Source organism: Callionymus lyra, chromosome 19 (genome assembly GCF_982586985.1).
Source record: "Callionymus lyra chromosome 19, fCalLyr1.hap1.1, whole genome shotgun sequence".
Taxonomy (NCBI): Eukaryota; Metazoa; Chordata; class Actinopteri; order Syngnathiformes; family Callionymidae; genus Callionymus; species Callionymus lyra.
This window is the reverse complement of record NC_141836.1, coordinates 3,164,296-3,422,100: the sequence shown is the minus strand read 5'-3', so window position 1 is coordinate 3,422,100 and position 257,805 is coordinate 3,164,296. Positions and strand designations below refer to the sequence as shown.

General features: G+C 40.7%; 7 protein-coding genes and 2 long non-coding RNA genes across 16 annotated transcripts in view; 1 reads left to right on the top strand and 8 right to left on the bottom strand.

Moving 5' to 3' along the window:
* The window catches only part of slc26a6.1 (solute carrier family 26 member 6, tandem duplicate 1), a 17,516-nt gene extending 9,186 nt beyond the window's left edge, over positions 1-8,330 (bottom strand). Inside the window, exons 1-7 of the mRNA XM_087781341.1 lie at positions 7,684-8,330; positions 7,341-7,480; positions 3,644-3,754; positions 1,973-2,121; positions 1,745-1,909; positions 179-331; positions 44-126 (exon numbers count right to left, since the gene is read on the bottom strand). Coding sequence (XP_087637467.1) covers positions 44-126; positions 179-331; positions 1,745-1,909; positions 1,973-2,121; positions 3,644-3,754; positions 7,341-7,480; positions 7,684-7,823 — 941 coding nt within the window. The 5' untranslated portion in view covers positions 7,824-8,330. The remainder of the gene's footprint in view (positions 1-43; positions 127-178; positions 332-1,744; positions 1,910-1,972; positions 2,122-3,643; positions 3,755-7,340; positions 7,481-7,683) is intronic.
* Positions 8,331-14,655: 6,325 nt separating this feature from the next.
* On the bottom strand, positions 14,656-21,051 carry wdr6 (WD repeat domain 6). The gene is made up of 7 exons (XM_087781339.1): positions 20,791-21,051; positions 20,567-20,683; positions 17,261-19,484; positions 16,531-16,659; positions 16,377-16,454; positions 15,383-15,499; positions 14,656-15,312 (listed from the first exon to the last, which is right to left on the bottom strand). Exons 1-7 carry the CDS (start codon positions 20,864-20,866, stop codon positions 14,721-14,723), a joined length of 3,333 nt encoding a protein of 1,110 aa, XP_087637465.1. The 5' UTR covers positions 20,867-21,051; the 3' UTR covers positions 14,656-14,720.
* Positions 21,052-22,150: 1,099 nt separating this feature from the next.
* Positions 22,151-114,569, bottom strand: celsr3 (cadherin, EGF LAG seven-pass G-type receptor 3). Of its 5 annotated transcripts, XM_087781337.1 has the most exons (36): positions 110,773-114,569; positions 88,511-88,854; positions 84,846-85,134; positions 73,698-73,920; positions 70,666-70,781; positions 69,491-69,579; positions 68,326-68,483; positions 66,847-67,010; positions 66,650-66,775; positions 66,419-66,588; positions 64,862-65,047; positions 63,782-63,892; positions 62,248-62,416; positions 51,355-51,496; positions 50,393-50,513; positions 49,093-49,276; positions 47,539-47,640; positions 47,375-47,469; positions 47,100-47,309; positions 41,067-41,262; positions 38,639-38,815; positions 38,398-38,572; positions 38,160-38,327; positions 36,625-36,751; positions 36,353-36,559; positions 33,756-33,930; positions 31,923-32,035; positions 31,749-31,828; positions 31,448-31,574; positions 31,250-31,369; positions 30,818-30,915; positions 30,287-30,378; positions 29,478-29,654; positions 27,333-27,527; positions 25,612-26,394; positions 22,151-23,560 (listed from the first exon to the last, which is right to left on the bottom strand). In XM_087781337.1, coding segments are annotated over exons 1-36 (9,729 nt in total). In that variant the 5' UTR covers positions 114,491-114,569; the 3' UTR covers positions 22,151-23,558. The 5 variants fall into 5 exon arrangements, with proteins under 5 accessions (XP_087637463.1, XP_087637460.1, XP_087637462.1 ...); XM_087781334.1 differs by having other exon boundaries at positions 38,398-38,815; XM_087781336.1 differs by having other exon boundaries at positions 27,333-27,491; positions 38,398-38,815.
* Positions 114,570-136,616: 22,047 nt separating this feature from the next.
* Positions 136,617-148,256, bottom strand: dalrd3 (DALR anticodon binding domain containing 3). The gene is made up of 12 exons (XM_087782229.1): positions 147,869-148,256; positions 142,525-142,832; positions 142,163-142,467; positions 142,048-142,106; positions 141,634-141,735; positions 141,481-141,545; positions 141,274-141,415; positions 141,091-141,217; positions 140,971-141,029; positions 138,006-138,122; positions 137,881-137,949; positions 136,617-137,821 (listed from the first exon to the last, which is right to left on the bottom strand). The coding sequence occupies exons 1-12, from the start codon at positions 148,085-148,087 to the stop codon at positions 137,702-137,704; spliced, it is 1,692 nt and encodes a 563-aa protein (XP_087638355.1). The 5' UTR covers positions 148,088-148,256; the 3' UTR covers positions 136,617-137,701.
* Positions 148,257-157,475: 9,219 nt separating this feature from the next.
* On the bottom strand, positions 157,476-168,878 carry impdh2 (IMP (inosine 5'-monophosphate) dehydrogenase 2). The gene is made up of 13 exons (XM_087781849.1): positions 168,603-168,878; positions 167,313-167,361; positions 167,110-167,211; positions 165,274-165,348; positions 164,896-165,190; positions 163,385-163,584; positions 161,605-161,695; positions 160,126-160,221; positions 159,716-159,859; positions 159,515-159,659; positions 159,300-159,443; positions 157,784-157,867; positions 157,476-157,717 (listed from the first exon to the last, which is right to left on the bottom strand). Exons 1-13 carry the CDS (start codon positions 168,698-168,700, stop codon positions 157,696-157,698), a joined length of 1,545 nt encoding a protein of 514 aa, XP_087637975.1. The 5' UTR covers positions 168,701-168,878; the 3' UTR covers positions 157,476-157,695.
* A 1,173-nt stretch (positions 168,879-170,051) lies between these two features.
* On the bottom strand, positions 170,052-176,798 carry arih2 (ariadne homolog 2 (Drosophila)). Of its 3 annotated transcripts, none has more exons than XM_087781825.1 (15): positions 176,666-176,798; positions 174,659-175,175; positions 174,508-174,575; positions 174,290-174,362; positions 173,821-173,962; positions 172,687-172,808; positions 172,458-172,567; positions 171,827-171,944; positions 171,710-171,760; positions 171,613-171,634; positions 171,389-171,540; positions 171,179-171,322; positions 171,038-171,118; positions 170,834-170,959; positions 170,052-170,766 (listed from the first exon to the last, which is right to left on the bottom strand). In XM_087781825.1, the coding sequence occupies exons 2-15, from the start codon at positions 174,923-174,925 to the stop codon at positions 170,695-170,697; spliced, it is 1,548 nt and encodes a 515-aa protein (XP_087637951.1). In that variant the 5' UTR covers positions 174,926-175,175; positions 176,666-176,798; the 3' UTR covers positions 170,052-170,694. The 3 variants fall into 3 exon arrangements, with proteins under 3 accessions (XP_087637951.1, XP_087637952.1, XP_087637950.1); XM_087781826.1 differs by having other exon boundaries at positions 171,053-171,118; XM_087781824.1 differs by having other exon boundaries at positions 170,834-171,118.
* A 7,079-nt stretch (positions 176,799-183,877) lies between these two features.
* On the top strand, positions 183,878-187,238 carry LOC148058975 (uncharacterized). 2 transcript variants are annotated; one of them, XR_015709417.1, is made up of 3 exons: positions 183,878-185,466; positions 186,839-186,993; positions 187,055-187,218. It is a non-coding gene; the product is annotated as an uncharacterized LOC148058975 (long non-coding RNA). The 2 variants fall into 2 exon arrangements; XR_015709418.1 differs by lacking the exon at positions 183,878-185,466 and having other exon boundaries at positions 186,666-186,993; positions 187,055-187,125; positions 187,184-187,238.
* Positions 187,239-192,404: 5,166 nt separating this feature from the next.
* On the bottom strand, positions 192,405-195,232 carry LOC148058974 (uncharacterized). Its single transcript, XR_015709424.1, has 4 exons — positions 194,986-195,232; positions 192,672-193,204; positions 192,537-192,610; positions 192,405-192,466 (listed from the first exon to the last, which is right to left on the bottom strand). It is a non-coding gene; the product is annotated as an uncharacterized LOC148058974 (long non-coding RNA).
* Positions 195,233-195,873: 641 nt separating this feature from the next.
* xpc (xeroderma pigmentosum, complementation group C) lies at positions 195,874-207,905 on the bottom strand. The gene is made up of 14 exons (XM_087782052.1): positions 207,052-207,905; positions 205,322-206,038; positions 205,155-205,245; positions 205,006-205,090; positions 204,784-204,941; positions 204,600-204,717; positions 203,877-203,960; positions 201,874-202,719; positions 200,711-200,871; positions 200,517-200,598; positions 199,940-200,071; positions 199,713-199,882; positions 198,852-198,945; positions 195,874-196,534 (listed from the first exon to the last, which is right to left on the bottom strand). The coding sequence occupies exons 1-14, from the start codon at positions 207,128-207,130 to the stop codon at positions 196,214-196,216; spliced, it is 3,138 nt and encodes a 1,045-aa protein (XP_087638178.1). The 5' UTR covers positions 207,131-207,905; the 3' UTR covers positions 195,874-196,213.
* Positions 207,906-257,805: the final 49,900 nt, after the last annotated feature.

Below are 257,805 nucleotides of genomic sequence, written 5' to 3'. Positions count from 1 at the left end.
AATCCAACTGTTGATCATCTGCTGACTCAGCAGCACCACTGACCCAGTAGGGATGTCTCCGACCACCTGGACCTTGTGCAGACCAGCCAGGTCCATCTGCACCGACACGATGGTCCCCAACACCACCTGCAGAAGACAGGTTTGGTCTCTGGTTCGAGTCAATGGAGCGCAGACGCACCAGGATGAGTTCACAGGGGATCGCCATCGGAAGTTTCTTCTTGAAGCGTTCGTTGATGAGCTTTCCTCCGATCAGGATCGCCATGGAAACCACAGACACCACCAACGCTCCGGGGACGGCGTTCCTGACGCCGCAGACCACGTCTTTCACCGTCTGCACGAGGAAAACACACGGATGAGGTCATGTAGGTCGTCTGTCCCAGCTCCCCAGGGTGAGAGGGTTTCAAACTCAATCACACACAGTCCAGGTTATGGATCCGACAAAATGTACCTTAACTGTAACAGGAAGTTTTATTTTGAAACTTTATTCATTTAAACTTTAGTCGTTGAAACTTTATTCTTTATTTACAATGTATAATATAAAGACTTCTTGCCCGTTAGTATTAATTTCTTAATGTTTTCTCTCTTATCAAGAAACTGTTTGTTTAATTTCGGTGTTTGATGTGAATCATTAAAAAAAATATTAATTTTTAATATTTTATGAATATTTTATGACATTTTTATTAGAGGAAAACCTTTAATGTAAAATGAATATTAAACAAATTAATAATTGTATTCATGTAACTTATTTGTTTTCATTTTATATTATTTATTTAATATTCTTTTATTTAATCCTATTTATTTGATCTTATTTATTTTTAATTATTTTATTACATCTTTTTTGTTTTATTTTATCTCGTTTAACTAATCTTATTTCATTTGATCTTATTTATTTTATCTTTTTTATTTTATCTTGTTTAATTCATCTTTTTTATATTTTAACTTATTTTATCTTTTTTATTTTACAAGATTTGATTTAATCACATCTATTTTATATTATTTTATTTAACCTCATTTATTTTAAATTATTTAATTTTATTTATTTTAAATTATTTTATAATATCTTATTTGTTTTATTTAATCTCATTTAATGTATCTTATTTTAACTTATTTATTTTACATAATTTTATTTAATCACATCTATTTTATATTATTTTATTTAACCTCATTTATTTTAAATTATTTAATTTTATTTATTTTAAATTATTTTATAATATCTTATTTGTTTTATTTAATCACATTTAATGTATCTTATTTTAACTTATTTATTTTACATAATTTTATTTAATCACATCTATTTTATATTATTTTATTTAACCTCATTTATTTTAAATTATTTAATTTTATTTATTTTAAATTATTTTATAATATCTTATTTGTTTTATTTAATCACATTTATTGTATCTTATTTTAACTTATTTATTTTACATAATTTTATTTTATCATATCCATTTTACATAATTTTATTTTATATTATTTATTTAATCTCATTTAGTTTCAATTATTTTATTCCAAATCTTATTTATTTAAAACAATTTTTTTTAACTTATCTTATTTATTTTATCTTATCATATTTGAATTTATGTTAACTAATTGATCTTACTTTTTAATTTATATTCATTTGTTTAGTCTACATTTCTAATAGCACTAGTGTTGGTCAACCATGTCATCAGAGAGGGGTCAGGGGTCACGAGTTCCTGCTCTCTGCTCAAGATAGTTCTGCTGAGTCGCAGGTATTTCTACTGACCCAGGCCGAGGCCACCAGGCCCGTGTGCCTCTGAGCAGGGATGCCGGTCATGAGCGGCAGCTGCAGCGCGATCACATGGATCCCCGACGCCGTGGTGTAACCTCGCACCACCGGGTCCGACAGCCAGCGACACACGCCGCCGCCGCGCAGCAGATACAGCACCAGCTGGGGAGGAAACCAGAGCTAGAAATAGATGGGAGAGCAGAGAGCAGGACGCTTGGTTCTCACCTGGATGAGGCCGGAGATGAACGTCAGCTGCACGGCTGTGTTGACTTTAGCAGCTTCTACGTCCTCTTTACTCATTTGCTTGCTCTCCGCCAGCAGCTCCACGTTCGTGGTCACGGAGCCGATCATGATGGCCAGGACGGCAAAAGTACCTGTTGTAGTACAATAGTTGTTGAAGAAAGTATCGACAGGGTCAATGATACAATCCCACTGTAGTAACAAGTATACAAGTGTAGTATTGTTGTGTTCTTGACTCTGGTGTTGTGATAGTGTAGTAACAAGTATATATGTGTAGTATTGTTGTGTTCTTGACTCTGGTGTTGTGATAGTGTAGTAACAAGTATATATGTGTAGTATTGTCCAGTACTTGACTCTGGTGTTGTGATAGTGTAGTAACAAGTATATATGTGTAGTATTGTCCAGTACTTTACTCTGGTGTTGTGATAGTGTAGTAACAAGGATATATGTGTAGTATTGTCCAGTACTTGACTCTGGTGTTGTGATAGTGTAGTAACAAGTATATATGTGTAGTATTGTCCAGTACTTGACTCTGGTGTTATGATAGTGTAGTAACAAGTATATATGTGTAGTAGTGTCCAGTACTTGACTCTGGTGTTATGATAGTGTAGCAACAAGTATATATGTGTAGTATTGTCCAGTACTTGACTCTGGTGTTATGATAGTGTAGCAACAAGTATATATGTGTAGTATTGTCCAGTACTTGACTCTGGTGTTGTGATAGTGTAGTAACAAGGATATATGTGTAGTATTGTCCAGTACTTGACTCTGGTGTTGTGATAGGGTAGTAACAAGGATATATGTGTAGTATTGTCCAGTACTTGACTCTGGTGTTATGACAGTGTAGCAACAAGTATATATGTGTAGTATTGTCCAGTACTTTACTCTGGTGTTGTGATAGTGTAGTAACAAGTATATATGTGTAGTATTGTCCAGTACTTTACTCCGGTGTTGTGATAGTGTAGTAACAAGTATATGTGTGTAGTATTGTCCAGTCCTTGACTCTGGTGTTGTGATAGTGTAGTAACAAGTATATATGTGTAGTATTGTCGAGTACTTGACTCTAGTGTTGTGATAGTGTAATAACAAGTATATATGTGTAGTATTGTCCAGTACTTGACTCTGGTGTTGTAGTATTTACAGACCACATGACTCTTGACAAAGTCGTAACTGCTTTCATTTGTATTCAAACCAATATATGTCCAAAAATCACTGTATCCTCTTGTCCTCAGTCTTCATTCTACCTTTAGCTGTGGAGGACGTAACGACTGCTGCCATCTAGTTATTATTGCTTAATTTCTTACACATTTTAATGAAATATAAACCATAAAATAACTATGATGAGAATTACTTTTTGTGGAATTCAAATGCTTCAATATAGAGTCAATTTAGATGTTTTTTTTCTTTAGAAGCAGCCATGCTTTGAGTCTCTCCAGGATCTGCTCATGAACATCAAGATGAGTCAACATCAAGTCTTCCTCGAGAGCTCCAGGGAACGTGTTGAAGATCCAGGATCATAAACTGGAACAGGAAGCTCTTTCAACACTGAACGTTCGTTTCTACTCTGAGGGATCATTGACGATGAAACCCTGGAATCACTGTGTGTCATGAATCTTCGAGTCTGACTCCTGCTGAGATGAATGTACGGGAAGTTACCGATGGAGAGGTGCCTGGAGGTGCCGAAGATGAAGTAGATGACGAGAGGGTAGAGGGACGTGTAGAGGCCGTAGACCGGCGGGATCCCAACCAGCATCGCGTTGGCCATACCTTTGTGATCAGAGGAAATGAAGTGGATTTATTCATCGATCGATACACCTTTATTCTCAAGTTCACAAAGAAGTAATAACCATTCATTTCAAAAACATGAACTGAGAGAAATAATGTTAAATAAATAAAGAGATTTTATCACAAAAACAAAATAAGTTCTTAAGTTCTTGTTTTCAATCATGGAAACTGAATTTATTATTATTATTATTATTGTGAATTAAAGTTGTCACGGCAGTTGTAAAAAAGTATTAACATACAGTACACAAGTTCAAAAAACGCACAACTTATAATGAACAAATAATAAACAATAAAAACAATAGATCAATAAGTGAATTCGTTATTTATCATTCTAAATAATAATGATAATAACATAAAATAGAATTAATAAAAATGATTAATAAAAATACAATATATATATGTGTGAACCCATGAGCCTCCTAACTCAATATAAAGTATAAACATGTGAACCCATGAGCCTCCTGACTCAATGTAAAGTATAGACATGTGAACCCATGAGCCTCCTGACTCAATGTAAAGTATAGACATGTGAACCCATGAGCCTCCTGACTCAATGTAAAGTATAAACATGTGAACCCATGAACCTCCTGACTCAATGTACAGTCTAAACATGTGAACCCATGAGCCTCCTGACTCAATATAAAGTATAAACATGTGAACCCATGAACCTCCTGACTCAATATAAAGTATAAACATGTGAACCCATGAGCCTCCTGACTCAATATAAAGTATAAACATGTGAACCCATGAGCCTCCTGAATCAATATAAAGTATAAACATGTGAACCCATGAGCCTCCTGACTCAATATAAAGTATAAACATGTGAACCCATGAGCCTCCTGACTCAATGTAAAGTCTAAACATGTGAACCCATGAGCCTCCTGACTCAATGTACAGTCTAAACATGTGAACCCATGAGCCTCCTGACTCAATGTAAAGTCTAAACATGTGAACCCATGAGCCTCCTGACTCAATGTAAAGTATAAACATGTGAACCCATGAACCTCCTGACTCAATGTACAGTCTAAACATGTGAACCCATGAGCCTCCTGACTCAATATAAAGTATAAACATGTGAACCCATGAACCTCCTGACTCAATATAAAGTATAAACATGTGAACCCATGAGCCTCCTGACTCAATATAAAGTATAAACATGTGAACCCATGAGCCTCCTGAATCAATATAAAGTATAAACATGTGAACCCATGAGCCTCCTGACTCAATATAAAGTCTAAACATGTGAACCCATGAGCCTCCTGACTCAATATAAAGTCTAAACATGTGAACCCATGAGCCTCCTCACTCAATATAAAGTATAAACATGTGAACCCATGAGCCTCCTAACTCAATATAAAGTCCAAACATTTGAACCCATGAGCCTCTTCGCTCAGTATAGTCTAAATATGTGAACCCATAAGCCTCCTAACTCAATGTAAAGTCTAAACATGTGGACCCATGAGCCTCTTCACTCAGTATAGTCTAAATATGTGAACCCATGAGCCTCCTGACTCAATGTAAAGTCTAAACATGTGAACCCATGAGCCTCCTAACTCAATATAAAGTCTAAACATGTGAACCCATGAGCCTCCTAACTCAATATAAAGTATAAATATGTGAACCCATGAGCCTCCTAACTCAATATAAAGTATAAATATGTGAACCCATGAACCTACTAACTCAATATAAAGTCTAAACATGTGAACCCATGAGCCTCCTAACTCAATATAAAGTCTAAACATGTGAACCCATGAGCCTCCTAACTCAATATAAAGTATAAACATGTGAACCCATGAGCCTCCTCACTCAATATAAAGTATAAATATGTGAACCCATGAGCCTCCTCACTCAATATAAAGTCTAAACATGTGATCCCATGAGCCTCCTAACTCAATATAAAGTATAAATATGTGAACCCATGAGCCTCCTGACTCAATATAAAGTCTAAACATGTGGACCCATGAACCTCCTGACTCAATATAAAGTATAAATATGTGAACCCATGAGCCTCCTAACTCAATATAAAGTATAAACATGTGAACCCATGAGCCTCCTCACTCAATATAAAGTATAAATATGTGAACCCATGAGCCTCCTGACTCAATATAAAGTATAAATATGTGAACCCATGAGCCTCCTAACTCAATATAAAGTATAAACATGTGAACCCATGAGCCTCCTCACTCAATATAAAGTCTAAACATGTGAACCCATGAGCCTCCTCACTCAATATAAAGTCTAAACATGTGAACCCATGAGCCTCTTCACTCAATATAAAGTCTAAACATTTGAACCCATGAGCCTCCTCACTCAATATAAAGTCTAAACATGTGAACCCATGAGCCTCCTGACTCAATGTACAGTCTAAACATGTGAACCCATGAGCCTCTTCACTCAGTATAGTCTAAACATGTGAACCCATGAACCTCCTGACTCAATGTACAGTCTAAACATGTGAACCCATGAACCTCCTGACTCAATGTACAGTCTAAACATGTGAACCCATGAACCTCCTGACTCAATGTACAGTCTAAACATGTGAACCCATGAACCTCCTGACTCAATGTACAGTCTAAACATGTGAACCCATGAACCTCCTGACTCAATGTACAGTCTAAACATGTGAACCCATGAACCTCCTGACTCAATGTACAGTCTAAACATGTGAACCCATGAGCCTCCTGACTCAATGTACAGTCTAAACATGTGAACCCATGAACCTCCTGACTCAATGTACAGTCTAAACATGTGAACCCATGAACCTCCTGACTCAAAGAACAGTCTAAACATGTGAACCCATGAACCTCCTGACTCAATGTACAGTCTAAACATGTGAACCCATGAACCTCCTCACTCAATGTAAAGTCTAAACATGTGAACCCATGAGCCTCCTGACTCAATGTACAGTCTAAACATGTGAACCCATGAACCTCCTGACTCAATGTACAGTCTAAACATGTGAACCCATGAACCTCCTCACTCAATGTAAAGTCTAAACATGTGAACCCATGAGCCTCCTGACTCAATGTACAGTCTAAACATGTGAACCCATGAACCTCCTGACTCAATGTACAGTCTAAACATGTGAACCCATGAGCCTCCTGACTCAATGTACAGTCTAAACATGTGAACCCATGAACCTCCTGACTCAATGTACAGTCTAAACATGTGAACCCATGAACCTCCTGACTCAATGTACAGTCTAAACATGTGAACCCATGAACCTCCTGACTCAATGTACAGTCTAAACATGTGAACCCATGAACCTCCTGACTCAATGTACAGTCTAAACATGTGAACCCATGAACCTCCTGACTCAATGTACAGTCTAAACATGTGAACCCATGAACCTCCTGACTCAATGTACAGTCTAAACATGTGAACCCATGAACCTCCTGACTCAATGTACAGTCTAAACATGTGAACCCATGAGCCTCCTGACTCAATGTAAAGTATAAACATGTGAACCCATGAACCTCCTCACTCAATGTAAAGTATAAACATGTGAACCCATGAGCCTCCTGACTCAATGTACAGTCTAAACATGTGAACCCATGAGCCTCCTCACCCTGTGGCAGGTGCATGATTCCGACACTGACACCTGACACCAGATCTCCGATGGCGTTCTGTCTGACGGAGTACTTCGGCAGCCATGACAGGATTGGAAAGATGCCAAGAAGGAACGTTTTGAACCTTCGGCAGGAGCACCTGAGGACGCAAACATGTCGACACGTATCAACTTCCTGCTGCCACGTCCCACTGAACTGAACATCGGAGTCTATAACTACTATAAAAAAAAATTATTGATCATTTGGGAATTGTTTTTCCCGCTCACAATAAAACAGACGATAGATTCATGAAACAAGAACAAAGTTCAAAATGCAAGATGACATCATCTGATCCAGACTCACCCACAGTGGGTCTTCACCCTCGCCAGCAAGGACGGGGACTTCCTGTTCACCCGCTGACCAATCACCTCCAGCTGAGCCTCGTCCAGCGCCACAGAGAGATAAGAGCGAGGCGGGAGGTCGTGGCTGTCAACGCCGTCCATCTGAAAAAGTCTACTTTGTGCCGGAGCAGCTCACGTGCCTCCACTGATGTGGAATTACATGTTTGGAAAACTAGTCATGGAGAAGAAGAGACGCTAATTCACCGTCGGCCACAAACATCAGGGTTAGCACATGTGAGAGCGAGTGCCAACACACACACACTCACACACACACACACACACACACACACATACACACACACACACGTGACTCCAGGAAGTTGTAGAACAGCCTTGAACTCTGCACGTCACACACGTTTACAGCCCCTTTCTTCTCCCCCTCATCCCCCTTTCATTCGCGGTGAATGCCTCTATTATCACAGCTCAGCTTTCAGATCCACACACCATGTGTGTGTGAGTGTGTGTAGGTGTGTGTGCGAGGGATCAACAGTGTGACGGACACAGAGAAAAAAAGAACAAATAAGGGAAATTTAACAGTCGGACTGGATTTTAAGCAGAAAAAAAAACAATGAATGAAAAAAAAAAAACTTAAACTCAGACAAAGAATGTTTAGTAAGTCACAGAAAAGTTCTTGAAAATGTAATAAACGATGATGTAGGTTAACTTTAATTTAACTATAGACTATTTAACTCAGATAGAGTTTAAATATATATTATATATATATATATATATGTTTAAACCTCATATATAAAACACAAGTTGCAACATTCATTGACACAATTCGATAAGTTTTATTACACAAACAGTCATTCATTGTTATCACCGTTTGTTTTATAACCGTACGTAACACTCTATGAACAATATCTACCTCCATTCATTATTATGTTCTTTATCTTTAGACTTACATTGTATCATCTTGTTCTTTCTCTTTATTTCTCTTTGTTCTTGTTCTTATTTTGATTATTTTTTATGAAAAATTGCTGTATTTGCTGTGGATAATTTGGTAAAAAACAATTTCCCGAAGGAGACCTGAGGATCAGTAAAGTTCTACCAAACCTATTATATATAAACACAAGTATTTTATAAATATATATATATATATATATATATATATATATATAAATATAAATACAGTTTTGAAGATTATATAGTTTTACTACTTAACTTTGATGTAATGTTTTTATATAAAGTGTAACTTATTTTATACCTTAACTTTAGAGGAAATGAATAATAAAAGTGTCGAGAAACATCTTTAAAAACACAAATATATCGTCCAAGTCGTCAAAATAATCAAGTTATTACAACAAACTAAGAGATGAGTTGGTGATAAACACATGTGGACACAAACGCGAGATCATGGAATGATTGAGTGATCCGGACACTGTGTAGTGGACCGAGCCAGTACTCGTGGGTCAGTAGTGGACCGAGCCAGTACTCGTGGGTCAGTAGTGGACCGAGCCAGTACTCGTGGGTCAGTAGTGGACCGAGCCAGTACTCGTGGGTCAGTAGTAAACTGAGCCAGTACTCGTGAGTCAGTAGTGGACTGAGCCAGTACTCGTGGGTCAGTAGTGGACTGAGCCAGTACTTGTGGGTCAGTAGTGGATTGAGCCAGTATTTGTGGGTCAGTAGTGGACCGAGCCAGTACTTGTGGGTCAGTAGTGGACTGAGCCAGTACTTGTGGGTCAGTAGTGGACCGAGCCAGTACTCGTGGGTCAGTAGTGGACCGAGCCAGTACTTGTGGGTCAGTAGTGGACTGAGCCAGTACTTGTGGGTCAGTAGTGGACTGAGCCAGTACTTGTGAGTCAGTAGTTGAGCCAGTACTCGTGGGTCAGTAGTGGACTGAGCCAGTACTTGTGGGTCAGTAGTGAACTGAGCCAGTACTAGTGGGTCAGTAGTGGACCGAGCCAGTACTCATGGGTCAGTAGTGGACTGAGCCAGTACTTGTGAGTCAGTAGTGGACTGAGCCAGTACTTGTGGGTCAGTAGTGGACTGAGCCAGTACTTGTGAGTCAGTAGTTGAGCCAGTACTCGTGGGTCAGTAGTGGACTGAGCCAGTACTTGTGGGTCAGTAGTGGACTGAGCCAGTACTTGTGAGTCAGTAGTTGAGCCAGTACTTGTGGGTCAGTAGTGGACTGAGCCAGTACTTGTGGGTCAGTAGTGGACTGAGCCAGTACTTGTGGGTCAGTAGTGGACTGAGCCAGTACTTGTGAGTCAGTAGTTGAGCCAGTACTTGTGGGTCAGTAGTGGACTGAGCCAGTACTTGTGAGTCAGTAGTTGAGCCAGTACTCGTGGGTCAGTAGTGGACTGAGCCAGTACTTGTGGGTCAGTAGTGGACTGAGCCAGTACTTGTGAGTCAGTAGTTGAGCCAGTACTTGTGGGTCAGTAGTGGACTGAGCCAGTACTTGTGGGTCAGTAGTGGACTGAGCCAGTACTTGTGAGTCAGTAGTTGAGCCAGTACTTGTGAGTCAGTAGTTGAGCCAGTACTCGTGGGTCAGTAGTGAACTGAGCCAGTACTCGTGGGTCAGTAGTGGACTGAGCCAGTATTCATGGGTCAGTAGTGGACTGAGCCAGTACTAGTGGGTCAGTAGTGGACTGAGCCAGTACTCGTGGGTCAGTAGTGGACCGAGCCAGTACTCGTGGGTCAGTAGTGGACTGAGCCAGTATTCGTGGGTCAGTAGTGGACCGAGCCAGTACTCGTGGGTCAGTAGTGGACTGAGCCAGTATTCGTGGGTCAGTAGTGGACTGAGCCAGTACTCGTGGGTCAGTAGTGGACTGAGCCAGTACTCGTGGGTCAGTAGTGGACTGAGCCAGTACTAGTGGGTCAGTAGTGGACTGAGCCAGTACTCGTGGGTCAGTAGTGGATCTGCCTCAGCAGCAGCATGAGGTGTCGCACATGTTCTGCACGCCCTCGCGCCGACTGATGCTGCGGGAGCTCGAAGAAGGAGAAGGTGAAGCTCCGGGTGAAGCTGAGGTTGGTGATCGGACGCAGAGGCGGGAGGCGAGTGGGACGAGGAGCCCAGTTCTCCGGGATCACAGCGTTCTTCCCTCCGTCACTCACACCTGAGGACACCAGAGTCTTTGAACACGGAGCTGCAAACCTTCACCATAAATATTTAAATATATACTATATGAGAATCTACATCAAGATGTGACACACAGTGAGAAAACTTTCCTTGTTTTTAGGATCAACATCATGAGTTAAAGAAGCACTACCTTACATTTTGTAACATTAACTTTCGTCGCCTTTCGTAGTAAAACTTTTGAAACCATTTTCTAACAATAACCTTGACCGATGTTGAAGATCCGCTCAAAGAGGTACCAGGAAAATAAAATGGAAATGGTAGTACAACTGTTCTGACACTGGGGGGAGCCAGAAACATTTTTCTCAATCTTACATGTTGCTGCTTGAACAAATAAAATAGATGTGTTTTAGTATGTTTTAACTAACCTGTACTTCAAAGTATGGGTGATGAAAATATTGTTGTTTTTAAACATACCATAATGATTTTCAACGGCACTGTATTTAAAATATACATATATAGGATGGTTTGAGAATATATATAATTTTGAATTTCAGATATTATTCACAGTTTTTCAACAAAGTTTGTATAAAATAAAATAATTCGATATTTGGTTAATTTTCTTCAATTTAACTTCCAGCCACTAGATGGCAGCGGTCGTTACATCCTCCGCATTTAAATCTGGTGAGATCCCGGCGATGACTGAGGACGAGAGGATACGGTGAGTCCAGCAGCTTTTAAAGCTGATGTTTGGACATATTTTGGTTTGAAAACAAATGAAAGCAGTTACGACTGAGGACGAGAGGATACGCTGAGTCCAGCAGCTTTTAAAGCTGATGTTTGGACATATTTTGGTTTGAAAACAAATGAAAGCAGTTACGACTGAGGACGAGAGGATACAGTGTGTTCATCAGCTTTAAAGCTGATGTTTGGACATATTTTGGTTTGAAAACAAATGAAAGCAGTTACGACTGAGGACGAGAGGATACAGTGTGTCCATCAGCTTTTAAAGCTGATGTTTGGACATATTTTGGTTTGAAAACAAATGAAAGCACTTAAGACTGAGGACGAGAGGATACAGTGAGTCCAGCAGCTTTTAAAGCTGATGTTTGGACATATTTTGGTTTGAAAACAAATGAAAGCAGTTACGACTGAGGACGAGAGGATACAGTGAGTCCAGCAGCTTCTAAAGCTGATGTTTGGACATATTTTGGTTTGAAAACAAATGAAAGCACTTAAGACTGAGGACGAGAGGATACAGTGAGTCCAGCGGCTTTTAAAGCTGATGTTTGGACATATTTTGGTTTGAAAACAAATGAAAGCAGTTACGACTGAGGACGAGAGGATACAGTGAGTCCAGCAGCTTCTAAAGCTGATGTTTGGACATATTTTGGTTTGAAAACAAATGAAAGCACTTAAGACTGAGGACGAGAGGATACAGTGAGTCCAGCGGCTTTTAAAGCTGATGTTTGGACACATTTTGGTTTGAAAACAAATGAAAGCACTTAAGACTGAGGACGAGAGGATACAGTGAGTCCAGCAGCTTTTAAAGCTGATGTTTGGACATATTTTGGTTTGAAAACAAATGAAAGCAGTTACGACTGAGGACGAGAGGATACAGTGAGTCCAGCAGCTTCTAAAGCTGATGTTTGGATATATTTTGGTTTGAAAACAAATGAAAGCAGTTACGACTGAGGACGAGAGGATACAGTGAGTCCAGCAGCTTCTAAAGCTGATGTTTGGACATATTTTGGTTTGAAAACAAATGAAAGCAGTTACGACTGAGGACGAGAGGATACAGTGAGTCCAGCAGCTTCTAAAGCTGATGTTTGGACATATTTTGGTTTGAAAACAAATGAAAGCACTTAAGACTGAGGACGAGAGGATACAGTGAGTCCAGCGGCTTTTAAAGCTGATGTTTGGACACATTTTGGTTTGAAAACAAATGAAAGCACTTAAGACTGAGGACGAGAGGATACAGTGAGTCCAGCAGCTTTTAAAGCTGATGTTTGGACATATTTTGGTTTGAAAACAAATGAAAGCAGTTACGACTGAGGACGAGAGGATACAGTGAGTCCAGCAGCTTCTAAAGCTGATGTTTGGATATATTTTGGTTTGAAAACAAATGAAAGTAGTTACGACTTCATCAAGAGTCATGTGGTCTGTAAATACTACAACACCAGAGTCAAGTATTTGATTGACAGAGCGTCAACCGTCAGCGATTATTAAATAAACACAGGCGTGAAGACAGTACCTTCAACATCCAGGGCGCGGGCCGCGGACGGACACTGAAGCGAGGAGTCGAAACTCAAAGTCTCCTGGTCGTCGTCCCGCCGGCGATGGAAGGGGGAGGAGGGCGTGGTCTGAGGGGCCGAGGGCAGGTGAGGCGACAGGAGGGGGGCCGGGGGAGCGATCAGGGCGAAGGAGGACTCGGAGATGCCCGGGACTCCCCAGGGGGCGATGCTCTCGTCCGGGACGACGGGCGGGGGTCCGGCGCGAGAGGACGACGATATGGACGTCTGCTGTCGACTCTGACGGCGTCGACCACGAGTCGACTTCCTGTGCAGAGCCGGAGACGAGTGAGGTTTGGCTGAAGAGAGAAAGCATCGGAATAATCACCAGAAGAAGTGACATCACAACATTGATATTTTTTATTATTTTTTTGAAGGATTTCATTTCATATTTTTTATATTTAAGGAGGAAGTATTTTTAAAAAAATTGAACTTTGAATTCTTCACACATAGAGTTGAATATTCTAAATCCAATAGTTCAAAAATAAATGTTCTTAATACCATATTTTTCGACTCGTGGTCTTTTAAATTCAACATGAAAGTGACGCCAGACAGTACCAACAGAGCACCGAGCCACTAGATCGATCAGTCATGTGACCGTCTGCTTGTCTCGTGATTGGCTGAAAGTTTAATAAAGAAGCTCGTGATCTGTTGATATTGTCTGGCGACACTCGAAGAACATTTTTATATTGAATTTAAAAGACCAAGGATTCAAAAATATAACATTAAGAAAATAGTATTTGTAAATTATTTGAATTACAATAAATAAAATCTACGTGTATTTTCTTTTATTCATTTAGAAGATGTTAATTTTTGTTTCAATTTAAACTTAAAAAAACAATTAAATGCTTAAAAAAAGTCAATAAAATAAATGTTAATGTTTAAAATTAAATACTGTGATGACACTGAAATACTTCGATCGTCTCACCTGATCTACTTCCTGAAGGCGCCAGGTGAGGGAGTCGGTTGCGTGACATCACATCAGACGCCTGTAGTTTTTATACAAAAACACAAATGTGAGAGAAAATGTGAGAAGAGAAGAAACTCTTAATCATCTGGACCTTTTGAACGTTCCTCGTCCTGGAGAAGATGATCCACCTGCGACACAGAACTTTCACTCGCTCGTCCCTCGGCTTGAAAGAAGCTGCTCTTATCTTCCTCTCATCCCCCTCTCCTCCGCTCCACTGACCTCACCCCTCTTCTCATCTTGTCCACCTCTTTCTCCTCCTTTCTCCGCCGTGATGTCTGCGACCCATTCATGCCGACGGGAAACTCGATCGCAGGCTGAAATATTAAAATGTTCATGGATACCTGGGAGGGCGGACCCCCGCGCAGGTACACAATCAAGTCTTGTAACACAATCAAGTCTTTGTAACACAACACGGTCTGTGTAAAATATGAAGATCCAGGAGAGATTTAATCCAAAGTCATCAGCCTGGGAGAAAATCTGGTTTATAAATAGCTCCGGCGTCTTTCTGGTTCGTCTCCCTGAAGAGGCCGCAGATGGCAGAGACACCACAGAGCTGCTCTCAATCATCTTGAACATGTTTCAAATGTTTGCCCGGAAGGACACACACTTAACTTTATTGGTTCTGTTGACCATCAAATACTGAAGCAGCCAATGGAAAATAATAAATTAACTTTATTAAAATGTGTTGATTTTAAAGAGAAAAAAAACAAGGTTTAAATCTAGGAATGTTTCTTCATCGTTACTCTCAGCAGCTGCAGTCCTTGTCCACAGACCAGCACCCATCCAGCCCGTCCTCCCAGTTCTCCCTCACTGGACTCGTGAACCAGCTCCGGACTTCTCGCCTCATCTTCCTGCCACACCGCCAGTCCTGCGGCGTCCGCCACATGAGAACACAGCGCCCCCTTGTGATCGATGCGAGTGCTGCAGACCTCCCAAAAGCAAACCCTCTGGTCGGAGGATGTGGTGACCACCAGGCCGGGCTCCAAGATCTTCAGGGCGGTCAGAGGGGACGCGTGAGCCAGAGAGACTCTGGTCTGACCCGTCAGCCGGAGCTGGACTCGACCATCGTCGTCGTCTCCAGGGTAAAGAACTTTTATTCTGGACGCCGTCAGCTGTCCGTCATCGCCGCCGCTGACCACGGTCAGAAGGCAACTCTCGTTCTCGTCCTCCTTCCAGAGAGAGATGGTGTTGACGCCGCTCTGGTGGGCGGAGACCTCCAAGGAAGGCGTCGCCGGGGCGTGGCTCTCAGGAGAGGCCAACATCCACGCTGCTATCTTTCCATCGGTGGCGCCGCTTAACATCAGCGTGCACCTGAGACACACATTTTTGATTTAATGATTAAACGAAAACATCCAAATATATCGCCTCATAGAAAACTGACCAGTTGCCTTTTCCCTCCTCCAGACAGCAGGTGGCGACGCTGAGCACACATCGCTGGTGGTGAAAGGACTCCCAATGCAGACTGATCTTCCTTTGATCTTCACAGACTGAAAACAATCTGGAGATAAAAACAAAGATATCACAAGTTAATGAAAACATGCACAACCTGGAAGCACCGACGAAGCGCATACCTCTGCCCAGGAGATCGTTTTATATGGAGGTTTATCAGTGACGTCAGAATATTGACTGTTGAATTTAACAAATGTTGAAACTATTTTAATTGAAATGCTGTTGTTTTATTCAGCGTTTCATTTTTTTAAATGATTGTATTCAATAACTTGTATTTGTATTTATTTTTTGTATTTTTAAATAATCTAATGTTTTATTTTATTTTATTTTTTTTAAACAGAGTTTGACATTTTATTTCCAATAATTCAAAAAGAAGAAATATAATATAATAAAAAATAATTCATTTTAATTTAAAGCCTTTAAAATTCATTATTAAAAATATATTTACTTTTGAAAATATTCAAATTTTAAATGTTTATTATTATAAGAAAACAATGAAATTATTAAAAGATTTTCGAAAATTAAAATGATTAATTCAACCATTCAATGTTTCGATGACACGGATGTACTTGAATATTTATTCAGTTTTATGAAAACATTTTCTGCTGCAAAAATTGGTTCGTCGGACAAGGGATCAATATCACGTTTTCTGTTCATTTATTTTGCTATTTCCCTTTGATCCGTGTTGTTTACATTTGCACTTTGTCATTCCTTGCACTTTGTTCTTTAATTTGCAATGTGTTCTTCTTTTTATGAAACTACCGTCTGCTGTAAACTGGAACCCAAATTTCCCGAAGGAGATAGTTGGAGGGATTAAAAAAGTCCATCTACCTAATTACTAACTAATCTAAATTTCTGAATGGAGCAGCAGCAGTTAGAGGCCATACAGGTAAACACAGATTCCTTCATGGGAAACAAACACACACCTGATGGCGCCGTCGCTGCAGGCCAGAGCCAGGAGAACACGACCGTCCTTCTCTTCCACCACCGCCACAGACATGTACCTGAAACATCAGAGACATCAGTTCATATCACGACGATACAAACGAACACTGGGAAGTGGGTTTTGTTCGCTCTTGCCTGGGTTCTGGATCCATTTTCACCATCTTGTGTCGATTCCGGAGTCTTTCCCAGGCTTCGTCCAGTCGGTGACGTCCGGCTTGTATCACCTGGCAGGTCGGACCCGGGTCTTCAGAACTGACCAGGAGCCTGAATGTAGAGGTTTATCAGTATTTGATTGAACATTTCAAATGTTGAAACTTTTTATTTATTTTTAAATTAAAAAAATAATTTGTGTATTAAAAGGTTGATGTATTTACAGTTTTTATATATATATATATATATTTTTTTAAATTAAATTAACAAGTCAGATATTTTTTAAATCAGTAAAACATTTTTTTCCACACATTATGGAAATACTGTAAATAAAAATATTATAAATCATTATAATTCGAAAATACATGTTTTTTGATTTCCATATAAAGATTTTGTTATAATAAAGCCATAGTTTTTTTTTATTTAATTTAAAGGCTATGAATAAAATGTAGATTTATTTTAGGATTCTTGGAATTAGAATTTAAAACTATGTGAAAGAAGATTATTTTATTTAGAAAGAATATCACATTTTTTAAATTAAATGATACAAAATCAAACTTTTAATATACAAATAATTGAATTTATTTATTTAATAGAAACAATAAAAACTTTTCAACATTCTTACGATCAAATTCAATCATATAAAAAAATATATTTAATAAAAACAACATTCCAAACATTGTAAATGATCAACAAACTTGAACAACCTTCGTACCTGTAGCAGTGGATCTGAGCTCGACCACTGGCTGAGACGAGCAGAACCGACAGCGACTTGTTCTCTTTCTCCGGTTGTTGAGTTGTCATGGCGACCATGGTCCGGACACTGGAGATGTGGTCCGTGATGACGGAGAGAACTTTGAAGCTGCCGGAGTCTGGGTTCACGGCCAGGACCGCCACGCTCGTGTCCTCCCCTCCGGTCGCCACCACTTCCCAGAATCCTCCTCCCTTGGCTCTCACTCTGCCCAGCCTGCAGACGCACCCCAGCCCCCGACCGTGGACCCCCTCTCGGAGACCCAGACCGCCCGGCGTCTCTTCAGCCCAGCTCGACATCTCCACCGGAGGCTGAGACGTCAGCACGGAGCCTTGCTTGATGAAGACCAGCGCTCCGTATCCGGGCCAGACCCCTGACTCCAGGGGCCAGAGGGTCCAGGAGCGATGACCCCCCCCACAGGGCACCGACAGCAGCCTCTCCTGCCTCACAGGGTCCCAGACCACCAGGTGCACCGCGTGGAACCCCACGATGACGAACCGTGCTTCTCTAGAACCATCATCTCCAGCTTGCTGCTCCGGGCTCAGAAACAAAACCCTCTCCAGCCACTCCATCCCCTTGCAGGCCCGCTGGACCCTCAACACCTCAAGTCCCCTCTCCCCGTCTTTGAGCTGCACCCTGAAGACCCTCACGCAGCCGTCACGCCCGGTGCTGTACAGAAGACCTTGATGCTCGCACACCGACGTCACGCCGGCTTTACCGTGGACGCCGAACAAGACCGACAAAGGTTTCAAAGTCACTTCTTCTCCTTCTTTTCTTCCTTCCTGGAACAAAAGTAAAGACCCTCTCCGGTCCCCACAGACCCAGAGCGACTGGAGGTGAAGGTGCACGGCGGCCGTCAGCCATCGTTTGGCACACGGCGGGAGCAGAAACGGAGGATGAGCAACGGTGTTCAGATGTAAAGAATCGTCATCATCGACCCTCACGACAAAACTCCAGCGATAGACGACACCTTCAGCACCGGACGCCAGAAGAAGCACCTCCGATCCTCCAGATCCTTCAGATCGCTGCCAGATGAGACTGTGGATCTTCCCTGACCCTGCTCTGAGAAGAACCCCAGACTGAGGTCGGGAGAGGGGGAAGATCCAGACGGACCCGGTGAGACTCCCGACAGCACACAGGTCCAGACGAGCGTCGACAGAGACCGTCTTCATCAGACAGTACGACTGGAAGTCGGCGTCTCCGCGCCACAGCGTCTCCCACTCCCCGCCTCTGTGGACGTACACGACGCCGCGGTCGGTGCAGACCACGACCTCGCACTCGCCCCAAGTCTTCGCTCGACCCGCGACACAAAGCGCCTTCGCCGTGCCGAGCCCGGAGAACTTGAGGTCGTGGAGCGTCTCGCTGGTCTCGTCCTTCTGCTCCTCGTCTTCTGCCACCTGCCAGAGTCGCACGCCTCCGTCGGCGCCGCCTGACGCGACCCACCGCTCGGATGTCGCTCCGGTGACCGCCAGAGCTCGGATCCCTCCGGCCCGATGACCCTTGAGAGTCCTGGAGACCGTCCCGGTCCGATTCCAGACTATACACGCTCCGTCCTCCCCAGCACTGAAGACCCTCCCGGGAGAGAGGTGGACGGAGAAAACTCTGGCCTGATGTCCAAACAGAACCCGAACACAAGTCGGGTTCAAGTCTCCAACTCTCCCACCGGGACCCCCTAGAGCACCGACCGCCCACACTCTGACGCTGCGGTCATCAGAGGCGGACGCAAGAAGTCCTTCCTCGGGCAGGTAGGAGATGCTGAAGATGACGCCCCGGTGGCCCAGGAGACGTCTTTCCACCGGAGCTTTGTGGTCCCCTTCTTCTGCCGTCCTCCAGAGGACCAGCTGGTTGAAGACGGTCCCGCCGATGACCACGGTGTCCGGCCAGGACCGGTGCACGACGAGGTGAGCCGAGTACAGCAGACAACCTTCCTCGCACGAGCGCCGAGACAACACGCTCCCCGTGGTGACGTCCAGGAGGAGAGCGCCGTTGTGGGCCACGGCCACGCACAGGAGCTGCTGGTCAGGGAGCCAGCGAGCGTCCAGAACCCAGTCGTTCAGCTCCATCAGTGGACTCGGCATCTCCAGGCGACGGTGGTCCTCTTGATCCGGCTGGAGTCGGACTAGTCGAACAGCTTTACCACCAAACACAGCCAGATCATAGGAGCCCTGATCACAACTAGAAGTTTCCTCTGAAAAACAAGATAAATCAAGTTAGAACCGGAAACATTAACAATCAAAGGACTTTCATTCATGCCTTGTTAGACTCAGACAAGAGTCTTTGGTTTAAGTAAAGTCTTGAAACTTTATTGACAACGAAGATTCACAAGCCTGTATGAACGATTGTCAAAAGATACGAAAAGTACAACAGTTTTATTCAATGTTTATTGTACTTATTTTAGGGTTTTATTCGTTATTTACAAAATAAATATAGTGAGGTCTCAGTACATTACACCATGAGGCTCCATAATCAGGAGTCTTGCAGAGTAATACTACAGAAATTATGGAATAATACTACAGTGACTTGTGTTGCGCTTTATCACATAAATCTGGTTCAAGGCGCATTGTTTACTTTTAGGAAAGGAGAGGATTTTAAATGCGCGTATATCCTAAAAATTACTGTATATAAAGTTCTGTAATTTATCTTTTATATTTGCTATAAATTATTAGATTATTTGAAGTCTTTATTTTTTTTGTCAACTGCTGGAAGGGTTTCGCTGTAATGGGATTAGGTCGGAGGTATTTGAATTGAGAGAGAACTCTAGATTGATGGTAACGTGCAAGTTAGATAGAAAGATGACATCAGAGATAAATAAAACCGGTTACATAACTTTGTTACAAGTATAGAAAGAAATGTAAACGTTGACACCACTTATAGCAACTAACCATTTGATTTTGTATTCATTTGTATTATTCATTACTATAATTGAACTCTAAATGTTGCTCTTGTTTTTAGGACTTTTGTACTCAGTGTTTTTAATTTTTGTAAGTAGTTATCAGTTACAATAAATGTTTATTTTAGACATAACAACATTATATTATTGGTCTGTTGAACTTAATTTTTTTAGATTTGTTTTTGTTAATTATTTTTGAGAGTTTCCATTATATTTAAAATTGTCTTTATTTTTTGCTTGATGGCTCCGCCAACAAGTCACGTTAACAATGTGGCCCGTGAGGAAATACAACTAACCTTCCATTGGTTGAGACATTAAAAAGCACAAATATTACTGATGATAAAAGGTGAGAATCATCTCTCAGGCACATGAACTCTTACTTCCGACAGAATTCCGTGGACGTATTCCATGAATCCTTTGGTGTTGAAGAACACTTGTGTTGGCAAATCTTTTAGGTCTTGGTCGGAGAGAGAAGACCGTCAGCTCAGGACCCTCACCTGGCAGGTATGAAAAAATGATGAAGTAATTAAGCATGACAATAATAATAATAAAAACATATAATATAATAAATAACCATAACAAATTGCGGCTGCAGCGGTTTCACCTGTTAACAAATATTCGTCCTGCAAAAACTCCAAGGCTGTGACAGGAGCGAGCAGAGCTTGTGTCTGGATCTCCATCTTCTTCAATGTTTGCTTCTTCTCCACATGTAGCGAACACGTTAGCTTGTTAGCAAACAGCTAACAAAAGTGAAGTAAACTGTAAGATGGTGGACGTGAAGGTATATTTGAACGCGCAGTAAGTCGCGGTTTAAGAATCAACCACAGGATCCACTTGTATTAAGAGAAACAATAATAACAGTCACTGCAACTCCACATGTCTCAGTTGTGACTTCCGGGATCCATTTAGACCAATCACGTCACTGTGCCGGATTCCACAGCATTGATTGGCTGTAAGAATAAACATGTGATCAAATGACGTCACAGTTTCATTCAATACCGTTTTTAAATCAAGTTAGATAAAGATATATTACCTCTATCACCCTCATTATTTTTTATTAATCATCCAAATTAATTTAAATATTAGAGCAAAAAAATTCTAATGTGTCTCGAGTGGTTTTCGGTTATTTGATGGTAAAAAAAAAAAAGTGTCACGCGTACTATTCTAAAATGTTAGTTTAAAACAAAACAAGTATCACGTTGTTTTAAAACCAACATTTAAATTTAACAACTTAACCTCAATTCCAAGTGGGAGTCGTGTTGTATAATATTCGCCGCTAAGTGGCGCTCTTTCTTAACTTTAGCTTTAATAGATCAGCCGGTAGCTCACAGTGACGTCAGGTTTTCTCTGGTCTCTGATTGGTTAATTTTATTAAACGTTGTCACCTGTAAATGTTGCAGGTATTTGTTCGAGTTGTATTTTTTTAACCGCTTTTTTGACGAGAGAAAGGATTACGGTCGTTCAGATGTTTCACAATATTCTTTTTTTTAAGTTGATTTTGATTAAAAAGCTCGTTTAACTTCAATGCTAGTTAGCTTAGCATTGCACAGGTGCGCTGATGGAAGTGAGCTGTGACGTCATTGACAATGAACATCTCTGGTGAGTTTGATTTTTTATGTGGATACTATTGAAACGTCTATATATATATATATATATATATATATATATATATATATAGCGTTTGCTTTGGTGGGTTTAGGTTAAACAATAGTTTAATGAACTATTAAATAAATTGTCAATGTTGTTTATTTTATTTCCTGTGTGTTGTGCGCTCAAGTTTAATTCCATTCATCACATATGCTAAGTATGTACAACAAAATATAATCCAAACCATCCAAACTTGCAAATACTTTGTTTTATTAGCTGTAAAAGCTTATTTAAAGTTCGTTTTATTCCCCCATTCATCTCCTCTCATCCATATTTATCAGCCTCTTCTCGCCTGGATCACGAACAACAAACCAAAGTTGCAGCATTAAGTCATTTTTTATTTTAAATTCCAACATTTCTCAAGTTTCCATGGCAACAGGGGAGTAGCGGTTGAAAATAGAACACAAATCCTCCATCTGACTTTCCATCTGTCTTGTCGTTCAACGTCACAAACAAGTCACTGGTTCACATCCGATGTTTTTGGCTGAAGTGCATTTAAACGAGTGGAACTTCATCCCTTCTTTCATCTGTGAATCTGTCGTGACCTTAAAAAAAGTATAAATAAATAAAAATGAAACACTCTTTCGTTTTTTTTTTATACAATGTATGATACAACAATGGCAACTTAAATAAATAATAAATTAATTATCAAAAAATAAATAATGTCTGTACACTTTAAATGTGGATATTACAAAGCTGCCAGATAAACACAACGTGACATGAGATAAACGTGTGTACACTTTAACATCTCTGCTCTTCTTTTGCCTTTTTTTTAAATCATTATTTTGTTGTTTTCCCCTCTTTCTTGACTCTGTATCGCCACCGGAAACTTTAGTTTCAACACCACGAACACAAGGAAACTCGGATATGCTTAACGTGACTCAGTTTGAAGCAACAAAAAACACATTATTCTGACATTTTAGGCGATTTTTTCCCGATGATCTGGAGCCGCGATGACGAGGCACGAGAGTCAACCAGGGGTTGGATCGATGCTTTAAAACACTGGTGAAGGTTCTGTGCGGCAACAATGTAGAATCTCATCCGGTGAAAGAGCTTCACGTCTGACGTCACAACAAAAACACTTTGGCTTGAGCGCAGAAGATGACCGACTGCTGCTGGTCGTCTGTGGTTTCTCTTGAGGTGGGTTAGTGCGAGGAAACCTGCAGGATGTTGGTGGACACCTGGAGCTACGGTGACTGGATCAGGCAGCAGCAGGCGTAGAGAAGATGAAGCGTCACATTCATCGACAGAGAAACATCACAGTCAAACCTCACAATCATCTCGTTGCATCAAATCTCCTTTCTTTTCTTTTTACAATCTTTTAATTTGATAGTTAATCCTGGAACCATAATCTCATTGGACAGCATCTCTGGACATGTTGTTTTCAAGCGAACTAAATGCCTCACGCACAACCACAGCGAGACACAATCGTTTGAAAAGAAAAAAAAACCCTCAAAGAAATAGAATCACAATTTCTTTCATCTCCGTTGAAAAAGTTACAAAACGTATCAAAAGTTATTTACAGACTTTTTGTTTCCTTTGAGGTGGAGGATGACGAGTTTGCAGCGTCTGAGTTTAGGTAGTTGAGATCGTGGAGCTGATATGAGATAGAAAAACTAAATCTAGACAGAAAGCTTCCTCCCCTCCTTCCTTCAAAGATTCTGCTGCTCACTTGAGACCTTGTTGACCTGAAGATCCGTCACGACTGTCCGTCATGTCTGTGGGCTCTGGGGAGAAGAACACAAACAAGATTTAGACGTTGTCTTCAACAGCGTAGACATGATCTGGTTATTAGTGCCGGTGGCGGTTTGGGAGTTGAGAAGCCGCCGTGGCCTTTCCGGGTAATCTACACCTAATTGAATTGATTATCAGCAGCCAATCCTGACAGATTTTCTATAATAATCTCCACAACACACAGCAGCTCTGATGAAAAGATGATGAAATGATCAAAGATGAAGCTTTCTTCCAGGTAATACCGAGTAGTTGTGTGTATTGTCAAGAATATGTTGATTCGTATCACGATACAGGAGCAATAATACGATATATAGTGACACTGTAGTAACAAGTATATATGTGTAGTATTGTCCAGTACTTGACTCTGGTGTTGTGATAGTGTAGTAACAAGTATATATGTGTTGTATTGTCCAGTACTTGACTCTGGTGTTGTGATAGTGTAGTAACAAGTATATATGTGTAGTATTGTCCAGTACTTGACTCTGGTGTTGTGATAGTGTAGTAACAAGTATATATGTGTAGTATTGTCCAGTACTTGACTCTGGTGTTGTGATAGTGTAGTAACAAGTATACATGTGTAGTATTGTCCAGTACTTGACTCTGGTGTTGTGATAGTGTAGTAACAAGTATATATGTGTAGTATTGTCGAGTACTTGACTCTAGTGTTGTGATAGTGTAGTAACAAGGATATATGTGTAGTATTGTCCAGTACTTGACTCTGGTGTTGTGATAGTGTAGTAACAAGTATATATGTGTAGTATTGTCCAGTACTTGACTCTGGTGTTGTGATAGTGTAGTAACAAGTATATATGTGTAGTATTGTCCAGTACTTGACTCTGGTGTTGTGATAGTGTAGTAACAAGTATATATGTGTAGTATTGTCCAGTACTTGACTCTGGTGTTGTGATAGTGTAGTAACAAGTATATATGTGTAGTATTGTCCAGTACTTGACTCTGGTGTTGTGATAGTGTAGTAACAAGTATATATGTGTAGTATTGTCCAGTACTTGACTCTGGTGTTGTGATAGTGTAGTAACAAGTATATATGTGTAGTATTGTCCAGTACTTGACTCTGGTGTTGTGATAGTGTAGTAACAAGTATATATGTGTAGTATTGTCCAGTACTTGACTCTGGTGTTGTGATAGTGTAGTTGCATGTATATATGTGTAGTATTGTGTAGTATTTACAGACTACATGACTCTTGAGGAAATCGTAACTGCTTTCTTTTGTTTTCATACAAAATATGTCCAAACATCAGCTTTAAAAGCTGATGGAGTCACTGTATCCTCTTGTCCTCAGTCACGCCGGGATCTCAATTTCATTGTTAAGTTGAGGAGGACGTAATGACTGCTACCATCTAGCGGCTAGATCTAGTTGGATTTCAGCACAATAATGAAAAAATACTTTGAATTGACTAAGATAACTACGATAGAAGAAAAAAAATATAGATACAATTTCTACATTTCTTAAAAATATCGATGCAGTGTTTTTTATCATTGTTACTGTATCCTGAAAAAATATATTGATATTTAAGTTTATGTTTGTCTGTCATTCAAAGGTGATTCAAATAACTTGACTTGATGTTTCATCTTTATTCTAAAACATTTATTTCTAGATCCAAATAAAAGTTGAGTTGTATTTTTTAAATGTAGTGAGAACATGAGTCACGAACAGGAAGGAAGGATTAAAACCAGCCATTGGTTCTGAGGTCAGTAACACGGCGCTTGAGGAAGAGTTTCTCTTGTGGTTCTCATGTTGAAACTGTTTCCAGTCTTGGCTTCGTTGCATTTGAAATGGATGAGGTTCAAAAGTGGGAGGGGCCTGTTCTCAGCACTTACTCAAGGCCGACCTCAGACATGCAGTGTGTGGTGCAGGACTCTGGGATGGAGGGGGAGGGTCCTCCATTAGACCCGGCAGACGGACGAGTGAGAACAGAGGACGTGAAAGACGCCAGGATGGACGACAGAATGTCCAGATGTTCACTGGACGGCTGTCGCGTCAGAGCGCCAGGGTTTGAACCTGTGAATGGCGAGGGGTACCTACATGGAGGCGACGACTCCAGGCGTCCTCTAGACGAGGGGTGCTGCTCTTGTTCCTCCGAGATGGGGGGAGGCGGCGCCACGGGGGGAGGCTGGTCGGGGTGCGAAGGCTGGCGAGGGGGCAGCGAGCGGAGCCACTCCCGACAAGGCTGAGGTCCGGCTCCGTTGCTCTCCAGCTGCTCCCTGGACCTGCTGCTCATGAGGGCGCCCTCTAGGTGCTCCCGGGACGAGGCCTGTCTCCGGGTCAGACTGTTCAGCTGCGATCGGGAGCCGCTCAGGTACCCGTCCACTCCTCCCGCCGCACCCCCACTCAAGTCCTCCCTGGAGGCGTGGATAGTCCCAGCGTTGTGGTTGTCCAGTCTGTCCCTGGACCCGGACAAGTTCTCCCTGGACGAAGACACCCGCTGGTGGTCCAGTAGACCAGCAAGTCCCGCTCCCTGGCCCAGCTCCCTCCTCCTGGGCAGGAGGTCCAGGTTGTCCCTCGAACCCCGAGAGTCCAGTCGGTCTCTTGACCCCCCAACTGTTTGCCGCCCCAAAGGATCCCTCGAAAGCTGCCGGCGGGCGAGCGAGTCCAAGTGTTCCCTGGAGGAGTAGCGGGAGCCCGGTTGGGATAAAGACCCGGTTCCCCCTCCGGTGCCGGCCGAGGCAGAGTACATGCGGCCGTACGAGGCGGCGGGAACTCCTCGATGTCCCAGAGTGGAGGTTCGGTACCAGTTGAGCTCGTTGGGCACGCGGCCCACTGTTGAGAAACCCTGGATGGGCGGCGTGCACCGGTTCTTCAGGATCCCTGGAAGGAAGACCAGAAAATCAAGACCCTTGAACACATCACAGGTTCACCTGGATCAACATGATGTACTTTTAGAAACTTAACAATGGTTTAAAAATCTCAGCAAAATAGTCAAATAGATCGACGGGAAATTCCTTTGGGGAAACCACACAGCAGCTCACAGAAGAACAAAGTCCAAACAAAGCGTAAAGTGCACACATATATCAATCAATTGGATTCAAAAAATGAAATTAATCTGGTAAAATAAAGAAACATATAAAGTAGAAATAAGTTCAACAACAGAAATGGAAAGAAAGTCATTTTAAATCATTAACAAGAGTTCTTTGATGAATCATCTTCCAGTAGCTTGAGTGACTCAACCAGCGTCATTAAGTCGTGAGCTCTTGACATCAGACAATATACTCATGGTTTAGTGTTATCTAACTTAATGAAGTGTTGGCTTGTATGAATGGTATGTCTCTCCACATAAAACACAAACCAACCAAGAGTAATTAAAAAAAACAACAACATTAACTCATTAGCTTATCTTCATGTTTGTTTTCTTCTAGATGATTTAAAACATAAATCGATATCTTTTTGTCAGTAATTCAAATTCATTTAAATTGTTCTATTTAACTTATTATTAAACCCATCTTTTAAAGCGTAAACTGATCTTTGAAAGTTGAATTTAATCCAAAAAAAATGGTTTATTTTGAAGTGGACGTTTAAAATCTTGACAGACTCTGGACATGTCAGAAGTTAAAGCAACACGATCAAAATACAGTTTCCAAGTACACTTTTATAACCTCTGATGTAATGTTCAGGTGGCTTCCTGATGAGCTCTGGATGAACAAACGTGGATGAGGAAAGTGGAGGTTTGCTCCACCAACACTGTTGCATCATGAAGCCAAATTGAAACTGGGAGAGTCTGGTGATGGAGTTCTGGTTCTGGTCCTCACCCTTGCGGTGTCTCTGCGTCTGCGTTAAGCTGCCCTCGTCCCCGCTGGTCAGCGCGGCATCTGGCTGGTTGTTGTTGGCCGCGTCCTTGCTGTAATCTGCACCCAGGGGGCGCTCTGAGCCCCACTTCTGGAGAGTGTGGGTCTCACACTCCTCCAATGCTGGCCAGTAAGACAGAAGGTCATTACCATCCAAATCTGCCACACACAAAAACAACCAACATGTTCTGGTTATTGGTGCCGGTGACGGTTTGGGAGTCGAGGAGCCGTCGCGGCGTTTCCGGGGAAACTACGCTTAATTTAGTTGAATATCAGCAGCCAATCCTGAGCCAGGTCTGATGAGAACGTTGTATTCTACGTGGTATTTTGACAGATTTTCTATAATAATCTCCACAATTACGAGGGATTTAAAACAATGTGGAAATCGTGTTAATCCTGTTAACGAAGGATAATCTCATCAACAGATTTTCTCCAAATATGATTGACAGTGTGACGAAGCTGCCAATAATTTGCTCTGAGTCTGTTTGTAACGTCCGGTGGATGGTTTTCAACTCTTATCAAGTGCTTTCTATGTGCTTTTACTTAAGTCGATGTCCTTAAAGTTAATGATCTCTACGTTCTTGCCAGGCTTTTTAAAAATGTTGTTATTTATACTGTATATTCCACTGCCGGAGCTGCATCGATCCCGCCTCACGATAAACATGACATTATCCTCCAGCAAAAGTGACCTTTAGCGGAAGAACGACGTCCTCTTCCTCGGCCTCTGCTGCCGTGATTGATGACCGTGTGTCATATAAATCCACTTTACTATCTACTCTGCTCACGGACCACACTTCACCTTCTGAGCCTCGGACGCCTCAGATGCTCAGATTGAATCATATCAACAGATTTATTGATTCGACTGACGAGAACTGTAACGCCTGCTCAGGTATGCTGGATTATATTCACTTCGGATCAATAATGTTTGCTTTATTAGCCATTTATAACAAAACTAATAATTACTCAATGATACCACTGATGGATAGAGTTAAAGAGAAGATTAGAACTTGAAGGCCATGTACCATTGATTGACATCTATATATTATTATTGATTTCATATATATTATACCATTTAAAATATCAATGGCAGTTGTTAGTTGCGTAACTAAATTTACACACAGTTGGATTAAAGGAGAAACCTATGATTTCCAAACCATAATAATTTTTTAAAATCTGTTCTTATGTTATTTTGCTGACAGACAAAAGCAGTCGATCACTTGCATTTTATTGAAATCCTTACATCATTTAATGTCGCCCAGCGGATGGTTGTCTCAAAATCAAAGTAGATAAATGTTCATATTAATATGCAAAACAAGATTAGGAACTGAGATGAAGGATGTGTCAATGATGCAAGGTCAACTGGACTTTTGTTAAAGGAGAACCATTGCAGAGATAATTTAAAGTTTAAGACCCCTGCCTTATATTGTTGTCTTAATACTCCCCCATTTTAAAAAAATCTGTATTTAATATTTATCTTAACCTAAAACCAACAAAAACTTGGACTTATGTGCAGCTTGGTGGTTTCTCTTTGTTTTCTAAATCTATTTTTTTTTTATAAAACGTTTTGACAGACATTCAACCAGAGCTCATTGTGAAGCCACCTCACCTACGGACTCTGAGGTTCTTAATGAATATGTTAAACCACATTTAGCGGTTTAAGGTGTATTTAAAAAAAAAAAGCGTCTCATAGAAAATGTGCAGACATTAAGAAAACTGCCGACTGTGTCGAGCAGCAGGATCATGCGTGAGCGGAAATGAAGGATTTGCATGTATTTAAGAGGCGTATTCTCAATAATCCATCACAGAAGTTGCTGAGTCGCTCCACAAACAACATTGTTTATATTCTATCACGCTCTGACAGGTGAGCTGTCAGAGTTCATTTGTTAACGTCCACTTGAATTCCGAGCTGCATCCGACTGTCGGCGTGTTTTGATCTCTCCGTGTAAAGGTTTGATCTGCCAGACAGAAACAGCCGCCGTGGGATCAGTGTCAGGAGAACCCAGAGCTGCAGCTCCACTGCTCCTTCACTCCCTGTCTGCTCGGGCGACTCACATGTTCCCTCAAGGCATCACTACTTTCATCAGTTTGAGTCTTTCAGAAGAAAGTTACCTTTGGTGCCGTTCTGAGTCGGCTCGGTGAGCAGACGCTCGCTGTGGTTGGAGCGCTTGAACCGTCGCTGGATACGACCTCGAAGGCGAACGTTGTCTTCGCTTTCCGACGATGGGATGGAGAGACTTCTCTCCTCCTCCATCGAGAGGTCGGAGTCCGAGTCGGAATCCTCGCCTGCTTGATGATAAAGGTCAACGTCAGCATGTTTGGGATGAACACGGTCAAAGAAGAGTTCTGTGCATGTTGTAGGTGTTTTAACATCGTTCAACCATCGCTTGTGTTCAAATCACGGCTCGGTTTCAGCTGGAAATCGAATGTCGACCATTCTGTCCTTCATCTAAACACCAGCTCTAATTCATTCTAGTCGTTGTTTTTTTCTGGTTCTGACCTTTGCTCTTGTCCTCGGGATAACGAATAACTTAAGATGGAGCATTAGAAACGGTTCAGAGAGAAATCAGAAAGTCAATGAGAATGTTCTGTATTTTCTCTCCTTGTACAAGTACAATTATTGTTACCATAACCTAAAGTCTCTTCTTTGAGCTTCAGCTCTAGGTTTAGTTTCCTGACCTAACATTGACGTAACTTTTGTGGTGGTAATTAAACAGTTTTTACCATTTTTGTTGTTTGTTTATCAGAAGACACATTTGTCTGTTTTACAAAAGCTCCAATTGTTGCAGTGCACAATGAAATCTTATTTTTAATGAGTCCTATTATCCCGTGTCGGTGTTGTCTTTGACAAGATCATTTTAAACACGATATGTTGATGCGTTAGTGTGCGTGCGTGTCCACATGCACGTGCGTATCTGTACCTCCGTCTCGGTGGAACATGGCGACGTCGAGGTCCGTCGCTCCGGTGTTGACGAGGTTCTGATCCAGAGTCTGACGAGCCAATAGATTCTCTCTGAAATAACAAGAGATCTGAGTGTATTGAACACGCATACGTTAACTCATGCGAGCTAATGGACAGTATCCACACACACACACACACACACACACACACACACACACACACACACACACACACACACACACACACACACACACACACACACACACACACACACACACACACACACACACACATAAGTACTGTAAGCAGCAGCCCTTCTTCAAGACATTAGTGTGCTCTATATATACAGAGAGAGGCTGTTTTTTCAAACCCTGCTGACCCATAAAGTACACAAGAGACATTTGAATCACTTAAAGGATGTTTGGCCGGAAGCAATAACGTCCCAATGACATGGTTACTGCTACATCCCCGGCTATCTGGGACACGAGGACGGCAGACGCGGTAAATTGGCTGCATCGTCGGATTTTAAAGTTGATGAGTCTGTGTTTACCTGGCGGAGCTGACGGAGGAGACGGTCGACGTGCCCAGAGTGATGCGGTGAAGTCCGCTCTGCTCCAGCAGGGATGCGTTATGATAAGGATTCTGCGCCTGGAAACAAAGCCACGATCTGAGATCAGAGATGAAACCACGAAGAAAAGTCGTTCCTCATAACGACACTATTAAAGACTCGAGACGAATGAACCGAGAGCAGGATCCAGGATCGCATTAATGACTCAGGAGTTAAGCTTAAGTGGTCTAAGAACCGGGTCGAGGTGCACTTTTATGTGGGTCAGAGCAAAACCCTGCAGGCCGATGGAGAGAGAGGACATGAAGGGGTGGATGGAGGAAGGACTACTTTTAGAATATCCGGTGAATGAAGCAGTTTCCGTCAGGACGTCTTGTTTATTTAACATCTAAAGAGCTTAACAACTCAAAAACTCACAGCGTTCTGTGGGGGTTTTGGGGGGTCTTCAGGTGGACCTTTCTTGCCCAGACACGAAACACTCCAGGCCTCCTGGACTTCAGAGCTGAACACGGTGAAGACCAGCATCACCGACAGACCCTGGAGAAAAGACAGAGAATGGTGTTTGTAGGTGTAACCGGCTGGTGTGGAACCCATCATCTCCGGGGTGGTCCTCACCTGCACGAGGCAGAGGACGTCGAAGATGTAGTAGAAGGCCAGGATGCTGTTGTTGACGGCCATCAGACCGCACAGCAGCACCGACGTCGCCACGAGCAGCAGCAGGAAGGCGTTACGGATGGTAGCTCTGGAGGGAGAACGAGGACAAGATTGTCACTCAAGTAGTCAAGAACCGCTTTCTGAAGCCACGTCTAACCGTCCGTAAACATCTCGTTAGTTCTTCTCGACTCATCCGTCACAGTTATGATCAGTTACACAAAATAGACAGAAGATCACAGGAGATCTCGGGCCTGACACTCACATGACCGGCAGCTTCTTGGTTTCCTTCTGCGAAGGGTTGCAGGACATCTTGGCGACGATCATGAAGATCCCTCCGTTCATCTGCAACAACAGATCGACGGTGACGTTAAGACGAGAAGATACGTCTCCATGAACGTCCTGAGTGTCTTCAGCGAGCGTCTAGAGGGACACCTACCAGGATGACGATAGCGATCGGACCAGCGAAGCTCCAGATGAGTTTGTCGTAGATGGAGATCCAGCAGAAGTCTGGGTTGCCGTAACCTTCTGGGTCCAGACCAACAGCCAGACCTGTGGGCGAAGAAACCATAAATGTACGTTTTAAAGCAGGTTATTAAAAGATGTCGTTTTCATCGAGTCCAAAGGTGATTCTACTTTGGTTAGAAGGTCGGTTGGATTATGTTGGTTCATAACCAAGAAGATGAATCTTCACCGAAAAACCATCTTAAATCTACAACTATTTCAGTTTCATTTGAGGAACTGGTTCCATGTGTCTTTGAAATCCTGCTATTATTGACTTAAAACATCTTACGTATGGTTTCAGCTAAACAGTGAACTCCCATGATGCCTTTCTACACACGGCTCTATTTGGTGACGGCTGATTGGTCGATACAATACTACACTTAAACTTTAAGTCCACGTTCCTAGGTCGAAAGTCATGGACGGCTGTGATCGTTTGGCTGGGCGGCAAAGCAGGTCACTGTTACTTTGAGATATGCAAAGTTGTTATTGCATGTTCAAATAAATCACATTACACAATAAGTCAAATTACACAATAAGTCAAATTACACAATCGTAAAATTAAACACTTTTTGCAGCTTTAAATTTGATGCCGTCTTAACGAAATATAACCGAGGGCCACGTTTGTTACTTTATTATCCGTTTGCTCTTTAAAATCCAGTCTTTTGTTGACCTTTGGAATCTGACAGTATGTATTTTTTTTCTACAGTCTACAGTCATAACATCTTATAAATATGATTTTCACCGTCAATATTTACCTCATAGTACGAGAAAAATGGGAAAATTGCAAAGAAAGTTTCAAAGCTGCTGTGTGTGGATGTGTTCAGTGTGTGTGTGTGTGTGTGTGTGTGTGTGTTCAGTGTGTGTGTGTGTGTCTGTGTGGATGTGTGTGTGTGTGTGGATGTGTTCAGTGTGTGTGTGTGTGTGTGGATGTGTTCAGTGTGTGTGTTTGTGTGTGGATGTGTTCAGTGTGTGTGTGTGTGTGTGGATGTGTTCAGTGTGTGTGTGTGTGTGTGTGTGTGGATGTGTTCAGTGTGTGTGTGTGTGTGTGTGTGTGTGTGGATGTGTTCAGTGTGTGTGTGTGTGTTCAGTGTGCATTTCCTTGCTTAACAGACATAAATTGAGCTGTGTGTGTGTGTGTGTGTTTGTGTGTGTGTGTGTGTGTGTGTGTGTGAGGATGAGTGAGTTTAAGCTGACTGACACAACTGCTTGAAGTATTTGTCAGCGGAGAAATGACTTGTGTTGCCTGCAACAGTGTGTGTGTGTGTGTGTGTGTGTGTGTGTGTGTGTGTGTGTGTGTGTGTGTGTGTGTGTGTGTGTGTGTGTGTGTGTGTGTGTGTGTGTGTGTGTGTGTGTGTGTGTGTGTGTGTGTGGGGATGTGTTCAGTGTGTGTGTGTGTGTGTGTGTGTGTGTGTGTGTGTGTGGGGATGTGTTCAGTGTGTGTGTGTGTGTGTGTGTGTGTGTGTGTGTGTGTGTGTGTGTGTGTGTGAGGATGAGTGAGTTTAAGCTGACTGACACAACTCCTTTGTCAGCGGAGAAATGACTTGTGTTGCCTGCAACAGTGTGTGTATGTGTGTGTGTGTGTGTCTGCCTCAGAGTGTTGTGTGTGTAATCTTGATATTAAATGTCACTGGGGAACCAGTCGGTGTCGACACGACGCCTTATCTCCGCCGCCAGACGTACAGTGAAACGAAGGCACGAATGTAGTTTAACCAGATGTATGTCACAGAAAAAAATTGTGCACAAAGTTGTGCGTCACTGTCGTCGTTACCGGTGATGATGGCGGGCACGCCCCAGCCGATGGCGTAGTAGAACCTCATGGCGCCGAAGTTGATGTTGCGCTGCTCGGTCTGCATGCGGTAGATGTGCAGGCCCTCCACGAACATCCAGGCGAAGGTGGACATGAAGAAGTAGTGCAGCAGGATGGCCACCACCGTGCAGAAGAACTGCAGGAGGAACACGTTCATGGAATCACACCTTCATGATCTCGCGGCGAGATGAAGTGTCACTCGTTAATTATCCAATTACAGCTGCTCGGGTCTCCAGGACCGACGTAAACAACCGGCGGGACTGAGAGAGAGAACGTTGAATTATGTTAACGGCGCGCCAGAGAGTCGTGCTCGTGTTATGTCTCCGGCAGGAGTGGAGGAGGAAGAAGGAAGGTGTTGCAGGAGGAAATAAAGAAGGTGGATTTGAAGGTTTCATGTCGTCATCCGTCCAAAGGAACACCTCGAGTCGGATACTGAGTTATAATTCAACGTACATTAGCATCATGTTTTTACAACAAATCCTGATGTTGTTTGTTAGCGTTTGACCTTTTTATATCAAATTAAATCAGTTTATTACCTTTGTTTTGTCTGTTCCTAGTTTAAGACAAATACACTTTATTAGAGAAGTTTATAGTTAAGAATCTGCTCAAGAATAACGATACAGGAATGACAGTATAATATATAGTGATCGTGTAGTAACAAATATATATGTGTAGTATTGTCCAGTACTTGACTCTGGTGTTGTGATAGTGTAGTAACAAATATATATGTGTAGTATTGTCCAGTACTTGACTCTGGTGTTGTGATAGTGTAGTAACAAATATATATGTGTAGTATTGTCCAGTACTTGACTCTGGTGTTGTGATAGTGTAGTAACAAATATATATGTGTAGTATTGTTCAGTACTTGACTCTGGTGTTGTGATAGTGTAGTAACAAGTATATATGTGTAGTATTGTTCAGTACTTGACTCTGGTGTTGTGATAGTGTAGTAACAAATATATATGTGTAGTATTGTTCAGTACTTGACTCTGGTGTTGTGATAGTGTAGTAACAAGTATATATGTGTAGTATTGTCCAGTACTTGACTCTGGTGTTGTGATAGTGTAGTAACAAGTATATATGTGTAGTATTGTCCAGTACTTGACTCTGGTGTTGTGATAGTGTAGTAACAAGGATATATGTGTAGTATTGTCCAGTACTTGACTCTGGTGTTGTGATAGTGTAGTAACAAGTATATATGTGTAGTATTGTCCAGTACTTGACTCTGGTGTTGTGATAGTGTAGTAACAAATATATATGTGTAGTATTGTTCAGTACTTGACTCTGGTGTTGTGATAGTGTAGTAACAAGTATATATGTGTAGTATTGTCCAGTACTTGACTCTGGTGTTGTGATAGTGTAGTAACAAGTATATATGTGTAGTATTGTCCAGTACTTGACTCTGGTGTTGTGATAGTGTAGTAACAAGTATATATGTGTAGTATTGTCCAGTACTTGACTCTGGTGTTGTGATAGTGTAGTAACAAGTATATATGTGTAGTATTGTCCAGTACTTGACTCTGGTGTTGTGATAGTGTAGTAACAAATATATATGTGTAGTATTGTCCAGTACTTGACTCTGGTGTTGTGATAGTGTAGTAACAAGTATACATGTGTAGTATTGTCCAGTACTTGACTCTGGTGTTGTGATAGTGTAGTAACAAGTATATATGTGTAGTATTGTCCAGTACTTGACACTGTATCCTCTTGTCCTCAGTCATCATTCTTCCATTAGCTGCGAAGGGCGTAAGTACTTGTGCCATCTAGAGGCGGGAAGTTTAAGTGCAACACAAAAATAAACAAACGTGAATATTTGAAAGTTAATCGTAAATAAATAAATCGAATAGTTTTCTTTAAATATAGTCACTGATACATAACTATGATAAAAATGAAACATGTTTTTTAACGCCAAACGAAAAAGAGTCGATACATTATTGTCAAAACTTATATTAAATCAATATTTTTTTCCAATAGTCCTAATTTTTACGTTTTAACTCTTGAACTCCTCAATAAGAGAACTTTTAGTTCATGTTTTTTTGTGGTTCCTCACCAACCTTCAGATAAAAACAGTTAAAATTAATCATATATTGTTCGTTTTTTATTCATTTTTACTGGTTTATCTTTTGAGTCGACTTGACCGAAACAAGTGTCTTAACGCGTCAAGCTGACGTTACTTCAGAGAAAATACCATCTTTTCTCAGAACAAAACACCTTTAAGACATTAATAATAGATAGAATTGTTTTTAAATACTTGTTAAAGACTCACACGACTGTAAAAACACGTGAGAAGCCACTTTAACATTTAAACACACGTTCTACTGTGAGAGTTCATCCAGATGAACGCGAGCAGAAACCAGACGAGCTGAAAACAAAACAACAATCTCTCCGAGGCATCAGCTGCGAGCATCTCGTCCGTCCGAGGAGGACCAGCCTCGCTGCAGGAGAACCACGGCGTCGAGGGAACGGCTTCATTAATTGGATTTCACGCTGAGTGAACACAAACTTCTCGTCCAGATGGAAGACGCTTCATTTAAATCCGACCCGCTGGACGTGTTTACCTGCTGCTCGGTCTGATTGACGCCGATCAGGTACACCAGCTCGGACAGGAACATGGCCGCCGCCGTGTTGCAGTGGATGCTCCTGGTGTTGGACTTCAGGCCCCGGAGGCACGAGAGGACCAGGACGGTGAGAAGAAGCGCCAGCATGGACAGAACCAGAGACGAGTACGTGACCAGAGCCAGAGTCTCCAGGTCTCCCTCCAGCTGCTGCTCACAACACAAGCAAGTGTTGGTGATTCAAGGGTATCCATGACGACGACGACTCCACCAACCTCTCTCTGGGAACTGTCCATCAGAACCCCGAAGGTCCCCAGTCTCTGACACTGGCAGCGGACGTGGGAGGTGTTCCTGTAGACCACCATGCAGTCCCTCACCGTCCAACACCCTCCCAGGTCAGACCTGCACAGAAGAACATCGAGTATTTGTGAGAAACTGAGAGTATTTTCTCACTTTCTTAACTGTTTCAAACACACTGATCACTGAACACTTGTTTGTGTGTGTGTGCATTAGTGTGTGTACATTAGTGTGTGTACATTAGTGTGTCTACATTAGTGTGTCTACATTAGTGTGTCTACATTAGTGTGTGTGCATTAGTGTGTGTACATTAGTGTGTCTACATTAGTGTGTGTACATTAGTGTGTGTACATTAGTGTGTCTACATTAGTGTGTCTACATTAGTGTGTCTACATTAGTGTGTGTACATTAGTGTGTCTACATTAGTGTGTCTACATTAGTGTGTCTACATTAGTGTGGGTACATTAGTGTGTGTACATTAGTGTGTCTACATTAGTGTGTCTACATTAGTGTGTGTACATTAGTGTGTCTACATTAGTGTGTCTACATTAGTGTGTCTACATTAGTGTGTGTACATTAGTGTGTCTACATTAGTGTGTCTACATTAGTGTGGGTACATTAGTGTGTCTACATTAGTGTGTCTACATTAGTGTGTCTACATTAGTGTGTGTACATTAGTGTGTCTACATTAGTGTGTCTACATTAGTGTGTGTACATTAGTGTGTCTACATTAGTGTGTCTACATTAGTGTGTCTACATTAGTGTGTGAACATTAGTGTGTGTACATTAGTGTGTCTACATTAGTGTGTCTACATTAGTGTGTGTGCATTAGTGTGTGTGCATGTGTGTAAGAGTGTGAAAAATAAAGACACATGTTTTTAACTCTGTGGTTAAATAAGCTGACATATTGATACGTAAAATAAAAAAGGCTTTTTTTTGCAGGTATATGAGAAAATATCGATACATTTAAATATTGCAATATTTTTATAAATAATACTGTACAGTAAATAGTCAAATTCAACACTGCTTTGATGATTAACAATTATCGTGCAATTATTCACGGTGGCATTTTAAAAGTTAAAAAAAAGTTTTTTATTCATTTATTTATCCCAAAAATTCCTGCAAAAGTGTGTATTTCTTCTCTTGTGTAATACTACAAATATACTTCAGCGCCCACTGAATACCCTTTGTTTGTCTGGAGATTAAATCTTGTTGACCAGAACCACACACACTCTGCTGTGATTGGTCAAACATGGAGGTTTGTCACCGTGTGTCATTATTCCCTGAAGTCTCCACCTCCAAGGGACTCTTCATATAAACAAAGTGGGGCATGATTACAGCTGGAGGAGTGAAGCCATTATTACGTCATAATGGACTCCCGTAACCTCTCGTTCGCCCAGATTTCAGAGCAACTTTATAAAGTAATGAGTTCAAAACATGGTCATGATGAGAAGTTACTGCATCTCGTCAATACACAAGTTAGTTCAGTGTACTTTCAAGTGTGTGTACTCACTGGCTGCTGTGGTTCCACTGCACACAGAGGGGTTTGCTCCGGTTGGCGGTCTCCAGGAGTTTGAACTCCAGCAGGATGGGCTGGTCCAAGTGTCCCCCCACGAACGTCTGGTTGTTGTAGACGGAGACGCTGACCACCGGGGAGTTCATGACGGGATGTCTGGGGAGTCTGTGGAGGATTCACGGACCATCAGCTTCATCCACACACTTCTTCTTAGAGTCCCTGCTAGAACTCCCACCTGACTCCCCGTCGGTCCGTGTGGTACTTGGGAGGAAGAGCGCCACCTAGGCTGCGGTAGATCAGCATGATGACGAGCGTGAAGGGCTGCTCCGGCATGGCCACGCTCCGCCTCGCCGCCGTGTATTCTCTCGTGTGATTGGCCGTGACGGGAGCGGGCGCCGCGCTCTGAGGAGCTGAGGACGGAAGGTCCAGTGGTTGGTGAACGCTTTCATCGGAGATGATGGTCTTAAGGTACGAACCTTCTTTCTCGGACCGGTCCTTCCAGTGGTGCTGTCTCTGCGGCAGCAGGGCGGCGGGCGGCAGGATCACGTGGGTGTTGGGGTCCCACGCCGTCTGGCCGCGGAACAGCGTGGTGTGATAACGCGGGAAACGCCGTCGCACGTGGGTGTGGTTTTCCACGCGGTCCAGATTCATCACTGGAACACAAATACACACAATCAGTCGTTGTGAGCAACAACATGGTTTCTCTAGGCGAGCTTCAGCTTCATATGTCGAAACAAAAACATCAAAAAACATCAATAAAGTTCTACCTACCTAAAAACCTACCTACCCTATCCTGATACAACAATATTAAACCAATAAAAAATATTATTATTTTGTCAAAACCAGTAGAAATAAATAACAAAAGAAGAAAATATTTGAAAAAACTAAGGAAAAAAAGCTTTTTTTTCCAAAATATTTCTTCAACTTCGCAAAAAATACGATTGAAATGAACAAATAAAGAATGTTTGGATATAGAATTAAACACAAAGGAAGAAACAAACAAACATTTACTTTATACATATACATCATACTTTTAAATGAATGCAAATAAATAAAATAGTTAGTTATTTATCAGACACAGGAGCCGCATGAATACAGTATGAAACACTTGTAAGTGACTTGAAACTCTGAGAAGTAATGAATAGAAATGTGAGCATTAATCTCCGAGGAAGAGTTTCTCCAGCAGGTGACTTGTTTATTGGGTTTGACTCTTGAATACCAGGATTACACTCAATCCTGCAGCTTTTGTTACAGCATTACTGGAGCGAAAGTTGAAACTGGGTCACATGAGAAACAAACTCTGCTGGGATTCTTGTCAATTTCTATCAGTTATGTGTCACCGACGACACAAGTGTGTGTGACTGTGTGTGTGTGTGTGTGTGTGTGTGTGTGTGTGTGTGTATGTGGGTGAACGTGCACAAGATTAGGCTTAAAAACCTCTTAATCACTTTAAAGTCTCTTTGATCATTTTGGATTCAATAAGTCCATATTCTGTTGTGTCAGTCATTTCTGTGTGTGTGTGTTTGTGTGTGTGTGTCTTTGTGTCTCTATGTTTGCATGTGTCTCTATGTGTGTCTCTGTGTTTGTGTGTGTATCACTGTGCTTGTGTTTGTCTCTGTTTGTTTATGTGTGTGTTTGTGTTTGTGTCTCTGTGTCCATTTGTGTGTGTCTCTGTGTTCATGTGTCTGTGTGTGTGCATGTGTGTGTGTGTGTGCTCCTATGTTTTTGTGTGTGTGTGTCTGTGTGTGTGTGTTTGTGTGTGCGCTTCTCTGTGTTTGTGTGTGTCTCTGTGTTCGTGTGTCTCTGTGTGTGCGTGTGTGTTTTTGTGCATGTGTATGTCTCTGTGTGCATGTGTGTGTCTCTGACTCTCTCTCTCTGTGCATGTGTGTGTGCGTGCTCCTATGTGTTTGTGTGTGTCTCAGAGTGTGTGTGTGTGTTCCTCTGTGTTTGTGTGTGTGTATGTCTCTGTGTGCATGTGTGTGTTCAGTGTCTCTCTCTGTGCATGTGTGTGTCTCTGTTTGTTTATGTGTGTGTGTGTTTGTGTTTGTGTCTCTGTGTCCATTTGTGTGTGTCTTTGTGTTTGTGTGTCTCTGTGTTCATGTGTCTCTGTGTGTGCATGTGTGTGTGTGTGTACTCCTATGTTTTTGTGTGTGTGTGTGTTTGTGTGTGTGCGCTTCTCTGTGTTTGTGTGTGTCTCTGTGTTCGTGTGTCTCTGTGTGTGCGTGTGTGTTTTTGTGCATGTGTATGTCTCTGTGTGCATGTGTGTGTGTGTGTGTCTCTGACTCTCTCTCTCTGTGCATGTGTGTGTGCGTGCTCCTATGTGTTTGTGTGTGTCTCAGAGTGTGTGTGTGTGCTCCTCTGTGTTTGTGTGTGTGTGTGTGTATGTCTCTGTGTGCATGTGTGTGTTCGGTGTCTCTCTCTGTGCATGTGTGTGTGCGTGCTCCTATGTGTTTGTGTGTGTCTCAGAGTGTGTGTGTGTGTTCCTCTGTGTTTGTGTGTGTGTGTGTGTATGTCTCTGTGTGCATGTGTGTGTTCGGTGTCTCTCTCTGTGCATGTGTGTGTGCGTGCTCCTATGTGTTTGTGTGTGTCTCAGAGTGTGTGTGTGTGTGTGTCTGTGAGAGTATCTGGCAGCAGTAAATCTAAATGAGATTTGGCCAGCATTACACGAACATGAGCATTACAGTGTTTACACGGGTGTGTGTGTGTGTGAGTGTGTGTGTGTGTGTGTGAGTGTGTGTGAGTGTGTGTGAAATCTAAGTGCTGATGCCAGCCTTCACACTCTGTCACCATCATTTGCATTTGCTGCTGTTGGTCTCTGGCTCCACAACGTCTCATTCTTGCCAATTTCACGGCAGCAGACGAAGCTTTTCAAATTGTGAAGATTAAGATTCAGCGAGAACCCACCGATGTTGGGGGCCACCAGGGCCACCGGGTTCAGGTAGGTCAGCTTCATGTTCCGCGCCAGGTTCTGGGTGTACTGCTCCAGCAGGTCCGCCAGTTCGGCCGGACCCCCCGGGAGGTGGTTCTGACTCTGAGCCAGGGCCCGCCACAGCCCGGTGGTCCCCGGACCCAGCAGTACGCTGCAGCCCCGCACGATGTTCTGCAAAGATCAGAGCTCGGTGAGGAGGGATGTCACTTCCTGTCGCCACAATGTCACACAAAATTGGGAACAATAGCGTCATTGTGAAAAAGATGAAGCAACAATGCTAGTTATGAGGAACAAAAGATCTCGAGAGGAAGATCTTCTTTCATCCGTCGGCTTTAAAACCGTTGTTTGGGAAACAAATCAAGCAAATCCACTCTTTCTCTGCTGCTCATTCAAACCATGCTGTAGAAAAATACAGTCATTCTTCGTCGCACAAACGCCACACAATTACTGAGGCCGTGTCTCGCGGACCACTGAGGAGGAACTCCTGCAGGGATGAAAGAAGGAACGCAGGATGGAGAAGAAAAAAAAAGTATCTGTTGTTCTGTGAATGTTTTGGATTCAAATTGGAAAATCTTTAATCACATTTTCTCAGGACACAAAAGTGATTAAACGGAGATAAAAAATACAGAATTCAACAAGTTTTCATGTCTCGTTGAAATGAGGAAGACTTGAGATGACATGACGGAGGTGAAGAGAAGAGAGGAGAAGAGAATAGAGGAGAAGAGAGGAGAAGAGAATAGAGGAAAAGAGAGGAGAAGAGAATAGAGGAGAAGAGAGGAGAGGGATGAGAGAAGAGAAGAGAGAGGAGAAGAGAGGAGAGAAGAGAGAGGAGAAGAGAATAGAGGAGAAGAGAGGAGAAGAGAGGAGAGGGATGAGAGAAGAGAAGAGAGAGGAGATGAGAGAAGAGAGAATAGAGGAGAAGAGAGGAGAGGGATGAGAGAAGAGAAGAGAGAGGAGATGAGAGAAGAGAGAAGAGAGGAGAAGAGAATAGAGGAAAAGAGAGGAGAAGAGAATAGAGGAGAAGAGAGGAGAGGGATGAGAGAAGAGAAGAGAGAGGAGATGAGAGAAGAGAGAATAGAGGAGAAGAGAGGAGAAGAGAATAGAGGAGAAGAGAGGAGAAGAGAGGAGAAGAGAATAGAGGAAAAGAGAGGAGAAGAGAATAGAGGAGAAGAGAGGAGAAGAGAGGGATGAAACGACAGACGAGGGAATGATGGTGAAGCTCAGAACACAAACATCCGACACACTTGTTCTTAAACTAGTTTATATCTCATTATAGATAGTGAGGTGAACCTCTTTAAACGTACCTCCCCCAAGGAGGTCATGTTTATCTTTTTGTCTGAGACCAGTTTAATTAAACGCTCAAATGGAATTCAGTGATATTTTAGGGAAAAAGTGTGTATTTCTTAATCACCATCTGGATCCATGGATGCCTTGAAGGCGTGTAACTCTAGGTGGTGCAGAGTTGGCTCCTGTGTTTATGGGCGACTTATGTGTGAGTGTGTTGTGTGTGTTGTGTGAGTGTGTGTTGTGTTGTGTTGTTACCGTCCATGAAGCCCATTGCTATTTAAAAAACAAATAAACTAAAATGTACATTTTTAATTACAATTAACAAGCAGAGATTTACAGCTTTTGTTTATTTTTCTGTTGTATTTCAACTTCTGGCCTCTAGATGGCAGCAATCCCGGTGATGACTGAGGACGAGGGGATACAGTTGACTTCAGCAGTTTCTAAAGTCACTTTGATATATTTCGATGCATAAGTTTCGTATCAAATTGTATCGTTAAGTGTATCGTTGAGCGTATTGTTTAGTGTATCGTTGAGTGTATTGTTGAGCGTATCATTGAGCGTATCGTTGAGCGTATCGTTGAGTGTATTGTTGAGCGTATCGTTAAGTGTATTGTTGAGCGTATTGTTAAGTGTATTGTTGAGCGTATTGTTGAGTGTATTGTTGAGTGTATCATTGAGTGTATTGTTGAGCGTATCGTTGAGTGTATTGTTGAGGGTATCGTTAAGTGTATTGTTGAGCGTATTGTTGAGTGTATTGTTGAGTGTATCATTGAGTGTATTGTTGAGTGTATCGTTAAGTGTATTGTTGAGCGTATCGTTAAGTTTATTGTTGAGCGTATTGTTGAGTGTATTGTTGAGTGTATTGTTGAGTGTATCATTGAGTGTATTGTTGAGTGTATCGTTGAGTGTATTGTTGAGAGTATCATTGAGTGTATTGTTGAGCGTATCGTTGAGTGTATTGTTGAGCGTATCGTTAAGTGTATTGTTGAGCGTATTGTTGAGTGTATTGTTGAGTGTATCATTGAGTGTATTGTTGAGTGTATCGTTAAGTGTATCGTTGAGTGTACCGTTTAGTGTATCGTTGAGTCTATCATTGAGTGTATCGTTAAGTGTATCGTTGAGTGTACCGTTTAGTGTATCGTTGAGCGTATCGTTGAGTGTATCATTGAGTGTATCGTTTCGTATTGAAAAACGAGTTATTAAGTTGTGTTTCATTGTGTTATAACTTTTGTGTTGTTTTGTGGTAAAATGAGTGTTTTCTCAAGACATTTACATCAGTATTTGCCCGAAGAAAGCTTCAGTTTAACATCATCTACGTCACTAAGATGGAGGACGTTGAGGGTGGAAAGTGTGCATCGATCCACACTCAAGTTTCTGCTCACTGCTCACTACATTCTCGCACACTGATCATCAGGACGCACTCAAAATATGAAGTGTAAGTGCACAAGTGATTTGTTACACACCCCTGGTGTTCTAATGGTTGTTTACTGAGGTCGTTAAGTGAAACGCCGGAGGAAACATTTTCATTTCACCGCAGGAGGCTTTTAAAGTGTAGCCATGGCAACTAGTGTTTATTGATCATGTGAGCAGCTCCACCGAGAGACGCTCGTGTCGCCATGTTGGAGCGACTCACAGTCCTTTGTGTTCAATTATTATTATTATTAAACCAGGATCTGATGCAGTCCCGCTCATCACCAGCAGGTGGAAACTTGTAGGAGGGAATTGAACAATGATTGAGGCAGTGATTAAACGACACAATCAATCCATCCTTTTCTGTCCTAATTATAGAGAAACGTTTATTTTCATCTAAAAAGATAAAATGGAAGCTTGTTGTGTAAATGTTTCATGGGTTCAGTCCACGTGTTCAACAGAACTGAGACACTGATGGCCACGCCCACCTCACTTATGGTGCCAACAGAACAGTGAACTCCCATGATGCCTTTTCTACACACTGCTTTGTGTAGGACGGCTGATTGGTCGATACAATACTGTATTTATGTTTCTTTGTTGCTGTGACAAAAGTGATGGTCATCTGTGATTGGTTGACTGGGCGGCAAAGCATCATGGGAGCAAGTTGTTACGCAGGGAAGACACGTGTACGTAGAGAATTAATTAATTTGATTTATTTTGTATATTTATTTATTTTGTATAGTTATTTAATTATGAAACATGTATTTATGTATTCTTATATTTATTTAACAATGAAATATGTATTTTGTATATTTATTTAATTATGAAATATGTATTTAATTATTTGTATAGTTATTGAAATATGAAATATTTATTTATTATATATATTTATTTAATTATGAAATATCTATTTATTTATTTGTTTATTTATTTAACTAGGAAATATGTATTTATTTATTTTGTATGGTTATTCAAATATGAAATATTTATTTATTATATATATTTATTTAATTATGAAATATATATTTATTTATTTGTTTATTTATTTAACTATGTAATATGTTAATTTTTTTGCATATATATTTAATTACACATTATTTAATTATGTTACGCGGGAAGACGCAAAGGTACCTCGTTAAAGTGAGCGTCATATGTGATTGGTTGGCTGGGCGGCAAAGCATGATGGGAACAGGTTGACACGCAGGAAGACACATGTACCTCGTTAAAGTGAGCGACATATGTGATTGGTTGGCTGGGCGGCAAAGCATGATGGGAACAGGTTGACACGCAGGAAGACACATGTACCTCGTTAAAGTGAGCGACATATGTGATTGGTTGGCTGGGCGGCAAAGCATGATGGGAACAGGTTGACACGCAGGAAGACGCATGTACCTCGTTAAAGTGAGCGTCATATGTGATTGGTTGGCTGGGCGGCAAAGCATGATGGGAACAGGTTGACACGCAGGAAGACACATGTACCTCGTTAAAGTGAGCGTCATATGTGATTGGTTGGCTGGGCGGCAAAGCATGATGGGAACAGGTTGACACGCAGGAAGACGCATGTACCTCGTTAAAGTGAGCGTCATATGTGATTGGTTGGCTGGGCGGCAAAGCATGATGGGAACAGGTTGACACGCAGGAAGACACATGTACCTCGTTAAAGTGAGCGTCATATGTGATTGGTTGGCTGGGCGGCAAAGCATGATGGGAGCAGGTTGACACGCAGGAAGACACATGTACCTCGTTAAAGTGAGCGTCATATGTGATTGGTTGGCTGGGCGGCAAAGCATGATGGGAACAGGTTGACACGCAGGAAGACACATGTACCTCGTTAAAGTGAGCGACATATGTGATTGGTTGGCTGGGCGGCAAAGCATGATGGGAACAGGTTGACACGCAGGAAGACGCATGTACCTCGTTAAAGTGAGCGTCATATGTGATTGGTTGGCTGGGCGGCAAAGCATGATGGGAACAGGTTGACACGCAGGAAGACACATGTACCTCGTTAAAGTGAGCGTCATATGTGATTGGTTGGCTGGGCGGCAAAGCATGATGGGAACAGGTTGACACGCAGGAAGACACATGTACCTCGTTAAAGTGAGCGTCATATGTGATTGGTTGGCTGGGCGGCAAAGCATGATGGGAACAGGTTGACACGCAGGAAGACACATGTACCTCGTTAAAGTGAGCGTCATATGTGATTGGTTGGCTGGGCGGCAAAGCATGATGGGAACAGGTTGACACGCAGGAAGACGCATGTACCTCGTTAAAGTGAGCGTCATATGTGATTGGTTGGCTGGGCGGCAAAGCATGATGGGAACAGGTTGACACGCAGGAAGACACATGTACCTCGTTAAAGTGAGCGTCATATGTGATTGGTTGGCTGATTGGTCGATACAATACTGTATTTATGTTTCTTTGTTGCTGTGACAAAAGTGATGGTCATCTGTGATTGGTTGACTGGGCGGCAAAGCATCATGGGAGCAAGTTGTTACGCAGGGAAGACACGTGTACGTAGAGAATTAATTAATTTGATTTATTTTGTATATTTATTTATTTTGTATAGTTATTTAATTATGAAACATGTATTTATGTATTCTTATATTTATTTAACAATGAAATATGTATATATGTATTTTGTATATTTATTTAATTATGAAATATGTATTTAATTATTTGTATAGTTATTGAAATATGAAATATTTATTTATTATATATATTTATTTAATTATGAAATATCTATTTATTTATTTGTTTATTTATTTAACTAGGAAATATGTATTTATTTATTTTGTATGGTTATTCAAATATGAAATATTTATTTATTATATATATTTATTTAATTATGAAATATATATTTATTTATTTGTTTATTTATTTAACTATGTAATATGTTAATTTTTTTGCATATATATTTAATTACACATTATTTAATTATGTTACGCGGGAAGACGCAAAGGTACCTCGTTAAAGTGAGCGTCATATGTGATTGGTTGGCTGGGCGGCAAAGCATGATGGGAACAGGTTGACACGCAGGAAGACGCATGTACCTCGTTAAAGTGAGCGTCATACGTGATTGGTTGGCTGGGCGGCAAAGCATGATGGGAGCAGGTTGACACGCAGGAAGACACATGTACCTCGTTAAAGTGAGCGTCATATGTGATTGGTTGGCTGGGCGGCAAAGCATGATGGGAACAGGTTGACACGCAGGAAGACGCATGTACCTCGTTTAAGTGAGCGTCATATGTGATTGGTTGGCTGGGCGGCAAAGCATGATGGGAACAGGTTGACACGCAGGAAGACGCATGTACCTCGTTAAAGTGAGCGTCCTGCGTGGCCGTGAGCCCGAAGCCGCTCTGCTGCGCCTCGAAGGTCAGGAGTCGAGACAGGAGGCGCTCGGCGATCTGCAGGTCGTTGCCGTAGAGACGGGCGGTGGACTCGGTCACGTCCCGCAGCTGGTGAGCCAGTTTCTTCTCCGCGATGGTGTTGAGCTCCGTCTCGTTGCGGTCCAGAGAGTCCAGCTGGACGAGAAGACGGTTGAGCTGAAGGTGTTGAAGGAAAAAAAGGTCTGTAGTTTGAAACTCACGGCAGAGTTGAGCTCCACGAACGGAGGAGACGTGCAGTTGTACAAGTCCGGCTCCATCCAGCCTCGCTCCACGTCGCAGTGTCTGATGGCGGCGCCTGCAGGAACAAAGAACTTCTTTAGTGACAGAGAAACATCTTAAGATGCATCTCTGGGACGACACCGACCCACGGAGCCTTTAGGACACGACACGGCTGCAGGAAGGTTGAACTTGGTCCGAGGCCACCAGATCCCCTGAGTGACGGTCTTAGGACATCCATCATAAATGACTGGCAGGAGAAGAAGAAGGATTACGTTCATATTAGCTTGTTAACAAACACACACACACACACACACACACACACACACACACACACACACACACACACACACACACACACACACACACACACTTACTGATCACAACAGAAGATTAAACCTATTTATTATTGAGTTCACATATTAAAAATGAACAAAAGAATATTCAATAGAAAAAACAATAGAAAAAATAGGAAAATAATAATTATTTGTATAATGTATTATATTTATTTATTTTATTTTATATTAATTTTTGTTTATTTAATTATTCACACTAACTACAACATATGCAACATATTTTTAATGTAAACAATTTATCCATCAATATAATAATTTATCCTTTACTTTTTATATTTTGTTTATAATTAATTGAATTATTTTTAAATTGTATTTAATTTTGAAACATGTATTTATTTAGTTTGTTTATTTCTTTAATTATAAAATATGTATTTATTTATTTTGTGTATTTATTTATTAAATATTTATTTATTTATTTTGTATATTTTTAAATTATTAAACATGTATTCATTTATTTTGTCTATTTATTTAATTATGAAACATGTATTTATTTATTGTATTTAATTATAAAATATGTATTAATTTATTTTGTGTATTTTTTTTAAAATCATGAAATATTTTTTATTTTTATTTCGTATATCTATTAAACTATGAAATATGTATTTATTTAATTTGTATATTTATTTAATATTTAATAGTTTTTATTTTGTATATTTATTTACTTAAATAAATCTAAAATATTAATAAATATTTCATAACTATAACTATGAAATATTTAGTATATTTATTTATGAAATATGTATTTATTTATTTTGTATATTTATTAAATAATGAAATATGTATTTATTTATGTTGTATATTTATTAAATAATGAAACATGTATTTATTGTATTTATTTATTTAATTATAAAATATGTATTAATTTATTTTGTGTATTTTTTTTAAAATCATGAAATATTTTTTATTTTTATTTCGTATATCTATTAAACTATGAAATATGTATTTATTTAATTTGTATATTTATTTAATATTTAATAGTTTTTATTTTGTATATTTATTTACTTAAATAAATCTAAAATATTAATAAATATTCCATAACTATAACTATGAAATATTTAGTATATTTATTTATGAAATATGTATTTATTTATTTTGTATATTTATTAAATAATGAAACATGTATTTATTTATTTTGTATGTTTATTCTTCCTTTGCCATGTCATTTTGAAACAGATGCTGTCAGTAATGACTGAGTTGAATCAAGTATTTCACCATCTCTCTCTATAGTGATAATAAATCAAACTACGTTAAATATATGAACAACAATAAACATTGCTACACATATAAGTACAGAAGTGATATCATGTGAAAGTATTCAAGAGTATCATAGTGTTCCACAAACACACCTTCACAGCCTGCGTTGGTGACCTCAGCGAAGGGGTTGTCACAAGTGTTGCACTGTCGCCCGATGACCCCGGGTCGGCACTGGCACTGACCCGACTCGGGGTCGCAGGAGCGCGAGAAGGAGCCGACGGGGTAACAGTCGCAGGGCGTGCAGCTGTCGGAGCCTCTGGGCTGGTAGTGGAACTCCTGAGAACACCAGACCACAAGAACATTCAAGGACGTTGTCTTGAGCTGCTCTGCGGTCGCCATGGCAACATTCAATACAAAAAGGGTGGTTTTGTTGAGACACACGTTCATCAGTGTTGACACAATAGAAGGATCTTCGGTGGCCTTGACTCGAGGGAGGAGAACCTTGAGTCGACAACAGGCGTCACTATTCAGATCTACTGTAAAGAAAGGATGTAAAGATGAGTGTGATCTACACACGTATGTGGAATTAAACATGTTCCCTGGATTCTTTGATGTGCAAAGATGATCTCAGTAAGATAAATAAAAATCTACTTTTCTGATAATTATACAAGGAGACCAAATATTATCATTTAAAATGTGAATTATTAATGGTACTGATCATATATTTTTATTGTTTTTATTCTCATTTTATTTATCCTTCACTTTTCACATATGTATTCTTTCATATTTATTTTTATTATGATACATGTATGTATTCTTTTTATATTTATTTAGGAAATATGTCATTTTTTTAATGTTGTATATTTATTGAATTAGGAAATATGTATTTACTATCCATATACAGAGTGAGATGTTGTGTTCAGCACCATGGACAGAGTGCGGTGTTGTGTTCAGCACCATGGACAGAGTGCGGTGTTGTGTTCAGCACCATGGACAGAGTGATGTGTTGTGTTGTGTTCAGCACCATGGACAGAGTGATGTGTTGTGTTCAGCACCATGGACAGAGTGATGTGTTGTGTTCAGCACCATGGACAGAGTGATGTGTTGGGTTCAGCACCATGGATAGAGTGCGGTGTTGTGTTCAGCACCATGGACAGAGTGATCTGTTGTGTTCAGCACCATGAACTGAGTGAGGTGTTGTGTTCAGCACCATGGACAGAGTGATGTGTTGTGTTCAGCACCATGGACAGAGTGAGGTGTTGTGTTCAGCACCATGGACATAGTGATGTGTTGGGTTCAGCACCATGGACAGTGCTTTTGTTCATTCCTTCTCTCTTTAAATGAAACTTTGACAGAATGATCCACTTTTGTTGATCAGTTACTTGTGTTTACAAGATACTTTGTACGAGGCTTCAGTCGTCGTTTGTTGAAGTGTCCACAGAGGAGACGAACCTTGCAGTAACATTCTCCGCTGGTCTTGTTGCAGTCGGGGTCGAAGCCTTTGTTGGTGTCGCAGTGACACGGACCGCACGTCGGGGACCCCCACCAGCCCCTCGGACACTGCTGGTCGATCCTGCCAGAAGCAAAGTGAAGATCGGATTAAATGAAGGTAAAAATGTTTTACTTCAGAAGTTTTAGTCATATTTTGATCGTCAATCAATGATGATTTTTATCACTAAATCAAACTAGACAAATGGAAATTCAAGTGGAAACTGGGGTCCAACAATCATATATTCATGTTCTATAATTCCTGCCACGGTTGGTTGATCAGAATCAATGTTTATTTAAAAAATGTCACCTAGATGACAGATGTCAATCAACATTCAACAATGATGCGTTTGGTGAAAGACAAACAAACATCATTAAGACAATTGTGACTAAGAGTTGAACCTTTTATATTTTCACTAACTATTATGATTCCATGATGTTATCACAGGCGAGAGAAACATCTACCAAAGTAGTTTGTATTTTTAATATAAGCTGAATTTAGGATAAAATAATTGACAATAATTATGATCACAGTCTGAAATGATCTCCTTCGACACCGACGTCATAAAAGTTCTGTCGGGATCAAATAAAAATGGCCGACACGGATCAAAGACGAGCGACTCGTCCCGAGATTGTCGTGGCGGGAGACGGAAAAGTTCACACCAGGGTCTTGCTGGTTCACTCCGATAACCTCGTGTGTGTGTGTGTGAGTGTGTGTGTGTGTGTGTGTGTGTGTCAGTGTGTTAAGTCTTCACTCATCCCACAGTGGATTACATGGACGAGCAGAGATACGGGACAACAAGGCAGAACTTAAGCTTTCAACACAAACACACACACATAAGCTGAACATCAAAGAGTGCTGCGGGACCTCGTGCCGGGTTAATTCATGTGTGTGTGTGTGTGTGTGTGTGTGTGGGTGTGTATACCTGTGTTGGCAGTACTGCCCGTAGTTGTTGTCGCCGCAGTCGCAGATGTATCCGTGAGACGAGCTGGGCTTCCTGTGGCACTTGGCCTCGTTCTCGCAGGGGTTGAGATGACAGGCGTCCGAGCAGCTCCTCCCGTAGAAACCTGCAGGAACACCGAGGTTTGAGCGAAGTTTGAGTTCCAGCTTCTTCTAATCGTCGGCTTGTTTCTCCGGACGACACAAAACGCTGACACGGTTCTCGTGCCGCTCGTCTGTCGATACACACCCGGAGATCAAACCCTGCTAATGAGTGGAGCCGAGCGCTTCCTGTCGTCTTCGGGGTGCGTTTAGCTCGTTTAGGGAGGGTCTCCTGTCGTGACCTACTTCCTAAACGCCTGAGCTGAGAGTTTCTCACTAATTGATACCTTTTTAAACGCTCGGAGATAAGAGTGTCGGAGTAAACGGTGCAGGAAATGATTTTAGATGCATTTTCATCATTAATCTCGTTTGATTCACTTTTCCTCAAAAGCTATACAATTTTTTTTACAAGATTCTTTCAAAGAAATCTAAAGCATTCATTTATTTGGCATTCGTGGTTTTATTATGGATTTAAAGTTAGATAAAGTCCACGTGGTTTGGAAGAGAAGGTTGTAAAGCTGATATTTTAAATAAAATTTAAAGAAAACAATTCAACAATAAGTCTAAATAGAAGCTAATTTAAGCATAAAACATATTTGTGGCTTTTCTCTCAGAATTTTAATCAGAAAATATTTTCAATTGTTGGTTGAACTTGAACAATATTGAGTAGGTTTTCTTGTGCTTTAAATTAAGGTGGTTGTGTTTGACTGTGTTTTAGTGTAAAAAATGTGATTTCTCTTTGCACTGTCATACATGAAGTCATGTATCTGTGTGTCCTTGTATCTGTGTGTCCTTGTATCTGTGTATCTGTGTGTCCTTGTATCTGTGTATCTGTGTATCTGTGTGTCCTTGTATCTGTGTATCTGTGTGTCCTTGTATCTGTGTATCTGTGTATCTGTGTGTCCTTGTATCTGTGTGTCCTTGTATCTGTGTATCTGTGTGTCCTTGTATCTGTGTATCTGTGTGTCCTTGTATCTGTGTGTCCTTGTATCTGTGTATCTGTGTGTCCTTGTATCTGTGTATCTGTGTGTCCTTGTATCCGTGTGTCCTTGTATCTGTGTATCTGTGTGTCCTTGTATCTGTGTGTCCTTGTATCTGTGTATCTGTGTATCTGTGTGTCCTTGTATCTGTGTGTCCTTGTATCTGTGTATCTGTGTGTCCTTGTATCTGTGTGTCCTTGTATCCATGTATCTGTGTGTCCTTGTATCTGTGTATCTGTGTGTCCTTGTATCTGTGTATCTGTGTGTCCTTGTATCCGTGTATCTGTGTGTCCTTGTATCCGTGTATCTGTGTGTCCTTGTATCCGTGTATCTGTGTGTCCTTGTATCCGTGTATCTGTGTGTCCTTGTATCTGTGTATCTGTGTATCTGTGTGTCCTTGTATCTGTGTGTCCTTGTATCTGTGTGTCCTTGTATCTGTGTATCTGTGTGTCCTTGTATCTGTGTGTCCTTGTATCTGTGTATCTGTGTGTCCTTGTATCTGTGTATCTGTGTGTCCTTGTATCTGTGTGTCCTTGTATCTGTGTGTCCTTGTATCTGTGTGTCCTTGTATCTGTGTATCTGTGTGTCCTTGTATCTGTGTGTCCTTGTATCTGTGTATCTGTGTGTCCTTGTATCTGTGTATCTGTGTGTCCTTGTATCCGTGTGTCCTTGTATCTGTGTATCTGTGTGTCCTTGTATCTGTGTGTCCTTGTATCTGTGTATCTGTGTATCTGTGTGTCCTTGTATCTGTGTGTCCTTGTATCTGTGTATCTGTGTGTCCTTGTATCTGTGTGTCCTTGTATCCATGTATCTGTGTGTCCTTGTATCTGTGTATCTGTGTGTCCTTGTATCTGTGTATCTGTGTGTCCTTGTATCCGTGTATCTGTGTGTCCTTGTATCCGTGTATCTGTGTGTCCTTGTATCCGTGTATCTGTGTGTCCTTGTATCCGTGTATCTGTGTGTCCTTGTATCTGTGTATCTGTGTGTCCTTGTATCCGTGTATCTGTGTGTCCTTGTATCTGCGTATCTGTGTGTCCTTGTATCTGTGTGTCCTTGTATCCGTGTATCTGTGTGTCCTTGTATCTGTGTGTCCTTGTATCTGTGTGTCCTTATATCTGTGTATCTGTATATCTGTGTGTCCTTGTATCTGTGTATCTGTGTGTCCTTGTATCTGTGTATCTGTATATCTGTGTGTCCTTGTATTTGTGTGTCTGTGTATCTGTGTATCTGTATATCTGTGTGTCCTTGTATTTGTGTGTCTGTGTATCTATGTGTCCTTGTATTTGTGTGTCTGTGTATCTGTGTGTCCTTGTATTTGTGTGTCTGTGTATCTGTGTGTCCTTGTATCTGTGTGTCCTTGTATCTGTGTGTCCTTGTATCTTTGTGTCCGTGTATCTGTGTGTCCTTGTATTTGTGTGTCTGTGTATCTGTGCGTCCTTGTATTTGTGTATCTGTGTGTCCTTGTATCTGTGTATATGTGTATCTGTGTGTCCTTGTATCTGTGTATCTGTATATCTGTGTGTCCTTGTATTTGTGTCACTGTGTGTCCTTGTATCTGTGTATATGTGTATCTGTGTGTCCTTGTATTTGTGTGTCTGTGTATCTGTGCGTCCTTGTATTTGTGTATCTGTGTGTCCTTGTATCTGTGTATATGTGTATCTGTGTATCTGTGTATCTGTGTCCTTGTATCTGTGTGTCTGTGCATCTGTGTGTCCTTGTATCTGTGTATCTGTGTGTCCTTGTATCTGTGTGTCCTTGTATCTGTGTATCTGTGTGTCCTTGTATCTGTGTGTCTGTGTGTCCTTGTATCTGTGTATCTGTGTGTCCTTGTATCTGTGTGTCCTTGTATCTGTGTTTCTGTGTATCTGTGTGTCTGTGTATCTATGTGTCTGTGTATCTATGTGTCTGTGTATCTATGTATCTGTGTATCTATGTGTCTGTGTATCTATATGTCTGTGTATCTATGTGTCTGTGTATCTATATGTCTGTGTATCTAAATGTCTGTGTATCTATATGTCTGTGTATCTAAATGTCTGTGTATCTGTGTGTCTGTGTATCTATATGTCTGTGTATCTAAATGTCTGTGTATCTGTGTGTCTGTGTATCTATATGTCTGTGTATCTAAATGTCTGTGTATCTATATGTCTGTGTATCTATATGTCTGTGTATCTAAATGTCTGTGTATCTGTGTGTCTGTGTATCTATATGTCTGTGTATCTAAATGTCTGTGTATCTAAATGTCTGTGTATCTATATGTCTGTGTATCTAAATGTCTGTGTATCTATATGTCTGTGTATCTATATGTCTGTGTATCTAAATGTCTGTGTATCTGTGTGTCTGTGTATCTATATGTCTGTGTATCTATATGTCTGTGTATCTAAATGTCTGTGTATCTGTGTGTCTGTGTATCTGTGTGTCTGTGTATCTATATGTCTGTGTATCTAAATGTCTGTGTATCTATATGTCTGTGTATCTAAATGTCTGTGTATCTGTGTGTCTGTGTATCTATGTGTCTGTGTATCTAAATGTCTGTGTATCTATGTGTCTGTGTATCTATATGTCTGTGTATCTATGCGTCTGTGTAACTATGTGTCTGTGTATCTATATGTCTGTGTATCTATGCGTCTGTGTAACTATGTGTCTGTGTATCTATATGTCTGTGTATCTATGCGTCTGTGTAACTATGTGTCTGTGTATCTATGTGTCTGTGTATCTATGTGTCTGTGTATCTATATGTCTGTGTATCTATGCGTCTGTGTAACTATGTGTCTGTGTATCTATATGTCTGTGTATCTATGTGTCTGTGTATCTATATGTCTGTGTATCTATGCGTCTGTGTAACTATGTGTCTGTGTATCTATATGTCTGTGTATCTATGCGTCTGTGTAACTATGTGTCTGTGTATCTATATGTCTGTGTATCTATGTGTCTGTGTATCTATATGTCTGTGTATCTATGCGTCTGTGTAACTATGTGTCTGTGTATCTATATGTCTGTGTATCTATGCGTCTGTGTAACTATGTGTCTGTGTATCTATATGTCTGTGTATCTATGTGTCTGTGTATCTATATGTCTGTGTATCTATGCGTCTGTGTAACTATGTGTCTGTGTATCTATATGTCTGTGTATCTATGCGTCTGTGTAACTATGTGTCTGTGTATCTATATGTCTGTGTATCTATATGTCTGTGTATCTATGCGTCTGTGTAACTATGTGTCTGTGTATCTATATGTCTGTGTATCTATATGTCTGTGTATCTATGCGTCTGTGTAACTATGTGTCTGTGTATCTATATGTCTGTGTATCTATGCGTCTGTGTAACTATGTGTCTGTGTATCTATATGTATGTGTATCTATGTGTCTGTGTATCTAAATGTCTGTGTATCTATGTGTCTGTGTATCTATGCGTCTGTGTAACTATGTGTCTGTGTATCTATATGTATGTGTATCTATGTGTCTGTGTATCTAAATGTCTGTGTATCTATGTGTCTGTGTATCTATATGTCTGTGTATCTATGCGTCTGTGTAACTATGTGTCTGTGTATCTATATGTCTGTGTATCTATGTGTCCGTGTATCTATATGTCTGTGTATCTATGTGTCTGTGTATCTAAATGTCTGTGTATCTATGTGTCTGTGTATCTATATGTCTGTGTATCTATGCGTCTGTGTATCTATATGTCTGTGTATCTATGTGTCTTTGTATCTATATGTCTGTGTATCTATATGTCTGTGTATCTATATGTCTGTGTATCTATGCGTCTGTGTAACTATGTGTCTGTGTATCTATATGTCTGTGTATCTATGCGTCTGTGTAACTATGTGTCTGTGTATCTATATGTATGTGTATCTATGTGTCTGTGTATCTAAATGTCTGTGTATCTATGTGTCTGTGTATCTATATGTCTGTGTATCTATGCGTCTGTGTAACTATGTGTCTGTGTATCTATATGTATGTGTATCTATGTGTCTGTGTATCTAAATGTCTGTGTATCTATGTGTCTGTGTATCTATATGTCTGTGTATCTATGCGTCTGTGTAACTATGTGTCTGTGTATCTATATGTCTGTGTATCTATGTGTCTGTGTATCTATATGTCTGTGTATCTATGTGTCTGTGTATCTAAATGTCTGTGTATCTATGTGTCTGTGTATCTATATGTCTGTGTATCTATGCGTCTGTGTATCTATATGTCTGTGTATCTATGTGTCTGTGTATCTATATGTCTGTGTATCTATGTGTCTGTGTATCTATATGTCTGTGTATCTATGTGTCTGTGTATCTATATGTCTGTGTATCTATATGTCTGTGTATCTATGCGTCTGTGTATCTATATGTCTGTGTATCTATGTGTCTGTGTATCTATGCGTCTGTGTAACTATGTGTCTGTGTATCTATATGTCTGTGTATCTATGTGTCTATGTATCTATATGTCTGTGTATCTATGCGTCTGTGTAACTATGTGTCTGTGTATCTATATGTCTGTGTATCTATGCGTCTGTGTAACTATGTGTCTGTGTATCTATATGTATGTGTATCTATGTGTCTGTGTATCTAAATGTCTGTGTATCTATATGTCTGTGTATCTATGCGTCTGTGTAACTATGTGTCTGTGTATCTATATGTATGTGTATCTATGTGTCTGTGTATCTAAATGTCTGTGTATCTATGTGTCTGTGTATCTATATGTCTGTGTATCTATGCGTCTGTGTAACTATGTGTCTGTGTATCTATATGTCTGTGTATCTATGTGTCTGTGTATCTATATGTCTGTGTATCTATGTGTCTGTGTATCTATATGTCTGTGTATCTATGCGTCTGTGTAACTATGTGTCTGTGTATCTATATGTATGTGTATCTATGTGTCTGTGTATCTAAATGTCTGTGTATTTATGTGTCTGTGTATCTATATGTCTGTGTATCTATGCGTCTGTGTAACTATGTGTCTGTGTATCTATATGTCTGTGTATCTATGTGTCTGTGTATCTATATGTCTGTGTATCTATGTGTCTGTGTATCTAAATGTCTGTGTATCTATGTGTCTGTGTATCTATATGTCTGTGTATCTATGCGTCTGTGTATCTATATGTCTGTGTATCTATGTGTCTGTGTATCTATGTGTCTGTGTATCTATATGTCTGTGTATCTATGCGTCTGTGTATCTATGTGTCTGTGTATCTATGTGTCTGTGTATCTATATGTCTGTGTATCTAAAGGATGTATAGCAAATATAATGATATCCTGGATGGTAAAGTATCTACACCATCATCATCTGAAGAGCGGCTGCTGCTTCAGTTTCAATCTAACGTGAACTGGTCTCTGTAGACTCCGTGTTATTGAAGTGTGTTTGCACTTTCTTAAGAGTCGCTTTCACTCCCGAGTGACAAACCTTTATGAGGTGAGAAAACCCAGGAATCACTTTTCTTATTAAGCCTGGGACGTCGGAGAGAAGAGATTTCTAAACATCCTTTCAGACCTCAGTCCTCGCTCCGAACACATCGTCTCACTCTTCCATCATCTAAACGTCTCTTCCTCCTGCTCTCGTCGTTTCACGTCACCATGGCAACAAGGCGGAGAAGCAAACACTGGCCTTCAGACGCTTTTAACGACAGAAGGAAAAATGACAAACATTGTGTTCCAGGAAACATGTTTTTTCTCTCTGGAAGCTCGTGATCAACTCCAGGAATCTCAGCATCACTTCACGACTCATGCGTTTATTCACGACTGAGTTAGACGTCGTTAAGACGCCAATAAATCATCCTCCATGTTTCACTTAAATTTCCTTCATTTTTGGTGTTTTAATTGATGGTAAAAGGTTGCCATAGAAACGACTGATTTTCATTCCTTGATCTTTTAAAATCTGAGTTAATGACACAACAACAACAAACACAGAGATTTAATCTTTTAAATAATATTGCAGCAAAGACAATTGTCGCTCCAACAAAACTATGAAGAAAACTGTTTAGTGTATGTTGCGTATTGTAAGTGTTAGTATATTGCATGTGTGTTGAGTGTGTGTGAGTTGTGTGTACTGTATGTGTGTGCATGTATGTTATGTGTGTTGAGTTTGTGTGTGTGCTGAGTCTAATTTGTGTTGTGGGTTTTTTGAGTTTGTGTGCATGTGTGTTAAGTGTTTGTTGTGTTTGACCGTGTGTGTGTGTGTTTAGTGTATGTTGCGTATTGTAAAAATACACTTGACGACAATGTGTTTGTTTATCGCAAGAGTTACGTTTTTAAAACCAGGAAGTGGCGATCATTACACGTTTTCCCTCCCAACAACCCTCTCAGTAACGGTGACCTGAACAGCTCCCATAATGCTTTGCCGCCCAGCCAACCAATCACTTGCTTTTGATAACTTTCGACATACTAACATAGCTGTAGAATTTAAATACAGTATTGTAGCGAGGAATCAGTGTAGAAAGGCATTATGGGAGTTCACTGTCTCCCACTAAGTTCTATTGTTGAAGTTTATCCGTTTAAAAAAACTGGCAAGTATTCAATAGTGTAAAAACCTCTGATACATTGTGAATGAAACTCGACTAAAAACTCAGTTAAATGTGATATTTTCATTAAAAGTCTAGTTAGAATTCAAATGATGAAATTTGAATAAAAAAAGCAGTCGTGATCCCAGTGGTTGAACACAGACGGCACCGTGAGTTAAGAAGGTCCCGGGCTTGTACAGACACGGAGCTAATCCACGATGAAATAGGACCTGGTCCAAGTGGATTAAACGTTGAGTGATGTCTCTCCAAGTTAAACCCACTGTGATCACAGCCTTATTACTTTGCTAATGCCAGTATTAATAAATGATTTCCTCCGGCGCTGCTGAGACTTTCTACGACTCCTCGTCGAGAGCGAAGAGTGTTCGGCAGAGAAGTCTCGTCTTTTCTCTGGAAACAATGGACCGAACCTGGTTCTGACATCGATCCATGTGTTTGTCGCCAACGGGTCGTTTGTCAAAGAGCAGAAGTTTCACCTGAACGAACACCTGAGGCTTCATGTGAGAACCGAAGAAAACACTGTGAGCGATAAATCTGTGGTTTCCTGACAACACACTTCATCAACTTCACTCGTTTCTCTTTCTTCATTTGATTCAAATACAACGTGTCGAGCAAAGATGTGTTTCATCTCTAAAGAACTACAAGAATGTTCCATGAAAGATACTTTTAGAAATACTGCATGTTAGACGTACACACTTTAATTAACATGAATCAATGTAACGATTGTTCATGAACATATGACCTTCATAATGAGATACAAGGTCAAAGAAACTATACCTTTGTGTGGACGAACAACATAAAACACACAACTAGACGTGGATTTAAAAGTATTGTTGTCTATCATGCAGAACTTGATTGTGGGTCTGTCATTTTGTGAGTATGTGTGTCTTTGTATCTGTGTATCTGTGTTTTTGTATCTGTGTGTCTTTGGATCTGTGTGTCTTTGTATTTGTTTGGCTGTGTATCTTTGTATATATGTGTCCTTGTATCTGTGTGTCTGTGTATCTGTGTATCTTTGTATATATGTGTCCTTGTATCCGTGTATCTGTGTATCTTTGTATATATGTGTCCTTGTATCTGTGTGTCTGTGTATCTTTGTATATATGTGTCCTTGTATCCGTGTATCTGTGTATCTTTGTATATATGTGTCCTTGTATCTGTGTGTCTGTGTATCTGTGTATCTTTGTATATATGTGTCCTTGTATCCGTGTATCTGTGTATCTTTGTATATATGTGTCCTTGTATCCGTGTATCTGTGTATCTGTGTATCTGTGTATCTTTGTATATATGTGTCCTTGTATCCGTGTATCTGTGTATCTTTGTATATATGTGTCCTTGTATTTGTGTGTCTGTGTATCTTTGTATATATGTGTCCTTGTATCTGTGTGTCTGTGTATCTTTGTATATATGTGTCCTTGTATCTGTGTGTCTGTGTATCTGTGTATCTTTGTATATATGTGTCCTTGTATCTGTGTGTCTGTGTATCTGTGTATCTTTGTATATATGTGTCCTTGTATCCGTGTATCTGTGTATCTTTGTATATATGTGTCCTTGTATTTGTGTGTCTGTGTATCTTTGTATATATGTGTCCTTGTATCTGTGTGTCTGTGTATCTTTGTATATATGTGTCCTTGTATCTGTGTGTCTGTGTATCTTTGTATATATATGTCCTTGTATCTGTGTGTCTGTGTATCTTTGTTTCCTTGTGTCTGTTTCCTTGTATCTATGTGTCCTTGTATCCGTGTATCTGTGTATCTTTGTATATATGTGTCCTTGTATCTGTGTGTCTGTGTATCTTTGTATACAGTATATGTGTCCTTGTATCTGTGTGTCTGTGTATCTTTGTATATATGTGTCCTTGTATCTGTGTGTCTGTGTATCTTTGTTTCCTTGTGTCTGTTTCCTTGTATCTATGTGTCCTTGTATCTGTGTGTCTGTGTATCTTTGTATATATGTGTCCTTGTATCTGTGTGTCTGTGTATCTTTGTATATATATGTCCTTGTATCTGTGTGTCTGTGTATCTTTGTTTCCTTGTGTCTGTTTCCTTGTATCTATGTGTCCTTGTATCCGTGTATCTGTGTATCTTTGTATATATGTGTCCTTGTATCTGTGTGTCTGTGTATCTTTGTATACAGTATATGTGTCCTTGTATCTGTGTATCTGTGTATCTTTGTATATATGTGTCCTTGTATCTGTGTGTCTGTGTATCTTTGTATACAGTATATGTGTCCTTGTATCTGTGTGTCTGTGTATCTTTGTATATATGTGTCCTTGTATCTGTGTGTCTGTGTATCTTTGTTTCCTTGTGTCTGTTTCCTTGTATCTATGTGTCCTTGTATCTGTCGATCTGTCTATGTGTGTGTGTGTGTGTGTGTGTGTGTGTGTGTGTGTGTGTTTCTTCTAGGAAGTTGCAGCAGATGAGAAGTGATGAGAAGCTCATTAGTTTAATTTCACTTCATACGAAGCTCAAATGATGAAAGAGAATAATTCAGATCCAACTCTCGTCATTGTCTTGTGGAACTTTCATGGATGTTCTCTGACACACAAACAACACTTAATTATTGTAATGATGTGTGTGTGTGAGTGTGTGTTAGTGTGTGTGTGTGTCCAGCGTCAGGAGCATATGTTTAACTTTATTTTAAGTCAAGATGTTAGCGTTAGCCGCGGGGCTGCAGGATGCTAACCGTGCTTCCTCTCTCCTGCTGCCACACCTGAGGCTCTTTCACAACTAACTTCTCAAACTTTCCTTCCTTCCTCTACTCTCTCCGTTCTCTCCATTCTCTCATTCTCTCCGTTCTCTTCACCCCCTCGCCGATGTCAGAGAAGGTGTTTGTAACGTCCTGTCAGTCAAGTTTTCAAACCTGAGAGCGTGGAATGTCTTCGTGACCTTTATGTTGCTTTTAAAACTTTATTCAAACACGTTCCAGGCTATTTGTCTTTCTCCTGTTTTTTTTTTTTCTTTCCACTCGTCTTTTCCATTTCATTTATTATTCACCACAGACTCTCCTTCTATTTTAGTCTTTCAGATATTTCCGAACCTCTTCTCCTCCCTCTCTCTCGTTCGCATTAATTAGAGCTCATTATATTCCAGTGAGGAAAGTTTTGCCTGAAGTCTCTCCATCGCTGGCGGTCTCAGGTGCAGTCGTTACAAATATCTGTTTAACCCAGATTCACTTTCTGCCTTTCATTAGTTTCCACCATCTGTGTTCGTCGCACCAGCGTGAGGGAGAGACTCAGGCAACACGGTTCAAAGGAAATCATTGAGCAAAGGTTGGAGTTAAAAGGTTCTGGACTCACCGGCGTCGCAGACGCAGGCGTGACGCTCCCACTGGTCCGAGCACTGGCTGTGAGCCGGACACGGAGACGACGAGCACGGGTTCGCGACGCCGCAGCCGCTCTCCACCTTCACCGTCTTGGAGGGTCGAGGGAGAGCAGGAGCGTCCGGACGGACCCCCAGACGGACCCCCTGGTGGAGGGTCGGCAGGTCAGAGCAGGTCCAGAGATTGACATCATTGACAATCATTGACAATCATTTATAATCATTTATAATCATTTATAATCATTTATAATCATTTATAATCATTTACAATCATTGACAATCATTTCCAATCATTTGTAACCATTTATAATCATTTATAATCATTTATAACCATTTATAATCATTTATAATCATTTATAATCATTTATAATCATTTATAAACATTTATAATCATTTATAATCATTTATAATCATTTATAATCATTTACAATCATTGACAATCATTTCCAATCATTTGTAAACATTTATAATCATTTATAATCATTTATGAACATTTATAATCATTTATAATCATTTATAGACATTTATAATCATTTACAATCATTTATAGACTTTTATAATCGTTTATAATCGTTTATAATCATTTATAATCATTTATAATCATTTATGAACATTTACAATCATTTATAATGATTCATAATTATTTATAATCATTTATAATCATTTATAATCGTTTATAATAATTTATGAACATTTACAATCATTTATAATCATTTATAATTATTTATAATCATTTATAATCATTTATAATCATTTATAATCGTTTATAATCATTTATAATAATTTATGAACATTTACAATCATTTATAATCATTCATAATTATTTATAATCATTTATAATCATTTATAATAATTTATAATCATATATAATCATTAACAATCATTTATAAACAATTATAACATTTATAAACATTTATATTCATTTACAATAATTTATGTTTTTGTTGTGTAATAATTGAATATATTATTAAAATAAATTAAAATAACACGTAGTTTCATATTCTAACTTCAATAATCAATACATTTTCAAAAGTGAATATTTAAAAATTCATGAAAATAATTTAATTCAATTATTAACAAAATAATAGTTTTAATTTACGATCAAGAAATTATTAAATACAATTAATGAAAAATAGTGATTAGTTTCAATGTAAAAATAATTTAATTTAATTATTCAATTATTAATTGAAAGTATTACATTCGACTTCTAAAAATAATAAATAATAATTTTGTGAAATTATTTAATAAGAACAAATTCAACTATTTCATTGAATTATGAAAAAAATATTAGTTGCAATATATAAATAATTAACTTTAATCAATACGAAATAATTACATTATTTCCATATAAATTATTAAATAAATAAAATATCAACTTTTCAATATAGAAATGATTAAATTAAATGATTAAATAAAATAAAATAAATCAACATAGAAAATACGTAAATGATTCAATTGAAAAACATTATAAATACATAATATTCCTTGGATTCTCCAGAACCATCAACTCACTTGAATACATCCCTTGATCCCGTTCTGAACTTCTCCAGAACCCAGAACTCCTCCCACGTGCAGGTGTTTCACCTTCAAACCGTGGATCTCGTTCTCCACGACCACCGTTCCCTGAAGATCCAGAGGCGGATTAGATTAGATTAGATTAGATTGAACCATGATGAGATTGATTGATGTTTGTGTTTCAAGTTCAAGTGTTCGGTCGTGATCGTCATCATTACTCAACGAAGAGAAATTAAAAATGTTGTCGAGATTAAAATGTTCACAGGAAGTTGTTCTTGTGAATTAAACTCATTAAAGAATTAATCCTTTAATGAATTTAAATCCATGAGTCGCAGATTAATGACGATCGTTTAGTGAAGGAGGAGAGAATTTATGTTCCTGGTGTGTGTGTGTTTGTGTTTACCTGGTGTGTGTGTGTTTACCTGGTGTGTGTGTGTGTTTACCTAGTGTGTGTGTGTGTGTTTACCTGGTGTGTGTGTCTTTGTTTACCTGGTGTGTGTGTGTTTATCTGGTGTGTGTGTGTTTATCTGGTGTGTGTGTGTGTTCTCCTGGTGTGTGTGTGTCCACCTGGTGTGTGTGTGTTCTCCTGGTGTGTGTGTGTTCACCTGGTGGAGTGTGTGTTCACCTGGTGTGTGTGTGTGTTCTCCTGGTGTGTGTGTGTTCACCTGATGGAGTGTGTGTTCACCTGGTGTGTGTGTGTTCACCTGATGGAGTGTGTGTTCACCTGGTGTGTGTGTGTTCTCCTGGTGTGTGTGTGTTCTCCTGGTGTGTGTGTGTTCTCCTGGTGTGTGTGTTCACCTGGTGTGTGTGTGTGTTTACCTGGTGTGTGTGTGTGTTTACCTGGTGTGTGTGTTCACCTGGTGTGTGTGTGTTTACCTGGTGTGTGTGTTCTCCTGGTGTGTGTGTGTTTACCTGGTGTGTGTGTGTTTACCTGGTGTGTGTGTTCTCCTGGTGTGTGTGTTCACCTGGTGTGTGTGTGTTTACCTGGTGTGTGTGTTCTCCTGGTGTGTGTGTTCACCTGGTGTGTGTGTGTTTACCTGGTGTGTGTGTGTGTTCTCCTGGTGTGTGTGTGTGTACCTGGTAGAGTCCGAAGTCCAGTCTGAGTGTAGCAACATATCTGGTCTCTCTCCCGCTGCGCACGTCTCTGAGCTCCAGCTGAAGGTCATGCCAGCGACCGTCGGACACTTGGACCTGATCGAGCCTCAGACGGACGGGTCGAGAAGAACCTCCAGTGACGGAGAAGACCAGCTGACCGTTGATCACCTGGAGATGTTACACATGTTAGAGAACAACATTGACAGAGTGAGTGAGTGTGTGTGTGTTTGTGTGTACTTATGTCAGTGGGTGTGAGTTTGAGTTGTGTTTGTGAACGCATGCAAAAATGTGTGCTTGTTTTGTGTGTGTACTGTGTGTTTGTGTTATTGATTGTGTGTATATATGGATATATGTGTGTATGTGTTTGTATTTATGTGTGTATTGCTTGAGTGTATATGTGTGTGTATATATATATATGTGTATGGATTGTGTGTATACTGTATGTGTGTATAGATTGTGTGTATATATGGATGTATTGTTTGTCTGTATATGTGTGTATATAAGTGTGTGTATTGATTGTGTGTATGTATATGTATATATGTGTTTATATGTGTGTATATAAGTGTGTACATGTGTGTATATAAGTGTGTACATGTGTGTGTATTGAACGTGTGTATAAGTGTTTACATTTGTGTGTATTGATTGTGTGTATGTATATGTATATATGTGTTTATATATGTGTATATAAGTGTGTACATGTGTGTATATAATTGTGTACATGTGTGTGTATTGAACGTGTGTATAAGTGTTTACATGTGTGTGTATTGATTGTGTGTATATATATGTATATATGTGTGCATATGTGTGTATATAAGTGTGTACATGTGTGTATATAAGTGTGTACATGTGTGTGTATTGAACGTGTGTATAAGTGTTTACATGTGTGTGTATTGATTGTGTGTATATATATGTATATATGTGTTTATATGTGTGTATATAAGTGTGTACATGTGTGTGTATTGAACGTGTGTATAAGTGTTTACATGTGTGTGTATTGATTGTGTGTATATATATGTATATATGTGTGCATATGTGTGTATATAAGTGTGTACATGTGTGTGTATTGAACGTGTGTATAAGTGTTTACATGTGTGTGTATTGATTGTGTGTATATATATGTATATATGTGTGCATATGTGTGCATATAAGTGTGTACATGTGTGTGTATTGAACGTGTGTATAAGTGTTTACATGTGTGTGTATTGATTGTGTGTATGTATATGTATATATGTGTTTATATATGTGTATATAAGTGTGTACATGTGTGTATATAAGTGTGTACATGTGTGTGTATTGAACGTGTGTATAAGTGTTTACATGTGTGTGTATTGATTGTGTGTATATATATGTATATATGTGTTTATATGTGTGTATATAAGTGTGTACATGTGTGTATATAATTGTGTACATGTGTGTGTATTGAACGTGTGTATAAGTGTTTACATGTGTGTGTATTGATTGTGTGTATGTATATGTATATATGTGTTTATATATGTGTATATAAGTGTGTACATGTGTGTGTATTGTGTGTATTCGGACCTGGAACAGCAGGTTCTTGTACTGGGCCGCCTGAGCGTGCAGTAGAGTTCCGTCTCTGGCTCTGGTTCTGAAGACCAGGCCCAGGTACCAGGGCGTGGAGATGGTCACGTCGTTCTTCAGGTCCCACCACAGGACGCTGTTGCCCGAGAACCGGTGCGGGTGAGTCATGACTGCGACACACATGGAGTCAAACATCTCGTCCAATCATCTCCTCGAGAAGACATCCGTTACCATGACTACAGTCTTTCCCGCCGTATCCCACCGGACAGTCGCAGGAGAAGGTCTCCCAGCTGACCCTGCAGGTCCCTCCGTTCTGACAGGGGCTGGACTTGCAGAAGGACGTCTTGGCGGAACATCCTGAGGATTCAAGGTTAATATGATCCATGATATCGTTACTATTGGTTACTACAAGTGTAGCCACGACTCACCCGCGACCGTCCCGTTGTTGGCGATGAATCCTGCGAGGTCCAGAGGTCTGCTGTCGATGTGAAGGTCCTTCATGCAGCCGATGAACTCACGGCTGTCGAACGGGAAGTTGTCGGGAACGTTGGGAACTCCTCCCAGGAACAGAGGCCCGGTCAGATCCAGAGACCTGCAGACCAGGGGAGGTGAGGACAAGCTGTGTGAGTGGGTTTGTGTGTGTCTTTTGTGTGTACCCATGTGTGTGAGTGTGCAAGTTTGTGTGCGCGCATGTGTGTGTTTGTTGTGCATGTATATTGTGTGTTGTCTTTGCAATGTGTGTCCCTGTGTGTAAGACGTTGTGTGTGTGTGTGTTGAGGGTATGATGTGTGTTTGTGCTGATTGTAATTTGTGTGTTGTAGGTGTCTGAAGTTTGTTTGCATGTTTGTTGAGTGTTGTCCGGACCGTGTGTGTGTTTGTTTTTAATTTATGTTGTGTATGTTAAGTGTTTGTATATTGTGTGTGAGTTGTGTGTATGTGTGTGCATGTATGTTGTGTGTGAGAGTTGAGTGTGTGTGAGTTGTGTGTATATGTGTGCATGTATGATGTGTTGAGTGTGTGTGAGTTGTGTGTATGTGTGTGCATGTATGTTGTGTGTGTGAGTTGTGTGAATGTGTGTGCATGTATGTTGTGTTGAGTGTGTGTGAGTTGTGTGTATGTGTGTGCATGTATGTTGTGTGTGTGAATTCTGTGTATGTGTGTGCATGTATGATGTGTTGAGTGTGTGTGAGTTGTGTGTATGTGTGTGCATGTATGTTGTGTGTGTGAGTTGTGTGAATGTGTGTGCATGTATGTTGTGTTGAGTGTGTGTGAGTTGTGTGTATGTGTGTGCATGTATGTTGTGTGTGTGAATTCTGTGTATGTGTGTGCATGTATGTTGTGTGTGGGTTGTGTGTATGTGTTGAGTGTTTGTTGTGTGTGACCGTGTGTGCGTGTGTTTAGTGTATGTATATTGTGTGTGAGTTGAGTGTGTGTGAGTTGAGTGTGTGAGTTAAACACCATAAGACTCGATCACTAACATGTTTGTGAGTCGATGCTTCACAAATGTTGTCATAATAAAGATCCAAACAGTCTTAAGATGTAGAAACAGAGTCAAGAGGACGAGACACTGGAGTCAGTTCCAGACTCACTTAACAACAAAGATAGAATGTTAAACAAGAGTCTAATGGAAGAAAGACTGGAGTCTAGACAGAGATTAACCTGAAGATCTGAGGAGCTTTTCAACCTTCAACACGTTTAGTAAAAGAACATTTTCTCAGGAACTTATTTTTGTTAAAACCTGCTTCAATCGTCCTGAGAGGATCTGTCCGTGGTGCTGAAGTGTGCAGTCAACCTCATGGAGATCATTATGTCGATAACATCATGGATGTTCAGAACACGATGACGGATGATTCGTGGCAGAAGCAACAGTTCAAACCGTTAAAAACAGTCACAACAGCTGGACTCACTTCTTGCTGCTGGTCTGCTTCCCTTGAGCGGCGCAGCTGTAGTTTCCCAGCTGCGTTCCGAAGCGAAGCGACAGCGCCGTGTCGCAGTCGTCCAGACTCACCACCGCGATCTTCTCGTCGGACGGACCCTGAGCCTCGCCGCTCATGCTGCGCTTCGGCTGAACACACACACACACACACACACACACAGACGCACAACACGGTTGTCAACGTTAGACAAACAGCAGAAGAAGAAACACGGGAGTCGAAGAAAACCCACAGAAAATATCCACATGTTTTCTTTTAGTAGGAAAAATAGACGGAAGGTTAGTTTCACGACTCAAATTAAAAGACAAGAATTAAAGAAACAAAAAAAGCAAATAAAAAACAAAAAGTAAAAATGGCTCACTTAAGCATTAGGAAGGTGAAAAAGGTTCACAGAAGTACCAACATTACGCTTTTTTAAATTAAAGGGACAATACGTCATTTAAAAACATAGTTTCCGGCGGCCCCTGTGGCAAAGAAGTGTAACTGCAATGCCGTAAAATCTAGACGAAGGTTGAGTTTCTTTTTCTGCCTCGTCTTTTCGGGGTAATTATGAAGAGCATCTTCAAAAATGTTTTTTACAGCAGGATCTTCTCAGTTTGAATCCAAATACATTCACTTTTATTTATATTTTTAAATGTTTTCAGAGCATTAGGTCAAAATATGAACCATGTGATCAAGTTTAGCATCAGATTTTGACAATTTTAAGCAGTTTGTTGCTCTTCATCAGTGACTTAAAACTTATATTCTCATGTGAGATCATTAAATTAACGAGTTTTGGTGAAAGAGTAAAGAATTCCACCATAAATACATTTAAAAAGAGATTGATGGAGTGAATTCTCTCTTTTAAAGTCTCCACTGAACTATAATCTCTAATCTCTTCACTCAGTTACAATATTATCAGTTTAAAAAAACAACATATTTCTGCGACACGTGGATCATCACTGAGGACACACACTGAGACACGAACACTCGACACACATACTCACATAGCGCGTGGCAGGCTGAGGAAAACCAAAGCACGAGGAAAATTAAAAGGAGAAAATGCGGTGATTTTTCAATGAAACGCCAACAGAAAAAATCAGCATGAAAAGGTTCAAACGAGTGATGGAGGAAGAAGATGCTAAAGAGGTGAACAGACCTTGTTGTAATAGTGGATGTGAACCGTGTGCCAGTTCCCGTCGCTCACACCTCCGGGCAGGAAGGGAGTCACCTGCGTGGACGACTCACCTGAGGAACAACATGAAGGATTTAAGACGTATTTATGTGTTTCTCTTTCAAATCTGTATCCCTTTGTACCATCGCTTTGAAGTACCAGTGACAAGTACTATTGAAGTGTGTGGAGTTTGTGTGCACGTGTGTGTGTTTGTTTTTTGTGTATGTTGCATATCTTAAGCGTATGTATATTGTGTGTGTGTTGAGTTTGTGTGTGTGCTGAGTGTAATTTGTGTGATGTGGAGTTTGTTTTTAGTGTGTCTTGTGTGTGACCATGTGTGTGTTTAGTATATGTTGCGTACGTTAAGTTTATGTATATTGTGTGTGTTGCATGTGTGTGAGTTGTGTGTATGTGTGTGCATGTATGTTGTGTGTGCGTGTGAGTTGAGTGTGTTTGAGTTGTGTGTATGTGTGTGCATGTATGTTGTGTGTGTAAGTTGTGTGTATGTGTGTGCATGTATGTTGTGTGTAAGTTGTGTGTATGTATGTGCATGTATGTTGTGTGTGAGTCGTGTGTATGTGTGTGCATGTATGTTGTGTGTGTAAGTTGTGTGTATGTGTGTGCATGTATGTTGTGTGTGAGTCGTGTGTATGTGTGTGCATGTATGTTGTGTGAGTGAGTTGTGTGTATTTGTGTGCATGTATGTTGTGTGTATATGTGTGTGCGTGTGAGTTGAGTGTGTGTGAGTTGTGTGTAATTGTGTGCATGTATGTTGTGTGTGTATGTGTGTGCGTGTGAGTTGAGTGTGTAAGTTGTGTGTATGTGTGTGCATGTATGTTGTGTGTGAGTTGTGTGTGTAAGTTGTGTGTATGTGTGTGCATGTATGTTGTGTGTGTGTGTGTTGAGTGTGTGTGAGTTGTGTGTATGTGTGTGCATGTTTGTTGTATGCGTAAGTTGTGTGTATGTGTGTGAATGTATGTTGTGTGTGTGTGTGTTGAGTGTGTGTGAGTTGTGTGTATGTGTGTGCATGTATGTTGTGTGTGTGTGTGTGTGTGTGTGTGTGTGTATAAGAAGTGTTATCAGTTTGAACACTTTCAAATCTTTATCCCTCGTGTACCATCTCTTTGAAAGTACCAGTAACAAGGTAGTATTTGAAGTACCTGTGGAATACTTCAGCACCACCTGCTGGTCCTGGACCTCCAGGGCGATGAAGTCGTGCTTCTCGTTGAAGCGTCCGTTGTAGAACAAGAGTCCGCTGCGCTCCAGGGTCGCGAAGCTAGACGTGAAGAAAACCAAAGATGATTATTTCAGTGAAAACACATTATTTTCCATCTCGCAATCCACAGGAATAATTCAGGCCATGATTGATCCTCGTGACCTTCTCGTCCATCTGAAGGTTCACAGTATTGATCTGTTGCTTCTCAGACTGACAACAATGAGACGTGGAAACATGGATCAGACGAGAAGTTGTTCAAGTTATTCTTATCTCTGTGCAGCAGCTTCAAATCCTCTCTTTGTGTGGATGTTTGTGAGGAGCTGCTTCTGTGGCCTCGTGTCATGATCAGTGAAGTGAGGATCAACACGAGGACCAGTGACTTTGAAGAAGCATCAGAGAAGGACAAAGAAAGTTGACTTGAAGCTTTTACTTGAACAAAGAGTAGGAATCAGATCTGGTTTAAAGTCACTCATTTTAGAAAGAAGAACAGAGTTTACACGTCTGTCTGAATTACTGCTGAAGCACAGAGCTGTTAGTTCGCTGTTATATCTCTGTCACAGTTTTATAAAATGTTACTTTTTTGAGTATTGTTTTGATTGTTTAAGCGCTTTGTGACCCTGATCTCGAAAAGCGCTATATAAATAAATATTACTTACTTACTTACTAACTTATTGTACTCCAAAGGTTTTCACCAAAACACAGAATTATGAGCCACTTTAAACACTGTTCATACGATACGTATCACGATAGAGAGGCAATAATACGATATATAGTGATAGTGTAGTAAGAAGAATATATGTGTAGTATTGTCCAGTACTTGACTCTGGTGTTGTGATAGTGTAGTAACAAGTATATATGTGTAGTATTGTCCAGTACTTGACGCTAGTGTTGTGATAGTGTAGTAAGAAGAATATATGTGTAGTATTGTCCAGTACTTGACTCTGGTGTTGTGATAGTGTAGTAACAAGTATATATGTGTAGTATTGTCCAGTACTTGACGCTAGTGTTGTGATAGTGTAGTAAGAAGAATATATGTGTAGTATTGTCCAGTACTTGACTCTGGTGTTGTGTTAGTGTAGTAACAAGTATATATGTGTAGTATTGTCCAGTACTTGACTCTGGTGTTGTGATAGTGTAGTAACAAGTATATATGTGTAGTATTGTCCAGTACTTGACTCTGGTGTTGTGATAGTGTAGTAACAAGTATATATGTGTAGTATTGTCCAGTACTTGACTCTGGTGTTGTGATAGTGTAGTAACAAGTATATATGTGTAGTATTGTCCAGTACTTGACTCTGGTGTTGTGATAGTGTAGTAACAAGTATATATGTGTAGTATTGTCCAGTACTTGACTCTGGTGTTGTGATACTGTAGTAACAAGTATATATGTGTAGTATTGTCCAGTACTTGACTCTGGTGTTGTAGTATTTACAGACCACATGACTCTTGACGAAGTCGTATCTACTTTAATTTGTTTTCAAACCAAAATATGTCCAAACATCAGCTTTAAAAGCTGCTGGACTCACTGTATCCTCTCGTCCTCAGTCATTGCTGGGATCTGGCAGGATGTCAGTGTTCAATAAGCTACGGAGGACGTAATGACTGCTGTTGTCTAGTGTTCGGAAGTTTAATCGCAGCACAAAAAAAGAATAAACGCGAAATATTTGCCTGATAATTAACTTCAATTATTATATTATTATTATTATTATTATTAATATTATTGTCCTTGTTAAACTCCTGCCATTAAATCTTCTCATTGATTCCTTCTGCAGCTTCAGCGTCAACAGATAAATGTAATTTCTCACGAACACTGAAGGTCAAAAACATCATCAGAAGATCTTCAGCGAGTATCAGTTTCATCACCTCGTCATCGTTCCATCGATCCGACGGAAACCAGAGACGCAGAAGAAGAAGAAGTTCTTTCTGTCTTTGCATCCAGATGCAGATGAAAAGTGAGGTTTGATCCATACTTTCACTCAAAGGATGAGACGTTTAAGAAACTTTAACAACTAATATGGATCTTAAAAAGTTTAAACTCCACTTAAACTTGGACGTGAAGATTGAACCGGATCATGATCGACGTGACTCAGCACTTTATGAGTGACTCAGACGTGACTCAGCACATTATGAGTGACTCAGACGTGACTCAGCACTTTATGAGTGACTCAGACGTGACTCAGCACTTTATGAGTGACTCAGACGTGACTCAGCACTTTATGAGTGACTCAGACGTGACTCAGCACTTTATGAGTGACTCAGACGTGACTCAGCACTTTATGAGTGACTCAGACGTGACTCAGCACTTTATGAGTGACTCAGACGTGACTCAGCACTTTATGAGTGACTCAGACGTGACTCAGCACTTTATGAGTGACTCAGACGTGACTCAGCACTTTATGAGTGACTCAGACGTGACTCAGCACTTTATGAGTGACTCAGACGTGACTCAGCACTTTATGAGTGACTCAGACGTGACTCAGCACTTTATGAGTGACTCAGACGTGACTCAGCACTTTATGAGTGACTCAGACGTGACTCAGCACTTTATGAGTGACTCAGACGTGACTCAGCACTTTATGAGTGACTCAGACGTGACTCAGCACTTTATGAGTGACTCAGACGTGACTCAGCACTTTATGAGTGACTCAGACGTGACTCAGCACTTTATGAGTGACTCAGACGTGACTCAGCACTTTATGAGTGACTCAGACGTGACTCAGCACTTTATGAGTGACTCAGACGTGACTCAGCACTTTATGAGTGACTCAGACGTGACTCAGCACTTTATGAGTGACTCAGACGTGACTCAGCACTTTATGAGTGACTCAGACGTGACTCAGCACTTTATGACTAATCGGCTTGAGGTGAAACAACTTTAACACCTCATGCCTCCATTAGCAGACGTAACCATAGCAACCAGCCCATCATATGTGAGGTGTTCTCAAGATGATTCAGAGGAGCAGGAAGGATGTTCACCTGAGGGAGAAGGAGAGGTGGAATCTCTGTCGCAGGCCTCGGAACATGACGAAGGACTTCGGGGGGAAGGACCTGGAGGTGACGCTGCAGTACGGCCGCTCGTACCCCCCGGGCGGACACTCGCACCTGAAGCCTCCGCCGGTCAGTTCCCTGCAGGTTCCTCCGTTGCGACAGACGCCCGGAGAACATCGTCCCTGACGACGGTCGAACTCGCAGCGATCGCCTGTCGTCGTGGAAACATACGAGAAAACGTGTCAGCGCTTGATAACACAGAGACATGATTGAAAACTTTGTTTCTGGCTCCCCCGGTGTCAGGACAGTGGCACTGCAGTGTTGTGAACCCTCAGTTGTCATAAACCACACGAGCACTTGTTTATAGAACAAGACTCTTGGTGAAACTCTCCAGGCGGGTCGTCCGGATTAACATCATTAATATACCAAATGGTCATGACTTTTTAAAACAGTCGTGACTGTACAAAATGGTCAAGAATTTTCAAACTAATTACAACTGTGCAAAATGGTCCTGACTTTTCTAAATGGTCATGACTTTTTAAAATAGTCGTGAGTGTTCGAAATGGTCAAGACTTTTCAAAATAGTCATGACTGTTCAAAATGATCAAGACTTTTCAAAATAGTCATGACTGTTCAAATTGGTCTTGACTGTACAAAATGGTCCTGACTTTTCTAAATGGTCATGACTTTTTAAAACAGTCGTGAGTGTTCAAAATGGTCAAGACTTTTAAAAATAGTCATGACTGTTCAAAATGGTCAAGAATTTTCAAACTAATTACAACTGTGCAAAATGGGCACGGCTGTTCAAAAGGGTCAAGACTTTTTTAAATAGTCATGACTGTTCAAATTGGTCTTGACTGTACAAAATGGTCCTGAGTTTTCTAAAGGGTCAAGACTTTTTAAAATAGTCGTGACTGTTCAAAATGGGCACTGCTGTTCAACAGGATCAAGACTTTTTTTTAATAGTCATGACTGTTCCAAAGGGTCAAGACTTTTCAAAATGGTCATTCATTTTCAAAATGGTCATGGCTGTTCAGAAGGGTAGAGACTTTTCAAAATTCTCATGACTGTTCGAAATGGTCCGGACTTTACAAAATGGTCATGACTGTTCAAAAGGGTCAAGACTTTTCTAAAAGGTAATGAATGTTTTTAACTTCATGCCTTTTTTCAAAAGTCATGGCTGTTTCAAATGGTAATGACTTCTTAAAATAGTCATGACTGTTCAAAACTGTCACTACAGTCAAAATTGGTCATGACTGTTCAAAATGGCCACGACTTTTCAAACTGGTCATGACTTTTCCAAAGGAGCTGATCGTCAAAGAAATAACAAACTAATCTTAGAACGTTACGAGCCGCTTCAAGGTTCAGTTTCTGCTCGAATATATCTTTATCGATACATTTAATGACACGACATGAACAAACATGAAGTTTACATTGGCATTTAAATGCTCACAATAAGCTGAAACACACACACACACATACACACACAAACACACACACACACACACACATACATGAGCCTCTTAACACACATTTATTGTTCATCATTGTCTGGTTTTGTTTCTCTTGTTTAGACTTTTTTTAACCTTCGCTTCAGGCTTCGTGTTGGTTTTATCTCAGACTCACTGTGTTGATGCTTTGTGCTGCGTTAGAAGCTGCAGGGCCTCTGGCACACACACACACACACACACATGCACACACACACACACACACATGCACACACACACACACACGCACACGCACACGCACACGCACACGCACACGCACACGCACATGCACACACACACACACACACACACGCACACACTGACTGAAACAATAAATCAATACACAACTTCACCTTTCCACATGATATTATTTCCCAAAACGAACACACACAATGGAAAACCCACACACCTGAGGCCAAGTTATGACCACACACACACACACACACACACACACACACACACACACCCACAGAAACACACAAACACACACACACAAACGTTCAGAAATCCTGCATGTTTCAACACACGTCTCTAACCGTCTCCTCTTCTCACCCACAGTGAGTGTTGTTCACGTGAAGTGTGTGTGTCGAGTGTGTGTGTGTCGTCGTCACCGGTTGCATCGACGGCAGCTAAAAGTCACCGTAAGTCAACACATTCACACACATTCACACACATTCACACACATTCATCCTGGACCTGCCGTCAATTAGAAGAAGCAGCAGCTGCTGCGGGGAGTTGCATCATGGGATGTATTATCACGAACATATGTTGGGAACACCTACTCACTGGAGACGGATTCATGGAGAATAACGTTTGTTAGGAGGGAAAATACTATAGTCCTCCACTTGAATGTTACTTTATGATGTGAAATCTCTCTTCACTCCTCCCTCCTTTCGTCTGCCCTTCACCTGCACCTCCGTCTCACCTCCTTCTATTCCAGTCGACTCCCTCGCTCCGCACAAAACTCCCCGAAGGCTTTTTTTTCAACACAATAATCTACACAAAGCAGCTTCGCAGAGAAACGATCCTTGTGTTGAAACAAATCCTCACATTTAGAGAATTCAGCTTGACTCGCCTGCACAACGTACTTCTCTTAAACGTGGGAATAAATGAATTGAATTAGAAAAGATGTGACGCGAGCAAGATAAATGGATTATGGGAAATGAGGGGATTATAAATGTATATGAGGCAGACACACACACACACACACACACTCACACACACACACACACACACACACACACACACACACACACACGCCCACACACAGACTCATCAGACACGGCGAGTCGAGCAGACGTGTTTCTGGATGATTTAAGCAGCAGTTTGTGTTTGTCGTCTTGTCGTTGAGACAGTGTAAAGAGCGGCTGCTACTTCAGTGAAGCACTTAGTCCGATGAGGACTAATATTCAGTGTGTGTGTGTGTGTGCGTGTGCGTGTGCGTGTGCGTGTGTGTGTGTGTGTGTGTGCGTGTGCGTGTGTGTGTGTGTGTGTGTCGATGAATGTGACACGTTGACTTCATCCTGCTCAGTATTCAAGGGAAGAACAATCTGGAAAAACAGAAGAAAAAAAAACTGATTTCCAGGCGTATTGTTCGCATCTTAAATCCAAACTTTCTCTAAAACCAAATCAACGATTCAGGCAAAACCAATCGATGGAAGAGCAACGATCAACTTCTCCGGGACTCGTGGAAACGTAGGAAAACTATTTCCATCCGCCTCCTGCAGCCTTTTGTTCACCTGTACTGTTGTCTCGTCCTCCTCGTCTTCTTGCTCCACACCCTTCCTAATGTATTCTCTGCACCTTCAGTCATGACGATGTTTTATTCATCAAAGCCGGCGTTCAGCCGCCCCTCGGCGTCTCTGCTGGCTCCGCCCCCTCACCCTCCTCACCCTCCTCACCCCCCTCACCCTCCTCACCCTCCTCACTCTCCTCACCCTCCTCACCCCCCTCACCCTCCTCACCCTCCTCACCCCCCTCACCCTCCTCACCCTCCTCACCCTCCTCACCCTCCTCACCCCCCTCACCCTCCTCACCCTCCTCACCCTCCTCACCCCCCTCACCCTCCTCACCCTCCTCACCCCCCTCACCCTCCTCACCCTCCTCACCCCCCTCACCCTCCTCACCCTCCTCACCCCCCTCACCCCCCTCACCCTCCTCACCCTCCTCACCCTCCTCACCCTCCTCACCCCCCTCACCCTCCTCACCCTCCTCACCCTCCTCACCCCCCTCACCCTCCTCACCCTCCTCACCCCCCTCACCCTCCTCACCCTCCTCACCCTCCTCACCCCCCTCACCCTCCTCACCCTCCTCACCCTCCTCACCCCCCTCACCCTCCTCACCCTCCTCACCCCCCTCACCCTCCTCACCCTCCTCACCCCCCTCACCCCCCTCACCCTCCTCACCCTCCTCACCCCCCTCACCCCCCTCACCCTCCTCACCCTCCTCACCCTCCTCACCCCCCTCACTCTCCTCACCCTCCTCACCCTCCTCACCCCCCTCACTCTCCTCACCCTCCTTACCCTCCTCACCCTCCTCACCCCCCTCACCCTCCTCACCCCCCTCACCCCCCTCACCCTCCTCACCCTCCTCACCCTCCTCACCCCCCTCACCCCCCTCACCCTCCTCACCCTCCTCACCCCCCTCACCCCCCTCACCCTCCTCACCCTCCTCACTCTCCTCACCCTCCTCACTCTCCTCACCCTCCTCACCCTCCTCACCCTCCTCACCCTCCTCACCCTCCTCACTCTCCTCACCCCCCTCACCCTCCTCACCCTCCTCACCCCCCTCACCCCCCTCACCCTCCTCACCCTCCTTACCCTCCTCACCCTCCTCACCCCCCTCACCCTCCTCACCCTCCTCACCCTCCTCACCCCCCTCACCCCCCTCACCCCCCTCACCCTCCTCACCCTCCTCACCCCCCTCACCCTCCTCACCCTCCTCACCCCCCTCACCCCCCTCACCCCCCTCACTCTCCTCACCCTCCTCACCCTCCTCACCCCCCTCACTCTCCTCACCCTCCTTACCCTCCTCACCCTCCTCACCCCCCTCACCCTCCTCACCCCCCTCACCCTCCTCACCCTCCTCACCCTCCTCACCCTCCTCACCCCCCTCACCCCCCTCACCCTCCTCACCCTCCTCACCCCCCTCACCCCCCTCACCCTCCTCACCCTCCTCACTCTCCTCACCCTCCTCACTCTCCTCACCCTCCTCACTCTCCTCACCCCCCTCACCCTCCTCACCCTCCTCACCCTCCTCACCCCCCTCACCCTCCTCACCCCCCTCACCCTCCTCACCCTCCTCACCCTCCTCACCCTCCTCACCCTCCTCACTCTCCTCACCCCCCTCACCCCCCTCACCCTCCTCACCCCCCTCACCCTCCTCACCCTCCTCACCCTCCTCACCCTCCTCACCCTCCTCACCCCCCTCACCCTCCTCACCCTCCTCCTCACACATGGAGCATCTCTGGAGGCCACTTGGTTCTTCTTCTTCCTCCTGTTTCTCCGTCTCAAGGCTCTCTTTTCGTTACCTTTTCTTCCGCGACCCTCCAGACGATCAAGAATCTTTGCAGCTCGTTTGACAGAATCCGTGACACGTTCGAGTCTCTGATCAATTATTCTACCTTTAAATTCATGTTTTCACGGCTCGTGAGGAAGAAACTGGTTCCTGACGCTCGGATCAAGGACTGAAGATATTCTTGATTAAGACTTTTTTTGAGCTTGAATATCAGACCTGAGTAAAGTGTGGCCCCCGGGGGCCCCTTGGACTGAATTCATTTCTTAAAAAAAATAAGATTAAAGATAATAAATTCAGATACTTTTAAATAAAATTACGTTATTTTAAACATCAGCTCTTTGATTATCTATGTTTTAATAAAATGTTTGTAAATCATTTGCACAATTTTACTTATTATTACAGCTTTTTATAGTTAACTTTCTTACAAGTTCCCGTCTTATAACGTCCAATGTTGTCATGACTTTGTTCATTTATTTTCATTTTAAACATTTTGGAATTTTAATTGAAAGTTTGGCATCAAGTTTTTATTTATTAGTAGAAAAATGTTATATTTACGTTCATGTTACTGATGTAAACAAACTTCAAGCATAACATTTTAAAAACAATTCACTCAACTTAAAAACTCATGAATTTCAATCTTTCATTTCAACTCAAATCAGTAAATGTTTGGAGTGACACCATGAATATGACCTTGAGGAGACGCATGATTGACCTTGAAGATGGTTTCTCGCCGTCATCGTCGTTTTAATCCAATTAATCCTGAAGCTCCTTCAGTTTCAACTTCAACATCAATTTGTGTCAAAATCTGTGAACCAGTTCCGACGTGACGAGAACCTCAGGTTGTCGCGATAGAATCAAACCTAAGCTGTGATTTCTCTTAATAGCCTTTATTTTCATTGATATTAGTCGTTATTTTAGTCATTATTAATCATCTTATAGTTAATTATTCAACGTAACAAACTACTAAAGAGTGAGTTTTGGCAGATGATGGATCTTAAAAACTCTGGAAATCTTCCTTAATTAATATTAAATACACTTGAAATGTAATGAAATGGTTGAATATTTGCCCCCTTATCCGCCCCCTTACAATTAATCAAAAGAGCTGAAATCATGTGTATTTAATATGTATTAAATATCTTGTATATTTCAATGTAATTGGATCTATTTGCAATTTCATGGGGGTCTTCTGCCCCCCTCCGCGCCCCCTAACAATTAAGAAAAAGGAGTTGAAATTCTGGAAATCTCCCTTATTTAATCTGTAATAAAAATGGTTTATATTTAATTAAAATTGGACATATTTGTATTTTCATGGGGGTCTCTTACCTCCCTTGCGCCCCCTGTCCCTTGACCTTGATTGAGTTGAGCCCCCCCCTCCTAAAACCTTGAGGTCGGTAATCTAGAAGATTATTTACAAAGGATTTGTTTAATATATATTTGATGTATTCAAATATTAAAATATATTTTGTTAAATATGTAATACATTTGGTTTAAATGTCACTGGACAGGTTTGTATTTTCATGGGGGTCTCCTGACCATCTTGCACCCCCTAAAAAGTAACAAAATGATCTGATATTCAGGGAATAATTTTAAAAAAACACAAATACTTTGAAGTTCCATTAAGCATTTGTTTTGAATAAAACACACTTTTAAGAAAGTGCAGCTCGAAGGCATCGTTTCTCTCCCGAGTCTGAGTCTTAGAAATCGTACAATGTTGACAAATGTTCGTCTGAAACGACGACGATCCGTCGGGGGAGTTTTTTTTATCTTCTCTCTGTCGACTCGTACATGTTTAAGCAGGAAACGACTTCAACAATAAACCAGTATAAAGATGTCACTCGCTGAGCCGAAGGAAGAAGAGTTTTGTTCTCATGACTGAAGGTTGTGTTGCTCTTTAAAGAACAAGAAGATTAAACACATGCAGCAGTTTCTCAACGTTCACATCTTTTTCTTGTATCTCCACTTAAACTTAACTCTATAAATTCATTCCTAAAGACTGTATTCAACTCGACTTCACGACTAACAAACTGATGAATCTCTTATTTTTAACTTCTGACACAACCGAGCCTCAGCAACATCTTCGCCTCGTCTGAGAAAAGTTTCTTCCGATATTTCGCGGCATCTGTTCGAGAAAGTTTCACCGACTCGTGACAGAAATCGGCTCCAAAAGTCACCGGCGGATATAAAAAAAAAAAGAGGCGAGAAAGAGACGCGAGTGTAGCAGCTGGTGGAGTCGAGGGCTGAGCGAGCGTGAGGTAGAATGTGTAAACTTGAAACGTATACGACGCTCGCCCTGCGAGACCTTTCGGTTCCAACTCTTCCTGACGAGCCGTCGAGGCTGAAGCTCGGTTTTCATCGCAGGGACACAGAAATTCATGTTCTTTAAAAGTTCAAGTTCAAGAGTTGAAATGTTTTTCTCTATTATTTATAGTCTTGTTTTGTTTTATGAATGATCGGTGAATATTCATCACAATATTCTCAACAGTCTCGCTTCGCTGCCTCTCAAGTGTTCGTCTGGAGTTCAAACTGATCAACTTCTCAATCTCACTCCCACCTGGAGATTCTCTCTCGGCGTCTCACTCTCCTGGTGAATCTCAGGATCCAAACCTTCCTCGACACATTATCTCCACACGTGAGAGTGATCGGGTTTATTCAGCGAGCGAGGGTTTTGATTTCTCAATCTTCTCTCCTCGCGTCCAGAACTAATCTCGGCTGCTCGGCTCCATCTTTGTCTCCGACGCCGAGAGATTCAATTTGAATTTGCGTCTCCTCCTATTTCCCCTTTTTATCTTCTTCACAGAAAACACCGGAGTGAGTCTCGTCTGAGGATCTCCGAGCGAATCTGTCGCATTAGATCCACCGGCGTCTGCATAATGTGTCTCTAAGCATCTCCGTGAGATGAAGGAAGTTCCTCCTGGAGACTCCGATACAAGAACCTGCTCGAAAAGATGGAACGTGCTGCCGGTGAGTCAGTGTTTCTTGTAGATGTATTCATTTAAACATGTTTCATGAACGATGATTATGACGTCGACGAGACAATGTTGTGTGAGGTCGACCAGTCGCAAGTTTAACAAGTTAAACACACAAAAAAACACCCTTTAAATAAACCTTACATGTATAAAAATATTGAAGATAACGGAAATAAAAATAAAAACGAGTCAGAACGTAATATATATTTATATGTATTATATATATATACAGTATATATATATTGAGCAAAAAAACGAGTTATAACAACAACAAATAAAATTGAATTTTTATTAAAAAAAAATACACTTATAAAAGCTTTAGAGTGATAAGGTGCGAAATAAAATCCACATAAAAAGTAAAAGTTTACCAAATGAAAACGAGCAAATTAAGAACAAAAAAAACCCTGCTTTTTTGGCTACGATGGAAACTACTGTATTTTCCGAACTATATAGCGCACCGGATTATAAGGCGCACCTTTAATAAATGGCCTATTTTAGAAGTGTGTTCATAAATAGTTTGCACTGGATTATAAGGCTCTTGGAATAAAAGATACAGTCAAACGTTTGACTGGGGTTGTGTTATTCATCCACTAGATAAAGCTGTGCTAAAGGGAATGTCAACAAAACAGTCAGATAAAACTTTATTAAGCGTCTGACATCTCCGTTCACTCCCATGGTAACGATGTAGAAATTATGTTTAAAAGGCTTCAAGCAGCAGTGAAGTTGAGCGCATGTATGGCGGCTAGAGCCCGCATGTATGACATGTTGAACGCACGTGTATGACTGGTTGAGCGCCCAGCATAGTGATTTTGAGTGTACAATAACCAAGACACACTCGCTCAAACCGGTGGTAGTAATATCACTCCATAGACGTCCGACATGATGTGACGTGCGTTAATGATGACGATGTCTGCGCAGAGTCATGAAAGTGTTTGTAAACAAGTCACAAGTGCAAAATACGGTAGTATTACTTTGTCTGGAAGGTCACGAAAATAAAAAAATAATAATAATTTGAAACTTCAAACAAAAGCTTGAGATTCAGTTGTAGTCAAATCTTCAGCTTTTATATGATACACTTTAAAGAAGGAGTTTATCCAGGGATCATGGATGCTCACGAAAACTCCTTCACCGTAGGTGAACAGACTTTTATTTTGAAGGATATCAGCGACTTTTATTTTTTACAAAACGAGAACATTTCGGTGTTTATTTTGTGCCGAGATGTAAATTGAAGCCAGAAGAACGATGACGCGTCTGGAGAGTTGTGTGTGAATCCATGTCTACCTTCATCCTCCCACTCGCCCCCCGGCCTCGCGGAGACACCGAGAGGCAACAGCGACGCCTACGCAGCCCGAGAATCAAAAGCAGAAAAATCTCTGATTTCCCCTGATCCCGCCTTCTGTCTCTCTCTCTCTCTCTCTCTCTCTCTCTCTCTCTCTCTCTCGACCCACTCGACCCCGCGGTCCCTCGCTCCGTCTGGCGCTTTCCACTCGTCTATTCCTGCTCCTTCCTGTCTGTCGTCCACTGATGTCAGACTCGACCTCCCTGTCGTCACCAAGAGTCCGTGAAGCACCGAGGACGTGAAATATGGAGTAAAGAGTTTCTCAACACGAAGATATCCGTCCGTAGACTCTTTATTCCGAGGCTCGTCTGAATGGCGTCTGAACAAAGTGTCGAGTCGCTCTCCAGGGAGACCAGTGCTGTGTCTCAAATCACATACTAGCGTACTCAAAGTTAGTATTTTTAAGTGCGTAGGTGCGTCTCAATTCTTAGTATGTCAAATGTAGTGCTCCATACACACTAAATTGTCACTAAAACGCCCACAAAACTGAGTCTGGATCGATGGACACTAAACGGCTCCATCTTAGTGACGTTGACGTTGTAAACTGAAGTTACGTCAAATATATATATATTAATGTATATAACTTCATATACTTGTAAGTACACACAGGAGGATGACAGTGCTGATACCAGCTTAAATTTTCTCGCCAATATTTCGTTTCTCATATTTTTTCTTTATTTCTTCTTCAAAACTTGCAAAACGTGCTGCCAGCAGGTGGCGATAGTGTTCCTACAGCTGGTTGCAACCATCGTTAAATAGAAGTAGAAGAAGAAGCTGTCGAGTCATTTCCTGTTAGTGCGTAGCGGCAGAGTTTGATTTGAGACATACTATCTGTGGAGATTTTGTAGTACATACACTGATGCATACTAACTTCTAGTATACTAAGAGAAGTATGCAGTTTGAGACACAGCACAGGTATAGGTGTCTTCATCTGGAGCAGCTCGACATGACACGAACGTCTAAACCTGAGCGGATCAAACCAGAAGCAAGTGGAAGAGAAACCAGAAAGCTGCTCATAAAACAAGCCACTAAAAAAACGTGGCTTTGAATCCACACAAAGCATCGTGGGATCCACGACCGCGGCGTCTTTTCCCAGCGACTTGTGAAGCGTCGCTCCGCACAGCAGCGACGTGTCGAGCCGAGTGAACTTTAAAAACTTCAAGAACGAGAAGCCTTTTCACTCGAGGGCTTTGAATCAGTCGCCTTTGAAACCCACACGTGATTCATGGACGCGTGTCTTAAACAGGGACTTTCAAACTCCCATCGTATTCCTTTAAGATCAGGTTTATTCTTATTGAAAGTCTCTGAATGATTGTTGACATCCATGATCTCTCTTATCTCATCTTATCTTATCTTATCTAAACCACGCACACACAAACTCATTCATCCGCGCTGCAGGAAGGAGAGATTCAACCCATGAATGTTTAATTAAAAACTACTTCTAAATGAGTTTATTACTCCCTCTCTCCCCACTTTAGTACTTCTGTACTACTGTTTATCGTCCTTGATATATTTATTATTATTTTATATTTTACTGTCTTTATTTGAATTTATCATTGTATCCCCTGTGTTGTTTCAGGGTCAAGATGACCCGATGTGACCCTGAGATAACACAAGGGTTGTTTATCTATTATCATTGTTATTTGATGATGTTTGTTTTATTATAATTATAGATTAAATAGTATATTATTGATGTTATTATTGTTAACGAGTGAAATGTATGTTTTAATGAATATTTATGGGTCAGGATATGAAAAAAAAAAACACTGTTACGACTCGTTCTCAGCCGGACGTGACCCTTGACCTCGAACAACAGAGCGAGACTCACCTGTGAAGTCCTCCCTGCAGATGCAGGTGAAGCCGCCCTCCCGGCGGGCGCACACGCCTCCGTTGACGCAGGGGTTGGAGTAGCACAGGTTGATCTCGGTCTCGCAGTAGTCGCCGGTGAAGCCCACCGGGCAGCGGCAGCGCAGGCCGGCGATGGGATGGATGGGCCGGAAGAGGATGGAGGGCGAGGAGATGAAGGGGGCGGAGCTGTTGAAGCGCAGCACCGAGATGCACTTCATGTAGTTCTGACACGGCTCGCGCAGACACACGTTGTCGTCGAAGGGAAGCACCTGAGGGTCGACATGACTTTGATGAGCCGTCAATCAAACCTGGAGTCGTCGAGTGTTTCGTCCATATATGGTCGATGACAGAAGGTTTGTTTCTGCTCTCATGACTCACGTCTGAACGATCATTGAGACTCCAGGTGTGAGAGAGTCGTCGATGATCGTATGTAACGATCGCATCGGTGACATGTGAGTGATTGACACATGTTAGAAACACATGTTAGAAACACATGTTAGAAACACATGTTAGAAACACATGTTAGAAACACATGTTAGAAACACGTGTTAGAAACACATGTTTCCTGATGACAAATATTTCAACTGTTTCAATACGAACTGATCCAAAGTCTGGAACTGAAGATATTTATTTTCTCCTCAAAGAAAATGAGTTTCAGTCAAAGTAAAGATCTAATATTTATACTATGAAGTCTACTGGAGTAATACTATGAAGTCTACTGGAGTAATACTATGAAGTCTACTGGAGTAATACTATGAAGTCTACTGGAGTAATACTATGAAGTCTACTGGAGTAACACTATGAAGTCTACTTCAGTAACACTATGAAATCTACTGGAGTAACACTATGAAATCTACTGGAGTAACACTATGAAGTCTACTTCAGTAACACTATGAAATCTACTGGAGTAACACTATGAAATCTACTTCAGTAACACTATGAAATCTACTGGAGTAACACTATGAAGTCTACTGGAGTAACACTATGAAATCTACTTCAGTAACACTATGAAATCTACTGGAGTAACACTATGAAGTCTACTGGAGTAACACTATGAAGTCTACTTCAGTAACACTATGAAATCTACTGGAGTAACACTATGAATTCTACTGGAGTAACACTATGAAATCTACTTCAGTAACACTATGAAATCTACTGGAGTAACACTATGAAATCTACTGGAGTAACACTATGAAATCTACTGGAGTAACACTATGAAGTCTACTGGAGTAACACTATGAAGTCTACTGGAGTAATACTATGAAGTCTACTGGAGTAACACTATGAAGTCTAGTGGAGTAACACTGTGAAGTCTACTGGAGTAACACTATGAAGTCTACTGGAGTAACACTATGAAGTCTAGTGGAGTAACACTGTGAAGTCTACTGGAGTAACACTATGAAGTCTACTGGAGTAACACTATGAAGTCTACTGGAGTAACACTATGAAATCTACTGGAGTAACACTATGAAGTCTACTGGAGTAACACTATGAAGTCTACTGGAGTAATACTATGAAGTCTACTGGAGTAACACTATGAAGTCTAGTGGAGTAACACTGTGAAGTCTACTGGAGTAACACTATGAAGTCTACTGGAGTAACACTATGAAGTCTACTGGAGTAACACTATGAAGTCTACTGGAGTAACACTATGAAGTCTACTGGAGTAATACTATGAAGTCTACTGGAGTAACACTATGAAGTCTACTGGAGTAACACTATGAAGTCTACTGGAGTAACACTATGAAATCTACTGGAGTAACACTATGAAGTCTACTGGAGTAACACTATGAAGTCTACTGGAGTAATACTATGAAGTCTACTGGAGTAATACTATGAAGTCTACTGGAGTAACACTATGAAGTCTACTTCAGTAACACTATGAAATCTACTGGAGTAACACTATGAATTCTACTGGAGTAACACTATGAAATCTACTTCAGTAACACTATGAAATCTACTGGAGTAACACTATGAAATCTACTGGAGTAACACTATGAAATCTACTGGAGTAACACTATGAAGTCTACTGGAGTAACACTATGAAGTCTACTGGAGTAATACTATGAAGTCTACTGGAGTAACACTATGAAGTCTAGTGGAGTAACACTGTGAAGTCTACTGGAGTAACACTATGAAGTCTACTGGAGTAACACTATGAAGTCTAGTGGAGTAACACTGTGAAGTCTACTGGAGTAACACTATGAAGTCTACTGGAGTAACACTATGAAGTCTACTGGAGTAACACTATGAAATCTACTGGAGTAACACTATGAAGTCTACTGGAGTAACACTATGAAGTCTACTGGAGTAATACTATGAAGTCTACTGGAGTAACACTATGAAGTCTAGTGGAGTAACACTGTGAAGTCTACTGGAGTAACACTATGAAGTCTACTGGAGTAACACTATGAAGTCTACTGGAGTAACACTATGAAGTCTACTGGAGTAACACTATGAAGTCTACTGGAGTAATACTATGAAGTCTACTGGAGTAACACTATGAAGTCTACTGGAGTAACACTATGAAGTCTACTGGAGTAACACTATGAAATCTACTGGAGTAACACTATGAAGTCTACTGGAGTAACACTATGAAGTCTACTGGAGTAATACTATGAAGTCTACTGGAGTAATACTATGAAGTCTACTGGAGTAACACTATGAAGTCTACTTCAGTAACACTATGAAATCTACTGGAGTAACACTATGAAGTCTACTGGAGTAACACTATGAAGTCTACTGGAGTAACACTATGAAGTCTACTGGAGTAACACTATGAAGTCTACTGGAGTAATACTATGAAGTCTACTGGAGTAATACTATGAAGTCTACTGGAGTAATACTATGAAGTCTACTGGAGTAACACTATGAAGTCTACTGGAGTAATACTATGAAATCTACTGGAGTAACACTATGAAGTCTACTGGAGTAATACTATGAAGTCTACTGGAGTAACACTATGAAGTCTAGTGGAGTAACACTGTGAAGTCTACTGCAGTAACACTATGAATTCTACTGGAGTAATACTATGAAATCTACTGGAGTAACACTATGAAGTCTACTGGAGTAATACTATGAAGTCTACTGGAGTAACACTATGAAGTCTACTGGAGTAACACTATGAAGTCTATTGGAGTAATACTATGAAGTCTACTGGAGTAACACTATGAAATCTACTGGAGTAACACTATGAAGTCTACTGGAGTAACACTATGAAGTCTACTGGAGTAATACTATGAAGTCTACTGGAGTAACACTATGAAGTCTATTGGAGTAACACTATGAAGTCTACTGGAGTAACACTATGAAGTCTACTGGAGTAATACTATGAAGTCTATTGGAGTAACACTATGAAGTCTACTGGAGTAACACTATGAAGTCTACTGGAGTAACACTATGAAGTCTACTGGAGTAATACTATAAAGTCTACTGGAGTAATACTATGAAGTCTACTGGAGTAATACTATGAAGTCTACTGGACTAATACTATGAAGTCTACTGGACTAATACTATGAAGTCTACTGGACTAATACTATGAAGTCTACTGGACTAATACTATGAAGTCTACTGAACTAATACTATGAAATATACTGAACTAATACTATAATCATTCTCAGGCAGAAGACAAGACTTCATCCAAACCTCCATCTGAGTCAGTGACGTCAGCCTGAGTCGGTTCAGGTACAGCTGCTCCTCCAGGGCCTCCGAGGGGAAGAACTGTCCGCCCGGCAGCGCCGCAGAGAAGCTGACGTTCAGGATCCCTCCCGGCGCCGCGTCCAGGTCCGGCTGGATGTTGAAGATGAAGACGTCCTCGACCGGCACCGACAGAACCGCCGACACGCCCTCCAGGAAGTGACCCAGCTGCGGCGACAGGAAGTGCTCCTGGGACATGTTCTGCAGGCGGACGGTGACGCTGCTGCCCAGCATGTCTTCGGTGATGATGAGGACGCGCAGGACACACTGGGCCGAGATGGTGTGAGCGCCATCTGGAGGAGGAGAGGAGGAGGTTAGTGAGTGTGTGACTGAGGTGAGAAGGTGGAGGATGAGGAGGAGCGAAGGAGGAAGAAAATGTTCTCCTTCATCAGGAGCAGAATCTACTTCATCGTGTCTCATAAACTCAGACTTTGATGCAAACACTGGGATTTAATTCAGTCTCAGGAGTCGCAGAAAAATGTTCCAGGATTTATAAAAATCAGTCAAAAGAAATATTTTATTAGTTGATTTACTCAGAAACTCATGTATTATTCACTCAGTTTTAGGTAGAATCTTTGATAACAGGTAAGAATAGATTCTGGTTCTGTATTAAATATTTATACTTCATTCATTTCAGCTCCAGTAAACAAACAACAACAAAATGTTTTTGAACACAAAGGTCTAACATGCTTCAGCTTCAATCATTCATTCATTGTTAATATTCAGATAAAACAAGACAAGAAATGCACATTTAAATAAGAGTATCTTTCAGTATTTTCTCTCCTTTGTGTGTATTTGAAGAAAATAGAATCTAAAAAATAGTATTTGTAATGGTCGTGTTCTAAATTGATACTTCCATGTTTCTTTTATTATTATTTATATGTGGTTATTTTTGTTGTATGTATTATTATTTTATTGTTTTTATTAGTACAAATATGTTGTTACTACACTATCACAACACCAGAGTCAAGTACTGGACAATACTACACATATATACTTGTTACTACACCGTCACAACACCAGAGTCAAGTACTCGACAATACTACACATATATACTTGTTACTACACTATCACAACACCAGAGTCAAGTACTGGACAATACTACACATATATACTTGTTACTACACTATCACAACACCAGAGTCAAGTACTGGACAATACTACACATATATACTTGTTACTACACCGTCACAACACCAGAGTCAAGTACAGGACAATACTACACATATATACTTGTTACTACACTATCACAACACCAGAGTCAAGTACTGGACAATACTACACATATATACTTGTTACTACACCGTCACAACACCAGAGTCAAGTACAGGACAATACTACACATATATACTTGTTACTACACTATCACAACACCAGAGTCAAGTACTGGACAATACTACACATATATACTTGTTACTACACCGTCACAACACCAGAGTCAAGTACAGGACAATACTATACATATATACTTGTTACTACACTATCACAACACCAGAGTCAATTACTGGACAATACTACACATATATATTGTTACTACACTATCACAACACCAGAGTCAAGTACTGGACAATACTACACATATATCCTTGTTACTACACTATCACAACACCAGAGTCAAGTACTGGACAATACTACACATATATACTTGTTACTACACTATCACAACACTAGAGTCAAGTACTGGACAATACTACACATATATACTTGTTACTACAGTATCATGATATATCATATTTTTGACCCTTCATCATGATAGTATTCACCAGGTTCTCAACAGTACAAACTATTATTATTAATAATAAGATTATTTTTCTCAAGTAACTTCGTTCAGTCGACATGTGACTCCTTCACTGATCCATTTATTTAACCTTGACGTCGACACTATGAACCCAGAGCTCCTCCGCCCTCCGCCGACAACATGGACCCGACATGAGTCCAGGAAACATCCATCAGAGCCACAAGAAAAACCATCTACGGCTGCAGAGACGCGAGGCGAGTCATCACATCAGAGAGTGATGCACGTGTCGACACTCCCGGGTGAGAGACGGGAAACAGAGCAGAGGCGACTCAGCGGAGGGTGAAGCAGGTTTATTAAAAAACCAGGAGACAAAAGACGCGAAGGAGAGGAAAGAAAACGACAAACATTATGAGACGGAAGCGTCTGAACGCTAATAAAACGCTAACATCACGATGATGTATGAGGAGGAGAACGATATTCATGAGATGGTTCGGGTTAATATTCTTCATAACACAACAGAACCGGACATGTTGACATGAACAGCTCAAGACCTGCTTCAACACATTGTATGTGGAAAAGGGAGGATTGAGAAAGAAAGGATGAATGGAGGGATGGGGGTTGGGTCGCGGTGGCAGCTGGTTTTATTACCGGATTATGAGAACCCTACTCCCCGCTGACCTCCTGCTCGTCTAAATGAACAGCCGGGAGAAAATCAAGCGAAGGACTGAAGGAAAATGTTCAATTATTTAAAAACCCAGGGCTGGTGTTTTCGGAGGTTAAAGAGTCGACGTGAGCGTCTGAGGATCACAGGCGTCCACGTCGATCTGCTTCTGTCATTGAAATCAGGATCAATAATAATAATAATAATAATCCAAAGTAAAACTGAAATCGCTCAGAGAATCACAGCGAACGCCACGACCTCTGTGGGAAAAACCACAATAGATTCACGACCTTCAGACATGAGGCTCCACGTGTTCACCAGTGTTGGATTCTCTGGACTCTCTGGACTCTCTGGACTCTCTGGACTCTCTGGACTCTCTGGACTCTCTGGTCTCTCTGGACTCTCTGGTCTCTCTGGACTCTCTGGACTCTCTGGACTCTCTGGACTCTCTGGTCTCTCTGGACTCTCTGGGCTCTCTGGACTATCTGGTCTCTCTGGACTTTCTGGACTCTCTGGACTCTCTGGACTCTCTGGTCTCTCTGGACTCTCTGGGCACTCTGGACTCTCTGGTCTCTCTGGACTCTCTGGACTCTCTGGACTCTCTGGACTCTCTGGTCTCTCTGGACTCTCTGGGCTCTCTGGTCTCTCTGGTCTCTCTGGACTCTCTGGTCTCTCTGGACTCTCTGGTCTCTCTGGACTCTCTGGTCTCTCTGGACTCTCTGGACTCTCTGGTCTCTCTGGTCTCTCTGGTCTCTCTGGACTCTCTTGACTCTCTGGTCTCTCTGGACTCTCTGGTCTCTCTGGACTCTCTGGTCTCTCTGGTCTCTCTGGTCTCTCTGGACTCTCTGGTCTCTCTGGTCTCTCTGGTCTCTCTGGACTCTCTGGTCTCTCTGGACTCTCTGGTCTCTCTGGTCTCTCTGGACTCTCTGGTCTCTCTGGTCTCTCTGGACTCTCTGGTCTCTCTGGTCTCTCTGGTCTCTCTGGTCTCTCTGGACTCTCTGGTCTCTCTGGACTCTCTGGTCTCTCTGGTCTCTCTGGTCTCTCTGAACTCTCTGGACTCTCGTTTAATCCCTGATTTACTCTTTAAAACTAGAATAAACAGCTTTTTCTTTCATCACATTATGAGCAGGAAACTCAAAGTATATGGAAGTAAATTTGAATCAGACGTTGAATATGGATTTTAATTCTGAATTGATACAAAATCAATGTTTACACGAACAATTGTAATTTTAGTTTTTTCGCCGTCTGTATTGTTTTAAATGCAAGAATAACATAAATCAATAAAATGTTTTAAAATGAAATCTGTGTAAAAAATACCGATGTAAAGATTGAATTCCTTCGTCCCAGACGCTCACAGCAGGAGTCAACAATGAGTCTGGTTCTGCTCCAGGTTTCTTCTAAAAGATGTGATTCACTCATTATTGAGTTGATCTGTTTTTTCTTTCTCCACTAAAGTCTTACTTCAACTGTAAAGTGTCTTGACTTTGTTAAGATAAGACACTTGAAATAAAATTGAATTAAATTGAATTAATGTAAAACTATATTCAATGTAAAAAAAACGATTTAAATGAATTTATTGGAATAAATGTGATGTAAAAAACAAGAACATCAGACGAGAAGTAAATGTTCACCATCACTCGGACAAAACTGAATTTTTACAGCATCGAAATCAATTTTCTGAATTAATTCAGGGTAAAAAATTCAATGTGTAAAAAAGATTTAATGTAAAATTCAATGTATTTGATCCTGTAAAAATCAAACGTTAGAATTTCATATTCAAAGTCTGATGCTGTTGATTCACTTCCGAACAAATATATCAGGTTTGACTTCATCCAGACTCATGAGGAACTTTCTCCATAGTCTTGTCGTTTCCAGTAAAACTCGAGTGAACGAAATACGCTCGTTTATCTACTTCCTGGTCTTCAACAAACAATGGTGTCAGACTTGACGTGCAGGAGAAAACATCCTCAGAACCTCGAGGGAAAACCTGTCGTCGCTCCACAGCTGCGACTATCAAAGGAGAAACATATGATGTTTGTGGAAGCAGGAGCTGCAGGTGTTTGACTGACGGAGACTAAACGTGGCTGTGATTCCAGAGATTCCAGTGATTCCAGAGATTCCAGAGATTCCAGAGATTCCAGAGATTCCAGAGATTCCAGTGATTCCAGTGATTCCAGTGATTCCAGAGATTCCAGAGATTCCAGAGATTCCAGAGATTCCAGCCTCTCGGGTGTTTCTGACGCAGCAAACATGTCGGAATCATGCAGACGTCGCCAGAGATTCAGACTCGTCTGGTCAGGCTCGCTCACCGCAGCGAGCCTCATCTCCGGACCCTCCATTAAACATCTCGACCCACCATTAGAGTCTAACCATTAGAGTCTGACCATGAGAGTCTGACCATGAGAGTCTGACCATTAGAGTCTGACCATTAGAGTCTGACCATTAGAGTCTGACCATGAGAGTCTGACCATGAGAGTCTGACCATGAGAGTCTGACCATTAGAGTCTAACCATGAGAGTCTGACCATTAGAGTCTGACCATTAGAGTCTGACCATGAGAGTCTGACCATTAGAGTCTGACCATTAGAATCGGACCATTAGAGTCTGACCATGAGAGTCTGACCATGAGAGTCTGACCATTAGAGTCTGACCATTAGAATCTGACCATGAGAGTCTGACCATGAGAGTCTGACCATTAGAATCGGACCATTAGAATCTGACCATGAGAGTCTGACCATTAGAATCTGACCATGAGAGTCTGACCATGAGAGTCTGACCATTAGAATCGGACCATTAGAGTCTGACCATGAGAGTCTGACCATTAGAATCGGACCATTAGAGTCTGACCATGAGAATCTGACCATTAGAGTCTGACCATTAGAGTCTGACCATTAGAGTCTGACCATGAGAGTCTAACCATTAGAGTCTGACCATTAGAGTCTGACCATGAGAGTCTAACCATTAGAGTCTGATCATGAGAGTCTGACCATGAGAGTCTAACCATGAGAGTCTGACCATTAGAGTCTGACCATTAGAATATGACCATTAGAATCGGACCATTAGAGTCTGACCATGAGAGTCTGACCATGAGAGTCTGACCATGAGAGTCTGACCATTAGAGTCTGACCATTAGAATATGACCATTAGAATCGGACCATTAGAGTCTGACCATGAGAGTCTGACCATGAGAGTCTGACCATGAGAGTCTGACCATTAGAATCTGACCATGAGAGTCTGACCATGAGAGTCTGACCATTAGAATCTGACCATGAGAGTCTGACCATGAGAGTCTGACCATTAGAATCTGACCATGAGAGTCTGACCATTAGAATCTGACCATTAGAGTCTGACCATGAGAGTCTGACCATTAGAGTCTGACCATGAGAGTCTGACCATGAGAGTCTGACCATTAGAGTCTGACCATTAGAGTCTGACCATGAGAGTCTGACCATGAGAGTCTGACCATTAGAATCTGACCATGAGAGTCTGACCATTAGAATCTGACCATTAGAGTCTGACCATGAGAGTCTGACCATGAGAGTCTGACCATGAGAGTCTGACCATTAGAATCTGACCATGAGAGTCTGACCATGAGAGTCTGACCATTAGAATCTGACCATGAGAGTCTGACCATTAGAGTCTGACCATTAGAGTCTGACCATGAGAGTCTGACCATGAGAGTCTGACCATTAGAATCTGACCATTAGAGTCTGACCATGAGAGTCTGACCATGAGAGTCTGACCATTAGAATCTGACCATGAGAGTCTGACCATTAGAGTCTGACCATTAGAGTCTGACCATTAGAGTCTGACCATTAGAATCTGACCATTAGAATCTGACCATTAGAGTCTGACCATTAGAGTCTGACCATGAGAGTCTGACCATTAGCTTCACGTCCATCCGTCTCTGGACTAATGACACTGTTATCTCTGCATCTCTACGGCTTCAACTTTTATTACCGTCTTAACAAAAAATCGATGAATAAATGAAAGTAATTCCCCGAGACTCGAGCACAGTGTCAGTAACAGCAGCTGCTGCACCACAGAGAGTGACGAAGATTCCGAACAAACCGAAATCGATAATTTTATTATCCACATTTTCTGATTGATTTTGATCTGTTCCTACATTTTTCACCTCCTTTGCAAACCGACAAACGCCAGCAACTCCTTGGCAGCGGTAATTATAGTGAGGGGCCGTCACGCCAAAAGAAGGAGAATATTACAAATTGATTCAATGAGAAAACCTTAAAATGTAGTATTAATTATATTGTTTATACATCCGTTTGAAAGTTTATTTTATTTAAAGGTTCTAAAAATAAAAATGTGACAAATAGTACATGAATAAATAGTGTAATATTTCCTTTAATACACATTTAATCAAGAAAAATGATTAAAAACCACTACTTTTTTGTACTTGTTTACGATAAAACCAATAACCATAAAAAAGGACAAATAAGAAAAACAAGTTCTATGAAGTTAAACTACTGATAAAACGGTTATGTATCCAATGAAAAAGTTCAAAAGTATTATTCTGACCCGTTGAGTGTTTGATGTACACACGAAGTTTTGTCGTCACGTACCTTCGATAAGATAAGAAACCATCACTAATGCACCCGCGCTGCCACTTACCACTGCGGCCGCGAGCGAGACGATAAAACATTCATATGCTTGGAAGCCACAAATGGAGGTTATTTGAGCTTCAGAGCCACAAGAAAACAAAGCGTTTGTCCATCAGCGTCCTTCAGGAGCTGAAGCCTCCCAGAATAACCACGGACTGAACATCTTCCATCTTCTGGTGGAAGATGTTCTATCTCCGCTGCGACTAATAGAACATCCAAAGCTTCTAGAACGTCGGCGGCCTCGGCTCTCGCTTCCTGGAAATCCACACGGAAATAATTGGCGAAGTCAGTTTACAATGGAAGCCTCGGACGCGAGGGAAGCAATTTAAGAAGCTGCGGCGAGAACGAGTCCAGAAGCAAATGTTCTCTCTAGCTTTTCTGCGCTGGTTTATGACAGAAAAACAACTTATTTTTACACTTTCTTTTGGCTTTTTTTTTATACAAGATGTAAATGATATTATAAGAAGTTGACATTCAGGATATTTTTTATTGATTTTCAGATTTAAATATTTCCTTTTTTTATTCCATTTTTTCAACTTAAGTTAGACTTGTTTTTAGATTTATGTATTTTAAGACTTTTCAAAGGACCTTTTATTAACGACTCTATCAAAGATGTTTTTCTGTCTTTTTATCTTCTCCAAACATCTGATTTTTACCTTCATCTGTTCCTGCAACACGACTTTGAAAAGCAGTGAAATAAACATAGTTTTTTCACTTTTCACCATCTATATCAGGGGCCACGTTGTGAGGGGCCGACAATTAAAGAATTTAACATGATACTACTTTAAATAGAACTTTTAAATAAGTAATAGTTATATTCTCAGTCTTAATTTGTTTTTGTTTTATCGTTTATTTTCACCGTTTTAACTTTAGGTTAAATGTTGTGTTTTTTTTTCTAAAAAACCTTAGAAAATTCTCTATGATCTTTGTTTGGAATTTTCTCTCAAATATCTTCACATTTGAGAGAAAATATTATTCATTTAAAAATGTCTCAGTTCATTAAAAACAGCTCAATAGAAAGAAAAATAAGTGTTTTAAATGTTATGTTTGGTTCATATCACAACAAAAGCTTATAATTCGTCCAAAAACTGTAATTTGAATGACTTACATATATATTAATATCTAATTTTGCATAATATTTTTAGCATTTGAAATATCATTGATCATTTTAAAGGGGTCTAAAGATCGCGGTTCCATAGCAGCTCCTTCTGCCCCACAGAGAGTGACACAACTCTTCTGATTTTTAACCAATTTCTTTGACACTTTATTCTCTTTTTCTGAAAATCTCCCTTTTGTCTGTTCGTCCATCTTTGACTTATTTTGCAAATATGCGAATATACCTCCTTGGCAGAGGTGATTATAGCACGAGCTCCTCTCACACTCTTCAAACGACACATTTATTCATTCAATTAAATCTGGTTGGACTCGGACTCGCTTCAGAACCGACCAGACTTCCTCCAGCGAGGCTCGTGTCTGCTCTCGTGGTAAGAGAGGGAGATTAAAAAGAAGAAAAAAAAGCCCAAAAGGGGAAAATTCTACGACCAACTTGCATGAAGAAAAAAGCCCAAAACCAGTCAAATTGGATTTGCCCCGAACAAAAGCCAAAAATTCTGCTTCTAGGAAACACATTAAACGTGGTCACGGCGCCTCCGGCACATTAGCCCGGTCCATGTCCCGCGTAAATCCTGTTACACACTTTATTGTCGAGTGCGTTTTGTGCGCTTGTTTTGCTCGCCAACACAAAGAGTCCTTCATTCAAGGGCACGTTGACTTTTAAAAACCAGGGATAAGTAAAGAAAACGTCCATAAATATCGGCGTGAAAACGTCCGTCGGGACGGTGAGTCTTCAGGAGACGCTTTAGAAACACAACACGAACACAACAGTTGTCGCAGCCAGAGAGTCGAGGCTTCATTTACGAGGAAATATTCCACATCATCAGTGACTCCTCTCTGAAGTTAATCCTTTACACTAACAGAAAAAACAACTTTCATTCTCCGTGTCTGTTGTGCACAAAAGTCAATCCTGCAACACAAATCCTGACCTCGCTGACTTATGGAAGCGAGACGAGCCGCAATGGGATCATCCTGCGTCCGAGCGCTCGCTCTTTTCTTCGCTGACGTTAACACTGATCAGGATTAGAATAAAAGCTTTAACTTTTATTTTAAAAACATTATCTTTTAAATCGAGGCATGTGTTGCATAAAATACAACTTCAAGTTATTTTTATAAAACTCAGGACGTTTTATTCAATAAATATGTTCCTACAAACATCCAGGACAACAAATAAATACATGATGATGATAAATATTCATTTAAAAATACAGATTATCGCACAAACTTCATTTCATCGATCATTTTAAAGATGGCCGTAACTTCAATAGCAGCTCCTTCTGCACCACAGAGAGTGACACAAATCTTAGATTCTTGACTTTATTCTATTTTCTTGACCCTTTATTGTCATTTTCTGAAAATCTCCTTTTTGTCTGTTCGTCCATCTTTAAACAGGCGGATGGAGGTGAATATACCTCCTTGGCAGAGGTGATTATAGCACGATGAGACTGTTCCCACTGATGCTCTTGATACGACACATTTATTCATTCAAATACATTCTGTTGGACTTGGACTCGCTTCACAACCCTAACCCTAAACCCCTGAGTCATCACTAAGACGATGATGATTAAAGGTCAACGCGTGACCTTAAACAACGACACATTTGCTCGCAGAGAAGAAAAAATTCTTCATTAAAAAGATGCTTTTATGATAAAAACAGGTTCAGATAAAAACATGTTTAGAAACGTCGTTAAAACGTCGATGTTGTTGTTATTAATGTGTTGTTTCTTTCGTATTAACGTAGTATTGATCAGACATTCTTAACCACTTTTACGAACCAGTATTTCTGTGAAATACACTGAAGTTTATGTAGTTTATCCTCAAGAGAGCCAGGGCTTTAAACTGCACTAAGAAAGACAAACATGTCCTTTTAGTTTAGTTTTCAACGGTTAATTTAATATACATTTTAACTTCTGAGGTGAATAAACAAGAAAAATGATGTTTTGATAGTGATTTATGAAACATTTTCTACGACACAAGTTTATAATTGTTCACGATAATGACTGAGATTCTTCCCATAATTCTCTGTGAGTCACACGATACGACCGGAGGCTGCTGGAGCGACAGAAGACTCATCGAATCAAAGGATTACTCATGTTTTCTCGCTGCCTTTGAACCCGGAGCAGCTGAGCTGTGGAGTCCAAAAACACAACTGAATCACGGAGAACAAACACACAACTCAACCTCTGACTCGACCAACAAACTTAACACACAACTCAACCTCTGACTGGACCAACAAACTTAACACACAACTCAACCTCTGACTCGACCAACAAACTTAACACACAACTCAACCTCTGACTCGACCAACAAACTTAACACACAACTCAACCTCTGACTCGACCAACAAACTTAACACACAACTCAACCTCTGACTGGACCAACAAAAAAACACACAACTCAACCTCTGACTCGACCAACAAACTTAACACACAACTCAACCTCTGACTCGACCAACAAACTTAACACACAACTCAACCTCTGACTCGACCAACAAACTTAACACACAACTCAACCTCTGACTGGACCAACAAACTTAACACACAACTCAACCTCTGACTGGACCAACAAACTTAACACACAACTCAACCTCTGACTGGACCAACAAACTTAACACACAACTCAACCTCTGACTGGACCAACAAACTTAACACACAACTCAACCTCTGACTGGACCAACAAACTTAACACACAACTCAACCTCTGACTCGACCAACAAACTTAACACACAACTCAACCTCTGACTGGACCAACAAAAAAACACACAACTCAACCTCTGACTGGACCAACAAACTTAACACACAACTCAACCTCTGACTGGACCAACAAACTTAACACACAACTCAACCTCTGACTCGACCAACAAACTTAACACACAACTCAACCTCTGACTGGACCAACAAACTTAACACACAACTCAACCTCTGACTCGACCAACAAACTTAACACACAACTCAACCTCTGACTGGACCAACAAACTTAACACACAACTCAACCTCTGACTCGACCAACAAACTTAACACACAACTCAAGCTCTGACTGGACCAACAAACTTAACACACAACTCAACCTCTGACTGGACCAACAAACTTAACACACAACTCAACCTCTGACTCGACCAACAAACTTAACACACAACTCAACCTCTGACTGGACCAACAAACTTAACACACAACTCAACCTCTGACTCGACCAACAAACTTAACACACAACTCAACCTCTGACTCGACCAACAAACTTAACACACAACTCAACCTCTGACTCGACCAACAAACTTAACAGACAACTCAACCTCTGACTCGACCAACAAACTTAACACACAACTCAACCTCTGACTCGACCAACAAACTTAACACACAACTCAACCTCTGACTCGACCAACAAACTTAACACACAACTCAACCTCTGACTCGACCAACAAACTTAACACACAACTCAACCTCTGACTGGACCAACAAACTTAACACACAACTCAACCTCTGACTCGACCAACAAACTTAACACACAACTCAACCTCTGACTGGACCAACAAACTTAACACACAACTCAACCTCTGACTGGACCAACAAACTTAACACACAACTCAACCTCTGACTGGACCAACAAACTTAACACACAACTCAACCTCTGACTGGACCAACAAACTTAACACACAACTCAACCTCTGACTGGACCAACACACTTAACACACAACTCAACCTCTGACTGGACCAACAAAAAAACACACAACTCAACCTCTGACTGGACCAACAAAAAAACACACAACTCAACCTCTGACTGGACCAACAAACTTAACACACAACTCAACCTCTGACTCGACCAACAAACTTAACACACAACTCAACCTCTGACTGGACCAACAAAAAAACACACAACTCAACCTCTGACTGGACCAACAAAAAAACACACAACTCAACCTCTGACTGGACCAACAAAAAAACACACAACTCAACCTCTGACTGGACCAACAAACTTAACACACAACTCAACCTCTGACTGGACCAACAAACTTAACACACAACTCAACCTCTGACTGGACCAACAAAAAAACACACAACTCAACCTCTGACTGGACCAACAAAAAAACCCACAACTCAACCTCTGACTGGACCAACAAAAAAACACACAACTCAACCTCTGACTGGACCAACAAACTTAACACACAACTCAACCTCTGACTGGACCAACAAACTTAACACACAACTCAACCTCTGACTGGACCAACAAAAAAACACACAACTCAACCTCTGACTGGACCAACAAAAAAACACACAACTCAACCTCTGACTGGACCAACAAAAAAACACACAACTCAACCTCTGACTCGACCAACAAACTTAACACACAACTCAACCTCTGACTCGACCAACAAAAAAACACACAACTCAACCTCTGACTCGACCAACAAAAAAACACACAACTCAACCTCTGACCAACAAACTTAACAGAAGGTTCTGGTGTTTGTTTGTCACAATAATCGTGTTAATGTCGTCGTGATTTATTGATGCTGCTCTGAATAAACTCTTGATTTAGACTGAAGTCATTCTAGCAACACAAACACACAACAAGCTACAGAACGTTTGACAACTTTATATTATTTATCGAGGATTTGCTCTTAAATATGTTGTTTTTTACCTTATTTTCCTTTTGTGTATATTTGTTATGAACGTGTAAAGCTGCCACTAAAACATAATTAATGGTGTTTGTACAAAATACAAGAGAATAACTGCAGCAGACGAAGAGAGTACGATGTACTCAACACTGATAAATCACTTCCTCCGCAGTATATGTTAACTAGGAGAGAAAATCTGAAAGTTTACAACAAAACTTGAATATATTCTCACGCCTTGAGTTTGATGAATTATGTACGAGGAATATATTAACCCGTGATAAAGTAGAGCAAACAAAACTGGGTGAAGAAGGGAAGTATACTTCTCTACTCTAGACAGTACTTTATGTAAGAAGTGTGTATTTATAAAGGAGAAAAGATAAAGTATACTTCTCTACTGTAGACAGTACCTTATGTAAGAAGTGTGTATTTATAAAGGAGTAAAGATAAAGTATACTTCTCTACTCTAGACAGTACTTTATGTAAGAAGTGTGTATTTATAAAGGAGAAAAGATAAAGTATACTTCTCTACTCTAGACAGTACTTTATGTAAGAAGTGTGTATTTATAAAGGAGTAAAGATAAAGTATACTTCTCTACTGTAGACAGTACCTTATGTAAGAAGTGTGTATTTATAAAGGAGTAAAGATAAAGTATACTTCTCTACTCTAGACAGTACTTTATGTAAGAAGTGTGTATTTATAAAGGAGAAAAGATAAAGTATACTTCTCTACTCTAGACAGTACTTTATGTAAGAAGTGTGTATTTATAAAGGAGAAAAGATAAAGTATACTTCTCTACTCTAGACAGTACTTTATGTAAGAAGTGTGTATTTATAAAGGAGTAAAGATAAAGTATACTTCTCTACTGTAGACAGTACCTTATGTAAGAAGTGTGTATTTATAAAGGAGTAAAGATAAAGTATACTTCTCTACTGTAGACAGTACTTTATGTAAGAAGTGTGTATTTATAAAGGAGAAAAGATAAAGTATACTTCTCTACTCTAGACAGTACTTTATGTAAGAAGTGTGTATTTATAAAGGAGTAAAGATAAAGTATACTTCTCTACTGTAGACAGTACCTTATGTAAGAAGTGTGTATTTATAAAGGAGTAAAGATAAAGTATACTTCTCTACTCTAGACAGTACTTTATGTAAGAAGTGTGTATTTATAAAGGAGAAAAGATAAAGTATACTTCTCTACTCTAGACAGTACTTTATGTAAGAAGTGTGTATTTATAAAGGAGAAAAGATAAAGTATACTTCTCTACTCTAGACAGTACTTTATGTAAGAAGTGTGTATTTATAAAGGAGTAAAGATAAAGTATACTTCTCTACTGTAGACAGTACCTTATGTAAGAAGTGTGTATTTATAAAGGAGTAAAGATAAAGTATACTTCTCTACTGTAGACAGTACTTTATGTAAGAAGTGTGTATTTATAAAGGAGAAAAGATAAACTATACTTCTCTACTCTAGACAGTACTTATAAAGGAGAAAAGATAAACTATACTTCTCTACTCTAGACAGTACTTTATGTAAGAAGTGTGTACTTATAAAGGAGAAAAGATAAAGTATATTTATCTACTCTAGACAGTACTTTATGTAAGAAGTGTGTTCTTATAAAGGAGAAAAGATAAAGTATACTTATCTACTCTAGACAGTACTTTATGTAAGAAGTGTGTATTTATAAAGGAAAAAAGATAAAGTATACTTCTCTACTCTAGACAGTACTTTATGTAAGAAGTGTGTATTTATAAAGAAGAAAAGATAAAGTATACTTCTCTACTCTAGACAGTACTTTATGTAAGAAGTGTGTACTTATAAAGGAGAAAAGATAAAGTATACTTCTCTACTCTAGACAGTACTTTATGTAAGAAGTGTGTACTTATAAAGGAGAAAAGATAAAGTATACTTCTCTACTCTAGACAGTACTTTATGTAAGAAGTGTGTACTTATAAAGGAGAAAAGATAAAGTATACTTATCTACTCTAGACAGTACTTTATGTAAGAAGTGTGTTCTAATAATGGAGAAAAGATAAACTATAATTATCTACTCTAGACAGTACTTTATGTAAGAAGTGTGTATTTATAAAGGAGAAAAGGTAAAGTATACTTCTCTACTCTAGACAGTACTTTATGTAAGAAGTGTGTATTTATAAAGGAGAAAAGGTAAAGTATACTTCTCTACTCTAGACAGTACTTTATGTAAGAAGTGTGTATTTATAAAGGAAAAAAGATAAAGTATACTTCTCTACTCTGGACAGTACTTTATGTAAGTAGTGTGTATTTATAAAGGAGTAAAGATAAAGTATACTTCTCTACTCTAGACAGTACTTTATGTAAGAAGAGTGAATTTATAAAGGAGAAAAGGTAAAGTATACTTCTCTACTCTAGACAGTACTTTATGTAAGAAGTGTGTATTTATAAAGGAAAAAAGATAAAGTATACTTCTCTACTCTGGACAGTACTTTATGTAAGTAGTGTGTATTTATAAAGGAGTAAAGATAAAGTATACTTCTCTACTCTGGACAGTACTTTATGTAAGGAGTGTATATTTATAAAGGAGAAAAGATAAAGTATACTTCTCTACTCTAGACAGTAATTTATGTAAGGAGTGTATATTTATAAAGGAGAAAGGATAAAGTATACTTCTCTACTCTAGACAGTAATTTATGTAAGGAGTGTATATTTATAAAGGAGAAAGGATAAAGTATACTTCTCTACTCTAGACAGTACTTTATGTAAGGAGTGTATATTTATAAAGGAGAAAAGATAAAGTATACTTCTCTACTCTAGACAGTACATTATGTAAGAAGCGTGTATTTATAAAGGAGAAAAGATAAAGTATACTTCTCTACTCTAGACAGTACTTTATGTAAGAAGCGTGTATTTATAAAGGAGAAAAGATAAAGTATACTTCTCTACTCCAGACAGTACTTTATGTAAGAAGTGTGTATTTATAAAGGAGAAAAGATAAAGTATACTTCTCTACTCTAGACAGTACTTTATGTAAGAAGTGTGTATTTATGAAGGAGAAAAGATAAAGTATACTTCTCTACTCTAGACAGTACTTTATGTAAGAAGCGTGAATTTATAAAGGAGAAAAGATAAAGTATACTTCTCTATTCTACTCAGTACTTTATGTAAGAAGTGTGTATTTATAATGGAGAAAAGATAAAGTATACATCTCTATTCTACTCAGTACTTTATGTAAGAAGTGTGTATTTATAATGGAGAAAAGATAAAGTTTACTTCTCTACTCTAGACAGTACTTTATGTAAGAAGTGTGTATTTATAAAGGAGAAAAGATAAAGTATATTTCTCCACTCTAGACAGTACTTTATGTAAGAAGTGTGTATTTATAAAGGAGAAAAGATAAAGTATACTTCTCTACTCTAGTCAGTACTTTATGTAAGAAGCGTGTATTTATAAATGAGAAAAGATAAAGTATACTTCTCTACTCTAGACAGTACTTTATGTTAGAAGTGTGTATTTATAAAGGAGAAAAGATAAAGTATACTTCTCCACTCTAGACAGTACTTTATGTAAGAAGTGTGTATTTATAAAGGAGAAAAGATAAAGTATACTTCTCTACTCTAGACAGCACTTTATGTAAGAAGTGTGTATTTATAAAGGAGAAAAGATAAAGTATACTTCTCTACTCTAGACTTTACTTTATGTAAGGAGTGTGTATTTATAAAGGAGAAATGATAAAGTATACTTCTCTACTCCAGACAGTGCTTTATGTAATATGTGTGTATTTATAAAGGTAAAAACTTCACAGTCTAGTTGCGAGAACATGGAGTAACTACTGCCTCGTCCAACATTTTAAAAGTACCATCTGCTGGTTCTGTGCGAACAGAGACAAATTGGGTCAAACTGTGATTCCACCTGAACCGTTGGATCCTGATGGTGAGAGACGGACGGAGGGAAACGTCTGATGGGTTTGAATGGGCCGGAGAATGTTCTGCTTCAGTGTGTGTCTGTTGTGGTTGTGTATGTTGTGTATGTTGTGGTTGTGTATGTTGTGTATGTTGTGGTTGTGTATGTTGTGTATGTTGTGTATGTTGTGGTTGTGTATGTTGTGTATGTTGTGGTTGTGTATGTTGTGGTTGTGTATGTTGTGTATGTTGTGGTTGTGTATGTTGTGTATGTTGTGTATGTTGTGGTTGTGTATGTTGTGGTTGTGTATGTTGTGGTTGTGTATGTTGTGTATGTTGTGGTTGTGTATGTTGTGTATGTTGTGTATGTTGTGGTTGTGTATGTTGTGTATGTAGTGTATGTTGTGGTTGTGTATGTTGTGGTTGTGTATGTTGTGTATGTTGTGGTTGTGTCTGTTGTGGTTGTGTATGTTGTGTATGTTGTGGTTGTGTATGTTGTGTATGTTGTGTATGTTGTGTATGTTGTGGTTGTGTATGTTGTGTATGTTGTGGTTGTGTATGTTGTGGTTGTGTGTGTTGTGTATGTTGTGGTTGTGTGTGTTGTGGTTGTGTGTGTTGTGTATGTTGTGGTTGTGTATGTTGTGGTTGTGTGTGTTGTGTATGTTGTGTATGTTGTGTATGTTGTGGTTGTGTATGTTGTGGTTGTGTATGTTGTGGTTGTGTGTGTTGTGTATGTTGTGGTTGTGTGTGTTGTGGTTGTGTGTGTTGTGTATGTTGTGGTTGTGTATGTTGTGGTTGTGTATGTTGTGGTTGTGTGTGTTGTGTATGTTGTGGTTGTGTGTGTTGTGGTTGTGTGTGTTGTGTATGTTGTGGTTGTGTATGTTGTGGTTGTGTGTGTTGTGGTTGTGTATGTTGTGTATGTTGTGGTTGTGTGTGTTGTGGTTGTGTGTGTTGTGTATGTTGTGGTTGTGTGTGTTGTGGTTGTGTGTGTTGTGTATGTTGTGGTTGTGTGTGTTGTGGTTGTGTGTGTTGTGTATGTTGTGGTTGTGTGTGTTGTGGTTGTGTGTGTTGTGTATGTTGTGGTTGTGTGTGTTGTGGTTGTGTGTGTTGTGGTTGTGTGTGTTGTGTATGTTGTGGTTGTGTGTGTTGTGGTTGTGTGTGTTGTGGTTGTGTAGCTCCGACAGCAAGTGTTGTGTTTGATTCATTGTCGTCACAGAACATAATCCAGTCGCACAAGTCACCCGTGAGAACTCGTATCTCGGGAACATGTTCCATTTTTCCTCCACCGTGAGACGTAGCATTTAAAAGGAATTCATTTTTTTGGGGCGACGGCGCGAGAGACTGAAGGTCACGTCAAGATCCAGTGTTTATAACTTGACATTCAAGCTGGTCCGTGACATTTACTGCGAGCTGCGACGGATCCTGAGCTCAGAACACTTAAGCGTCGCATCAAAGTAGATTCATGTCGACGTTTAAGTGTGTTTAAGTTAAGATAAGGATCGTCTCAACCACTCATGGAAGCGACACATTTTCCCGATGTAACCTCTGGGGACGTGACCTCCTACGTGACCTTCATGTAAAAGAATAATTGGCCAAAAACACTTAAGCCTTGACTTACACTCGGGCATCAGCGCGGTGACCTGAAAGTACTGGTTCATGACTCGCTGACCTGGTCCTCCAGTCAGTGACGCCCTATATGTCCCAAGAAAGCTCCACATGACCCGAATCGAAAGTGGATGTTGTTCGTGCCGTAAAAGAATAAAAGAGGAGTTTAAGAAGTTTGTTTCAGAGTAGATTTAATATTGAAATACTGTTGTTTGTCTATATTTATCGACAGAGAAAGGAGTTTATTTATGAGCCCATCATGAGTTCAACCCCCTTTTCCCCGTCAGTGTGGTTTTATCTCCAACGTTCAAGTGGACCTCGGCCAGTGAACTCCGCTCCCGGCCCACAGGGGTCGCTCTACTGAGGGACCACCTTTGGCTCAGGGAAAAAAATAAAAAACCTGTTTCTCTTTCCAGCCAAACATCCTGAAGCTAATGTGTCTGTGGAGCTAAAAGTGTGTTTAGACGGCGCAGCAAAACCACATTTAATCTCCATGAAAGCAGGAATTATCAGAAGAGCTGAACAGACGAGTGGAAGACAATAGTGTGGGATTGAACGAGGAGGTCCCTGGACTCACCAATTCAATGTTTCGCAGCCACCGGAGACTCACACACACACACACTATCTGTTTGAGATAATTATGCGTGTACACACAGCACGTTCACACACACACACAAGTGAAACTCACCCAAGATGACAAGAATACCCAGAATGCACAACGAGAACACAAATAATAAGCTGAAGTTAAGAAGACGAGGATGAAGGGATGAAAGAGGAGAAGAAAACGATAGAATGAAGAAGACACAGAAGAAAGAGCAGGAGGCAAAGTGGAAATAGAAAAAAGTAAAAGAAAGAGAAGGCAAGACGGGAGGAATGGGAATCTGTGTCCCAGCGTTCCGAGGATAGACAGGAGTCGCGATAACAGCCGAACACGAGTGCAGTGACAGCTTCGCTCCGAGCTCCACCTTCGGCGACTTTTGTTTCATTAGAATCTCATAACTGTCGACTGCTGGAGCGACGGGTCTCGCTGAGGAGCAGAGGGAGGAAGAAAGAGGGGAGGAAAGGTGGGGAAAATAGAATGAAAGAGCCAGTTTGAACGACGAGCGACGAGCTGACGAGATCGTGACGTTACAAACACAAGTTTAAAATTACAACTCATGACTTTTGATTGATTTATATTGAGTTGTATTTAATTTTTAACTCATTACTGTAGTTCAGTGTGTTGTCAATAAATAACTCATTTCAATTTAACTTTATTTAAAGTGTCTTATCATAACAAAGTTATCTTGAGACACTTGTAAGAAGTGTGTATTTATAAAGAAGAAAAGATAAAGTATACTTCTCTACTCTAGACAGTACTTAATGTAAGAAGTGTGTATTTATAAAGGAGAAAATATAAACTATACTTCTCTACTCTAGACAGTACTTTATGTAAAAAGTGTGTATTTATAAAGGAGAAAAGATAAAGTATACTTCTCTACTGTAGACAGTACTTTATGTTAGAAGTGTGTATTTATAAAGGAGAAAAGATAAAGTATACTTCTCTACTCTAGACAGTACTTTATGTAAGAAGTGTGTATTTATAAAGAAGAAAAGATAAAGTATACTTCTCTACTCTAGACAGTACTTAATGTAAGAAGTGTGTATCTATAAAGGAGAAAATATAAACTATACTTCTCTACTCTAGACAGTACTTTATGTTAGAAGTGTGTATTTATAAAGGAGAAAAGATAAAGTATACTTCTCTACTCTAGACAGTACTTTATGTTAGAAGTGTGTATCTATAAAGGAGAAAAGATAAAGTATACTTCTCTACTCTAGACAGTACTTTATGTTAGAAGTGTGTATTTATAAAGGAGAAAAGATAAAGTATACTTCTCTACTCTAGACAGTACTTTATGTAAAAAGTGTGTATTTATAAAGGAGAAAAGATAAAGTATACTTCTCTACTCTAGACAGTACTTTATGTTAGAAGTGTGTATTTATAAAGGAGAAAAGATAAAGTATACTTCTCTACTCTAGACAGTACTTTATGTTAGAAGTGTGTATTTATAAAGGAGAAAAGATAAAGTATAATTCTCTACTCTAGACAGTACTTTATGTTAGAAGTGTGTATCTATAAAGGAGAAAAGATAAAGTATACTTCTCTACTCTAGACAGTACTTTATGTTAGAAGTGTGTATTTATAAAGAAGTAAAGATAAAGTATACTTCTCTACTCTAGATAGTACTTTATGTTAGAAGTGTGTATTTATAAAGGAGAAAAGATATGGTATATGTACATAAGTTCAGTATGTTGTCGATAAATAACTCATTAAATCAACTTTATTTAAAGTGTCTTATCATAAGTTATCTCCAGACACTGTGACAGTTTAAGAAAGACTATGGTGGTTGAAAAGCGTTCCTTTTAGAAGGCAGAAACCTCAAGCAGAACCAGACTCAGTGTTGACGTCCTCCTGCCGCGACGTACAGATGGACGGAGAGAAGAACGAGGGAAGATACAGCGGGAGAAAAGAAGAGAGTATAGAATATTCACCGACCACTCTACTAGTTAATCTCTCAGCATCCCTGAAACACAAAGTTTGAGGTTCGATCCCATCGTCATCTCGTTCTCTGACTTCATTAACCCGATTATTCCCTCGCTCTCGTCACAGAGTCTGTCAGTTCACGTCGACTTCGAGCGAACACGTCCGAACACCAGCGACGCCGCTTGTCGCCGACGATAAACAAGCGAACGTAAATAGGTTAGCGGGCCACACACCGTCCCTCGCTGACGTTACACATAAAAGCTGTGTGACAGACTCACAAACACCAGCCTTCAAAGCAACAAACAAACGCTCTCACATCCTCCTAATTCTGTCTCGGCGGCTGTGATCAGTGACGGCGACGAACCCGGTGGAGCCTCCAGCTCTGAATCAAAAGCAAATGAACGAGGGAAGAGAGAAGAATGGACACCATCGAACGGATATGAAACTCACTGAGGCCATAAGAGCAGATGAAACTGTTGTGATTGTAATTCAAGCCAATGATGTCATTTCACCATCTGGGCCTCGGTCCGTCCCGTGAGCTCCTCCTAAGTGCACTTTCTTAGCAGCTAATCCATATCCATGTTTGACCTTATTCACAAGTGTGTATGTGTAACTTCTCAGAGTTGTACTTTTCACGCCAGAATGACTCAGCTACTACTATTATCAGAATACATATCAAAAATACTTCACTCAATATTTCATTGTAATTTATAAAAAAAATCTGGGGGTAACATTTAACACACACTGTATACGTTCTCCTCTTTAAAACAAAACATGTAGTTCGTTTCAAATGTATAAATTAAATTAGTTATTTATTAATAATGTGGTTAAAATGAAGAGTTTTCAATTGATTTGTTACGTGAAACATTCCGACCTGGAGAAATTGAACATGTTCTTGGTAAAAATGCCTTAAGAATTCATATTAACAATGACATTGAAACATTATGGAATTCAGGATACTTTTAAATGCACTTGTGAAATGTATTAAATAGACACAAAAGTACTTTTAAATTGAACACATTATTTGTTAAATTGTGTTGAGAGACCAAAGTTATCCTAAAGTAAAACTTTGTTCTTTTATTTGTGTATTTTTTTGTGTTGATTCTTAGTTGACAATGAGATTAAAAAGCTGGCCAAGGAAGACACACAAATACACACAAATACACATTTCTGTATCTGTAGATATCTGTTGTCAACTATGTGTTTACAGAAATGTTGTTTACTCTCAGTTGTGACAGTGTCGTGTCTTTACAGAAGCCTGACTGTTGAAATATTATAAATTAAGAATTATTTTCAATTTAACTCTTATTGGAACTTGTCTGTGTATATTTGTTGCTGATCCATGTTCCTGAGCTGAGCACAAACCCCGGCGTCTACAAAGGTCACGATAACAACATGAACATTCATCTGTGGCAGGCAACATCACATCCATCACATCCATCACATCCAACAGCGCGTCTCACCTGTGACGGTGATCTGCATGGGGGCGACCAGCGGTCGGTTATTATCCAGTTTCCGGCTCAGTCGGATCTCTCCGCTGGTGTGGTTCAGCAGCAGCAGGTGGAGCTCGTTGCCCCGGTCGATGGTGTAGTAGAGCCGGTCGGAAACATCCGGGTCGTAGGCGGGGACCCTCCCGATGACGCCGGTGGGGAAGCTGTTCGATCGATTGGACACGAAGTTGTTGAAGATGATCTGAAAGTGCTGCAGGGTGGGCTCGTTGTCGTTCTGGTCCACCAGTCTGATCCGCACCGTCGCCCGACTGACGAGCGGCGCCGACGTCGCCTGGACCACGATGACGTACTCGTTCCTCGCCTCGTAGTCCAGGTCGATCAACGAAGTCAGCTCTCCGGAGAATATGTCCATCTGAAAGATCTCGGGGATGTTTCCTTCGACGATTTGGTACATGATCTGAGCGTTTGGACCTTCGTCCGGGTCGGTCGCTGTGATCTGAGCCACCACCGACCCGACCGCACTGTTCTCCTTCACCAGAACTTCAAAGTCATCGGCAGGGAAGACCGGAGCGTTGTCGTTCACATCGAGTACAGTCACCTGGATATGGACGGGGGTCCGCTGGGCCGGCACGCCTCGGTCTACGGCGTAGGCAGTGAGCTCATAGAACGGTACGCTCTCACGATCCAAGCGGCGAACTGTCCTCACGATTCCAGAGGTGGGCTCGATCGTAAAGTCTCCGTCGCCGTCCTCGCCATTCAGGAAGGTGTACTGGACACGGCCGTTGGCGTGGGCGTCGCGGTCGGTGGCTGAGATCTGGAGGATACTAGTGAAAGGTGGAGCATCTTCAGTCACCGTTCCTTGATACCTCGGGCTGAGAAACTGAGGCGCGTTATCGTTGACGTCGTTGACGTTCACCTCCACGTACGTGGTGTCGGACTTCTGTGGGATGCCGTTGTCCTTGGCCGTTATAGCTAGAGTGTAGGTCATCTGATCCTCGTAGTCCAGCTCTGCCTGAAGGGTGACAGCACCTGTCCCGGGGTCGATGCGGAACTGTGGGATGTTGTCTTCCAGGAGGTAAGTGATTCGGGCGTTTTCTCCGACATCGTCGTCCGTGGCGCTGATGACGACCACGGTGCTTCCGGGAGGCCGGTCCTCGTTCACACTGACGGAGTAGTGGGCGCTCTGGAACACGGGGCGGTGGGTGTTGGCATCCGTGATGTTGATGTGAACCTGACAGGTGTCGTGAAGGGTTCGGTCCGAAGCTGTAACGGTCAGAACGTAGCGGCGCTCCTGTTTGTAGTCCAGCGGCAGAGCCAGCGAGAGAAGCCCGGCGCCCCCCGCGGTGCTGATGGCAAACCGGTTCCTGGTGTTCCCGCCTGTTATCTGGTAAGTGACGGCGCTGTTGACGTCACGATCTATGGCCGTGACGGTGACCACGCTCGTGCCCACGACCGCGTCCTCGTTCAGACGGGCGTAGTACTCCTTCTGTAGGAATTCGGGGCGATTGTCGTTGACATCCATGACCGTTATGGTGACACTCGCTGTAGCAGAAAGAGGTGGCGATCCGTAATCTCTGGCTTCCACACCGAAGAAATAATGTTCCACGGACTCTCTGTCGAGGAGTAGTTTGACGGAGACCCAACCGGTCGCTGCGTTGATGAGGAACGGTGTGTCGTGGCTGGTGCCGGTCAGTCTGTACTCCAACCTGGCGTTGTCACCGGAGTCTGTGTCGATGGCTTGGATGTGGAGGATGGAGCTCCCCACCGGAGCGCTCTCCAGCACCGACGCCTGGAAGGGGGTGGAGACAAATATTGGTGGGTTGTCGTTCACGTCGGTCACTTGGACGCTGACGATGCCGGTGTTGTTGGAGAGCGGCGGGCGGCCGTTGTCCTGCGCTCGAACCCGAAGCGTGTATTCCCGCTCGGTCTCGTAATCCAAAGGCGCCACGACCTGGATCTCCCCGGTGACGCTGTCGATGGAGAACTGGCCCCGGCTGTTCCCGCCTATGATGGTGTAGTGGACCGCGGCGTTGTTGTCCTTGTCCTGGTCGGTGGCGCTCACGCGTAGGATGTCGGAGTGAGGTCTCACGTCTTCTTTCACCGCCACCACGTAGCGCTTCTCGCTGAACTGCGGCAAATTGTCGTTCTCGTCCAAAACTATGATATAAACTTTGACGGTCGCAGAGCGGGGCCCTGGTTCCTTCCCCTGGTCGCTGGCCTCCACCTGAAGGGTGTACTGCTCATTCGTCTCACGGTCCACTACCCCGCGGGTGGTAATGAGGCCGGACCTCGGGTCAATCTCAAATGCCGCTTTAGCCAGTACAGCTGTGTCTCCGATGAAACGGTAACGGATGTTGGCGTTGGATGGCGAGTCTAAATCTGTGGCCCTGAGCTGCAGGATGGGATATCCTTCTTCCACATTCTCCCGAATGGTCTCCCTGTACTCAGTCTGCTCGAATATAGGAGAATGGTCATTGCGGTCCGAGACCGTGATGGCCACCATCGTGGTACCCGAGAGGCGAGGGGCCCCTCGATCCGTCGCCGTGACCCTAAAATAATGCAAGTCCATGTGTTCTCGGTCCAGGATCTGGGTGGTGGTGATGAGGCCGGTGTCTGGGTGGATGTGAAAGTAGTCGGACGACCGGCTGTTCATCAGCGGCGCCATCATGTAGCTCAGCTTGCTGGACTCTCCGGCGTCCGGGTCCGAGGCGGACATGATGATGACGGAGGTGCCGGGGGGCTGGTTCTCGGCGACTTGGACTTGGAAGTTGTACTGGGAGAAGTGTGGGTGTCTGTTCGCCGCACGCCGAGAGCGAGGCCACGGCGCCGAGGCCCTCCTCTCCTGGTCTCCCTCTGAGATCCTATCATCTGCTGCTATCACTCGCTCCAGGCGTCTCCCTGCTCTTGAACCCTGCCTCTCCTTTGCATCGCCTTCCACCTCGCCGTCTCCCCCCTTCCCCGGCTGGTGCCTTTCATCCGCCTGGGTTTCTCTCCTCCATCTCTCGCTATCTGGCTCTGTGTTGCTGCCCCGGACCTGACCCTTCCCTCTCCCTGCATCCCTCACTACCGCCTGGTTGGGCTTTGTTATTACCTCCTCCTCTCCTTCTCCCCACGGTCCTCTCCCTCCCATCAGCCGCCCCTCTCTCCTGCCCTCCCCCACCTGTAATTTTCCTCCCACAGCAGCAGCAACAGCAGCAACAGACCCCTCCAAGCCGTCTCCCTCCCTTCCTCCCGTGGCCCCCATCTGCCGATCCACTGCCTTCCTGACGCCGTCGAGCTCTAATGGCACTTGCTTACCAGGTTTTAATTGCATGTGGTCCCCCAGCTCAGAGCGGGAACAGCCTGGAGAGAATCTCCCATCGCAGTCTAAATGGTCCAAATTTTCCCTTAAGTCTCGTCGTTTCGTGAGCCGAGTTAATTTGTCTGAATCGTCCTCGTCGTCGTTAATCTTGTCGCCGGCGTTATTATTGTTGGTGTTTGTGTTGAATCCACTCCATAGAAACACAGGCTGACCGTCGGCGAGAGAGACCGGTGGTTGTACTCGTCTGGTTTCATAAGAACCACTTCTTTCTATCGTCGAGTTTAACTCGACCGGCGTTAAGAAGAGGTTGCGTGAGTTTATTTTGTCTAATGTTGTAATACGTGAAGGGAAAACACGCCTTAGAGGAAAGAATGACGTGTTTTTTCCGTCCGAACAGAAATCTTCTGTAGAATTATGCAGCGTCAGCATCTTTGATCTGACTCCACGTTCAGTGAAGTTAAGAACCGTGGTTCGGTTGTGGAGATTCCCTTGAATTATGCCTCCCTGGGGAGCCCTAGGCTCTGATGAATAAGCACCCCCCACTTCTACGGCATCAGCGGGACCCCCAGGACCCTCCCTGCTCCCCTGCACCCACGCTGATTTCCCCCGTCGGAGCCGAGCGTCCCTGGAACGACCCGGAGTCGAACCACAGTCACATAAAGTTGAATCCACTTCAGTTACAGCCTGTTCCTCACAACATCTGTTGGACTCTTGTCGGACCCGGGTCTGAACATCTGCTGCGGTGCTGCCACCCCTCCTCCCTTCCTCCTCTTCTTCTCCACTATCTCTCTCATCTGACCCCCTCAGTGTCCCCCCCGAGCCACCCTCCTCTCCCCGGCCTCTGCTAGGATCGATAACATTGTGAGAACCATCACCAGCAGGAACATCATCCCAACCCTGGCTCCTGAGGTCTCCAGCACCAGAGGAGTAATCCTGGCTCTCAGCGTCATGGACGCAACAAGATGTTGGGGGGCCCCCCGCTGACGGGGGGAGGACATGCTTCTGGGACGACACGGTGTGGCGTCCCCTCACCTCGCGAGCCCCCTCGCGCACCTCCTCACCTCCACTTCCGGGTCGCCCTCCTCCGGGCGCGCGCACAAAGGCGCCAGGCACGAGGTGTGGCCCCGCCGCCGCCGCCGCCGCCGGCCATCGCCGCCGACACCCTTTAGTCCTTTGTACTGCGCGCTTCTTACCGGCGAGCACCGGCGCGGACGCGGAGCCCGCGTGCACTTTGGGCGGCGAAACAACGCCCTTCCTCGCCGCCGTCACCCCTCCACCTGCCAGAGTTGACGCGATGTTCCCCAAAAGTGTCCCGGATCCTGCGCGCGTCCATCTGACTCTCCACCCGCCCGGGCGTGAGATCCAGCCCGTGTCCCCGCACTGTTGACTCACTTTCCCGGCGTCGCCACCGGGAGCCCCTCCTGTGGCCCGCGGGGTGACGGCGAACAATGGGGCCGGCAGGAGCAGGTGCAGCACCAGAGGGACCAGCAGGATCGGGGGGAAGCCCGGTAGCGGTGCAGCCATTGAGTCTCGTCCTTCCTTCTCTCTTTCTCGCGTCACTTCTCTCTCCTCCTCGAGGTTCCGGCCAGTTCCAGGACCGCCGGCGCCGCCCGACTCCGTCCCCCAGGCTCCCCCGTCTCTCCGCCGGCCACGAGGGTTGGCATCTACCCGCTGAGGTGCGTGAGGCTGGAGCTGGTCTGGGCGTTACAGCATCTCCTCTCACCTTCATGCACATCCAACATGGCTCACGCACTCCCGGGGACTGGGCTGCCTCACACGCGCGCGCGCCCGCGCACACACTATCTGCTGAGTGTGTGTTTAGGCGTGTGTGTGTGTGTGTGTGTGTGCCGGTGGTACTACAGCATCCACACACACACTCTCCTCCTCTACCCTCCCCCATCTCTCTCCCTCTCTCTCTCTCTCTCTCTCTCTCTCTCTCCATCATCTTTACCTTTTATTTCCTCATTATCTTCCACTCCTGACTGTAGCGTCACCAACATCACGCACATACACTGACAAATAAAAGGAACCTGTGAAGTAAAATCATCACAGTTTTTTTTATATTTACTACATCAGAAAATATCAAATATATAACATTATTATTATTAACATTAAAGTCACGTGATGCTGTTAATTGTTTTAATTATTGTCAACAGGTGACCTCACTTTACATCTAGTATTACACCTTTCTTTAAAGATATTACAATGTTTAAAAGGCGTAGAAACCTCTGATTTAACTTAAATAAACCACAGAAAAATCAACTAATGAGTTTGAGGAGATTAAATAAATGAATAATAAGCGATTTTAAATTGATTTTCAGAATTAAAAAACTTTCATGGCATTTTTTTCATGATTATTCCAGTATAAAATAATCAAATAAATATATAGATGAAATAAAATGATATTATTACAATACATTAAAGTGAAATATATAATAATTAATTAATAATGAAATAAAATGCAGAAAAATAGCATTTACTACTTAACTTTTCGGTCAATAAATATATATATATATATATATATATTTTTTACTTTTATTTCATTTTTAATTAATGTGTCTCTGACATCATTGCACTTGAGATGACGTAAGGTCTCTATATTGCCAGGTGATAGCGCTGGGAGCGGTGACGTCATCTCCAGTATTCTCGACCCTGAGTAATGCCCCCCCCTCGCACCCACGCACGCACCCACGCACGCAATTACGTCACAATCATGAATATTCAGACTTTTTTTTTTTTTTTAAAGAAAAACATTTTATATTTTAAACAATTTTTTTTTATTGTTATAATTTCCTCACAAAGATTAAAAGACACTTAAACGTCTGATTGGATTTTTTCCACACACGCGTGCGGTCTGACGTCATCCTAATTCCACGCTAATCGTGCGTGTTTAAATGGCAGATCATGTCGTGATACGAGGCAGAAAAAATCTCATTACGAGAATAAAGGAAACTGGTTTCCTGCAGCATCTTGTTCCTAATCCTGTGGAATAACACGCGTGGAAGCGGGCGTGTGCTGGCGTGGCGAGGAGGGGCGTGTCCGTGGACTGATGCGCAGGAGATGTGGACGAGCGTGCGCGTGCACGCGCTTGAAATGGCTTTTATTTATTTAAAAAAAACGATACAATAAGAGGAAAGTGATATTTTCACATGTAAACCCTGGACTGCTGTGAGAGTGAATTATACAACATGGGATTAAAACACTTAATCTATAGGAGAGTGCACCACGTGACTGGTGTCCTCAAGTGTCGCTCTGGATTTAGGTCCCGTTAAAAAAAATAATCTTGTATTTTATGACTCAAAAGATAAATAGATCTATATTGTTATTTTGACCGAAACATGAATGATCAATGTTGCTGTTATTTGACTTTATTTATCAACTCTATTAATATGAAAGTATTTTTGTGCTTGTGGCTGTAAGGATGTAAAACATGTGATTATTATTATTATTAATAATAAATATAACCCTTTATTTAAATCATGTAACAAGCAAATACATTTCTTTAACTGTTAAACTCCCTATAACAGTTCACTTGTGTCAACGTTATCATTTAAATTAATAATACAGATGAAACACTTAATAAGAAATGAATAAAAACAAATTTTATTTATTTTTAAATCATTTCTCTGTCTTTCTGTTGGCGAAAAAAAGCTTTTTCTATCTTCAAAGGTACTGGAAATGCATGTGATAATAAGGAATGCAATAAAGAAACGTTAGTATTTACAACTATTTTAAAAAAATGTATTTTTTGTTGGGATACAGTGAATAAATCATTTCCATTAGAACACAGGTTTAGGGGAAATGTTCTTAAACACCCACTTTCAGCTCAGCAGCAGATGTTTGCCAAAAAAACACGTCTACAGCTTAATGCCTTTTAAACTTTGATTTGTTATGTTAAAAAAAAAGTACTTTGGGTCGTCGACGGTGTGTGAGGTGGAGAACACCCCTGGATCGCTGCTCTTATTATGTAAAGTAGATCTGGATTCACAAGTGTAGGGAATGTTCTTCTTCTCCTCCCTGCGTGTCAGACGCCTCCCTGACGCCGGTGGACTCCAGTAACGTTCTCCTCCTGCTCCGGCTTCATCCCACGCCTCTGAGTCTGGGCGGAGAATGTAGGTTATTCTGGCTCGTGGCCTTAATAGGATTTGGACTGGTTGTGTCATGTCAGGCTGTGACGAGGCAGCTTCCATACCTACAGAGGAGGCTGTGAGTCCAGGATCAGCAGCAGAACCACATCCATCCACAGACAAGAGTGTTTCATGGAGCTGCACTGACTTCTAGTGAATGTTGGTTCCGTGGTAACAGAGCTCGGTGCAATGTAGGGCAGTCCTCTTTTTTTAATCCTAAAACCACAGACTTAGACATGTTTTCATGTTGCTCTCTTGATTGGCATCTTTGTTCTGTGACACTGGTTTTAAAAATAGAAAAGAGGGACATTCCATGTTTGCATCATCGTTCAAACCATTTACTCTGTTGATAATCAATGAAAATTGTAGTTTTATGTCATGAGTTTATCATCCTTATGATGACTAGTCAAGTAGACCATGGGTTCCGACCCATTTAGGTCCGGTTTAATGTTGGCGTTTATGCACAGACTGACCTTTAGATTAAAAAAAAAAACCCTGACATGACTTGCACAAAAAATGCTTGAAAAAAAACGCTGAAAAAAATGCTTAGTCAGCGAGAGCTTTAGACTGGTTTCTCTGAGACAAGATACTACCATGAATAGTTTATATTTAACTCATTTTTCACTAGTTCACAAGTGTATTCTTTAAGTAATATCAAGAGTCACAGAGTATTGTTACTTCAGATAAAATCAGGTCTTAAAAAAGAACACCTTTTCAAAAGTCAATCAATAGAACAGAAATTATTTTTGTTTCTTTCTATGCGGACCAACTGGTGTCCTGTCCAGGGTGTCCCCCGCCTCTCGCCCGTAAAATCTGTGCACACAGGACATAAAATAGGAATATAAATATGAATAAAATAGAAAAATATACAAAAAGTATTTTAAAAAAAGGCAAAAACAGTCAATAACATGGACTGAAGGTGATTGTAGTGGCAGGTGAGTCACAACCTTTGCATTTATTCAAATATAAACAGGCAGCTTTAGGCCGGAAATAAGTTTAATTATTATTTTACTTTAGGTTTGTATCATTAGAAACCATTATATCATTTCTGTTCAATCGATTTTACTGTCTGAAAGGTGTTGTTTGAAAAGAAAGATGGTATTTTCTCTAAAGTAACATTAGTCTGTGACTCTTGACTCTTGTTTCAGTCGAGTTTCCTCAAAGATAAACCTGTGAACTAGTCAAACACCAACTATATATGATTTATTTTGACTTTCTTTATCATAAGGTGGTACCGTGACTATAGTGCCAACATTAAAATGTTCAAAAAATTTCTTAAACAAGGTGATCCCACATTCAAATGTGGTGAAGGTAAAATATATTCTGGATAAATATAAGTGTGAATTAAACTGTTCTGGATTTATTCAAATTCCAACTCTCCATCCATGCCGAATGAAAACCAGTTTAATCCTCGCTCGCCCTCCAAAAGTCTTTGAGATACGAGGTCTATTATGGCGAGGAAATTCCAGTCAGCAGTGGATTCTCCAGGGAAGGTTTCTGGCAGGAAGTCATTTGGGTTCCTATCCTGGACAGATACAGCGAATTTAAAAACATGACGACTTGTAATATCCTATTAAAACCCTGCAGATTAAAAAGCTGCTGATGTTGTGGAGGAGCTGCTACTGTACCTCCACTGACAGACATGGAGACGACATCAGTGACGCTGAGGAAGTGTCATCTACAAACACTTGTCTGTCAGACAACATGAAATCTGACCCACATCCACTGATCTCGTCTGTGTTGCCGTAACAAATAAACAACCCAGCATTAAAGAAACACACTCGCCGAAGATCAATATTTGATCCCGGCTGTGCTTCGAACTGCACTTTTAAACAAAGACTCGTTTCTAATTCCGACGACGTGCTGGAATTAATTAGGGTGAATCCCAGGTCTGGTGCAGGAACGGGTGAGTGACGGCGCGACGGGACTTGTGTGCCACTTACCGCTGTTTATGATGAGTCGTGGAGGCTCAAAGGAACGTAAACTCTGAGCGAGAGTGAGTGACAGGCGGCGACTGGGAGGTCCTCGGAGGATCTGGAATCAGAGGATGAAGAGTGAGGAAGAGAGAGAGACACGTGGAGGAAGTTAAGCTGCAGCGACACATTCAAAAGAAAAGATCAGTCTTTTGTTCTTTCTGTTCTTTCAGATGAATCAAGGAATTTTAATTTTCCCAGGAGACACATCTTGTTGCTCTACGTGGCCGTCAACAGTCCTCATGAAATAAACAAGATATATCTATAGTTCAACACTGTAGAAAACTGACCAGAAACTCTCTAAACTTAGAAAATGTTGTCACAACATGATCTTGATCTTATAATCCATGTGTTTGTGTCGTTCAGACTATTGTAACAGTTTATTTTCATGTATAAACTAGAAGGATCTGTCTCTCTGTGTTTGATGATCTACTGACTCCTTCAAGAAACATCTGTGTTTGATGATCTACTGACTCCTTCAAGAAACATCTGTGTTTGATGATCTACTGACTCCTTCAAGAAACATCTGTGTTTAATGATCTACTGACTCCTTCAAGAAACATCTGTGTTTGATGATCTACTGACTCCTTCAAGAAACATCTGTGTTTGATGATCTACTGACTCCTTCAAGAAACATCTGTGTTTGATGATCTACTGACTCCTTCAAGAAACATCTGTGTTTGATGATCTACTGACTCCTTCAAGAAACATCTGTGTTTGATGATCTACTGACTCCTTCAAGAAACATCTGTGTTTGATGATCTACTGACTCCTTCAAGAAACATCTGTGTTTGATGATCTACTGACTCCTTCAAGAACATCTTAAGACATTTTTATTTCAGCTTTTCCCTGATTTTCTCGGACTCTTGTGTTTGTCTTTTGTGTCTTGATCTTTTAAAGTATATTTTTTAACTGTGTATTGTTATTTGTTTGTTAAAGCGCTTTGTGACCCTGGTCTAGAGAGATCTTTACAAATAACCTTTACTTATTTACTATATATACATATTGATGTAAAGTATTTATTATTTCTCAAACATTTGCTTTCTTTTCTGACCCATTTTTATTTATATATTTATGCATTAATTCTATTAGCATTAGTGCCAAGAGGAATCAAACCCACACCAAGAAGCAATACTGTTTGAAGGTTTTTCTTTGTCATTTTGTTTAACCATTTGTTTTAGCTAAATTGTCAACAGAAGTCTGTCCTGATGATTTTGATCCTTTCCTTATGTGAACTTTTTTGATTGGGTCTTCATTAATATTGATTCCAGATAAAACACCTTCCTGCCGCTGACTGTTACAAGAAAAATAAAAGGAATAAACCTTTGAAAATAAACGTATGATACTAAGTGATCATTTAATTTCTTCTTCAAATTTTTTTATTGTTGTTTTTTTATGTTTAATATTGTTTCTATTATCACGTCTTGTAACTGCTTTAAATAATTTGCCCTACATTTCAGTATCAACCATTGTAAGTTTATACATTTCCAGAGTATTAACTTAAAGTTGCTCCTACATGCTGGAGTTGGATTTTGGAAGCGGAATAATTTCCAGATGGAGTGAGCAGCTAATACCACTGGCCACGGAGCCAGAGATGTGCAGAACTAATTCAAAGTAGAAAATCTTATTTCCAGTCCTGCTGAGGTAATGTTGGTCGAGGAACTGCCCGACTCGTGTGCTGATCCACTCAGTCGTCGCCAGCTCGCCATACCATCATCTGAGCCATGTTTTTACGCCCAAACGGTCCAAGCTTTTTTTTTCTTGTATAATCTGCTGTAATACACAACATTTCAGTGTGTTTAAGAGCAACATTGTGAATTGAGCAGGAAAATACTCGCTCAGCATGAGGTCCAGAACTGTGTCTGCTGTCATTTTAAAGCACAATTTCGACTGCATTTGAAGAAATGGCTCAGCGTGAGCGAGAACCACAACAGCCATGATTTCCTCAATCTTGCTGTGGGTTTTCCAAAAAGCCTGCAGGGCAAGTGTTTGCTTAGATATGAGTTTTTTTTTTGGCAGCAAAATATTCTGTTATTTGTTTACATGTTTGAAAGGAGGCTCCAACGTTTCTAATAACTATCTGCCTCTTTATTGTTAGGGGATTATCTGCTGCTGTGGACTCCATTTCACTCTGTGTTGATGCAATATTGTCCTGGTTTAACCCTTCTTTTTTTTTTTACAGTATTTTTGTGCCTGGCACGGTATTTAATCGAGTTGTTTTAAAATAAATACGACTTTATTTTCTGCATATTTCCTCTGGTAATATTCAACGTGAACTTAGAAGACATGAATCCTGAGTGACAGTTACAATCGACCAATCAAATTAGTTCTTGGCATCCCTTAGTCCCGCCCAATGTCGACGTTTTGATGACGTCATCAGTATCAGCCAATAGCTGTTGTTCGCGAGCGTCGCTCTGCACGCGAAGTTTCGCGGACTTTATGTTTAAAATAAATGCTTTAAATAGAAGTTCCTTTAAGTTCCAAAACATTTCGTGTATAAATGTAAAGTTGGTGAATCTAAGTCGAGCTCTTCGTTGAAGCGAATGGCAGCGAAGCTAATTAGCCGTTAGCCGCATCAGCAGCTGCCGTGAGTCTCGTTTCAACGAGTCAAACAAAAACAACAATATTTTTAACTAATTTTATCTTCCAGGTGATCTAACTATGTGAACACAACGAACCCCCCAAAGCCTGCTCGTCCCCCTGTGAATTCCTACAAAAGTGAGTTCATCATTTTTCATTTTGTTTACAAGTCTCGAGTGAATAGAATTTTTAATGATGTAAATAAAACATAATTAAAGAACAAACTCAGTTGGAAAGATAATCATGGAATAAAAAACGTTACAGAAACATTGATATGCAAATAAATAACTAAAAACATAACCACATTTAAATAAAATATTGATTCACACTTTTATGTGAGAGAGTTTCACTATCAAACACTGCACACAGTTAAACATATAAACATGTCATCTGTTTTTATTTTTTAGAACTAAACGCGTAGCAAGAGTCATTTTTGTTTTCAAACCAATGATCTGGTCAACAATGCAGTACAAATTAGTTGAAAAGTAGAAACAAAACAATATCGACATCAAAATAGTTGTTTACACATTGAATTCTATTTTCAACTGGATTATTTGATCAAATTTAACCTATTATGTCGTTGTTTTTATTCATCAAATAGGGTGTGATGACCAATATCTGTCATCATTGCTTCACCTCAACATGTTATCTGGCTTCATATAAAACTCTAATGTACACACTATTGATGTCACTGATCTGATCCAGCCTTACACCCCAGCTCGGGCTCTGAGGTCTGTGGATCAGAATCTACTGATGGTTCCACACACACGGTTCAGGACCAGAGGAGAGAAATCTTTTCAGGCTGTTGCTCCTAAGCTTTGGAACGATCTTCTCTCTCTTTGCGCTTGATGATCTACTGACTCCTTTAAGAAACATCTTAAGACGTTTCTATTTGTTCAGGCTTTTCCTTGATTTTCTTGAACTGCTGTTGTGTTATCAGTGTTATCTTGATCTTTAAAATATATACTTTATTGAATATTATTTTGATTGTTTCCTCTACGATCATCCAATGAAAGAATCCACCTGTTGACTACGATCCGCTCGCAGCAATAATTTCTCTCCGTCACGCATTTACGAATTGGTTTTTACGCCTTTAAATGGCCGCACAATACTCACTGTCACTTTAAAAATTGTGATTAACATAATGAATCATGTGTTTAATTAATGTTAATTAAAAACAACTAAACAGCTCCAGGTCGTTTGTAGCTCGGTTTGTTTTTATGTCGTCAGAAGTCCCTCCTTCCTTTTCATCACACCATCTGATCAACGGTCCATCCTGTCAATCAAACCTGGGCTTGCGTTATCAGTCACCTTGATAAAATACACTGTGTGTGTGTGTGTGTGTGTGTGTGTGTGTGTGTGTGTGCGTGTGTGTGTGCGCACGGTTAAGTCCACGGGCTTTCATGCGTGGAAGGATCAATAACCACCTGACTCCTTGCGGGAAGTCTTCTTGTCTTCAGCCTTCGGGCAGCGGCCCTCATGCTTTCTGTCTGTGTCGGTTACCATGGGAACAGTGTGTGAGATTGAGGGGGAACCCGCGGTGTGTGTGTGTGTGTGTGTGTGTGTGCTGTAATGTGGAAGAGCGACGTGGAAAATGGGCAGAAAATTGGGTATAGTCCTCGCTAAACAAAGCATAATTGCTTTTCACAACTGCTTATACGGTAAAATAGATGTATCTGTTGTTGTTTTTCCTCCCAAATATTCCTCTTTAGGAGTACTAGGATGATGCAATCAGATGACTGTTTTGTTAATAGTTACTTTGCATTTTTATTCATCTTTTTGGATCATTCAACAATAAACATAAGACTTAAGTGATGAACAAATGAATAGTAAGGGTTTGTATTGGCAATAATCTGTTGGTACTTTATATAGTGATAGTGTAGTAACAAGTATATATGTGTAGTATTGTCCAGTACTTGACTCTGGTGTTGTGATAGTGTAGTAACAAGTATATATGTGTAGTATTGTCCAGTACTTGACTCTGGTGTTGTGATAGTGTAGTAACAAGTATATATGTGTAGTATTGTCAAGTACTTGACTCTGATGTTGTTATAGTGTAGTAACAAGTATATATGAGTAGTATTGTGCAGTACTTGACTCTGGTGTTGTGATAGTGTAGTAACAAGTATATATGTGTAGTATTGTCCAGTACTTGACTCTGGTGTTGTGATAGTGTAGTAACAAGTATATATGTGTAGTATTGTCGAGTACTTGACTCTGGTGTTGTGATAGTGTAGTAACAAGTATATATGTGTAGTATTGTCCAGTACTTGACTCTGGTGTTGTGATAGTGTAGTAACAAGTATATATGTGTAGTATTGTCCAGTACTTGACTCTGGTGTTGTAGTATTTACAGACCACATGACTCTTGACGAAGTCGTAACCGCTTTCATTTGTTTTAAAAAAAAACCTCACTGTATCCTCTTGTCCTCAGTCATCGCGGGAATCTCAAAGGATTTCATTTTGTCTTGAGCTAGTAAAGACGTAATGACTTCAGCCATCTAGTGGCCAGAAGTCGAATGGTGGAACAAAAATAAAAAAACACTGCCAATATTTGCATGTTGATTGTAAATGGGAAAAAAAAGATACTGTGAATATTACTACAGTATCGTAAAAGGCAATATTGAGATGCATCGATATCTTCTCACACGCCTACACAAGAGATAAAAATAATGACACTTATTCATTTTTAATTGTGACGCTAATGGAGTTCTTAAAAAAACCGTTGGGTCTTTACAAACATTAAGTCTTAAAGAAGTCATTAGGGATCTTCAGGGCTACAAGAGGGTGTATGTGAGCAGTGACGACACATCGGGGCAAAGATCCTGACAAAGAAAAAGCAAAAAGAGAGAAAAAAGATAGACAAGGTCGTCTCTTACTCATGCTTCGCTCTAATTGCTGCTGCATTTACCCTCTCGCCGTGATTTATCCACCAGTGCTGGAGGGGCTGGAGGGGCTGGAGGGGCTGGAGGGGCTGGAGGGGCTGGAGGGGCTGGAGGGGCTGGAGGGGCTGGAGGTGGCGCAGACTGTCTGTGAAAGATCCCCCTCCTCCCGCAACCCCCCATCCTAGAGAGCCGGGGAGATCCTGAGACCAGCAGGTGGTGGTTTGGCCGGCTGCTCATCTGTCCACACTCACAGTGATGCATATTCAACACACACTGTGCATGATGACCTGTGTGTGTGTGTGTGTGTGTGTGTGTGTGTGTGTGTGTGTGTGTGTGTGTGTGTGTGTGTGTGTGAGACAGAGACAGAGGGGCGGACATGTCAATGACAGAAGTGCCACTTGCTGGAAGCACCCCCCTCACACACACACCCTCACACACACACACCCTCACACACACACACCCTCACACACACACACACACACACACACACTGGTTGAGTGCAGCATATGGCGTCCCTGCCTGGCTCGTGCCGTGATTGTGTCGGGGTAATGAGCCTCGCCTCTCGGCGGGAGCGCCTCCTCCTCTCGTGAGGAGATGAAAGAGTGATGGGAAGGAAGGAGGTGAAGAGCTTCTCATCCTCTGATCCACGACTGTCAGATTGAATCTGGATCCCTCGTCTCTCCATCTTCACTCTCTGACCGTCGTTCTTCTCTCCGGCCTGAGTTAACGCTCACCTGAGCTCACCTGTGCACGTTTGGCCTCCGACCTGGAAGTGTGACCTCATCACGCTTTTATCCAGCGCACGTGTCACTTCGATCTTTCCTGTGGCTGGAGTTTGATCCGTGTTGTTTGATGGACGTGTGACAGGTGACAGGTCGTGTCATCACTCGCTATATTGAGTTCACCTTCATGACCTCGAATGTGTCCGACAGGAAGTCGTGTTTTCTTTGATAAAAGGGTCATAATGTAGTTAATTATGATCATGAAGATCTACTGTATAGTTTTTTCTATCCTCTTTTATTCTGGTATTTCTTTCTTCTTCTTCCCTCCATCCTTCTCTCCTCCTCTCTTTGGTTCAGTTTCCTTGTTAGCGTCGTATCTGCAACTGGTAATGATGTCATTAATTATTTGGGAAGTCATTTTCTGTGTGTGTGTGTGTGCGTGTGTGTGCGCGCATGTGTGTGTGCGTGTGTGTGCGCGCATGTGTGTGTGTGTGTGTGTGCGCGCATGTGTGTGTGTGTAGTCACCTTATCAGATCGAGACAGGACTAGCGTGTCTGTGTGGATTGTTTCCTTGGTGAAGGTTGGATTCGAGTCAAACCCATTTATCTCAGGGTTCAAAAAGACGTTATAAAGTTTAAATCTATATTTTTGATATATTTATAGTCATCAGTTCAAGCATTTAATCCTCGTTTCTCCCGCTTGGGCTGATGCCAAACATCTCTGGTGATAACTTGGGCCAGAGCTGATCTGTAATTTCTCCATCTGCTCCTGGCTCTGCCCTGTGGTCTCCTCCCAGCTGGAGAGGTCTGGACCTCCTCCAGAGGAAGTCGAGCAGGTGTCGTCCTTACAAGACGCCCCAGATCGTCGGAGCAACATTTCCTGAGTCAGCACTATCAGAGGGACACGTCTTTATTTAAGTGTTCATTTATGACCTCGACGTGTGTTTGAACTGTGTTTAGTAAAGGCTTGTAAAGGATGTGATGAAATTAATTATTTTATTTTATATTTTTAAATTGAAATAATTCATTTTAATCTCTAACTTTACTGTTTGCAATTTTTCTTTTTGTTAAATCTATTTTTTTGTGCATGAGTTGCTGGTTAATGAGTATTTCTTGTATTTATTTTCTTTTTTAAATCTACTACAATAATGAATTAAATTGAAAAAGATAGACATTTAATCAATTATTAATCTCTGATTTCCTTGTATATCTAGTTCAGGTTAGTACATTTGGGGAGAAAGGTGCTGAATTTTGGACAATTATTTAATATATTGTAGATTAAAAATTAAACTCTGTGCGCCTTCTTAACGGGTAAGTCATCAGAAAACTTGTTATATAATATAAGTTGTATTAATACATGATTTAAAGACTTGTTTAAAGTGTTTATATATGGATGTTTCAAAAATAATCTCTAATATCTTTGTAATGATTATCCTCTGGAACGCAACAGGATAGTTTTTTAAGTTGTGAAATATTGTGATTGTGTGCACGATGAATGATGGATGGTTTGTGTGTTTGTGCGACCGGACAGGAAGGTTTTATGGGCCAGCTGTGTGTAGTCTTGTACTCAGTCAGTGACCTAAATCACAGAATGAAAAGAGTGAGGGAGAATAAGTGGGAGATGAGCAGGAGTGTGTGTGTGTGTGTGTGTGTGCGTGTGTGTGTGTGTGTGTGTGTGTGTGTGCGCCTGAAAAAGGGATGATGAGGACGGGGACGGCCAGGATGTGATGGGGAAAGTAAAGGTTGTGGAAGAAAATAATCTTGGGAGAAAAACAAGGTGGTTTGGGATGAAAGCCGAGAAGTGAGAGTTGACATTTACGAAGCTGGAATTATGCAGCTCAGATATAAATACCCGGAGCTTGTTAGTTCACATTCGCCCTAACGTTCCTCAAGACAAGAAGAGAGCGGCTGCCGCTGACTTTCTTCTCCCTGACTGTGCAACAAACGCGACACAAAGTCATCGTTGAGACGTGGAATGTGGAGTAAACTGGAGTTTTATTTAAAGTTTGTGCTGCTCTTTCAAAGCTATGATGTCGCTGGTGGGACTTTTAACAACTAAACTATTCAACACTTGAACGTCTTATTTTATTTAAGCTTATAAAAGTCTTTGTAGAGTTTTAGTCTAACTACTATTCTTCCATTGTAAGTAAGTCATTTATATTTATAGAGCGCTTTTCCAGACCAAGGTCACAAAGCGCTTAAACAATCAAAACAATACTCAATAAAGTATATACTTTAAAGGTCAAGATAACACTGAGAATAACACAGGAGTTCCAGAAAATCAAGGAAAAGCTCAAATAAAAACGCCTTAAGATGTTTCTTAAAGGAGTCATTGAATAACATAGAAACACTTGACAATAGAGCTTGATTTGACTTGAAGTTCACTAGATTCCCTTCCAGTGAAGTAAGTTCCTCTTACTGATTTGAAAGTATCAGCAGTTGCTTGTGTAAAAAAGCTTCTGTAATCACAGACTTTTTTATACATTACTATGTTGTGAAATCCTTATATTAAGCAGCAAATGTATTGGAATTGAAGAGCGCTCTTGTGCTCGCCAACAAACGCACAACATCCATGTAATCATGCTGGTCAAAACCCCACATTTGTAATTCTGAGCAGGGGTGGGACACAAGGAGGGATCAAAAACTAAGCGGCGAATCCATTAGCATCACTTTCAGCCTTCACATCTGCTCGGCGCCGCGACTGCGCTGCACTGATAATACCGGCACAGCTGGAGGTTCCACTCAGATGTCGAGCACTCAGAGGCAAATGTCAAATATTGTTAGTGGATTGTTTGAGATTTGCCTTCAGACTCTTCTAAACGTGAGGCTTCAAGATCGTAGCGAAGCCTCTTTGAAAGTATCTGAAGGTTTCTTCAGTGAGAAGAGATGAAGCTTCACGAGACATCAGAAGACGAATCCATGAGTCCGAGATCATTGATCGTTACTTAAAACAAACGGTTTCAAACTAGTGTCTCGTGAACGTTCAACAATGAAGTAACATGTGTCTATAGTCAAAATTGTTCTCACATGCTACGTACTAATCCAGAGAAATTAAATTAGATTTTATTTATTTATTCTCCCTTTTCCGACAGCGGTTAAAAAATGAAAACAATTGAATACAACTCAGCAGGAATAAATGTCGGTTCTAAGAATGTCGGAGTCAAAGGTGAAAAACAGCGCAGAACAAAATCACTGGGTGTAGATATTTGGCAGGAAAAAAAGGTCTGCTGGTCAAAACTGTAATCTGACTTGTAAGTCCCGCTCATGATCGCAGTATTCCAACGTTGATCTCTTCGGTCTGGACTTCAGTCGGGCTGCACTCGGATCAGCCTGGCACCGGTCCATCCGTCACCCAGCCTGCATGTTTGGCATCGAGAGACTCCGTCCTCAGCCAGAGCAGCGACGGAAATCATCCCAAATTGGATCAATATTGAGTCCAGTTACAGCGCAGCTGGACTGGAAACTTGCAGCGATGATCATGTGCAACGAGATTATAGTCCAGCAGAGGGAAAGAGACGCGATGTGCACAAATAATCACATTTAGTTGATAAAAAGCTGCGCATGGTTGGTTATCAGAGTCTAGTGCATCAGTATTTCATCCAGTCTGGACTTTTTAAATGTTATCTTTTTCCACGATGATGTCCAAGAATGTTTATATTGAGCAGCGCTGGCTAATGTTGGCAACATCATAGGAAGAAGGTACGGATCAGGTTTTTGATGCGACACTGGGTTGTGAGTTTTCTCTCATGTTTCCTCCTCTGGCTTGTCGTTGGTTATTTGTCTACATGACCAGCATTTATGGAAGAAAATATAGAGTTTAAATGTAATATTAATAACAGAAACATGACTAACAAACGACAACATAGAAAAGAATAAATAAGTATAAATTACATCAGATTTACAATATAGAAAATAAAACATAGATTTCTTGGTGAAAGTTACACCAGTTGATTATATCATCTATAATTATCTATAGATCTAAATCTATAATCTGTAACGTCAGAAAATGATCTACACAATGATGACATGACACACACGACAATCACAAAACAAGCAAGTTTTAAAAGGCACACCGAACAATCACAAAACATACACAATCCCATAACACACACAATGATAACAAGACACACACCACCTTCACGAGACACACACCACCTTCGCTATTCACACACCACCATCACAAGATACACACAACGTTCACGGGACACACACGACGATCACAAGACACACACGACAATCAAAAGACACACACGACGATCACAAGACACACACGACGATCACAAGACACACACGACAATCAAAAGACACACACGACGATCACAAGACACACACGACGATCACAAGACACACACGACGATCACAAGACACACACGACGATCACAAGACACACACGACCATCTTAAGACGTTTCTATTTGTTCAGGCTTTTCCTTGAATTTCTCGAACTCCTGTGTTGTTCTCAGTATTATCTTGATCTTTAAAGTATATACTTTTTTGAGTATTGTTTTGATTGTTAAAGCGCTTTGTGACCCTGGTCTCGAAAAGCGCTATATAAATAAATATTACTTACTTACTTACTTACACACACGACGTTCACAGGACACACACGACGATCACAAGATACACACAACGATCACAAGATACACACAACGATCACAAGACACACACAACGTTCACAAGACACACACGACGTTCACAGGACACACGATGTTCACGGGACACACACAACGTTCACGGGACACACACAACGATCACAAGATACACACGACAATCAAAAGACACACACGACGATCACAAGACACACACGACGATCACAAGACACACACGACGATCACAAGACACACACGACGATCACAAGACACACACGACGATCACAAGACACACACGACAATCAAAAGACACACACGACGATCACAAGACACACACGACGTTCACAAGACTCACACGACGTTCACAGGACACACACGACGTTCACGGGACACACACAACGATCACAAGATACACACGACAATCAAAAGACACACACGACGATCACAAGACACACACGACGTTCACGGGCCACACACGACGTTCACAAGATACACACAACGATCACAAGATACACACAACGATCACAAGATGCACACAACGATCACAAGATACACATGACAATCAAAAGACACACACGACGATCACAAGACACACACGACGATCACACAAATTGATCACATGAAGTAACATGAACTAAAACAATAACATGAGTAACGAAATATTTGTGTTCAGTGAAATAGAAAAGTATTAAAAACAATATGTTTGTGTGTCTGATTTCCACGTGTGTGTAGAAGATTTAAATCATGTGATAAGATCCAGACAAAGGTTCAACCTCTGCTGTCACTCTTCTCTTCTCTGACCGAAGCTGCCGAGGTTCACGAGGGGAAGAAAAGAACCTCTCAGCATAATGAAGATCAGAACGAGAGAATCTCATCTTGTATTCCTGGATGTCGACAAGATCCCAGGATGACGAGAATACATTTACATCTGAGGAAGCATTTCAGCAGCAGCAGCTACTTATCACCAGTCAGAGCTGCTATTAGGGGAGTCGAACCCACGTTTCTGAACGTACAAGTGGAAACGTTTATGTTTCACTTATCGCCGTGAACGAGAGCGTTTGATGGAGGAGGAAGGAAAGAGTTTGATGATACGTGAGGTTCAAGTCTCTGATCGTTTCACAATCATCAGAAAAGAAACTTGAAACAAACGCATTTTAAATGTTATTTCTTTCTTTAAACACGTTTATTGTGTCGTGAGCAACACCTACGATGATACTTCAGCACGAGTGTGTGAGTCTCTGCTGCACGTGTTTCTTCATTAACATCCAGATCTGTGATCGAGCGTCTCTGAAGGAGTCGTATATAGATTAGCATATATGCAAATGTGACCACAGCCTCGTTTGCATTCGTCCACAACTTTGAAGCTGAATTGGGACGATCTTGGATTCTTCTGTGGACGTGACAGTCGCTCTGACACACGTGTGACAGGACTTACCATAGTGAGGAACATAGTAACTGACCCTCCTCCAAAGAGAGACCGGTCGGATGCACTTTCATTTCCACTTCAGATTATTTAAGGCCAATTTAACATGTTCATTATTAATTTAATGAAATTTTGACACATGAGCTTCACATGTAGTGATGCACTTATCTCACTATACCATACAATATTTTCATCTCACAATGCGACTCAATACAACATATTCTGCTCAAGATACAGTACAACATACGTCAGTACACTTAATTTTCATGAATAATTAATTTTATTGACATCTTCTGATTGTTTCTCTTTAAGTTAAGTTAATTGAAATGAAAGCAAAAATATGCCCAAAAATCAGGTTAATAGAGGCTGGAGTTGACTGTATCCTCTTGTCCTCAGTCAACGCCGGGATCTTGCAGGAAGTTGAATTGCAGCACAAAAATGAAAGCTGTGGATATTTTCATGTTAAACGTCAATAAAAAATGTAATTGTTTCATTTTATAGACACTGAATACAAACAAAGCAAAAATAGATTTATTCTGACAGGAAAGTTCATGAAGGTTCAGAAGCTCAATTGCAAGGATGGTAATCAAAGAGGAGAGTTTAAGCTTGTTGGACGGAGTAGAGAAGGTTCGCTCAACATCACAGGAGGAGAGTGGGAACCATGTTTCTGGCAGCTCAGTCGTGCACTGGATCCTGGCCAGACGGGATTCACTGCAGTGATCTAGTGGAACGTAGTCTGAGGTTTCTTGAAGTTGAAGGTGAGATTCTGAAACGTGAGATGGATGATATGAAATCACTATTAACAGATTCGTTTTTTTCTTGGATACGAATCAAAAATCATTTTTATTTGTGTTTATTTTTATCTGAAAAATAGTTTGTGTGTTTGTATTGAAGCAGAACCAGTGAGCAGAAGGAAGTGAGTGAGCGTCGGGTCATAGTCGGGCTGAGAGACAGATGTTGTATCAAGAGTTGATCAGATTAAATCACTGAGACTCTGTTGAGGGAGGGAGGGGCTTGTTGGACTGCAGCGCCGCCAACATGAAAATAAACCTAAAACACTTGACATTCACTTCTCATTTAGTCTCTCTTTCTCTTTCTCTCTTTCTCCCCCTCTCTCTCTCTTTCTCTCTCTCTCTCTCTCTCTGACAAATAATAAATAAATATTTATAATAAAAAAACGTTGAAACAGAGTAACTTATGTTAACATATTTTAGGTCTGAGGTAGTACAAATAAATAAATAAACCTAAAACACTTGACATTCAGTTTTCATTTAGTCTTTCTCTCTTTCTCCCCCTCTTTCTCTCTTTCTCTCTCTCTCTCTGACAAATAATAAATAAATATTTATAATAAAAAAACGTTGAAACAGAGTAACTTATGGTAACATATTTTAGGTCTGAGGTAGTACAAATAAATAAATAAACCTAAAACACTTGACATTCAGTTTTCATTTAGTCTCTCCCTCTTTCTCTTTCTCTTTCTCTCTCTCTCAAAATGTAACAGATATTTATAATAAAAAAAATTTGAAACTTAATAAGCAATGGTAACATGTTTCAGGGCTGAGGTAGTACAAATAAATAAATACGCAAAAACAATTGCATGGTATTGATACTGTTGAAGACGAGTAATGTATCGAGATACAACATTTAGTAAGTGAGTCAGTAATGGTTATTTCTAGGGCGGCTTTTTAGACCAGGGTCACAAAGAACTTTAACAATAACAAACAATATACAGTTAAAATATATCCTTTAAAGATCAAGACACATAAGACAAACACAGGAGTCTTTAGGTTTCCTTTTTGGAGTTTTGAGTCCTAGTTTCAAATATCCAGTGTCAACCGACTGGAAACTCTGCGCTTTAGTTTAAAATCTGTGCCTTAAAAGCAACGTGTTCAAAATGAGAATCTTTTTAAAGAGGAGCAGATCATTAGTTTCTCCCTCCTCCCCCTCTGCACCTCCAACCATATCCTGAGGCGAGAGACCCTCGGTTCATAGCAATTATGAAAAAGCCAGAATCCTCATTTAGATGATTTAATTCAATTCACTTCTCTGTCTGTGCAATTATGGACCAACAAAGAACCTCCTCAGGAACCGCCTCCTGCTGCTCCTGCTGCAGGTCTGACCTGGACCTGGTGGACCTCCTCATCTTAGTGACGGTTCATCACTCTCTTGTCTTTTCTTTCTTTCTTATTTTGAAAGACCCTATGACTCTTGACACGTTAAGACCCTTATTTTGGTATTAACTCAAAGAAATAGTTTCAGAAATGAATAAAACACAATGTTTTTTTTTACGGTTCTGTTGTGTCTTGTGGAGGATCTGATACAAATATCTAGTATATAAGTTTATATCTATATTCGTCTGTTTAGGTCAGATGTTAGCTTAGAAACCAGGACTGTAGTTCAAGTGTCACGTCACAAAAATACAATAATCTAGTTTAGAAAAGAACTATATAAACGATGTATAGTAACAAAGACATTCGTATCTTCTGTAACAACACGTTGACATCATTCTAAAGATGCTGTGAACTGACTTCATCCTCCCTGTGAGCGTCAAACACCAGTCAACGTTTAATACCTGACAGCCTCTTAAATCCGCTGGAGTTTTAATGAAAGTGTCAAACTCGACTTGACACGTGCACTTATTTTCTCACAAGAATTCCCTCTCGCCCCAGATTCTGGATTGAGTTTAAGGAAGGAAAGACTCTGAGCTGCGATGACTCCAGTCTGCTGCAATCTTTGACTCCTCTCTCAACCTTTTCATGTGTGTGTGTGTGTGTGCGTGTGCGTGCATGTGCGTGTGTGTGTGTGTGTGTGCGTGTGCGTGCGTGCGTGTGTGTGTGCGTGCATGTGTGTGTGTGTGTGTGTGTGTGCTGAGTACCCACAGGAGCCTCAGTAAAGCATCATTATTCCCAATATTTGTACGAGTTCGTCTCCTTTTCTGTTCACCGTCTCTTACCTTGATCCAATTCTACCCGTCAATTGTTCACCTACTGGCCTCTCTTCTATTTTCGCTCCATCCCTCCTTTATTTCAAGCCTCAGTCCGTCTCCGCCTCCCGTCTTCCCCTCCGCCCGTACTCTCCCCTCTTTCATCAAACTTCTTTATTTGTCTCTCTTTATTCTCGGGGGCCGCCCCTGACCCCATTCATTCATTCATCTCCTTTCAAGCGACTGGATGCGCTCGCAGCGATGACTCTCCTTCCTCCACTTTGACTAACATTAGCCACTTTCCTTCCCCTTCTCCGTCTCTCCCTCCGTCCCTCCCTCCCTCTCTCCCTCCCCCTTTTGTTTGGCTGCAACCCAGAGCCTGGGGGAGCGACTGACGGCAGGAGAAGGAGGTCTTGTACATGGGGGGTTCTGACTGGTGCCGAGTGAGATGAAAAGGATGAAAGCTTGTGGACTTTTTGTTCTCCTTTCCATCCATCAGTGCTGTTGTTTTAAAGTAGATTAAGCTGAAAATGAAGTTGTTACATTTAGAAAAAAACTTTTTATTACAAACGACACCAATTATAAAGGTGATAAAAAAGTAAATATTAATTAAAATGTAGATGTATAATGAACTGAAAAAAACACATATGAGAGATTTTAATTTGACGCTCTGGGAGAGGAAAACATAATATTTGATCTCATTTTTCAGTCGTAAATATTTGATGCAATAAAAAAAACAATTTTAAATCTTTTATAGTTAAATGTAAGACCATATCACTGAACTTAAAATACGCATGTTTACCCCCCAACTTGCTGGATGCTCAGATTCTTAAGTGAATATTATCATTTGAAGAAACTGTTATAGAAGAAATCATCGTAACAATGATATTAATGTAACAGGCGCGCCCTCGTGTGGCGAACCATCTGTACTGCTAATAAAGTAATACACAGAAAGCATGTTTAAAGGCTTGTTTACTTTACTGAAAACATGTCAACGCAGCAAACCTTCGATGGATCCAGTCACCAAATATAGTAATTAAAATAATAAAAAAAATGAAATAATCAGTTAACTTTAGAGCTGCCCTCCCAGAATCACTGATATCATAAACTAAACTGTCTTGTTTTTTTGAGACCCTCTCTGTTTATAAATCTGTGTCAGAGAGGTTAAGAAATAAAGAGATGGTTCTATTCCCTGCAGCATCAAAAGATAAAAGGAGACACGCTGGAAGAAGCAGGTCAAGGCCTTGAATGTCGGTTACTTTTTATACTTTTCATTCACTCAATATAAACGGACACAGTTATTTTCCCTCAGCTTTAATAAAACAGTCGCAGTGAACATCAACAGTGTTTATTTTATTATTTATTTAAATGACATGTTTGTGTCATTACAACATAGAGCAGGACAAGACGGTATAAAACAAACACGCGTCAGTCATCGACCCTCCTTTTACAAGTCCTTTGAATAAATAGAAGTTTCTTCAGTTCATCTGGAGACGTGAGAAGAGTCCGTCATATCTTCTTCATGCCATGCAACCGTCGGTGGGCATGCAGCGCAGGATGTTGTAAGATTTGTTAAGACATACAAAGTTTGCATCAAAAAGGTTCAAACGAGTATATATTGATGATGAAATCCTCTTTCAATGGACATTTATCAGCATTTTTTTTCTTTAAAGACATGAAGCTATGGCACAGTGAGCAGACGAAAGGTTTCTCTAGTCGGTATAAATACTTGTTTCAACAAATAGTAACAGATTATTTGTCGTCTCCATGCCGTCGCATGCACTTGTTTTACTGTAACTTCTGAAGTCACGTCGAAACACTGACGATTATCAGTTCGCTGAGCGGATACTGAGGGAGAATCTCAACTGGTATCCAGAATATAGACTCTGTACGTCGCTCCGTAATAAATAGTTGAATGACATTTATACACACAGGTGAGGAGTCACGTCACGTGTTAAGACACATCAATACATTGCGGTTTGGCACGAGAATGTTGTGAAGATGACGGGATTAAACTCTATATATGGCTCTTCTTTATTATTGTTCTTATATTTTCTGTCACCATTCCAGAGCAGCTTGCAGGACCAGATTCGTCTAGTTTTGTTTGATGGGAGGAAAGCGGTGTGTGCAGGTTCAAGCTGGACTCGAACCTATGCACGTGTGGATCCATCAGGGCTCGATTAGTGATGTCTGATGTCGAAACGAAGGATAATTCTGGCTCATCGTCTGACATCGTGGCAAACAGTTGTCGTCACTTTGGGTAAAAGTGTTCAATAAAAAGTCATTTAATAAGATCTTCAAGAAACATTTGTGCACAGGTAGATTGACAGGTCCAGACCAGGTGTGTTTGACGACAGGTACATGTTTGTGATGAAGGTGCATATGTGAGGTGCTGGGGTCAGGGGTGAAGGGGTCACACACTATAGTTGTCTGATGGGCGGCAGGTTGAGCGTGTCCAGGGCGCTGTGGTAGAGTTCCCTCAGAGCCCTCAGCAGGTACAGACGACAGAACATCTGGTTGAACAGATGTGGCAGCGGCTCCTGCGACAGAGCGAGAACATCAGAAAACTTCTCCAGGAGAAGAACGAAGACGTTCTCACCCCCAACACGTGGACTCTGTTGTAGTAGGAGCTGAAGTCTTTGCTGAGGGTCACCAGGAACTTGCACATCTGTAACAAACGCATCGTCACACGTGTCGCGGCGTCATCGCTTCTTGACCAACTACCTGCTCGGTCTTCATGTGGATTCTAGCTCCGCCCCCTTTGTGCTCCATCACCTGACCCGTCTGTTCCAGCAGCTCCGTGAAGGGAATGAGGTAGTTGAAGAGGAGGAGCCACTCGCCCTGCAGAGAAGAATTTATTATAGTCTTTAGACTTCATGTGATTATTAGTCAAGAATCTGTTGATATCACGGTACTGTGTCAAAAATATGATATATAGTGATATATTGTGATAGTGTAGTAACAAGAATATATGTGTAGTATTGTCCAGTACTTGACTCTGGTGTTGTGATAGTGTAGTAACAAGTATATATGTGTAGTATTGTCCAGTACTTGACTCTGGTGTTGTGATAGTGTAGTAACAAGTATATATGTGTAGTATTGTCCAGTACTTGACTCTGGTGTTGTGATAGTGTAGTAACAAGTATATATGTGTAGTATTGTTGAGTACTTGACTCTGGTGTTGTGATAGTGTAGTAACAAGAATATATGTGTAGTATTGTCCAGTACTTGACTCTGGTGTTGTGATAGTGTAGTAACAAGAATATATGTGTAGTATTGTCCAGTACTTGACTCTGGTGTTGTGATAGTGTAGTAACAAGTATATATGTGTAGTATTGTCCAGTACTTGACTCTGGTGTTGTGATAGTGTAGTAACAAGTATATATGTGTAGTATTGTCCAGTACTTGACTCTGGTGTTGTGATAGTGTAGTAACAAGTATATATGTGTAATATTGTCCAGTACTTGACTCTGGTGTTGTGATAGTGTAGTAACAAGGATATATGTGTAATATTGTCCAGTACTTGACTCTGGTGTTGTGATAGTGTAGTAACAAGTATATATGTGTAATATTGTCCAGTACTTGACTCTGGTGTTGTGATAGTGTAGTAACAAGTATATATGTGTAATATTGTCCAGTACTTGACTCTGGTGTTGTGATAGTGTAGTAACAAGGATATATGTGTAATATTGTCCAGTACTTGACTCTGGTGTTGTGATAGTGTAGTAACAAGTATATATGTGTAGTATTGTCCAGTACTTGACTCTGGTGTTGTGATAGTGTAGTAACAAGGATATATGTGTAATATTGTCCAGTACTTGACTCTGGTGTTGTGATAGTGTAGTAACAAGTATATATGTGTAGTATTGTCCAGTACTTGACTCTGGTGTTGTGATATTGTAGTAACAAGTATATATGTGTAGTATTGTCCAGTACTTGACTCTGGTGTTGTGATAGTGTAGTAACAAGTATATATGTGTAGTATTGTCCAGTACTTGACTCTGGTGTTGTGATAGTGTAGTAACAAGTATATATGTGTAGTATTGTCCAGTACTTGACTCTGGTGTTGTGATAGTGTAGTAACAAGTATATATGTGTAGTATTGTCCAGTACTTGACTCTGGTGTTGTGATAGTGTAGTAACAAGGATATATGTGTAATATTGTCCAGTACTTGACTCTGGTGTTGTGATAGTGTAGTAACAAGTATATATGTGTAGTATTGTCCAGTACTTGACTCTGGTGTTGTGATAGTGTAGTAACAAGTATATATGTGTAGTATTGTCCAGTACTTGACTCTGGTGTTGTGATAGTGTAGTAACAAGTATATATGTGTAGTATTGTCCAGTACTTGACTCTGGTGTTGTGATAGTGTAGTAACAAGGATATATGTGTAATATTGTCCAGTACTTGACTCTGGTGTTGTGATAGTGTAGTAACAAGGATATATGTGTAGTATTGTCCAGTACTTGACTCTGGTGTTGTGATAGTGTAGTAACAAGGATATATGTGTAATATTGTCCAGTACTTGACTCTGGTGTTGTGATAGTGTAGTAACAAGTATATATGTGTAGTATTGTCCAGTACTTGACTCTGGTGTTGTGATAGTGTAGTAACTAGGATATATGTGTAATATTGTCCAGTACTTGACTCTGGTGTTGTGATAGTGTAGTAACAAGTATATATGTGTAATATTGTCCAGTACTTGACTCTGGTGTTGTGATAGTGTAGTAACAAGTATATATGTGTAGTATTGTCCAGTACTTGACTCTGGTGTTGTGATAGTGTAGTAACAAGGATATATGTGTAATATTGTCCAGTACTTGACTCTGGTGTTGTGATAGTGTAGTAACAAGTATATATGTGTAGTATTGTCCAGTACTTGACTCTGGTGTTGTGATAGTGTAGTAACAAGTATATATGTGTAGTATTGTCCAGTACTTGACTCTGGTGTTGTGATAGTGTAGTAACAAGGATATATGTGTAATATTGTCCAGTACTTGACTCTGGTGTTGTGATAGTGTAGTAACAAGGATATATGTGTAATATTGTCCAGTACTTGACTCTGGTGTTGTGATAGTGTAGTAACAAGTATATATGTGTAGTATTGTCCAGTACTTGACTCTGGTGTTGTGATATTGTAGTAACAAGTATATATGTGTAGTATTGTCCAGTACTTGACTCTGGTGTTGTGATAGTGTAGTAACAAGTATATATGTGTAGTATTGTCCAGTACTTGACTCTGGTGTTGTGATAGTGTAGTAACAAGTATATATGTGTAGTATTGTCCAGTACTTGACTCTGGTGTTGTGATAGTGTAGTAACAAGTATATATGTGTAGTATTGTCCAGTACTTGACTCTGGTGTTGTGATATTGTAGTAACAAGTATATATGTGTAGTATTGTCCAGTACTTGACTCTGGTGTTGTAGTATTTACAGACCACATGACTCTTGACAAAGTCGGAACTGCTTTAGTTTCTTTTTAAACCAAAATATGTCCAAACATCAGCTTTAAAAGCTGCTTGACTCACTGTATCCTCTCGTCCTCAGTCATCACGGGGATCTCGCAGGATTTAAGCTTCAAGAATTATGTTTAAGGAAACCGGATATTAAAGAGGTTCTCAGTTTTATATACTGTATATATTTATATATATATCTATATGTTACATATGCATAAATATTCCATCTACCTCCTCTTTGAGGGCCGAGAAGTCCAGCTCTGACCCGTCAGGGATCTCCGGGTACTGACCTGCAGACGAACATGTGAGTCTCTGTTGCTATGGTGACATCAGCTGACAGGTCGGTCTCACCCTTCTCCACCGCCCTCTCGTAGCTGTCGAACAGAGTGTGTAGTCGGGCGCAGTTGTACATGACGAACACGCCTCCTCGGGGTCCTTTGGTGGAGACCCCGCCCTCCTTCTGGACGTCCAGGGTCACCTGCAACAGCCGTCAGTCAATCTCCCGCAGCTGTCAATCATGGAGACCGGACTCACGGGGCTGGTGTGGACGGTCGACAGCAGCTCGAACCGTACGGTGGCCGAGGTCATGACCTTGATGATGTCGTCCCACGTTTGACCTTCAACTTGATCCCCGTACTTCATCTCAGAGGCTTCCTTCATCTGTCCTCGTCTGAGCCTGAGCGAGATAAAGTTTTCTTTATTGACACCGGGTTCGGGAACAGCTGATCGACGGTTACTTACTGCAGATACTGAGCGGCCGAGAGTTGAGAACCGGGCGTCTTCACCGGCCCGCACACCAGGTGTTTCTGGGGAGCAGCAGCACGGGTGAGAACGACAACAACACAGTGTTGTGTGTGTGTTGTGTAGTTACCCGAGTGTGTGTTGTGTAGTTACCTGAGTGTGTGTCGCCCCGCTCGCCCGCCACAGCATCGCGATCTGCTGCTGACGGAACTCGTCCTGATACGAGGTCACGTGCACGACTGTTGCCATGGATACCTTGGATCGAGCCGAGAGTTAGTTTGTGTTTTATTGACCGTCTGAGTCGAGCTGAATTGACTTTTTTATTTCATTTAATTCAATTTTAATTATTTAAAAAAGGTTTAATTTGTTTTTAATTACTAAGATAAATTGAATATTTTCAAAATAAATGATTTTTACAGTTTGATATTCCAATAATTTAAAATTAAATTATCTAAATTCAATGTTTTTTTTAATTCTTAATCAAATGTCGCTATATTAGCGTCACCAGACCAAACCAAACGAGCGCCGAGTCATGGATGGAACGATCAGTTCTGCTGCTGGACTCACCGTGCAGTCCGCAGTGGCCCGGTCCAGGTGGGCCAAGTGTGCGATGCTGTCTCCATGCACTGGAACACACTCGTTTAATCGTCGTAGAACTTTGACTCACTTCCGAGCACCTCACCTGTGCAGGTGCCCACGCTGGGGTCGTATCCCAGCAGCCCCTCCTCCTGAAAGACCTGCTTCAAGTTGACCCGGAGCGACCCCTCGTTCTCCGCCTCCTCCGCCCTCTTCCCTCCGTTGGCCCTCCAGCATCGGTCCGTCTCCCTCTCTCTGAACCTGGACTTCTCCAGAGCCTCCCGGATCTTCTCCTCCAGACCCTCGGCGTCCCGGTTGCTCTGGACCGTGGGCCAGTCGATCCCCAGGTCCCTCAGGAAGTGGACCAGGTGGCAGTGGTCGGGGAGGGCGGGGCAGTACGAGACCGTGAACCTGCGATTCAAACGAACGTCGGCGTCGATGCGCGAACAAAACCCTGTGACCTCCTACCCTTGTCTCCTCAGCAGCGCCCCCAGGTGGTCCGTCAGCAGGATGGTCCGGAGCTGGCCGAGCGTGAGGGCGTCCGGGGAGGGGGCGTCGGGTCTGGGGTGGAGGGCCGGACAGTTGAGGACCAGGCGACCCTGCCTCTGACCGTGAGGGGTCAGATACTCGGCGCCGCCGCCCGCCAGCACCGCCTTGAAGGCGGCGGGTCGATCCACCCGCACCCGGAGACCCTCGCCCATCACCTCGCCCCCCGCCACGGGGAGCACCCCACGACCACGGGGGGACAGGACCCTGGACATCACAGCAGGAGGAACCTGGAGGAGAAGAGAAGGTCAGAACGATTACACACCGTCGTCATAAATACACAACAATATTAACGTTTACACACCTTCATGATCATCAACACTCACATTCATTTAATCCTTCTTTTGCTCACATTTCTGTTTGTTTTTTAAAGTTCTTTGTTTCCCTGAATCATAGTGGATTCATCATATAATTGGATATGAATTTGTAATATAATATGATATAAATACGATAGTACGTAGGATAATAGTTCTCTGTCGACTAATCTAACCGCTCGTGAGTATTTGTCTGAACAGAAACACGTTTATGTAACGTTTGTACACAGTGACCCACATTAAAGTCGTGCACGTGGGTCAATAATTGATGCTTCAGGCTGAAGCGTCTGCTCACAAACGTTTCTCTAAAGTGGTCTTTTTGTCATCGTTGTCTATCCGTGTCATCATAGAAATATTCAATGTCTTCTATAATTTAATTGTGATTCACTTTACATTGACTTCAGATCTCGTTTATTTACATTTGTTGTTAGATTTAGTGGAATCATTTGAAAAGTTGTTTGTAACACAATGAGATTGAAGTAAATGACAGTTGATTATGAGACGAACAAACATCGTGTAACAAAACATGTGTGTATTATACATCATAGTGTGTAGTTTATAAAACTAAAACATGTGTGTATTCTACATCATAGTGTGTAGTTTATAAAACTAAAACATGTGTGTATTCTACATCATAGTGTGTAGTTTATAAAACTAAAACATGTGTGTATTCTACATCATAGTGTGTAGTTTATAAAACTAAAACATGTGTGTATTCTACATCATAGTGTGTAGTTTATAAAACTAAAACATGTGTGTATTCTACATCATAGTGTGTAGTTTATAAAACTAAAACATGTGAGTATTCTACATCATAGTGTGTAGTTTATAAAACTAAAACATGTGAGTATTCTACATCATAGTGTGTAGTTTATAAAACTAAAACATGTGTGTATTCTACATCATAGTGTGTAGTTTATAAACTAAAACATGTGAGTATTCTACATCATAGTGTGTAGTTTATAAAACTAAAACATGTGTGTATTCTACATCATAGTGTGTAGTTTATAAAACTAAAACATGTGTGTATTCTACATCATAGTGTGTAGTTTATAAAACTAAAACATGTGTGTATTCTACATCATAGTGTGTAGTTTATAAAACTAAAACATGTGAGTATTCTACATCATAGTGTGTAGTTTATAAAACTAAAACATGTGAGTATTCTACATCATAGTGTGTAGTTTATAAAACTAAAACATGTGTGTATTCTACATCATAGTGTGTAGTTTATAAACTAAAACATGTGAGTATTCTACATCATAGTGTGTAGTTGATAAAAGTAAACAAACATGCGTGTATTATACATCATAGTGTGTAGTTTATAAAACTAAAACATGTGTGTATTCTACATCATAGTGTGTAGTTTATAAAACTAAAACATGTGTGTATTCTACATCATAGTGTGTAGTTTATAAAACTAAAACATGTGAGTATTCTACATGATAGTGTGTAGTTGATAAAAGTAAACAAACATGCGTGTATTATACATCATAGTGTGTAGTTTATAAAACTAAAACATGTGAGTATTCTACATCATAGTGTGTAGTTTATAAAACTAAAACATGTGTGTATTCTACATCATAGTGTGTAGTTTATAAAACTAAAACATGTGAGTATTCTACATCATAGTGTGTAGTTTATAAAACTAAAACATGTGTGTATTATACATCATAGTGTGTAGTTTATAAAACTAAAACATGTGTGTATTCTACATCATAGTGTGTAGTTTATAAAACTAAAACATGTGTGTATTATACATCATAGTGTGTAGTTTATAAAACTAAAACATGTGTGTATTCTACATCATAGTGTGTAGTTTATAAAACTAAAACATGTGTGTATTATACATCATAGTGTGTAGTTTATAAAACTAAAACATGTGTGTATTATACATCATAGTGTGTAGTTTATAAAACTAAAACATGTGTGTATTCTACATCATAGTGTGTAGTTTATAAAACTAAAACATGTGTGTATTCTACATCATAGTGTGTAGTTGATAAAGGTAAACAAACATGTGTGTATTATACATCATAGTGTGTAGTTTATAAAACTAAAACATGTGTGTATTCTACATCATAGTGTGTAGTTGATAAAGGTAAACAAACATGTGTGTATTCTACATCATAGTGTGTAGTTTATAAAACTAAAACATGTGTGTATTCTACATCATAGTGTGTAGTTGATAAAGGTAAACAAACATGTGTGTATTATACATCATAGTGTGTAGTTTATAAAACTAAAACATGTGTGTATTCTACATCATAGTGTGTAGTTTATAAAACTAAAACATGTGTGTATTCTACATCATAGTGTGTAGTTGATAAAGGTAAACAAACATGTGTGTATTATACATCATAGTGTGTAGTTTATAAAACTAAAACATGTGTGTATTCTACATCATAGTGTATAGTTTATAAAACTAAAACATGCGTGTATTCTACATCATAGTGTGTAGTTGATAAAAGTAAACAAACATGCGTGTATTATACATCATAGTGTGTAGTTTATAAAACTAAAACATGTGTGTATTCTACATCATAGTGTGTAGTTTATAAAACTAAAACATGTGTGTATTCTACATCATAGTGTGTAGTTTATAAAACTAAAACATGTGAGTATTATACATCATAGTGTGTAGTTTATAAAACTAAAACATGTGAGTATTCTACATCATAGTGTGTAGTTTATAAAACTAAAACATGTGAGTATTATACATCATAGTGTGTAGTTTATAAAAACTAAAACATGTAAGTATTCTACATCATAGTGTGTAGTTTATAAAACTAAAACATGCGAGTATTCTACATCATAGTGTGTAGTTTATAAAACTAAAACATGTGTGTATTCTACATCATAGTGTGTAGTTTATAAACTAAAACATGTGAGTATTCTACATCATAGTGTGTAGTTGATAAAAGTAAACAAACATGCGTGTATTATACATCATAGTGTGTAGTTTATAAAACTAAAACATGTGTGTATTCTACATCATAGTGTGTAGTTTATAAAACTAAAACATGTGAGTATTCTACATCATAGTGTGTAGTTGATAAAACTAAAACATGTGTGTATTCTACATCATAGTGTGTAGTTGATAAAAGTAAACAAACATGTGTGTATTCTACATCATAGTGTGTAGTTGATAAAAGTAAACAAACATGCGTGTATTATACATCATAGTGTGTAGTTTATAAAACTAAAACATGTGTGTATTCTACATCATAGTGTGTAGTTTATAAAACTAAAACATGTGAGTATTATACATCATAGTGTGTAGTTTATAAAACTAAAACATGTGAGTATTATACATCATAGTGTGTAGTTTATAAAAACTAAAACATGTAAGTATTCTACATCATAGTGTGTAGTTTATAAAACTAAAACATGTAAGTATTCTACATCATAGTGTGTAGTTTATAAAACTAAAACATGCGAGTATTCTACATCATAGTGTGTAGTTTATAAAACTAAAACATGTGTGTATTCTACATCATAGTGTGTAGTTTATAAACTAAAACATGTGAGTATTCTACATCATAGTGTGTAGTTGATAAAAGTAAACAAACATGCGTGTATTATACATCATAGTGTGTAGTTTATAAAACTAAAACATGTGAGTATTCTACATCATAGTGTGTAGTTTATAAAACTAAAACATGTGTGTATTCTACATCATAGTGTGTAGTTGATAAAGGTAAACAAACATGTGTGTATTATACATCATAGTGTGTAGTTTATAAAACTAAAACATGTGTGTATTCTACATCATAGTGTGTAGTTTATAAAACTAAAACATGTGTGTATTCTACATCATAGTGTGTAGTTGATAAAACTAAAACATGTGTGTATTCTACATCATAGTGTGTAGTTGATAAAAGTAAACAAACATGTGTGTATTATACATCATAGTGTGTAGTTTATAAAACTAAAACATGTGTGTATTCTACATCATAGTGTGTAGTTGATAAAAGTAAACAAACATGTGTGTATTCTACATCATAGTGTGTAGTTGATAAGAGCAAACAAACATGTGTGTAGTAGTATTAGTGTGTATTTAAACTATACATCACAGTGTATAGTTGATAAAAGTAAACAAACACGTGTGTAGTAGTACTAGTGTGTATTCAAACCCACCTGTCCGTCTGCATACAGTGTGTTGATAAGAGTAAACACACATGTGTGTAGTAGTACTAGTGTGTATTAAACGCACCTGTCCATCTGCATACAGTGTGTTGATAAGAGTAAACACACATGTGTGTAGTAGTACTAGTGTGTAGTAATACTAGTGTGTATTAAACGCACCTGTCCGTCTGCATACAGTGTGTTGATAAGAGTAAACACACATGTGTGTAGTAGTACTAGTGTGTATTAAACGCACCTGTCCATCTGCATACAGTGTGTTGATAAGAGTAAACACACATGTGTGTAGTAGTACTAGTGTGTAGTAGTACTAGTGTGTATTAAACGCACCTGTCCGTCTGCATACAGTGTGTTGATAAGAGTAAACACACATGTGTGTAGTAGTACTAGTGTGTAGTAGTACTAGTGTGTATTAAACGCACCTGTCCGTCTGCATACAGTGTGTTGATAAGAGTAAACACACATGTGTGTAGTAGTACTAGTGTGTAGTAGTACTAGTGTGTAGTAGTACTAGTGTGTATTAAACGCACCTGTCCGTCTGCATACAGTGTGTTGATAAGAGTAAACACACATGTGTGTAGTAGTACTAGTGTGTAGTAGTACTAGTGTGTATTAAACGCACCTGTCCGTCTGCATACAGTGTGTTGATAAGAGTAAACACACATGTGTGTAGTAGTACTAGTGTGTAGTAGTACTAGTGTGTATTAAACGCACCTGTCCATCTGCATACAGTGTGTTGATAAGAGTAAACACACATGTGTGTAGTAGTACTAGTGTGTAGTAGTACTAGTGTGTATTAAACGCACCTGTCCGTCTGCATACAGTGTGTTGAGGACGGTGCTCGGCGACAGGAAGTCTCGGTTCCTCAGGTTCTTGGCGCTGCTCTCTTTGAACCAGAGCTTCTCCGGGTCTGGGAAGATCCTCTCGTCCTCGTGGACCTGGTCCATGGCCCCCCGCAGAGCCGAGCTCAGAGCCCGGACGGTCGGAGTGATCCTGAGCGGAGCAGACTCGTCCATGTTCTGCATCCTCTCTGTCGCGATAGTGTGTCGCGATGTGATGACGAGGACGAGCCTCGCAGGTCAGTCGTCAGTCCTCGTCAGTGATCGTCAGTGATCGTCAGTGGTCTCGTGGAAACTCGGCATCAGCATCAGTCCAGTTGTTCCTCCCGAGGAACTATTGACATGTCAGCTGTTGTTCTCCTTCCTGCCGTGTTTCTGAGCGTGACCGGAGCGGAAGTCACTCGCTGTCGCCACCTACTGGCTGGAGGCTTTATTGACGCGAGGAAAACTAGTTGAATTTTCAACCCATGTGTTGATACACTTTCTTCAGTTAGGTTTAGTTAATTAAATACAAATCTGGTTTTATTAAGTCTGCTATATAAAGTTGGATTCAAGTGTGTATGTGCGTGTGTGGTTGTGATGTGTGTGTGTGTGTGTGTGTGTACAAAACTCTCTTTTCATTGAAATGTTGACACAAGAAAGTGATCTTAAAACCACTTTTTTCTGGAGATGAAATCTTGTTGACCATAACCGCGCCCACTCTGCTGTGATTGGTCAAGCATGGAAGTTTGTCACCGTGCGTCATTAATGACGATAATGATGAAGAGGGACTGCATCTTGATAAGGAAGACTTCAACATCTACTACATGTCCGGAGACTAGTATAGTTATAGTTTATCATTAGTTGACCTTCAAACCTCGAACTGACTCTTTATTATTGTTTATTTGCAAGATTATAAATATAAAGTTCATGCTTGTATATAAAAGCACAAATAAATGAAACGTGAATATATCTTGAGAAGCATTTAAATCGAAATAATACTAATAAGAGAGAAATAACTACACACACATGTGCACAAGTAATAACAAGAATAAACAAATAAAAAATAAATGAAATTATCACAAAAGGTCAGTAAAATACACGACAATGTTCTGTGATCAAAGCTTGATGTAAATCGTTGTAAAGACAAACAATTATTAAATAACTGTATATTTTGGCTCCATTGGATGATATTTCAAGAGAACATTAATAACTGCAGGTGAAGATAAATCAAACTGTGACACAGACGACACACGAGACTAAAGTATCAACGGGTCGTTCAATAATCTGGTCTAGACTGACGGTTGTTACCATCAATCGATCAATAATTGTGTTGAAGGGTCAGATAATATAGAGATGGTTACATATATAAATACATTATTATACACATTATTATTATTACATACATACTTGAGTTTATCTTTGATTTATTGGATTTAAATTCATGTTGTGTCGACAAACAAGACTCGTAGTAGTTTGACGTAGTAAAGGTTTATTTGATTCAAAACATCACAAACACGTGCAGTTGTTCTCAACTCTTCATGTCGACCCGAACAAGCGTCGTCGTTCCTGGTCGTCCTCCGTGGCTGACACGAAGTTCCCGGTTGCATCGTCGAGCAGCATTCCGGGAGAAATCGTGTCATTGAGGGAAAACACCTTCTCGCTCGTTTCGAAGAGTCGCCGACGACTGACGGAAGTTGTGTCGCTGGGATGGAAACGGAACCGATAACCAGCTGGGCCTCAGTGTCACAGCAGAATTATGGGTTCCGTTACAATCCCAGCCACCAGACAAGGAGTTCTCCTGCACCTGACCCTGACCCGCTCACTTGACCCGCTCACCTGGCCCGCTCACCTGGCCCGCTCACCTGACCCGCTCACCTGGCCCGCTCACCTGACCCGCTCACCTGAGGAGTCCTGTTAGAGGTTCAGCCGCAGACCTGTGAGAAAAAATATGTGAGATATTTTAAAACTTTGAATCAGAATTTGTGGAGCCGCAGTGGTCAGTGGTCGATGGAGAATCTGACTTTTAGAATCTTTGATTCTTGATTTATTGAATGCAACCAGGAGGATGTTGTTGACTGTGTTGACATCTGAAGACACAACCATGACTTCCTGAATCTTTGTTGATCTCAATCAAATCCAACGTCAAGTTCCAGAAACAGGAAAACATTTAATTTCTATTTATTTATTCAGAAATTATTTGTGTGAATTAAATGATTTTCACTTTATAATAACTTGTTCATACAGTGAGAAACTACTTATAATAAATCACAGTTTATTTAATTTTTTTAATGTTTGTTTTGATCAACAATTGAGGACAAAAGCTTGTTTTACTATATTTTTTTTTATACTACAATAGTTTCCAGATCACGACACTGGATTTAAATAATGTTTACATGATCATTTTAACTCAATCATAAAACATTTCACTTTTATTCGATTGTTTTAGGTTTAAGGTGTAATCAGAGCAAATCAAAACATAATATTTACAAACAAACATATACAAGTACATCTGAAAAAAATGAGAATATCATGAAAAAGTTCAATATATTTTGTTATTCATTTCAGAATTTGAAACCTATATATTCTATAGATTCATTACACATAGAGTCAAACATTTCAAACATTTATTCCTTGACATGTTGATGATTGTGTTTTATAATGAAAACCTCCGAAAATAAGAATATTACATGAGGTATAGTCAAGAGTAAGATGAGACACCAGAGCCAACGATGAAGGTTCTATCAAAGCCTCCATGCTTCCATGACACCACTGATGCTTCCATGACACCACTGATGCTTCCATGACACCACTGATGCTTCCATGACACCACTGATGCTTCCATGACACCACTGATGCTTCCATGACACCACTGATGCTTCCATGACACCACTGATGCTTCCATGACACCACTGATGCTTCCATGACACCACCGATGCTTCCATGACACCACTGATGCTTCCATGACACCACTGATGCTTCCATGACACCACTGATGCTTCCATGACACCACCGATGCTTCCATGACACCACCGATGCTTCCATGACACCACCGATGCTTCCATGACACCACTGATGCTTCCATGACACCACTGATGCTTCCATGACACCACTGATGCTTCCATGACACCACTGATGCTTCCATGACACCACTGATGCTTCCATGACACCACTGATGCTTCCATGACACCACTGATGCTTCCATGACACCACCGATGCTTCCATGACACCACCGATGCTTCCATGACACCACTGATGCTTCCATGACATCACTGATGCTTCCATGACACCACTGATGCTTCCATGACACCACTGATGCTTCCATGACACCACTGATGCTTCCATGACACCACTGATGCTTCCATGACACCACTGATGCTTCCATGACACCACTGATGCTTCCATGACACCACTGATGCTTCCATGACACCACTGATGCTTCCATGACACCACTGATGCTTCCATGACACCACTGATGCTTCCATGACACCACTGATGCAGGACTTCATGCAAGAGGAGGAACAAGCAAGTATTGAGTGCATGGAAACGAACAAACTTTTCAGAAGCATTTTTGTTTAAAATATCATTTTCTTCATTGATCTTATGTAATATTCTAAGGTTTTCATTATAAGACACAATCATCAACATTTCAAGGAATAAATGTTTGACTCTATGTGTAATGAATCTATAGAATATATAGGTTTCACTTTCTGAAACGAGTAACAAAAAATATTGAACTAAGTTTTAGAGATGTAACCGTAGAAGAAACTCTTTTGCTGCTGCTTTGTTATCGTTTGTCAACTTGTGATACAAATAAAGTTTCATCTTGCCAACATAGGCTGCAATACTTATAACGGCCACCAGGTGAGACCAACATCGCATCTGCCGCTGTGCAGTGATTCATTTATTTCTTCTTCTTCTTATTATTATTATTATTATTATAAATTATAATTATTATTTATAATAAATTATAATTATTATTTATAATAATAATCACCAAGTTTGTCTTTTCTTTCTTCACTGGCTTTGACTCTCAGTTTTGTTCCGTGAAGACGATTGAAAAACAGTTTTCATTTGTGTTGAAAGCATGAAAGCAGTAAAAACTCTGATTCATTCTCAGTGACCTTGACACGCGTCTCCTGACTTAGAATAAATCACGTGACACGTCCACTTCCGGTGCGCGTTTTTATTCCTGTTTCTGGAACTTAGTTTTCAGTTCTGATCGATCAATAATTCCGCTTGAATCTCGTCAAAAGTTAATGTCAAACTCTAAACACAAATATAAATAGATATAAATAAACAATTTTAATAAATACATGAGTTAAATATTAACATTTAATTAAGAAATATAAATGAATGAACGAATACATAAAAATAAACGACTATATATTGTTCCAATCTTGGTTTTATCATTAGTTTTAATTTGTTAAATTCTATTTGAATCATTGATTTATTTGTACTTGTGTAAATAAATTATCATTATAAGATAGAAACAGTTACGTTGATTTTAATATATTTACATAAACAGAATTATAATATACTTCTATATAAACTCTAAACGACTGAAGACGTGACAGTAAAACATTTTGATGGTCATAATGTTTGTAAAAGTTAAAGAAAGTAAAACAGTTTATTGTAAAACGAAACCTAAAGTCAGAGCTCTGTGACGTCATCGGTGCGCGTTCTTACGCTCATCTTGAGCAGAAGAAGAAGAGAAAGAAGGAGAATAAGAAGAAAAGAAGTGTAACATCAGCACAGATGTGACGGAAGAGAGGAGAGAATGTTTTCTTACCTCCTGTGATGATCGTCTGCTTCTCTCTTCTGTCTGTCGCGTCACTCGAGCTGCTTAAATAGTCTTAGTTTACTTTCACTTTCCTTCTCCCACACGCACGTACACACACACACACACCCTTTCACACACACACACACACACACACACACACACACACACACACCCACGTAAACACACACACACCCACGTAAACACACACACACCCTTCTGAGTTTATCGTCCTCGCGTTTAGACTGAAATGAAAACTAAACTTGTTTGTTTCATTTATGAGTTAAATAATTATTAGGTTTTCATCATACTTTACTTTGTTGTTTTTATTTTATTTATTTACACTGTTAATTTGCTTTTATTTTATTTATTCACACTCTATATTCTTTTAGTAGATTTATTTACATCATTTTTATATTATTTTATTAGATTTATTTACGCTCTATATTTTTTTTATTTGATTTATTTACACTATTAATTTCCTTTTATTTATTCACACTCCATTTATACGGTTTTATTTGATTTATTTACACTCTTTTTATACGGTTTTATTCGATTTATTTACACTCTTTTTATATTCTTTTATTAGATTTATTTACACACTATACTATTTTATTTACACTCTATTTTTATGCTTTTATTTTATTTATTTACACTCTATATGCTTTTACTTGAATTTTTACACTATACGCTTTTATTGTATTTATTTACACTCTATATGCTTTTATTTTATTGTTTTACACTCTATCTATATGCTTTTATTTTATTTATTTATACTCTATTATTTTCCTTTTATTTTATTTATTCACACTCTATATGCTTTTATTTTATTTATTTACACTCTATTTATATGCTTTTTTTATTTTTTATTTACACAGATTTTTTATATGCTTTTATTTGATTTATTTACACTCTATTTATATGCTGTTATTTTTATTTATTTACACTGTATTTATATGATTCTATTTTTTTTATTTACACATTTTTTAAACACTTTTATTTTATTTATTTTTTTATTTACACTCTATTTATATGCTTTTATTTTTTCATTCACACTCTATACGCTTTTATTTTATTTATTTACACTCTGTTTATACGCTTTTATTTTATTTATTTACACTCTATTTATATTATTTATTTATTTTATTTACTCTGTTAATTTGCTTTTATTTTATAATTTACACTCTATACGCTTTTAATTTAATTTAATTACACTATATGTATATGCTTTTATTTTATTTATTTCCACTCTATTTATATGATTTTTTAATTTTTTATTTACACAGATTTTTTATATGCTTTTATTTGATTTATTTACACTCTATTTATATGCTGTTATTTTTATTTATTTACACTGTATTTATATGATTCTATTTTTTTTATTTACACATTTTTTAAACGCTTTTATTTTATTTATTTTTTTATTTACACTCTATTTATATGCTTTTATTTTTTCATTTACACTCTATACGCTTTTATTTTATTTATTTACACTCTGTTTATACGCTTTTATTTTATTTATTTACACTCTATTTATATTATTTATTTATTTTATTTACTCTGTTAATTTGCTTTTATTTTATAATTTACACTCTATACGCTTTTAATTTAATTTAATTACACTATATGTATATGCTTTTATTTTATTTATTTCCACTCTATTTATATGATTTTTTAATTTTTTATTTACACAGATTTTTTATATGCTTTTATTTGATTTATTTACACTCTATTTATATGCTGTTATTTTTATTTATTTACACTGTATTTATATGATTCTATTTTTTTTATTTACACATTTTTTAAACGCTTTTATTTTATTATTTACACTCTATTTATATGCTTTTATTTTTTCATTTACACTCCATATGCTTTTATTTTATTTATTTACACTCTGTTTATACGCTTTTATATAATTTATTTACACTCTGTTTATATTATTTATTTATTTTATTTACTCTGTTAATTTGCTTTTATTTACTCTGTTAATTTGCTTTTATTTTAATTTATTGACACTGTTTGTATATGCTTTTATTTGATTCATTTACACTATTTATACGCTTTTATTTTATTTATTTACACTCTATATACTTTTTTATTTTTTATTTACTCTGTTAATTTGCTTTTATTTTAATTTATTCACACTATATTTATATGCTTTTTTTCATTTACACTCTATATGCTTTATTTTATTTATTCACACTCTGTTTAAACACTTATTTGTTTTATTTACACTCTATACGCTTTTATTTTATTTATTTACACTCTATTTATATACTTTTATTTGTTTTATTTATTCTGTTAATTTGCTTTTATTTTGATTTTTTTTTTACACTATATTTATATGCTTTTATTTTATTTATTTACACTCTATTAATTTGTTTTTATTTTATTTATTCAAGTAGTCGTATTTACATGATTTAATAATTTTATTGACACATTATTTATTTGCTTGTATTTATTCACGACTCAAGTGTTGATCAATAATGAATCTAATATTAAGACTCACTGTGACTGAAGTCGTCAATAAATAAGGAATAAATACATTAAAAAAAAAAGTTTTAATTAACTCACTGATTTATTTCTGTAGTTTATCTACTAATGTTTCTCACGTCTTTCTATTTGAATCTTCAGAGGAAGAACGACAGTTGAAGGTCGTGACGCTCGACTGGATCATGAACGTTATTAACTGGTCGTTGGTTCATAAAAGACGTGAAACTGGAGACGCGTGTGATCGTCAGGTGAAGCAACAGAGCGAGACGATGATGAAGAAGAAGATGAAGATGATGATGATGGAAAGTCCCGGAGGTTTTGTTGGATCCACGGACTCCTGAAGGTCATGAGATCATGGCTCGCTAACACCACCTGTGTGAGTGTCTTCAGTCCATCAACTCTGGTTTGGTCCTAATGTCTCCTTCCTGGACAGGAGAAGGTGAGCGAGGACATGATGGAGAAGCAGGTCATGGACTTCAGCAACATCTTGGTGAGGATCTGCTGCTGTGACTGTTGTATTTGACCTTTGACCTGCAGAGTTGTGACGTCTGTTCTCCACCACAGGAGCGTCTGAAGCTACATGGAGAACCTGAGGAGTCTTCATGCTGTTCTTAAACTTCCTGGATGACAGGAAGTGGTTAGAGTGAACCACTTCCTGTCATCCAGGAAGTGTGGGTCAGTAGAGTCATGTTTAAGACACTTGTTGAAGCTGCAAAATAAAAATATAACTCCCTCCTCAAAGTTGTACAAGATGTTTGTTTTAAACATGATTATATTAACAGTTTCATGAAACTTGACATTTTTAAGACACAAGTGTCATTAATGTTGATGGTAGTTAATAAAAAATTAAATTACTAAAAAGTTAACTGCTCAGTGGGTTCAACACCTGGTCACTGACTGAAGGGTCTGTGACCTTTTATCTCTGAATAATCTAGTTTATCTTTGTCTACATGTATTCTAACAATTGCACACCTTCAGGGGACCTCAGAGGTACAGAGCACTTTATTAACTACCTTCTTCTGGATGATTATCTTCTTAACCCTTAACTTACTTTTATCATTAACTTATTTTTAAACTTAATCTCTTTCAACAAACTCTATGGAGGGGGGAGTGTTGACCCCCCTCCTTGACCTGGGGTCTCTTCCCATCCACTTTTGGTGATGATACCTCGTCCCCGGCGGCACCAGATCACTGACCCTGTAGCTCTGGGACGCGAACCCATGATCCTTCGGTCAGTAACCAGGTGCTGAACCCACTGAGCCATCAACACACATGAGTCCATGAGATCCAGAGACTCTTTGACCTTCAGGTCGATCCTCCTGCTTTAAAAGAACCAGTGACTGGAGCAACATGACCGTGAGGGATTCGAACCGACAACCACTCGGTGACTAACCCAGAGCTCAACTGACTGAGCTACTAAGAGAGATGAGTTGATGTGATCAAGAGTCAAGTCAAACCCTTTGAATCTTAGCTCAGATCTACAAGAGTGAAGGTCAAAGGCGTCCAAACGAAATTAAAAAGAGTCAAAGCTGATGGTCTAGTGGTCGAATCTCTGCATGGTACATCCAGAGGTCTTGGGTTCAAAACCCACCTGATGCTTTTGGTTTGACATTTTGACCATGAAGGTCAAATAAAAGCAAACCAAAATGTTTGGTGTGAAGGTGATCTGGTGTAGTGGTGACACGTCTGAATAAACCTCAGAAGGTCATAGTTCGAATCCCATCCGTTCATCTTGGCTGGACGACACAGTCCGACATTTATTTGTGTTTAGTTTGACTTTTAAGACGCAATTCTAGACACTTGTCGACTCATTTCCAATATCGTGCCTTCATTAGTTACACAAGAACACAAAGAGAAAAATATCTCAAAATGTTATTCACACAACAATAAAGTCAACAGTCTCTGGACCAACATGTAACATCTGTCAGTTTAATTTGTCAACTTTCAACTCAAACCAAAGTGTTTAACGCCGTTTATGACGGAACTAAACTTGTTAAATGTACTTTTGTGTCACTGATCCTGAAGTTTATGGAAGTTAGATGTTACGACGTCGACTCAGTCGACCCTCAGTCACTGCGCGTCATTAAGTACTTAGAACATTATAAAGACACTGGTTCAGTTGGTAGTTGAGTGACTCGTCTTTTTGTTGATAGAAATGTTTTTACGTGATTTAAAGTAACATTCAATGGTTCTGTTGACGTTTCTTTGACTAAAAAATAAAAATAAGATGTTCGTTGTGACATCATCCCAGGAAGTGCACGTACAGAACTGATCATTTCAGTTATTTAACACAAACTCTACTTATTGGATTAAATTAAAGTATAAAGATGTTTTCTGCACATATTTATTTAAACCTTCAGTAAAAACGTATTTTTCAAGCTTGAAATAATTGCTTTGATCCTGTTGGATCCAGTCGGACGCAGCAGCTCATGACGGCGACCATCTTTATCAAAACACGTGCTCTTTATTGGACACGACAAACATGCAGAAGGTTCAGGAAGACTTGTTGAGTTTGCATTAATAAGGCAGAAGATCAGGAGCTTCAGAACAATCGCTTCTCGTAGCTGAGGAGCACAAACACAAGGCAGCTGTAATACACCGTCTTCACCACTGGAGGGCGGCGTCTGTACCTGTGCAGGCTGTGGACTCCTCCCTCCATCTGAGCGGACGCGGTTCTCTTCTCGAACTTCAGGTCTCCAGAATACATCATGGCTCTGCAGGCAGAAGGAGAGACTGAAGATACACTTGACAACCACAGGGAGAGGAGAGGAAGGAGAGTAAGAAGAAGAGCAAGAACTGAACCTCAACGCAACGAGAAGAAGAAAGAAGGGAGACCATGAAGAGAGAAAGATAAAGAAGAAAGAGAAAAAAGATGGAAGAGAAGAACAAGGAAAACGAGGGAAGACTGAGGAAGGTTCGATGACACAGAGGAAGGAAGCAAAGGGAGTAAGAAGAAGAAAGGCTGAATGAAGAGGAAGATGGAGAAGGAAAGAAGGAGGAAGCAGAAAGAGGAAGGAGGACCACAAAGAAGAAAGATCAAAGAAGTAGAGAAAGAAAAATGACAAAGATGGAAAACAAACTACAAAGAAAAAGGAAGAAGATGGATGAGGAGGAGGGATGATGACAAAGAAGAAGGATGGAGGACAAATAAGAAAGATGACAAAGAAGGAATAGAAAGAACATGGAGGAAGCAGGAAGACGACAAAGAAGGAGGAAAGAGAAGAGGAAGGAAGAAAAAGACTAAAAGCGGAAGAAGAAAGACTAAAAGAGTGACAAGAAAGAGGGAAGAATAAAAGGGGAAGAAGAAAAAGGGAGACTAAAAGAGGAAGAAGAAAGATTAAAAGACTTAAAGACTAAAAGAGTGAAAAGAAAGAGGGAAGACTTAAAGAGTAAAAGAATACAAGAGTGAGAAGAAAGAGGGAAGAGTAAAAGAATAAAAGAGTGAGACTAAAAGACTGAGAAGAAAGAGTAAAAGAGTGAAAGAGTAAAATAATACAAGAGTAAAAGAATAAAAGAGTGAGAAGAAAGAGTAAAAGAGTGAAAGAGTAAAATAATACAAGAGTAAAAGAATAAAAGAGTGAGAAGAAAGAGTAAAAGAGGGAGAAGAAAGAGGGAAGAATAAAAGAGTAAAAGAATAAAAGAGTGAGAGACTAAAAGAGTAAAAGACTGAGAAGAAAGAGTGAAAGAGTAAAAGAGGGAGAAGAAAGAGGTAAGAATAAAAGAGTAAAAGAATAAAAGAGTAAAAGTGTAAAAGAGTAAAAGAATAAAAGAGTAAAAGTGTAAAAGAGTAAAAGTGTAAAAGAGTAAAAGTGTAAAAGAATAAAAGAGTAAAAGAGTAAAAGAGTAAAAGAGTAAAAGAGTAAAAGTGTAAAAGAGTAAAAGAGTAAAAGAGTAAAAGAATAAAAGAGTAAAAGTGTAAAAGAGTAAAAGTGTAAAAGAGTAAAAGAATAAAATAATAAAATAGTAAAAGAATAAAAGAGTAAAAGAGTAAAAGAGTAAAAGAGTAAAAGAATAAAATAATAAAATAGTAAAAGAATAAAAGAGTAAAAGAGTAAAAGTGTAAAAGAGTAAAAGAGTAAAAGAGTAAAAGAGTAGAAGAATAAAAGAGTGAGAGAGTAAAAGAGTAAAAGAACTAATAGTACTGACCGCACATGCGTGAGGCTCTTGGCTCCGATGTCTTGACACGAGTGCTGAGCTCCTGCCAGCAGGTACGGAACAAACTTGTGGATCGAACCTTTATCCTGCACGGCTCCTGACACGCCCTGGGCCACCTTGATGGTGTCGCACTCGCTGCAAGAGTCCGGGTCAGTGTCGTGTCCGGGTCAGTGTCGGGTCGGCGCCGGGGTCGGGGTCGGGCTCACCTGAAGTATCGCGTCTGCGAGCCCAGGTTCTTGTCCATGGCGTCCAGGGAGCCCATGCCGCGGTACTTCTTGAGCCGGATGCCGTCGGAGAAGAAGTATTCTCCGGGCGCCTCGCTGGTGGCGGCGAGCAGCGAACCCATCATCACTGTGGACGAGGACACGTCAGAAGGCGCCGCACCCGCCGCGACCTCCGCCACTGACCCGTGGAGGCTCCCAGAGCCAGAGCTTTAGCGATGTGTCCCACGGTCTGGATCCCCCCGTCGGCGATGACGGGGACCCCGAACCTCCGGGCGTACTCCGACACCTTGTAGACCGCCGTGGCCTGAGGACGCCCGCACGCCAGCACTGAGGGTCAGAACCACAACCAGTCAAACGCTATTCAAACTTAATATGCATCTGTATCCTCTCGTCCTCAGTCATCCCCCGGGATTTCATTCTCCCTGAAGCTGTGGAGGACGTGATGACTGACGCCCTCTAGTGGCTGGAGGTTTATTTGCAGCACAAAGATGAGCAAACGCAGTGAATATTTTAATTGTAAATGAAAAAACAATATTCAATCCATAACTTTATTAAAGTTGGGGTCTCGTGTGACACCTGTCAATCAAACTCACCCTCCTGAGTGATACATATGGATCCGCTGCCCATCCCGACCCTCAGTCCGTCCACACCTGCGTCGATCAGGTTCTTGGCCTGAGCTGCTGTGACCACTGAGGGAAGTGGTTCAACCATTAGTGAAGTTTATACATCTATTCATCCATCCATCCATCCATCTATTAGTCCATTCATCAATCCATCCATCCATCCATTTATTCATCATCCATCCATTAGTCCATTCATCAATCCATCAATCAATCAATTTATTCATCATCCATCAATCAATCTATTCATCCATTTATTTATTAGTCCATTCATCAATCCATCCATCCATCCATCAATCCATCCATCAATTTATTCATCATCCATCAATCCATCCATCAATTTATTCATCATCCATCAATCAATCTATTCATCCATTTATTTATTAGTCCATTCATCAATCCAACCATCCATTTATTCATCATCCATCCATCCATCCATCCATCCATCCATCCATCAATTTATTCATCATCCATCCATCCATCCATCCATCAATCCATCAATCCATCCATCAATTTATTCATCATCCATCAATCAATCTATTCATCCATTTATTTATTAGTCCATTCATCAATCCATCCATCCATTTATTCATCATCCATCCATCCATCTATTAGTCCATTCATCATCCATCCATCCATTTATTCATCATCCATCAATCAATCTATTCATCCATTTATTTATTAGTCTATTCATCCATCCATCCATCCATCCATCCATCCATTGATCAATCCATCCAGCCATCCTTCCAACCATCTATTCATCCAGCCATCCTCTGATCTATTCATCCATCCATACATCCTTCCTTCGATCTATTCATCCATCCAACATTCAATCTAACCCTTCATCCATCAATCCATCATATATAAACACGTGTAGTCTGGCCACTAGATGGCGACATGTTAAACTTCTAATAAAGAGTCAATAAGATTGATTATTACAAAGTTGTTTTTTTAAATAAATAAAAAGACCATTTAAAAATATTCAAGTTATTCTGTATGTTCACATGAACAAACGTATACTATAAATAGAAAATACAAACTGAGCAACATGTCATGTGTATTTAAAAAACAGATTCTTTTGTCAAAACATTTTACATAAAACATAATTTTTCAGCCTCTTCACCATAATAACTATAATGTTATTTATTTACATTTATTTGAACTAATTTGCAGGAGCTGCTACTATCAAAAGATAAAACTTCATTAGGTACTAAATAAACTTTTATTTCAACCATTAAAAAGTTAATTACATTCTTATCGTTCGTCAAACATTTAAAGTAGACATTTGTTTATCATAAATTGAATCGATGCCACTAATATTTAAATGTTTGTTGATATTGTTACTGCTTCACAACACAATACTTGTTCCTGTCTTTTCAAAATAAAAGTATTTTTTAACAGGAAGAAACAACATTAACCAAGAAGATAAATGTTTAAATAAAGTGTTTTTACCGTTTCCTCCGATGACCTGCAGACTCGGATATTTGTCTTTGATGTACTTGATCATGTTGATCTGGAATATGGAGTTTCCTTGAGACGAGTCCTGTGGAGACAAGTGTTATGAAGTGAGACACCACCTCTCTCACCCCCGCCTCTCTCACCCCCGCCTCTCTCACCCCCGCCTCTCTCACCCCCGCCTCTCTCACCCCCGCCTCTCTCACCCCCGCCTCTCTCACCCCCGCCTCTCTCACCCCCGCCTCTCTCACCCCCACCTCTCTCACCCCCGCCTCTCTCACCCCCGCCTCTCTCACCCCCGCCTCTCTCACCCCCGCCTCTCTCACCCCCGCCTCTCTCACCCCCGCCTCTCTCACGCCCGCCTCTCTCACCCCCGCCTCTCTCACCCCCGCCTCTCTCACCCCCGCCTCTCTCACCCCCGCCTCTCTCACGCCCGCCTCTCTCACGCCCGCCTCCCTCACGCCCGCCTCCCTCACGCCCGCCTCTCTCGCCCCCGCCTCTCTCGCCCCCGCCTGCATCATGCATCACCTCCACCTCACACGCCCGCCTGCATCATGCCTCGCCTCACACGCCCGCCTGCATCATGCATCACCTCCACCTCACACGCCCGCCTGCATCATGCCTCGCCTCACACGCCCGCCTGCATCATGCCTCGCCTCACACGCCCGCCTGCATCACGCCCGCCTGTATCATGCCTTGCCTCACACGCCCGCCTGCATCATGCATCACCTCCACCTCACACGCCCGCCTGCATCACCCCCGCCTGCATCATGCATCACCTCCACCTCACACGCCCGCCTGCATCATGCATCACCTCCACCTCACACGCCCGCCTGCATCATGCCTCGCCTCACACGCCCGCCTGCATCACCCCCGCCTCACACGCCCGCCTGCATCACCCCCGCCTGTATCATGCCTCGCCTCACACGCCCGCCTGCATCACCTCCGCCTGCATCATGCCTCGCCTCACACGCCCGCCTGCATCACGCCCGCCTGTATCACGCCCGCCTGCATCACGCCCGCCTGCATCACGTCCGCTTGCATCACGTCCGCCTGTATCATGCCTCGCCTGTATCATGCCTCGCCTCACACGCCCGCCTGCATCACCTCCGCCTGCATCATGCCTCACCTCACACGCCCGCCTGCATCACCCCCGCCTGTATCATGCCTCGCCTCACACGCCCGCCTGCATCACCTCCGCCTGCATCATGCCTCGCCTCACACGCCCGCCTGCCTGCATCACCCCCGCCTGCATCATGCCTCGCCTCACACGCCCGCCTGCATCACCTCCGCCTGCATCATGCCTCGCCTCACACGCCCGCCTGCCTGCATCACCCCCGCCTGCATCATGCCTCGCCTCACACGCCCGCCTGCATCACCTCCGCCTGCATCATGCCTCGCCTCACACGCCCGCCTGCCTGCATCACCCCCGCCCGCATCACGCCCGCCTGCATCACGCCCGCCTGCATCACGCCCGCCTGTATCATGCCTCGCCTCACACCCGCCTGCATCATGCCTCGCCTCACACGCCCGCCTGTATCACCCCCGCCTGTATCATGCCTCGCCTCACACGCCCGCCTGTATCACCCCCGCCTGTATCATGCCTCGCCTCACACGCCCGCCTGTATCACCCCCGCCTGTATCATGCCTCGCCCCACACGCCCGCCTGTATCACCCCCGCCTGTATCATGCCTCGCCTCACACGCCCGCCTGTATGACCCCCGCCTGTATCATGCCTCGCCCCACACGCCCGCCTGTATCATGCCTCGCCTCTCACCAGAACCACCACATCCACGCCGCTCTGCACCAGCAGGTCCAGGCGGTACTTGTCGTCGTTGTGGGTGCCGATGGCGGCGCCGCACAGCAGCTGCTTCCGCGAGTCCTTGGAGGCGAGAGGGAAGTCACGGTTCTTCTTCAGGTCGGTGCGGGCGATGATGGCCACCAGGTGACCCTCCTCGTTCACGATGGGCAGTTTACCTGAGAGGTCATGTGACTCGTCAGATCCACTCATGTTTCTGACACGATAGTGTTGAAATTAAATTAATAAAAATATATCTTGATTATATTTATTTAGCATTTTTAGAGAAAACATAAATTGATAAAAAAAAAGTGTTAAAATTGTTTCACAGTTTCTGGAATTTGTCAAGTTTATGATTTAAACGACAGTTTTCAAAAATACAAAAAGAAGTTTGGTTCAGTAAATAGAAAAATATAGATCTTTGAACAAAATGATTTAATGTGAATGAATTGTACGAACTTAGGGTAAAACATTGTTACAGTGATATTTATTTATTACAACACTGTATAGATATTTCACTGAACTGATTTGTTTTTTAATGTTTCGGCTTTTTACATTTTTCAGGTTCTTTTATGGTTCACAGTTCAATGAAGCGCATTCAAAATAAAATAATTATTTTTACTATCATTTACATGCCAATATTCACCATGTCTGTTCTTTTATGTGTTGCAATTAAACTTCCATCCACAAGATGGCAGATTTCTCCTACCAAACAGCTGTAGGAAGAATGATGACTGAGGACGAGAGGATACAGTGAGTCCAGCAGCTTTTAAAGCCGATGTTTGGACATATTTTGGTTTGAAAACAAATAAAAGCAGTTACTACTTCGTCAAGAGTCATGTGGTCTGTAAATACTACAACACCAGAGTCAAGTACTGGACAATACTACACATATATACTTGTTACTACACTATCACAACACCAGAGTCAAGTACTGGACAATACTACACATATATACTTGTTGCTACACTATCACAACACCTGAGTCAAGTACTGGACAATACTACACATATATACTTGTTGCTACACTATCACAACACCAGAGTCAAGTACTGGACAATACTACACATATATACTTGTTACTACACTATCACAACACCTGAGTCAAGTACTGGACAATATTACACATATATACTTGTTACTACACTATCACAACATCAGAGTCAAGTACTGGACAATACTACACATATATACTTGTTACTACACTATCACTACACCAGAGTCAAATACTGGACAATACTACACATATATACTTGTTACTACACTATCACAACATCAGAGTCAAGTACTGGACAATACTACACATATATACTTGTTACTACACTATCACAACACCAGAGTCAAGTACTGGACAATACTACACATATATACTTGTTACTACACTATCACAACACCAGAGTCAAGTACTGGACAATACTACACATATATCCTACAGTACCACTGTATATCGTGTATATAACCCTGTGACACAGATGTTCAACAACACTCACCTTTTTTACTTCTCTGCAGGATTTCATTTGCTTCTTTCAAAGTGACTCCGGCCGGAGCGACGACCAGATCCTCCAGCTTGGTCATGACCTCACTGAGCGGCAGGTCGTGGTCCTCCTCCTTCAGGAAGTCGATGTCTCTGGAGGAGATGATGCCCACCAGTCTGCCGCCCATCTTGCCGTTGTCGGTGATGGGGATCCCGCAGAAGCCGTGGCGGGCCTTGGCCTGGAACACGTCTCGCACGCGCTCACTGGGACTCATGACCACCGGGTCCGTGATGAAGCCCTGCTCGTACCTCTGGCACAAGAAAACACCTTCAGTCCAGGGTTCAAGGAAGACCATGATGGTCGTCAGTCGAGTAAAAAAATGTTTCTCCGGACCTTGACTTTGCGGACTTCGTTGGCCTGGAACTCTGGGGTACAGTTGTGGTGGATGAAGCCGATTCCTCCTGTGAGCTGAGAGTATTTAACACATGTAGTTGAAGCTTGTAACCGTCACCGTTTACACACAGATGTAGAACCACTAGAGGGCGCTGCCTCCATTCAAACACCTCATAATCCCATTACAGCAAAACCTTTCCTGTAGTTATGTTCTTGTAAAGCCACTTTAAATATATTAAATTATAGCCAACATCAGAGATGAATCCCTGAACTTAATTTACCGTATTTATCAGACCTAGTATTACTATGTAGTATTACTCCGCAGGGTTCCCTAGTATTACAATGCAGCATTACTCCTCAGGGCTCCCTAGTATTACTGTGTAGTATTACTCCTCAGGGTTCCCTAGTATTATTATGTAGTATTACTCTTCAGGGTTCCCTAGTATTATTATGAATTATTACTCCACGGGGTTGCCTAGCATTACTATGTAGTATTACTCTTCAGGGTTCCCTAGTATTATTATGTAGTATTACTCTTCAGGGTTCCCTAGTATTATTATGAAGTATTACTCCACGGGGTTGCCTAGCATTACTATGCAGTATTACTCCACAGGGCTCCCTAGTATTACGATGTACTATTACTCCAAAGCGCTCTCTGGTATTACTATGTAGTATTACTCCACAGGGGTACCTAGTATTATTACGTAGTATTACTCCTCAGGGCTCCCTAGTATAGCTATGTAGTATTACTCCGCAGGGCTCCCTAGTATTACGATGTAGTATTACTCCAAAGCGCTCTCTGGTATTACTATGTAGTATTACTCCACAGGGGTACCTAGTATTATTATGTAGTATTACTCCTCAGGGTTCCCTAGTATTATTATGTAGTATTACTCTTCAGGGTTCCCTAGTATTACGATGTAGTATTACTCCAAAGCGCTCTCTGGTATTACTATGTAGTATTACTCCACAGGGGTACCTAGTATTATTATGTAGTATTACTCTTCAGGGTTCCCTAGTATTACGATGTAGTATTACTCCAAAGCGCTCTCTGGTATTACTATGTAGTATTACTCCACAGGGCTCCCTAGTATTACGATGTAGTATTACTCCAAAGCGCTCTCTGGTGTTACTATGTAGTATTACTCCACAGGGGTACCTAGTATTATTATGTAGTATTACTCCTCAGGGTTCCCTAGTATTATTATGTAGTATTACTCTTCAGGGTTCCCTAGTATTATTATGAAGTATTACTCCACGGGGTTGCCTAGCATTACTATGCAGTATTACTCTTCAGGGTTCCCTAGTATTATTATAAAGTATTACTCCACAGGGTTGCCTAGCATTACTATGCAGTATTACTCCACAGGGCTCCCTAGTATTACGATGTAGTATTACTCCAAAGCGCTCTCTGGTATTACTATGTAGTATTACTCCACAGGGGTACCTAGTACTATTATGTAGTATTACTCCTCAGGGCTCCCTAGTATAGCTATGTAGTATTACTCCGCAGGGCTCCCTAGTATTACTCCGCAGGGCTCCCTAGTATTACTACACTAAATCCTCCCTGTCAAACTCTCAAAATTAATTGTCAAAATAAACTCAACTTTATTGACAACACAGCCCCCCCTTCGAGTCCAACATCACATGACCAAACACACACACGTCATTGGTCAAAAGCAGCGTCACATGCAGACATAAATATGTTGTTGAGAAACCAACTCGTAGAAGGAGAAAACAAACATGTAAACAGTTATAAGTTGATATGTGGTTACAGTGTGTGAGACACCCATAGTGTGTGTGTGTGTGCGTGCACGTGTGTGTGCGTGAACTTACTGCCATAGCGATGGCCATGTTGGACTCAGTGACCGTGTCCATCGGGGACGAGACGAAGGGAGTTTTCATGGTGATTCGTTTGGTGAGAGCAGACGTCAAGTCCTGAGTCAGAGTTTTAAGATCATTACATGAAAACTACATGTTCAACGTGAACCTTGTGAACCTCAAAGACTGATAAACACAAGAGAATCATCAGTTTTTACCACATGTTCCGACGTGAAGTCGATGTATCCTGGAAGAATCAGGAAGTCACTGAAGGAGAAACAAAACATCTTTTTACTTCACAGGATCTGCTTTTATATTATGCAAAAAATAGCATCAATAACACGCTTTTATACAACAAAAGTAAATGAATAAAACATGATTTGAAAGACAAACTGTGCCGATTATTTTTGATCAACTTTAAAACATACATTTAAATGAATAAATCGGACCAATTTCAGAAATTGTGAAACCAGTTTGACAAAGAACTTAATAGCTTTATTTTTTTTATTCATTAATTTTTAGGTAAGTAAGTAAATTATATTTATATAGCGCTTTTCCAAGCCAGGGTCACAAAGCGCTTAAACAATCAAAACAATACACAATAAAATATATACTTAAAATAAAATAAAATCAAGACCATGTTAAAGCTTTTTCTTTAACAAAATATGAGTATTTAACTTTATTTTCGTCCATTTATTGTACTTTAAACTGAATAACGGTGAATATAAAAACAGAATCAAGTCGAACTCGACAGGCAGGACCATCAGGACCATCAGGACCATCAGGACCATCAGGGATCAAAACACAGGTGTTGAGTTTCACAGAAGCTTTAAATGTTTCACATAACAAGGTTCTGCGTCTGTTGGTCTCCTTAAAAGAACTGTGTGTCAACAAGAAACACTTGGAGACTGAATATAAATAGAATTAAATAATATGTTGCTCAAATACTTTAACTAGTTTGTCATCATCTCATGTTGCTGTTCGATATTAAAATGTAGTTTTACACTAAAATAAACCAATAACAAATCAATTAAAGATGAAACAAAAGAGTTTATTTTGAGAGACATGAACGCAGTACAAAGAATGGAGACATTAAATGTTTTATTTTAAGTTGTGTAGAGACTTGTGTTCAGAACCAGGACAACCTAAATATAGACGGAGAGTGTGTGAGCGGATCCTAAATATGGTACCGAGTGATGCCAGAACCAGAACCATCAGAACCAACAAAGTCCAGGATGTTGTTGACGTTTCTTCTCACGCGCGAAACGTTTGTCAAAGTTTGAGCAAACATTTGTTCTTAAATCAAATAATTAAACATATTTATAAATAATATGAATAATAATAAGTGTTATATTCTTCTTATAGTCTTAGTTCAGACGCTGAATATAACTTTACCGTAATTTTATTGGTACGTGATGATTGACAGGTGTTAGCATGTTAGCCAACAACTTCTGGACCGGTCCCTGCACGGGTTCGCGGTTCGGTTCCGAACCCTCCGAGGTTCTTACTTGTACGTGAGTCCGTCTCCGCCGTTGAAGAGCTGCTGTCCGGACAGTCCGTCCTCGGGGACGTAGCCGGTGTCGCCGCTGATCAGGTAGTCCGCCATGACACCTGGAGACCCTCAGAACCACCGGGACTTCCGTCGGCGACGACCGCGATATGTCGCGATATATATGTCGCGATATTTATGTCGTCAGAGGAAGATTCTGCGGCGACTCGTTTGATTGACGCGCTCGAGGTGTGATAAGTCTGCAGCTGTTAGCGCACGTGCGTCCGTCCCGCGTTGTTTCCTGTCTGACGTCACATCCGCCCACCGCGCCGCTGTGACGCGAGATTAATGTTTTTTTTAAATACTTATGAGCGAAAAACGTATTAGATCACTTGGAAATAATAATTAAGCGAGACTAGTGTTTTTTTAAATATGTATTTATTTATTTTTTATAATTATTTATCCTGGCATCCGGAATTAACGCGCTATTACTGTAGTCACACTATTATTGAATTTTGAGTTTTAAACTACTATATTTTCGTTTTTTTAATACGCTATATGCATTATTGATTCGTGTAATTATTGTAAATATTAAGTCTGTCCCATCACACATGTGTGATGTACGTTTAATTTCCATCTTATAAACTGCCTAAAAAAAACATTTAACAATATATGAAAGATAATATCAAGAAAAATAAAATTATATCAATTAATCAAACCCATATGAAGTGTATAATGTAACAGATTTTAATTAAGACAATTAAATATGAAAGAGCCAAAAAAACACAGAGATGAGTAACCTTTATAATCCTCTCTGTAACAATTTCTGTGTTAATGTATTCTTTTTAAATATCAGTGCTTTTCACTCGTTCATTTTTGCTTTTTTTTTTAACTAACAACAGCAACATATCTTGGAAAAGACACCGACATAGATATGAAGAGTTTGTGAAGATTAACGTTCCCTTCTTTTCCTTTTTTTAAGCAGAACATGTATAATAATATAATATATAATATAATATAATCTCTATTTATATAGCGCCTTTCTAGACTAATATGGTCATAACACCATTTAGAAACTAAAAAAATGTTTTAAATGACAGTAAATACACACTTAAAACTAGTAAACTGTTGAACTTCAAATCTTGGAGAGACTTAAATGAATATTTCTGAATTTCCGTGAAAACTGTGACTAGAGGAGGATTCTGACCTCCAGCTTTCCTGCCATGATGCTCAAACTGAGGACAGTAATAATAACAAATCTATATTTATATATACATTAGTGAGTGACAAATCAAATTTGTTTAGGTGGATGTATTTGGTTTACCTGTAAATGACTAATTAAATTAGTTTACAACTTAATTTTGAATGAACACAGAACATCGTGAATTAAAACTAGCTCGATCAATAAAGTTCTATTACAAAAAAGTCCCAAATGAATGAGAAATGAAAGTAATCGAGGAAACAAATGTTTGTTTGAACCAACGTTTATCTTCAATCTGCAAAAATACTGCATTCTACTCATGATATCAAACATGGTTAACCATCACATGACAGCAGTCGTCGGTCACATGTTCACCAGCCACACCACACACCTCTTCATTCTTGCTGTAAAATGTTTTATTTCATAATTTTGCAAATGACGACTTGTACAAAGTACAACTTCTTTTTTTTTTTCCATTTCTTTTTTTTTTTGCATTTGAACGGGAGAAGCAACAAACGGGAACCACCGCTGGAAAACGTCTGCTAGCAGCAACTTACTGAGTCCGTGTCTTGGGTTCGATTCCTCCTCTAGTGTCGCTCGTGAATACTGGACGGGAGTCATGACCGACAGAAACAGACCGAGGGGTCCATGCGTGGGCGAACAGTGGCGTGACTACCTCAGACGGTGGGACGCGAGGGGCCGAGACAAGTGAGATCACGACGAGATGTTAACGAAGTGAAGAGATACAATCGTGCCATTCTGTGACCCTGCAGCATTAAAGAAGTGAACGAGGGACGAGGAGCACATGAGCGAGTGGAGACCACCGGTACGGGGGGGGCGTGTCAACGGGACGGGGGATGGTCAAGGAGAGAAACAGAAAAGGGAGGGAGGAGGAAGAGATGCTGGTGCTTTAGGTGTCGTGGAAATCTTTCAGCAGTGTGCGCCGCCTCTGCTCAGCGATGTGCATCTGATTCTCCAGTTCCTGCGAGACAACACATTTACTATGCTGCCCCCTGCCGGGAGTCTAACGACACTGCACGCAGGCTCACCCCTCTGTCGCTGGCGCTGAGCTCGCCCTCGCCGCTCACCACGCCCCGCTCGTAGGTGTCGGCTCGCTCCACCTTCCACGACAGGTTCTCGATCTCGGCCTCCAGCTGCGCCTGCTGGTACTCGAACTGCGTTGCACAAGAGAACACGTTCAAGACAGACACGCGTATGCGGTTCGAGGGGGGAACGTCCGTGTCGAAACTCACAAGATACGTTCTTACCAGTTTCTTGCGCGGGCCGGACATGTAATAGGCGTACGGATACGTGTACTGCAGTGTGTAACGACACTGGAAACAAACCGAGGCGTCAGGGAAATGAGGTCCACAAGTCAGAGCCGGAGTCAGTACCTTAGCCAGGAGCTTGGCGGCGTTGTGAAGATACTGCCAGTCGATCCAGGTGCCCAGGTTGTTCATAACTCTCTCCTGGATCTTCTCCTGGATACTCTGATACGTCTGAGCCTCCAGCTGCAGAGACTTGTTGTGATTCTCCCACTGCAGGAGAAAACGTAGCATGAGCGAGAGCGTCTCTCTCTCGTCGAAGATCTTCTTCCGTCTCACCCTCTCGAAGTAAAAGAGGTATTTCTTTAGAGCCTCTCTGGCTTGAGCTTGTTGACTCTGGTTGACGATATCAGGGTTTTCTTTGTAGCGGCTGCACTCGTAGTATTCGCTGCCGTGGTTCTTCCAGTCACCGAGACACATCCAGCAGAAGTCTGAAGGGGAGGAAAGATGTTGAGCAAGAATCTCCAGAGGAGAAGAAGAGGTTGACGATAAAAGGAACTCACCATGTTTGCACTTGGAACATTGCTAGAACGAAGAAGAAGAGGATGAAGAAACATGAAGAAACACGAAGAAACATCAAACATCACGTGACAAACTCACCATGTGATTACAGCCGCCGTTCTTCTCGATGCAGATATTGCACTTTGGACACTGAAAAGAAACAAAAACGCGTCAAGAACGAGCTCACGATAAAAGTCGGACTCGTGACTGTCGTACATCTTTAGTGTGAGCACTGATGTAGTTCGCCGTCTCCGAGTCGTCGGCACATTTGGTCAGCCATTTGCGGATGGTGGCGCAGTCTGTGGGCGCGTGATACATCTGCCGGCATTTAAAACTGCGGACGAAAGAAGATGATTATCGAGACGCATGTATGGAATACAGAATATATTGAGTGGTCCATTTCAACGGGTAAAAATTATTTTATTCTTTTTTACAATATCTAAATTAAATCTTTGCCAAAATTAAGATAATTCCAGCATAGAGTTAGATGTTCCAGGTAAAAAACATTCCTTTAGGTAATAAATATTCATATTAAAATGTATTTATATATAAAAAACAAATGCAATCTTTCAATAAAGATTGAATAATATTTAAAATAGTTGAGTGCTTGAAAATAAAGTGTCAATATATTGATGACAATGATAAACTCCCACACACGTGTCAAGAACCTTTCTGAGATCTGAGGGTCTCCGACATATTTGACGGAATGAAACCCTCCATCTGTTCTCATGATCAAAACTGTCAGAGATCTCGCACATCCTCATAGAACTAGGGGTTATGTCCTGGTAACTATTGATGGTTGATCATTGTCTCAGCTCAAGTGTGTAGTCGTTTGTGTGTTTCCTACCAGAAGACCTCGCTGCAGCGGTTACACTGCACCCTGCGCGCCCGCGGCTCCTGCACCTTGATGACGATGGGACAATCTGCACCAGGACACAACTGCAACTGGAAATGACTCTGCGGGTGAACAGCAGGAGATTGGTTTCAAACTTTGACTCGAGGTGCGTCCGTTGAGTCAGAAGAGGATCCACGACCACCAGGTTCTTCTCTCGACACAGTGACATGTTGCTTCTCACCTCCACATAGTCTCTGAAGAGGTAGCGTTTGTATTTGTCCTTCAGCTCCTCTCCCGGCAGCAGCGGCAGGACGAAGTCTTCGGGCATGTGCAGGGAACAGTCCTGAGCCATGCATGAGATACCTGCAAAAACAACAGCATCTTATCCAACACGTTCATCTAAACAGAAACAATCCATGGAGGTTATTGTGGAATATAGCTTAGAAGTGCATCATAGGGCTGTGTGGTATAAGAGGTGTGCAGTAGCTGTACTGTCATCATCGTATCTCGTCTATATCTTTAAAATATACTTGTAGAGTTCATGCTTATGCAGAAAACAGCTCCTCTGTCTCTTATTCTCAGTCAGTGCTCTGACTTGCTTCATAGTTAATAAAGTTACAACCCATCTATGATTATATATAGTGAAATTAACATTTATTTCAAAGTTCTATTTATTTTATTAAGCGATTCACAGCGGTTTATAAACTTAAATACTACTTTTCGGGAAGAGGAGAGAACAGTTAACGGATAACTTGCGTTTAAAAAATGCGTATTTCAAAAGTTGCCAACTAAGCATGGAAGTAAAAGTGCATGTAGAGAAGAAGAAAAGAGAGATCTGTTGCAATATATTATGGCAGAGGCAAAAATGGACTTCCTAAAAACGTTCCGATCTGCAGTGCATGGAGAGGAGCCTGTTGCCACGGTTACTGTTCTGAGCTGCCGTAGTGACACGTCATTGATGATATTCTTGTAGTCTTATTCAGAATGTCCTTTATTCTTATGTTTGGTAACTTTTGCACCATTTCAGATAACGGAACAGAACATGAGGCTCCTCTCCATGCACTGCAGAAGAGAACCTTTTAAGAAATCCTTTGATCTTTCTGCCATTAGATGTTACATCTCCCTCATGCTTGACATGCACTTCTTACTCTTTGATGGCAACTTGAATGTGTCTTTTTATACGTTTTGTATTGATTTGATAGAATTTATTTTTGTTTTTACATGCATTTATAAAAGAATTTTTGTTGTTGGATGCTCCATCCTTCCATTTACGCTCCTCTATATCATTGTAGGATTTCGCTACACACAAGTTAAAGTACTTTTTAAAGTTCCAAGATAAAAAAGCCTTGTGCGGCAGAAAAGACTGCGTACTGACCCACTCCCATGCCATCTTTGACCAGTACTGTGCAGTGCTGCTCCCAGCATGCTTTGCAAAAGGAGTGCTGGCAAGGAAGAGCCAACAGGGCGTCTCTCCGAACAATTTGTAGACACACACCACACTGGAGAGACTGAGGTGCCTGGAACAAACACACAGGATTCAGACACAAGTTACCGTTTGACTAGAGACACATGATGAAGACTAGAGACACTTTATAATCATCTGCTTATGACAAAGACAAGTGTAAGAGAAAATTTGTTCTTCATCGATTCGAATGTTAACGGTTGTACTTTACTGCATGTTGTTGTGATAAATGTTTTTAAAGTCATGAGATCTGCAGTTAATCTTCAAATTCAAGCACAGAACAAATATGTTCCTGGGTCATAAAGAATAAATCTACAGCATCAAAGTTTCATAAAGAATATGACATGATAACATCAGCATGACGACCGTGACGGTCACTCACGGGGATTGATCTGGAGGAGCTGCTGGGCTGAACGAGAGCGTCTGACAGCAGAAGAGATGAGTTGGACTTGTATCTGCAATCACATGCTCAGTTTTAAAAGCAGAAGAGGAACAGGCGGGGGGATGCCAGGATTGATACATAACAGAAAACAGAAATTGGGAAACTCCAGATGAAGGAGGGGGGTGAGAAGGAAAGTAAAAGTAAAACAAGAGACGTACCTTTCCAATATCTGTGAAAGTTGCCAGTGAAAATGCACCAGAATTAGTTTTGCTACCGCTGGTAAAACCTGGACAAAAAAAGGGAAGTTGTTAAAATCAACACCAGTTTGATAGCTTTATATCCACAGCTAAATGATGAGCGTCGTTTCACCTTTAGAGCTTCCGCCAACTTGTTCACCTCGTCCGTCAGCGCCCTCTGACTCTCCTTGTACGTCAGACAGGTGAACTGGTACTCCTCTGGATCGAAGGAGTCGGCTCCCTGCTGCTCCACGTCACCCGCCACACCGTCGTAGTACGTTTCCAGGTCACCTTGATCCTCCTCCTCTCCCCCGTCGTCGTCATCGTCGTCTTCCTCAGAGTTAACGCCATAGTCTTCCTCGTTGCTGTCAGACGCCTGGCTGTTCATGTCCACAGACATCCAGTCCACTGGTGCGATCACCCGCACAGGTAGACGCGCTGCCTACCTGTCGGAGGGCAGTGGTTTGATTGGCTGAAAAATGGCTTGTGTGACTCTTTGACCCTTCGCTCGTCCGGGGCCGGCTGAATAAATTCACAGCGACTTCCTGGGAGCCCGAGTCCGGTCAGCAGCAGCGGAAGAAGCAGAAGAAGTTACACTCCCCGTCACTCATTCTTGAGGTTCAGTGTTAGAATCTAGATGGAGGAAAAGACTGGAACAGAAGCAAGTGAAAAGACAAGTTAGAAGTCGAGTCATCTTTGATATTAAAATAAACACAAGAATATATTTAGCCTTCTTTGATGGTGTGCCGTGTCATTAGAGTTCTACACGCCTTGTATTTAAATGAAGCCGATTAAAATGATGGGTTTCCATTAGTTGTAAACAAGTGACAACACATGAGCAGAAGGTAACAGATTAACTTCTAACAACAGCAGCAGCATCATCACTAATCTAAAATTACATCATTGTAAACAATCCGTGCCCCGCTACAAATATTTACCCACACAAGTCTGCTAGTCCAACCTTTGTTTCTCTCCACTTCAAAACTTCCCAGAGACGAGCAAGAATGTTTTTAGACACACTACAGCGGGAATCTGTCGTCTACGTGCAAGACACTGCATGAGTTACAGCTTACAGTCTCAGGTTAGAGGATTAGTTAAAGATGATTTAGCTTCAGAGGTGACACTGAAACGCAGCCGTGACTTCAGTGTGCACAAAACAACTTCACGAATAAGAACAAGGGCATGTTGGAAAAATGTACCGACACCGCCTCTTACATTGGAGCAACAGATAAGCAAAATAGATCAGATGCCAAAGACAACTATTATAGGGATGGTGGTGATTAAAAAATAGATGTGGCTATTTTGTTTGAGTTCAACTCTTGATAGTTTTTTTTTCTAGGTCACACTTTAAACACGGTTCAAAGGTTAATATATATTATCTTGACATAAACAGATTTAAAGAAAGAAACTAGTGTTTTCCCCATCAGCCAGTAAACAAGAGAGCTACTGGAGTACAACCTTAACAGTTTTAACAGTAAATGTTATAAATAAAGTAATCTATAGTTCCATTTTGATTGATAAATCAATGATGGCACATGAGTGTTTGTAGAAGCACAGAAGACTCACAGGAAGCGAACACGAGTATAAAGTGAGGAAGGAGAAAACTTTAAATAATCGACGATGAAGATGGAGAGCCTGGTCATACTCGTGCCAGCCTGACTTGCAAACCGGCTAAAAATAGAATCCAGAAACTAGGTGACACACATATTTCTTGACTAATGTATCCCAGCGACTCAGCAACACTTTGATAACACGGCCTAAAGGCAGGAATTGGGCCAATACTAGAAAAAATGGCGATTAATTTGACATTTGTTCAACTGCAGCGAGGATTTGTGCAACACAACAGAAGCTAACTCACGTTAGCCCCATTAGCATCCAATAAATAAGGTGTTGCGACTCAAAGCTTAAATAGGATGTTATAAGAAATATACGCGTTGCTTTAAATCCGAAACAGTAACTCATTGTATCCGGAAGCCAGAGATTATAAATTGTCTGGAAGGGACTCCAGGCAGTGCGCTGTACCGCCGCCTCTCGCCCACTCGAGCCCGGGGATCGAGATGTAAACAAGGCCGAAGTCACGCATACACGCGGAACCGCCGCGGCTTTGCTTAAATAACTGCCCGGGGTTGGTGACATTTACCTGCGAGGGCTCTGAGGTGCACCAGAGGAGTCTGCGATACAAGGGTTCAGTGTCTGCTCTTGGCGGAGGAGAAATCCAAAGAGCTATTTTCACTGTCGGCTCGCCTGGCAGGACGCTGCTGCTTATCAATGACGTCACTTCCGACACGGCCCAGAAGGCTGATTGAGCGCTAAGCTCCGCCCCCGTGTTCTCCAGTCCGCCCACCCGGTTGACTCCGCCCACCTGCGCGGGCACAAGAGTGTGTTAAAATATTCAAAAGGTTATTTTTGAGGGAATTGTTTTGTTTTATTCTATACAAACTCATCTATTTAAAAAGTTAAAGTCTATTAGAAGGATTTTACTTTATCCTGTAATTGAATCTCGTAATAAATACATTTTTATACTACTTTAGTCTCGTAATACATTTTTATACGACTTTAGTCTCGTAATAAATACATTTTTATACGACTTTAGTCTCGTAATACATTTTTATACGACTTTAGTCTCGTAATAAATACATTTTTATACGACTTTAGTCTTGTAATAAATACATTTCGATACAACTTTAAAGTCGTATAAAATGCATTTCTATATGACTTTAGTCTCGTAATAAATACATTTTTATACGACTTTAGTCTTGTAATAAATACATTTTTATACGACTTTAGTCTTGTAATAAATACATTTTTATACGACTTTAGTCTTGCAATAAATGCATTTCTGTACGACTTTAGTCTCGTAATAAATACATTTTTATACGACTTTAGTCTTGCAATAAATGCATTTCTGTACGACTTTAGTCTCGTAATAAATACATTTTTATACGACTTTAGTCTCGTAATAAATACATTTTTATACGACTTTAGTCTTGTAATAAATGCATTTCTGTACGACTTTAGTCTCGTAATAAATGCATTTTTATACGACTTTAGTCTTGTAATAAATACATTTTTATACGACTTTAGTCTTGTAATAAATGCATTTCTGTACGACTTTAGTCTCGTAATAAATGCATTTTTATACGACTTTAGTCTCGTAATAAATACATTTTTATACGACTTTAGTCTCGTAATAAATACATTTTTATACGACTTTAGTCTCGTAATAAATACATTTTTGTACGACTTTAGTCTTGTAATAAATGCATTTCTGTACGACTTTAGTCTCGTAATAAATGCATTTCTGTACGACTTTAGTCTCGTAATAAATACATTTTTATACGACTTTAGTCTCGTAATAAATGTATTTTTATACGACTTCAGTCTCGTAATAAATACATTTTTATACTACTTTAGTCTCGTAATAAATGTATTTTTATACGACTTTAGTCTCGTAATAAATACATTTTTTATACGACTTTAGTCTCGTAATAAATAAATTTTTATACAACTTCAGTCTCGTAATAAATACATTTTTATACGACTTTAGTCTCGTAATAAATACATTTTTATACAACTTTAGTCTTGTAATAAATGTATTTTTATACGACTTTAGTCTCGTAATAAATACATTTTTATATGACTTTAGTCTCGTAATAAATACATTTTTATACAACTTTAGTCTTGTAATAAATGTATTTTTATCCGACTTTAGTCTCGTAATAAATACATTTTTATACGACTTTAGTCTCGTAATAAATACATTTTTATACGACTTTAGTCTCGTAATAAATACATTTTTTATACGACTTTAGTCTCGTAATAAATAAATTTTTATACAACTTCAGTCTCGTAATAAATACATTTTTATACAACTTTAGTCTCGTAATAAATACATTTTTATACAACTTTAGTCTCGTAATAAATGTATTTTTATACGACTTTAGTCTCGTAATAAATACATTTTTATACTACTTTAGTCTCGTAATAAATGTATTTTTATACGACTTTAGTCTCGTAATAAATACATTTTTTATACGACTTTAGTCTCGTAATAAATAAATTTTTATACAACTTCAGTCTCGTAATAAATACATTTTTATACAACTTTAGTCTCGTAATAAATACATTTTTATACAACTTTAGTCTTGTAATAAATGTATTTTTATACGACTTTAGTCTCGTAATAAATACATTTTTATATGACTTTAGTCTCGTAATAAATGTATTTTTATACGACTTCAGTCTCGTAATAAATACATTTTTTATACGACTTTAGTCTCGTAATAAATACATTTTTATACGACTTTGTGACGCTTCGCTCGACTGGATCATGAACGTTATTAACTGGTCGTTGGTTCATAAAAGACGTGAAACTGGAGACGCGTGTGATCGTCAGGTGAAGCAACAGAGCGAGACGACGATGATGAAGATGAAGATGATGATGATGGAAAGTCCCGGAGGTTTCGTTGGATCAACGGTCATGAGATCATGGCTCGCTAACACCACCTGTGTGAGTGTCTTCAGTCGTCCATCAACTCTGGTTTGGTCCTAATGTCTCCTTCCTGGACAGGTGAAGGTGAGCGAGGACATGATGGAGAAGCAGCTCATGGACTTCAGGAATGTCTTGGTGAGGATCTGCTGCTGTGACTGTTGTATTTGACCTTTGACCTGCAGAGTTGTGACATCCCCTGTTCTCCACCACAGGAGCGTCTGAATCTGCTACATGGAGAACCTGAGGAGCCTTCACGCTGTTCTTCAACTTCCTGGACAACAGGAAGTGGTTCACTTTATGTCCCTCAAACCACTTCCTTTGGGGGGGGGGAGAGAGTGTGAGGTTCCGTAGAGACACATTTTTAAGCCACTTGTTTAGCTGCAAAACAATCATGTTGACATGTCCGTCTTCTTCATCCTCATCGCCTTCTTCACGATGAACATCTTGGTGGGGTTCATCACCTTCCAGGAGCATGCAAGGACTGTGAACTGGACAAGGACCAGGTGTCAGAGACCCTCCAGTGAGACCTCTAGTACAAGTGATTATTTTCTGACCCACTTCCTGTTCACAGCCTCTGTGTGTCCAGTACGTCCTGAAGGCCCGGCGTAGGTACATTTTCGGTCCCCCTACTTCCTATGACAACACACGCTGCATATGCAAACGTCTCTTTAAAATATTTTTTTATGGGTCAACAGAACATTTACATGATACTTTTTACCACATCAAACATTTATATTGACAAAAAGATGATCTTCGTCAACGTAATCACTTCCTGGTCTGACGATCATGTGACATCCAACAGGAAGTGTCTGCGCTACATGTGACGAAGCTGCTGATTGGCTGAAGCTGTTTTACTGATAATAACGCACAACTGTACAATGAAATACAAACATTCGATTTCCGAAATGATTCGCTTTTCAAATAACAAATCTTTGTGTTGCATTGTTAATAAACACTAATGATCAATAATTAAGTTAATAAACCGACTTAACTGTAGAATTGTACATATTATGCAACTGGAATAATCTAAACCCATTGTTTTACAACCTGTTTACACTTGAGAACAAAAAGCAATATAGGAGAGTTTATCGATATAAGGATCGTGGGTTCGAGTCCCAGAGCTACAGGGTCAGTGATCTGGTGCTGCTTGGGGACGAGGTATCCTCACCAAAAGAGTCCTCCATAGTTTGTTGAAAGAGATTAAATTGAAAAATAAGTTGATGATAAAAGTAAGTTAAGGGTTAAGAAGATAAACATCCAGTAAAGGTAGTAAAAAAGTGCTCTGAACCTCTATAATAGATGCAGGTGACGATCATCATCTACCTGTCCATGGAGTGCTGCTGCTCTACATGCTCTTCCTGCTGCTGGTGGACCCCCTGATCCGGAAACACGACCCCTACATCCAGCAGCTGCACAACGAGGAAGAAGTGAGTTTGTTTACGCTTTTTTTATAAAAATGTGATTTATTTTCATTCCATTTTATTTATTTATTTTACCAGTATCGCAATTGTGATTGTGATATTAATTTTTAATAATATATATATATTTTTTTAAATATACATATATATACATGTATTATTATTTTATATATTTTAGAATATTTTCTAAATAAATGTTGATTTTATTTTTATTTAGTTAAATATCTAATTCCAATCATTTTCTTCCCTTTCAATGTTAACATTAAATGTTGGTCTAAAAGTTCCACCAGACAATATTGTATATCAAATGTGAAAATACCTGATTCTTGTTTATTTTATTTAAAAAATCGAATAAAAAGTTATTGTACAGCTCACTGTACAGTGTTTTGTTTCTTGCTCTTTGTTGAATTGCTGGGATCTATTTTTCCTTAATCAACTGTAGTCTTATTTCAACTGTATAGTGTCTTGAGATAACTTTGTTATGATAAGACACTTTAAATAAAATTGAATTGAAATCTTTGGTAACTTTGCGAAACTAAGCGATGTGTGTCCAGGAGATGCGTCCTCAGCCGGTCGCCAGCAGCAGTCAAGACCTCTGACTGAAGGTAAACACTGGAGTGTTCGACCATGAATCTCGTGGATCTTAATTTATCTTAATTTATGTCGTGACTGAAGCTCCGCTACGTTTCTCTATGAGTTAAGAAGAACTTAGATCATGTTTGTTCTGAGGGTTCCACAGCTGAGTAGAGATCGAACTGTTCTTCACTTGTTCTTTGTCTGGACTCTTGAAAAATCTTTAAACTTAAAAATATCGTTTGCAGACACTTTAAAGCACTTAATTTTTTCTTTAATTTTGGCTTTTTATTGTGTTTTTTTTAATCAAAGTTATTTAATGGTTTATAAAATTATTCGATTTTTTATTTACAATTAACATGCAAATATATTCACTGCCTTTCTATGTTTGGGTGTTGCAATTAAACCTCCGGCCACTAGGTGGCCTCCTTCCATTACTGCTCCTCACCTGTTTCTTGGCGCAGAAGAAGAGGTTCGACGCTCTGGAACCTTCAGAAGTGAATTTATATTTCGAGTCTCAGCAACATGAGCCATTTATTCACTTTGATCCGCATCGCACTCAAGTGTGTTCGTCCCATTGGCCGCTGCTGATCACCTGATCACATGATCACCCAGGTGAGCACCTGGAGAGCACTTTAGTGACGTCGTCTGAGATGTTGATCGTGTCGCAACATTTGAATAAATGGTTTTAATAAAACGTGATGTTTCTCAGGAGTCGTGCGATGTGTCAAGTGATCAATAAAAAAAGGAGTAGATTAAAGGAGGTCAACTTTATTCTTTAAATTGTTTTATAGATAATTTAAACGAGTATAAATGTTCACATAAATCAATAATTTTGTTGAAGTTCATATGCAGGAGGAGTTATATTTTCTTAGATCCACCAGAGGGCGCTCTAAGAAGAAGATCCGGGTGAGGTCAAACCCAAGGTCATAACCAGAGAGAAGCAAATTACTTTTAGTAGTTTATATACTCAAGCTTTTTTTTTTCATTTTGAGACATTTTCTGGCGTATAAATCATACAATTGAATAACAAATAAGCTGAGAACCATGTTGTGACTTAAACTCATATTAATGACGAAACTAGCGTTTATTAAAAGTCGTGATTCTATTTTGTTGAACTTTTATATTCATTCACTTTTGTCCTGAAGTTTGTTTGTAAATAAAACAATAGAACTGAGTCTTTCTCGTTCATGTGTTGAATTAAAGTCACTTTCAGTAAAACTGTACTTGTTGCTAATGCTAATGCTAAGACGAACACCTGACGCTAATGAGGTCATCAGCTCGTCCGCCCCCTGCTGGAGTTCACTGGTACTGGGTACGAAGAGCAGAAGTCCAGCTCTTGAGAAGATTGTGGAACATATGTGACGGAGATTGAACCTTCAAGGTCGTCATGAGATCCATGGCTCGCTAACACCACCTGTGAGTGTCTTCAGTCGATCCATGAACTCTGGTTTGGTCCTAATGTCTCTTTTCTGAACAGGTGGTGAGACTGAAGAGAAGGTGTGCGAGGACATGATGGAGAAGCAGGTGATGGACTTGAGGAACATCTAGGTGAGGATGAGCTCCTGTGACTGTTGTATTTTTGTGACATCCTATGTTCTCCACCCAGGACCTGCTGCATGGAGAACCTGAGGAGTCTTCATGCTTTTCTTCAACTTCCTGGGTGACAGGAAGTGGTTGGATGAAGAGCAAGTGAGGAACACTTGCTCTTCATCCAACCACTTCCTGTTGGGGAGGAGGGGGCCATAGTGGGGTCCGCAGAGGGGGGAGGAGAGACCAATTTTTGATGCCATAGTTTTAGAGATTTTCCATATGCAAAATAAAAGTATAACCCCCTCCTTTTGCTCTCTTGATGTTTCGGGGGAGGACACGGCCCTACTACCCCGGATTCGCGCCCGGTCTGGTTTGCTCCAGCTCCCTGAGTGAAGGGTGGGATTCGAACCCTGAGCTTGTGAGGCTCAGAGAACCGCCAGTCGGTTGATCTCACCACTACACTAGATCACCTTCACAGCTAATATTTTGGTTTTGTTCTATTTGACCTTCACTTGCAGTCAAAATCTCAAAACTAAGGTAGCAGCTGGGGCTTGAACCCATGACCTCTGGTTGTTCGCGCAGAGAGTCTGACCACTGGACTAGATCACCTTCACAGCTATTATTTTGGTTTTGTTCTATTTGACCTTCACTCTCGGTCAAAATCTCAAAACTAAGGTAGCAGCTGGGGCTTGAACCCATGACCTCTGGTTGTTGGTGCAGACAGTCTGACCACTAGACTAGATCACCTTCACAGCAAATGTTTTGGTTTTGTTTTATTTGACCTTCACTCTCAGTCAAAAATCTCAAGACTAAAAATACAACCAGGCCTTGAACCCAATACCTTTGGTTGTCTATGCAGGGAGTCTGACCACTACACTAGATCACCTTCACAGCAAATGTTTTGGTTTTGTTTTATTTAACCTTCACTCTTAGTCAAGATCTCAATAATAGAATTACAGGTAGGCCTTGAAACTAAGACCTTTGGTTGTCTATGCAGCGAGTCTGACCGCTACACCAGATCACCTTCACAGCAAATATTGTGGTTAGGATTTATTTGACCTTCACTCTGATTTAAAAATAGGTCACTGGCAGAGCAGGAGCGTCTGCGAGTGTCCTCAGTGCAGACAGAGCTTCGAACCGAGACCTGTCCTGCAGAAGAACATCCTGTTGGCCGAGCTAGTGGAGGAGCTGAAGATGAAACAAGCAGCTGAGGACCTCTGCTCTGCTGGACCTGAAGATGTGGCCTGTGACTTGGGAGGAAGATGAAAGCCCTCAAGTCCTGTCTGGTGTGTCTGGTCTCCTACTGTCAGGAACGTCTTTAGCCTCATCTAGAATCTCTGGCCTTCAGGAGACACAAGCTGGTCCAGCCGTCCAAGCAGCTCCAGGAGATGATCTGCTCTGAACACAAGGAGGAGAAGAAGATGTTCTGTCGTTCTGATCAGCAGCTCATCTGTCATCTCTGTGCTGTGGACCAACACAAAGATCATGACATCGTCTCGGCCGCAGCAGAGAGGAGGGAGAGAGAGAAAGACGTGGATCAGAGTCGAGGAAGGATCCAGATCACGTTCAATCTTGTTGATGACAAATAATGACTTACTTACACACACACACACACAAACATTTGCAGAAAGACATCAACATGTAACAAATATGTTTAATTTATTTCTGGTTGTTTTTCTGTTTTATTTTCGTTTTGAGTATCAATTACTTTATGTTTTAGATGTTCGGGCTCTGTTTTCTTTTCAATTGACATATTTTGTTACTGTTTAATTCAAAATGTTTAGCATGAAAAATGATTTCTGGTGTTTGTTTTTATCTGTTTATGAATAAACACGAATGAAAATAACGAACTACTTCCTTGTTGTTACGCATCACTGTCATTTGAGGGCGCTGTGGTTACTACAGGTCTCGGAGCCGCATTTAAATGAGAAGCGAACAAGAAAGTTGTTTATAGAAACACAAACATTGATTTAAGTTGAATACAATGTTTTTTAACATGAACATTTTTGTTCCCTTTAAATCCTTAAAAGTGTTTCAATATATTATTTAAAAGATCAATTAAACGTTGAAGTTTCACAATGAAGGTGCGCATGTGTGAGAATCAGCAAGAAAGTGACAAACATGGGAGAACATCAGTCTCGTCCTCGTTTTAGTTTAAGTTTTTCTAAATCATAGACTCCAGCCAAGTGTGTTGGGGTGGGAATGTGTCCAAGAGGTCAACAGGTTGGACAGACTGATCAGAAAGGCTAGTTCTGTGGTTGATGCTGGACTCACTGGTGACAGTTGCTGAGAGATCACTGGACAAACTACTGTCCATCATAGATGATGACAGTCATCCTCTCAACACTTTCATCAGTGAGCAGAGAAGCAGATGCAGCACGAATGCTCCTTCCTAGATGCAACACTAATAGACTCAAGGACTCATTCATGCCTCGGGCTATTAAATTGTACAATTCTGAGTTCGGGGCAGGAGTGGAGTGAAAGTATCTGGATGTTTGTCTTTATATTTAGACTTAGATTGTATCATCTTGTTCTTTCTCTTTGTTTCTCTTTGTTTTTATTTTGATTTATTTTTATGAAAAATTACTGTATTTGCTGTGGCTATTGGAAAAAAAACAATTTCCTGAGGGATCAATAAAGTTCTACCTAACCTAAACCAACCCTGTGAGAGGTTGCAAGTTCAACTCCCATCTTTGTCTTTATTATTTGAAAGATTAAACGTTGAAGTTTCAGCGGATTCTCAATGGACGAGTTATGTTTTCTTAGATCCACCAGAGGGCGCTCTAAGAAGAAGAAATCACACCCGGATGTCCACCTGCGCCGTCACAGTCACGTGACCAAACGAGCTGACGCTCCAGCTTGAACAACATTGAAGATGAAAACTTCCAACATGCTCATGACCCTGGCTTACTGGGACATCTGCGGGTGAGAACGTTGACTTTCTACACAACTACAGCAGCTGAGAACCATGTTGTGACTTAAACTCATATTAATGACGAAACTAGCGTTTATTAAAAGTTGTTGAACTTTTATATTCATTAACTTTTGTCCTGAAGTTTGTTTGCAAATAAAACAATAGAACTGAGTCTTTCTCGTTCATGCTGGTGTTGAATTAAAGTCACTTTCAGTAAAACTCTACTTGTTGTTGAAGCTAAAGCTAATGCTAAGAAGAACACCTGACACTGATGAGGTCAAAGGTCAGAACGTAAAATATTGTAAAAAGTCTTTCAAGGGAAAGTTTCTAACTTATCTATTTAATGTTTAAATTTTCCTTTTGTTTACAGTTTTTACATTTTTTTAAATCCACCCTTAAATCTGTCAAACAGTGTTTATTTAAACTAAATATTTAATTTGAACACTTGGAACATAAATGTATTTACTTTCCTTTATTAAAGATTAAAACAACATATTCATTCAATAGTTATACAGAATGAGACGTTTATTTATAACTTATTAAACAAAGACCCACATGAACAAAAAAGATAATATAGAAATAAAATAAATGGATTTATCTAAATTTGCTCCTAAAAATAACAAATCATGTTTTTTATGTTTTATTATTGTATTACAAAACTATTTTATTGTTAAAGAATAGTTTCTGATGTTTATCTCAGCATTCATTTTTATTAATGAATGAACACGAATGAACATATTAAAATGCACTATTTGCTTTTTGTTACGTGTCAATGCCGCTTGAGGGCGCTGTTGTTACTTAAGGTCTCGGAGCTGCATTTAAACGAGAAGCGAACAACAAAGTCAATCGTTTAAAGAAACGCAGACATTGATCCCTGCAGAAAAGATACATTCTTGTTCCCTTTAAATCCCGAAAGTGTTGATTTAAGTCTATAATTCCAGCTCAGATCTATTCATAAATACAAAGTATTCCAGAAAAATCTAAGTTTATTTTATATAGGTTTTAAGATTATAATATTGATGATTTAAATCAGTCAAACAAGTGAAGTAATTGTATAACTTTTTTTACTTTTATTTCTATGTACATGTTTGTATTAATTGTTAATTTGTTTGAACAAAACTGTGATAAATAATATGATAAAAGGTTTGGTAACAAAGCTCTTAAAGTTGTGTTCACGGTGTCTTAGAAACATCTACACATGAAAGTTCATGACATGTTTAATCGTTCAAGTGATGATGAAAATAAATTATTTGAATCATGAACTCCGGAGGAAAATGACAAACACTGAATATTTTCCTCCATCATTCTGAACCTTTAATGTATTTCAACTCTTCACAGTAGAATCTGTTGTTGTGTAGTTTCATTGATTGTTCTTCTCTTTAGTCTCCAGCTGGCTCAGCTCGTCCGCCCCCTGCTGGAGTTCACTGGTACTGGGTACGAAGAGAAGAAGTCCAACTGTGGAGAAGATTGTTGAACATATGTGACGAAGATTGAACCTTCAAGGTCATCATGAGATCCATCCCTTGCTAACACCACCTGTGAGTGTCTTCAGTCGATCCATGAACTCTGGTTTGGTCCTAATGTCTCTTTTCTGAACAGGTGGTGAGACTGAAGAGAAGGTGTGCGAGGACATGATGGAGAAGCAGGTGATGGACTTGAGGAACATCTAGGTGAGGATGAGCTCCTGTGACTGTTGTATTTTTGTGACATCCTATGTTCTCCACCCAGGACCTGCTGCATGGAGAACCTGAGGAGTCTTCATGCTTTTCTTCAACTTCCTGGGTGACAGGAAGTGGTTGGATGAAGAGCAAGTGAGGAACACTTGCTCTTCATCCAACCACTTCTTGTTGGGGAGGAGGGGGCCATAGTGGGGTCTGCAGAGGGGGGAGGAGAGACCAATTTTTGATGCCATAGTTTTAGAGATTTTCCATATGCAAAATAAAAGTATAACCCCCTCCTTTTGCTCTCTTGATGTTTCGGGGGAGGACACGGCCCTACTACCCCGGATTCGCGCCCGGTCTGGTTTGCTCCAGCTCCCTGAGTGAAGGGTGGGATTCGAACCCTGAGCTTGTGAGGCTCAGAGAACCGCCAGTCGGTTGATCTCACCACTACACTAGATCACCTTCACAGCTAATATTTTGGTTTTGTTCTATTTGACCTTCACTCTCGGTCAAAATCTCAAAACTAAGGTAGCAGCTGGGGCTTGAACCCATGACCTCTGGTTGTTCGCGCAGAGAGTCCAACCACTGGACTAGATCACCTTCACAGCTATTATTTTGGTTTTGTTCTATTTGACCTTCACTCGCAGTCAAAATCTCAAAACTAAGGTAGCAGCTGGGGCTTGAACCCATGACCTCTGGTTGTTGGTGCAGAGAGTCTGACCACTGGACTAGATCACCTTCACAGTAAATGTTTTGGTTTTGTTTTATTTGACCTTCACTCTCAGTCAAAAATCTGAAGACTAAAAATACAACCAGGCCTTGAACTCAATACCTTTGGTTGTCTATGCAGGGAGTCTGACCTCTACACTAGATCACCTTCACAGCAAATGTTTTGGTTTTGTTTTATTTAACCTTCACTCTTAGTCAAGATCTCAATAATAGAATTACAGGTAGGCCTTGAACCTAAGACCTTTGGTTGTCTATGCAGAGAGCCTGACCACTACACTAGATCACCAGTCGTAAAAAAGAGATCTATATAGTACCATTTATTTATTTATTTTTTACATTTTGGCCTCATGATTTTTTTCTATGAAAAAGTGTACCTTGTCTTGAAAAAGGTTGAAAAACACTGCACTAGATCACCTTCACACTGATTTTTTTTTCGTTTTGTTTAATTTGACCTTTACTCTAAGCCAAAATATCAAGACTAAATACAGAGTTGGGTATTGAACACAAGACCTCTGGATGTCAATGCATAGAGTCTGACCACTACACTAGATTACATTCACACTGATTAATTTTTCGTTTCGTTGTATTTGACCTTCACTCTCAGTCAAAATCTCAAGACTAAAAAAACAATCAGGCCTTGAACTCAATATTGTCTACTCAATTGTCTATCTAGAGAGTGCTGCAACTACACTAGATCACCTTCAAAGCAGTTATTTTGGTTTTGTTCTATTTGACCTTCACTTTCAGCCAAAATCTCAAGACTTAAGACATAGTTGGGTATTGAACCCAAGACCTCTGGATGTCAATGCATAGAGTCTGACCACTACACTAGATCACCTTGACACAGTTTTTTTTTGTTTTGTTTTATTTGACCCTCACTCAAGGCCAAAATCTCGACTAAAACATAGTTGGCATAGAACCCAAGACCTCTGGATGTGAATGCAGAGAGTCTCACAACTACACTAGATCACAATGATTTGTTTTCGTTTTGTTTTATTTGATCTTCACTCTCAGTCAAAATCTCAAGACAGGCCTTGAACCCAAGACCTCTGAATGTTGATAGAGAAAGTTTGACTGCTGTACTAGATCACCTTCAAAATAAATTTTTATTATTATTTTTTTTATTTGACCTTCATTCTAAGTGAAAATCTCAAGAAATAGTGGAGCATTGAACCCAAGACCTCTGGATGTCAATACAGAGAGGCTGGCCACTACACTAGATAACCTTCACAGCAAATATTGTGGTTAGGATTTATTTGACCTTCACTCTGATTTAAAAATAGGTCACTGGCAGAGCAGGAGCGTCTGCGAGTGTCCTCAGTGCAGACAGAGCTTCGAACCGAGACCTGTCCTGCAGAAGAACATCCTGTTGGCCGAGCTAGTGGAGGAGCTGAAGATGAAACAAGCAGCTTATGTCTGATAGTAGCTCAGTCAGTTGAGCTCTGGGTTAGTAACTGAGTGGTTGTCGGTTCAATTCCCACACTGTCATGACACGACCCCTCGGTCAGTGACCAGGTTAACCTTTTGTTAAATTCTTTTTTATTAGCACAAGCTAAAGTTAACAACACTGGCAAGAGTTATAAGTTATAAAAGTGTCTTAAATGTCTGACTTACATGAAGTTGACCTACTTAAGTATCCTTAAGTTTTATGAAATGGTTTAAAAAAAAGTTAATTTTTCTAAAGGTAACATGTTTAAAAACATCTTGAACAAGGATTATACTTTTATTTTGCAGCTGAACAAGTGTCTTAAAAATGTCTCTATGACCCACAGGAAGTGGTTCAAGTGAGATCAAGTGAGGAAGTGAAAGAAAAACGTGAAGAATCCTCAGATGCTCCTGTGGTGGAGAACAGAGGATGTCACAAGTCTACAGGTCAGGTCCATGACCTGCTTCTCCATCATGTCCTTGCTCACCTTCTCCTGCTCAGGAAGGAGACATTAGAACCAAACCAGAGTTGATGGACTGAAGACACTCACACAGGTGGTGTTAGCGAGCCATGGATCTCATGACGACCTTGAAGGTTCAATCTCTGTCACATATGTTCCACAATCTTCTCAAGAGCTGGACTTCTGCTCTTCGTACCCAGTACCAGTGAACTCCAGCAGGGGGCGGACGAGCTGAGCCAGCAGGAGACTATAGAGAAGAAATCAGTGAAACTACACGTTTACACGACAACAGAATATCAAGTGAAGTTTCTAAGACACAACTTTAAGATGTTTGTTACAAAATCTTTGATCATGTTATCCTAGTTTTGTCCTCGAAAAACAAGATATTTATTTAAACGAGGGAAACAAAAAAACATGGACCAAAAACATCTTGTATTCAACTTAAATGTGTTTCTAGAGTTTGTTGTTCACTTTTCATTTAAATGCTGCTCCGAGGCCTTTAGTAACAACAGCGCCCTCAAACGGCATTGACACGTAACAACAAGGAAGTATTTCAATAGTTTCAACATCTTTTCTTTCATTTTAAAAATTATTTTTTATAAAAAAACAGGGAAGATTTAGACGACGCCTGTCATCACTAGAATCTGCTTTAATTCACTAAACAGTGAGTTTAATACAAGTTAAATAAAGGTTAAATAAATAAAAATGATTACATACATACATACATACATACAGCTGCTACCTTAGTTTTGAGATTTTGACTGAGAGTGAAGGTCAAATAGAACAAAACCAAAAAACAAAGCATGAAGGTGATCTAGTCTGGTGGGTGGACTCTCTCCATGAACAACCAGAGGTCATGGGTTCAAGCCCCAGCTGCTACCTTAGTTTTGAGATTTTGACTGCAAGTGAAGGTCAAATAGAACAAAACCAAAATAATAGCTGTGAAGGTGATCTAGTCTAGTTGTAGCACTCTCTGCATAGACAACCAAAGGTCTTGGGTTCAAGGCCTGGCTGTATTTTTAGTCTTGACATTTTGACTGAGAGTGAAGGTCAAATAAAACAAAACGAAAATATTTGCTGTGAAGGTGATCTAGTGTAGTGGTGAGATCAACCGACTGGCGGTTCTCTGTTTTGATCAGTAAACAAAAAATAAAAGTTGAAAATGTATATATTTGTTCTATCTTATTTTAGAAAGGTGCAGCATTTGAATCTTCATGTAGGTTCTCAATCTTATTTGAGGACATGAGCATAATAATTCTTACTGAGCTCATTACCTCCTGTGGTCTGATGGTGTAGTCTCTGCTCAATGCTCGTGGGTCGTGAGTTCAAGTCCCTGTCTGGTACATTTTAACAATCGGATTTGTTCATGTTAGTTGAACAAATATTAGAATCGAAAATTCGCTTGTGTTGCTGAAAACCTCATTGTGATTAACATCTGCATCTCAGAGTGGAGGTGCAGGACAGCTACTGGTTCAAATCCTTCATTTCACTCAAATTTTCATCAACTATTGAATAGTTGGGAGTGAAAAGTTTGCAGAAAGACATCTATGTGGTGAATTAGGTCACTGAAGAAATCTCTGCAAGTTCCTTACTTCTCTACCAACAGATTTACAAGAGTGAAGGTCAAAGGCGTCCAAACGGAACTAAGCAGAGTCTAGTTGATCCAGCGTAGTTGCTAAATTCTTGGCATGGGCAGCCAGAGGTCTTGGGTTCAAGACCTCTGGCTGCTACTTTAGTCTAGAGTTTTTGACCAAGAGAGAAGGTCAAATAGAACAAAACCGAAAATCTTAAGTTGGAAGGTGATCTAGTGAAGTGGTCAGACTCTCTTCATTGACATCCGTAGGTCTTGGTTTCAATGTCTCTCTTTAGTCTTATATTTTGACCGAGAGTGAAGGTCAAATAGAACAAAACCAAAATAATAGCTGTGAAGGTGATCTAGTCCAGTGGTCAGACTCTCTGCATGAACAACCAGAGGTCATGGGTTCAAAACCCAGCTGCTACCTTAGTTTTGAGATTTTGACTGAGAGTGAAGGTCAAATAAAACAAAACCAAAAAACTGAGTGTGAAGGTGATCTAGTCCAGTGGTCAGACTCTCTGCATGAACAACCAGAGGTCATGGGTTCAAAACCCAGCTGCTACCTTAGTTTTGAGATTTTGACTGCGAGTGAAGGTCAAATAGAACAAAACCAAAATAATAGCTGTGAAGGTGATCTAGTCCAGTGGTCAGACTCTCTGCGCGAACAACCAGAGGTCATGGGTTCAAGCCCCAGCTGCTACCTTAGTTTTGAGATTTTGACCGAGAGTGAAGGTCAAATAGAACAAAACCAAAATATTAGCTGTGAAGGTGATCTAGTGTAGTGGTGAGATCAACCGACTGGCGGTTCTCTGAGCCTCACAAGCTCAGGGTTCGAATCCCACCCTTCACTCAGGGAGCTGGAGCAAACCAGACCGGGCGCGAATCCGGGGTAGTAGGGCCGTGTCCTCCCCCGAAACATCAAGAGAGCAAAAGGAGGGGGTTATACTTTTATTTTGCATATGGAAAATCTCTAAAACTATGGCATCAAAAATTGGTCTCTCCTCCCCCCTCTATATCCCCTCCTCCCCAAACAGGAAGTGGTTCCATGAAGATCAAGTGTACCTCACTTGACCTTCATGGAACCACTTCCTGTCACGCAGGAAGTTGAAGAAAAGTGTGAAGACTCCTCAGGTTCTCCATGCAGCAGCTTCAGATGCTCCTTTGGTGGAGAACAGAGGACGTCACAACTCTGCAGGTCAAATACAACAGTCACAGAAGCTCATCCTCACCCAGATGTTCCTGAAGTCCATCACCTGCTTCTCCATCATGTCCCCGCACACCTTCTCCTCTTCAGTCTCACCACCTGTTCAGGAAGGAGACATTAGGACCAAACCAGAGTTCATGGATCGACTGAAGACACTCACACAGGTGGTGTTAGCAAGCGAAGGATCTCATGACGACCTTGAAGGTTCAATCTCCGTCACATATGTTCGACAATCTTCTCAAGAGCTGGACTTCCTGTCTTCGTACCCAGTACCAGTGAACTCCAGCAGGGGGCGGACAAGCTCAGCCAGCTGGAGACTAAAGAGAAGAACAATCAGTGAAACTACAGTTTACACAACAATAACAACAACAACAGAATCTAATTAGTGAAGTCTCAATACATTCAGATGTTTCTAAGACACTAAACACAACTTTAAGATGTTTGTTACCAAACATCTGCCATTTTTTAAAAGGTCTGTGTCGGAGGAGACACTCGTGGACTTGTTCTCTTCTTCTGGTCCTGACGTCAGGGAGACACCGAGGGCTGAGGTTGAGGTCAACAAAATCACTGACTAGAGGCGAGAACATCTGATCCACTCAGGCTGGAGGTAGTTACAGATGATGTGTGAAGAACAGAAGAAACAACAAGGACACAGAACTCCTGCAGGGGCGGACGAGCTGAGCCAGCTGGAGACTAAAGAGAAGAACAATCAGTGAAACTACACGTTTACACGACAACATCCTCACTTTTTTAAAGAGTTGTTTTATAAAACTTATGTCACGTTAAACAATGAAAGAACGTTCTGTTATTTGAAAGAAACACATGTACGTTTATAATACTTTACATTATGTTAATGTGAAGATACTTTTATGTAACTTTATATGAAATTAAACTTCATTTCCCCTTTTTTTTCTGCTCATCAACACTGTTATCATTGTGCAAATAACTTAAGATGATCAACAACTATTATTGATTCTAACGGTGATGATCAACAGCATTTGTCTTATAAACATGTAAATAAATCTACAAATATTATACTTGAAGCTCAACACTTTCTGAATGTATCATAGTTGTTGTTGTACTTGTTTATTTACACGTTTGTAACACAAATGTTTTGGTTTGTTATTAAACTTAAAGTTTGAATGTACAATAGTTGTTGGTTTACTATGAGGAAAAATGTTTCCACTCTTTGTAAAATGATCGATTGATGGTATTGGAAAGTATCAAAGTATCAAAACATAACTTTTCTACCAACCCTTTGATCACATTGATCCCAGTTTTGTCTTAAAAATGGATTATTGATAAAGATATTTACTTAAACAAGTGAAAAAAGTGAGTTATTCATGTCATACGTGAGCTGTTTGACAGATTTAAGGCAGGATTTTTAACTTTCATTACATTTTCAAAGTGAACGAAAGTAAAAATAAACTTTATTTAAATAGACGAGTATGTATTCATAAGACCTTCCCTGATTTTCTGGGACTCCTGTGTTTGTCTTAGAAACATCTTTACAAATAACCTTTACTTTACTTCCTTACAGACTATTTCTTCTAAGCTTTAGCAATGACTACAGTTTTACTGAAAGTGACTTTAATTCAACACATGCATGAACGAGAAAGACTCAGTTCTATTGTTTTATTTACAATTTAAAGATGTTGATAAATATGATTTATGCCACAATAATCTTGACATTTCCATACCTTACATCATTTTCTTTAGTCTTTAACAGTGTTTGTTGTATTTAGTTCTGTTGGTTTTCACTGATGTCAACAGTTGTTTATGTTCATTTATGTTGTTTCTTCTTTTCAACAATAACTTTGTTAGTTACATGTTATTTGAAGAACTTTACTGTAATAATTATTTATAAATTACTAAATTTTCTGTGGATTATTATCTTTCTAATCACCTGGTTCTTTGTTACAAAAAAACGTTTCATTGTGTATAAACGAATGTATTAATGTTATGTTTTAATCTTTAATAAAGGAAAATAAATAAAAGACAAAACGTTCAAATTAAATATTTAGTGTCTAAAATATTATTTTATTTCTCATCATTTTATACAATGTTTGACAGATTTAAGGCTGGATTAAAAATAAAAAACCATCAACAAAGTGGACAAAAGTAAAACCTTTGAAATACACACGTTTTATAACTTTAAACCTTAAATAGACAAGTTTGCATGAATAAAAGTCTCACTCGATATTTTGTCTTAGCTTTAGCATTAGCTTAGCCTTAGCATTAGCTTCAACAACAACAGATTTCCTGAAAGTGACTTTAATTCAACACATGAACGAGAAAGACTCAGTTCTATTGTTTTATTTACAAACAAACTTCAGGACAAAAGTGAATGAATATAGAAGTTCAACAAAATAGAATCACGACTTTTAATAAACGCTAGTTTCGTCATTAATATGAGTTTAAGTCACAACATGGTTCTCAGCTGCTGTAGTTGTGTAGAAAGTCAACGTTCTCACCCGCAGATGTCCCAGTAAGCCAGGGTCATGAGCATGTTGGAAGTTTTCATCTTCAATGTTGTTCAAGCTGGAGCATCAGCTCGTTTGGTCACGTGACTGGGACGGAGCAGGTGTGCGGAATCAACCGGAGAAGATCCCGGATGTGATGTCTTGAGCTTAGAGCGCCCTCTGGTGGATTTTAAGAAAACAGCCCATTAAGAATCCGCTGAAACTTCAACGTTTAATGATCATTTGTAAGAATGTTTTGAAACTTTTACACAAATAAAAGTTTACGTGAACATCTAACGTGTTTGTTGATTCTCAACCTTGAATCTACTCCTTTATAATTATTAACAAAACCCCAGAGTTGTGTAAGAATAACCTGATCCAGGTTTATATTGAACTGATAAACAAATAAAGGGACTCGAACCTCCTCTGGTGAACTTTAAGATCTTCAATGGTTTCATTATGTTTCGTTTGTTTTCTTACATTTTTAAAATATCAAATTAAAATAAAAAAACGATGAACGTTGTGTATATATTTTGTCCACAAGAGGGCGACATTTACAATACCAGTTGTTTATTCCGATCAATAATGTAAAGAATAATATAAAAAAAAAGGAGTTTCATGTTATTTATTCAGATGAATATGTTTCCTCTTGATATTATATATAATAATAAATATAAATGATTATATGAAACGATATATTTCACGTTTATAAATATATATAAAATATGGTGTTTTTTATTTGTTAACTACTTTCATTAACTTTGACCCACTTTCATGTTTCAGATAATTTGAAGACTTTTGTTCAAGTAGAAGCTTCTGAAAGTTCTCTTAGATCAGAACAACACCAGTGACACACATGACTTCTGTAAACAAACAAAAACAACAAAACAAACATTTATGCAAAGACAGAAACAGTGTTTATTATAAACCCAGAGACACCACTTATAGAAAAGTGAAAGTTTATCTTCACAGACGAGTGAATAGAAACCAGTGAATCATGTTCCTTCATCAGACCCTGAGGTGACTCCAGAGAAGAAGCATCACTAGAAGGTCCTGCAGTGACTCCAGAGAAGAAGCATCACTAGAAGGTCCTGCAGTGACTCCAGAGAAGAAGCATCACTAGAAGGTCCTTCAGTGACTCCAGAGAAGAAGCATCACTAGAAGGTCCTGCAGTGACTCCAGAGAAGAAGCATCACTAGAAGGTCCTGCAGTGACTCCAGAGAAGAACCATCACTGAACATCAAACCTTCTCAAAGGGAAACAGATGTTTGTCCTTCTGTCCTCGTGTGTTTCTCTTCACTTGAGGCTCGTCGTCCGTCTGTCGGTTCCTCGGCCACGACAAGGCCAGAGTGTCGGAGGCGCTCTTGGCTGCCATGTTCTCCATGTTCTCCACCTTCTCCTCCTTCTCCGCCTCCTCGTCCGAGGAGAAGCCTCCGTCCTGGAGGTCCTGCAGGAGCCCGGAGTCCTGCTTCTTCTGGCCGTAGCGTCGCTGCAGCCGCTGCCGGATCAGCAGACCTTTGACCAGCAGCGTCCAGTTGTCGACGACTCGCTTCTCTCGTTTCTGCAGGACAGTCGTGATGAGATCATGACAGTCGTGATGAGAACATGACAGTCGTGATGAGATCATGACAGTCGTGATGAGATCATGACAGTCGTGATGAGAACATGACAGTCGTGATGAGAACATGACAGTCGTGATGAGATCATGACAGTCGTGATGAGATCATGACAGTCGTGATGAGAACATGACAGTCGTGATGAGATCATGACAGTCGTGATGAGAACATGACAGTCGTGATGAGAACATGACAGTCGTGATGAGATCATGACAGTCGTGATGAGATCATGACAGTCGTGATGAGAACATGACAGTCGTGATGAGATCATGACAGTCGTGATGAGAACATGACAGTCGTGATGAGAACATGACAGTCGTGATGAGAACATGACAGTCGTGATGAGATCATGACAGTCGTGATGAGATCATGACAGTCGTGATGAGAACATGACAGTCGTGATGAGAACATGACAGTCATGATGAGATCATGACAGTCGTGATGAGATCATGACAGTCGTGATGAGATCATGACAGTCGTGATGAGAACATGACAGTCGTGATGAGATCATGACAGTCGTGATGAGATCATGACAGTCGTGATGAGAACATGACAGTCGTGATGAGATCATGACAGTCGTGATGAGATCATGACAGTCGTGATGAGAACATGACAGTCGTGATGAGAACATGACAGTCGTGATGAGAACATGACAGTCGTGATGAGAACACGACAGTCGTGATGAGATCATGACAGTCGTGATGAGATCATGACAGTCGTGATGAGATCATGACAGTCGTGATGAGATCATGACAGTCGTGATGAGAACATGACAGTCGTGATGAGAACATGACAGTCGTGATGAGATCATGACAGTCGTGATGAGAACATGACAGTCGTGATGAGAACATGACAGTCGTGATGAGAACATGACAGTCGTGATGAGATCATGACAGTCGTGATGAGATCATGACAGTCGTGATGAGATCATGACAGTCGTGATGAGATCATGACAGTCGTGATGAGATCATGACAGTCGTGATGAGATCATGACAGTCGTGATGAGATCATGACAGTCGTGATGAGATCATGACAGTCGTGATGAGATCATGACAGTCGTGATGAGATCATGACAGTCGTGATGAGATCATGACAGTCGTGATGAGAACATGACAGTCGTGATGAGATCATGACAGTCGTGATGAGAACATGACAGTCGTGATGAGATCATGACAGTCGTGATGAGAACATGACAGTCGTGATGAGAACATGACAGTCGTGATGAGATCATGACAGTCGTGATGAGATCATGACAGTCGTGATGAGATCATGACAGTCGTGATGAGAACATGACAGTCGTGATGAGATCATGACAGTCGTGATGAGATCATGACAGTCGTGATGAGAACATGACAGTCGTGATGAGATCATGACAGTCGTGATGAGATCATGACAGTCGTGATGAGAACATGACAGTCGTGATGAGAACATGACAGTCGTGATGAGAACATGACAGTCGTGATGAGAACATGACAGTCGTGATGAGAACATGACAGTCGTGATGAGAACATGACAGTCGTGATGAGATCATGACAGTCGTGATGAGATCATGACAGTCGTGATGAGAACATGACAGTCGTGATGAGAACACGACAGTCGTGATGAGAACACGACAGTCGTGATGAGATCATGACAGTCGTGATGAGATCATGACAGTCGTGATGAGATCATGACAGTCGTGATGAGATCATGACAGTCGTGATGAGAACATGACAGTCGTGATGAGATCATGACAGTCGTGATGAGATCATGACAGTCGTGATGAGATCATGACAGTCGTGATGAGATCATGACAGTCGTGATGAGATCATGACAGTCGTGATGAGATCATGACAGTCGTGATGAGATCATGACAGTCGTGATGAGAACATGACAGTCGTGATGAGAACATGACAGTCGTGATGAGAACATGACAGTCGTGATGAGATCATGACAGTCGTGATGAGAACATGACAGTCGTGATGAGAACATGACAGTCGTGATGAGAACATGACAGTCGTGATGAGATCATGACAGTCGTGATGAGAACATGACAGTCGTGATGAGATCATGACAGTCGTGATGAGAACATGACAGTCGTGATGAGAACATGACAGTCGTGATGAGAACATGACAGTCGTGATGAGATCATGACAGTCGTGATGAGAACATGACAGTCGTGATGAGAACATGACAGTCGTGATGAGATCATGACAGTCGTGATGAGAACATGACAGTCGTGATGAGAACATCATGAAGACGACGCTGAACATCCACACAAACCTCTCTCTCCTTCTGCTTCTGGATCTCCTGGTCCTCCAGCCAGGCTGCTCGCAGGATCTCCTCGTGCTCCTCACACACCACGAAGCCGTCGGTTCTGAGGAAACATACGTGTTTTTAACAAGTTTTCAACAGAACTGGATGTTTTTATAAATTATATTTTATTGTTATTTTAATGGTTTGTATTTAAATTTAAAATTGACATCATATAGTCCAGGGGTGTCAAACCGGTCCAGTAAACCTGATTGGTTAACTCATGTGTGCTTGACTGGTTGGAACAAAAACCTGCACCACCCTGACCCTTTACTGGACCGGTTTGACACATGTGATATTGTCACAGCGTTTGTTGAAATTAAACCTCCGGGCTCTAGATGGCGGCAGTCATTAGGTCTTCCACAGATAAAGGAGGACTGAGGACGATAGGATACAGTGATGACTGAGGACGAGAGGATAGAGTGATGACTGAGGACGAGAGGATACAGTGACGACTGAGGAAGAGAGGATACAGTGACGACTGAGGACGAGAGGATACAGTGATGACTGAGGACGAGAGGATAGAGTGATGACTGAGGACGAGAGGATACAGTGACGACTGAGGAAGAGAGGATACAGTGATGACTGAGGACGAGAGGATACAGTGACGACTGAGGAAGAGAGGATACGGTGACGACTGAGGACGAGAGGATACAGTGATGACTGAGGACGAGACGATAGAGTGATGACTGAGGACGAGAGGATACAGTGACGACTGAGGACGAGAGGATACAGTGACGACTGAGGAAGAGAGGATACAGTGACGACAGAGGACAAGAGGATACAGTGACGGCTGAGGACGAGAGGATACAGTGATGAACATTGACTTACACAGCGTGAGAATAACCTCCGTGGAAGTCGAAGCCAGTCACCGCAGGAGCCGCATCAAGGTTCAACTTGCGAGCGACTCTGTTGAGGTTGTTGAGCCTCAGGTGAACACAACCCACAGGTAACATGACGTCCTTGAACAGGTACACGTTCCCGTAGTCGTTACGAGGAACCTGAGGAACGTCAACCACAGTCAGAGACCAACGGTTTATGAAAACGTTCTTCTTCACCTTCCCGTCCACAGCTAACGGCGGCTGATATTCCTCCGTCTGCCACTCGCCGAACAGAGCCAAGTCCTTCTGCTCCTGGGTCTCCGAGGCCATCCGGGCCTTCCGTGAGCGGTTGGAGAACCCTCTCACCATCTGACACCAGAACATCATGATATCAGAGCAGTTATTCAAACTAACACCTGAAAAAGTGCGTGTGTGTGTGTGTGTCTGTGTCCAGCTTTTCGCCTCTTAGTGCCAATGTGCAAATAATCATTTATTTCTAACAATAGTTTGTGTGTTACAAATTTTCACCTGTAACTAGTGCCATTTACATTGATCTACTATATGTTCCTTATTTTTGCACTTTGTTATCTCTTTGCAGCTTTTCTTATCTCTTTGCTCTTTATATTTGCACTTTGTCATCTCTTTGCACTTTTTTTTTGCACTTTGTTATTTCTTAGTACTTTGCCCTTTTCTTTGCCCTTTCTTATCTCTTTGCACTTTTTTTTTTGCACTTTGCACTGGAAACCTAATTTCATGAAAGATCTCAGCAGGATCAGTAAATCTAATATGCTAATGAGCGAGTCACATGGTCTACCTTATAAGGTTCTTCTCCGAGCCTCACGGTCCGAGCTTCTTTCAACCAAGTGTCTCTGGAGTGAAGAGTTCGAACACAATCCCTGGAGAAACAACAACTCAGTGATGGTTTGAACAGCGACACCTAGTGGTGACTCGTGCATGTGTCTGGTGACAGGAGGTCCTCCTGAAGGAGGTCCTGAAGGAGGTCCTGACCTGGAGTAGACGGCTTCTCCGCGACAGTATCCCAGGACGGCGGCGCCGGCAGGATAGACGGCCTCGTACTTGAGCAGGTGTCGCTTCAGGGCGTAGAGCGGGTGGTTCTTGTACTCGCCCACCGACACCGGCAGAGGTTTGTTCTGCAGGCGCTTCTGCAGCTGCTCGGCAAACATTTAAGTTTAGATTGAGAGATATAAATATATATATGTACACATTAAATATATACATACTGTATATATACATTCATCAGTGATTCAAAGGTTTTGGAGAACTTTAGTGATCGTTCGACACTATGTTGCTGGAATGAACAGAACTGGTCCTCAGTCATCGCCGGGATCTTAGCCGGGGAGGACGTAATGACTGCTGCCATCTAGTGGCCAGAAGTTTAATTGCAACGCAAAAACAAACGTGTTGAACATTTGCATGGTAATTGTTAATATTAATATAAATTTAAAACACATTTCATTGAAATATTAAATATAAAAGATGTACAATAACAATGAAATATTATTTCCAAGTCCTCCCGAAAAGGATATGGTTTAACCTTTAATTTTAGAATAATTTAGTAAAATAATTGAATTAAAAATAATACAAAAGACATGTTTTTTAATTCAATATTTTTAATTTGTATTTAGTTAAATATCTATATAAAGATGTTGGTGTTTGATCCAAGTAGCTCGTGTTCCATTGCTTTGGTCTGGTGACACCATTTATAATTTAAACACTTTATATTGAACTTGAAAGAATACAAATTAAAAATGAAAAATAAACGTTTTTTAAATGATAACAAACTGTGCAAAAATATTTATTCACTTTGAAGAGATTAAGTTTGTGTATTTTGTAATTATTTTAAAAAAAAATTCAACCTCATAATATTCTTTATAATTAAATTGAATAATAAAATAAAAACTAATTCAACCATTGAACATAGAAATGATTGAATTAAAAATATCCAAATAAAGAATTAAAATGTTATTGTTATTAAGATTTATTATTTTAATTGAATTTAAGAAGATAAAAATTAAAGAAATATTGAATTTAGAAAATGTATTTTTGTATTACTCAAGTATTTGTAAAAATCATATCATTACTTTGTAAATATAAACATTTAAATTCATCAGAAAGTATATTCAACATGGTGATAAAAGTTGACCCCTGACCTCTCTGTCCTCGCTCCGGTCCCTCTCGTCATGTGACCTCAGCAGCGGCGCCAGCGTCTCCTCCCACCACTCCTCGTCCACGCGCCTCCTCCTGGACGAGGTCATCCAGGTGGGGTCGTACTTCCTGCCGAGGTCCTTCACGAAGCCGTGGTCGTCCAGCGACAGCACGTAGGTCACGGGCGCCGTGGCGTTCCTGGCGAGCAGGTGCGGAGCCGCCGAGACCCCCTGGTCCACGTCCACGCTGACCCAGGACGAGGACGCCTCCAGGAAGACCTCCAGCCACTCGTCCGCTCCTCCCCCTTTCTTCTCGCCGCTCCTTCTCTTCGTCGCCTCCTCCTTCACTCGCTGGTCGCTCGTCTTCTTCTGCTCTTTCTTCACCACGGCTTTTCTCGGCGGCTTCGCCTCCTCCTCCTCCGACTCGTCATCACTCTCTTCCTCGCCCGCTTCGAACTCCTCGTCCTCCTCCTCCTCCTCGCCGCCGCTCTCTTCCTTGTAGCTGACCTTGGAGGCGACGCTGCGACGCTTGGAGTTCTTGGGCTTCTGACCCGAGGACGTCACGCTCTTGTCGTCCTCCTCCTCCTTCGCTCTCTTCCCTCCTCTTCCTCCTCCTCCTCTTCCTCCTCCAGGAGCCTTCGCCGACTTCCTCTTCGATCCTGGAGAAACCGTCTCTTCGGGACGAGTCTGGGATCCGTCCTGGGATCTGTCCTGGGATCTGTCCTGGGATCTGTCCTGGGATCTGTCCTGGGATCTGTCCTGGGATCTGTCCTGGGATCTGTCCTGGGATCTGTCCTGGGATCTGTCCTGGGATCTGTCCTGGCTCTTGGAAGACTTTCCAGCGGCTCTACCCTGAGAGTAATATAAAAAAAAGAAAGAAATATTTCCAATCATTCAAAAAATATATTTTCAAAAATGAATATTTAAGTATTTCATGTTGATATGAATTTATCATCTAAATGTTTTTAGATTGAATTATTCTTTTGTACATTTTAAATGATACATGTTTTATACTGAAAGGTTATGTTAAAGTGTATTTAATTAAATCATTGTTTATATCGAAAGGTAAAATATGTGGGGTTTCTTACGACTAAAAAAAGAAATACACAAATAATAAATGAAAAATGTATTTCCATCAGATTCAATTTTTTAATTCAATACAAAAAATGTTGGTATAATAGAGTCACCAGACAAAACCAGCAGAGCACCGAGCTACTGGACCAAACGGTCACATGATCACCAGCGAGTCACATGATTGGCTGGAAGTTACTTAAAGAGACTGAACTTGAAGGAACTTTGAGAGACTGAACTTGAAGTGACTTCGAGAGACTGAACTTGAAGTGACTTCGAGAGACTGAACTTGAAGTGACTTTGAGAGACTGAACTTGAAGTGACTTTGAGAGACTGAACTTGAAGTGACTTTGAGAGACTGAACTTGAAGTTACTTTGAGAGACTGAACTTGAAGTGACTTCGAGAGACTGAACTTGAAGTGACTTTGAGAGACTGAACTTGAAGTGACTTTAAGAGACTGAACTTGAAGTGACTTTGAGAGACTGAACTTGAAGTTACTTTGAGAGACTGAACTTGAAGTGACTTTGAGAGACTGAACTTGAAGTGACTTCGAGAGACTGAACTTGAAGTGACTTCGAGAGACTGAACTTGAAGTGACTTGGAGAGACTGAACTTGAAGTGACTTTGAGAGACTGAACTTGAAGTGACTTGGAGAGACTGAACTTGAAGTGACTTGGAGAGACTGAACTTGAAGTGACTTTGAGAGACTGAACTTGAAGTGACTTTGAGAGACTGAACTTGAAGTGACTTTGAGAGACTGAACTTGAAGTTACTTTGAGAGACTGAACTTGAAGTTACTTTGAGAGATTGAACTTGAAGTGACTTTGAGAGACTGAACTTGAAGTTACTTTGAGAGACTGAACTTGAAGTTACTTTGAACTTGAAGTGACTTGGAGAGACTGAACTTGAAGTGACTTTGAGAGACTGAACTTGTTACCGTGCTGGACTTGAAGGAAAGCGGCTGCAGAGACAAGACCAAGCGGCAGAAAAGCTGCAGAGATCTGAGGATCAGCAGCAACAACTGAGGATCACAGACATGAACAAGTTAATAACATGATAACATACTAACATGTACAACACATGTTGAAGAAGAAGTGAATGGAAGACTGTGAGAACTGAGGGAATTATTAATTAATTAATTATTATTATTAATTTTTTTTAACACAAATATTTGTCTTTTTCAGTTGCATTTTCTTCAGGTGCCGTCAAGTATTTTATTAAATATTATACAACTTTATTTTTTTTAACCTCATGTTAATCTTTTTCCAAATATTTTTAAAAATATTAACTTAAATAGTAAAAAACGTTTTTTAGAGGCAATGAATACTTATAAATGTCAAATTTAAACAACAAAATAATAAAGCAAAAACCCTGTAAAGATTTTTCGAAATTTGAAATAAATACAATTAAAGTAGTTTCACATGATCTTTGACCTCATTCGGGTCATTTTTATATATATTCATGTATTATTTCTATGACTGCTTATACATTATGTACTTGTATGTACATCCGAGTAGAAATATGTGTCACAAACTGAAAATTAAAAGTATTTTTACTAGTCTTTTCTTATTTAACTTCATTTGGCATCGTTTTTATTAAACATGTTAAAAATGAACTCATTTCATTCAAGAAAAGATTCCACATTCGACTCTTGACTCACGTGAGTCATTTCTTGGTGGTCTCTAGCTGACAGACAGGCCAGCCGTCTCTCCAGCAGAGCCCGGGGGTCCCGCTGATCACAGGACAGCTCCGGGTTCAACGTGAAGTTAGTCCTGAACCTGCAGGACGAGGAGACGTCAGCGTCTCTCCTTCAACAGCGACTCGTGAGATGATAGAACACGAACCACTTGACCAGGCCGACCAGGAAGTCGCGGTCCATGCGTTGCTTGGCGACGGCGCTGTAGCGAGTGGGCAGCAGCGACAGCGTGACGGCGAGCAGGTCCGGCTGGTTGCACACGCGGTTGCGGAACATTCCGTTGGCGATCAGACACAAGAGATGGACCTGAGGAGACACCGCCAGTCACTCGTGATGCTTTTACGACACGTTTGACGACAGGAAGGTCTACCTTGTGAGTCTCCAGCAGAAGATCCTTCTGGAAACGATTGACCATCCGCTTCATGTACGAGTCCAGCTCCGCCTGACGCTTCCGTCTGATGCAGACACAGTTCAACTTTATAACATCTTTTTTAAGAACATTTATTGTAAACGACTGACCTCTTCCTGACCTCTGGCGTCTCGATCTCGATCTCCACAGGCTGCACAGCGACACCTGCTGGATCAACTGGACCGAGCGGTTCTGTCAACTCTGAGGCGAAGAAGAAGAAGAAACGTGAGCGGAAACATCTCGACCACAGGACGGTCGCTCGTCTTCTTCTTCTCACCTTCCACCTCCTCCCAGTCGTCTTCTTCGCTTTCATCATCATCCTCTCGCTTCACGTCAAGGTCGGCGTCCACGACCTTCTGAGGCGACGTGAAGTACCTGCTGGTCGTGGAAGACTCGACTTCTTTGTTGGAGGAAGAGCCTCGTTTCTGAGGCGGCCTCCTTTCCAGCGTCTCCTCTGCGTCTCTGTTGTCGACTTCTTTGTTCGAGGAAGAGCCTCGTTTCCGAGGTGGCCTCCTTTCCAGCGTCTCCTCTGCATCTCTGTTGTCGACTTCTTTGTTCGAGGAAGAGCCTCGTTTCCGAGGTGGCCTCCTTTCCAGCGTCTCCTCTGCGTCTCTGTTGTCGACTTCTTTGTTCGAGGAAGAGCCTCGTTTCCGAGGTGGCCTCCTTTCCAGCGTCTCCTCTGCATCTCTGTTGTCGACTTCTTTGTTCGAGGAGGAGCCTCGTTTCTGAGGCGGCCTCCTTTCCAGCGTCTCCTCTGCATCTCTGTTGGCGACTTCTTTGTTGGAGGAAGAGCCTCGTTTCCGAGGCGGCCTCCTTTCCAGCGTCTCCTCTGCATCTCTGTTGTCGACTTCTTTGTTCGAGGAAGAGCCTCGTTTCTGAGGCGGCCTCCTTTCCAGCGTCTCCTCTCTGTCTCTGTTGTCGACTTCTTTGTTCGAGGAAGAGCCTCGTTTCTGAGGCGGCCTCCTTTCCAGCGTCTCCTCTCTGTTGTTATTGTCTGAGCGACAGTGAAGACGAGCGTCACGACAAACAAGAATCACACGACGATTGATAAGACGATAACAAATCTGATGATAGTTCAGAGCAGAGTGTGTTTGACGTGACGTTCTGTGGCGACACGTTTACGTTCTTATCTTTATTGATCTTGGATTATAGAGTTAAGATGGAACAGATTAATAGTAATTCATTAGTAGTTGATCTTATGATGTTGTTTTATTTCAGCCATAGTTTTAAATTGTGTTTAATTTATCTTTGGTGAGGTTTTTGAATCGTTGTTACAACAAACGGTTTCTTATTTATTTTAAAACTGCTTCTTGCACCTATTATGGTTTAAACAGTGGACAGTATTTATTTCTAAATCTTTGCACTTTATAACTTGTCTGAGCCAGTAATGCAAACTAAACTTCGTTCTGTGAATACTTTCTATATCTAGGATGACAATAAAGGATGTTTAAGTTTAAGTCTTGATTAAATAACTTTAGACAAAATTCAAATTCACGGTAAAAACAAAAATTCTGAAAACGTTAAACCACAAAAAGAGGTTGAATATGTGAATAAAAGAATATTGAAGTAAGGTCTCTGTTCTCTCTTTATTCACATTATTGAGACATTTGTGTTGTTCTTTTTTTTAAATTGTGTGACTTTAAAATCAACTTGAAACCAACAAAGAGGATAAAAACAATAACAACAATGAATTAACGAAACATTTCAAGTGTCTAAATGTTGCCATTTCTGCATAAAATAACGATCTTCAAATATAAAAATAAACATATACTTTCGCAAAAGATAAAACGATCTACATTTAAACGAAGTTTAGTTAATAGTTTGTATATTTAAATCGATCACGTGATGAAGTTTAAACTCGCGCGATTTTATTTTTCATCATTTCACACAAATACACTCGATCTCGACCGATTTCCATCTTTTTCTTCTTCTCTTCAATACAACAGACTCACAGAACTAAACTATGATAAAGAAAAAGATAACAAGTGATTTAAAAAAAACATTTACCGTCATCTTTGCTTTTCTTCTTCTTCACTTGTTTCTTTGCGGTGACGTCAGTCTGTGAAGCTTCTTTTCTCTTCGCCATCTCACTCTTCTGTCGCGCGCACGCGCTCAGACACACTCTCGTGCACGCTAAAGACACGCTGTTGCGTGGATCGACGCCACGAGCTCAGAATCGAAGGTTATTCAAGATTTCATGTGTTTCATAAACGCGGCAGCACCGGTTGTTTGGGAGGCTGGGCGTGACGTCACGTCCGGTCGCACTTCCGTTTCATTTAAACACGTTTTTACAAATATTTTTATTTCTTGACCGCAGTTTGCATGAAACACACGAGATTAAAATGTAACTTGAAAACAATATTAAAATTGTAAAATAATAAAATCGCACGTCGCTTTTAATGTGTGTACCGTTGTTAAACAGCAGGCGGCGCTGTCGAGCCATCGGCGGCGGTGAGAAGCGTGTCGAGGAATTTGATCAACTTTTAATTCATTATTTTGATCAAATTTAAAGTGATCGCCTTTATCTTGAATCCTATGTTGCTTGAGAAGAAGATCATGACATGTTGTCCCGTCATGACGTCGAGGAGAACAACGGTCATCATTTTTCTTGACCTTCATCATCCGTTCATCCTTCTTTCGTTCATCATCCTGACACGTCATTTGAGTTTGTGATGGAACCAGAACCAGAACCTTCTCTCTTACACTTCCGGGTCAAAGTAACTCGTTACAAACTCACTTTCAGATGATGTTTCAACAAGTTATTTATTTATTTAGTGGTTTGTATCTTGAGTTTACATCTATTTAAACACATTATAATCTATGACAATCTTTCTATTAACTTACTAGTGTTACTAGTCACCTTAAACCACCTGACTTTGTTTATAGTATCTTTCAGAATACTTTTACTGTTATTACACTTCAATTAATCTGTTCATGGCTCATTACACTCTTTCAGGGCCACATTTCAAACAGTGGCTGCTAAAAGTATAAAAAAGGTAATAAAATAAAGCTAAATGAATGTATTTATCTTTTAAATATCATATAAAAAAGGCCATATCTCCAAATATATTCATAATATTTGATTAAATCTTTTTGAAAAACAATAAATACTCACAAAAACTACTAAAACTACTAAAATACTTGACAAAAACTCCTGAAACAAAAACCTCTGCAGTCATATTCAGAGACTAGAGATGAATAATATAAATAAATACTTAATAAAACTGTTAGTTCCTACAAGTTCTTTGACCTCATGAGGGCCACGTAAACCTGTGGCCCCCGGGCTCACACTCTGTCCAGGTGTGTACTGTGTGTGATCATTATTGTTGACATGTTCATGTACTTTATGACGAGGACAACATCACAAACGTTGTTGTCATGATTTAGTTGTTGTTATGATTGTTGTTGTTATGATTGTTGTCATGATTTGTTGTTGGTTGTGGTGGAGACTGTCGAGTGTTCATTTGGGGCCTTTAGGTGTTTTTGGTGCTACGTTGTTGAGGTTCTGGAACGCATCAGGTGTGACTCACGGACGTCACTGAACCAGGTCCAGGAACCATCGAACCATCGAACCATCGAACCATCGAACCTCATCATCTTTAATCGACTCTTCATCGCGACTGTGTTCCGGGGACAGACGTGGACATGTACAGACCAGGCGAGTCGAGGGCAGAGCGTCAGGATCGAAGGAACGAACACATTGAAAAAGCCAGTAACAAAGTCCGTCCGGGAGCCGAGGTCAACGTCGTCACGGAGTCGGGGTCCAGCGTGTGGCGCCTCCAGCGCGGTGCATGGCTTCCATCCCTATATGAACCATCAGTTCAGTCAGATAGGAATAAAAAGCCATACAGCGCACGGGGCATTAGGAAGACCCCTGTCACCCCTGTCACCCCCCCCCACTCACACCCTCACCCCACTCACCCCCCACATGGGGGGAGAAACCCGGGGAGTTCCAGGAGTGACAAGAAGACCGCGGGCGGATGCTATGGATACTGAGGCAGAGTTTATGGAGGATGACAGTGTTTAACTGGTCACACCAGCAGGCCAATGGTTTTAACTGACACCCCCCACCCCCCCCTCCCTGTCGCCCCCCTACCGCCCCCTGAACCTTTGGTGTCGAGGTGTGGTGTCGGCTTTGATGCTCACTCTCACACTAAAGCCGTTCCTTTGCTACGTTTGACCATTAAAGCAGATTTAAGATTGAAATCCAGATGAGAAAATGGAGCATCAAGTCAGTAAAGACACTATAATGTTCATAAATCATCATAATCTTGTTTCTCTTCCAATTACTGACAATAATAAAGATTTTAAACTGAAATATGTTGATTCAAATCCAACACAATGAACATCTAGTCCAAGTCCAAAGCACCTGTTGTCCTCTCAAGACGAGACGACATTTATCCTCCACTTATGAATATATTTTTAAAATTTAAATCCACTCAACCTTCTAGTTCTGAGACATTAGTCCAGGTCCACAACCTACAGCCTCATCTGGTCAAAAGTTCTGGATCCGGACACCAACCCCTGAGAGGGAAAGAGCTTCACAACTTCAAGGAGCGGATATGAAATAAATCCAATTACCCAGCTGTCAATCACGCCTCTAATTAGCCCGGACTAAAGAGGCGTCGTCGCTGGAAACGGACGCTACGACGGACGCTCGAGTCGAGACGCCGAACCCTGGAGATGAAGGTCCAGACGCGTCTCCCCTCGACCTCCAGATCTATTTATGGACCAGAAGACAATGAGAGGAGCTGCGGAGAAGGACAAAAAAAAAGAGGAGAATCCATGCATCCTGGAGGATCCAGAACAGGTGGCGTCCTCGCACAGGTGTCGTGGGGGGGTGTGTGGGGGGGCTTCTGGTCCCGCTTGACGCTTCCCCCCAAAAAATAGCCGTGTCCGTCCCCGGCTCGTCCCCGGGAAGAAGAGGCCGGCGACGCTGCCACCGCTGGTTATGCCCAGTTTAACGCCCCCTTTACGCATGTGTGCGTATTTCCATTCAGCCAGAGACACACTGAGAGAGAGAGGGAGAGAGGGAGAGAGAGAGGGAGAGAGGGAGGCGGGGGTTTAAAAAAAAGTGAGAGAGGTTGGGGGGACAAAAGCCCCCCGAGTGAGGAGGAGCTTACAAAATAGTGGGATGAGAGGGACAGAAAAGGGAAAAGAGAAGAGAGGCAGGGGGCATCATCATACCTGAGCTGGAGCACAGACCTCCCTCTGATACACTGTGTGTGTGTGTGTGTGTGTGTGTGTGTGTGTATGTGTGTGTGTGGACAGACACACACACACACACAGGCTTATGTCGCCTCAGTGACGCCCGGTGTTAATAAAAGCGTAGTTGAATAGACTTCTTTTCTGTGTCATTCAAATAACGCCAGAAAGCACTTTCATTCTGCTGATGAGGTACAGAGTGTGTGTGTGTGTGTGTGTGTGTGTGTGTGTGTGTGTGTGTGTGTCTCTCGCAGGATGGACAGTCGACAGATAAGCAATAAAACTAAGAGACAACATCGACGACGGGACGGAAAGAAAAGGACGACAAACAGAGTGAAGGTGAAAACGAGTGGAAGAGAAAATAAGGGGGGAAAAGGAGAAAAAAAAAAGGGGGTTCGAGAGAAACACTTGAGATGTCGAGAGTGGAAATACTTGCTCCCTCTTCCTCCTCCTCCTCCTCCTCCTCGACTCTGCTGGAGTTGCATTCCAGCGGGTCGCTCTCAATCCTCGTTACTCCCGGCAACATAGTTCCTTGATCTGGACCCACGTCATGCCGCGGAGAAGAGGAGGAGGAGGAGGAGGAGGAGGAGGAGGGAGAGCGAGGGATGGGAGTCGAGGAAGGGAAAAAGGTGAGGGACGAAGAGATGGTATCGCTGGTGAAACAACAGGTTTTCAATCTGGTTTGAGGTTCTTCAGAGCTTGAGCAGAACTTCAGGTCCAGATCAGAAGAACTGCTGATAAAAGTCAAACCCTCTCTCTCTCTCTCTCTCTCTCTCTCTCTCTCTCTCTCTCTCTCTCTCCATCGACACATTCACTCCTTCATTCTCTCCCTGGGATGACGTTTCTTCTCCATTGATTCCGATCAATAGAGTGTCGACGACTCTCGGGCCTGAAGCCTGGACTTCACGCTCACAGACTCTTCAGCGTCAGGTCTGACGACCCATGATTCCCGGCGGTCGCTTCCTTCCCTTAATGAAATGTTGTGGTCGACGATCAAATTACCACAAACACAATTAACGTGTAACTTATTACGCTGCGGCGGCGGCGGCTTTATTAGCAGAAGCTTCATCCTCCTGCCACTGAATCTTCTGTGTTTCCTGAGATAAGACGTGGATCGTCTGTTGAAAGTGTTTTAAGGACAACATGTGTGTTTAGAGAACGTTTACTATTGTTTGTGTAACCGGTTACACACAGTTGTGCTACAAAACCACTAGTACCGTCTTCATTTACACACTCATTCCATTACAGTAAAGCCCTTCCAGTAGTTATCAGAAAAGATATTTGTTCGACCCACTATTACATGATAGCCAACATGACGATGAATCACAGAATTACCTTATTTGTCGGACTATAAGGTGCACTTCAAATCTTTTTATTTTCTCAAAAACCACAGCGACATTTATATTAATACTGGTTTTACCTGCCGACTTGGACAGATTTTATTTGGCAGAGCAAGCCTGCGGAGCCACACAAGTCACGGTAGTAATAAACTACTTAGCAAGTCTACGTACTATTACTCTGGGATTCACAGTAGTATTACTGTGGAAGTCAACGTAGTATTACTCTGGGATTCACCGTAGTATTACTGTGAAAGTGACCGTAGTATTGCTCTGGGAGTCACAGTAGTATCAGTTTGGGAGTCACAGTAGTATTACTCTGGGAGTCACCGTAGTATTACTCTGGGAGTCACCGTAGTATTACTCTGGGAGTCATTATAGTATTACTCTAGGAGTCACCGTAGTATCACTTTGGGAGTCACCCTAGTATTACTCTGCGAGTCTCAGTAGTATTACTCTGGGAGTCACAGTAGTATTGCTCTGGGAGTCACAGTAGTATCAGTTTGGGAGTCACCGTAGTATTGCTTTGGGATTCACCGTAGTATTACTCTGGGAGTCACCATAGTATTACTCTGGGAGTCACCGTAGTATCACTTTGCTAGTCACCGTAGTATTACTCTGGGAGTCACCGTAGTATCACTTTGCTAGTCACCATAGTATTACTCTGGGAGTCACCGTAGTATTACTCTGGGAGTCACCGTAGTATTACTCTGGGAGTCACCGTAGTATTACTCAGGGTGTCACAGTAGTATTACTCTGGGAGTCTCAGTAGTATTACTCTGGGAGTCACCGTAGTATTACTCTGGGAGTCACCGTAGTATTACTCTGGGAGTCACCGTAGTATTACTCAGGGTGTCACAGTAGTATTACTCTGGGAGTCACCGTAGTATTACTCTGGGAGTCACCGTAGTATTACTCTGGGAGTCACCGTAGTATTACTCAGGGTGTCACAGTAGTATTACTCTGGGAGTCTCGGTAGTATTACTCTGGGAGTCACCGTAGTATTACTCTGGGAGTCACCGTAGTATTACTCTGGGAGTCACAGTAGTATTACTCTGGGAGTCACCGTAGTATTACTCTGGGAGTCACCGTAGTATTACTCTGGGAGTCACAGTAGTATTACCCTGGGAGTCACAGTAGTATTACTCTGGGAGTCACAGTAGTATTACCCTGGGAGTCACAGTAGTATTACTCTGGGAGTCACAGTAATGCAGCACAGAGAAGAAAATAACGAGTAAACAAAACTAACGAGCGTGTGAAAAGATAAACAACTGAAGAAAAATAAAATCTAAAAATAGAAGCTACAACAAGATCAATAAAGTACTTTAAACTATCCCCTCATATAGAAGGTAACCATGACAACCGCGCGGCGGTTAACCACACCGGACGTATCGCAACGGACTCGGGGTTACATCAACTATTGACGTGTACATTTCCCAGAGTGGAGCTGTTGCCATGACGACGTTACGTATGCCCAGCTGAGCTGTCAATCATGCCGTATCATCCGGTGTAGTAATTAAATCCCGGCAGAAGAAATCAAAAGACAAAATGATGAGCGTCCGTTGATTAAGAAAACATCTCGACAATCTCTTTCCACGTGAAGCGCCTCATCATAATCCCGCCTGTCAATCACCAGACGCTCCCCCGGGGGGTCGTCTCTTTACGCTCGTGTTGGTTCCTCGACTTCAGTCTCACCTCCCGAGACCCTCGTCATCAGACCATCATCAGCTCTGGTCAAAGATTTCATTTAAATGATCTTAAAATACAAACATGTTTTTACACAAACACACGTTTTCATTTGGGATTTGATAAGATTATCTTTAAATGATGTATTTACGATATTATTGTATCATATATTTATAGATAAAACGGTTTTTATTGGATCTTCGTATGATTTACGACCATTTAAAAGTTTAAATTCTTCATTTTATTCACTTAAACTTTCAGAAAAAAAAGGACAAAACTTTGCTCAGAGCTGAGAAAAAGAAGAAACAATTCAAATATAAAGTGTTGCTTAAAATCCCTCTTTGAATTCAGGATGAAAAATGATGTAATTCGACTGATATTATTCAATTTAAGTGTCAAATGATATCAAATTTATCTTAAACACGTTACAGTTCAAGTCAGAGTGTGAAGAAGAACAAAGAACATCAGGTCCCAGCGAATCAACATCGAGCTTCTTTAGACTCAAAGACACTTGATTCAATCTGTCCATAAAAATAATTGAAATCATGGTTATTTCAGGACAGCCTGAGGATCATCGAAGCTCATAACATTCATGAGGAAACAAACGTCTTGAGAACCTTCAGACGACCAGAAGGTAGACGTTCCCTCCATCGCTAACCACGAGATCCGACTCCTTTAAGAGAACGAGACGAAGGCGTCGTGAAGCATAACCGCGGTTCTAGGCCTGCAATCGAACATTCAGAAGTCGATCTGGAAAAACAGGGATTTGCAAATTCAACGCGACTGCAGCGAGTCGTTCTCCGAGAGGAGCTCCTGAGACGATGAGGAATCAGTGGAGCTGAAGGTCAGGTGATCACGCTTTGATTGACAGTTTGAACGTCGTAGACGATGTTGAGTGACTTTCTATGGAAACGATAACAGTGTTGGACCTCGTGCTCTTCAGCAAAGTGATCATTTATTTCCTCGTTCTCGCTCTGACAGTGAAGTTTATTTCCTGAGCTTCACTCACTTATGGATGAAAAGAATCTGATTCTCTCCAGAACCTCGGCCCGGACGAAGCTGAACGACTGATCCGTCCATCTTTACAGATTCGTCCTCGAAGATTGTTTGTTTCTTTCTCTCCACGAGTTGTTTCTCCGACAAGTCGACGCTCAAACGCATCCGTCCGCGCGAACATCACACAAAACACTGCGAGCGTTTTCTGAACACATGCGAGAGAGACCAGTTCGCTGCACACAAGACTCCTGACGACATCAACCGAAGACTTTCCTCCTCCTGCTCCGGTTTCTTACTTTCTTTTTTAGCACTTTTCTTGACCTGAAGCTCTTGTGACATATTTTATTTTTTTATCACCAGATCTGCAGTGTAAGTAAAAAAAATGGTCTCAGGTATTACTTTTGAGACATTTGGGCGACAAAAGAACTTTTAAAGAATCAACTGATGGCAAAAATGTTAACTTATAAAGAAGTGGAGAAAGTTCTGAGTTAAAATAAACCTCATTTATTTCTTCTGCAAGTCTTTGATCAAGTATTCCTTGATATTTTGTTGTTCAATCATCTGGCGTTTTTAAAATGTCTTCTTCGGGATCAATAAAGTACCCATCCATCTGTCCATCTGTCCGTACATCCGTCCATCCATCCATCCATCCGTTCGTCTATCCATCCATCCACCCGTCAATCCATCTGTCCTCCCATCCATCCATTCCTCCATCCTTCCGTCCGTCCGTCCATCCATCCATTATTCCATCCGTCTATCCATCCGTCAATCCGTCAATCCATCTGTCCATCCATCCATCCATCCATCCATCTGTCCATCCACTCACCCACCCGTCCATCCATCCATCCATCCATCCATCCATCCATCCATCCCAACCCACCCACCCACCCACCCGCCTGTCCATCCATCCATCCATCCATCCATCCATCCATCCAACCCACCCACCCACCCGTCCATCCATCCATCCATCCATCCAACCCACCCACCCGCCCGTCCATCCATCCGTCCATCCATCCATCCATCCAACCAACCCACCTGCCCGTCCATCCATCCATCCATCCATCCATCCATCCATCCATCCATCCATCCATCCATCCATCCACCCATCCATACAGCTATCATCTATCCATCCGTTGTTCATCCATCCATCCATCCATCTACAAAGATTAGTTTAAAACAGATCAACATAACATAAGACACAACATAAGAAAAATAGTATATCTTTTTTTATCTTGCAGTTCTTTTCTAGATTTTCAGGATGGATTTTTGAATAAAGGGTGAGATTCTTCTGACACACCTGGATTGAAGTTGTAATTGAGTTGTTCAACAAGAACAAAAGTAGGAACGTCCATCACCAAAGTAACAAGGTTTTACTCTTGAAATTCAAAGTTAATATACAAAAGAAACGGATCAAAAACTTTCCTTATTAGTCGCCGTTCAATCGGACCGTTGTCAGCGCGACTAAGAAACAGAATACATTCAATTACCAGGCGGGTGTGAAGACTCTTTGTGTCCACTCAGTGGCTCTGGAGGAATATTATTTTGGAGAGCGTCGTTGTTGCGAGACCTTGGGTGGGAACAGACTGAAATAGGCAAGAAAGAGAAGAGAAATGAAAATCATCAGAATCGAGCACTAGAGAAAAGAAAAGGCCGCGATAGAAAAACATGAAATATGAAAAGGCCCTTGATGATATTCCCGTTCTATCAGCCTGTCAGTGGGACTTCATTGATATTCCGTGAGAGCAGCGCTTCTACCAGCACATATCAAAAGCCAGAGTTATGATCGATAACTATACTACGGGAATTAACGCTTTTCTTTTTAACTTTTACTTTCCTGGCTTTGGTCATTTTCACAGAAACTATTAGGAAGAGTTGAAGGCGTGTCGGGTAAATGTTGAGGATACGTTTACAAGAGGTTTCACCTTCACGGAGAAGAACAGACACGTGTTCAGTGTCGTCACACGAGGGAAAGTTCATTCGCAAGTTGGTTATGATGGTGAAAAACCAAAGGAGACGCTGTGACTGTCCAAGGAGCTGCAGTTTAGAAAAAAAACAAAAACACATTTCCGTAAAACTTGTTTTTAACGTCCAAAAAATGAAGCAAAAAAAGGCAGAACTTGAGTTAAATATTAAACTTGACGATTCATTTTGAGAGACATCGACATTAAACTCTTTTAAACGAAGTTCACAAGCTTTTTATAGAATATTTGTAGGAAGTTATTGATTCAATTAAAATGTTCAACAGAAGCCAACGTTACTTTAAAGTTGAACTAATGTGTTGATTTGCCTCTGAAAACACTGTGACCACGCCCACTCTGCTGTGATTGGTCAAGCGTGGAGGTTTGTCACCGCACGTCATCAACCCGGGAAGTCTCAACCTCCACTCGTTGTATAAACAAAGTGGGGCATGATTTCAGCAGGAGGAGGAGTGAAGCCATTATTAAATGATAACAGACTCTCGTAACCTTTCGTTCGCCCAGATTTCAGAGCAACTTTATAGAGTGTAAAACATGGTCATGATGAGGAATTTACTGCATCTTGGAGAACATTTACTTCATGTGAGTCAGGAGAGTTTTTACATGTCAGAGAAAGAAAATAAATCTTGGTTTTACTGACTCAAGTGTGACAGAAGATCATCACAAGACTCTGAGCAGCAGATACGAGTAACTAAACTTTCCAAACAACAACAAAAATCCCTCCCAAGTAACAAGATGTGCCACCAATAGAAGAACATTTCCTGGTCAGGGCCACAGATGGATCCAAGAAGACCCGACGACACCTTCCTACGTAAGTATTCCACGTGTATTTGTCGACACTCTAATCTCCAACGTCGGCTCCAGAAGGAAAGAGTCTCTCGCTGTCCCGTCTGAATCAATCATAGAATCAATTCTCCTTTAAAGACGGATGATTGGCTCGACTTATCTCTTCATCAAAGCCTGAATAAAGGAATATCTGCGATGAAGCCTGAGATCGTCCTCGAGGGACCTCAGAGTTTCCCCCCCGCCAGAGTGGAAGACGCTTCTCTCTGGTGTGACTTTTTTTTAATCTCTTTCGCTGGGTTTCAATCTCCGTCTCGCGATGATTGCACCGAAGGAATTACAGCAGGTTTTTTTCTTCCTCTAATCAACCTCTGGATGCTTTATGTGGGAGACCTTCAGACGTCCACTTCTGAAGGGTTGAACCGGTGGCTGAGCCTCCGCCTGGCGGCTCGTCGCACAAACGCCGGCCAGAGCGGCGCCGCAATTACCAGCGCAGTCATGGCAATATGACAAGAGGCACAATCTGGGTGATTAAAGTCATTCTCTCACACACACACACACACACACACACACCGTCGGCAGCAGCAAGTTGGCGGAGCTGATGCTTCACTTAGCCACCTGCTCCCGCCCCCCCCCGCCCCGGACCATAACCGCTCCCGAAACATTAAGCATTAGTCATTAATTGAGCTCAACGCTCCCATTGTTTAATTGCGTGAGACCAGACGGATGAGAGTGTCCGACACGAGTGCGGCGAACACCTGGACGCCATCAGACGCCATCAGACGCCATCAGCCTCAGCCCGGCGTTCCCCCGAAAACTAACCGAGTGGAGACAGGAAATGGGTCAGAAGGTTCTTCTCTGAACAATGTTGCTCTGCGTGAACGTTTGCTGCTACTGGAACCGACGTCCACGACCGGTTCTGTAAACCATGTAAACACGATGTTTGAAATCAATACATCAGTTTCAGGATCATCTTCAGATGGAATCCAAGAGTAAAAACTCGGACTTGATCCAGGAGTATTTCGTATGTTGTCACCGTCAGTAAAGAGTCTTCGTGAAAGTAACAGAAGTTGTTGCAGAAATACATTTTACTTTTAACCCTCTCAGGGTCAAGGTGACCCGTAGGCCTGGAAAAAGAAATGTGTTTGTGGTATCCCTTTGTGTTGTCTCAGGGTCAAGGTCAATGACCCCCTCCCTGGCTTCGGGTCACCTTGACCCAGAGACGACACAAGGGTTCATGTGTAAAGAGCCATTTAGAAACCATCCCCAGCAGTTTTAACGTCAACATTTGTCCGGCGGATAAAAAGAGAAAAGTTTTTATGTAGAAATACAAGTTAAATTAAACAAAAAAAAGGTTTAAATTTTGACAAATCAAACCAATAATGTCGATAAAATATTGATCAAGATAAAAAGCTGAAAAGGTCTATTTCAATCTTCAACAAAACATGAAGATACAATTTCTTACATTTCAGTGAAGGTAAAAAATTGAAATCCAAAAAAGTAAAAGAGTAAAAAAACTATTAATAACCTGGAGCTTATCCCAGCTGCTTGGGGCAAGAGACAGGGGACACCCTGGACAGGAGTCCAGCTTGTTGTTGGGCCATTTGGACTTCGCCTCCTAGTCGGTACAGACGGTTGTATTTAAACCATGATCTGACCCATTTTCTGAAGAGGAAAACAAGTTTTCTTGTATTTTAAAATGTTTAAATGTCAAAACGAACCGTGTTTGTCGGTGAACTGGCCTCGTGAGAGAGCGATGTGTCCAAAGAAGAGAGAAATTCACATTTCTAGCTACATTAATTAAACAAAAACCCTAAAAGTATGACATAAAAATTCTCATATCAATGTCAAATAAGTCAAAGTAAAAGAAAAGTAAAATAGAAATAAAATGAATAAAGTAATATTTAGAATCTAAGAAGTTTGTTGTATTTAAGTATGTTTTGTATGTGTTTATTTTGATCGTCTTTACATGTATTTATGGATCAATAAAGTATCTTTCCATGTAAAATATCACCAGGAAATATACGTTAGAATAACGTGATGAAGTATAACAAGAGTATCATGTGCAGAACAAGGACCAATCGACTCTCCAGTCAAAGGTTCACGTCTACGGTCAGGAGGACCCTGGGGTCGGGGAGCTTGTTGGGGGGTTATCGAGTGGACGCCTGCCCACCCTTTGTGCTGCAAATCCAGGGAAAATCTGTTGGCCATTGTGGCTCGCTGCCTGTTCCCCAGCCAGAGCGCTGAGAGAGGGGATTTCAGCGCCACAGAGCCGATGACTAGCAGGCTTTTTCTTTCTTTAATCGTCCTCTCTAGGATCCACTCCTGCTCTTTTTATCCTATCTGTCCCTGGTTCTGTGTCGCCCTTTGTTCTGCTGCCCTGCACCATCAGCCCCGGGCGGCTCTAGGGCTCCAACCCGGTGAGCCGTCGGCTCTGGATCCGGGGGTTTTAGGGAAATGACCCTCGCGAGCCGAGGCAGCAGTTCGGAGGGAAAGGGTTCTTTTAAGTGGGTGAAGAATATGAAGTTAAATTGAGAAATAACAGCGCAGACATCAGACGAGTTCAAGCTGAAGTCACCACTAATGAGATTCCTTCAGGTGGGCTGCGGCGCCGGCGGCTGACGGATGCGCACACGTATATTAATATGACGCAGCTTTAAAAAACGGCTGCTCCGGGAGATTCACGGCTTATCGTCATATTGTTTTGGGAGAACAAGAACGGGAGGAAAGTTTTATCCTGGAGAAGAAAAATAAAGACTCGAGGTTTACGTCTTTATTTTCTACTGATCTGAAGTAAATTCATGATTTATTAAAACGTTAGAGTGATGTTTGTGTCATTATCTTAAACTCCTCCGACACGTTGTTGACGGGAGCAGCAGCCGTTTGAACAACAAACAAAGCTGACGGTTTGGATCTAAACTCGTGTGTGTGTGTAGTTGTGTATTTGTGATTGTGTGCGTGTTACAGTCCGAGGCTCAGGAATTCAACCTCGACTGCAGGTTCTCTGGAACCACTTTTGCTATGGATTTGTTATTTACTTAAAATGAAAAAGAGACTCAACATTTACTGTCATTAAATTGAATCTGTGAAATTCAAACCGTGAATAATCGACTCACCCTCGTGTCGACGAAGAGTTATTTTCAAGGTAATCCGTTCTTTTCGGAGTAACAGGGAGGAACGTTTGTCCAGATGACGACGGTTTCTCTTCGTCTGAAAAGACAAAAAAAAAACTTCAGAGAGAAGTGCGAACGTGGTGATGTATGTTCTGTATTTACTCTCCTTGTACGAGTAAAATGACTTTAAAATCCTTTCTTTGTTTGAGTTTAAGCGAAGACACTCTGTTTGTATTTTATTCTCCGACGTTGGAATCTGCTTCATCTCGTTTGACTGACGGAAGAAAGAGACTCAACCTAACAAGAATATAAACTCAACAGATATTCATGACTTTGCATCAGTAGCTGTGAACACTTTTAAACTCATCTCTGTGTTTTCTGTTTCTGTTTAGTGTTTATTATCACAGGATACATTAGTTTTGTCTTTATCTTTTATTACTTCTCTGTGTCAAAATACTTTTGTATAATCGTTGAGTTTGGATTCAGGTTCTCAAACAAGTTCAACAAAACATGGCTATATTTTTTATAACAGTTGAACAACAATGTGTGTAATTCTGGCCAGAAATGGAACATTTAACTTAAATAACAACTAGAATTTAAACACATGTTTCAGTCGTGTCTGTATACATTTGTAAAAGTTTTAATTCGCAGAAATGAATCCTGTAAACACATTTAAAATGGACGAAGGCGACTCGAGCACGAGACCAAACAGAGTAGATTCAACAAAAGTCAATTTTGAACAATTCAACTTCAAGAAACATCTTAAGACATTTTTATTCGTGCTTTTCTTGATTTTCTGAGACTCTTGTGCTTGTTTCTGTGTTGTTTTGACCTTTTAAGTATATCTTTTATAGAGTATTGTTTTTATTGTTAAAGTGCTTTGTGACCCTGGTCTAGAAAAGCTCTATAACTATAAATTACTAACTTAAAATCGCTTGAACTGACATGTCAAAGTTCACCCGCTGGTTAACCACAACAAAACTACCTGAACTAACTCACCGGAAGCAAAAGGAAAACCCTTTGAATCAGTTTGGCATCATATCAGACGACAGCGTTCCCACAATCAGACGCAACCATGGCAACCAACATCTGGCGTCTCCGCGCGAGGCTTGGCTTGGCAGCTCATGAAACAGCTGCTTTGCACATTCATGACGTCTCTGTCCGAGCAGGTGTGAGCGTCGTGGTCTACAGGACCAGGGTTTAGAGAGACCTTCTCTCGGGTGAAGTCAGAGTGACTCTCGTCTCTGCCTCGACTTCGCTCGACGACTCAAACTCTAAAAGGATGTTGGAGGCACTTTGACGACGCGAGGCTTCAGTCGAGAGAAACTCCAGTCCAATCGCTCGAGTGTCCGTTTGATAAGAACAGAGAGAAACTGCAGAGAAACCAAAACAAGAAACCACAACAAGAAGCTCAAGAAATGTGTTTGAATGGTTTCATCACCAGGAACAGTTGAGAACGTGAAACACATATCAACTAATATTATTATATAATATATAAATATATATATATATATATATATATATATATATATATAAATTATTATGATGATGGATCTACTGACTCCTATAAGAAACATCTTAAGACGTTTCTATTTGTTCAGGCTTTTCCTTGATTTTCTGGAACTCCTGTTGTGTTATCAGTATTATCTTGATCTTTAAAGTATGTACTTTATTGAATATTGTTTTGATTGTTTAAGCGCTTTGTGACCCTGGTCTGGAAAAGCACTCTATAAATAAAAATGACTTACTTACTTACTTACTTATATTATATATTATATTATTATTATTTTTATTAGTCTTTGTATCCATGGTTTTTGTTATTTTTCTTTGATCTTTGTTCTTTATCTTTATCTTTAGACTTAGATTGTATCATTTTGTTCTTTCTCTTTATTTCTCTTTGTTCTTATTTTATGAATAATTGCTGTATTTTCTGTGGATAATTGGAAAAAAAAAGAATTTCCCGAAGGAGACCTGCTGAGGATCAATAAAGTTCTACCTAAACTCACCTAACTATTGATAAACGACTGATTCACGCGTGTATTCATAGAGAACGAGTCGCGTATTAAACATTATTAAGTACCGACTCACACCTCGTACATTTAGGAGGTTATTCTGAGCAACAAAAGTGACGCTGCTGAGATGTTGTTTTATAAAAATGTGCCTTATTAGAGGAAAGAAACAACCGTTTTCTCCTCCATTCATCACTTCATTCTGCGAGCAGGAAAGCGTGGAACTCAACAGTCGTGCCTTGAAGACTGTGTTGCAAACAAACAACAGGCGGAGAAACAGCAGGACGAGCAGAAAACAAAGCCGGGCCTGCAGACGAGGAAACACCAGCGAAAACAAGTGCCGCCAAGAAAAGTTGCTGCGTTCGCTATATGGAAGTATAACGAAGAATAAAGAAGTATAAAATAAGAAAGTGTGGAGATGAAAGAGAGGAAAATATAGGAGCGTGTGTTGGAGACTCGTGTGGAGACTCCACTGCATGGCTGAGCAATTCCTGTCCAGTCGGCTGCCCGTGAGAGTGTGTACGGTAGGGGGTCCCAGGGTGAGCTTTGATCATTACAGAGTGTGACAGAAGAGTTCTGACAGATGTACCCCCCCCCCCCCCAACACACACACACACACACACACACCGGACCTATCACACACACATGTACACACAACTGGGCATCATCACCTCCGTAGCTTCACCTGCAGCCACATGTTTGCTGGTCTCACACACACACACACCTGTGACGTAACTTGAAGTAGATATTCAAGGGGTTCCACTTGATTGACAGGCGTGGCGTCCGCACAGGAAGTTGCGTGTGTGTGTGTGTGTGTGACGAGGTGACCTCTGGCGTTGCTCAGAGTGACCTCTGGCAGCAGGAGTTTCGACCTGCAGAAGTTCTCCTGATGAAACATGATTGATTTCCTAGATTGGTTTGTCCCGCGAGCCAACGAGCGCCGTGACCCCGCGACCTCCAGACCCTTCGTCGCCGCGACGACGGCGTCAAAACTTTGAGAGCGACGACGACAACAGGAAATGGTTTTGTCTGCGAAGAAACTTGGATGAGAGTGACCTTGAAGTATAGAAACACATCTTATCACATGAATAAACATCTAAAAGACAACAAGTGTCAAAAATGAACAAAAATGAAATAAACTTTTATAACAAGTGACTATTATTCAATAAATAAAGTTAAGACTTCAAAGCCTCTATTTACCGTCACATCATTTTTTGTTATAAACAAGTGACAATTTGAAACTAGTGAGTCATTTATTTAAAAATAAACTGATTAAATGTTTTTTAATTTGGGATTTATCTGTTTTTACCCTAATTTTGATATTGTTTCTATAACAACATCTTACAAACAAGTGACAATTTTTATTAAATTATTATTAACTACTTCCTCTGACCATGTATTCACTCTTCTCTCCTCTTCTCTCCTCTTCTCTCTCACTGTATCCTCCCTCACTCTTTTCTTCTTTTCTCTCACTGTATCCTCCCTCACTCTTCTCTCCTCTTTTTTCTCACTGTATCCTCCCTCACTCTTCTCTCCTCTTCTCTCTCACTGTATCCTCCCTCACTCTTCTCTCCTCTTTTTTCTCACTGTATCCTCCCTCACTCTTCTCTCCTCTTCTCTCTCACTGTGTCCTCCCTCACTCTTCTCTCCTTTTCTCTCACTGTATCCTCCCTCACTCTTCTCTCCTCTTCTCTCTCACTGTGTCCTCCCTCACTCTTCTCTCCTTTTCTCTCACTGTATCCTCCCTCACTCTTCTCTCCTCTTCTCTCTCACTGTGTCCTCCCTCACTCTTCTCTCTTCTTTTCTCTCACTGTATCCTCCCTCACTCTTCTCTCTTCTTTTCTCTCACTGTATCCTCCCTCACTCTTCTCTCACTGTATCCTCCCTCACTCTTCTCTCCTCCTTTCTCTCACTGTATCCTCCCTCACTCTTCTCTCCTCCTTTCTCTCACTGTATCCTCCCTCACTCTTCTCTCTCCTTCTCTCTCACTGTGTCCTCCCTCACTCTTCTCTCCTTTTCTCTCACTGTATCCCCCCTCACTCTTCTCTCCTTTTCTCTCACTGTATCCTCCCTCACTCTTCTCTCCTCTTTTCTCTCACTGTATCCTCCCTCACTCTTCTCTCCTTTTTTCTCTCACTGTATCCTCCCTCACTCTTCTCTCTCCTTCTCTCTCACTGTATCCTCCCTCACTCTTCTCTCCTCTTTTCTCTCACTGTATCCTCCCTCACTCTTTTCTTCTTTTCTGTCACTGTATCCTCCCTCACTCTTTTCTTCTTTTCTCTCACTGTATCCTCCCTCACTCTTTTCTTCTTTTCTCTCACTGTATCCTCCCTCACTCTTTTCTTCTTTTCTCTCACTGTATCCTCCCTCACTCTTCTCTCCTTTTCTCTCACTGTATCCTCCCTCACTCTTTTCTTCTTTTCTCTCACTGTATCCTCCCTCACTCTTTTCTTCTTTTCTCTCACCGTGTCCTCCCTCACTCTTCTCTCCTCCTTTCTCTCACCGTGTCCTCCCTCACTCTTCTCTCTCCTTTTCTCTCACTGTATCCTCCCTCACTCTTCTCTGCTCTTCTCTCACTGTATCCTCCCTCACTCTTCTCTCTCCTTTTCTCTCACTGTATCCTCCCTCACTCTTCTCTGCTCTTCTCTCACTGTATCCTCCCTCACTCTTCTCTCTCCTTTTCTCTCACTGTATCCTCCCTCACTCTTCTCTCCTTTTCTCTCACTGTATCCTCCCTCACTCTTCTCTCCTCCTTTCTCTCATTGTGTCCTCCCTCACTCTTCTTTCCATCCACCTGTCTCCCCCCAATCCTTCCTTCCAGCCGGTCACAGCAGGAGGCCGTCAACAATGAGTCTGGTTCTGCTCCAGGTTTCTGCCATCAAAAAGGAAGTTTTCCTCGCCAACGCCACAATGTGTTTTACTCATTATTGAGTTGATATGTTTCATTCTTTCTCCACTATAAGTAAGTAATTTATATTTATGGAGCACTTTTCTAGACCAGGGTCACAAACAATCGCTTAAACAATCAAAACATAACTTCAACTGTAACGTGTCTTGAGATAACTTTGTTAAGATAAGACACTTGAAATTGGATCTTAAATGTTCCCTGTATTTACATCTCTCACCACTGAATTGAATCTAAACAAGACAATGATTCAAACAAAAGTCGAACAGTCGTGCATGTGTTGGCGAGCTCTTACCTCGGGGCCGCACGAGCCTCCCTCCGGCCCCGGGTGTGACCGCGGGTCGGCGGTTCATCTGTAAAAAGAGGGCGATATGAAATGATGATTGATGTCTGGAGTGCTGTGTCCTGATGGCTCGCTGCTCTTTGACTCCTATTTCAGACGTGAGACGCTGTTTTTGTGCCACATAAACAAACCCTTTCAGAAGAGGCTGATATTAAAACCCTCGCACGCACACACACACACACACACACACACACACACACACACACACACACACACACACACACACACACACACACACACACACACACACACACACACACACACACACACACACACACACACACACACACACACACACACACACACACACACACACACACACACACCCCCACACACACACACGTCACGCTCACCCGCTCCTGCACGACAATGCGACTCATAACAAATCAAATTAATACCAAGAGCCGCGCGAGAAAACTATTTGCTCGTTTCATATGGTAAACAATGGTTGGAATTAAACACTTCTTAGCCTTTCCCCGTCTGGGTGTTTGTTTTCCAATATTCGGCGCAACTTTCATTGCCCCTGAAAAAAAGAGGCAAAGTGACCCCGCGGGCGATCAAATCATCAGTCTCCGTGAAAATAGCAGCCGCACACACACACACACACACACACGCCGCCATAATGGAACATTAATTTCGCAATTTATTTTGTCTCTCGTCGCCAGTCCTTCAGGTGTTTTCATTGAGGTTGAGCTTTCTCAGCCGCTCTGTGAACTGGTAATTAGTTTCTGGCTGTCTGTCTCCTAGACGTGTGTGTGTGTGTGTGTGTGTGTGTGTGTGTGTGTGTGTGTGTGGGTGTGTGTGTGTGTGTGTGTGTGTGTGTGTGTGTCACATCGAGACAGAAATCAATTTCAGGCGGAGATCTATCAGCTTTTGTAGCCAGCGATCCAATCATCAAATAATGCATCTGATATCACGCTGTCGAGGTGGTCTGTCCAGGGAATGATTCACTCGCCCTTTCTTTCTCTCTCTCTCTCTCCTGCTCCGTGTTCACATTCTGTCACTGACCATCCTGTTCAATCCTCTGCACACCTGAGACTCACACACACCTGAGACTCACACACACCTGAGACTCACACACACCTGAGACTCACACACACCTGAGACTCACACCTGACTCACACACACACCTGAGACTCACACACACACCTGAGACTCACACACACACCTGAGACTCACACACACACATCTGAGACTCACACACACACCTGAGACTCACACACACACACCTGAGACTCACACCTGACACACACACCTGAGACTCACATACACACCTGACACACACACCTGAGACTCACACACACACACCTGAGACTCAAACACACACCTGAGACTCACACACACACCTGAGAGTCACACACACACACCTGAGACTCACACCTGACACACACACCTGAGACTCACACACACACCTGGGACTCACACACACACACCTGAGACTCACACACACACACCTGAGACTCACACACACACCTGAGACTCACACACACACCTGAGACTCACACACACACCTGAGACTCACACACACACCTGAGACTCACACACACACACACCTGAGACTCACACACACACACCTGAGACTCACACACACACCTGAGACTCACACACACCTGAGACTCACACACACCTGAGACTCACACCTGACTCACACACACACCTGAGACTCACACACACACCTGAGACTCACACACACACCTGAGACTCACACACACACACCTGAGACTCACACACACACCTGAGACTCACACACACACACCTGAGACTCACACCTGACACACACACCTGAGACTCACATACACACCTGACACACACACCTGAGACTCACACACACACACCTGAGACTCAAACACACACCTGAGACTCACACACACACCTGAGACTCACACACACACACCTGAGACTCACACCTGACACACACACCTGAGACTCACACACACACCTGGGACTCACACACACACACCTGAGACTCACACACACACACCTGAGACTCACACACACACCTGAGACTCACACACACACCTGAGACTCACACACACACCTGAGACTCACACACACACACCTGAGACTCACACCTGACACACACACCAGAGACTCACACACACACCTGACACACACACCTGACACACACAAACCTGAGACTCACACACACATGACACACACACCTGAGACTCACACACACACCTGAGACTCACACACACACCTGAGACTCACACACACACCTGAGACTCACACCTGAAACACACACCTGACACACACAAACCTGAGACTCACACACACATGACACACACACACCTGAGACTCACACACACACCTGAGACTCACACCTGAAACACACACAAACCTGAGACTCACACACACATGACACACACACACCTGAGACACACATACACCTGAGACACACTCACACCTGACACACACACCTGAGACTCACACACACTTGACACACACCTGACACACACCTGAGACTCACACCTGACACACTCACCTGAGACTCACACACACACCTGAGAGTCAAACCTGACACACACACCTGACACACACACACCTGAGACTCACACATACCTGACACACACACCTGAGACTCACACCTGACATACACACCTGAGACTCTCACACACCTGACGCCACTTTTGTCCGTGATGGTGTTCTTGGGGTTGTGACCTGGAGCTCCGGACTGCAGGCGGGAACAAAACTTCATCCATCCATCCATCCATCCATCCGCCCGTCCGTCCATCCATCAGTCCGTCCATCCATCCATCCGTCCATCATCCATCCATCCATCCATCCGTCCATCCATCCATCCATCCATCCATCCATCATCCATCCATCCATCCATCCATCCATCCATCCATCCATCCATCCATCCATCCATCCATCCATCCATCCGTCCATCCATTCCCTTTACGACTGAACACAACCTTCTCTCGTTCTTCATCTAAACTCGATCGTTTGCTTCTGAATGGATGTTATTTTCACGAGTTCTTCTCAAGACGGTAGAAAAAGGATATTGGAAAAGAAGGACTTAAGAAAGATTGGACTCTTAAGAGACACTCCAGTGGAAAAGAAAAATGGAATAAAATAACCTTGTTTTCTTCAATGTTCCTCTTCCTTGGTTCAACTGAAGTTAAACTTGTTTGGACAAACATGACAATAGTTTTAGTGTAAGAACTTCTATGAAGACCTGCTTCATCTTCATAATAACCTTCTTATCATGACGCACACAAGAGCCACCGCTTGATAACCATAACCCGTGTTCTAAGAAAACAGGATTCATATATTCCTGCAGGAAAGCGTTGCAGGAATGTGGCTCTATTTTCCTAATCTTGCGTTGATCATTTCCCGGCATCACTCAAAGGTCAGTGTCATCGGGTCTCACTTTCTAATTCCAGCAGCAAGATTATATTTGTCGGCTCCGTTTGATACTTTGCATCTGGAAATGAGCCGTCACTTCATCTCCAGATGGAGGGTCCGGGGCCGGGATGGGATGAAGCTCCCGTCAGGAGGAGAAACATGCAGATCATTAACATGCATGAAAGTGACGGATGTATTTACATATTAATTGGAGGTTCTGGGATGTCAGGATGGATCGTTCCGACCCGTTTTAATTCGAGTGGATCAGTAATAAAGAAGCTCGCGGTCCAGATCGTTTCCCTGATAAGTGGCAGAATTATTGTCCCAGTTATTTCTGGCAGAAACTCTGACAATTGACGTGTCGTTGCAAAAGAAGAAAATGACTTTTCATCCAAACTTGAGCTTTAACACGACAACAAAATGGTTATTAGCAGCTGATCAGATTATTTAATGATCCGCCTGCGAACAACACACTCGATCAAACACGTTCATATTATTGAACAAACAAACCGCCGTAGAATTCATTCTTCTTCGTATCAAACTCAAAACTCTTCTCAGTCCTGAGAGCTTCAAAGAGAGTGAGAAGCTGAAGAAGAACTTAATGAAGGGAAGGGTAGAAGTCGAACAAAGAAAAACTTCCTCCACGAACCGACAGAAAACAACTTTTCCTTCTGATAACAAGTCGTCTCATCGACGCCTGATGATACTGTGACGTATTTCAATGAAAATATTGTGTTTTCGGAGCGAGAAACATAAAGGAATCATTCACTCAAAACTGTTTGCTTGAAACCACTTGATTCCAAACCATGAAGGTCCACAAACAAGTTTTCCTTTCGTGAATGTAGCTTCTTCTGGAAGACGAACATCTCACTGTTATGCTAATATATTGGAATAAACCTTGGAAGTAGTACTGGACTGAATACTTCAAACAAACAAATACAAACCATTTAGAATAAATGATATTATAATCTTGTTATTATTGTTGTTGCTTTTGATCGGACTCGGTCGACGTCTCCTGCCATTAAAGCAGCTCTATGTGATTTTTAGTCGAGCGACGCCAGTGGACCAAAGTGGTCGTGTTTACCCCGGCGCGAGACTACATTACCCATGAGCACTTGCTAAACGTGTCAAAAGTTTTCATGTCCCGGTTTGTTGGAAGAATTTTCCATTTCTAGACTTCCATTGATGAATGAAGGATGATATGATGAGGTCATGAATCATTGTAATGAAATAGTATGTGACGGCTTTGTTTTTGTTTGTAAATAACATAACTTTAACTTTGTTTTTGTTTGTAAATAACTTAACTTTAACTTTGTTTTTGTTTGTAAATAACATAACTTTAACTTTGTTTTTGTTTGTAAATAACATAACTTTAACTTTGTTTTTGTTTGTAAATAACTTAACTTTAACTTTGTTTTTGTTTGGAAATAACATAACTTTAACTTTGTTTTTGTTTGTAAATAACATAACTTTAACTTTGTTTTTGTTTGTAAATAACTTAACTTTAACTTTGTTTTTCTTTGTAAATAACTTAACTTTAACTTTGTTTTTGTTTGTAAATAACTTAACTTTAACTTTTTTTTGTTTGTAAAGTTTTACCTTACCTTACCTTAAATTACTAAACTTTAAAATTTGTTTTTCTTTGTAAATAACTTAACTTTAACTTTGTTTTTCTTTGTAAATAACTTAACTTTAACTTTGTTTTTCTTTGTAAATAACTTAACTTTAACTTTATTTGTAACTAATATAACTTTAACTTTGTTGTTTTTCTTTGTAAATAACATAACTTTGTTTTTTTTTGTAAATAACTTAACTTTAACTTTATTTGTAAATAACATAACTTAAACTTTGTTTTTGTACCGTAATACACGCCCCCACCACAACCATATCATATATGTATCATGTTCACACCATCAAGAACTTTAACAGTGATAATAATAACCATAGAAAACACCTCAAGTCACCGTATGAGTCATTCAACTAGTTATCACGAGTTATTTTAGTACAAATATATATTAAGGTACACAAACTACCCAGAGCTGCTTTAAATTTAGAAAACAAATCAGAATATCTGGAGTTTGATCGGTCGTAGAACAAGTCGTCACTTCTGACCAACATCTCCATCATATCGCGTGATATCATCAGCGTAGAGTCACACGTGGAGGTGACTCTGGGGCGCAGGAGAGAAAACACCTGCATGAAAACATCAAAAGCAACAATTGATTTAATTGAACTAACACAGTGATTGGTCAGAGATGGTTCTGATAGCGACAGGAGGAGAACACGGTCTCCAACAGTCTCCGATATCGAGGCAAAGACACATTAGTTTGGGCAGAAAGGAGCAGCCGGCGAGGATGAATGAATGAGTAATGAAGTGACGTCTGCCCTTTTTGGCTGATCGAACACCAGACACGCTTCTCAGCCGCAGCCATCAAGCAGCAAAGCTACAGCGCTGATCTATGTAGATAACAAAGGAATCGAAAAGTCAAGCTCAGACGGATTCTTGCTCGTTCACAAAGCCGACCCAGCATGCTAAGAACAGCAGAGTGACTTGGAATCGATTTTCTTATTCACGTTTCTTTGGGGCCGAAAAGGCTCTTTTCTTTTCTCCCGGCCATGACTAAGAGAACCAGATCAAGGATACAAGTTGCTGGAATAGCTTTTCCTTAAGTGAGCGTCTCGCTCAGACGGCGACGAGCTCGGCTTTCCACGGTGAGATTTAGAATAGACGAGGAGCAGTGAAGACGACCTGCGGAGAATCTCTCACGAATCCCTGTTTGTTAGTCGCACACGTTTCGGTGAATCTGAGAAAGATGAAACTGCATGTGTGATTTTCTCGATGTTTCACCGACGACGATCGCGTCACAAACTTCTATTGTAAAGATATTTTGTAGTGACTTCACAGAGTGAAAGAACGAAGAGTCCATTAACAATGTAAAGAAGCTGAACGAAGACAACATCAAACACTAACAGACGGCAAGAACAAACGATAACTAAATCTCTATCTGGCTTCGATTAATAATGCCTGTAAAGTTTTCTCTCGCCCTCTTTGCTGCTTTTGAATTCAGGCTTCCATTCATCACTCGTTTTTATGTTGCGATTCAATGGATTTAAGCTCCTGTTGAACAGCTTTTGTATTTAACCAGAGAAAGTATCTGATCCTGCATCACGTCAACAGAAAATAAAATATCTTTCAATAAGTAACTAAAAAAAAGTTGCATGTAAGAAGAGGAGTGATTGTCTGGTGATGAGATTCTCTTTTAATGAATAATTGAATGCCATTAATAACGTTATTTAAGTTTTCAAGATATTTAGATAAATTAACACTTTGAGTTGTGTATTGTTGTTATTTATTTTCCTTTAAAAGTTGTTGTTCATTTCATTTAGGTTTCTAATGAAAGAAAAATTGTGTTTAATTTCTTGGGGAAATAAAATGGGCAAAAATCTGTATTGGTTGATTCACCGCATTATTTATTTTACTTGTTTTTGTATCTGTTTATTTTATGTACTCTTCTTGCATTGTTTTCCAATCGTTTAATCACAAAAATGGTTAACAAAAGGTAACTTTCCCTCCTAACTAGTTACTTTTGGAAGAGATAACTAGTAACTGTAACACATTTTTAAAGTGGTAAAATGTTCTGTCTCTTGTCAATATAGACAAAGAAATAAAGTGAGAGACTTTGACGTTAACTAAACTCTTACGATTGTTCTCGACGTTAGAGTGTATTTTTCTCTGAATATAAACATGTTTTTCTTTCTGTTCCACTTGAGCAGCCGTGTGGTCTTCCTCTCGAAGCTGAAGTGCCAAACACCTGTAGGACGCTGCGATATGTGTATGTATCCGGTGGTTCGCAGTGATTAACAACTGTGTGAGCTTAATGAACTCACGGGTTAACACACACACACGCACACACACACACACAAGCGCATCTATACATACACGCTGATTTCATAATGCATTCAAACAGTCACCGCCACCAACCGTGCGGTTGTCATGGCTACCACATAGAGCCTCTGCGCTGCAAATATCAATTTGTCGTCACCTTACACACGAAGCCACAACGTTTTTTTCACTTTTGCACTCATCCCACAAAAGTGACAACATTATCCCAAACACACACCGGGGCCGACGCTCACATACTTTCAGGCTCACGAGCCACTCCTGGACTTTCAGAGACACAAAAGTGTGCGGTTATTTCCCCCCGTATGTTATTATTGACCCATTTACACACACACACACACACACACACTCCCTCTCTCGCTTGGTTTGCTGCTGTCTGTGTCGCTCGCTCCCTCCGGGATAAAAGGTCAACTCTCACCGGGAGATGACCCGGAGTGAGGGATAGATTGGTGAGCGGATGGATGACGGTTCAATCGCTCGGCAACATGCGAGAACAGCAAACACCTGTTCACATGATTAACTTCGGCCGCCACGGTTCTTGGAACGCTCATCTTTTCTCTTGGAAGTTTAGGAAGCGGATGGAATCCTGACAAGAAACCAGAAAGCAGAGAAAAACCATCAAACTGCTCACAGGTGTTTTTTTTTTTATCTTATTGTTGGTTTTAAATTCATCTAATTGTGTTATGAACAATAAGATATTGAATTCTCCACACAGAATGAATGTAGCCTCAGAACCCACACTGGGATTTGAACCAGCATCTTCCTAAGAAACAAGACGTTTTTATTTGTTCAGGCTTTTCCTTGTTTTTCTGAAACTCCTGTTGTGTTATCAGTTTTATCTTGACCTTTAAAGTATATACTTTATTGAGTATTGTTTTGATTGTTTCACGGTTTGTGACCCTGGTCTGGAAAAGTGATATATAAATACAATTACTTACTTACTCTTATGAATAAAGATAACAAGAGGAATTGCTGTACTTTTGCAAGTTTATATTTAAACTACTTAAAAAAAGGTTTATTTCACTCCCGTAGTTCAGAGCGAACCGTCCCTCGGTTCACACAGGATTTCAGGCGATACTTCAGTTGAAACTCAATCCAAGTCCTTCTCTTCATTAGCGCGAGTAAATAGTCGGAGCTGTTGCAGTGACTTACATCAGGCGCTAACTCAGCCTGACATTAGAGAGATGGTCGATACAAAATTGCAAATAATTAGAGCAGATTATTTTATCTTATTAACGTTGAAGGTTAATCTCGTCCACATCCTCTCGATCCGTGACGAACGTATCGTTTCGAACCTCTGGTCGGAGCACGGAACCCATGGCGTGGAGATGAAGCGATGAAAGCGTTAATAAAGCGACGAGGTGACGGAGAGTTCGCTCAGACCCCGACCTCGTCCGATGACTCTCCTCTCCGAGTGTTTCACACTCCAACACTTGATTTCACACATTTCCTGAAGGGTTTTCTGCCCAAATATCAGTGTTTGGCTGAAAGACTTCACCGAGTGCAGAGCAATCGGAAGGAAGAAGAAGTTTGATGACGGAGCGTTTCAGGACTGAATGTTTGCCGGTGATGAAAAGATAAAAATACGACCATTTCCTCTGGAGCTCAGACAGTTGTTACAACGTAATGACGGGTTAAACTGGAGCGTTGATAGGCGAGGGACTCCTGGAACAGGTGACCAGCACGTCATTGAACCACAAGAAAGATTCAACAGAAAACAAGGCTGATTGTAGAAGATCATTTCTAGATGAAGAAATGACACGAGGAAGACGATGAGGGAGTTTTTCGTGACGACCTGAGCCGCGTCGATTCTGACAGTTTGTGCATCAAAACAAAACTCTGAAGGGAAACTGAAATAGAGCCAATTAATTCCAAATCCTCCACAATCTCGCTGAGACCTCATTAATTAAAAATAATGATAACAGTGTGATGTCATCGGAGGGAAATACTTCTCGGCTATTGTTAGACGAAACATGTTGACGTGCTTCAAATGACATGTTGTGTGTTTCACACTCAAAGTTGTTGAGATTAACCTTAAATATGTGTTCGGGCAGAATTATTATCAAGAATATGATCACATTGAGGAGATGAGAGTTCAGTTTTATTATTTTATTACCATTATATATAATTTATCTAACTTTTTTTGTTGTGGGAATGAACTCTTTTATTTTTCTACACTTGTTAAACACACTTTTTTTTATATTATTATTACATATTTGATCTATTTAACTTGTTTTGTCGGGAGAGTTTTCTTGAGTTGTCCAGCACAGTTATCTTATATTATTATTATATATTTTGTATTTATTTAAGTAAGTAAGTAATTTGTATTTATATATCACTTTTCCAGACCAGGGTCACAAAGCGCTTAAACAATCAAACCATTACTCAATAAAATATATACTTTAAAGGTCAAGATAATACTGAGAACTGTTTTTTTTTAACTGGATTATTCTATTTTTCTACACGAGGAGATTGTTCTTATGTTCTTGCTTTGTTGTTCATCAGTTGTCAATAAAATGTTAAAATAATTCTAATTATATAGTTTCCCTTCACATGCTTCAAAAACTGGCTTTTTAGATTCATTTAAAAAAAGGAGAAAAATGGACGTAAACGCATCATGATATACACAAGAGTCAATAATTCTGGTGAAATGAAAATAAAACGCCTCGACTCTGTCACAGAAAAGGATGCGTCGGTTACACATGTTTAGAAAAACATCTCCTTTGGTGTCAGGAACGTGGAAACATCACGTGCGAATGTTCTTTTCTACAGCGAGTTTGACAGCATCGCTCAGCCTGGGGCGCGCAACAACAAATCTACCCAAACTATTACACTCACTAACTCCCCCAAAACACAACAAAGTCATGAATACAAAAAAGACCTTGAGTCAGAGCGGAGGAAAAAAAGGAATAAAAGATGAATTTGAAGGAGGATTTGATTCCCTCAGACAACTCCAAGGAGACTGACACGGGTGGAATACGAATGAGGGAGAGCGGGATGTGTGTGTGTGTGTGTGTGTGTGTGTGTGTGTGTGTGGTACAGGTGTGTGTCTGGAACCGCTGTGCTGGTAAAGAGACCAAGAGAGTGACAGACGGTGTCGACACGAGAGAGACAGAATTGTCAATGAGAGATGAAGCGAGTGTGGAAGGAATAATAACCGACAGACGGAGGGAAGACGACGTGAGTCAAGGAGACTGTAAGCACAGGTGAGGACGAGGTACTAATGACAGCAGGAAGAAGAGCCGGTTCTGACATTTAAGGGAAGCGAGAGTAAAACACTGACGACACAATAACGGTGGGAACGCTGAAGAGGAAACGGTCGAGTCACGACTGCATCCGTTTATACGGAGAAGATTTGATGTCTTGGGTTTTAATGGAGGTAGAAACACAGACTAAAGGGTTTGTGTCGGATCTTGCCTGCTTGAGACCCTGGCTCCTAACGTTGTTCAACAGAAAGTTTGATATAAATCTTCATCCACATGTGGCTTCTTCACAACACATCCTAGAAATAATTTCATCATCAATTCTGCCTCTTTTCAGATGTTTCCGTCTGTTTTGAAGGCAATAATCCATGTTCACTTTACTTCTTCACGTCCATCCTGACTCTAAGTCTTCCATCCAAAGAAACATGACTAGACACTAAAGGGTTTATATTTAAATGCACTCGTCTAAGTACATTTGGACTCACGAACGGTTTCTCTTCCATCACCGGGACGGATGGAAAGACTCGGAATAAATCCCGGACAAGAATCTTAACATTCAGAGTCATGTGACGTGATAGAGCTCCTCCCTTAGATGACATCATTCCAAACATCTCAGAAGTACAAATAAAAAAAGTGAGACACAAAAGCATACAAGTCATCCGTGTCTCTCTGTGTCAAAAGATCAATTCGTTGTTTTAAATGCAAATAATAAAACAACTCTGGCTTTCCATCATGTGTAAGAACTCGCCTGCTTGAGACCCTGGCTCCTGCTAATGGTTTAAGTAGTGAAGAAACATGCGTCAAAACTAAAGGGTGTATTTTTAAAGACACACGTTAAGATCTTTTTACATCCTTCCATCATCTGGACAGAAGGAAACACTTGAAATAAACGCTGGACAATAATCCTAACATAGAGCTGGAGTCAGAGTCATGTGACGTGATAGAGCTCCGCCCACTTTTGATGACATAAGTGAGTCAAAGAGTGTGTGTTTCAAAAGATTGTTCCAAATGCAATTCTTAAAGAAACCAATGCAAGATAAATGAATAGATTAACAAATTGATTGACTCTGTCTTGTGAAGGAGCTGCTTGAGACCCTGGCTCCTGAAGAGTGACGTCCTCGCTGCTGATAAAGAAACACAACTAAAAACTAAAAGGTTTGTATTAAAAAATGCCACTTTTAAGAACATTTTGATACATTATTAAAATGGACGCCATCAAGAATCTTAACATAGAGACAAGGGTCAGAGGTCATGTGATCGGCCTTCATCTCACCCGTTTAGCTTCTTTCAAAATAGATTCTATAACTTCTAAATTGGTTTATGTCGTAGAGAAGTAGTGGACGATCTGAGATGAACATCATAAACCACGTGTGTTAACAAAAAAAGCTGAAGATAAATGTAATTAATTAAAAAAAAAAAACGTGGTCAGAATCCGTGATTTTAATAGAGATGGAATAAAAAAGCAGTGGAATGAGAGATAAAGAGCAATTGACAGGTTGATGGGAGAGAAAAGAGCGAGTCGGGATCAAACTGGTCTCGGAGATCATTTGACAGGCGATTAAAAAAGGGCGATGAAAAAAAGACGGAAGAGATGAAGGACATGTCGTCGTCGAGGTGATGAAATAAAAGAGGAGGAAAAAAAAAACAGGTGAAAGACTGGAGTAGATGCTTAGAATCCTACGACGCGAGTAAGAATTATTCGTTGTTGGTTCAATTAAATCTCTAAGAGCGAGAACTTGTTGGTGAGACGAAACTTTACTGCAGAGAAAATATCTTTCTTTTATGATTCTGACCATAAAAGCAGCTTCAAGACTGTATTTCTGAGAAACACCTGCAGAAAATCCTCTCACCTGAAGACGAGCGCGTGTTTTATTGGGCCAAACAAAATCAGTGTTTTATAGAAGCAGCAGGACGTCCGACCCTCGGGGCCGCAGAATCCATTCTGTATTCCTAACAAGATTTCTAGGATCCGCCGTCATCCATCTTGGAACGAGTCTGCCGTTCGAAATCTCAGATAAAATTGACTTTTTGATGGCCGGGCGCGGAACAGGTGGCGAGAGCCGCGGTCGCTCCGGCGCTCGTGGAGGATCCGCTCATCGCTCTTGTTCCAGACTCCATTTAGACCACGACTTATTTATTTAACTCTCTTCTCAACATACAACCTCGACATTATGCATCACTTAGCAACGGCTGTGAAGCACGGAACGAACCTGATAAACAAATGTGATTAAATGTCTCAATATATTTTAGCAGCATTACAGTGGGATTAATGGAGATCGTGACTCATGCTTCCCCAACATGACTCACTCAGACTAATAACAGCAACATTCGGTTCCAAAAAGGCAGAAATGTAAAGTTTTCCACAGCAGGGTTTTGTGCTACCAACTCTGTTCTTCTTTAATCTTTTCACCAGTATTGTTTAAGTCAAGGTGTGACGTTATCAGCAGTCTTTGAAATAAGCAAGTGATTCTTTCTAAAGATCTTTCTCAGACCAGCGCTTAAACCACAAAACAATACACAGTTAAAAGTTCTTTAAAAGGTCAAAACAACATAAGACAAACAGAGCACAAATAAAAGTGTCTTCAGTAGATTCTGATCCACAGACCTCAGAGCCCGAGCTGGGGTGTAAGTCTGGATCAGATCCTACTGATGGAAGGTCTGACCATGAATAGATCTGAATGTAAGAACCAGAATTTTTAAATGATCCTGAAAGAAACTGTAAGCCAGTGAAGAGTTTGAAGGAGAAATGTGAGTTCTTCTACTTGAGCAGGTCAGAATTCTCGCTGCAGAGTTTTGTATCAACTGCAGGCGAGACACATCCTTCTTGTTTAGACATGAAAACAAACTGTTACAATAGTCCAGACGAGAAGAAACAAACGCATGGATTACAAGCTCCAGATCATGTTGTGACAACAGTTTCCTAAGTTTAGAGATTTTTCTCAGTTGAAGGAAACAGTTTCTGGTCAGTTTTCTACAGTGTTGAATTAGTGACATGTCTTTATCAAATACAACACCCAGGTTTCTCAGGCTCAGTTTGACAGACTGACCTAAGTCACCCAAGTACTGACTCAACCCTGGAATCTTATCATCAGGAGCAATCACCAGTGTTTCAGTTTTGTCCACATTCAGCTGCAAAGTGTTTTCACTCATTGTTAAGACATGAAAATAAACTGTTACAATAGTTTAAACGACACAAACTCAAGTCACATTCGGTGCTAACGGTGGATGCGAGAGCAGCAGCAGCAGCGGTTTGAAGCCACTCAAGTCAATGACAACACTCCGTTTATGTTAAAGCATCACCAAGATCAAGTAATGATTCCAACTGTGAAAGTGATAAAAAAAAGTGTTTACAACGCGGGCAAAGACGTTTGTAGTCTCCAAAACGATGTTTCACCTTCTTCAAAAAATCTAAAGTAACTTCCAAATGTATAACTCACAACCGTGGCAGGAGGCTTCGGTCAATCAGGACCAGAACCACAGTTTCTTCACCTCGACGACAAGACTCTTGACCACAAACACACACCTTGTTTTTCTTAATCTGCACTGTTTGACTGTTAAAGTTGTTGTGTGATGTTGCACAACGCTAACAAAACTCATTCCTAATTGGTCATGAAAATAATTCTGACGCTGATGTTCTTTGAAAACCTATTCTGACCGAACAATCATGTGTGTGTGTGTGTTTGTTTGTGTGTGTGTGAGAGGGCTATTGTCTAGAAAATCACAGATTTATTCTGTTTAATTGTTTGTTTGAATATTTGGGGTCATTTACTCCTTTATATTGAATCAACAAACAGCAAATCAAAGATTAATATTTAATCCACTTTAACTAGAAATATATCAGGAAAAACTGCTCGTTCCAGTTATACTATTGTGTTGTTCTTTTTATTCCACGTGTTTCTGTTGCTTCTCGTTTGTGCGACTCTTTGTCGTCACGTGTCTTGTCCTGTAAAGATGGAAACGATTGAAATAGAATCTAAAACAAAAGTTTAAGACAAAAGTCAAAAAAGAAGGAAATGTTCTTGTTTTTCTGCGTCAAAAGACTCTTTGTTTCAATGCAATTATTAAACAAACCAGTTTCCTGAACACTTGAGTCTCTCTGGCTCTTCATGTCGACGACCAGCTGCACAAACAAACTTAAAAGATGATCAAGATCGAATAACAAATCGTGTTAATGAGAAAAATATAATCTGATGTCTTCGTTTGAAGCGTCCGATCAAAGACGTGAGATGATTATTGTGTAACTTCAGCAACACAACAACATTCGTTAGCGCAGGAGAAAATGATCACAACATGTCACATGACCCGCGCCGTCCATCAGTCAGCGGCGCCAACAGGAAACGAAGACCTGAATCAAAGCAACATGGCCGAGCATTAATATGTACAAGGGCCGCGTTTAGCCCAAACTTCAAGAATCATTTTCAAAGAAATACAGACACAGAATATCGACTTCAAAGATCCGTCTTCCCACTCAGGGCTTCAACACGACGCATCAAACGATCCGCCTTTTCCATTTGATAGGGATTTTTTTCTTCTTCAAATTAAAGCGCTTCCTGATGCAACGTTCGCCATTAACCTCGTCCTGGACACACACTCACATCAAAGCAGTGCTGGTTGAATGAATCCAGTCGACACACAACGTATGGACCAGGAATTATAATATATATCACCAGATCTCACCGTTAACTAATGTGTGTAGTTGTGATGTGTGACTCTATTGTATCATCAGTGTGTTGTTGTGATGTGTGACTCTATTGTATCATCAGTGTGTTGTTGTGATGTGTGACTCTATTGTATCATCAGTGTGTTGTTGTGATGTGTGACTCTATTGTATCATCAGTGTGTTGTTGTGATGTGTGACTCTATTGTATCATCAGTGTGTTGTTGTGATGTGTGACTCTATTGTATCATCAGTGTGTTGTTGTGATGTGTGACTCTATTGTATCATCAGTGTGTTGTTGTGATGTGTGACTCTATTGTATCATCAGTGTGTTGTTGTGATGTGTGACTCTATTGTATCATCAGTATGTTGTTGTGATGTGTGACTCTATTGTATCATCAGTGTGTTGTAGTGATGTGTGACTCTATTGTATCATCAGTGTGTTGTAGTGATGTGTGACTCTATTGTATCATCAGTATGTTGTTGTGACGTGTGACTCTATTGTATCATCAGTGTGTTGTAGTGACGTGTGACTCTATTGTATCATCAGTGTGTTGTTGTGATGTGTGACTCTATTGTATCATCAGTGTGTTGTAGTGATGTGTGACTCTATTGTATCATCAGTATGTTGTTGTGATGTGTGACTCTATTGTATCATCAGTATGTTGTTGTGATGTGTGACTCTATTGTATCATCAGTGTGTTGTAGTGATGTGTGACTCTATTGTATCATCAGTGTGTTGTTGTGATGTGTGACTCTATTGTATCATCAGTATGTTGTTGTGATGTGTGACTCTATTGTATCATCAGTGTGTTGTTGTGATGTGTGACTCTATTGTATCATCAGTGTGTTGTTGTGATGTGTGACTCTATTGTATCATCAGTATGTTGTTGTGATGTGTGACTCTATTGTATCATCAGTGTGTTGTTGTGATGTGTGACTCTATTGTATTATCAGTGTGTGTGTTGTTGTGATGTGTGACTCTATTGTTTCATCAGTGTGTGTGTTGTTGTGATGTGTGACTCTATTGTATCATCAGTGTGTGTGTTGTTGTTGTGATGTGTGACCCTATTGTATCATCACTGTGTGTGTGTGTTGTTGTGATGTGTGACTCTATTGTATCATCACTGTGTGTGTGTGTTGTTGTGATGTGTGACCCTATTGTATCATCACTGTGTGTGTGTGTTGTTGTGATGTGTGACTCTATTGTATCATCAGTGTGTGTGTTGTTGGGATGTGTGACTCTATTGTATCATCAGTGTGTGTGTGTTGTTATGATGTGTGACTCTATTGTATCATCAGTGTGTGTGTCTTGTTGTGATGTGTGACTCTATTGTATCATCAGTGTGTGTGTGTTGTTGTGATGTGTGACTCTATTGTATCATCAGTGTGTGTGTGTTGTTGTGATGTGTAATTCTATTGTATCATCAGTGTGTGTGTTGTTGTGACGTGTGACTCTATTGTATCATCAGTGTGTGTGTGTGTTGTTGTGATGTGTGACTATTGTATCATCAGTGTGTGTGTGTGTGTTGTTGTTATGTGTGACTCTATTGTATCATCAGTGTGTGTGTGTTGTTGTGATGTGTGACTCTATTGTATCATCAGTGTGTGTGTGTTGTTGTGATGTGTGACTCTATTGTATCATCAGTGCGTGTGTGTTGTTGTGATGTGTGACTCTATTGTATCATCAGTGTGTGTGTGTGTTGTTGTTATGTGTGACTCTATTGTATCATCAGTGTGTGTGTGTTGTTGTGATGTGGGACTCTATTGTATCATCAGTGTGTGTGTGTTGTTGTGATGTGTGACTCTATTGTATCATCAGTGTGTGTGTGTTGTTGTGATGTGTGACTATTGTATCAGTGTGTTTGTGTTGTTGAGATTAAATCTTGTTGACCATAACCACACCCACTCTGCTGTGATTGGTCGAACATTGAGGTTAGTCACCACGCGTCGTCAATCCTGGAAGTCTCCACCTCCAAGGGACTCGTTGTATAAACAAAGCGTGATCACAGCTGGAGAAGGAGTGAAGCCATTATTACGTCATAATGGACTCTCGTAACCTCTCGTTCGTCCAGATTTCAGAGCAACTTTATAAAGTAACAAGTAAAACATGGTCGTGATGAGGAACTTCTTGGAGAGAAGAACATTCTCTCCATGAAGTCGACCTTTAACAATGTTAATCAGCAACAAAATGAAAATGGCTTCAGTTTAAATGTCTCCACGACGAGGACACGAGTGTGTGTTTGAGTTTCACTTCACTGTCCTCCACAAACACAAGCAAGAACACGTTCACACATCATCGACTGGTGCTCCTGGTCGTAAAATAAGCTGTTCTCACCTCAGCGACACCCTTCACCCTTCTGCTCATACATGATCCATCACAGGCTTCAACACTTGCAGGAGGAACCAGACGCCAGAACAATAACTCAATAAAGTGCTGAAGAAATCATGGGGAAAAGTTAAAAGTGAAGTCACATGATGATCTTTTCTCTTAATATAAACAAGCGTCTAATATGGCGGGAGACACAGAGGGGGGGGGGGGGGGGGAGGACAAGGTGGGGTGAGGAGGAGAGAGAAAGGGGGGAGACGCCGTCGAGGAGGGCGAGTAAAGGGAGTAACGGCCGTCTCCATGGTGAAGCAGTAGTAGTCATGGTTACCCACAGAGCCCCGGTCAATGGCTCCAGGAATGTGCCTGGTGTTTGCGCGCACACACACACACACACACACACACACACACACACACACACACACATACAGGTCATTATTTTCCCCGGCGCTGATGCATGTGTGTGTGGATCTGCGATGACAGATGAGTCGTGAGAGTCGCGGAGGGGAATAAACGTCTGGAAAGAAAGGAGTTTGATGAGTTTGTCAAACCGACCTTAATCTCGTTCACCTCCAGTTTTCAGGAGAGGCTGCGACTTTTGTTTGTGTAGGTGTGTGTGTGTGTGCGCTCCGGGGTCACAGGGGTTCGTAGCAAGGAGGGGTGACAAGACAACTGTGACTCAACTGGCACTGCCCGGTGTGTGTGTGTGTGTGTGTGTGTCGGGCACAGCGTGGCGTCAGAGCTAACCAACATGTACCGCTGTGCTGCCATTTCTCTATCAAACAACATCCAGATATGTTCTTGCAAACCATGGATTAACACAAACACACACACACACACATGTCTCGGTGCGCCAGCCACACACTCCGCCGCCTACAGACGTGCTCACCGGAGCACAAAATCAGAAGTTCAAGCAAGAAATTCACTTACTATTCCCCCCCAGTGTCTTTCCACTATTTGGATTCCATCAACATACACGGGGGTTACCATGAGATGCAGGCACGCCGCTAACACGCCGCTAACACGCCGCTAACACGCCACTAACACGCCACACTACACACCGCTCCGACGTGCCCTAATGTGTTTGGATGCATGTCTGCGCTCGTCTCGTATTGATATGCCTCCCGCTTACGCATCACGGCGCCCCCTCTTCTTCTTCCGACACCACCTGCTGCACGAGCGCTTAAACTTCCACCGTCGTCGGAGAGAAACCACACACGCGCCGTGAAGTCTGACGATTGTACTCTGGCCTGCGTACCAGGGATGCGTTCGGGCGCCTTTCCAGGCGGTTTGCGGCCAAATGGGCGAAATTAAAGAGATGAAAAACCCGCTTGAACATTCAAGAGGAGTTTGTACAGATGCAGGAGCAACAGAGGCTCCAAAGGTATCCATCCGGGGGATCTGTGAGCAGCCGTGTGGTCTCACCCCGGAGCAGAAAGTCCCAGCTCTGACAATTAAACTGGAGTCTTAAATCAAACGATTTTAATGAATATTGTGATGAGATTGGAATGTTTTTAGAATCCGATCGGTTCGAGGGCCGCGAGTGGAAGCGACGCCGGAGTCGACGACAGAAGCAGACGATCTCGGCGCGATGGCTCTCAGAAGCGAGAGCTGATTGCAGATTACAACAGGTGAGTGGACATGGCTGTGCGCTGATTGGAAAATCAGAGGTTGAACAGAAGGTGGGATTCTATAAAAAAAAAGAAAGGAAATTTCCACATGTTTTTTCCGAGGCCACGAGACAATTCATCTGATTACGAAGGTGTTTGTTGAGAGAAACTTGTTCAAACATCTGTACTCGGGTCTCGACCGCATGTCTTCCTCAAGAGGGATTAAACCCCAGCAGACCTTCAGCTGTTTGCAGATGTTGTTCTTCTCCTCTGGGTCTCACTATTATTCATCTGTGTTGAAGCTTGATCGCGGTAAAAACTGACAAACTGACATGTTTTTTGTGGATTTCTTGTGTTTGTCACCGAGAGTGTGAACCTTCAGAACCGTATAAATGTTAACATTTGATGTGATTGTGGTTATTTATGGAAGTTTATCAGAGATCGAATGGTTAAATTCCAAATACTGAAACTTTTTTCAAGCATTTCATTATTTTATTTACAAACAATTCAATGCAGTTGTTTCTCAATTGAAAGGCTGAAAGTGTTTTTTATTGAATTATAACAATTGTTTTCTTCAATTTAATAATTGAATTAAGAATTAAGTATTTCTTCGCCTTTTAAATTCAATAAATAAAGGCTAGTATAACAACTAAATGAATGGATTATTTCTTCACACAGTTTAATTTCTAATTCCAATAATTTCAAATGTTTTAATCCATAGTCTTTGAAATTCAACACAAAAGTGATGGTATATTAGTGACAACATGATTATATTGAATTTAAGGTAAATACAAATTTGAATTATTGGATTAAATGATAAATATTAAAAGCAATGAATGATGAAGAAACAACATGTTTTAAAGTTTCTACTTTTGTTTTAAATATTCAATAATCTGACACTGATATACTGTACTTCCATACATATATGTTTTCATGTCTAAACCAGAAGGATCTTCTCGCCTGCAGTTGATACTAAACTCTGCAGCCAGAATTCTGAGCCGCTCTAGTAGAAGAACTCACATTTCTCCTTCAAACTCTTCACTGGCTGCCAGTTTCTTTCAGGATCATTTTAAAATTCTGGTTCTTACTTTCAGATCTATTCATGGTCAGACCTTCCATCAGTGATCTGATCCAGACTTACACCCCAGCTCGGGCTCTGAGGTCTGTGGATCAGAATCTACTGATGGTTCCTGAACTTCCGGACCAGAGGAGAGAAATCCTTCCAGACTGTTGCTCCTAAGCTTTGGAACCATCTCTGTGTTTGATGATCTACTGACTCCTTCAAGAAACATCTGTGTTTGATGATCTACTGACTCCTTCAAGAACCATCTGTGTTTGATGATCTACTGACTCCTTCAAGAAACATCTGTGTGTTTGATGATCTACTGACTCCTTCAAGAAACATCTGTGTGTTTGATGATCTACTGACTCCTTCAAGAAACATCTGTGTTTGATGATCTACTGACTCCTTCAAGAAACATCTGTGTTTGATGATCTACTGACTCCTTCAAGAAACATCTGTGTTTGATGATCTACTGACTCCTTCAAGAAACATCTGTGTTTGATGACCTACTGACTCCTTCAAGAAACATCTGTGTTTGATGATCTACTGACTCCTTCAAGAAACATCTGTGTTTGATGATCTACTGACTCCTTCAAGAAACATCTGTGTTTGATGATCTACTGACTCCTTTAAGAAACATCTGTGTTTGATGATCTACTGACTCCTTCAAGAAACATCTGTGTTTGATGATCTACTGACTCCTTCAAGAAACATCTGTGTTTGATGATCTACTGACTCCTTCAAGAACCATCTGTGTTTGATGATCTACTGACTCCTTCAAGAAACATCTGTGTTTGATGATCTACTGACTCCTTCAAGAAACATCTGTGTTTGATGATCTACTGACTCCTTCAAGAAACATCTGTGTTTGATGATCTACTGACTCCTTCAAGAAACATCTGTGTTTGATGATCTACTGACTCCTTCAAGAAACATCTCTGTGTTTGATGATCTACTGACTCCTTCAAGAAACATCTCTGTGTTTGATGATCTACTGACTCCTTCAAGAAACATCTGTGTTTGATGATCTACTGACTCCTTCAAGAAACATCTCATGACACTTTGATTATTTTCCTTGATTCTCTGAGACTCTTGTGTTGTTCTCAGTGTTATCTTGACCTTTTAAGTATTTATTTCATTGAATATTGTTTCGATTGTTGAAGCGCTTTGTGACCCTGGTCTGGAAAAGCTCTTTACAAATATTACTTACTTATATTTATACTTTAACCTTCTCTGATTGTACAAAGATAGTCTCTCGCTTGTTTAACACACACCTGGAGTCGGGATCAAACCAGCAACCTCATAGTCACGGTAAACATTTGTTCACAGACATCTGCCACAAATTCAACCTTTTTTTTCCAGGTCAGAGTCGACGATCATCGCGACAGAAGTGAAAACCTCTCGTCGTCTCATGTTTAACTTCTTTGCTGCTTTAAAGACGCGCCTCGAGCGACGTTTCGTGTCTCCGAGCGCCGGAGAGAAGGAACGACAAGGATGACGCCGGAGACGAGAGACGGCTGGTTATTAAAGTCACTCGCAGCCGTAACAATCGAGCTGAAGAGGCCTTGATGAGGACCCTGACGACTGACCTCGCATTCAAGAGAGATCATGGGGGTCCGGGGGGTTCGGGGGGGTAACTCCGTGTTTAAATTATTTTTGCTGTTTTGTTTCCAGAACATGAAAACTTTTCGTGGCTCGAGGCTAAACCAGAGCGACGGAGAAAGCTCGGGGAAAGGTCATTAGCTCTGAGACTGGTGGAGCAGGTTTGTCAGGAGACTTTTTTGAAGGTCGAGCGACTCTTAAAGGTCGTTGAACCGTAGCCGGAGTGAAACCGATGCTCACTGAGCACCTACATGGTTTTTCTGTGATGGTCCAGGTTTGTTGTGTTTCATCCTCTGATTGACATGTGAAGGAATTCAGTTCACGTGAGAAGAATATTCGGATGTTTCTGGACCTGAAGCTCATCAGCAGTTAAAGTAGGAGGTGAAAGAAAATATGTTGTTTTTTCACTAAAGTGTTTTCAAACAGGACTTTATTTCTTTTTTATTTCACTTATTTATGGTTTATATTTCAACAAAGTGGATAATAAAATATTCACTGCAATTGTTCATTTTTGTGTTACAATTACACACACCGCTGGATGTCAGTCATTATGTCCCCCGCTGCTGAAGGAACAAAAAAAAACCTCCGAGATCCCGGCAATGACTGAGGACGAGAGGATACAGTGAGTCCAGCAGCTTTTAAAGCTGACAACACCAGAGTCAAGTACTGGACAATACTACACATATATACTTGTTACTACAGTATCACAACACCAGAGTCAAGTACTGGACAATACTACACATATATACTTGTTACTACACAATCACAACATCAGAGTCAAGTACTTGACAATACTACACATATATACTTGTTACTACAGTATCACAACACCAGAGTCAAGTACTCGACAATACTACACATATATACTTGTTACTACACTATCACAACACCAGAGTCAAGTATTCGACAATACTACACATATATAATTGTTACTACACTATCACAACACCAGAGTCAAGTACTGGACAATACTACACATATATAGTTGTTACTACAGTATCACAACATCAGAGTCAAGTATTCGACAATACTGCAAATATATAATTGTTACTACACTATCACAACATCAGAGTCAAGTATTCGACAATACTACAAATATATCCTTGTTACTACACTATCACAACATCAGAGTCAAGTATTCGACAATACTACAAATATATCCTTGTTACTACACTATCACAACACCAGAGTCAAGTACTGGACAATACTACACATATATACTTGTTACTACACTATCACAACACCAGAGTCAAGTACTCGACAATACTACACATATATACGTGTTACTACACTATCACAACACCAGAGTCAAGTACTCGACAATACTACACATATATACGTGTTACTACACTATCACAACACCAGAGTCAAGTACTCGACAATACTACACATATATACGTGTTACTACACTATCACAACACCAGAGTCAAGTACTGGACAATACTACACATATATACTTGTTACTACACTATCACAACACCAGAGTCAAGTACTGGACAATACTACACATATATACTTGTTACTACACTATCACAACACCAGAGTCAAGTACTGGACAATACTACACATATATACTTGTTACTACAGTATCACAACACCAGAGTCAAGTACTGGACAATACTACACATATATACTTGTTACTACACTTTCACAACACCAGAGTCAAGTACTGGACAATACTACACATATATACGTGTTACTACACTATCACAACACCAGAGTCAAGTACTGGACAATACTACACATATATACTTGTTACTACACTATCACAACACCAGAGTCAAGTACTTGACAATACTACACATATATACTTGTTACTAAATTATCACAACACTATAGATAAGTACTGGACAATACTACACATATATAATTGTTACTACACAATCACAACATCAGAGTCAAGTACTTGACAATACTACACATGTATACTTGTTACTACACTATCACAATACCAGAGTCAAGTACTGGACAATACTACACATGTATACTTGTTTCTAAGTGGATAATAAAATATTCACTGCAATTGTTCATTTTTGTGTTACAATTACACTTCCATCCGCTGAATGTCAGTCATTATGTCCCCCGCTGCTGAAGGAACAAAAAAAAACCTACGAGATCCCGGCAATGACTGAGGACGAGAGGATACAGTGAGTCCAGCAGCTTTTAAAGCTGACAACACCAGAGTCAAGTACTGGACAATACTACACATATATACGTGTTACTACACTATCACAACATCAGAGTCAAGTACTGGACAATACTACACATATATACTTGTTACTACACTATCACAACACCAGAGTCAAGTACTGGACAATACTACACATATATACTTGTAACTACACTATCACAACACCAGAGTCAAGTACTGGACAATACTACACATATATCCTTGTACTACACTAGAACTGTATATCACTATATACCATGTCGTTGACCCTGTATCGTGATACTTATCATATCAACAGATTCTTCAACACATACTCCTAAACCAAACATCTTTATAGCGCAGGATTTATTTTATTTTGTTTAAGAAAGTTAAGAGGTTTGTCCTGTTTCAGTGATTTTCTAAAAACTTCATTGAAATGATAGATATGACTTCTTTTCAGCTGCAGAGAGAAATATATACTTATACTTGTTCCTACAGTATCACAATACATCACCATATATGGTGTCGATGACCCTGTATCGTGATGCGTATCAACAGATCCTTGACAATACACACTACTCTGATTTGTAGTACAAAGAATATAATCATTTAAGAAAAGGTATAATGAGGAATATTAATCTGATCCGACACCAGGACGACAAGAAGTTAAAACAATCCATTATTTCTCTTCACTGATCTCTGAACAGCATCAAAAACACAATAACAGAGTTCGGCACAAAAACGTGTGTCTTTACCCTTGAACTTGAACTTGATCTGAACACGTGTCTATACGACCCTACGGACGACCTTTGACCGGAGCGACATCGCTCCCCTCACTATCCATCTTCACCCCTTAAGCGCCGAGCGAGGGGCGGCCCCCGAATAATGAGCGGACCTCCCACCGCAGCTTCATTGTGGCTCCATTCAGCGCCGCTGTCAAAGGCTCCGAAGGGCCTCCTGGTGAATCCGTCGCAGCTCTTTGCATGACGGACGCTGAATGGCCGCCGTCAGCGCCGGCGTGTATCGTCCTCGTGAAACTGTGGCGCTCGGCGTGTTATGACACCAGAGGCTCCCCTCGACCCTCCTTCAGACGAGGCCCGCGATTGAGAGTCTCTGGCGGCGCCTTGAAGGTCCTCGGGCTTCTGTGTCGGAGGTCAAACAACATGTCAGCGGTGACGGATCGAGAGCCGCTTTTAAACAATCCTTTAGTTCTTCGTAGAAAAAAAAAAAAGGATCATGAATTTCAATCAGACGTCGACTGGAAGGTCAAGGTCGCAACACGGGAAAAACATGAAGAATAGTTTCATGATTAAAAGTCAGATTTACTTTTCCAGCTCAAACCTTTTAGACGTTTATTTACTAGTTTCAAAACACAAATATAAGACGATTACTTTTCATTAAAAATGATATTTTGTTTGGTTTAATTCGTGCTGTAAGTAAGTAAGTAAGTAAGTAAGTAATATTTATTTATATAGCGCTTTTCGAGACCAGGGTCACAAAGCGCTTAAACAATCAAAACAATACTCAAAAAAGTACATACTTTAAAGATCAAGATAATACTGAGAACAACACAGGAGTTCCAGAAATTCAAGGAAAAGCCTGAACAAATAAAAACGTCTTAAGATGTTTCTTAAAGGAGTCAGTAGATCATCAAGAACAAAGAGAGGAAGATCGATCCAAAGCTTAGGAGCAACAGCCTGAAAAGATTTCTCTCCTCTGGTCCTGAGCCGTGTGCGAGGAACCATCAGTAGATTCTGATCCACAGACCTCAGAGCCCGAGCTGGGGTGTAAGGCTGGATCAGATCAGTGATGTAAGGAGGAGCCTGACCATGAATAGATCTGAAAGTAAGAACCAGAATTTTAAAGTTGATCCTGAAAGAAACTGGAAGCCAGTGAAGAGTTTTAAGGACCGGAGAAATGTGAGTTCTTCTACTAGAGCGGGTCAGAATTCTCGCTGCAGAGTTCTGAATCAACTGCAGGCGAGACGATCCTTCTTGTTAAGACATGAAAACAAACTGTTACAATAGTCCAGACGAGAAGAAACAAACGCATGGATTACAAGCTCCAGATCATGTTGTGACAACATTTTCCTAAGTTTAGAGATTTTTCTCGGTTGAAGGAAACAGTTTCTGGTCAGTTTTCTTCAGTGTTGAACAAGAGACATGTCTTTATCAAATACAACACCCAGGTTTCTCAGGCTCAGTTTGACAGACTGACCTAAGTCACCCAAGTACTGACTCAACCCTGGAATCTTATCATCAGGAGCAATAACCAGAGTTTCAGTTTTGTCCACATTCAGCTGCAAAGTGTTTTCACTCATTGTTTAATTTCTAGCAAACAATTGACTAAGTTCAGCCTCTGGAGCTCAGTTGGATCAAAAGAGCAGTAGAGCTGGATGTCATCAGCAAAAATGTTGTAAGAAACATCAGGAAATCTCTGAATGATTTTACCCAGGGGAATCAAGAACAGCAAAAACAATAAAGCACCCAGAACAGAACCTTGAGGGACTCCACACAACAGAGAGAGAGTGATACAAATGGAACTTTCAAGTAGAAACAAGAATAAAAGGTCAATTATTTTATTTTTTTTGTTCATTTATTCTGTTTCTTTTGTATTTTTTTCTGAAGTAATTGTATTATGTTGCTTGAATTACAAATATCTTATATATTTTAGTGACAAAAAGTGAAGTCATGCACATTTCGCTGCCTTTTTTTTTTTTGGTAACGATTGTGTTTTCATTTGCAGCATTTATTCAGGAAACATTTCCAAAGATATTTTATTATTACATATTATTTTTTAAATCACTTTGATTCAGGTTTTTGGTCCAATTTTTACAAGTTCATTCTTCAAGGACATTTTTAAAGGTACTGGTCTGGCACTTTTGACTTTAGCTACACAACTGACAAGCTTGATTTTAGCTACACAACTGACAAGCTTGATTTTAGCTACACAACTGACAAGCTTGACTAAAGGTACACAACTGAGGTTTAACTTTAGCTACACAACTGAGGTTTAACTTTAGCTACACAACTGACATGTTTGATTTTAGCTACACAACTGACAAATCTGATTTTAGCTACACAACTAACATGTTTGATTTTAGCTACACAACTGACAAGTTTGATTTTAGCTACACAACTGACATGTTTGACTTTAGCTACACAACAGACAAGTTTGAGTTTATCTACACAACAGGCATGTTTGATTTTAGCTACACAACTGACAAGTCTGATTTTAGCTACACAACTAACATGTTTGATTTTAGCTACACAACTGACAAGTTTGATTTTAGCTACACAACTGACATGTTTGACTTTAGCTACACAACAGACAAGTTTGAGTTTATCTACAAAACTGACATGTTTGACTTTAGCTACACAACAGACAAGTTTGAGTTTATCTACACAACAGGCATGTTTGATTTTAGCTATACAACTGACATATTTGGTTTTAGCTACACAACTGATATTTTTGGTTTTAGCTTCACAACTGACATGTTTGGTTTTAGCTACACAACTGACAAGTTTGACTTTAGCTACACAACTGACATGTTGGATTTTAGCCACACAACTGACAAGTTTGACTTTAGCTACACAATTGAGTGGGCGTGGTTGACCATTACCATGCCCACTCTGCTGTGATTGGTCAAGCATGGAGGTTTGTCACCGCGTGTCATCAATCCTGGAAGTTTCCACCTCCAAGGGACTCGTTGTATAAACAAAGCGGGCATGATTACAGTTAGCTGGAGGAGGAGTGAAGCCATTATTACATCATAATGGACTCTCGTAACCTCTCGTTCGTCCAGATTACAGAGTAACTTTGTAAAGTAATGAGTGTAAAACGTGGTCGTGATGAGAAGTTACTTTCAAACACGAGAGCGACTAGAGTTTTCACATGAGTTGCGTATAAATCAAGAAGAACGAACTCAGGTCCTTCTTTCTTCTAATTTCAATTTCTGTCAACACGTGAAAAACCACTTACTGCCCTTTTCTGGACTTTTAAATTCTCTCTCTCTCTCGGCGTCTCAAGCTGCACTGATTCAAATCAGATCCCATTCCGAAGCTGTCACACTCCATTTGCTTCTGTAATACCTGCCAAACATTGGGACAAAATCGAACAAATGATTTCTCATCTGTAGGTTCTAATGAGATGAATTCACCTCCAGCTTCACCTTCAGAGAATCACCTGAGCGTCAGCCTGGAGCGTCTCTTCCACGGGGGCCGCGGACCCCGCCGAGTCCAGGTAAACAACATTCCAGGCCATTCTGTTGGCGAGAGAGTGAGCGGAATACAAGAGTGATGCAGGTCCACTGGTGCAGACGCACATCCATCACCACACAAAGAGCTTTTTTGCTCCTAATGTTCAATTTTCCTGCGTGAATATTCCTCCGTAAACAACAGAGGAATATTCTTTAGAGGGTAATGAGCCGCGATGGAGTCTCACAAATCACTCAAAGATGTTCAAAAGCTGCTCCGCATTTAAAAACTGCATTACCGTTTATTTCCGCGCTTCTGAAAAGACGGATCGCGTTTTCAATTTTCAGCCACAAAACCTCGTCGTTTAACGACAGAGCCTTCACTTTTAATGGAAACGTGCCGGAGAAACTACTTCGCCGCTCACAGGTTCATAACGAGGAAGTATTCTGAGAAGAATAGACAAAGTATGGAGTAAAAACAGCAGTAGAATTAAGAAATATGTACTTTTACACAAATGACTGAGCGTAAGATGAACACACAGATATAATCAATACTTTTTTAGATCAAACTCAAATGTAAGGAAATATAGATCAGTGTCATCAGTGTCATAAATAATCAATTTTTTTTCAATACTACTATACTAATACTTTACTTTTCAATTCTATACTAATACGATACTAAGCATTCAATACTTTTGGAGAATAATTGATTTGAATCATTTCTATGTTAAAAGGTTGAATTTGTTTTCGTTGAATCATTGAATTTATTTAATTTTATTCCATTTTTAACACATAGAATTCCAATAAGTCAATATTTTTTTCATTTGTAGTATTTTAAACTCAATATAATAGAGTTGGCATAAGAAAGACGACACCAAAAGAGCACCGGGGTATTTGAAGTTTCAGCCAATCATGCGAGGTGTAGACGATCGTGTATTTTCAAAATGTATTTTATTTATTTACTTTTTGCACGATCTCTGACCTGAAGCTTGTTATCATAGTTGAACCTGTCGCATGAATACAAAGGTCATTGATCCATTTGTTTGTTAATAAAAACATTTATTTCAAATGTTGGCGTCGTTTTTATTCTCGTTGTATTGAAAACAGTAACAAATAGTTTACCAGAGTAAATGTACAGAGTCGTCAGTACGGTGACAACCTTAGGGGAGACCAGGCCACAGTGTGGGGGGTCTTTCAACAGTTTTTCTCAACGTCTTTGATTCATATTTTGTGGTTATTTGTGTGATTTCACTCTTGATCTTAACAATTTTTTCCAACATTTTCCATCATAACTATACAATCAAAGCTATACTTTGTTGACCCACAATCTTCTGAGACAGGGGTCGGCAATTATAAGTCTTTAAGGGCCACGTTAAATTCTGTGAACATTGTTAGGGGCCGTCAAGCAAAAAGACATTAGTCGTGACATTTATTAAGATAAATAATCTGCCATTTTATTCTTGTATAGATGAGTTTTTTTCAAAACATTTCTTCAACTAACTTAAAAATGTTTTGAGGGATTAATATATACTTAAAGAATTACACACAAAAAGGAGGGAAAAGGTAAATAAGTGTGAAAATGTAAATGAATAATAAATACAAAATACACGCTTTAGAACCATTTATACTTGAACATACTTCGGTCTGATCTAAGACGTCAGGGGACAACATCAGATATTTGAATTCCTTTTTCTCCCTCACTTTTAAAATTCATTTTTAAATAACAAAACATTGTCATTCAAACAGAAATGTGCTCATTGGAAAAGTTTTTCTTTCCCCACCAAGTAAACGAATCACACGAAAAGACCAACAAATCAATGTGAATAGTTGAAAACAATAAATAATAGTTACAATGTGCAATGAAAAGCTTTATATAACCAAGAATAAAACTCATTCAAGTACAAACAAAAACACCATCACAGTGCAGTCAAAACAACTTATTCACTTCAGTTTGTGTTTATCAATCAAAATAATCTGATATTTGTGCAAAGTGAATTTTCAAGAAAATACTTCCTGCTCTCTCAAACGTGTTTGATGAATTTTTAAGAGTGCCTTCATTTTTTAACATTTTCAAGAGCGCTCTGTTCTAAATGTGTAGAAAACCCGTCGCTAATGGCCACGTGCGACAATTTAAGATTCAGGGAAAAGAACATTTTAGACAAACGTCTCCAAATATCTCTCTCTCGCGTCCGTCTGCATATCTTAAGAGCTTCGGGAAAGACCGGCGCGTCGCTCTCGACTGCTAATTGGCGTTTTTACATAAAGCTAAATTCAAATTCAAGTATAAAAAAAAAAAATCCGGTTTTAACTTCTGATTCTGTTAAAAATCCCAGCTCTGGTCTCAGGAAAGGTACTGGCGAGGGAAGGGGTACATTGACATTTTGGTAAACTGTTGTTTAAGACTCATCCTGACTTGAACTACTCCCACATTCATGACCGATCGCAGCGACACACCTGTACCTACACAAATGTCATCCATTGTTGGCGCAGGAGAGTTTCCTCGGCAGCACCGAGCTAACGAGATCTCGTGGCCAGTGACCTTTTCTGGCTCATCTCTCTCTTCCTACTCCGCGAAAAAAACCCCAAATTTAAAGTTTTGGACATGGTTTTACTGAGTAGATTGAACTACACAGAGCTCCTGCTTCAGGCCTGAAGAAATGTGATTCTCAAAGTCACGTCAAGGACAAACTCTTTTACACCAACATGACAAGTACACGACAATATTACGATACAATTCAAAAGTAATATATTTCAATACGTTTTAAAAACACTGAATATTAGTGACATCTTGTGATTGTTTAACACTCTGTTGGTGGATTTAATAAAACTGAAGCACCAAAATATTATCATTTAAAGCTGCCACTGTATCCTCTCGTCCTCAGTCTTCCTTTAGCTGCGGAGGACGTAATGCCATCTAGGGGCCGAAAGTTAATTTGCGACACCAAAATAAACGAAAACCGTGAATATTTGCATGTTAATTGTAAATAAAAAAGTCTAATAATTACATTTTAAACACACTGCACTGAACTATTAACCTTTTGTGTGTTATATTATTTCAGTCTTTTATTCTGTACTGATGCCACAAAGATTCCTATGTTGTGTTTACAACACTGGCAATAAAAGTTTAAAGAACAATTATTATAAAAGTTTTAAAATTGCATCTTTAGTGAAAAGTCAAAAAAAAGTAATTAAACCTTTTGAGAATATTTTTCTGTGTTGATTTGATGTTTTTCTTTCAGTTAAATCTGGAATTATTGATACAAACATTCCATCTTGACTTGTAAGTAATTGGGGAAAAAAAGGTGATAATCTTGCATGTTTGAAGAAATACAAAGTTTTTTTCTTTTGTAAATACAGAAGTAATTGTATAAAAATACTGAGAACATTCTACGCATCAACAAAAAGACATCAGTGAGAAACAACTGGCTGACGAAAACAAACATGTTCTTCAAGAGTCAGTCGGAGTCTTTGTCTCAAATGCCATCAAAAAACACACAACATTTTCCTCACGTAACATCTCCAAGGTAGTGCACCAGAGGGCCAACACACACACACACACACACACACACACACACACACACACACACACACACACACACACACACGTTACTGAGCAACATGCAAAGAGCAGGACTTTGGGCGGTTGCTGTGTGATACAAGAAAGCCGGCCAAAGTGCGAGCGCTTACACTCATTGGCATAACGACTGTTGGTTCTGGCAGCGGCGCGTCGGGCTGATTAGAGGATTGCGGCTCAGAAAGGACGCTCGGGGTCGGAGCCGCGAACGGCAACAAAGCTCCGGATCCTGCCAAAGTCCCCGAGAACATTTTCGCCGCTTATGCACCGGCGTGGAAGTCTGTCTTCTCCACGCCTGTGGATGCGCCAACGACGGAGCTTGAAAGCGCGTTTCATCTCGACATCTTGTGAGAGAGTTTAAGCGACGCTTTGATCCGAACGTGACTGTGAAGCAGACGAAGCTGTGAGTCGACGCGTCTACTTCCTGTTTGAACATCACGACTCATGATCCAAATATCAACCTGTTCACCACGGACTAGTTTAGCAAAAAGATCGCGGACAAAACTATAAAACATCATGTCAGGTCGAGGTTTAGAAAGAAATATTTTTCCGGATGAATTGATGTTTATAGAATACAGAGTAGGAAATACACGACAATATTAGGATATAATTCAAAACAATATATTTTAATTACACAAAAACACTAAATATTAGCTACATCTTGTGATTGTTTAACTCTCTGTTGGTGGAATTAATAAAACTGAAGGACCAAAATATTATCATTAAAAGCTGCCACTGTATCCTCTCGTCCTCAGTCTTCCTTTAGCTGCGGAGGAC

Bases quoted from the DNA above. Each gene is read 5' to 3' on its own strand.
- xpc (XM_087782052.1), bottom strand. From the start codon at position 207,130: ATGGCGAAGAGAAAAGAAGCTTCACAGACTGACGTCACCGCAAAGAAA. The intron at 205,246-205,321 runs GTGAGAAGAAGA...TCTTCGCCTCAG, and splicing joins CGACTGGGAGGAGGTGGAAG to AGTTGACAGAACCGCTCGGT. The intron at 203,961-204,599 runs GTGAGTCAAGAG...TGTGATCCTCAG, and splicing joins ACCACCAAGAAATGACTCAC to TTGTTGCTGCTGATCCTCAG.
- dalrd3 (XM_087782229.1), bottom strand. From the start codon at position 148,087: ATGCAGAACATGGACGAGTCTGCTCCGCTCAGGATCACTCCGACCGTC. The intron at 141,030-141,090 runs GTGAGACCGACC...GTTCGTCTGCAG, and splicing joins CGAGAGGGCGGTGGAGAAGG to GTCAGTACCCGGAGATCCCT. The intron at 137,950-138,005 runs GTAGTTGGTCAA...CGTTTGTTACAG, and splicing joins TCCACATGAAGACCGAGCAG to ATGTGCAAGTTCCTGGTGAC.
- wdr6 (XM_087781339.1), bottom strand. From the start codon at position 20,866: ATGGAGATCCAGACACAAGCTCTGCTCGCTCCTGTCACAGCCTTGGAG. The intron at 20,684-20,790 runs GTGAAACCGCTG...CATACCTGCCAG, and splicing joins GGACGAATATTTGTTAACAG to GTGAGGGTCCTGAGCTGACG. The intron at 15,500-16,376 runs GTGTGTGTTTGT...TTTTATCTCCAG, and splicing joins TGCAGCGACGGCGCCATCAG to ATTGTTTTCAGTCTGTGAAG.
- impdh2 (XM_087781849.1), bottom strand. From the start codon at position 168,700: ATGGCGGACTACCTGATCAGCGGCGACACCGGCTACGTCCCCGAGGAC. The intron at 163,585-164,895 runs GTGAGTGTTGTT...ATGACCTCTCAG, and splicing joins CCTGCAGAGAAGTAAAAAAG to GTAAACTGCCCATCGTGAAC. The intron at 159,660-159,715 runs GTCAGTGGCGGA...CCTCGTCCACAG, and splicing joins GGCTCTGGGAGCCTCCACGG to TGATGATGGGTTCGCTGCTC.
- celsr3 (XM_087781334.1), bottom strand. From the start codon at position 114,490: ATGCTGACGCTGCATAATTCTACAGAAGATTTCTGTTCGGACGGAAAA. The intron at 31,829-31,922 runs GTAGGTGTCCCT...CTGTTGTTGCAG, and splicing joins CGATCGCTATCGTCATCCTG to ATGAACGGAGGGATCTTCAT. The intron at 30,916-31,249 runs GTGAGTTTTTGA...CTTTGTTTCCAG, and splicing joins CAAAACCCCCACAGAACGCT to GCGCAGAATCCTTATCATAA.
- arih2 (XM_087781824.1), bottom strand. From the start codon at position 174,925: ATGTCTGTGGACATGAACAGCCAGGCGTCTGACAGCAACGAGGAAGAC. The intron at 172,809-173,820 runs GTCAGTACGCAG...TTGTTTTTGCAG, and splicing joins CAAAGATGGCATGGGAGTGG to GTATCTCATGCATGGCTCAG. The intron at 171,945-172,457 runs GTAGGAAACACA...TTTCGTCCGCAG, and splicing joins CGCTGCAGCGAGGTCTTCTG to TTTTAAATGCCGGCAGATGT.